The 288,358-nt window shown below is 38.5% G+C and overlaps 5 protein-coding genes, 2 non-coding genes and 1 pseudogene across 11 annotated transcripts; 6 read left to right on the top strand and 2 right to left on the bottom strand.

Annotated features, from left to right (window-relative positions):
• Positions 1 to 27,866: 27,866 nt before the first annotated feature.
• LOC138388612 (small nucleolar RNA U13) lies at positions 27,867 to 27,971 on the bottom strand. The gene has a single exon (XR_011234149.1). It is a non-coding gene; the product is annotated as a small nucleolar RNA U13 (small nucleolar RNA).
• A 23,790-nt stretch (positions 27,972 to 51,761) lies between these two features.
• LOC138388679 (U2 spliceosomal RNA) lies at positions 51,762 to 51,871 on the top strand (annotated as a pseudogene).
• A 24,225-nt stretch (positions 51,872 to 76,096) lies between these two features.
• TM4SF1 (transmembrane 4 L six family member 1) lies at positions 76,097 to 84,582 on the top strand. 3 transcript variants are annotated; one of them, XM_069473108.1, is made up of 5 exons: positions 76,111 to 76,375; positions 77,791 to 77,880; positions 77,970 to 78,115; positions 81,788 to 81,988; positions 83,793 to 84,582. In XM_069473108.1, exons 1-5 carry the CDS (start codon positions 76,199 to 76,201, stop codon positions 83,896 to 83,898), a joined length of 720 nt encoding a protein of 239 aa, XP_069329209.1. In that variant the 5' UTR covers positions 76,111 to 76,198; the 3' UTR covers positions 83,899 to 84,582. The 3 variants fall into 3 exon arrangements, with proteins under 3 accessions (XP_069329211.1, XP_069329209.1, XP_069329210.1); XM_069473109.1 differs by having other exon boundaries at positions 81,788 to 81,968; positions 83,793 to 83,863; XM_069473110.1 differs by lacking the exons at positions 77,970 to 78,115; positions 83,793 to 84,582 and having other exon boundaries at positions 76,097 to 76,375; positions 81,788 to 82,065.
• LOC138389042 (small nucleolar RNA U13) lies at positions 81,249 to 81,352 on the top strand. Its single transcript, XR_011234482.1, has one exon. It is a non-coding gene; the product is annotated as a small nucleolar RNA U13 (small nucleolar RNA).
• Positions 84,583 to 118,866: 34,284 nt separating the features above from the next.
• TM4SF18 (transmembrane 4 L six family member 18) lies at positions 118,867 to 149,011 on the top strand. The gene is made up of 6 exons (XM_069472007.1): positions 118,867 to 118,922; positions 119,008 to 119,201; positions 121,921 to 122,010; positions 127,306 to 127,448; positions 131,374 to 131,623; positions 148,859 to 149,011. The coding sequence occupies exons 2-6, from the start codon at positions 119,025 to 119,027 to the stop codon at positions 149,009 to 149,011; spliced, it is 813 nt and encodes a 270-aa protein (XP_069328108.1). The 5' UTR covers positions 118,867 to 118,922; positions 119,008 to 119,024.
• A 6,266-nt stretch (positions 149,012 to 155,277) lies between these two features.
• CP (ceruloplasmin) lies at positions 155,278 to 191,860 on the top strand. Its single transcript, XM_069472008.1, has 19 exons — positions 155,278 to 155,432; positions 156,265 to 156,515; positions 158,307 to 158,519; positions 162,313 to 162,483; positions 163,158 to 163,400; positions 165,596 to 165,758; positions 170,680 to 170,810; positions 171,174 to 171,314; positions 171,582 to 171,793; positions 173,337 to 173,487; positions 174,213 to 174,425; positions 176,691 to 176,898; positions 177,681 to 177,820; positions 179,625 to 179,753; positions 181,298 to 181,404; positions 182,381 to 182,582; positions 185,175 to 185,314; positions 189,342 to 189,504; positions 191,850 to 191,860. The coding sequence occupies exons 1-19, from the start codon at positions 155,278 to 155,280 to the stop codon at positions 191,858 to 191,860; spliced, it is 3,144 nt and encodes a 1,047-aa protein (XP_069328109.1).
• Positions 191,861 to 198,075: 6,215 nt separating this feature from the next.
• Positions 198,076 to 250,376, top strand: LOC138388025 (ceruloplasmin). 2 transcript variants are annotated; one of them, XM_069475354.1, is made up of 19 exons: positions 198,076 to 198,259; positions 206,627 to 206,874; positions 208,657 to 208,869; positions 209,632 to 209,805; positions 211,404 to 211,658; positions 212,653 to 212,824; positions 216,195 to 216,334; positions 217,464 to 217,616; positions 218,766 to 218,980; positions 227,710 to 227,860; positions 229,150 to 229,362; positions 230,468 to 230,675; positions 232,038 to 232,177; positions 233,257 to 233,385; positions 236,226 to 236,332; positions 237,244 to 237,460; positions 237,872 to 238,011; positions 239,462 to 239,624; positions 250,272 to 250,376. In XM_069475354.1, the coding sequence occupies exons 1-19, from the start codon at positions 198,114 to 198,116 to the stop codon at positions 250,373 to 250,375; spliced, it is 3,288 nt and encodes a 1,095-aa protein (XP_069331455.1). In that variant the 5' UTR covers positions 198,076 to 198,113; the 3' UTR covers position 250,376. The 2 variants fall into 2 exon arrangements, with proteins under 2 accessions (XP_069331455.1, XP_069331456.1); XM_069475355.1 differs by lacking the exon at positions 250,272 to 250,376 and adding an exon at positions 242,429 to 242,465.
• HPS3 (HPS3 biogenesis of lysosomal organelles complex 2 subunit 1) lies at positions 242,759 to 280,815 on the bottom strand. Of its 2 annotated transcripts, XM_069475356.1 has the most exons (17): positions 280,494 to 280,815; positions 271,745 to 272,236; positions 271,048 to 271,219; positions 270,863 to 270,948; positions 268,672 to 268,858; positions 264,366 to 264,447; positions 261,830 to 261,984; positions 260,342 to 260,450; positions 258,015 to 258,196; positions 257,546 to 257,726; positions 256,225 to 256,458; positions 254,464 to 254,649; positions 253,946 to 254,134; positions 252,871 to 252,978; positions 249,117 to 249,323; positions 248,370 to 248,460; positions 242,759 to 243,897 (listed from the first exon to the last, which is right to left on the bottom strand). In XM_069475356.1, the coding sequence occupies exons 1-17, from the start codon at positions 280,708 to 280,710 to the stop codon at positions 243,770 to 243,772; spliced, it is 3,006 nt and encodes a 1,001-aa protein (XP_069331457.1). In that variant the 5' UTR covers positions 280,711 to 280,815; the 3' UTR covers positions 242,759 to 243,769. The 2 variants fall into 2 exon arrangements, with proteins under 2 accessions (XP_069331457.1, XP_069331458.1); XM_069475357.1 differs by lacking the exon at positions 271,745 to 272,236.
• Between the last annotated feature and the right edge of the window lie 7,543 nt (positions 280,816 to 288,358).

The raw sequence follows: 288,358 nt of genomic DNA on the forward strand, positions 1-288,358 counted from the left end.
CATCTTGGTTTCCTTTTGTGGCCAAGGCCCTCTCTCCCACTCCCGCCTCTCTCTGGTTTGTTAACCTCTTGCCATCTGGTTCCTGTCCCAGTGCGTCAGTGCCATTGTACATAACTGAATCCAGTGGCCATTTTTCAGGCTTCATTCTTCTTTGACCTCCCTGTAGCATTTGACTATTTCTGAGGCTCTTCCCACTGAGCAGCTGGAATCCCACTGGTTATCTGTGGAAAGACTTTGGATGTCAACACTCTGAAGTTTACTCCCCACCACTCCACCTCCCTGGTACTTTCAGGGCTATATCTATTTTCCAAACTCATCACAATGTCAACACCTCTAATCTTAACTCTGTCCCAGAAATGGAGATGGGACACTCCTTAAGGACAGTAATTATATCTTCTAAAAAGGTAAAGTTCTTAGCTGTACCAAGCACGGTGCTGTCACTTAATCAAGGCACCATAAAATATTAACTGATAATGGTGTTGATGATAAAAATGACTACCACCCACGTACAACTGTAAAACTGGAGTGTGGAAAACACAACATATTGATAGAATCATTTATCTACTTCTTGGGCCCTTAGTTTTGATCTCCTTTTGGATTAACTATCTATCTAATTATCTAAACTTCAGAGGCAGAAATTTCCGTGCTCTTGTGATTCTTATGTAATTTTGAATGCATCTTTAAATTCAGTTAAACACTTAAGGATATCTCTTCACTTGTTCACAATTGAATTGAGAGCTACTCACTTGCACAAGTGTAACTGGCAAGATGGGGTGAGTTGAGAGGGAGCTAACAGAGAGAAGTTATTCTACTTGGTTCAAGCATGATATTCCCCCATCACAAAAAATAAACACCTGAAAAATGACATCATATGCAACAGTTTCTGACGAACATTCTAGGCAATTATATTTTAGACAGAGATGTGCTGCACAGGAAACTTCAGCCACATTTCTTCTATCACGTGCGCACAGTGGCTGAGAGGCCCCAAGTGGGCGCAATCTCGTAGCCACTATCATGCATGGGGCCTCCCCCTGCCCAGACGCAGGACACCACTAGTATTCATTCATTCACTGTAAATTCAGCTCCCAGTGCCTTGCATAGCCGCCTATCAGCATCATGGTTCATTTACCAGCTGTGGAACAGGCAAAGAAGAGGAACAAAAAGATCCCCTGAAGCTCCCTGGCTGAAGGAATTCGTCTTCTGAATTTTCTACTTTGTTCTTGTGAAGACTCCTGGGCATTATCCCAAAGAAAGCTACCTCCTCTGAGTAGGTGACCTGTGTGTGCCTCGGAGGCCAGTCTGCCTTCAATTCTTTTGAGAAACCTTGCTGAGATGTATTGGAAAGAATCCCTGAGTATAAGTTCTGGCTCTATTACTTAATAACTGTGGCCCTTGAGAAATTACTTAACCTTTCAACCCTCAGTCATTTCACCTCTGAAGTGGAATAATTGACTATCAAGAGTTTGTCAATTATTAATCAATTAAGAGCATTGATTACATATGCTACAACTCACAAAACTTTAAATTTATTTCATAAGTTAAAATTCAGGTATTTGACATCATATAGATCAAACACTGACTTTTTTTGACTGAAATTTTTTATCAGATTTTTTTTTTTTTGACACAGAGTCTCACTCTGTTGCCTGGGCTAGAGTGCCATGGCGTCAGCCTAGCTCACAGCAACCTCAAACTCCTGGGCTTAAGCAATCCTTCTGCCTCAGTCTCCCGAGTAGCTGGGACTACAAGCATGCGCCACCATGCCCGGCTAATTTTTTTTCTGTATATATTTTTAGCTGTCCAAATCATTTCTTTCTATTTTTAGTAGAGACGGGGTCTTGCTCTTGCTCAGACTGGTCTCGAACTCCTGACCTTGAGTGATTCACCCGCCTCGGCCTCCCAGAGTGCTAGGATTACAGGCGTGAGCCACCACGCCCGGCCTTTTATCAGATATTTTGAGTGGTCCTGGCAAAACCATGGTGTGATCAGTTGAAGTCCTAAGTCACACCCTCATGTCTTCTTGGCGTGTGCCTGCCTGTGACGGCCTTTCAGTCCTTCATGCATGTTCATGTCACCTTACTCAGTTCCTCCAGTGGGTAGGCCAGGTGGTTAGGTGTTATTATATATAGCCTTTTTTTTTTAATGGATGAGGAAACTGAGGCCAGAGAGGCTGAGAGAGTTGCCAAAGTTCACACAACCAACAAGAGGCAGAACCAGAATCAGACTCCCGGGCCAGGGCTCTAGCTGCTGCCACACAGGGAAAAACAGAACGTCTGTAGCTGAAAGCCTACCAGCGTGTAACCCTACTGTGCGTGGCCACGCTTCCTGCTCACTCAGCCTCCTTCCTCTGCTCCACTACCTCTCAGGTAAAAGTCAACTAAATAAATATATGTAAATGTCTCCAATGGTCATTTCGTTGAGAAAATATTATCTAACATCAGGATTAGATTCTGTGTTTTCTGTGGTATCAGTTAGTGATTGTGTAACAAACTGCCCCCAAACTCAATGACGTAAAGCAACCATGGGGAGGCCAGAAATGACGCCAGAGCCGCAGGTGCTCAGCCTTCCGAAAGCTGGGGAGAAAAGCAGGTGGTGGCTGACGGCTGTGCAACTGGACTTCCCTCCAGCTTGGGGCTCACACATTATCTCGTGATTTCCTGCCTCATTCACAGGGATTTCTCCGGTTAGAGCTGCCAAATGGCCACAGAAAACGTGAAGAATACTCCGAGAAAAATTATGTTTTTACTTTTTAGGTTTTCTTTACTATGAAACTGGTCATCATGCCTCTTAAAACCACTTCTGTTTTCTAAAATTGTTGTCGATTTGTAGTCACACCATTAAATGAAAGCTCTTTTTGCTTCAATTTCTATATATGAGCAAATGTGACATTGTGGTGTGCCAAATTCAAACATTGGTCTTGTTCTCTTTTTATTTTTACCAGTAAGGAAAAGCAGACGAAACCGTAAGATGTCTGGGGATTTGCTTCAAAACAGCCGTTGGTGCGGGTGGGTGCAGAGACGCTGCGACAATTGGCGGAGGAAGCTGGTGATGTCTGCAGTGAAGCAGATGAATATATAATATAGCGAAGACTATTTTACACGCTAGAATCAGAGACTGACAGAGCTAGAAAGCCACCTGGCCCATACCAAGATAATGGAGCCCTGGTGAGACAGTGCCCAAGGCCACACACATGTGGGTCTTGAACTCAGCCTCCTGGTTTCTAGGCCAGTGTTTCACAGGGGTCACGTTATATTGTATTCCTTCATCTTTCCTGACTCACATGTCATAATTTTACAATCATAAAAAGTTTGAAAACTATTTTTAAACAACTATGTTCACTTGATCTCAACAGGAATGCAGACCAAGAGAAAAATGTTTGATTTATTTAGGTCATAATGGAAAAAATATATCCACATTTAAAATATAATTTTGTTAATGAAAAGTGCAAAATATATAACAGATGCATGTGCTTCATGTATAGTGTACATATTCAGTACATATTTTAAAAATGTAATTACTTGTCATTTTCTCTGATTAATCCCCTCCGGCACCCCCCTCCGCCCCATCACATACTAGGTTAAGTATTAACTCTGAATTCTAACAGCATTCTTTTTTCTCTTTTATTACTGCCACTTATCACTTTCTACTTTATATTTGACTTGCTCATATGTCTTATATCCCTCTTTATTCACTCAACAAATATCTTGTTGATTGTCAATTCTGTGCCCACAGTGGTAAATAAAAACAGACTTGGGGCATTTCTTCATGGGGCTTAGTGGGAGAAAAAGAGTAGGCAAATGCAAAGAAAATAAATAAAAGTTGATACAAAACCCATAAAGAAATCAAACAAGATATAAAGTTAGAGAATAATGAGGTGAGTGGGGAAGTGCTGAGGGGAAGGCTTATATGGCCAGAATGTTCAGGACTATTTATGATGAAACCTAAAGGATGAGAAGGAGACCATTATTCCAGGCAGAGGGAACAGCATGTGCAAAGACCCCTAGGTGAGAAAAGAGATTTGCTCCATTGTGGCTGAAGGGTAACTAGCTAAGGAAAGGGTGGCATTGTCATTGGAAAGGGGACAAGAGCCAGGTCATGTTGGGTCTTGTAGAGCATGGTCAGAAGCGAGGTTTTAGCTCAAGTTCAGTGAGAGGTCTCTGGAAGGTTTTCAGCAGAGAGTGCCATGATCCTTTTTGATTTTTTCTTTAAGATCACTTTAGTTCCCATGTGGAGAATGGATTATATCAGGACAAAGATTGAAGTCAGGGGACCAGACAGGAGGCCATGGTAATGGTCCAAGTAATTAATAGTGAGGTTGGTATAGCAGATTTGAAACATGATTTAGATGTATACATGACAAGGTCTGTACCAGGGAACACAGGGAAAGGGAGAAACCAGGAGTATTTTCCAGGTTTTAAGCCAGAGCACCTGCCTCTATGGTAACACCATCGATGAAGAGAATTTGGAAAAGAAAAAATTGGTTTCTGTTTTTTTTCCTCCTCAGAAAATGGGAGTATGGGTAGTGGGTGGTCTAGTGGGAAACACCTCCTTACTAAATTATGAGCATCTTGTAGGTGCAGGATCAAATCTCACCCATTACTGTACTGTTAGAACATAGCATTGAATAAGATTTACTCACTGTGTGTGCAAACAAGCTGAAGCCTTAGGAGGGAGGAACACCTGGGAGAGTTCCCCAGGATATAAGATTTAAAAAGAATAAAAATTTAAAATAATTATTAGTTATTTAAATTTACATTGTATTTATACATTGAGGACTCATCCTCTTAAAAATGTAGCAAAATATACATGACATAAAATTCATCATTTCAACCATTTTTAAGTGTACAATTCATGGCATTAGGGACATTTGCATTCTTATGCAACCATCATCATTATCCCTCTCCAGAGCTTTTTCATCTTCCCAAACTAAAATTCTTAAGTCTGATAACATGTGTATGTGATGTGTATTATGTGGTGTACTTTATACTGAATACAACGTACTTCTTACTGAGGGTGCCAGTGGAGGGGGTAGTTTGAGAAAACTTCCTTACTTAACTGAATGAATTGATTGCAAAGTAGACCTGCTTACTGCCCTATGCAATAAAATGGATGCCCACCCAAAATGAGCTTGATTTTGGAGAGGTCAACAATAAATAGGTAGTAAGGCTAGTTTTACATTTTAAAATATTCATTGTTTTCATTCATTCAAACACAAATTCATTTTTCTTCTCCAGAAAAAGATCTAAGGAAGCTTATAAACACTTGAATATGATATAATGGAACACACACACACACACACACACACACACGCACACTAAGAAATAATGAGTGATAAAAATAATCCAAAAGGAAAAGTGGGTTTAGAAGGTCGTATAGAACCAGGACTGAGGTAGCAGTGTTCAGTGAATTCATACATCCTAGAAAGCAGTGGGACAATGAGAAAGGAACAAAGTAGCCCCTGACATCTAGGACTGATTTGACATTCACAGCTAGACCGCAATGTTATTACAAGTTGGTCTGACACTCACAGCCAGGCCATTTTATTCTCCTGCTGGATGTAAACAATCTCACAGACCATCTATATCAAACAAGGTCACTCTCAGACCATGATAAAGTGAGACAAAAACAAGGTCACTGTGCAACACAAAATACCAAATATTCCCCTCTCTCGATGAATGAGTGACTGTGACTTTACCAATGACAGCTTTAATCTCTCTCTAGTCTGTCTTCCCTGTAGATAAGACCTATTGAGATACCCAATCACAGAATTTCCTCCACTTTCTGACAACACTTAATCTAAAGTGACCTCTGCTTCCTTAAACCCTCCCCCAAATTACTACCAAAGCCTAAGTCCTACACCAGTTTCTTTCTGACAACCACTTGCTGAGATACTCCATGATTGCTCCATGATTTCCCCATGATGTGTGTTCTCCCTAACTGCAGTAGATAAAAAACTCCACCTGTTCAACTACAGGTGTTCCTGGTGGGTTTTGTCTGAGGAGCATTGACAACACAAAGCCACTTATCTGTTAGTGCCATGTCTTGCACGGGGCAACAAAAGATCTCATCAGAAATGCTTATCGTGCTAGGTGTGGTGGCTCATGCCTGTAATCCTAGCACTTTGGGAGGCTGAGGAGGGAAGATCGCTTGAGACCAGGAGTTCAAAACCAGCCTGGGCAACATAGCAAGAACCCTGTCTCTACAAAAAATAAAAAAATTAGCTGGGCATGGTGGTGTGTGCTTGTAATCCCAGCTACTCAGGAGGTTGAGGCAGGAGGATTGCTTGAGCTCAGGAGTTTGAGGTTGTAGTGAGTTATGATGACATCAGTGCACTTTATCCTGGATAACAGAGCAAGACCATGTTTCAAAAAAAGAAAAAAAAAATAAGCATATCTTCCTATTCTTTAGAGATGATGTGGGCATGTTCATTTGTGGAGTATGTGTAGGAGGGTAGTAATAGAGAAGAGCTGGCTTTGTGGACCTTTATGGTGTCAGTATCTTTTGGAATGAAAATTAAAAGTATTTAGAGTATTTTTAGGTGTAACAATGCATTTTAGTTGTGTTTTTAATATCTTTTGGAGATAGGCAGAGTTTAAGCCAAATGGACACTCCAACTGCAACATTCCTCTGAAGGCACTAGGACATTACTTTGCACAAAACAAAATATTATATATACTTCATATGGATAGAATAATATGATATCTAACACTTACTTCAAAAATCACCCAGGGAAGAGGGGAAGTAGATGGGAGTGTGGTTGAAATAAGATGGGTCATGAGCTGAAAATAATGAAAGCTGTATCATGGGCATATTAAAGTTTATCATAGTATTTTCTTTACCTTTAAAATTTTCCATAATGAAAGTAAGAATAAAAAGATTCCTGGAGTACAGTTGCTCATTTGTGTTTCCAGTTTGGGGAGCACCAAAGCTAAATGAAGCTATGTCTGAATATACTGAGAATCAGCATATTGGAATTTAGCAGAGGATTCCAGAGTTATGTGTGGGTGTAGAGGTGAGCCAGGACAGGTTTTTCAAAGATGTTATTCAAGGGATGCAGGGAGTTCAGGCAGATTTTAAGCCAAATGGACATTCCAACTGCAGCGTCCATGGGCAGCCAGGTATGAGGCAACAGGGAAGGAATTTGAGATGCAGGAACACAACCCAGGGGTCTGGAATGGTGAGTGGGAACTGAAACCTATATATTCCTTCAGTAGAGCCTGCTGTGCCTGAGGTCATGTGTGCTGCTATGGAGGGGCTTCTTAAAGAGAACTACTTCGTTTGTACTGCTTGAGTCACAGAATTAAATAATTTCACTTTTCTTAAACTGGATATCAGGATTTCTAAGGCCTGACACTTAAAACACTGTGTTTATGGAAATAAATTTCTAACATTGCTTTCCATTTTAAGGGGCTTGAGCTTCTTTCAGCATTTGATGGTTCTGGAGAGAAGAAACCATATATTTATTCATTCAAAGAATATTACTGAGCATCTAGTATGTACCAGGCTCAGACCTTTGTACTGGAGATAAATGGCATCTAACTATATAGAACTTAGAGTCTAGTGAGGAAGATAAAAATTAATCCAACAATCTCACAAATGTAAAGTTACAAACTACGGTTAAGTGCTTTTAAGAAGTACAAGGCGCTATGAAAGCATGTGACTTATTCTAGTTGGAAGAATCACCTGAGTAAGTGGAACTCATTGGAAGCCATGATTATTGGAGACATGGAAGGAAATTAGGTAGCATCGGGAGACGGGAGCAAGAGGAGGCAGTTGGTCTGATTATTCAGAAACCTTAGTTTTTACTCTGGAAACAGAACAATGACTTGCTCACATGGAGGATGCAATTGTTGGTAAAAGGAGTCGAAGAGGACAAAGGTATCTTAGCGAAGAGGAAAACACTATGATCACATGAATTTGCCCTTCATTGGGAATCATTTCAATGGCAGGAACTCAAGAGCCTGAGGCACGTGGTAGATGATGTTTATCTTGCACTTGGATGAAAAACTACTAGCTCAAAAAAGTCATGCAAATACCTTATGTTTCTATACACATGGGACTTACATATCTTATCCATCAGTGGTAACTTGTGTCCAAAGACTCCACCGTCAATCAATTCCTTACCTTTGTGCACATATATACCACTTCCCCATGGAGACGTGGAGTCTACCCCTCCTTTTCCTTGAATCTGGGCTGCTATAGAGCTGCTTTGACAGCCAGAATATGGCAGAAGAGACTCTGGGCCATTTCTAGGCTCAGGCTGTAAGATCATTAGCACTTTCTCCTTCCTTTTCTTAGAGTTTCAGGTCATGGTGCAAGAAGTCTAGACTGCTTTCCTGGAGAAAGACGCCAGGTGGAAGAGCCCTGAGGCACTAGAAAAGTGAGTGAAGAAGCTGTCTTGGACAACCATCCTAGACAAACCTCCAGATGATTCAAGTGCTAACTGACTGCCATTGCATGAGAACCAGCCAGCCAGGTCCAGTCAATCACAGAACCATAGCAGTCAATGATACATTGTTATTTTAAGACATTTCTGCAATGGTAACCAGGAGTCATTTCTAATGTCAAACACCTTACAAGGAGCATAGCTTGTGCTTCAAGCTATATATGCTTATTAAGCTGAACTTGAATTGAACTGTCCTTCTTCACAGAACATGCTGATCTCTCCAAATTTTACTGTGGCTTTTAGTAAGGGGCCAGGCGGAGAATTTAGCAGGAGGAGGTAAGCTGTCTTGCACACTCCAATTGGACATGTGTGAACTGATAATGGGCAAGGGGAGACCAATATTTATTGACCTCTATTATAAGCCAGGAACAGTACAACGAACTTGACATATGCCATCTAATTTCATTCTCAAAACAGCCACACAAAGGAGGTAATATAATCCTTCCCATTTTAGAGATGAGAAAACTGAGGTCACAAAGTTGCTGAATGTCAGAGCCCAGTTGATGGATCTGTTTGATTTCATTGCTGGTTATCTTTCCTAGAATGTGCCCCCCATCTAGAGAAAATGCCACAGAAGTCTCCTGTGGAATTTACTGAAAAGTTCCTATGATGCAGTAGCAGGTTCTCAGATTCTTAGCAGTTATCCCTTGGAGCCTGACCTGCCTCTCTGAGGTTTATTTTCTTTGTGTGAATGTGGGAGAGATGTACTGGAAGGTGGAGGGGCTATGATAATGGCTGTATTAGAACTCATTCGTGCTCCCTGAGATAAGACTTAGTACTGTCCCCTCCTTGCCATCCACATAAATGCTTTCTGGCATATCATCCAGGTCAGAACTGCAGGAGGCCCCAGCAACTGTCTGAAAGCCTTGAGCATTCCCAGATTTTGGAGGAGACTAGAGGAACAGTCATGCAATTTGGAGAAGAGAGGAGAACAGCAGAGAACTGACCTACCACATTCTTTCAGATCTCCAAGCCGGCAGGAGTCTACATTCCCTGAACACCACTCCCAAACCTCCCCGGTAGAGCGGTCTCCACCCTGGGCCCAGAGGCTTCCCCTGAGGGAGTGAGGCGAAGACACCCCAGGTGGAAAGCTTTGATTCAGATCCATCTTCCCCCTGGCTTGAGATGCTTAGAGATCAGCTGTGCAACATAATCGCTTAGACTTCTGAAACATTCTTTAATACAGAATTGGACATATCAACCTAGTTTAGGGCTTGCAAAGGGAATATGTGTTCATTATGCTTAAGACATTCTTAAGATATCTCCTTTCTCCTTGGGCAGTTTTATGGTCTTTGGTTTTATGAAGACTTAGCCTTTTGCTTCCAGCTTTTAGTTGTATTTTCGTCTTTCCACAATGAAGTTTAGGAAAGAAAAGTGCATTAAGACTGTCCTATCCTGCAGAGTTGGAAAAGCTCCTTAGGAACAATCTCAAAGGGAAGAACTCAATGATTGTCGATCAAATCAAATAACCTTGTGTTAACCATCTGGAAAGGGAAGTGAAACTGTCATCAAAAGGACTTAAAACACTGAGTATCAGAAAAGCTAGACTTGCACATCTACTATGTCCCAAATACTATACTAAGCATGTTTGTTTAATTCTCATAAAAATACTGTGAGGTAAATGTTACTTTATTTCCATTTTACAGATTGAAAAACTGAAGATCAAGAAGTTAAATAACTTCTAAGCAGCCTTTGGTAGTTTTTAAATCATCTTTTTAATCTATTATGTGGTCGCTCTTTACCCTGCTGTTCCATTTTTCCATTTCTGTTATTTATATTTTACTAAGAACTGGTTTGTCTCCTACAGATTTTTAGAATTTGCTAACATAGACTTATACCTAGTACCTGATTTGGGATTTATTTGTTTTACCTTTGTAAATAAATTGTATCGAGATATAACGTGCATAAAATAAAATATGCCTATATGCTTATTTAGATGCATATATTTCGATAAGTTATGATAAAGGTGTATATTCATGAGTCAGCACGATCAAGATATAGAACATTTCCATCACCCCCAGAAGTTTCCTTTGCTCCTTTGTAGTAAACTCCACCTCCTGGTCCTGGGTGGCCACTGAACTGCTGTCACTTTAGATAGTATTTTGTCTTTCTAGACTCTCATATAAATGGAATCATACTATATGTTCTCTTTTTTGTTTTGATAAGTTTAATGGTTTTAGTTTCATTTATATTGTTGCATGTATCAGAAGTTCGTTTCTTTTTATTGCTGAGTAGCAGTTCATTGTGTGGCTATGCCACAATACATTTAGCATTTTCTTGTTTTCAGTTTTTGACTACTGTGAATATGTATTACCTACCTATTGCTGTGTAACAAGTTACCATAAAACTTCATGATTTAAAACAATAGACATTTATGATTTCATAGTTTCTATGTGTCGTGAGTTTGGGTGCAGCTTAGCTGTGGAGCTGTAATCACAGTGTTGGCTGGGCTGCTCACTCGTATGCTTATGGTTATAATTCGGATTCAGTTTCTTGTGGTCTGTTGGTCCAAGAGCCTTAGTTCCTGCCTAGCGTAGGTGAGAGGCCTCACTTGGCTCCCTGTCATATGGGCCGCTCTGTAGAGAAGCTCACAACATGGCCACTGGTTGCACCAGTGCTAGAGAGTGAGGAAGCAAGACAGCAAACAACAGGAAAACCATAGTCTTTGGTAAACTAATCTCAGAAGTCACATCTCATCACTCTTGCCATATTCTGTTTGTTAGAGGCATGTCACTAGGTTCTGCCCATACTCAAGAAGAGGGTGTTATACAAATGTATGAATTCTAGGTGGGGAGGGATCATTGAGATCCATCTTCGAAGCTACCTGCCACAGAATACGACTGCTGTGAACATTTGGGTACAAGTCTTTGTGCGGACATGTTTTCATTTCTCTTGGGTGAATACCTAGGAATGGAATTGCTAGGTCGTATGACACTTTAAGAAATTGTCCATTGTTTTCCATGGCAGTTATATAATATTATACTCCCACTGTCCATGTATGAGAGTTCCGGTTGCTCTGCAAGCCTGGCAACACCTAGCTTTGTCAGTCTTTTTTATTTCAACCATTCTAAAAGCTGAGAAATAGAATGTTGCTGTGGTGTTTTTTTTTTTTTTTTTTTTTTTTTTTTTGAGACAGAGTGTCACTCTGTTGCCCTGGCTAGAGTGAGGTGGCATCAGCCTAGCTCACAGCAACCTCAAACTCCAGGGCTCAAGCGATCCTACTGCCTCAGCCTCCTGAGTAGCTGGGACTACAGCCATGCGCCACTATGCCCGGCTAACTTTTTCTATGTATTTTTAGTTGTCCGGTTAATTTCTTTCTATTTTTTAGTAGAGACAGGGGTCTCACTCTTGCTCAGACTGGTCTCGAACTCCTGACCTTGAGCAATCCTCCTGCCTCGGCCTCCCAGAGTGCTAGGATTACAGGCATGAGCCACCGTGCCCAGCCTTGCTGTGGTTTTAATTTTCATTTTCCTGATGATTAGTGATTTTGGACATCTTTTCATGTGTTTATTGACCATTTGTATGTATCTTCTTTTGTGACCTATCTGTTCAAATCTTTTGCCCATTTTCTATTCAGTTGTTTTCATATTAATGAATTGTAAGAATTCTTTATATATTTAAGGTACAAGTCACATACATAGTGTGCATATACATGTATGCATGTGTGAATATATGGACACACACACATATGCATGTATGTATTTGTTTTGGGATATTTTAAAGAATAGAGTCATACCACCAAGGCTGGAGGACTTGTCCAGGCTGTTAACATGAGGTTACAGGGCTTTTTCTGTAACTTAGTTTTCTAGCCCCGAGGGCAGCCCCCTGAGCCACTAGAGCATGTAGCAGAAGCAGGTCTCAGTCCAAAGCAAGTGGAAGCTGCCTTCAGGCTGTGAGTCCATCCAGAGCCCAGGTCTTGGAGACCTTTCACCGACTCTGCTACTGACTCATGGGTTTCTATCAGGCAAATTGCTTCTATGTCACAGTTTACCCCTCTATAAAATAGCATAAAACTCCTCTATAAAACAGTATCGGGCCTGAGGGGCTGAGGCATGATTAATGGGTCTGAAATCACTGAGTAAGCTAACTCACGTGAAGATTAAAAGACAGCCATGCTTTGTTGGTGTTTATTTCTTGTTTAGTCATCATTAAACCATAGGGCATTTTGTATTTTTAAAAAATGATTTTATGTGTCTTAATCATCCTTCATAAAAACGTCATTAGGTAGAATAATATGGGAGGGGAAGGAGGAGGGGAAGGGGAAAGGGGAAGGAAGTGGGGAGCTATGTGACTTAGGTCAGAACTGAAGGGGAAGTCAGACTATGACCTGGAAGTTTTAATCTCCTCAGCAGGAATAAATACTACCCTTGTCTTCCTGAAGCCTTGATGACATCATCATACAGTAGCTGATTGAGAAGTTCAGCTCTTCAAGTCAGGTGCTTCCTTGGGATGGGGAGGGGGGGAGGTGGGGAGGTGGGGAGGTCTGAAAGCCCTTCCACTTCCTCTGTCCCACTCCTGAAGCTCAGCTCCAATGGTTGCCAGGCTTTAAATGACCATTAAATCAAGTACTAATTTTAGATGCTGTAGGTTTTGAAACCTAGATGTCTCTGCTTATTCTACCCTTAGAATTCTCCCCCCCACATAGGCCTTCTCAAACAGCTTCCCCCTGGGCTCCTGCCTTTCTAGATAGAATCATAATAACACCTGGTTAGTACCTATTAATTAGTAACCATTCTATGGCATTTATCATCCTCTTGCAGCTAGCAGAGTTATTTATGCATTTCAAATAGTTATTTTTGTAGTTGTGGTCACCACGAATTTCTGTCCCTTCAAATAATATTAACCAGGATTTTATTTGGTTCTTACTGAGTCTCAGTCATTGTTCTAAGTGCTTGTTATAAATTGTATCATTTAGTTCCCATAACAGCCCTATGAGGTAGATAATATTATTATACCCTATATACAGACGGTGAAAATGTAGGCACAGTAAGCTGGCCAAAGTCCCACTTTTAGGAAGTGGTGGGCGGGATTGAAGCCCGGGAAGTCTGTTTCCAGAGTCTTTAGCCTACTGTAATATTCTGCCTTCTTAAAACAGAGAGAGCCCCTGTGTCTTTATCACTGGGTTTAATAAATATGTTTGGAATTGAATTAAATGGGAACTTTTGGGAAAGAATATAGGCCTTGATAAACATTGTATATTTTCATCTTATTGTGACTGGGCCCTGCTTTCAGGAAAATGTCTGAAAATGAAAGATGCAAGAAAATGACTGACGATCAGAAGAACAAAGCACAGTAGAAAGAACTCTGTGCTTATAATATGAAACTCTGTGTTTATAATACGAAATCCGTTTTGAGTTCCACCTATGACACTTAGCAGCTTAGAGTCTCCAGATGAGGAACTTGGGCCCATTGAGCCTTTATTTTTTCATCTGTCAAAGAGGAGTAACATTACACCTGCTTCAAACAGTTGTTGTGAAGATTAAATGAGGTGAAAAATGTAATGTGTGTTTTATAAACTATAAAGCATTATGTAAATATTTGCTTTAGTTTAAAATAAAATTACAGACACTATACATTTTTTAAAAATTACTAGAAAAAATGAAATGGAAAAATAAAAACATCTTGTTCTCCTTGGTTGAAAATATAATAGTTCCAAAGATAATGACTTTGTGGGTTTTCAGCAGACTTTGTATTTTATATATCAGATCTTTGGCAGTTTCTAACTTAGTAATTAGACCCAGAGTTCAGATTTCAAAGGCAGTTTTATTTCAGCGAAGGGAATCTAAAGACGGTGAGGTCGAGGTAGTTTTTCTAACTCCCTTCTAAGACTCAACATTTTAGTTTTGATTTATTTAATCATATTCATGTTTAAACCAAAGTATGCTCCTATAGAAAAGTCCAACTTTCTGTTTGCCCCATATGTATAATAAAGTCACCTTGAAAATACTTCATTTGGCTATGGGTTTCAAGCAGAAAAGTTTGCCATCTTAGAGAGGTACAAAGAGCAGAAACATTGTAACTTTAAAACAGTGATCTCATCTCCATCCAAAGACTTACTAGGACCAAATGACATCCTTTCCGCAATATTTTTTCTTTTTCAATTTGTTTTCTCTACAGGGAAAGCAATCATTTCAGGAACTGTGAAGTGTTAAAGGGAAAGTATATTAGAATCATCCTGAAGTCAGGGAGAAGCCATATGAGCGGTCAGTAGTTGGAGCTACCCTTTCTAATGATGCCAGCTCCCATATGTCAACTTCAACTAGATTGTTTTGAGTCTGAGTTCTTTAATAAAATTGATGGTACTGTATGTGTGTGTGTAGGGCTTCTCAAAGTGGGTATCATACTCACCTTACCCCCCCAACACTGGGATGTAAGTTGGTATCCCTGGGACCAGCCTCAGGAGCATCTAGCCAAGGGCCCACTGGGCCCACTAGAGTCCAGTGGGATTCCAGTGGATACTCTGGACACTCGCAGGGCTTTCTGTCCCTTTCCCCTGAAGTACCTTCCCCACCTGCTATACAAACTCCATCTTTTCTGAGACTTCCTGGAACTAAAGTCCTGGCTTGAATGACTTCTCTTTGGGATTATGGTCTGAGTGATTTCTCCAATCTAGAGCACCATCCATGCCATTGTTCTTCTCTACCTGAGTATCTAGGTCCCATCTAGCCCTGCCCTCCTTGATCCTACAGGGAGTGTCCCTCCTCAGGAACTAAGGACCAGAAAAGAGGGGGCCCTGGCCACATCAGGGATAACCATGAGGGCTGCTCAAGCCTAGGAGTTTCCCCTGAAAATAAATAACAGGGAGATCTACTATGCCATGGGGAGGGACTATTTGTCACCACCCCTCAGTGATGTTTAGGGGCCTTGCGTGGTAATTAAGAGCCCCATATCATACCATGCTTCCTGTGACCTTTGCTCCATTCTTGACATTTATAAAGGGCTTTGTTTTTTTCAACTTAGATAAGGACCTATGACAGGTATATTCGTAAGAAAAGTAATTTTTTGAAAAAGGTAAGTAATCAATCCACAGGAAACCAATGTAACATTCTCAAAAAAAAAAGGAGTTAAAATAGGACAATGTTTTATACCTGTGTTTATATTTTGGAGTTAGCGATTAATGACCTTAACTGGAAGCTGAGGATCATTGCCTTTACAGAGCTTGGAGCACAAGTGACTATCTTCTCATGCTTATGCACTCAGCAGCTGACGAGGCAAGAGAGACTAAAAAGCTGGTCAGTGCCTGTCATTAGCACAGTAAGGTTTGGACTCAGAACTAGAGAAGACAATCAGGGAAACCAACTTCATTGAAATCTACATCTTATATTCTGATCACACAGCCATTTGGAAGGAAAAATACGCACACAAACAAATGAACAGACCCCAGTTTCCCCATATGCCCTAAGAACCTCCAACTACATTGCTGTTCTTTTCCTAGACAAATCTCCACATGGAAAATACTTTAGATACCAGTCAGGTGTATGAATACACAGGCAGCAGCGGTGTAGGAAGAGATGTATGGTTTATTGCTGCTAAAAATGAGTACAGCAAGCTGCACCTCAAGATGACTAGGAACAAAGGAGTATAATCAGCTCAATGTTCTCTAATAAAAGCTAATTACTTCCTTCTCTTTAATTGCTTATTTATTTTTGTAGCCTTCACTTATTACTGAGGGTTGGATGTAAAAATGTCACTGGGCTTGGGTGGTAGAATGTGCCACATGAAATAAGATGGTATGAATGGAACGATCTTTCTATTAAGACCTGAGAGAAAAATGTGTCTGAAACACAGGGGCGCACAACCAGCAGCTTTCAGAGCCCAAAGGGTTGCATATGCATACGTGAGCTTATTATTGAATAATTTGAACAGAGCTACAAAAGCTAGATTTTATTTTTCTGGGGTGGGGAGTGGTACTACTTTTAATAAAACTCTGAATTATCTTTGATCCTCTTACTACTGGCTGAGAAGTTTGAATGTACTTTTCAACATAAAGTACACATATTAAAGTGTTGAGACACAAGTTTTGTTGTTTTTCTTTTACTCCTTATTTTTCAATTGCAGAATATTTTTGTCACATTTATGCTATGTTGCTTCCAAAGAAATATCCATGGCAAGTCAAAAATGTAGAGAAACCATGGTAATATTCATCAAAACAGGCATACAGAATTACTACCATACATTTTCAGTATCTTCAGAAAATTTATTGTGCATAGTAGATTTCAATTATTTGTAGCATAAGGCTACTCTGAGCTAATCATATATCTGTGTACAAACTACTATCAAATCATAATTTCTACAGCTGAAAATCTGGAGCACCAGAGGTGGAACTTTTGTGTCTACTGTTGCATTTGTTTTTGGAAGGTACTGTGGTTTGGTCTGTAATGCTGGGATTATCTACGACTTGGAAGGGAAAGTGGCTAGAGCTCCTACCCAATGTGGATCTCTATTCCATTTTAAAGTATATATATGTGAGACTGGGGAAGAACAAAGGGAAAAATTAAATGAGTAGACAACATCTATAAGAAAAGACAAAAGGAGTTGGGATGGTTTGTCAGGGATGAGAAGGCTAAATAGGAAGTCCAATTTTACAAAGCCTCTACCATTTTGCTGTCTGTATTGGGGGTGGCCCCTTTAGTTTTGCAGAACTGTGTGTCTCCTGAAAGCCACGGCTCAGAAACCATCTTTCTCTATGGCAGTAAGGAGGCAGAATGTGATGGCTGAACTATTTTGTGACATGAAGCGCCAAGAATGATGGGCCTTAACACGCACGAGCAGATATAAAGCAATCTACTGGCTTGAATAATGATTTTTGTAGTGACTGCATGGATTTCAATGTCCAAATTTGGGTTGTTTCATGTTCATTATTATCAGTATTACTGGGTGACTGGTAAGTGCATGGCATTTGGGGAATATCACACTGTTATTTAGCTATCCATTTAATGAATATATTGAGGGAATATACAAAGTGCCAACATTTATTGACCATTTTTGTTTCTGTTTTGCACTTTATGTATGTTAATCCATTTAATCAATATTATTGCCCTGTGAAGTAGATATTATTATTTTTCTAATTTTACAGATAGGGAAACTGTAAAGGCTAAATAACCAAAATAACTAAATTACTAAAAAAAGGCTAAATTACTTTCCTAAAGTTTCATAAGTAGTAAATGGCATAATCTGGATTTAAACTCAGGCATTCTGGCTCCAACACTTGTGCTCTTAACCTCTCAGCTATATATAATTTGATATGTACATATAAGAATAGTCACTTAAAAATTTGCATACAGAATTCAATAAAATGTAGATGAACTATAGATGACGATTCTGAAAGTTGATATTAATTAATACTTGATATGAAGATAGAATCCTGTGAATTATCTCTCAACAGTTATCTCTTTCCTTCCTTCCTTCTTTCCTTTCTTTCTTTTAGAACATTTGTGATTTTTGTTTCACTTGTGAGACATAGTCGTTATGTTTTGAAATAAAACATCCTACTTTCTTCCCTAGTTATTTTAAAGGGTGATAATAACTATCATTGTAAATGTCATTGAACTTTGAAGTGTTACTGACTTCAACTTGGTGGCTCTGGTTCTAATCTTTATGTAAAACTAAAGGAGGCACGTGACTTCCAGGGGTAAGAAGGCCTAGAGATAAGGCCTCAGAAGAACATAGTTACAGATAGAAATTCAAAATAGTTAAGATAACTTGTGAGATCACTCAATACTATCTACTTTTAGAGATCCTTTCAATTTTTCTACTATCATAATCTGTGAACTTTACCCATCCTGACTTCCTTGGGCTATTAAAGCAGCATTAAGAAGAAAAAATTCAAACCATATAAAATATAAGAAAATAATATGACTATCTAAGCATGTATTTAACCAAAAGTTTACATTTTGTCATATATGTCTAAGTTTTTTGTTTGTTTTGGGAATGAAATGAAATTTTATGGTTAAAATTGCAATTGCCTTTTTGCCTTTTCCAAGTCCTAATTCCCTTCTTCCATCTCCAGAGTTCATGCTGGAGTTCGTGTCACAAATCTGGTGTGCATCTTTTAAGTCTATATTTTTACATATCTTTTCTGTTTTTTTATGTAAAAACAAACTATATCTATAGCTGTCCCTCAGTATCCATGGGGGTTGGCTCCAGGACCTACCCCCCTCCCAAAAGTACCAAAATCCACAGATGCTCAAGTCCCTGATATAAAATGTCATAGTATTTGCATATAATCTACACACATCCTCCTGTATACTTTAAATCATCTCTAGATTACTTATAATACCTAATACAATGTAAATGCTATGTAAATGGTTGTTATACTGTATTGTTTAGGAAATAATGACAAGAAAAGAAAAAGTCTATACATGGAACCCACAGATACTGAGGGACAGCTGTATATAATAGTCTTTTGTGATTTTAAATACTTTTATATAAATATTATATTATACATATCTTACTTCACTTTTTAATTCAATATTATTTTATAAGATCTAATCATGAGCTAGATATAGTTCATTCATGTTAACTGCTGTATGTCACTAACACATGAATAAAACACATTTTATTAATGAATTTTCCTAATTATAGACATATAGAATTTTTCTAGTTTCTATATATTTTAAAAATTGTGTTTATAAACATCTTTGCCTTCATTTTTATCCTTATGCACATGTGAGAAAATTTTTCTAGAGTGTTTACATAGAAATGGACGTGATAGGGAATAAGAAATGTGCATTTTCAGTCTGACTAGAAATTGGCAAGTTGTTTTCCAAAGTAGCTGATCTAATTTACACTTCCATTGTAAGTATATGAAAATTCTTGTTTCTCCACCAATACTCAGATTGTTAAGATCTTGTCAGTTTGATAGGTGTAAAATGGTATCTGAGAATCTGACTTCATTTTAAAGTGAATATAAATATACTACCTAATTAGCACTATAATAACTACAAAATATTGTGAGATGAGAAATTAGAAATTCAATTCCCTCTTGCTCTGATTTTCCTATACTTTACATTCCTTGCCAAACTACAAAGAAATATATTAATTTTCTACTGAGAATATCTATAAGTGACTATTCAGCTAGCAGTAGCAAGTAAACAATGTAGCATAAATTTTAAAATTTTTTTTCCGATGAAATAAAGTAATTCATTTTAGAAACATTGGCAAATGCAGAATACAAAACAGGAAAGGTTTGGCTGTTCCCTCACAAAATTGGTGTCATGAGCATGTTCTTTTATAATCTATATTTTCAATTGAACATATATTGTGAGCATTTTCCACTAATATATGCATTTTCCACTAAATACTCTTATAAAATATGGTCTGCATACTTCATCAGCTGAAGGTAACATGTATTATGTAACGAATCTTCTAGTGTTGGACATTTCTGCTTTTCCTTTACGATAAATTCCTAGAAGTGGGATTCCAGGGTTAAAGGATATGAATGATTTAAAAAGAGGAGTCAGAAAACTTTTTCTGTAAAAGGCCAGATGGTAAATACTTTAGGCTTTGTGATAGAGATGGTCCATATCATAGCTATTGTAATGTGAAAGCAGCTATTGTAATATGTAAATGAATGAGTGAGGCTGTGTTCCAATAAAACTTTTTATAGATATTGAATTTGACTTTTGTGTAATTCTCATGCCACAAAAATTATTATCCTTTTGGTTTTTTCCAGTCATTTAAAAATGTAAAAGTCATTCTTAGTTCGTAGGCTGTATAGAAACAGTGTTGGCCATGGTTTGTCAGAGATCTCAATTGCAGATTCTAATAGAATATCAGAACTAGATGAAACCTTAGGAATGAATTAGAACAACTCTTCCTTTCAAATATAAAAAGAAATGAGGACTAGAAAGTGAGAACAATTGACTAAGTTTTCTGTACCATTCACGGAGACACAGAATGTCAATAATACTGGAGTCAGAAGAAAATAATTTCATCACCTAATGAAGAAAAAAAAAACAAAACCCAAAACATTTAAAAAGATATGTTGAAACTAGGTGAATGGTATACAGAATTTCTTTGGTATTTCTTACAACTGCATATGACACTACAATTATCTCAAGAAAAATTTCAATTACAAATAAAGATATGTTTAAGCTAACAAAAATCAAATTTTCTAGAAACCACATCCTGCCATGGAAGAAATCAGGAAACCATCTTTCCTTCTAAATAGCATTTTAAAATGTTTCATTAGCAATCATTTAATTTCTTGATATAGAAACCAATATTATAGCCTGTAAGAGTTAACCCCGTAGATGCCAAATTCCAAATATAGCACCAAATTCACATCTCCTTAGGAATGAGTGTGCCAGAGAACTTGCAATGACGCAAGTCACTGCCCTTTATAAAGTCTGTTAAGGGAAGTTCTACAGCTAACTCTTATTGTTAAGGATAAAGCTAGGGTTTGAGGGCCACTACCAGGACTCCTGGAGCCAACAGGGCAATCTCTGGGCTGTTTTCCCTGTTGGCAATCATGACAGTACTTTGCACTGCAATGAAACACCTTGTGACCATTTTCATTCTAAATGGTAAAGGCAAAGATAGAGAAGACTCTTCAGTCCTGTGGAAATGCAATCATGTCTACAGTGGGCCACACCCGAATTCAAAACCATCTACAATGGGAATAATATTCCACATGTGTCTCTGTTACTGGTCAGTCTCTTGTAGAAGACATAGGCCTATATTGGGTCTTCTAATGGTCCCATATATTTTGGAATTTTAAACTAATACACCAGAGTAGCATGTACAAAAGGATTTCTTCATACATTGGTTAGAGACTCTCAATTTCCTGGAATCTAAAAATTGATTTAAGAATTGATTGATTGATTGATTAATGTATTTATCAATTGACTGATAGGTTCATTGATCATTCAACACTCATTAAGTACCAGCCCCAAACCTTGCTCTGGGCTAAGTGCTAGATCAAGTTAGAAAACCTCATTTCAAGAAGGCATAGAAGTATCTAAAATTCTGGCTCTAAATGTGGCTAGCACACATCCACCTGTAACAATCAAATTTCCATTAGTTCTACAGTGATAAGATGGCATAAAGCAACCCAAATAGGTCTTGAAGTTCTCTTAAGCCTTCCAAAACTGTGTGCATAGTCTTTTCTGTTAGGATTCCCTACATAGATAGAAGGATATTTTGTGTCTATACAGGGGTATAGACTTTCAAATAATCTTTCACAGATTACTTCATTTAAACCTCCCAACCCTTTCTTAGATAGTCTTGTAGAGTGGATGTTGTTTAACATATTTGACACTGGAGGAAAATTAGACCTACAGAAGTTAAGGCACTTGCTGATGCTTACCCATTTAGTGGGGCAAGCAGTCATTTAGGCAAGCAGTGTAGTATAGTAGAAACAAAAGGTGCGCTTTGGCCTCAAACTATCCTGAATTTTAATCCCGTGTTTGCTTTTATAACAAGACAACTTGGACAAATTACTCAGCCTTCTTGAGGCTCAGTTTTCTTACCAGTTAAGTGAGAGTAACACTCATTGCACTGAGTCGTTATGAGGATTAAATTAGATAGTATGTGTTGAATGAATGTTGTTTTGGTTCTCAGCTTTCCCACTACAGAGTCAGTGTTACAGGCTGAATTTTGGCCTGCGCAAAATTCATACGTTGGAGTCCTAACCCCTAGTACCTCAGAATGTGATCTCCTTTGGAAATCAAGTTATTGCAGATGTAATTAGTTAAGATGAGGTCATTAGGGTGGGCCCTAATCTAATAAGACTTGTATCTTTATAAAAAGAGGGAAATTCAGACATAGTGGCATGCACACAGAGAGAAGGTCATGTGAACACGAAGGCAAAGATTGCAGTGATGCTTCATAAGCCAAAGAATGCCAAAGGTTGCCAGCAAACCACCGGAACCTAGGCAAGAAGCCTGGAACAGATCCTCTCTCACAGCCCACACAAGGAACCAAACCCTATCCATGCTTTGATCTTGGACTTCTGGCCTCCAGAACTGTGAGACAATATTTTCTGTTATTTAAGCCACCCAGTCGGTGTTCAGCAACCCTAGCAAACTAACATACTCAGGATTCCATTTTCTCCTCTCTGCAGACCCAGTTGCCACTTGTCCTGCTTTTGAGCTTTCTTACTTTTGTTGCTATTGTCTTCTCCCCTGTTCTCCACATCCTTATGGACTTATGCCTTAAAACAAAACAAAACAAAACAAACCCCCTTTATTGTCATTTAAGTGAAGATTTGAGAGGAGGTGCAACTAACTCTTTGTGCCATCTTCCCTGGGAATCTGGATTTTTAAAATTCTTATTTGCAAACATGAATTCTTCCTTTTCTCCTCAGTATTTCCTTAGAGAAACAAAATGCCATTGTTGAAAAAACAAATTAAAATTTCTCTCAAGGAGCTAAGTGCTTCTGGGAAAAGGAAAGCCAGTCATTTTTAGTGGGGAGATGCTTCCACTGACATCTTTCTTCTGTTTAAAATAGATGAAGAAAATCAAAACTCCAGACATGTAGGGGTGGCAGGGAAGTGAAAGAGGTTGGAATGCTCATATTTTGGTCTAGAGAAGATGCTCATATCTCCCAGGAAGGAGATCTGGGCCTGTTAATCTGATAAGTGATTGCTGCAATGTCTATTTAGACAGCAGGCACTCAAAAGTTACAAGTCAGAAAAGAAGCAAGAATGTGACAAGACAGGTATTTAAAAGCCATTTGATGAAGGCATGATTCTAGGTTTAATAGGAAATAAAGGATTGAGTGGCTCAGATTTCACTTTGTGAATTTTCAGCAGTAAGGATTTCCCAGGTTGGAATTAATTGAAGTTCTTATTTTCCATCTTAAAAATAAAAATCCCTAAAGGATCAAAGAGAATTTTCTTTACCATCCCATCGTTGTTCCCGTTTCTCATGCAACAAACAGGTTTCTTTTGGTAATTTTATCTAAATAAATACCATTATCCTTTAGATAGTCTTCTGAATAATAGTAATAGTAATAATAAAAGGTTATACTTATTGAGCATTAACATGTGACATTTCGGTTATCTACTGCTGAAGGACAAACCACCTCAAAGCATAGTTTGTTAAAACAACAAAAAGTTATTTATTCCTCACAATCTTGAATGTCAGACGGGCAATTGTTCTGGTATCACCTGGATCTGCTCACTTCGTTGCATTCAGCAGGCAGCTTGGCTGGGGACCAGGATCAGCAGAGGCTGTGGTCAAGATGCCTCAGTTGTGGCTAATTTAGGCTTCCTCGTAGTATGGCAGTGTCATGCATTCTAGGAGGGATCATTTTTTTTTTTTTTTTTTTTTTTGAGACAGAGTCTCACTCTGTTGCCCAGGCTAGAGTGAGTGCCGTGGCGTTAGCCTAGCTCACAGCAACCTCAAACTCCTGAGCTCAAGCGATCCTACTGCCTCAGCCTCCCGAGTAGCTGGGACTACAGGCATGCACCACCATGCCCGGCTAATTTTTTCTATATATATATTTAGCTGTCCATATAATTTCTTTCTATTTTTAGTAGAGATGGGGTCTCACTCTTGCTCAGGCTGGTCTCGAACTCCTGAGCTCAAACGATCCGCCCACCTCGGCCTCCCAGAGTGCTAGGATTACAGGCGTGAGCCACCGCGCCTGGCCGGAGGGATCATTTTAAGAGTGAAGAAACAGTCCTCTCAACAGCTGGGCTTAGAAGTCACAGAATGACATTTTCAAAACTAAGTCACACTTAAAATTTCCTCAGTTGATCTCAATACTTGCTGAACAGTATGTCTGGAGTTAGATTTCAGTAGAATTGCCACCTATACATTCGTATATCTGTATTTGTCTTGTTTTTAAAAGGGGCAAAAAAGTATTTTGAGCTCTGTAATCATGAAAATTATTTATAAGTATACTTAATAAGTGTGTCATAAGCACTGCTGAATTAATTTCCACAGCAATAACCAAACGTGCCACTTGCATCTTGTGAAAACATTTTTAAATACCTTCATGTAAATTTTAGGAACTGAAAAAAAAAGTCATCAGGCTGCCGAGATTTGAGAGAAGGGGAAACAGACTGTACCACTCGGTGTGAGGCGCAGCATGTGTGTACAGCATGGGGGGATTATTTCGAGGCCATATTAGAGATTATCACAGATAGGCACTGTGCTTATTGCTTCATATGTATTAATATTTTATTATTTAACTCTTACAGTAACATTATCAGGTAATTACAGTTGACCCTTGAACAATATGGGTTTGAACGTCATGGGTCCACTTACACGTGGATTGCTCTGTCACCCCTGAGACAGCAAGATCAAGCCCTCATCTTCCTCCTCCTCCTTAGCCTACTCAACATAAAGATGATGAGGATGAAAACATTAATGATGATTCACTTTCACTTAATGAACAGTAAATGTATTTTCTCTTCCTTATGATTTTCTTAATAACATTTTCTTTTCCCTAGCTTACTTTAGTGTGAGAATACAGCATATAATACATACAACATATAAAACATATGTTAATTACAGTTATTGGTAAGGCTTCTGGTCAACAGTAAGCTATTAGTAGTTAAGTTTTGGGGCAATCAGAAGTTATACATGGAGCTTTGACTGTGTGGGGGTTGGTGCCCCTAACCCCCTCATTGTTCAAGGGTCAACTGTATGCTTTTTGCCATTTATCAATAGAAACAGACTTGACAGGCCCTAATCACCATTGCTTCCAATTCCTAATGTTCAACCATAGCCAGGGCTTCTCTCTGCTAACTTTGAAAGCAGAAAGAACCCCAGACTTGGAGTTAGAGAGCTGTGGGTTTGACGTTGGCCCCATTAACCTCTGGGAGTGTTTCTTATCTTTCAGTCTAGAGTACCTCATCTGTGAAGTGGGAATGGTAGCATCTTTCTTAAAGGGCTCTGGCAAGGATTAAAGTGTAACATATATACTCATATATAGGGTTGGGAAAGAGGTTCAATGGTTTTAAAAATTAGCATTAAGGAATCGAGTATATTTATACACTATTCACTAACATTTCTGTTAATGATTTCTATCCATTGAAAAACAGTTTATAAAAAAGACAAATGAGAATTGGGGGTGATTTGGAAAGCCTGTTCCAGTTATCTATTGCTATGTAAATAAACCATTCTAATTTTCATGACTTAAACCAATAGCTTATTATTTCTCACAGATCTGTGGATTAACAGTGGCAAGAACTTTTTAACAATTTATTGTCGTGGTTATCTTTGGTAAAGACAATCCACAACAAAGTCCTGTCTAGAGTTCTCATAATTAATATCCAAAGGTAATAGTTTTTATGACCCCTTTCCCTGTTGAGTCACCTTAGTTATTTTGGCAAATTCTGTCACCTGTTACGTCTTTGGACAGGGAAACCTTTTGAGAATCAAAAGGGGTCCTGTATTCCTGTATCATGGTGGTCAGTCTCTTTCAGATGCTGACAAACATTCATAGAAAAGATTGACTGATGAACTTCAACTTCAGAAATCTGCCCCTGATTCCATGTGTGTCCTTAGGAACATTTCTTAGCCTCCCTGAACTTCAGCTTTCTTTGGAAAACTGAGCAAGAAGAGTTGGACTAGATGGGTCTCTAAAGGGCTTTCCATAGCAGACATTCTATGATTTAAAAAAAATCATTTGGTGCTACACAAAGGGGAAAGATTTCATAATCTAATTATTACAGGATCCTTAAAGGTTAGGAAAATATATACCGACAGCCATACTCTAACACAGAAACCTGTACACAGTGTAAATCGGCGTCTTGGGTTTTTATAGCACCTGAACAACTTTGCAATTCATACTATCTTAATTTGATAAAAAATATCAGAATAATATTTATTAACAAATAAGATAATTTATAATGGTCCCTTTTAATTTTAAAAGTTTGATTCCATGTTAAAGTTCGACGTACATCTAGAGACTGCTCTAAAGTATTTAAAAATATTAAACTATACTCAGATTTACAGAGGAGGGTTACTATCCGTTTTGCATTGCAAATCACTGTGTAGATAGAAAAATAAAGAGCCAGTGAGAGACATTTTATTAAGAACATTGAGCTTGGGTGTGTCTAGGAGAAATGGCCAAAATAATGAAGGGCTTAGAAATTATAGTAAACGAGTGGTTTAAGGAACTGGGATGCTGGCTTGGAAAATTTAGGGGACTATACTAATTGTCATCAAACATTTAAAGGGATATCATCTGCTGAGAAAGACATTTTGTGTGGCTCCACTTGATAGAACTAGGTAGAAGTTACTCAATTTAATACAAAGTTCAATGTAAGACATTTTCTAACAATTATAACCCTTATTCAGGACTGCTGCCCCGGAAGTAGTAAATTTTATGTTATTAGACATGTTTAAATAGAAGCCAGATGGCCCTTTGTCAGAGACGTAAAGGCCCAGTACAGACAATGCACGAAAGAGGAAATATAAATAACTCATAAGATTATGGGAAAGTGTTTGACCATTCTGGTAATAAAAGACATACAAATTCAAGCATTGATAAGATATCATTTTTCATTTAGTACATTGGTGAAGGTAAGAAAAATAATACTCAATTTTGATGAAGATTTGGTGAGCCATCGGTCTCAAATATGGTTGGTGAGAGTATAAATTGGTTAAGACTTTCCAAAAAGTAGTTTAACAATTTGTATCTGGGCCAGGTGTGGTGGCTCACACCTATAATCCTAGCACTCTGGGAGGCCGAGGCGGGTGGATCATTTGAGCTCAGAAGTTCGAGACCAGCCTAAGCAAGAGCGAGACCCCATGTCTACTAAAAATAGAAAGAAATTAACCAGACAACTAAAAATATATATACAGAAAAAATTAGCCAGGCATGGTGGCGCATGCCTGTAGTCCCAGCTACTCGGGAGGCTGAGGCAGGAAGATCGCTTGAGCCCAGGAGTTTGAGGTTGCTGTGAGCTAGGCTGAAGCCACGGCACTCTAGCCCGGGGAACAGGGTGAGACTCTGTTTAAAAAAACAAAAAAACAATTTGTATCTGAAGCTTTAAAAATGTTTAAACCACACTATATGGATTTTGGCCATATTAAAGAATCACTATTAATATTTGTTATCAGATGTAATTATGGTACTATAGTTAAAGTAAAAAACAAAAAGCATTTTTGTGTCTTAGAACTGCATATTGAAGTATTACAGATGAAATAATGATGTCTGGAATTTGCTTCAGTTATCCACTGGGGCTTGGATGGACATACGTGGGGTGTGGACAGAAGGTGATTGGTGGTACTGTGTATTGATCATTGCTGATGCTGGCAAGTGGATACATGGGGATTCCTTATACTACCCTCTCCATTTGTTATGTGCATAAAAACTTCCATAAAAAGTAAAGACAGCAACAACAAAAACCCATTTCACATCCTCTGACCTAAATAATTTTTCATTTAGGAGGATATTCTGATGAAGTGATCTAAGCATCACACACAGCTTTATGCACAAATATAATTTCCTTTTTTTTCATGTCAGAGAGGTAACGTGTCAACCTCATAACAAGGTTTTGAGGGAGGCACATTTCACACGTGCATGTGAAAACCCAATCATCGTGCTCATGAACTACAAAAGGATCACAAAGGTAATTTCTGAATGTCCCCAGGCTCACTATTCTGCAGTGTCACTCAGTATGCAAACCATTCAGTGGCATCCCATTGCTGTCAGGATTAAAACCAAAAACTTGAGCCCACTTTCAAGGCCCTCTGATCACTTTTGCCGCGTGTTCCAAAGCACTCTGTGACCCACCATTTCGACCTTCTCTTAGGGAATATCTCCCCAGCCCTCCATCCTCCTCTGGTCAACTGCTACTCCCACTTCAGAGCCCAGGTCAGTGCTGCTTCTTTAGGGAGGCATTTCTGCATCGCCTGCTCTATACTCTCACAGTATTGTGTATATCCTTCTTGTACCCCTTTTCTCAACTCTATTTAAGTAGCTAAATAGATATTTATATGATTAGTTGCTCAATGACTGCCCACCCCCATCAGTGACCTTCATTCTCTTACTCATAGCTGTATCTTCTAGAATGCCCATATATAGCAGGAATTCAATAAGTATGGGTTGAACTATTTAATAAAAATAATCTAAAACTAATTCGGCCAAACAAACTCTGTGATTAACTGAACTCTCTTCCCTGATAGTATTTCTGAATGTTAAAATGGAATGGCAGATTTTTAGCCCTCCAAAGGCGCCTTTGGAGGCGCCTCCTGTTCTTTTCTCCGCCTTAGATTTTTGGTGGTAAGTGTATTTTAGAACTAGTGAGTGTCTCCTTTCTCTTATGAGAAAACCACATCTCAAATCTTTCCCAAATGAAAATCACCTTTATTCTATGGCAAGAACCACTTTGCACAGTGGAGCGGACAGAGAAAATAGAGAAAAATTCTGAGAGGCCAATACCTTTTCAGGTCTGAGAGTGAAGTAAAAAAGGGAGAACTTCAATTGCGCAGTGTGAATCTGGCTTTCATTTCATTAGCTCAGGATTCTCGTGGCTTCTGACCTGAGGTAATGATGTCAATAAACTTCAATCAAGGAGAGATGTTCCTGTTAATTAGGTAATGAATGGGACTTTGCCATGCTCTATATTAAATTAGTTTAATATCCAGAGTACAAGAGTCTACTTTCTGGCCAGTTCACTTTCAGAATTTAGACAGTGGAAATAGGCAGAAATAGAAAAAAATACCCATCCTCTTCAAATTTTACTGCAGTTCCTGGTGGTTGACATGGAATGCTGGCTCATTTTTTCAAAGAGTCCAACCCCTCAATCGAGGTTTGTTCGATTATTTCTCACAATTAGACTTAGATTAAACATTTGTTGGTGGAAATTCTATATAGATGATGGCAAAAGGCATGTGATATCATTTTGTTCTCCCACCCCTCACCCACTCCACACACACTCAAGCAACTCTGTACGACTAAGCTTGGGGAGTCCCCCACACCCTTCTTTCTCTATTTGTAGCTGAAGATGGTATTTAGGCCTGAATTCTAAGCCACCTCTTTGGGTTACTCATTCCTTGGGTTTTCCTATGTATATATGACATATTCATGTTAATAAACTTCTGTTTTTCTCTTTTGTTAACCTGTATTTTGTTATAAGGGCCCCAGTCAAGAACCTAGAAAGGCAGAAAAGTTTTCCTCCCTTACAAATTCAAACGGCAGCTTTTTAGTCCTTTATATTCCAACCCGGCCAGACACTCAAAGGCTTTGTTCATTTCTGAATAAACAAAAATCTGGGCTCACCATTGACTTGGCTTTTTCAATTAACCCCCCAAAACTGTGGCTAAGGACCCTGGATATTTCTAGTGTAGGTAAGGAGAGAGGATGCAGCCACATTCCTCCCTGGGGTTCCTTTTAGCCTCCCTGGGACCCCATGGGAAAGAATCAGTAGAGTCTAAAGGAGAGCGATAAGGGGCTGGGCTGAGCACGCCTGGAGAAACTTCAAGTACGTGTGCCCATCATATGCAAAGGGAGCCACTATGAAAAGAGAAGGATCAGTATGGAGATCATTTATTTGAACTATTATTTTATCTTTGAAGATATCTTATTCAACAAGTATGCATGCATGAGCTAAACTGGGCCAGCCCCGAGCTGGGTGCTCAGGTGTATGATCCTGAGGCAATGTGTCCTGCCCTCATGCAACTTCCACCTAAGGAAAGGAGACAGACAATGAGTATGGGGACTACGCAAATAAGAGATTAAGAATGTGTTAAACACCGAACGAAGCAAGGCATTTTGACAGAAAGTGATGGTCAGGGAACTACTTAGAATTGTCAGGGGAGACCTCCAAGATAAGGCCACCAAGGTGAGGCGACAGTTACATTAAAGGATGAGAGTGAGCCAGCATTTGGATGAGAATCACCAGGAACTGAAGCATAGTTTGGAGATGACTTTTTTTTTTTGTTGTTGTTGTTGTTGAGACAGAGTCTCACTTTGTTGCCCAGGCTAGAGTGAGTGCCGTGGCGTCAGCCTAGCTCACAGCAACCTCAGACTCCTGGGCTCAGGCGATCCTACTGCCTCAGCCTCCCGAGTAGCTGGGACTACAGGCATGAGCCACTATGCCCGGCTAATTTTTTCTATATAGATTTTTAGTTGTCCATATAATTTCTTTCTATTTTTAGTAGAGACGGGGTCTCGCTCAGGCTGGTCTCGAACTCCTGACCTCGAGCGATCCACCCGCCTCGGCCTCCCAGAGTGCTAGGATTACAGGCGTGAGCCACCACGCCCGGCCGGGAGATGACTTTTGTTTCTTCAGAAAGAGCCAGACTTTGTCTCTTATTTCCATTTCCTAGATTCTGAAAGTGAGCTTGCTAGGGAGTAGTCTCTTTTTGTCTGGAAATTTCAAAAGTTGAGAAGGGGGAGGATAAATATTGTTTTAACCTCCAATTAGTGCCATTTTAATCCACTGAAAGAATTTAAATCAAACCACTAATCAGAATCTGGTTACTACTTGCTGTACTTTAAGCAACCATGATGTGCCACGGGATATCTAATGTTGGGTTCTTACATAGGAACAAGTGCTTCTCCATCCACCAGCAGTGCCATGGGGATCCCAGACTTATTTCTTCTCTTCTGTGGGCAGGTGAAAGCAACTTCCCTGTTTTTACTTTCCCATACCCACCCAACACTTAAGTTCCCTTGGTATCTTTGAATATTTGTAAGTTCTTCGTGCACATACTAACTTGTTTGATCATAAACATACCTTTTTTTGATGTTTTTGTTAAGTGGGTAGCTAATTATAATACTTTCTCCTGGTCCCTTATCAGAAAAACTGTCACTGGGCTGATGATCAGGAAATAATAATTAGGTTCTTGTATTATTTTATCATCGTTCCATAAAAGGATCAAAGTTAAGTCTATACAGAATAGAAATTAAGAGGGCTGGTGGTTGCAGAAATTTTCAAAAGATGCTTGAAAAGCAGAATCACATTAAAAGCAGCATATCATAGTATGAGGAGATATCACTCTCTGCAATGGCATTGCATCAAATGAACCCAAGAACGGTGCCGTTTTCAGGGTACTTGCCATGTGTAAGGCCTGGAACTAAAAACTTAGCATGCATCCTTTCATTTAACTCCCACAAAAGTCTTGCAAGATTGAGCATTCCCATCTTACAGAGGAAGAAACTGAAACTCAGAGAGGAAGCATGGCCCACGGATGCATGGTTAGTAAGCGGGCCGTCAGGGCTTTGTGACTCCGAAGCCTGTAGCCACTCCTAATCCCTATGAAATGCTGGTTTCTTGATTTAAATTTTAATTCATTAAAAGAATTCGACCCTTTACAGAAAAAGCAGTGCATCTCATCCATTGCCCACCTCTCAAGCCTTGTTATTCCATGAAGAAATCCACTTTTTATTGGCATTACTGAAATACCACGTAAAATGATAGTTAAAAATCATTACCTAAAGTAAAAACTAGGGGAAAGAATGTTGGAGTAAACGTTGAAGCATCATGATGATGCCTGCTGGTACTTAAAACATGTAGACGACAAAGAAAAACATATACAAATACTTGCAAATATTGTCCTTCATCACTTTACAATATCTATAACATGAGACTTAGAGGTTTGGCTATGCCTAGAAAAAAATTTGTTATTAAAAACATGTGATCAAGATGGCAAGTATTAATGTCTTTGGTATTAAAAAATTATTTCAAATTGATAAAAGATTATAATAATAGACAAAAGGGCAAAAGGCATGAAAATTTTAAAGCAGAAATAATATATAACTAATAAAGCCAGGAAAATGACTAACCTTGAAGATAATCAAAGAAATGCAAATTAAAACTACAACTCTACACCCTATTTTCCCTGTCAAATTGGCAATGAGGGAAAAAATCGATAATACCACAGTTTATGAGAGTGTGGTGAAGTGGGACTGACATAATTCCGAGGGGAAAGAAATTGATACAGTTTTTCTGGAGAGTTTTCTGAAAATATGTTTCACTAGTCCTAAAAATGTAGCAGCTACATAAGGGATCATTAGGTACTAAAACATTATCTTAAAAAATATTTAATGACATGATAAAATGCTATAACATTTAGTGAAAAAATTACGTTACAAAATGATGATCATTTGTGTAATGAAAACACTTTACATACAAATGTGGAAAACAGACCCAGACTAGAAGTAGAAACTGAAAATGTTAGAGGAATTGTCCACAGGTGATGGGACGATGAAGAGATGCTGTTTGCTTCCTAGGTCTGGCTTCCTCTTTCTCCCAGGCCCTGGTTTTCTCAGCCCTACTGCACCTTTGACATCCTGATCCATCCAGCCCTTGCCCTTCCGGGCTCTTTTCCCTTCATTGGTAAATAGGCACAGGTAGCCTCAACTTGAAAAACTCTCCTATGAAGTCCCTCTGGCCATGACTCTATGTCCTTTCTACCCTTGAACCCCAAACTCCTACATTTTTCTTCTTAAATAATTTTCTTATTTTAAAGAAGTTTATAATCAATACATGTTTACTTTTTAAAGTTGAAATTATGTATTTTTGGAGATACTGAATGTTCTTTTTAGCATCCATAGCTTGTCTGCCCCTCACTTGTCCCTTCTCTAGCCCTGCCTCCACTCAATTAAAACGATGCTCTCCAAATGCGTTATTCAGCCTCCGAGATAAAAAAGAAGCCAGGAAATGAAGTAATTATCCTATTACTCAGAGATGAGGGCAGTTAACAAATGTATATTTTTCCTGAATTATTTTGCCATAGCTGAGCTTCTTGGAAAATTGATCTTCATTCACCATCTCCTGACAAAGGTTCTTTGCGTGACCAGACTTTAGTCAGGCTTTTGAACCTTCTCCTAGGCCCATCTGTACACTTCTGTGTAAAATCCAGTCTTAGCAAAGAACCCTGCTAAATTAGTTTAGCAAGAATCCCTCACCCTCCACATCTGGTTACCTTTGATATCTGATTGTTTTCCTCCTCCTCCATCATCCCCCAGGTGATGTCTGATCCCCCTGGCCTGCCTTCAGCAAGAATCCTGTTAGGTCAGGTTAGCCACAGTCCTCCTTGCCCCTGATGTTTCCTCTTAGGAATTTTCCATTCTCTGACCCCCACTTGCTCCTTGGCTATAAATTCTCACTTGCCTATGCTGTGTTCAGAATTGAGACCAATCTTTTTCCCTCTGCAAGACCCCATTGTAGTGGTGTCTGTATCTATCATGATGGTCCTGAATGAAGTCTTCCTTATCATCTTTAACAAGTATCATTGAATAATATATATTTTTTAACACTTCACTTCCTCATCTCCTCACTCCTTAATCTGCAGAAACTGAGCTTCTCCACCTACCTTTCTGAGCAAAGTCAAAAATTACACCCCATTGTCTAAGTCAATGGATACTTTATCGTACTGGAACTCTCTGCTGAGTTTAAATTTACTCTTTCTGGTAATTTAGCTTGCTTGGTTTATAAAACACTTGTTATAGTGTTACAGTGTTCAAGAACAATTCCTGGTTCTCCTTGAATTACTCTGCCTCTCCAGGCCTTTGAAAAGACCCTCTTTTCAAACAGGGACAAAATTCCATGTTCAACTCTCCTCTCTCTGCAGGTTCCCTTGGGCAATCTGAAACAAATTTTCATTTTCAAATCATTATCTTCTGCCCTGAATTGTAATTTGACTCAGGTGCTACTACTTAGGGGTATATCCATTTAGCAGGCAGCAGAGCACAGTTGGAAAGAACAAAGGCTTTGGGGTAAGATGTGCCTAGATTTAAAACCCAAATCTGCTGTTTACTAACTATGTAATTAGTGGGAAATGATTTAATGTCTCTACAGCTCAGTTTCTTCACTTGCAAAATGAGTGTAATAATTGTACTATAATTCCTTCATAAGAATACTATATGCATTAAACAGTGCATTTAAAGCACTGGGGTAGAGTAAATGCTCAACAGATTTAGTCACCACTATTTTTATGCTCCAAAGGCATTTCAAACTCAACATCTCTAAAGCTGAAGTCAGTCAATTATGTTACCTCTCTCCAGTCACCAAAGCCAAAGACCTGGCAATCATTCTGCCCACAGTAAGAATGACATACAGATTCCCGGGCCCCACCTCGGACTTATTGTCAATCAATCAGAATCTCCAGGAAGAGGCTGGGAATTCTGTAGGTCTAACAAGCCCTCCAGGTGGTTCTTGGCAGAGAAGGTTGGGAAACTTCTTTATACTCCTCTCTTTCCTTCTCTACTACATCATCTCAGACTAATTTTATGTAAAGATTATTTCCTGAATCCACCCCATCATCTCCATCCCTACCACTACTGTCCTAATTTGGGTTTTCAGCACCTCTAGCCTAGACCTAATCTAGGGTTAACCCTAACTCTAGTGAGGGGTGCAATTGCTAATGGGTGTGATTGGAAGTGGTTATCAAAGAGTTTCTTTGCCTCTCTCTCTCTCTCTCCTTATTTCTTTTTTCACAGCCACTATACTCATAAGTAAGCACTTTTGGGGCCTGGGACAGGTACCTGTACCTAGCTGTTGCCGCTCTCCCTCACTGAAATTGGACCCAGCCCCTGAATTCTACAGTTCACAAACAGGGGTCCTGTAAAGTAAGGATGGATGTGCCATTATCAGGCCAATTCCCCACCGGCTTCCAGGTATGTAACCGATCCTAAATTCTGAAGGGCTTGCTCAGAGCTGCCTCCTGTTTGGACAAGTACACTTCTGGCCCAGACCCCAGGCTGCCTTTCAGACCAGTTTTTGCAGCTTTGTGACCTGCCCCTTTCCTACCAATTAGTGGATCCAACTTCCTCCTTCTCATTGGGAAAATGCTTTTGTCCTCTGTCTCCCATCCCTCATCCCCATTCTCAGCTCAGAACCAGGTTTTTAATTACTGCCTCAGGAATTTTGGACAAAGACATCCACCTTTTATATCTAACAAAACCCAAGAGGATAAGATTATGTATGGTCAGGGTAATAGTCTGCATGGGCTGCCATAATAGAATACCATAGATTGGGTGGTTTACACACAGAAATTTATTTTCTCACAGTTCTGGAGGCTAGAAATCCAAGATCAAGGTGGCAGGGGAGGTCTGGGAGGGTTGGGAGGGTTTTCTGAGGCCATTTCCCTGGCTTGTAGATGCCACCTTCTTGCTGTGTCCTCACACGGCCTTTCCTCTGTGTGCATGTTCAAAAAAAGATCTCTGGCATCTCTTCCTCTTCTTAAAGACACTAGTCCTATTGGATTAAGGTTCCCTTATGACCTCATTTAACCTTAATTACCTCTGTAACAGCCCTATCTCCAAATATAGTCACATTAGGGGTAAGAGTTTCAACGCATAAATTTGGTGGGGGGGCAATTCAGTCCATAAAAGTCAATGCTTCTCTAACTTCACTGTGCATCAGCTTCACTTGGAGGGCTCGTTAAAACAGATTTCTGGATTTTAAAAGGGGGAGGGAAGGAACATACATGTATGTAGCTCCATATATATGTCTGGAAAGACAGAAAAAAATCTGTTAACGTTGGTTACCATTGTGGAATGGCCAGAAATGGCAGGGGTAGGACTTAAGCTTTTCACCATATACCCTTTTGTATTTTAAATATGTACCATGTCAATATATTGCTTCAAAAACATAAAATTATATTTTGTATATATGTGTGTGTATATATAAACACTGACTTCAGCCAATTTTGTCACTTAGTCATATATGTTTTTTTCCCCCTTTTTGCAGAAACTGTGATTTTGACAAATAGCAGATTGCAAAACTGTTGAACATGTGTAAAAGATGGGCAGTGCCATGAAAGGGAAGGAGCTTGTGGAGTTTGTAGTCATGAATTGAAAATAACGAATACACACAAGCTTCTTGTAAGTAGTTGAGTGTTCAAAGCATGACAGCTTATGATCCTCCATCATGCAAATTGGTCTCATGGAACATGATAAGGGCACAAACTATTTGAAAACTCCTTCATGGTGAGAAAGCCTTGCTAAGGAAAACTGATTCATAACTGTTAGCATCTTCTTGAATGACAAGATTTGCTATGAACTCACAATCAGGGACTAAAAAACTACTTTTTGGTTTCTCGTATTTTTTTTTTTTTTTTTTTTTTTTGAGACAGAGTCTCACTCTGTTACTGGGGCTAGAGTGCCATGGTGTCAGCTTCGCTCACAGCAACCTTAAACTCCTGGGCTCGAGCAATCCTCCTGCCTCAGCCTCCCAAGTAGCTGGGACTACAGGCATGTGCCACCATGCCCATCTAATTTTTTCTCTATATATTTTTGCTGTCCATATAATTTCTTTCTATTTTTAGTAGAGACGGGGTCTCGCTCTTGCTCAGACTGGTCTCGAACTCCTGAGCTCAAACAATCTGCCCGCCTCCGCCTCCCAGTGTGCTAGGATTACAGGCGTGAGCCACTGTACCCGGCCCGGTTTCTCATATTTTTTATAGCTTATTGAGGTATAATTGACATACAATAAACTGCATATATTTAAAGTATACAATTAGATAAACTTTGACACGTGTACACCCATGGAACCACCACCACAACCAAGATAACTAACATTTCCATAGCCTCCCAAACCCTCCTGATGTTCTTTTGTAATCCTTCCCTCCCAACCCTCCCCCACATCCCTCTCTAGGCAACCACTGATTTGCTTTCTGTTACCATAGATCAGTTTGCATTTTCTAGAATTTTATAAAAATGATTCACACAGTATGTACAATTTTTTGGGTCTGGCTTCTTTAACCCAGCATAGTGATTATGATATTTATCCACGTGGTGTGTATCAGGAGTTCATTCCTTTTTATTGCTGAGTAGTATTCCATCATATAGTAAGCCACAATTTGTCTATTCTTTCATCTGCTGAGAACATTGGGTTCTTTCTGATGAACTGCCAATATTATCTTATTTCTTTACAACCATCTTATGAGACAGTCATCATTTCTCCCCATTTCATAGATGAAGAAACAAAGACTCAGAAAGGCCAAGTAACTTGTCCAAGGCACAAAGATAATACTTGGAGCATAGAATCTTAAATTATTAGAATGTTTGAGCTGAAAGGGACATTAGGGCCTCTCTTTCTTTCAACTGCTTGGCATTGACATTTAAATCGTGATCAACAAGAACTAGGCAATTCTCTTTACTCAGAATAAAGTCAACAGGTCCTTCCTTGTGAGCTAAATGCTGGTACCCTTTTAGTGAAATTCATTCCTTATATGCATCTACCATAGGGAAATATTTTAGAATATTCTATCAACCAAATGTGGCCTCCTATTTCCATAAGAGCAGTAGTATGCTGGAGCTGACTTGTACAGGCTCACAAGAGCTGATTGTTAAATTTTTAAAAGTTAAAGACAGTTGTTATACAAATATATATTACACAAATAAAATATATATATTTATAAATAGTATATCTATGTATTTGTGTGTATGTATAAATAGTATAAACTTTCAATTAAATATATGATATTTAAAAAGTTAATAAATACTAAAAACTCATTGCTTCCTAATTATTTTACTACATTTTACTATCATCTAGGCTTTCAAGTTTATTTACATCTCTTCTACCTCTATGGTGGAAATACTGTAAGTGGTGTGCTCACTGCATGTTCCTTCCCAATTCTGCGTTTAGTGATATAATGTTGGTAGCTTGAAATCAGCCTTGGTGGGAGTATTTACACCAGAGAAATTGGCAAAAGCTACAAATAAAAGTTTAATTTATTATTTTGTTGATTGTCTAGATTTAAGAATATAATGGAGAAAATGGTAATAATGCAGATTAAATTTTAAAATGTGTCATATCTATAGCCATTACATTGTGATTAGCACAAAACCTGAGAAAATATTCTTTCAGTATTTGAAAACCATCACACAATTTAGCAAAGAAATTGCTCAGTGATGAATGAGCTAAGTTCTGACATAATGTTTGTTGTTTTGCTTTCATATGACTCATTAACATAAACAAAAATATCAACCAATATCGATGGTGAAACTATTTAGAGAGCCAGGTGTTGAACATCTACCACTGCATACAAGTGTTTTGGGCCTTTAAAATTAAAGCCTATGTATAACAAACAAACAAATAAACAAAAAAAACTTGTAAGGATTGTTAGGTCTACAAGACTGGTTTCTATTCTAGACCTTACAGGAAGCCAAAACCACCAAGGAAAACAAGAAGACAATGAAATTAGAGCTGCTGATGTAAAGTATGGAAAATATCTTTAATATAATTTAAAAAATTGATAATACAATAAAAAAATTCTAAAAGATATACGGTAAAAATCTCCCTCCCACCAGTATCCCTCAGCAACGTAGTTCCTGTTCCCTGTGGCAATGTCTATTACCAGTTGTTGAGTTTTCTTTAAGAGATGGTCTACACATAAACAAGTAATATCATCTATTGTTTGCTTGGTCACACCATTTGGTACTCAAGCGATACTATAAAATACTAAAATGCCCTATTTTGCACCTTGCTTTTCCCCTCACTTAATGTAACATATATAGCTCTATCCATACTATAATTTATATTATGCTATTATTAGTGTGTGGATGTAGCATCATTTATTTACCTATTACTTAACTACAATGTAGAGACATGTAATGGTTTTGAACAGAACCTAATTTGACCTATTGCATTTTATCATCCATGTATCTGCTTTTGTATTGTTGTGGTTTCTTGTCTCTCTCCTCACTAAGTTAGAAAGTGAGTGAATTCCTGCAAACATCAGCACACATTTACTGAACACCTCCAAAGTGAATTGCACTGGGAGGGATACAAAAATAAAATTTTAAAACATGGATTGGTCTTAATGGTCTTAACACCTAGCTTAGAATTAAGGAAATAAGAATTAAATAATGACTCAGCAACCTAAGAACTATCACAATTAGTTTTTGACCTTGGACTAGTTGTTTAATCCTTCTAAACTTTTGTTTGCTCATCTTTAAAATGAAGATTCCTGCCTCAGTCACCTCTTTGGGTGGTTTTGAGGATAGAGCAGACTATGTTTATGAAGAGGCCACACATATCTATGGGTACCTTATTTTTTCTGCCTAGTCTTGTTCACATTTTGTCCAGCTATGCTGAACTTCCGTCCGTCAGGACCCTCCACATCTAGGCCACTGCGTGTGCTGTGTGCCTCTCCCTGGGAAGCCTGGCCTCCATCGCCCTCCCTCCCCAGCTACACCAATTCCTACCTTCTTTCTCCTCCCAGCTCTCCTGACCTCCCAAGCCTGAATCAGGTGCCTTTCTATAGGGTCCCTGAGCGTCCCCATCAGGGCACTGCCATTGCCAGGGCATGGAAGAGGAGACCATTTATGTCCCACTCACAGTTGTATCCTAAGTCCTCAATGTCTAAGGAATGAGTGAATGAATGAATGAATGATCTCTAAGAAAATAAGGGGGAAAAACAAAATTGATTGTACTAGGTAAGACCTTTACCTACATTCTCTTCTTTGGTTTTCACCACAGCCTTGTGAGATAAAAATTATTATTCTCATTTTATAAACTCAGGGGGTTAAGTGATGTTGGAACCCAATGCTGGCAGACCCAGAGGACTTTCTCCATAATTTTACTCTGTCCCTCCACAATAGCATTCTATTCCCCAGTGCCTTGGCAGACAGTGATTGCAATTACTATGGCCAGACACAGGGCTATGTGTATCATTTATTCAGCCCTCCCAAACCACACTAAGTAGGAGGTGTCACCACTTGCAGGTAAGGAAATAAGAACTTCCAAAGGTGAAGTGATTTGTTAGAAAGTGCTGTAAGTTCCCCCCAAATGAAAGATCACTGTGAGCTGGAGGAGCCTGAGAAGACTCCGTGGCATAAGACAGACTGGAGTTGGTACCTGAAGAAAGGGTAGTATTTAGATAGAAGGAAACTTGTCAGGTGGGCTTCCAACTGGGGAAAGAGAGAGAGGGCATGAGTGTTTGAGAAACAGTGAGGAGACCAGATGACAAAAGAAAAGTGCACATCTAAGAGTTAGGGAAACGTAAGAGGCGGAGGTTGATTGGCCCATGTTAGGGAGAGCCAGGAAAAAGAGTGTCTTAGAAGCTGTATCCTAAAAGCAATTGGAATAATTTCATAGAATTGACATGATGAAAGATGTATTTGATTTTTCCTTTCCTTTCCTTTTAAAATAGGAATTATATGTGATTTATCTTTCTTGAGGATTTAGCTTTAGCTAAAATGTTGGGGTTTTTTTCCTTGATAGGAATCATAACCCATCTATCCCAGAATTTCCACTCCTGACAGACAGCAACTGTGAGAAATAAAAAGTACTAAGAACTTTTGAACTCTGCTATTTCAGGGTGGAGCAGGACATACCACTCCACTCAGTGAAAGATGACTTTTTTGTAGTTGAGAAAACATTGGAGTTGCATGTGATTTGTGGAGCAAGACCTTTGAAATCAAATGGCTTATAAGGAAAATTGTGAATTTCCCTTATTCTCCTTAATCACTTTGAAACTTAGCTTAAAAACTGTCATCAAAGATCAGAAACAAGTTCCCATGATTAATTTTTTTCTTATATTTTACCCTCGTGCTCTTTCTTTAAAAATGCTTTTTTTTTTTTTTTTTTTTTTTGTTGAAACAGCGTCTCACTTTGTTGCCAAGGCTAGAGTGAGTGCCGTGGCGTCAGCTTAGCTCACAGCAACCTCAGACTCCTCGGCTTAAGCGATCCTACTGCCTCAGCCTCCCGAGTAGCTGGGACTACAGGCATGCGCCACTATGCCCGGCTAATTTTTTCTATATAGATTTTTAGTTGTCCATATAATGTCTTTCTATTTTTAGTAGAGACGGGGTCTCGCTCAGGCTGGTCTCGAACTCCTGACCTTGAGCAATCCACCCGCCTCGGCCTCCCAGAGTGCTAGGATTACAGGCGTGAGCCACCGCGCCCGGCCTAAAAATGCTTTTTTGCCAGTTTTCAAAGCAGTGTTTTTGAGGGATTCTTTATTTTTATTTTTTTTTTTTTTTCAATTTAATTTTACAGAATCAAAGAGTCTAACAGTATATCTTGTTAGATACAGTATGTCCTCATAATGTATACATTATTTCTTGTACAATGATATGAAATAATATGGGAAATATTCATGATAAATTATTAAGTGAACAGTGCAAGTTAAAAACAATAGTTTCATATTTTTTTCCCCACCCCCCCTTTCCCGAGTCAGCACCTTCAAGTGTTACCACTCCCCAAATGGTGCGCAATGCACTCATTGTGTAGGCATACCCCCATCCCCTCCCCCACCCCCCACCTCAGTCTGATGTCCAATTGGTGTCGTTTCCAGATTTGTATTTAGGTGATGATCAGGGAAACCAATTTTCTGGTGAGTACATGTGATGCTTGTTTTTCCATTCTTGGGATACTTCACTTAATATAATGGGTTCCAACTCTCTCCAGGAGAACCATAGAGATGTCGTATCTTCATCATTCCTTATAGCTGAGTAATATTCCATGGTATACATATACCACAGTTTACTAATCCAATCATGTATTGATGGGCATTTGGGTTGTTTCCACATCTTTGCTATTGTGAATTGTGCTGCTATAAACATTTGGGTACACGTGCCTTTGTTACAGAATGACCTTTTTTCCTTTGGGTATATGCCCAGTAATGGGATTGCTGGGTCAAATGGCAGGTCTACTTGAATCTGTTTAAGATACCTCCATAATGCTTTCCACAGGGGTTGCACTAGTTTGCAGTCCCACCAGCAGTGTATTAGTGTTCCTGTCTCTCCACACCCACGCCAACATGTGTTGTTTTGGGTTTTTTTGATAAAGGCCATTCTCACTGGGGTTAAGTGATATCTCATTGTGGTTTTGATTTGCATTTCCCTGATGATTAGAGATGTTGAACACTTTTTCATATGTTTGTTAGCCATTTTTATATCTTCTTTTGAAAAATTTCTATTCATGTCCTTTGCCCACTTTTTGATAGGGTTGTTCGATTTTTTCTTGCTGATTTTCCTGAGTTCTAAATAGATTCTTGTTATCAGTCCTTTATCTGATGTGTAGTATGCTGAGGGATTCTTGACTATTTTTCAATGGCATACTCACCGCCTTCTCCTTACCTTCCATGGACGCACTGACACAGGAGGGGCAGATGTGTCCAAGAGCTGCTCTTTAATGGACAACACAGTAAGGGTTGTGTGACCTACACTTACCGTAGACTGAGACTCGAGCCTTGTGGGGCTTGAGATCAGTATTTCTACAGCTCTTCTCATAACAGAGCCTTGCACCAAGGGAAGCTTTAGTCTGGGAATGTTTTAGATGCAGAAGACCTCAGGGCAGGTAGTCCTGAGGCTTAACTTCTGCTGAGGGGCTCCCAGCCGTCCTGGCCACCCAGAGATTTCAGTCCCTGTTCCTTAGACTTGTTCCTGCAAGGTGTCACTGCCCTAACTAGGGTGACTGTGAAATTTATCGTACTGACTAAGACATTTTAAAAAATAAAAGTGATTGCTAAAAATAATTAAAACTATATAGTTTTAAAAATATTTGTTGAATAACAAATTAGTTTTATTGCTATTGAACTTACAAGTACAGTAATTAATAAAATTGCTTCTAAAAATAACATCCATATTTATTAAGGCACAATTTAAAAAAATTCTTCATATTGATTCTTTGAACTTAAAAAAAAGAATTATTATTCTTGGTACATAGTAACATATTTTACTGTTTCTTAGATATACTCTGTCTCTAATAGCATATCACATGTATTTTTTTCTTAAGACTGTATATATTCTTTTAAAAGAGGATCTATTTATTTTTAATTTTTTCATAAAATTATCTGAAATCACCTTCAAATTTGTGTTGTATAGATAATTAATTTGAAACTATTAGCACCCTTTTTTCCTGTAATTATATTTTAAATAAAAATATTCAATTTTGGCTGGGCGCGGTGGCTCACGCCTGTAATCCTAGCACTCTGGGAGGCCGAGGCAGGTGGATCGCTTGAGGTCAGGAGTTCAAGACCAACCTGAGCAAGAGCGAGACCCCGTCTCTACTAAAAATAGAAAGAAATTAACCAGACAACTAAAAATCTATATAGAGAAAATTAGCCGGGCATAGTGGCGCATGCCTGTAGTCCCAGCTACTCGGGAGGCTGAGGCAATAGGATTGCTTAAGCCCAGGAGTTTGAGGTTGCTGTGAGCTAGGCTGACGCCACGGCACTCATTCTAGCCAGGGCAACAAAGCGACACTCTGTCTCAAAAAAAAAAAAAAAAAATATTCAATTTTAAGCTTTACATAATACCTGGTAAACTCAGGAAATTCTAACTGGAAAAGAGTTTCAACTCTAATTTTCTTTTTTTTGTATTGAAATATGTAAACATTTAAATCCAAATTTTATAGATACTCTCTTTTTTTGTCTCTTTTGGCTATCAATTTGGTACCTTTGACAAACATTTTTAAAAAGGTAAAAATCATCAAAAAATTCTCTAAAATATGATTCTTTGGGTATTTAAACAAAAGAGATGCTACAAAAGTATTGGCCTTTTCAATTTCAATTTATTTTGGTGTAGAATAAAAATTGTGCAATTAAAAATGAGAGGTCTATCAAACATTTTCTTATATAAGGTAAAATAGCCAAAAGCATAATCACGTAATTTTGCAATTAAATCTTATAAACCATTTAAACTTTCATTGATTATTTTGTTCAGTTCCCCACTTGCTTTTGTATGGTTTAATTTCAATATCTTCTTGTTTGCAAACTCTGTTTCCAATAATTGCAATTTGCTAAAATTTAAAAGCTGAAGTTTTGGGGTGCTCCACTTACTGGATACTTTGATTAAATATTTCCAACTGACTTTGAATAAATGCAACTAAAATTTAAAGAACACATTTACAAAAAAAGTCAATGTCATTATAGAACAGTTATATTGAGTTAAAATTTGTTCTTCAAAGACTCAAATATTTCTAAAATCTAATTAATGACAGACAGTAAAGAGTGAATTCACAATATTGCCATACCCAAGTATTTTCTTGCTTCAACGTCAATGTCACCTTGAAAATTATGTAGTTCAGTTATTTTATCTGTGTATATATAAAAATATTTGTGAATTTTGACAACACAGCTTCTATTAATTAAATATCACTGTTTGAGCCCAGTTATGAATCATGTGTATGACAGTCAATTCCATGTATATTTCTGCTTTTAGGCTTACTTTAGTAAGAACATTGTTTTTTCAACAATGCTGTACACCACCAAAATTTGTAAACATATTATGGCTGCAAAAACAAATCATTCAAATTCAGTGTTTAACTCTGTAACTGAATTTATGGTAGCATTCACAATAATTTCAGATGTTTCACTTTCAACAAAATATTGTAAAATCCTGGAAAACTTTCAACAATTATTAGAGGTAACTGTATTTTTATCTGAATCACCAGATGGCATTGACATAAAATTGGGATCTTTTCATTGTCTGCACTTCATTATGCTAATGAAGTGAAAGCATTATCCACTATCACTTTATAAGCCTATGTACCTAAGGAAACTTGGGATTTAAAAAGAACAAAATTAAAATAGAAAAAGGGTCACTTGATCTAAATGAAAAGTGACCCTTCAAAAGAGATTGTCTAAATGCACTTGTTAAATTTTGAGACAGAGTCTTGCTTGATTGCCCCAGTAGAGGGCCATGGCATTCAGCCTAGCTCACAGCAACTTCACTGCTGAGCTAAAGCTATCCTCCTCCCTCAGCCTCCCAAGTAAGCTGGGACTACAGGCGCATCACGACGCCCAGCTAATTTTTCTATTTGTAGTAGAGATGGCGTCTCACTCCTGCTCAGGCTGGTCTTGAACTCCTGAGCTCAAGCAATCCTCCTGCCTTGGCCGCCCAAAGTGCTAGGATTACAGGCGTGATTACCAGCTTAAATGTACCTTCTGAAGCTACACCTGCTCAATTATTTTTATATGCAATACCAATCATCTTATGTTAACTATTAATTTTGAAGTAGACCCTGATGATTTTTCAGCAGATTTGTGTCTCTTCATTTTTAAGTGGTGAGTGATATCACAGAGAATCCCATGGTGGAAGGTAAATGTCTACATTTTGTGCAAATTTCGCTTTCATCATTTACTTTCTGGAGAAATGGAAATTCGTACTTAAGTTTTCATTAAACTTACATTTTCATTTCCTTGAAGTCATTGCTATTGAAAGGGTTTATTGTGAAATAAAAAAGCATTGCCAAACAACAAAATAGTCAAGGATTTACGCTATTCAGTAAACAGCAAAATAACTGCAGTGTTCAGACTAGTTAATAAGTTCTATGGCAGGACTGCTCATCTTCAACTTTTTCTGTGTATTTTATATGTACCTAACCCATAATTTCCCATATTTTCCACTAACCTGGTGACTTGGTGACTTTGTGCATTTATAGAGAGTGGCACAAGCTGATACACCAAGTGTCTGGCAGGGTCAACAGCATGAAATATTTCTTTTACCATCACCTGACACCAGGAGTTGTCTGTCCCTAGCAGCTCATGCCTGGATACAGGCATACCTTGTTTTATTGCGCTTCACTTCATTGCACTTTGCATTATCACGTTTTCTACAAATCGAAGGTGTGTGGCAACCCTGCATCAAGCACGTCTATTGGAGCCATTTTTCCAACAGCGTGTGCTCACATTGTACCTCTGAGTCACATTTTGGTAATTCTCAAAATATTTCAAACTTTTCCCTTATTATTGTATCTGTTTTGGTGATCTGTGATCAGTGATCTTTGATGTTACTATTGTAATTGTTTTGGGCTGCCACAGACAGTGCCCATATCAGTGAACTTGATAAATGTTGTGTGTGTGTTGATTACTCCACTGACAGACTGTTCCCCTGTCTCTTTACCTCTTCTGGGGCCTCTCTATTCCCTGAGACACAACAATATTAAAATTAGGCCCATTAATAACCCTACAATGGCCTCGAAGTGTTCAAGTAAAAGGAAAAGTCACAGGTCTTTCACTTTAAATCAAAAGCTAGAAATGATTAAGCTTAGTGAAGAAGGCATGTTGAAAGCTCAGATAGGCCAAGAATGAGGCATCTTACACCAAACACTTAGCCAAGTTGTAAATGCTAAGAAAAAGTACCGTACTGTAGTGAACACATGAATGATAAGAAGATAAAACAGCCATGTGGCTGAGATAGAGAAAGTTTTAGTGGTCTGAATAGAAGATTAAACCAGTCACAACATTCCCTTAAGCCAAAGCCTAACCCAAAGCAAGGCCCTAACTCTCTTCAAATCTGTGAAGGCTGAAAGAGGTGCGGAAGCTGCAGAAGAAAAGTTTGAAGCTAGTAGAGGGTTCGTGCGGTGTAAGGAAAGAAGCCGTCTCCATAACATAACCGTACAAGGTGAAGCAGCAAGTGCTGATGGAGAAACTGTAGCAAGTTATTCAGAGGATCTAGCTAAGATCATTGATGGAGGTGGCTACACTAAACAACAGATTTTTAGCGTAGATGAAACAGCCTTCCACGGGAAGAAGATGCCATTTAGGACTTTCCTAACTAGAGAGAAGTAATGCTTGGCCTCAAAACTTCAAAGGACAGGCTGACTGTCTTGTTAGGGGATAACGCTGATGATGACTTTAAATTGAAGCCAAAGATCATTTACTATTCTGAAAAGCCCAGGGCCCTTAAGAATTATGCCACATCTACTCGGCCTGTGCTCTATAAATGAACAACAAAGCCTGGGTGACAGCACATGTTTACAGCACAATGCTATTGAATACTTAATAGACTACGGTATAGTATAAACATAACTTTTTTATGCACTGAGAAACCAAAAATTTGTGCTACTTGCTTTACTGCCAAATTTGCTTTATTGCAGTGGTCTAGAACTGAACCTGCAATATCTCCAAGGTATGTCCATAAACTTCATTTTAAACAGTGCTGCGTCATGCTCCTGAAAAGGAAGTATTAGCTACATTGCTTCTGGAAAGAGTTGGGAAAAGAGAAATGGGTTAGTGCTGGTGTTTCTCAGACATTACCACAGGTTAGAGTGAAAACTCAGCATTGCACATCCATCTCACACACTGTTCTATGAGACCAGGAGAGGAGCTAGGAGAGTAAAGTGGCTGTCTACCCAACCATTATGGCTTGTTGTAATACAGCTATTAACAGGCACATTTGATTACAAAATGAAGTGTCTGGGACAAATGCTGCACATGTAGGGGAGGCTGGAAGTATGGGTGTAAACCAGGACTCTTCCGAGCAAGCTGGGATACATGATCACCCTAGCTCCAATTTGCTTTTCCTGCTTAGATTTAGCTACATGATGCTGTTTCATTAGTTGTCATTAAAATGACCCTCTTGTGTCTTTATACTTAAAATAAAATAATTCATTTATTTTGAGTTTAACTTTTGGAGACCTTTGAGAAAGCGTTAGTGCAAACGTTATGCTTGCCTTCACACTCTGAAAAAAAATCCAGATTCCTACCCTGTTTAAAAGGCCTTGTTTAACAGGGTCCCAACCACCTCTTCAGCCTATATCTTGCTCCACTTCTAACTTCACACTCTGCCATGCTTGTCTCCATTTGGTCTTCAGACATGCCAAGTCTTATCAGACATGGAGGCTGCTCCCTCTACTTGGAATGTTCTTCCTCCCACACTCTCGACTTTGGCTCCGTCTCTTCCTGGGGGTGGATCTCAGCTTAAGTAAGCTTCACCCCCTTAAAGACTTCCTCCCTGGCTGCCTACCCAGAGGACGTCTCCCATCGTCTTTCTCAATCTCAGCCCATGTTTGTTTCCTTCATAGCACTTATTGCTGTTCATTGCAATTATTTTATTTATTTGTTGGCTTATTTATTTTATTGACAGCCCCAACATGAGAATGTAAGACCCTCAAGAGATGAGCTTTATCTGCTCTTTTCACCCCCATATCCCCGAGCTGGGAAGGGTGTCTGGCACCAAGCACTGAATAAATATTTACTGAATGAATGAGTAGCATATATTAATACTATGCTTAAGGTACAAGATACATATCAAAGGATTTGCAAACAATTGGGTTAAATTTAATATATATTAAAATGTTGATTTTATTATCAAATTTTCTAAAAATAAGTGCTATTGCCATAACAATTTCTATCATAGATTTAGCAAGTCAGCCTCGAGGGCACTGCTCTCCTCACTGCAGAAGCACTTCCCAGACTCTCCAAGTCTGCAAACAACAGGGCTGCTCCGGTCCCACTTCCTGAGATGGCACCACAGACAGCAGTGTCCCTCCAAGCCCTTAGGGTGCAGACACTGTGGGAACCTGGGAATTTAAACCTGCAAAATTCCTCTCAGCTTTGTACCTTTGTAAACCTGGCCTTGTATGGTATTGTGGATTTGGAACAGATGGTTGAAATAGCTTTGTTAAATGTAAGAGTTTGTTGTTTTCACAAGCTACCAAAACACGGATAACTTTATTTACATTATTTGATAAACATGCTCCATTTTCTGCCCGCATTTCTGTTCTGCAAATATTCTGGTTCCTGGACAAGTTTATTCAAACTCTATGATAGCTTCTGTAAAATAAAATGAACACCTCCTGGTATCTTGGCATTTAAAAGATAATTACTTCAATTTGGTCTTAAAGTAGGCAAACTCTTTTAGTTTTAATTAGTGTCATAATCATGAGCAAATAATTTGTGAAATATTTTTTTAATATGCTACATTTTTTTTTCAGTTACCCATTGGTAACAAAAAGCTTCCTTATAAATAATACACTCTATATGATTTTGGCTAAGGGAGGTGCTTCAGTTGTGAGAAAGTAGTGAGAGCTGTGTTGACTTCGTATGAATGAGGTGTGACTATCAGGGAAAGAAACTAGTACCTCAAGTCACACACAAAAACCAGTTTCAACAATAACTCTGCATGCCTAAACATCTAACATTAGTGAATTATTACAGTTGAATAAATTATAGCATATCATGCTCTGGAGTACAATACAGCATTAAACATCACGTAAAAGATTATTTAATGATGTGAAAAACTGTGATATATTAAGTGAAAAAAGCAGGAGATACAAGCATATGTACAACTTAATACCATTTAAAATTTTTAAAAAGGCATAGTTATGTAAAGGAAGCAGTGTGGAAGCTTATACCAAGTATTATGAGTCTGGATTATATTTGACTATATTATTAGACTCTAAGATAATATCAATATACCAAAATATTAACCCAGTTTATTAATGATGATTTTCTCTGAGTGGTGGAAATGGGAGTGATTCCTCCCTTCCTTTCTCCCTGATTTTTATCCTTTTCTCCCTACTTCTCTTCCTTTCTTCTTCCCTTCTCTTTTCTTTGTTTTTAAATCTCATTTTCTAAATCTAAAATGGGCATCAATTCATTCTTTTTGTGACCAAAAAAATTTAATTTTTTAAATTGAGGTGAAAATCACATAATATAAAAATTTTTATAAATGGAATCATACCATATGTGACCTTTTGTGTTTGGCTTCTTCTACTTAGCATATTTTTGAGGTTCATCCATGTTGTAGCACGTATCAGTACTCCATTCCTTTTCATGGTTGAATAATATTCCCCCATATATATCATAATTTGTTTATCCATTCATCCATTGATGGACATTTGGGTTGTCTCCCATTTATAAGTTTTAAAAAATATTCTGCAATACTAAGTTTATCAGATAATGAACCTCAAGATTGATGAAGAAAAGGGAGTAGAAGAGGGAAAAATCAAAATTAGCAAACTTAGTTAATTGCTTCATTTAAAAATATACATCAATGTGGGAAAAAAGTTGAGAAAATACAAGAGGCCATGTGAGCGTGAGAGTGTAAGTGTCCCTTCCCCTCATGTTTTTCTCTCTTCCCCAGAGGCAAGCTCTGTTAACACCTTTTTGTATCTAAATATATTCTTTGCATGAACAAATATACATGTATATTTGTGTGTATGTGTATATGTTTTCTGACTTTTTTCTTCTTTCCCAGCGTGATTAGGAATAAACTAAGTTCCAGTAACCCACAGGGGCAGTTGGCTTGCCGCTGCTCCTTTGACGGGTTGGTTCCTTTCCTCTGTCTTAGCTCCCACTCCTCTTTGAGTGTTCCCTTCACCTTCTAAACAAACCACTTGCAGGTCCTTGTTTCAGGTGCCTTCAGGGAGCCCAAACTAACACACGGACTTTATCTTACTGAATTTTCATAATGCTCTGGGAGGTGAGTGTTAAAAACCCCATTTTGCAGGTGGGGAAACTGAGACTCAATGAAGTAACTAAGTCAAGCTAGAGAATGGCAGCTAAGATTCTTACCCAGGTGGACATGTGCGTTTCTTTTCCTTTGAGTTTGTTTCGTTTTGTTTTAACATCCCTTGCAAAAGGGGATATCAGCATCTAAACTGAGAGGGTGCAAATCTGGGGGCAGACCCAGCTAGAAAGCAAGGCCTGGTGCTGGTTGTTGGGGGAGCAGACACACAAAGATGTCGTCCTTCTTTGTGGTCTCAGGCTCTTGCTTTCACACTCTTCTATTTTGTCTTTTCATCATAACCTGCCCAATTGGAATATCAAAGTAATTCTTTAAAGACATTAAACCTTAAAAGATATGCCACTTTTGGTTTTAAAAATTTCTTTTTAAAATGTGTGACTTTTGGAAACTCCATTTAGGGGCTAGATACAAGACACTCCCCCTGCCACCATGTACACGTCTAATCTCTCTCCAGACAAAATGCCCACAACACTTCCTGTTACAATTGATTGCCTTATGGCTTGTCAGCTCATCTGTAGTCTGCCATCTGCCTTCTTTCATGACTCAGGGTGTTGACAACTGGGGAAAGGCATACATCTGCTGACTGATGGGCCCAAGATCAAAGCTTAGAGAAGGCATGGCTCCAGTGGATGGATTTTTCCTTCCTCCTCTTTATATACCCAAGGAACTTTTGCTCAGGAAACCCTCTATTGCTATGGGTGAGCGTATGAGTTTGTGGGGCAGGTTCTCGTGGAGATGTCTCACCAGGGCCTCTCACACCCTCCCCACTGAACTCCACCTCACATCTGCATTGCACTCAGCTAGGTAACTTCTTCAGCTCCTGCCAGTCAGTAGATATTATAAGTAGTATTTTATTCTTTTTACAGTGGTAAATTTTATGACTTTTATAATCTGCTCTTCCTAAGAGTAATGAGAACATTGGATGCATCTAAATATGGAGATACTAAAACTTCCTCCATGCATCCTTTTCCCACAAAGTACACTGAAGACAATATTCATAGGAAGAGTACCCAAGACAATGGGAAATTAAATGATTTCCTAAGTGTTAAATAATTGAAATAGTTCAGAATGATAAACTAATTTGGGGATAATTATATTATTATAATTAAATGGATTTAATACTCATAAACATACATTGCATTTCCATTTAGGCCTTTGTTATACAATATCATCCTACTATGTCTCAAAAATATTATATTTATGTATATATACTACCAATTATATATGTATGCATTTGTCTGCACAGACATATATGTAATTGCTTCTCAGCCTTTTAGCCAAGATCAAGCGTAGTATATGTTCTTATCAGTTTTTATATATATATATATATATAAATACATACATTCATGATCTTAGAGAAAACACCTGTACCTGTGATTGACCAAAGAATTACAGACATGACTATACACTAAACAATCTGGAAATTGTCAGTTTTGTAAGTAGCTCCCAGAAATAATATTAGCTGATAATTGTGTATTAGCCTATAGATAGATCTTCAACAGGTTCTTAAATTTTAAGATTTATGGAAAAGCCAAAGGAAAAGAGTAGACAGAAAAAATATCAAAGGGAGAGAAGCTATCTGTTAAATCATTAAGTCTTCAGAATACTTATATTCATCAGTGAGACCCCAGAATATCCATTAGTTATCTTCATGTTACCCAGGGGAAACCAGACCCTGATGGTAGAGGCCTGTACTAACTAAATTCGTATGAGCCTTATTGATAAAACAGATTGCCAGTTAACTAATTTAGAATGGAAAAAAAAAGAGGGCTATTGAAGGGTCTGGAATATTCATATTCTCAGGTCAGAATTTTCTTTCACTTATGGAGAAGTGTGCTTGGGAAGTCAAATTACTGTTGAAAAGTTGCTTGTTAAAAACAAAGTCAGAATAAAGGGAGCTTTATCAGAATAAAAGGAGAAATGGCATTATAAAGAATTGACTGAAGTTGAAATTATTTAGATAAAATGTCTCCTTTTTTCAGAGATTCTGACTGTATATTTTCAGTGGAATTTTAAAACTTCTTTTTTAAAAAATTCTTTCTGGTGGTAATACTCCAGTCCCCAGAGAAAAACTCACCTCTAAATTATATTCTGAAGTCATTTGCTATTGATGAATTTGCTATAGCCAGGTGTTTTGGTCTGAATTTTGATGTGGCTTTATTCTAATTTCTTTTATAGCAAAGTCCTACCAGTACAATTGAGAGGCTTCCCTCATAATATTTTTCTATCAGCTTTCATTTTTTTCTTTAAACACTGTTATCTACTTGCCCTGCCAATGACCTTTGCCTTTATATCATTTGGATCATTATGCCACAGACTGAACACTTTGGAAATGCTGAAATATTGCACTCTAATGCAATTGCAATGTGTTAGTTCCATTTTGCATTTAGCACTTTAACACTTCACTAGAAAACAAGTTGGGAACGAAAGGACAGGATTTCTGCCTTGTGGATCCTTCACCAATTTTCTTGATTATAAGAATCAAATTAAGGATAGATACTCAACAAACTGAACTTCACACATTTTCTGTGGACAGAATTTTAGAGTTTACTGTCATGGTGGAATTTATTAGCACTACTAGATTTTTCAAGAATTAGATAGTATGTTCTTTCTTTAATTCTCTTATCTTTAGCATCTATCACAGTGTCTGGGAGAAAGTAAGTATTAGGAGACAATTCTCCATGGATTTCCTTATATTTTTACATGTCTTATGAGTAAAAGCATTGACTGCCCATGTTCTGGGCTATTATCAAGGGTGTTTGTACAGCAAACCACCTTGGAAGAATGAGAAAGTGTCTCTCTCGAGAGCAATGAGCTGGCATGCTTACTGTTCGGTGCCAAAAGCCTGGTGTCCTTAAGCTTGGAGTTTCTCCCAAGTGCTGACACTGGCTACTGCTATTGCTGCAAGTAATACAGTCCCTTGTCTATGACCCAAGAATCTCATAACTTCTGCCAGCTCCTTTGAAACTGTGACAGGCTAACTTGTTAGCTTCAAAGGAGAGTCAAATCTTAGATCCTTCATGGTTCTTAAGAGTAAGTGCTAAAAAAAAAAAAAAAAGGTTGTTTGTTGAATGAAAGAATTGAAAAAAATATATAGGGGGCTTAACAGTCTTCTGAATAATCAACAGTTATCCAAAGAAAGATCCTAAGAACTTCTATTGGCAAGGAGCTATTTCACATTGTATTTTCATTAAAGTACCAGTGTGTGTTAGTCAGCTTGTGTTTATTTTAGATACCAGTGTTGACTTTACAATGTTGGCAGCAGTATATTTGGACTTAGCTAAACATTGAGTTGTATGATGAGAACCAGTTATTTATTTAAGCATTACCTAGTCATGTAGGAACTACAGACTTTGAATAGTTTCTACTTGCTTCTGCATCATCGTCGCTAATGGATAAGACTATAGTTTTGGTACACAGAGCTAAAATTTTATTCTTTCTTTCCAAAAATAACAACCAATTATCTTTAGAGGGATATTTTCATTTGGAACACAAAATACTGACTTTGGTGTTTGTTTTTCCATTTGCTTCAGAGGTAGATTTGTTTTTCTCTCCATTTTAGACAAACCCAAGCCTAAAAACCCTTTACCGACAGGGAGTGACCCAGTCTTTTTGTGTGGCAGATGGCCAAGCTGCCGCTTGCTCTCCTCCTGTTAATCATGACTCCGAGATCCTGGGCAAAGGGCTGGTGCCAGCTAGAGATCCAAAGAGAAAAACTCTTTCCAAAGGTTAACGAGTGATTTAAGTTCGTTCATCATTCATAATTATCTTAGAAACTGTATGGTATGTCAGGAGAGAAAGAGTGCCAGGATTGGAGACATAGGTTTGCTTCTAGTCTTTTTGCCACTTTTTCTAGATCCTGGGCAAGTCATTTGAAACCTCGGAGTCTTGGTTTTCACTGCTGTAAAAAGATAATAATAATATCTCCTGTAGTCCTAGCTACTCGGGAGGCTGAGGCAGGAAGAACATTTGAGCCCAGGAGCTATGATTGCACCACTGCATTCCAACCTGGCCAACAAAGCGAGATCCTGTCTCAAAGAAAAACAAAAACAAAAACACACAAAAAACCTTTTCTGCCTGTATCATAACATTGCTTTGAGTATTAAAGGAAATAGCTTGGTTCTGGTCAATAAGTGTAATAATCATATAGCCCTTTTCTCAAGCCCTCTTTGGTTATGAATTTAGAAGGGCTTTGAAGATCACAAAAGTCCATATGAACGGAGGTATTCTAATTTAGGGATATACCTACCACATTCTTTTTAAATTTTTGCATTACTTTTTTGCACTGAGCAAAATGCCACTCTAAGGAAGAAAATGTGACCTTAAATACTATGCACACATGATAGAAATTTTAATTTTTTGCACTTCCTTTTATTTTTAGTTGAGATATAATAATTATACATATTTCAATAGAGTGATATTTCAATATATGTATGCAATGGACGATGATGAAATGATGGTGATTAGCATATATATCACTTTAAACATTTATCATTTCTTTATCTTGTGAACATTCAAAATCCTCTGTTTTGAAAATACACAATAATATAAAGGGTGAAATAACCATATTCACCCTACAGTTCTGCAAAACAGCAGAACTCATTCCTTCTATCTAGCTATCATTTTGTGTCTGTTAACCAACCTCTCTCCCTTCTCCCCTCCTCCTTACCCTTCCCAGACTCTAATACCTACAGTTCTACTTTCTGCTTTCATGAGCTCAAACTTTTTTTTAGCTCCCACGTATGAGTGAGAACATGTGGTATTTATCTTTCTGTGCCTGACTTATTTTGCTTACATTAACATAATGTCCTCCAGGCTCATCCATGTTGCTGCAAATGACAGAATTTTGTTCTTTTTAAAAGGCTGAGTAGCATTTTATTGTGTATATGTATACCACATTTTCTGTATTCATTCCTCTGTTGATGGACACTTTGGTTGGTTTCATACATTGGCTATTGAGAATAGTGTTGCAATAAACATGGGGGTGCCGGGATCATTTTGATATACTGATTTCTGTTCCTTTGGATAAATATCTAGTAGTAGGATTGCTAGATCGTGTGGTAGATCTATTTTCAGTTTTTTGAGGAACCTCCAACTGTTTTCTGTAACAGCTATACTAACTTACATTCCCACCAATAGTGTGTGTAAGAGTTCCTTTTTCTCTGCATCCTTGCCTGCATTTGTTATTTTTTGCCTTTTTGATAACAGCCACTCTAACTGGGGTGAGATGCTATCTCATTGTGATTTTGCTTTGCATTTCCCTGATGATTACTGATGCTGAGAATTTTTTCACACATATTTATTGGTCATTTGTATGTCTTCTTTTGAGATACCTCTAGTTGGATCCTTTGTCTACTTAATTCCAATTTGTTAGCACCTGCAAAGCCATTTCTAACATCGTTTCCTAACTGTTTGTGGGTGGGTGGATGGGTGGATGGATAAATACTTTGGTGATTAAAAGAAAATTGGGAAACTTCTGGTGTTCTTCTTGTGGGAGGTAAGGAGTAGGATGATTTTATATGGCCATAAAGTAGCAGGGAAAGAAGCTCTGAGATCCTCCTGTCGGGGGGGAGGATACTCTACTTTTCTGATGCTTTGTACCCATCTCTAGTCTGGGGCATTTCTTCCTTCATGTGCTGTCTTTAAATTTGCCTTTCTCTGGCCCCATAATCCTATCAAATAGAAAAAGACATAGAGGAGATGCAGTCCTTTCTAAATAGATGGTGGACTTCTGTAGTGCAGAGCTCTTCCTAGCTTCCAAATCATTTTCATAGATGTGGTCATATTTAAACATCACCATACCACAATATGCTTGGTAGGCACATTGTGCCAGTTTTGTGGTAAGCAAGCTGAAGACCAAAGTTAAGGGATTTACCAAGGTCATGCAAGAGATGAAGCTGAGGCCCAAGGGTCCTCTGGCAAGCTGACTGTTGTGTAATTTTTCTGGGCTGCCTCTGGGTTAAAACTTTTTTTTAAGATAAATTCTGAAATCTTTATAAAATAGGATTAAGGAAGGAGTATAGAATGAGTTTGTAGTGAAGCATCTTAGTGGAATAACACCATAGTAGACCTCCTCCTCTTTCTTTTATCTTGTACTTGGGAATGAAGAAGGCTCTTGCCTTCTTGTGGAGAAATTGGTCTCACTAGGGTCATCTCCATGTTAACAGTAAAAATGGAGTCAATGTATCAATCTCAGGCCCCTTTAAACAAGAGTTCTTTGTCTGGGTCTGGGCATAGAATTCGAGCAGTCCATGGGCTTGGATAAAGAAAAAATTCTTTTTTAAAATTTCCAGAACCTCTAGTATTTCCCTCAATTACGAATTTAGACTCCAAATCATCACAATTATCAGTTGGTCCTATGAGTCTGTCACCAAGAGAAATAAAAGATATTTTCTTATTATATTACAATTGTAGATACAGTCATGTGCTGTATAACGTTTTGGTCCATGATGGATTTCATATACCACAGTGGTCACTTAAGGTTACAATACTATTTAGGGTGCCTTTTTCTGTTTAGATATGTTTAGGTACACATATACTTACCATTGTGTTACAGTTGACTATAGTATTCAGTACAGTAACATGCTGTACAAGTTTATAGCCTAAGAGGAATAGGCAATAGACCATACAGCTTACATGTATAGTAGGGTATACCATCATAGGTTTGTGTAAGTACACTCTATGATGTTCACACAATGACAAAATTGCCTAACGACACATTTTTCAGAACATAGCCCATCGTTTAGCAATGCATGACTGTATCTCGAAAATATTCTTTATGTTCATCACACCTTCAAAATATGGTAGCTACTAGACGTGCAGCTGAATCTTATTATTTAATGTGTTAATAAAGATGCATATTATTTTATCATGAAGTTTTAAAAGCCATTTTGATAATCTTATTTCCATATAACTATTTTTCTATTTCAATTGCAATCTTATTTTATTTTATTTTATGCGTTTGTAGACATTATTCTGAGAAGGGGTACAGATATCACCTGGCTGCCACATGGGTCTACAGTACAAATAAAAGTTTACAAAACTTGCTCTGAAAAGGCATTCACTGAAAATCTTAAATTATTCCCTGGGAACAAAATTTTCAAAACATTTTTATTTAAGGAAGAGAGAAGTTGGAGCAAAAATTCCTTAATCTCACCAGCTCTTCCACCTATTTATTTGACAAACAGCACATGTGCAATAAACATTCATAGAAATGATGTCCCTTTTTATTCTTGGCAAAATGAGCAAACTGCTGAAAACAAACTGAGGGGTTCATGGGACACTTCCTGAAAGAAGAGATGGTTTAAGACAGAGTAAATTTGCAGGGGAAGGAATATCTCCCTGGAGAAATTAGCTAAGTATGAAAATCTGACCTTGAAGCAGATATTCTGCATTGAGTCTGAAAACAACATTTGTCTTTATGTGAAAAACCATGCCTTGAACTAACTTTCTGTGTCCTTTCAGCCATAGGTCATCCAATTATGCATGAGATAATTTCATAATTTCATTTTCAACTGACAGGCACTAAACCACATAAGGGAATATATTTATTGCAGTAACATCTGTTAATATGGGCTTTTTATCACAAAATAATTATATTACAATCCTCAATCTAGGTACAGAAGTGAGGGGGTCCAGGCATTTGACTAATGCATAGGTTATTCCTATATATCAGGAACTGTTCAGGACTTGTCTTATAAAACTCTCCAAGCAGTCTAGTCTTTTACTTTGCTGCCAGAAATCATTTTGCTGGGTTCGCTATTTACGTATATCCACATTGGGTAGACCATTTAAGAAATAAGTCAGATGGCTGTTAAAGGCAGTATGTAAAACATAATGTTTAAAAACAGCACAGGAGTAGGTAGAAAGACTGCTCCCTTACAGCTTATATTTTTGCAATGCTAACCTCTGTGGCTCGTGGAGCAGATCGTGCTTTTCAGGTCCCTGAGCGTTTTCCCTGATTGATCTATCTTCCTGGAATGCTCTTCCTATTCCCATTTACTCTCTGTAATTTAAGATCCGCTAAGTCATCAGCTTCTTACAAGGACTTCGCCTGACCCCTTCTCTCGTTCCAGGTTGGGTTAACTGCCCCTCTGTACTGCTTAAGTCCTCGGTCCTCCATTTAGGGTCCTGAACTGCTCTCACATCCCCCAACCCATACCCTTCCACCCTCTACTCAACATCATACTCTAACCTGTGATCATCTTGACACTGAAATTATGCCTTTGAGTTATAGGCAAGTATTAGGTCCTCAAGCTATTCTGCAGAATTAATTCAATGACAAGCGAATGAGGCCATCACATAAAAGAAGGCAAATAAGACAGGTGACATGAAGACTGAGCCGTATGTAAAGGGTGGGGAAGCCAGACCCAGCTAATGTCACTACCAAGATATTGATGTGAGCGCGCGCGCGCGCGTGTGTGCGTGTGTGTGTGTGTGTGTGTGTGTTTGCATGGGAGTAACTGTAGTAGAGAGGAGGTGAGCTTTATACCTGACTGTATATAAATACTTTCAATGTAGCAAATACGAATGTCACTCTGCCATTTTTCTGGTGTATAAATGTTACATTTCTCTAAATCAGAAACATTAGTTCTGTAACTGCAGAAAATGCAATCTCAGTCAAATTTGGGGGCTTTGGGGTTTGTTCAAGGATCTCTTAGCATTTGGCCTGCCAGAAGCTTGCAGGGTCCTTGTCAGCTACTCCATCTGCTGTGACTCATCAGTTTTTCAAAGCACTGGACAGGCCATATGTTCCAGCCAGGCCAGAGATGCCCCTCAAGGTGATCCACTCTTCTGCCATACACAGGCCCCTGGAGACCTTGAGGACCTCCATGCGTCCTGTGAGCTTGGAGGTAAGTGCTGAGCCTCTACAGCACATCCAGAAATAATTCCTGCCAGGCACTTGCACTTAAGGAGCCCTGGCCTTTCCAGAAACCTGCCTGATTCCTGTGTACATCCCCCACTCATAGCCTGAGGCGAACCAATTTTTTTCCTAGCGTAGGCAGCTTCTGTGTCATAAACTCCAAAGTCCTAACCTCCATGCCCCTCCTTTGTGAACACAGTCCAGGAAAATTTTTGTACTAGGTGTCATGAATGGGAAAAGGAGCTAGAAATACCGGTTATTCCTTTCTTAATAATTCACCTTATTATATCGTTCTTCAGAAGCAGCAGGAAATTTTATCCCCATCTCTCCAAATCCCCCCCTCAATCCACCAGGGGCCCTGAATGTCCCTGAAGTCCCAGCCACTGTTTCACTCTGCAGCATGGAGACACTCAAAGCACAAAGTCTTGGCAGTTGTCCCAGTTTTCTTCATCCTGTTCATCATTCCAAAGAAAACACATTTCTCACTCAAAAACAAGCTAGAGGTTTCTGTTGAGACCTCAAATATTTTCCCAGAGTCCACCATAAAAATAATAAGGTTATGTTTTAATTTTAAATGATTTGTTCATGCAAGTTCTTGTGGCAGGACCCTGCTATAGTTTTGTTTATTGTACAAAGAACCTTAAGTCTACTTCTAAACAAAATATTTTCCAAAAAATAAAGCAGTCTTCCTTCTGCTGACCCAGATCTCAAGAGGAGTTAGCATTTATTTTAAAGCTCCAAACAAATATTTATAAACCCTGCTTACACTTTGTTTTGCAACTTCTGTAATTTTGGCAATCATTACTCATGCTAGTATTATGACTCAAGACTTAGCATTAATGTTTTCTTCAAAATATTTTCCTTTGATAGTATAAATGTACCCTATATTGTCAAAGATGTATTGAACAAGGGTTGTCATCACCGTACTGTGCTGAAATTTGTCTTCATTTTGGAAACAGTAGGAAATTCATGAGGGGAGTTTGGGAAATAAGAGATATTTTAGTGATCTAATTCCATAATATTTATGTCGTCTTACAAATAGTAGTAAATTGGCCACACTTGTAACTAAAAAAACTAAAAATCTGCCCCACTCCATAAGTAGGACTTCATTTAAAAATAAATTTATATGAAAATGTGAGCAAATAATATTTGACACAAAAAACTTGTGAATATTTATATATTTCCCTTCACAGCCTGTTAAGAATAGTTCCACCAGCATCAACTTGGTTTGTGAGGATTTGTGATGCAACAAAAGTAGAGACAGGACTAGAATGTGTTTGCTTTGCATTATAATAGGCCAAAATTTACTTCTGGAAGAGAAATGCTGAAGGTATTAGGAAAGGCAAGAGTCAAGGAAGTCTTGAACAGAAAGATTCCACTGGGGGTTCAGAGTAGGAGGTTGAGGTGATAGAACCCTCAGGGCTTGCTGCAGAGGAGGCTGAGGTTCCACCGAGGAGGGGAGACTGGACTTTCAGAAGTGCTGTCTTGGGCTGTTGTAGGTATCTCTTTGAGAGACTCTCAATAAGGAGATTTTAAGTGTTAGATTTTATTTATTTAACTTTTGAATAGATCATGCATTCACAAGGTTCACAAATTTTAAAGGCTCGATAAGGTTTATCAGGAAAAAGTCTAGCTAATACTCCAGACCGCAGCCACCCAGTTCTCTTCCTGGGAAGGCACTAATATTACCAGCTGCCTTTGTGTCTTCCAGAGCTATTTCATGCACATACAAGCAAATAGACATTTGCACATAGTCAGCACCCCCCTTCACTTTTTATGCAAATAGTAACCCACTACATAAATTCTTTTGCACCCTGCTTTATTCTCTTTACAATATTTGGAATATTTTTGTTTTGTTAGATAAAAAGATTCTTTATTCTTTTTTTTTTTTCAGGTGGAGAGTATTCCACTGTAGCGATGTACAAATCGTTTTCAGCCAATCTCCTCTTTTGTCTGCTTCATTGTTATGATCATTTGCTATTATATACATGATGCTATGAATTCTTATTTTATTTTGTGTCATGAACCCCTTTGGCAATCTGGTGAAGCCTATGAATTTCTTCTCACCATAATGTTTTTAAGTGGATATGTCAAAATGCTAAGGATTAAAAGGAAACCAATTATACTGAAATACAGATATCAAAATATTCTTTACATAAACATTTATTTAGATATAGAAGTAGTTACTTATTAATGAATTAAAAAACAAAATCTAGCAGTGGGTTTCATAACTACCGTAATTTCAAAGTACAAATGAGCATGAATGCTATTTCAAAATATCTGCAACAATTGTAATATGACGAAAAATATCTGTGATTTTTATTTTTAACAAAGGCATAGGCTGATACTATTGTAATTTCCTGCCTGCTTTCATAATTAAAGGAAATGATAAATTTCGGTTAGAGGCAAGAAATCCTGCCTTATACATACATCATTTCCCAAACACTGAAGTATAATTGTAGGGTAAATTCTTAGAAGTGTTTTGAAGTAGCAACTGCAAATACATCTATAATTGAATGCACATTGCCAAACTGCCAGAAATACATAGTCATTCCACCAGCACTGAATGAGGATATGTTAGCAAAGATTTTAACCTTTGCCAATCTGAGAGGTGAAAGATAGTATTTTGGTGTAGTTTTATTTTGTATTTATCTTATTACAAGTAAATTTAAGCATCTTTTCATATATTAAGAGTCATTTCTTTTCCGTGTGTTCATGCCCTTTGCTCGTTGTCCTGTTGGCTCCTTAGCAGGTTTGTCGTGTGCTGCAGATGCTACTGGACGGCCATCACAGACGAGACTGCAATGTAAGCAGCACCCCCTGGAGTTGGCAGCACGGAGGCCCTGCTTGTTGGTCCCAGTAAAGATTTAAATTGCTATCTGGTATAATTTTCTCTCAGTCTTCTGTTTCTTTGAATCATCCAAATAGATTAAAATAGAAACTGGAATCCTAAGTGCACTAGTCTTCTTTAGGTAGCTATACTGTCTAAGAGAAAGCCTAGGAGAATTCACAACAAACTGCTAACTGTAGTTTTATCTGGCAGAGGAAGTGGCAGGGGAAGGCTGTAGACAAAATTTTCACTTTGATTTTTTTCCAACTGTTTTTGTATGATTTGTATGCAATAAATAAATTAAAATAATAAATATGCATGACAAAAATTCAAATAATACAGAGGGCTATAAGAAGAACAATAAAAGAATCCCTTTTTCCTACCTCCTCTCAAGATAAGAGTTTTTTTAAAAAAGTTATTGGGCATTCCTCCTTGAATCTATGTTGTGATTTTGAACCAGTTTTTCTCACTAAAAAGAACGAGGGCTCCTTCGAGAAATGACTGATCACAGATCTAGGGCAGGAACTGTACGGGACAAGCCTGGCACCTCTTGTTATACCAGATAGTAAGAAAGTTACCAAAGATGAGTAGGGCCATGGTAAAAGGACTCGGGAACCAACCTGAAGAGGTTTCCACTGACAAAAGACAGAGCAACTTAAGCACTGATAAGGATAATAAGGCTGGGCATGGGGGTGGCTCACGCCTGTGATCCCAGCACTTTGGGAGGCCAAGGCTGGAGAATTGCTTGAGGCCAAGAGTTCGAGACCAGCTTGGGCAACATAGCCAGACCTCATCTCTAAAAAATAAAAAAAAATAGTCAGGTGTGGTGGTTCATGCCTATAGTCCTAGCCGCTCTGGAGGCTAAGGCAGGAGGATACCCTGAGCTCAGGAGTTTGAGGTTACAGTGAGCCATGATTGGGCCTCTGCATTCCAGCCTGGGCAACAGAGCAAGACCTGTCTCTAAAAAAAAAAAAAAAAAAAAAAAAAATAAGGATAATAACTGCTAACTGCAATGGCCATAATGAAATACATTATGAGCTCATGAAGTTCATAATAATATTGAACAAAATGAAAATTAATTGGTCATACTCAGAAAATGGTGAAGAACCAACTCATTTAAAAAATTGGTAAATCAAGGATATGAATCTAGCATTTATTTTAACTTTCTTATACAAACTATGTCTCCATCAAATAGTAGACAAGGAGAAGGTTCTCTTTATAAAAAGCAATCCAGCTAATAAATTAAGACAGAACAATAAAATGTACCATTGTATAACTCCTCATGAATCAAGGTGTTGATCACCAACAGCCATGAGCTTCACCAGAAGGAAAACAATTTGGCCTTAGGTGCTTCCTAAGGAGAGAACACAATCCCATGTAAAAAGTTTTGACAAAACAAGAAAAAGAAAAAAGAACTTTGAATCTGATGGAGTCTCTTGGTCTGACTACCAATTTGCATGTTAAACAACACCACAGGTTTCCAGACCGTGGACTGTGGGAAATTCTACAACTTTCTTCAACAAAGAAACTGAAAGGGAAGGAAAAAAAGACACTCAGGGGAAATTTGAAAGCCATATTGACCAATCATAATACGCAGACCTTATTTGGATCTTGATTCAAACATGTAAACCATATAAACAAAATAAAACAACTTTTATAATATTTACAACAGGATATTTGAACACTGAAAGGATATTTGATGATATTAAGGAAGTATTGCTACTAATTTATAATATTTTACATATTGCTATGATGGTTATGTTTTAAAGATATATACAGAAAAACTTACAGGTGAAATAATATTATGTCTGGAATATGCTTCAATTAATATGGGAGTAGGTGAGGTATCAATGCAGCAACGTTGGTTATAGATGATTATTGGAGCTGGTGAGATCTGTGGGGCTTTATATTATTCTAATTTTGTATAATGCTTAAAAATTTTTAAGTAAACAAAATCATTAAAGACCAATTTGTCCTAAATAAGGACATTGTGTCATAAGAGGGTCTGAGAAATACCTCATTTCTGTAAGGTCTTATTGACACAGTGTTCTTAGATTCACATTCCTTATGGATCAAAAATGTTCCTGTCTGCGTGCCACAGAAGGGAGCAGCACTGTAGTCAGGCAGCCTAATGTTCACCAGCTGGGTCGGTGGGTTTGGAGGAGGCATGTGCTGATGATTGGCTTCTCTGGGAAACAGATTCTAGGTGGAGATGAGCTTGGAGGAGGTTCCTTAGGGAGTGCCCTTAAGATCATCACCTGTAAGGTGAAGGGAGTGAGAGAGTAGCCCCAGGCAGCAGGGGAAGGTGCACTGAGATGCAGTTACAGCAGAGGTCTCAGCCAATCGCACAGGGAGCTCTGGAGCTAGGGTGGCCCTTCTGAGTCACCTCGTTTGAGGCTAGGAGGCTGAGTGTTGTCTTCCTCCTCAGTCATGAGAAGTGGCTTCCCCTCCGGGAGGGGCCACAGGTTGGGTGGGGCAGCTTTCACAGGATGAGGACAGTGCCTGAGAGAGCCTCAGCTGTGGATAGTTAACCCTCCCGGCACACTCTCAGCAGATGGAGGAATGAGGGCCTCCGACTGGAAGGAGATCTGGACAGTGTCTGTCTGCATCCACTGATGACAACATGCCGTCACACCAAATTTACTGCACACCAATCCAAGGATTATTGCTTCCAGGTCACTTAGTCACTTAGTCCCTTAGTCACTCAGGGCAAGTCTTGACATCAAATTCCTGACAACACACCAAACCCATATAAAGTGATAAAAGGCTGTATATCATTCACACTCTTTATACCTACGTGCCACTGGTAGTAAGTATCTTATATGTCAGTTGTCCCCAAGTTCCTGGATTTCCCAAAGTGACAGAAGAGCTATTTGGATTATTTCCAATACAATTCTAAAGGTGACATCTAACATTAAAATTTTTTATTTTTATCTTTTTATGTTGAAATAATTTCAAACTTACTGAAAAGTTGCAAGCATAGTACCAAAATCTCCCATAGGGCCTTTAGCCAGATTCACAAATTAACATTTTGCCATATTCACTTTATCATTTGCTACATGACCATCAGGCAAAGATCAAAATCAGAAAATTCAACATTACATAATGCTATTAGCCAATACAAAGCCCACATTTAAATTTTACCAATTATCTCAATATCGTCTTTAATAGCAATGTTTTTCTCTCTGTTCCAAGATTCAAACCAAGATCGCATCTTGCATCTAGTTGTTTTATGTCCTTAGTCTCCTTTAGTCTAGCGTATTTCCTCAGTCTTTCTTTACTTTCATCATCTTGACACCACCAAAGACTGAAGGCATCTTTGGCAAGAATATTATAGAAGTGACTGTGTTTTCTATACTGCACAATAAATTATCACACATTTAGCAGCTTAAACCAATAACACACATTCATTACCTCAAAGTTCCTGTGGATTGAGACTTTGGGCACAGTTTAGCTGGGTATTCTTGAGGCTGCAATCAAGGTTTTTAAGATGTCAAAGCATCATAATATACAGAAAATAAAAAATATAAGCAATACCACCAGCAGGTAAGGAAGTGGTCAGAAGTTGATGGATCCCTTTTAAAAGTACACAAGAGCCAGGTGTAAAGGGCTTTCACAGGCCAAATCTGGAAAAATTGAAGCATTAATAATGGATTGTAACTCATTGAACAAAATAAGAATTCGTGAGTTCATACAGATATTGATTAATTAACTAAAAGTTTGATGAAAATGGAACATTGACATTGTCCCAAGGTATCTTCCTACAAAATACTTAAACGGGGAAAAGAGTAACTTTGCACTGGTGAAGCTGGTAGACACTACCTTAATCAAGTGATTCAAGTTGATATCACCAGTAGGGACACTAGTGGGTATTGTGACCCACCCGATAGGATGCAGCGAGGACACAGCGTCACTGCACAGACTTCAACATGCCCCCACAGTCTGCCTGGAAGTCATATCCCAGTATAAACCTCTCCTCTTGAGTGTGGGCAGGACCTGTGACTTGCTCCTAGTCAATAGAACAAGATAAAAGTGATGGGACGTCACACCTGTGATTATGTCACACGGTGTAGGTGTCAGGCTCTGTCTTGCTAGCAGGTCTTGCTCTCCCGTTGACTGAAAGAGCACAAGTCCTACGAATACAACCAAATAAATCCTGCCAGTGACCTGAGTGACCTTTCAGCAGAGCTGAGGAGAGACCGACATCCCTTTCCCATCCCCAGTCAGTTCTTAAGAGGTAGCAAAGGGTTCAGCCAGGAGCACGACTTTGATATGCAAAGTAACCAGTCCAGAGCGCTACCTTCTCTGCCTGGCCTGTACACCCCACGAGACAACATTTCTCTGCTTTAATAGTCCCAGGGCCAGGTAGCTTAGAGCTTGTTGAAATTGTTCAAACTAGCCAATCCTAAACAGTGCGCCCGCCCTGCTTTTCCCATGGACACTACAATAAAGGGTATGGCCTAAGCTCCCCTCACTCTCCTGCCCCGCTGCCTCCTGACTGCCCTGGCACTTCCCCAGGCCCCACACAGCGTGGTGGGTCTCTGGTCTCTAGAACCTGTGAGTATAATGAACTTTGTTTTCCTGAGCCTCTCCTGTGTCTCCTCCTGTGGCCTCACCAGGCTGACCATCTCATAAAAGAATATGGAACACTGGCTCAAAATATACCAGAATCATCTCATATTTTCTTTATTTCAGCCCTGGAATCAGCCATTTCTCCAAAGAGCCCTGGTTCATTTTATTGGAGAATGGTATTTAGAAACCAATATCTGGGTGCTAGATGTATTTTACCTGTAATGGTATTAATGCTTGTGGTAATACTTATTCTCATCAGACCTAGCCCCCTAGGTTGGAGGCAACACGGCGTGGTGTGAAGAGGGTGGGCTCTGGATCCAATGTGCCTGAATTAAAGTCCTGGCCACCATGGTCAAGTCCTGAGGCCTTGGGAAAGTCACTTAAGCTCACACAGTTTTACCATCTACATGATGGTGGCTTCCTCAACAGGTCACTGTGAGAATTTAGGCAGATGTCATGTAAAGTTCTTAGACTCATGCCTGGCATGCAGTGGTTGCTCAGTGAATATTTGCTGAATGAATGATCCTCATGTTGATCAGAGGCTCTGACTGATGAATGAAAATGAGAGGAAAACCCTGCTCCACAGCCCATTCAGACAATAAATAAAAAGTGAATTTGCCAGAGATCTTTGTCCTTTTATGGGAGTATTTTCCTTTAAGCATTCCCTGCAATGATCTTTTTAATTGTCTTTAATGTGTTGTGGGAAACTAGAAGAAATCCCTGTAAAATGTCACATATGTGATTCTAGAGGGAAAAAAAATGCTTTTACTTGTTTAGGTCATTCCTCCTTCTTCATTTTTAAAAAAAGAAAAGAAAAAAGAAAGGAACTCGTACAAGCCTGGTGTCAAACCTAGATGTGACTATGTGTCTGGGATTCTGATTCCTAAAAGCACAAGTCATCACAGAAGACACCAGGAACATGGAGAGGACAGTCAGGAAGTCTGAGGAGGAGGAGGTCTAGAAGGATGAGGCCCTGCAATCATTCCTCTCTCCTGGCATTCTCACGAGGGGGAGTAAGAACGGACAAACCTGTGTCTGTGAAAGAAGCTCCAAGGCAATGTAGGGATTCCACATTCTGGGCTTGGTTTTACTAAAATCTTCCTGCCAACTATCCCAAATTCCTGATTCAATTACTCTTAGGGACAGCTATCCTGAAGGGTCTCACCAGAGAACCTTATTTGGTTCCTACTGGGCAAGGAATAAATGCATTATGCATATTCCAGATACTTTTTATATTTCAAATTGATATTTCAATCCCTTTGCAATTCTTGCTCAAGTTTTCATTACCTTCTAAGTCTGAAAAAGTAATTTCCAAATCACTGTGAAGGCATAATGGAGAAATCATGACCCTGTAGAGCCTTTCAGTCATTTGAAACAGGCCAGGCTAACGGTTTAACCTGAAGGTGGAATGGGTTTCCCATCAGGGTTCCCATAGTGAGCGGCTATGTTTTTATAACTTAACACAATGAAGGGAGTTGTCACTAGATGATTCAGCTCATTAGAATCTTAACTCCCTTTCTGGGGAGGAAATCTGAGGCACGGTGTTTGTACTAGGCACTAGGGTAATGCTTACTCTGACTTCAGTTCTCTCACATCAATGCCAAGCAGACATTATGAACAGGGATGTGGGAAGGAAGGTTCAACCGTCCACCTTTGCCAGAAGCAAGCCTGTAGCCAGTCCAAATCTGTCATGTGTCCAGCTGTCTGTCTCTCTGAAACTCTCTCTCTCTCTCTCTCTCTCACACCCCCCCCCCGCCCCCCCAAATCTCAACTCTTCACTGCTGTAAGGCTGTTCTTGGTAAAATTCCCTAGGGCAAAACGAACTGTAACCTGAGTTTTCAGCTCATTTAGTATCAGTGGGAAATTTGTCACCTTGGAGCTTGACAGCCACAAAAACCAGTCTGACTGGGAGTGGCTAGGCCACGAGGTCTAGGTGGAGTGTTAACTCACCGACTTGAAATGATTACTTGGAGAATGCTCACATTGTCTTTTATTTATGCTTCAGTCTAACTCTCTACAGGTGCTTAAGTCATAGAAAAGACCAAACAAATGTACAGTGGGAAACTTTTATATTCAGAACTCAACCACAAAAAAACCACTCATTTGTCCAGAGATCCCTGGAAAGTGGTGTCTAAAACTCAGCTCCGAGCCAATGGCCCTCATTTCTCATCCTTGCGGCGTCTTCAACTCCCACCTGATGGGAGCCACACTGGGCTATACTTTAAATGGCATGAAAGCAGGAGAGGAGAGTTCCACCCCTAACCTTTCCACAAAAAGGCAAGCATGTTTTTATATAAGTTCAAAAGGCCAGGTGCAGAAATCCTTTTACAAGTTAGACCAGGGTTAAGGGAATAAAAACAGGCTCTATTATTTTTTCTCTTCTACTGAATCTAGGAGATATTCCTTTTTTTCTTTAAACTTTTAATTGTGCACATGCTTGTTTGTTGACAGTTTCATTTTGCTACAATAAATCCAAGTTTGTTGAACACTAGCCATAACTTTCGTTCTGAGCTGTCCGCGAGACCCATCTTGGTGGAATGTCTTCTTATTTGAAAGACACCAGGTGAACTTTAAAGTCATTCATCTAATTAAAGTAGAACCCAAGTGATTTGTATTGAAATTAAGTTATTCAGAAGTGCCAAGGAAGTCCCTGAATGTGGTCAACAGTTTTCCTCAGAGAGGGCACTGAGAAGTAGTAAAAACCAGCCTCTCGTGTGAAGGAAATAGCGTGGGCACCCGGGTCAGGGAGACCCGGGTCGGAGGCAGCCAGGCCTGGTCACTCGCCAGCCTTGTGACTTTGGCTTGCCTACTTAACCCGGACAAACCTCAGTTTCCTCACTGGCAAACAGCTTCAAATGGGGCAGCTGCCAAGTTCAGCTACAACATGGGAGTGACTGGCACGTGTCCACTCCTCACACTATTTAATCATCCCCTCTCCTGCTCCACGCCCCCTTCCCTGAATGCACAGAAACTGGATAAATGTCATTCTCCCCAAAGGCAGCCGGGATCTGGGGCAGGAAGCCAGAGGGAGAGAACACACCACTTTTCTCAGGAAGGACCTGATCTCCCGCAGATGGAGGGAGGAGTTGGGAGTCGGCTGCCTCTTTTTTCTACCTCACAAAGAGAACCACCTGATTGACCACGCAAACAGATGAATGCATCAGTTTAAATCTTTTAGGGTTTGTTCTTGTTTTATTTTAATTGTTGGCTTTTCTTCTCACCTGAAATGAACCTCTCTGGACCTCAGTAGCCTCACTTATAAAACTAGAAGGTTGGACCACCTACACCAACGGACTCCGACTCTGGCTGTGCACTGCAATCATTCAAGGGACTCGCTTAAAATGCAGATCCCTGGCCCCTCTCAGAGACTCTGCTTCCCTTGGGCTGAATCAGCCTGTGTGGTTTCAGAAAACCATGGGCCTGTTCTCTTTTGAAAGTCAGATGGTCTTTGAAGCCCCCCACATCTCACGTGCCCAGCTCTATTATAAAACCCAAAGAAATGATACTCAAATTGGAAAACAAGATTCCTTTTCCCTTCAAGTATTTGTGCACTGGTCATCCCAGGCACGCTGGATGCCCTGAGCTCCCCATCCAACAGGAAGTGAGGCCAGCCCTTCCGAGCAGCCAGCGACACGGAAAGGAGACTCAGACCCACATGCTGAGCTTCAGACCAGGTGTCCCAGGAGGTGCCTTTTCTGAAACGGCAGCCGAGGCCTGGGAGAGGTGCTGGCTTGATGAGCCGTCCAGCAAGATGGCTGCTGTGAGATGTTGAACTAAAGATAAAGATGGGAATGCAAGGAGTAAGGGGATGGGGAAAAGATTAACTCTGGTTTAATCTTGGGCCCAAAGCTTATTTTTAACCCCGAAATAAACTAAGCTGCAGCCTAAATTGAGGGGCAAGCCGAGAGGCTGTACGTAAGGTTCCTTAACACTGTTCCCTGCCTGTGCCTCCTTACTGTGGTTGTCTGCCCTGACTATAGTCTCCAATAAACGGCAGCTCCTGGCTTCTCTGGCTCCACACTCACCTTCGCCTGAGAATGACTTTGCTCCATGTATTATACATGGTCGCAGAGATGACACCCAGCAACCATGCTTACGCAGGTGCCACAGGTGTGGGCCCCTGTTCCAGTCTTGTCCAAGGCCATTCCCTTCCCTGAGAGTCTGGACTTGGGTTGGATCTCTTGAACCGAGAAAAATGTAAATGTCAGAATCATCAATAACCATATTATTTTGTGTGAACTGAGAAGCAGAGAAAACAATTATTCTACACTAAGAAGAATAAAGTATATGGATAGGAAGAGTTTAAAAATGCATGATGCAGAGTTAGTAGGATGTTCTGGATTTCCTACAGAGTTTGGTTCTTCTTGTCCCATCATCCCTTCTTCATCCCCACCTCTGGAGTGCATAATTAACACCCCTTTGGTTAAGGTAGCTGAACTGGCTTCTGTTACTTACAATCGAAAAGCTCTAACGAGCATGGTTACTACATATGAATCATTACACTTGTCATGTTCACCTGAGTGAGAAACTAGTGCCTTCCCAACAAGGAAGGGGAAGTACTTGTGGAAAAATGCAACTAGCAGGCAGGAGATCTGAGTTCAAATCCTCCTCTAAGAATCCCCAAACCACATAGAATCATAGACTACTGATGCTAGTTCTTAAAGGTAACCCAGTTCCATTGTCAACTGGCTAGATGACTTCGGGAAGAGTTTTTAACCCCTGTGGGCTTAACTATAAAATGGCCATAATGATTCCATGAGGGGGTGGGAGTTGAACCATTCATTCTGTTGAGGCTTCTTTCAACATGCTTATATGGCATTTGATATAAGCAAAAGGAGTTTCCCCTGGAATTATTGTTGAAGCCACATTCTATATATCAAACAGGAGAGCTAACCGTAAGAAACATATTCTGGCTGCTTATGTAAATAATGGGTAAAACTGAAAATTTTCAAATTTAAATATAATAAGTGTCAATTCTGCCTGACTTTGAAGAAGACATTTTGACTTTGCTTAAAACCAAATAACCTTAGAACTGAACATACTCAACTTCCCTATTCATTTGAACAAAATTTGGCAAATATTTACCGATAGGCAACTGAATGCCTGACACTGTCCTAGCTGTGTGCCCTCAAAGAAGAAAATAGAAAGTCCCTACTCTCTGGGACTTCAGTGGAGTTGAGGGGGCTGAGGAGGATGCACATATGTGCATCTGGTCTGGTCAGTGCTGCCATGTGGGTGTGGGGAGTTCAAGGACAAGACGGGAGGTGGGCAGGGGTGTGATGAAAGGTATCATGCAAGAAGTAATGAGCTCAGCCCGGGGAACAAGGCAGGGGTGGGGTGAACCGGGGCAGGAGTGACAGGGCCTTTCTGGCAGTGGAACCGTGGACCCAAAACGTGGTGCTGAGGACCAGGGGCCAGTGTTCTGGGTCGTGCAGTTCTGTGGGGCAGTCAAAACTGCTCCTTCCAAAGGTATTCGTGGATTGAGGGTGATTCCAGAAAGGATGAGGGAGGTAGCAGTGAGTTTTCACTATAACTGTGGCAACTCCAGCATTTTAAAATTTGTCAAGAAAGATAATAAAGGGATCCAACATATATCGGAGTGACAGAATCCCAGAAAAGTAAATATAATGAATCATAGATAAAGTAGAGATATCTTGCCTGAGTGGGCTGGTTAAAACAGCAAGTGACAATAAGTAACACATATTGAGTGATAGCTAAATGCCAGATGCTTCAAACTTTACACATGCTGACTCACTTCTGCAAATCATAACCCTCTGAGGTGGAGTCTTCATCACTCTGCCTCAGCCAGGCCTTCTCAGCAAGGTCTCCTCCTCCCACCTATTCCCCTTTCTGCACTTATCACCACGTAGTACACTCTATATTTTACTTATTTATTATTATTTTTAAATTTGTCTCTCTCTTTCCTATAGAATGGATACTCTTTAAGGGCAGGGATTTTATTTGTGTTGTTTTATTTACTGCTGTATCCCCAACACTTAAAAAACGTAGTAGGAGCTCCATAAATATTGGTGAATGAATGAATGATAGGAACACAGAGGCACAGAATCAAGCAGGCAGACAGTGGCAGGGCCTGGAGCAGTGGTGTGAACTGCTAAGAGGGCTTTTTAGTGAGATCCTGGGCTCACAGAAAGGCATAATAGAATTGAGGGTGGAGGGATTGGAGCATCAGCCTGGTTAAAAGAGGCTTAAAAACTAGTTGATTTACTTATTTTTTCATTCAACTATTCAACACTGTTTACTGAGCACTTATCATGCACCAGACGTTGCTCCAGGCACAGGAGAGACAATGGTGGATGCAGCAGAAAGTCTTCTGCACTCAGTGGGGAGAGCAGGGGAGATGGCAAAGGAAAGGAGACAAGCGAATACACAGAGTAATGCAGGGGAGGGTAAATTCTGCAATGATAATAGAACAGGGTAACAAGACGGAGAGTAACGGGGGTGGGGGGTGCAGGTAGTATCACTAGGTAGGTCTTCAGAGAAGGCCTCTTTAAGAAGGTGATGCATGTGCAAAATCCACAATGCTCAGGACAAGGAAGGAAGACAGGGAAACAGAGGTAGGGTGAAGGCCGGGACAGGGCTGGAGAGCAAACTGAAACCCAGAAAGTGTCTACGGAGATGGCCCCCAGGACCATGTCTCAGGCAAGGTCTGGCTAGGGCCATAGCCCAGTGGTTAAGAAATTGTTCAGAAAAGCACAGCTGGTCTTAAACCAGGAGCCTAAACCAGAAAAGACCCTGCTTCGGCGGGGGTTTAGGTGATCAGCTGAGGGGCAGAAGCAGAGTGTGTTAACGAGAATGGTGGGGGTGGGGTGGGCAAGGGACAGGGACTCAGTATTACAAGAGAAATTTGTCAGTTCAAGCCTGTACGTGCCTTATATGACACTGCACCTTAAAATTGCAGTGTTTCCCCACAATTTTTATACCCACTGAGGGTCCCGTGAGAGTGGCTTCAGAGAACATCTAATATAGATGATGATACTTCCCGAGGGCTGGGGACCAGGCCGGTGATCCCCAAACGTGAGGGAACAAAAGTGTCATTTAGAGTGTTTGTAAAAATTGCAGATTACTGGGTCCCACCCCTAGAAATTCCCATTCATTATGTTCAGGGTGGGACCCATTTGTGATGCGAGTGGTCCCCACACAGGCCACATCTTGAGAAATGTGGAAAGATCCACTAATGGGCTTCAGGAAGCCTGTGAACCCCAGAAATGAAATGAAAACTGTGTTTGTTTGCATATATGTACATTTCTTTTTCTGAAGAGAAGGTCCATATTATTACAAGATTCTCAAAAACCTGCTAAGAACCACTGATCTAGCCCTGCCCCTAGTTTTGGACCAGGAAACAGAATCCTGGAGTGTAAGCTGAATCCCTCGAATTCACAAAGCTGTAAAACAGCAAGTTGGGGTCTCAGTCCAGAGCTTCTCTTTCCAAGCCCCTCACTCTCTTCTCCTTGCCCTGCTCACTGCAGGGATGGGGAAGAGAAGACAGGGGATTTAAGCACCTGGGGACAAAGTCATCAAAGGATCACTTTCCCCCATTTTGGCGCCAGGTGAGATAGATCAGTAGAGAGGAGGGTTAGAATGATGTTTCAGCAAAGGACCAAGCCATTCCCTGTACTGCCACTCCAGGCCCTGTCACCTGTGGAATCCCGTCTCCAAGTGGGACTTACAGTCAGGCAGAGGACACATGTGCCCTGCTGCTGAAAGCATGGTGGTGACGGAGTAAGGCTGTTCTGAGGGCTTGCCTGCCTACACCAGAGCAGGTGGGTGGTTCCAGGCTTCCCTACCTGCTTTGTTTTCCACTGATTTATTTCCTCAGGCCATTCCGGATTGTGGCCTCATCCCTGTTAGTACACTGGGGCCACACTTCCTCTTGGGCTCTCCTCCCAGTCTCATTCCACGTCACTAACCTCAGCCAGCCTCCTCAAATTTGGTATGTGCCCCGTCCTATAGTTTTGGGCCAAATCCTTCAGAGTCTAGCCTCCGTCTGAGCCTTTGGATTCATCAGCTTTGGTACTTTCCTTTTCTAAAACCTCCCCACCTTGGCCTTTTCCCTCTTTTCTGTACTCTCTATCCTGTCCTGGTGATGGATTCTTCTAGTCCTGGCATCACCTGGCCACCCCGTCCTCCCCATCCCCATCCAGTTGGCTGGTGCAATCTGCTATTCAAGGGATAACTTTATTCAGTGCCCAGCCCTGCCTTCTGCAAGATAACCATGCTAGAACGTTAGTCTAATACCCTTCCTCTGCCTTTTCCAGGGGAGTTTGTGCAAGCTCGTCACAGGATCTCGTTGGATAGACCACCTGTTTACCTCTATGCCCTGATCATTGGATTCTGACTGTCCTAGTCATTCCAGGTTCTCAAAAACTTGTTTCTCCCCTCTGCTTGCCAAGTACCTTTCTCTTGTTTTTTTTTTTTTTTTATTTTCGTCCTTACCTTCCATTACTCCCTCCCTCCCTCCCTTCTTCCCTTCCTTCCTTCCTTCTTCCCTCTTCTTCTCCCTCTCCTCTTCTTTCTCCTTCATCTCCTCCTTTACCTCCTCCTCCTCTTCTTCCTTTATAATTTTTGCCCCGTGTTTTAGGCCTTTCTTGGCCCTTCCTGGCATTGCTTTGTCTGACAGCAATACTCAGGAATAAAAAAGCACCTGAGCCCTTTGTGTTGACTGCTACCACCTTTGTTGTGGTGCAGGCTTGTTTTGGAGGCAGATGTCCAGGGAAGCTGAACGATAGGATCCGTCCTGCAGAGTTTGCTGTAGGTAGAGGGAAAAAGCCTTCTCTGTCGTTTTTTCAGCCTCCTCAAATCCATGAGTAATGCCTCAGACACCTTGTTTTTAACAGACAAGGAAATAAGCTCAGAGCTCAGGGGACTAGCCCCAGGTGGCAAATTAAATCAGTGCAGAGGTAGAAATGAACAGAGCCCTGGGACTGGAAGCTGTCCAGACAGCTGCATGGAGGAGGATCGCAGTCTTTCAAAGCCTCAACCAGGGCAGTCACACCGTGGACACTTGGCAGTTACTGGAAAGTCTTTCCTGTCAATTCTTCGCCCTGTGAAAAAGTTGCACAGTGACTGCCTTGTTGAGAATTAATCATTTTCTCTGTTGTCTATGACTGAGGCTGTTTCCTTCTCACGTCCTGCCCCTGGTTTCGCTTGTCCCAAGTATTTCATCTGAAGGGCGGGACATTCCCCCTACCTCCCTCCACCCCAACTGGAGACTGCAATCAGGACCAATGAAAGCAAAGTACCTCATCCGCCCAGTGACTAAGAACTCGCAGTATTTAAGAGGTAGCAGGAATGGGCTGGAAAATTGCTTTTGCTTTCTCCACCGACGGGCACACTCTCAACTGACGTGGGGTATCTGAGCTGAAGACAGAGAGAAGGGGGAGAAAACCTCACAGACTCCCTGCCACCACCATGTGCTACGGCAAATGCGCACGATGCATCGGATATTCTCTGGTGGGGCTTGCCGTCCTCTGTATTGTAGCTAACATTTTGCTTTACTTTCCCAATGGGGAAACAAGGTATGCCTCTGAAAACCACCTCAGCTACTTTGTGTGGTTCTTCTCTGGAATCATAGGAGGGGGCTTGCTGGTAAGTCATTCAGAATTATTACAACCTTAAAAAAATTCTCTTCTGTTAACTGGATGTTTTCATTATGTATTTTCATTGGTTTTCTGTAATTCATATTTCCAAATCAAGTGACTTCTTTGTGTATTCTTTTGAAAGCAGATTATATAAAAATTGAAATAGATATAGTATTAATTTTATTAGATGTTGTTTTCAAAATCTTTCAACTAAAAGTGAAATGCCTTTTTGCTAAACTCTTTTACTTAATATCTTGAAAACAGGTATTAGCTTTTAAATCAGATTTGAGAGACTCTAGAGTTTCTAGTACTGGATCAGGTAGTCATTTAACATTGCCCTGGGGAGCTGGGAGAGATTGGCTGGTTCTCTGTCTAAATCAACAGTTTTGGATCCAAATTCTCTGCTGTTTATTTTTAGGTATCTGTGACAGGGAAAAATAACGAATTGTGAGTGCATTGCTATTTAGAAAGCTTTCTCCTTTATGTAATGCTGGGGTGTGGTATCCAGAAAAAAATCCTACAGTTAGCAACAGATCAGCAGTGTCTGAAGCTCATAGTGGAATGTGTTATTTTTTCCAAGGTTTGTTTTTAATTGAAGTGAGGGAATTTGCCTGCCAACCTGGGAGCTAAAAGTATTAGCTTCAACCACAGCATGGAAAGAATGTGAACAAACTTGAGTTTGCTACTTTAAAATGCTGGGATTAAGAACTTTAAAGAGAAATTTTATGGAATTGTTAATACTATACAAGATATATTTTCTCAGTCAAGTAAAAGATATCAAAACATTTAAACCTAATGCACTAATTATAGTATGGCAAATCTGCTTCAGATTTAAGCATTACTATCATGTTAACATAATAATTTGTTTTTAACTAGCATTGTATTTGATTGTTTCTTTTGATCTTGAATTTAAAGTATTTCACACTTACCTTATTTAAAAGAGCTTTATTGTTAAGCTAAAACTATGAATTCATATCTTCAAAGAAACAGTTCATATTTATTATATATAGCTTTCATCTCTTTCACTTATGAAAAAGTTCCAGTTATTCTATTAAAGACTTGTTGGTATCTTCTACATTCTACAAGGGGGAAAAATCATCCAATTTAAAGGAAGGGATTAGTAGTTCCAAAACAGAATTTGCATCTGGGACTATGTTATGAACTCTTGCAGAACAAACACATTTATATGTTATTATTTTACTCCTCCCATACTACATCCTTACCCTAAAGAATGCTTTGACACATTATATAAAAATAAGCAGATAGTACATTAGAGAAGTCTTACTCCTCAGAGTTTGAGATACTTGGTCAACCTAATCCAAGCCAGTCAACACCATCATTTATTTTACCAAAAGATGCCTAACCCGACCCATACCAGCCTGGGGAAGGACAGTGATCTTACTTTGCTTGTTTCCTAACCAGATGCTCCTGCCAGCATTTGTGTTTATTGGGCTGGAACAGGACGACTGCTGTGGCTGCTGTGGCCATGAAAACTGTGGCAAGAGATGCGCGGTAGGTCCTCTCGCTCTGGTGGTGAAAATGATTCCTAAGATGTAGCCAAGCGCTCTGTGGCTCACTTCCTGTGTTTCTCCTCTCCCTAGATGCTTTCTTCTGTACTGGCCGCTCTCATCGGAATTGCAGGATCTGGCTACTGTGTCATCGTGGCAGCCCTGGGCTTAGCGGAAGGACCAAGATGTATGGATTACCTTGGGCAGTGGAACTACACCTTTGCCAGCACCAACGGACAGTACGTAATGCTTCCCTACCTGGCCACACATTCTTATGCACCACGTGTGTATACTGGCAACTCTGTCAAACCAAATAGGCGCCCAATTATCCATTCATGCACCCCCATAACCAGTGTTAATTCCTGATGACTCAGGCATGGTTTGGGCAATAGATGTCCAAAGATGGATGGCCATTCCCTGACCTGGACAACTTCTAAGGGCTTTTGAATAGATTCACTAATTCAGTCCTCATAATAACCCTATGAAGTGACTTCCGCTGTTAATCCTATTTTATAGATGAGGAAATAAAGGCACAGAGAGATGAAGTAACTCATCCAAGGTCACATTGCTAGGAAGTGGCAGTTAGAATTTCAACCCAGGCAGTTGGGCTGCATAGTTTGTGCTCATATAGTGTATCTGTTATACCAGAAAGACTGGCTGATTAAATGTAATACATTTTACTATTTTATAAAAAAGTGTTGTAGAATCCTTGTATAATAAGAATGGCAACTGTATGAATTTAACCAAAGCCCAAGGCAAATTATACCACATCCCCATACACACACACACATTCTCACACACACACACTCACATACAACATAAGAACTAAGTACAATGCTCCCTTTATTTAAAGTTATCAAGCTATATAAGAAAGGTCTTATTCATGACTTTAACATCAGGATAATTGAAGAGGTTCCATTGTTTTATGTTGATACGTATTTCTTATCAGTTATTGAGAAAAGAACAAAAAATAGGAAAGCTGACAGAAACTGATGTACATGGTAATGAATGAATGACATACTTCTTTGAGCAGGAGTTGATTCTGAGTTTATCTTTTCCGTATTTGGCTTGCTAAAGTTGAATTTTGAAGGGTTTAGTTTTGAGATTCATGACTAAAAATAATATTAATAATGAATTTGAATTTCCTTTATATTACAAGAGTATTTGTCCCCATGAATTGTATAGCATATAGTGAAGTTACATGCATTTCATGAATATAGCGTATTCATAGGATCCTGAACTTGAATTAGATAGACCTAGATTCAATCTCAACTCTACACTTACTCTCTGAGTATACAGGAAAAAGTGAATTTACCTTTCTACAGCTCAGTTACTTCACCTATAAAATAAAACTAATGGCAGTTGTCATGAGAATTAATGAGATAATATGCAAAATGTCCCCACAGAGGCTGATACTTGTGAGCACTGCCACTGTTAGGTGTTAACATTATCTACTATCTTACAATGAACGTAACTCAATGGCAGTCTTTGAAGGAAAGTTGGGACTTACAAGAGCTTGAAATTTTGGTGTTCAAAATTATTATCAATTGTGATTCATCTTTGTTCAAAACATACTGAATGTGCCAGTAGAAAATGGCCATTTGTGTATGTACGAACATACAAAACTACTGCATGGACTGACCTTTAGAAAAAGTCATGATTTTGCAGCTGGAATACAAGGAGAGGTAGAAGTATCGCTAAATGTTTTTGGATAGCTGTTTGATTGCTTGCCCCTCCCATTATCCACTCCAGCTTCTGCGAGAAACCTTCCTTTTCTTCTATATCATTTCTCATTTGAGTTTGTCCAAGAATTTCAATATGGAGAATGACTATTAAATAATCATCACAAGCCACTGTTTAGTTAGCCAATTGCCAAGTGGAGCCGAAGAATTTTTTTTATATTATGACCTGAAAATACCGATTTTTGTTTCACTGACGTGCAGAAAGACAGGGCCAGAAAAACAGATTTTTGTTTTTTTGAAACCAACAAATTGAATCTCTGATTGGCTTCAATGAACCATTCCAAAGTTAGGTCTCTAATTTCAAGCTCTTTTGTTCTGCTGTGGCAGGAAAAAGTGATAAGGAAAGAATTATACCAGGCCTCTTTGTGGAATTAAGTCGATCCTTGATTTTCCCACACGATTAAATCCTATTTCATTAAGAATCCAAATACTCTATGATGTAGCAAAGGCTGAAATTCTAGGAGAGTAATCAGAGGTGGACTTTTTCAGACTAGAACATCCAGGTATTTAGAAACTCTCCTGGATCATGTACATATAGTCAGATATGACCTCAGGATGGTTTGCTGACATTTCATAAGGTGGCTTCATGTTATTATTTATCATTCAAAAGCTTTTAAAATGTGTTGAGTTTTTTGTTTCACTGACATGCAGAAAGACAGGACCAGAAAAACAGATTTTTTTTTTTTTTTAAATCAGCAAATGTGCCAGATGTATCTGGTTGTTACCTTCACAGAGCTCAGCCTTGCTAAATAGATACATAAGCAGGTATTCTTCCCGGACTAGTTTGGGTGTCTTTCCTCTCTGGCCTTTTCATACTTTGTTTTTTGTTTGTTTGTTTCTTTTTTAATTAGAGATGGGGTCTTGATCTTGCTCAGGCTGGTCTCGAACTCCTGAGCTCAAGCAATCCTCCTGCCTCAGCCTCCCAGAGTGTTAGGATTACAGGCATGAGCCACTGCACCCAGCCATGACTTTTTCATACTGTGTTTACCCAATTAGTGTACCTGTTGAATTGAGATTGCCTATTACTTGTATCTTCCCTTAGTAAAAGGCAAAATATTTATTCATTTTGAAGAGAAACCAGAGCATATGTCTCTTCTCTTAGAGGCTATGCTCTTCCAGAAGAGATCCCATGCCTATGCACCACTGCATCCCCAGCTCTGGCTCAGTGTCCTACTCACACTGAGTGCTTAATAATCTTTGTTCAGTGAGTGAATACAATGTGCTATGTGCTATGATAGATGCCTGGGCACAGCATTATGAAAGTAAAGAGGTATCAAATTAGTTGAATTTAATCCTGTGCTTCATGCTGCAAATTAATTTATTTCTTAAAACCAAAAAATAACTTTGTTCGAAAGGTCTCAGTTGAAAAACTCTAACATATTAAATCACCAAACTTGGCAGAATTTGGATAATTTTCAAAAGGAACAAATCAAATTTTAATGATCTAAATTAATATTTTAAAGTTCTAAAAAAAGCTAATGTTAGCTAAATCATATTTTCTAAATAAATATTCACTCAGTATTGGTTACAAAGTCTTCTCTTTTACACAGATTACAATTAAGCAATAATAAAATTGGAAAATAGAGTAAAAAAATCCCCTATCATTCCATGACCATAAACACTTGAATTGATCATTTTGTAGTTCATAAGTGTGATGATTGGGTTTTCACACTGACGTTTGAGATGTGCCTCCCTCAAACCTTGTTACCACCTTGGCACATTACCCATCTGATGTCAACTTAGAAGAAAAAAAACCATGAATTGTTTTTTTTTCCACATCTGCTCTTAATTCTCATCCATATTCATCCATGAATTTTACTTAGCTTTAAATATAACATAAATACAGTTTTGTGTTTTTATTTTTGTTTATAAGAATCCGTAGCATTTTAGGAAATAGAAACATCACTACAAGGTGCAGATTTGGAAACATAGAATCCTAGCTTAGGAGCCAAAAGTTATAAGTTATAATTTTATGTTTATCATTACAACAAGATCTGGGCCAAATTCCTTCATTTTGTAGAATGATATGCATTGGAAGAATCTTATATACAATATTGAATTAATTCATTTATTTTTTTCTGAATGAAAAACCACCACACAAAAAAAGTAGCTTATGAGCTATCACCTTAGGTGTGATCATGTGTCAAAAGTTTCTCTTTTTATCGACAGATACCTTCTGGATACCTCCACATGGTCCCAGTGCATTGAACCCAAGCATATTGTAGAATGGAATGTATCTCTGTTTTCTATCCTCTTGGCTCTTGGTGGAATTGAATTCATCTTGTGTCTCATTCAAGTTATAAACGGAGTACTTGGAGGCATATGTGGGTATTGCTGCTCTCGCCAGCAGGTAAGAATCTGTGTGAAAATGTCCTAGCCTGGCCCTGGTGTAGTCAATTATCATAAAGTACCATTGTTTTCATTACAGAGAAAAAGGCAAAATCCAACACACTCAACCTACCAGTATTTAATCTTGTATCATGTTTGTGACAACACATCTATACCATTCAGTTTTGTTCTCAGTAATAAGCTTCCTTGAGTCTCACAGTCACTGTGCATAGAAACACGCTGCCCACAGACATGCTCCCTTCAGGATCAAACCCACTGCCTCTTTCACTGCTGTGACTGCAGAGACACAAAAGACATGTCTTCTCTTTGCTCTCGAGTTCTCAACTAGTATACACAAGTAATAGCCAACATTGATTGCATCAGGCACTGTGCTAAACCCATTTTTCAGATGAGACTGTGGCTCAGAGATTAAGCAATATGTATAAGATCACCTGGTCAGGAACAACGGGCTTCAAACCTTGGGTCAATTTATATGAAAGCTCCTGCTTTTAACAACTATGCCATACTCTCTGTTCTGTTGGATTTTCCACAATTCCTTTCTAATAAGGGGTCACAAAAGTGCTGAAGCAGCTAAGTAGGGAGAATCACTAGTGGCCTTTGAATAGCAGCTCATGAAAAGCCTTTCACTGTGAAAGAAAACCAGGAAGTGCTTGTTTCCTTGGGATATGATTTAGGAGAGAAATATGCATTTGTTTGTAGCGGGGAAAGTTCTTATTTCTATGTCCTCCTAAAAGGTATATATTATTGAATTGATGGAAGTTCAGCTTTGGTTCTATTTTGGGGGGTTCATTTTTTGTCTTATTCTGTGAAACAGGATTAGGTAAACCAAAACTTACTTAACTTATATTTTCCAAACCATTTACTCTTTGTTCCAAGTCTTTTAACTTTCTTTTAAACAGATTAATGAAAACTAAAAGTCCCTTTCTACCATGAAAAACTTTGCTGTAAATAAATGGAAACTTTCTATAATATTTGAGGGGAAGTTAAAATAAAAATCTAGTTTTCCTTATCAGGCAAGTACAGCAAGATTAATAATTTCTTTGGAATCCTGCCAGATTTCCAGGAAAACAATAGAGTGGGAAACCTTCAATACAGAGTTGTTTTTAGGGAATATGGTTAAGGAGGGGCTGAGAAGAATCCTCTCGGGATTACTATAATGCAATCTATCTTTAGCCTTGAATTTCAGACAAGGCAGAGTTTAAACCAAGTGAGTTCTCGCTGGACTTCAGCGCTGGTGCACTTTGGGAACAGGCATAAAAAGTCAATAACCAAAACTGCTGAAGTGATTTGGCAGGGAGTGACACTCTCCTCTGAGTTGGGGGAACAAATACACTGGGTTTCCCATCTAGTCACTGTAGGTTTGGCTTTTCCCCAGACACTGCAGGGAAGATCTATTACCTTTGTTTATAAAAGACACTTTTAAAGGGCAGGGCTTTTAGTGTAGAAGAGTCCATAACTTGGTAGCATTTAATTTGAAAGGTTACTCACATTGAGCCCACACTAGTACGAAACTCCCATGGCATTATCTTTTAAATCCCTAAGATTAAAACCCCACACAAACACATTCAAAGCCAACCCAGCATTCGGTATCCTACAGTTTCCATGGACCGTTTCTGCAACTTTTACTCAGGAAGGACAATGGATCTGGTTTTGTTTAGGAAACATTTTGTGAACATTGTCTAAGCTCTAAGTGTGGTTGGCTAAAGCTCTGCTCAAGTTGTGATCAGCCTGCTTTATGTTTGCTTAAAACAGAAATTTAAAGGACTGAAACGTCATCATTATTTATCCTAATTATAACCTGTGTATTCCTTTTTTTTTTTTACAGCAATATGACTGCTAAAAGAACCTCCCCAAGACAAGACCACAACTTTTCTCTATTTCATTGTAATTTATATATTTTACTTGTATTAATATGTAAAACTTTGTACTAATGTATCATATTCCACATATTCTACTTTTCTAAAGGTGTATAAAGACTGGCATCTTCATGTGATGTCAGTGTTTGAACTTAGCAAACACACTTTTTTTAAGGAATGAGAAAACAAACCACCTTCTGGAGGTAATTTACAGACTGAACGATGGTCCTCAGTATATCTGAGATAAACTCTGTGATGTTTTGGATAAAAATATCATTCCATTTACAGTTGTATATATGTGCATGTGTTTTTTAAATGACAGATGTTTAGTTGCTTTTTTTAAGACGAAGAAGGAGAAAATCCAACAACCTGAAAAGATGTGTTTTTTCACTGTTTATATGATGTTTCCCACTCGTATGCCTACAAACCTCTGATGAGAGAGAGGCCTTCTGAACTGTCTTGTGCTCTGTGAGAGGCAAATACTTTCCCAGCGTGAGAGGAATAGTTGAGAATGTTCCAATCCAAATGAATGAGTTAAAACATACAATGCTGCTAGTTGCTTTGAGTATTACGAGATCCTAAATTTTTCTAACATGTGTAAAGCTTTTTGTTCTTAGTCAAGCACTAAGGATTATGTATGTAAAGAGAGAAAGGCTAGGATAGTTGGAGAAGAAGAAAGATGGGAAACGGAATAAAGCAGTTGATCAGCACCCCGGGAAAAGGGTAGGAGAACCACAAGGAAATACCCCCAAAACTCACTTGTTTATGACAAAATAAAGTAGTCAGTACTATTTTGTTGTGGTTTGGTTTCATTGTGGAAATTTCATTGTTCGAAGTTCTTCCTTTTTTCTTCCTTATTTGTTTTCCCAGTCTGCAGGTTGTGGAGCCCCCATTGCTATGGGCTTCGTGTCTTCTCTTTTCTTTATCCCACTTTCTCTCCCTCATCCTCTCTCTCCTCTCGTACCTTCCTCTGCTATCTGTAAGTTGTCAAAGCTGTGCCATCCCTCAGGATCATCATCCCAGTTAGGTAACTTTCCTTTCTGCCAGATGCTCTGGGCACCAGACTCTTGGGGAGGGTGCCAGACATTTTCTCTCTTACCATATAGAGTTAGGTTCTTTCAAGTGACAAGATCCCTGACCTGTGGGGAGTTGTCTACAGGAATGTTCTGTGGCCGGGGCAACAGACAAGCAAATTAACAGAGAAGTGTAACTGGCATTAGCAGAGCTCCTCCTGTGGGCAAGGTGCCCTATGGTGGCTCCTGACTGAAGGTTCTATCCTTTTTTGTGCCACAGTTCCTCTGGGTACCTATGTAATTCTATGTAATTCTAAAGTACGTAGAGTTACAAAGTAAACCAACATACTAAAATATTTTTTCAAAATATTTTAAAAAATTACAGCATAGTTTGACAGCCAGCTCCATCTCTCCAATGTCTGTGGACAGGAAGACAGCAATCACGTGTGTCCTAGCAGGCTTCTGATGAGTGGGTCTAAGAACTGCCACACTTTTGAAACATGATTTCAATTAAAATGATATTTTGAGATACCTGCAGTAAATTTAACATGGTATGAAAACTATGTATATTTTATTGTAGAGCAAAGTATGATCAGTATTTCTGATACTACTTTGATTTGGTGCACACAGTTGTAATTAAAAGAAATACTAAATTTTGGCTAGAGGTTAGTAAAAAATAATGACCCTATTCTTTCCCCATCCAAGTTTAATACCCCATCCCCAGAGATATCTATCCATGGATCTCTTGAGAGTTCTTGAACACCAGGTTAAGAACCTCTACAATAGAGAATCCAAAAAAAAAAAAAAAAAAAAAGGCAAAACAGTCAGTTACAAGCACCACTTTTTCCTAAATTTATCCTCAAAGGAAATGGCAACAATAACTATTAACCATTATGGTAGTAATAGCAACTATTTACTGAGTTCCTTCAATGCGTCAGTTACTGTGGTTAGTTTTACACATATTATGCCCCTGAATCTCTCAACAGCCCGGAAGGTAGCACTTGTCTCCATTTTCTAGAGTCGAGGCTCAGTGATGTCATATACTCTGCCCAAGGCCACATCGTCAGCAGATGAAAAAAACTGATACTAGAATCCAGGTCAGTCTAACATTAACACTCATGCTTTCCCTACTCCTCTCCTCTGCCTCCTCTGCCACCCCTACCCAGGGGTAGAGTCTTCTCACTGTCCCACACTGGCATTCAAATCCTCCACTCACCTAATGGGGGCTTTGGCAGGGCCCTGTGACCCTCAGTCATCCCTATTCCAGAACCTGAATTTAAGTGACTCAAAGTCTCCCCTTGTTTGTAAATTCTTTAATAGTAGACAACGCCGTTGCCCAGAGGAAATAGTTTGCATGAGTTACCTTACATCCTTGTCAAGTTCTGTTTATAGCCTACACCCTGGGTCTGTAATAGTCTAGGCCTTGCAATTTGGCTGGAAACTCCCTCAGGGATTATACCAAAACAGCTCATTATCACATGGCAACATAAAAATAATAAAAATTACTGTAGAATCTGAATCACTTGAATAGTACACACGGCCTCTGTGTGTCAATTTACCATAGTTACCAAATTTACAAATAACTATCTGCATAAAGGAAATCTCTTGAATTAAAATCTAAGGAAATTGATGGAATGGTACGTTCACCACAGTTTGCGTTTCTTGCATGTGTGTGAGATCTTTTTGATTATGTTTCCTGTGACTCTCACCCATGGTGGGAACAGGTGTGGGATGTGGTGCAACTCTTCAGAAAAGCAATTTCGTGATACGTGTCAACAATCTATAAAGTCTACATGTCCTTTTTAACCCAGTATTTTTACTCTTAGAAATTTATTTTAAGAGATTCATCAAGGATGCTTCAATAGCTCAGTCTCCAGGGATAATTGTGGGAGTATTGTTTGTAATACCAAGAAAAATGACAAGAGTCTAAATGTCTGACCAGGAATTTGTCTGATAAAATGTGGTCAGTATAATAAAATGATAAAAGGCCATTAAGTCAGGGTAAAGGATATGAACCACACATTACATGAAAGAGAAAGTTTTGAAATACAGAAAAATGAGCTCTCTCTCTATATAGACACATATATTATAAACATATATATAAATATATTACTAAAAAGTAATTTTAATCAGATTCTATGTGATTTTTGTCTTCATTCATTTTGCTTATCTATACCTTCTAAGGTTTCTGCAATAAACACATATTACGTTTGGAAAGTAAACAAAAAATGGGAAGAAAGATTCAGTCCTAAAATCATTCGGAGAGCAGTCCACTGTTTTTAAAGGAAACTCCCCAAGTGTATGAGAAAACCATTGTTCTTGTGTTGGGAAAGAGGAGTCATCCTACAGTAAACACTGGGAAATGATTCTCCTGCAATTAGGGGGAGGGATGGGCCAGGTGAAGCAGACAGTAACCACAGGCTAAAAATACTGTGTGCAGGCCCTAAGTCCTATTCTGTCTGGAAATCATAAGTGCACACTTTCTACTTCGTCCAGCTACTAAGTAAGATTTTTACAAATATCAATTATATATTTGTTATTCCATTTAAAAAATTAAATGATGACACAACTTTTCTTTGAGCATTGGCCTTTTTTCAGGGCTTTGTGTAGCACAACCTAAATTTTCCTTATTGTAGTTTTCTAAGGTGTTAGGAGAGGTAATAATGGCATGTATTTATTGGACTTGGCCCAGCCCAGTGTGTGGGAATGATTCAGTGTGCCTGAACAAACAGAGAAATTGAATCACGCATCCTAGGCTAGTGGAAATTGTTCCTCTTTCTCTTTTAACATTAAATATTTTGTGTATGCGAGTCTTGGCCAATTTAGATGCTTAATTACTGTAGTTAAAGAAGACTTTTGGGTTTTTCTGAAGCTAGATTTCATATTACTTCCTGAAATCAATCTCTCTCTCTCTCTCTCTCTCTCTCTCACACACACACACACACACATTTTCTTAACATACAGCAATTAAGAAGAAAAAACGATTACTACATGAGACAACATGGATGAATCTCACAAACAATGAGATCCAAAATCATCTTTCTCAGCCCTCTACCCCCAATTTTGAGGACACAATTCTGGATATAATCTCAACTAATGTAGCTAAATCCTTAAAACAGAGAAAGGGTCTCTCTTATGGAACATTTCACACACAGGTGTTATAGAGGAGCAATACTACAGTTCCCCAAGAAATGCCATTTCAAGATATCTATGTCCACTAGTTGCATCCTGCAACTGGAAGTCTCTGTGTCAAACATTCCACTTGCTACTAATTCTCACCCCACCCCTCTGTGTTACATGTAGGCAAATATCCTTGATTTGTGTGCAGGGCTCAGGGCCAATTGCATGGCCATCTCTGTTTCAAATCCTAGATGATGCCCAAAAGGGTTTGAAAGCAAAACCAAAGTAGTGAGCCTGGGATCTCTCAGAATACCTAACTCCACATTGTTCAAGGTAATCCCTTGGCTAAAGCAATAGTTCTAACACTACAGTCAGATCCTTACTAATTGCTGACACCTATTAAATTTTTAACCTTTAAAAAAATTTTTTTACATGCAGTAAAATGCACATAAAAATGTACACCTTAATGAATTTTTACATGTGTTTATACCATGTAGCCACTATCCAGATCAAGATACAGAATATTTCCAGCACATGGAAGACTCCCTCATATCTTTTCCCAGGCAACTTGCACCCCATCACCACTACTACATACACCCCAAACAACTATGGTTCTGATTTTTATCATCATAAATTTGTTCTGTCTGTTCTTTGACTTTATACAAATTGATTCATAAAGTATGTTCTCTTTGGTGTCTGGTTTTTCTCACTGAACATTATGTTATGGAGTACTGGCTCCTGAAGTATCACCAGAACAATCTATTGGTAAGACAAAGCTGAGTGTGCTGCTCGTTGCAGGAAGGGAGAATACCACCTTGGAGGAGCTTTGGTAGTGTCTTGGAGGGGGAAGGAAAAGGTTGGACTTGAGATTTTGATTCTGGTTCAAGGTGATTCTTTCAAGGTAAGGGCTTGAATAGGATTGCTAAGGATAACGATATCATCATGTGAGACTGGTGGAAACAACAAGGCAAGGATTTTGAGGTAGGGGGTTCAAAGGCTCTTGGGATATAAACTGTTGATGTGTCTATTGAAGAGATGATGTATCTTTCATGAGGTTCCAATAAGGAGCAATCAATTTATTTGCCTAGGCAAGTCTCCTGGAATAGTAAAACTATTCATACGAAGATATGGAATAAGTAAATCATGTTAATGTAGACGATAAGCTGTGGTTTCAGTTCTCAGTGCCTAAGCTGTGTGTGTGAGGGGATGCAAGAGTAGATGCTTTTGGTTCTCACTTTTGTGAGATTCATCCATGTTGTTTCATGTATTGAATACATTATGGCTTTTTTATCCATTATTCTGCTGATGGGCGTTTGGGTTATTTTCAGTTTAAGGAGCTTAGGAAATATGTTGGTGTGATTGTTTTTGTACATCTTTTGGTGCATATGAGAACTCATTGATGTTTATTTGCTTTTTTCCTTGTCAAAGAATCAAACTACCAATGGAGCTTCTTTTCTTGTGCTCTAGTTAGTGTCCCAGGGGTCCCAGAGTTTTCCCCTGGCCTAGTACCCCCAGGGTTTGGCTCATTTCCTCCTGCCTGGGACCTGTCAGTCACTCACTGATTCAGTCTTTATAGGTTGCCCACTGTATGCCATGCAATGCACAAGGTGCTGAGGACGTAACTGTGAATGAGGCTTTCCAAGCTCTGTGAGAGCAGAAACCTTGACTATGATGCATTCCAAGCTCCTAGAACAGTGCCCAGCATATAGTAGGTGCTCAATGATCAGGGGTCAGCAAATTATGGCCTGTGGGCCAAATCTGGTCTGCTACCTGTTTTGTCAATAACATTTTATGGGAACACAGCCACACTCATTGCTTATGTCTTGTCTATGGTTGCTTTCCTGCTACAATGGCAGAGTTGAAGAGTTGTGACAGAGAACATATGTCTCACAAAGCCTAAAATATTTATTCTCTGCCCGTTTACAGAAAAAGTTTGTTTACCTCTTATCTAGCTGGCCATTTGCCTAACTAAAACTGGTTACTTCTATTACAATGGTAGAGGGGGAAAATGAGTACTTTTGTTAGTTTTATGCTCATTATGGAAAGTTTGAAATGTATTTTTTTTTAAAAAAAAAAGGAAGTAGAAAGAAAAAAAATGAACCTGATTTGCCCACAACCCAGCTCAAAGAATGTATTTGTTTCCTAGGGCTGCCGTAGCAAAGTATCACAAATTGGTAGCTTAGAACAACTGAAACTTCTTATCTCATGGTTCTGGAGGCTGGAAGTCTGACATCAAGGTGTAAGCAGGGTCATGCTTCCTCTGAAGGCAGTAGAAAGGATCTGTTGCAAGCCTCTCTCCTAGCTCTGGAAACCTCAGACATCCCTTGGCTTGTAGATGACTGTCTCCCCCATGTGTCCCTTCACCTTGTCTTCCCTCTGCTCATGTCCATCTCTGTGACCAAATTTCTCTTTTTTATAAGGACATCAGTCATATTGGATTAGGGCCCACTGTAATAATTTCATTTTACCTTGATTGCCTCTGTAAAGACCATATTTCCAAATGAAATATAACGTTACCTTCTGAGATACTGGGTGCTAGGATTTCAACATATCTTTTTTTGAGGAAGATACAGTTTAACCCATAACAAAGGAGGGGATGGCAGTCTCTGTCTGAGACTTCATCAACATCTTATGAACTAAACATAAATCTTATGAGATGCCCTTGAAAAAGTCTGGGAAATAGTGTGTACCACACAATCTTCCTGAAGATTTACTACACACATTAATATTCCACTAGCTCTGAAGAGTCTTGTTGTAAAAACCTGTTAATTCAAAACTTCCAAATTATTTAACTATCAGACCCTAGGACCACAGCTTTAGAGAGAGAGTGAATAGCAGATGGGAAGAAAAGCATAGAGCTGAAAACAAAATGAATTCTCATTTAATGACAAGAGAGAGATGGAGTTCAGAGGGACCATTCAATGACACCCAGAAGCTTAGGATGAAAGAAAAAAATGCTTCATGTAATTAACTTCTTCCCATTCAATGGACAGGAACACGGATGTGTTTTGTCCACATCTTCTGTTCTCAAATAGGTTGGTGGGGTTTCCACCTAGTTGAGCTTGCTCCATTTCTCTAAGAAAATATTATGTGCCCTTTAAACAAACCAGCTCCTGAGGTGGGTGAAGTCTTAACTTCCAATGCCATAATTTTTGAGAAAAAAAATTCTGCTGTAACTGACTTGGTCTCCAAGTGAGAGACCCTTTTGAGTGGGAGAGGTAACAGAATTTCAGAGGTTGAAATATCACCCAGCTATATTTCTGAATCCCAATGTGTTTATCATAGGGTATGCTTGTATCTGAGGCTAGGTAATAATATATGTCACCTATAAACCCTTGCAGGGGTTGAAAAGTAATTTCCAAGTACATTTGCCCATACATCCTCTTGTGGGTGGCAGTAGAGGTATGGGTGCAAAGACATGCCGTGGACATGGGGCAGAAAAAGCTTAAGGCTGGAAAAAGACAGAACTGAAATGACCAGTTTCTGCAAAGGCAAGCTGAGTGACTCACTCTTCAGAGTCCCTGGCAAAGGTCAAGGTACCCTGTGAGTCAGGCAACCTGTGAGCAATGGGGCGTTTTCTTGGCCCAAGGAAGCATCACACTGGAGGTGATGGTGAGTCTTCTCTTGCATAATGAGAGCAATATTCCTGTCTACATAGTCAGGGCTCCTTATACATGTGAAAGCATCAGGGTTTCATGGTTGCGGAGACATGGCACATGGGAGAATGGGGCTCAGGTACAAAAGGAAAGAATGCAGAGGGCTGAAGAGGTTCCTTGGGCCTCCCTGAGCAAAACCCTTTTCATGGTTCTACACCTTCCACCCTCCTGTCAGCAATATTCAGAAATAGTTTTGGAAGTAATGCAAACCCAACGGCTCCCACTGAGCAGAAGTAGGTGGTTGTTTCCACTCGTCTTTTAGAAGATTCCCTTTTTCCTTTGGAAATCATTCCTTCTTTAATATTGCAGGGGATTAAATGACAACTACGTTCTTAATGTCACAGAATTAAGTGACAACTGTGTACCCTGAAGTATTATACGATAGAAAGTAACTTAGAATAAGCTGAACAACCATAGGAATTTGAATAGCTGAGAAACATAGAAAGGGTGCTGGGCTTCGCTCAGGAACCCTGGGTTTGGGTCATGGTTGCTGATCTTGGACAAGCCACTTTTTCTCTCTGAGCCTCAGTTTCCTAATCTGTAAAATGGAGATGATAATATTACCCCTACCTACCTACCATGGTTGGGATGATTAAACTAGATCCCATATGCAAATTCATTATAAACTATAAAGTTCTGTGTCAGATATCATTATTATTAGTAGTATTTTGGCCATGAAAAAAAAATTAGAACAGAGAAGTAGTTCCATTAAATTATCACTCTCCTTAGTTCTTGCCCCATTTTCCCCTTCCTTACCCAAGTCATGAACTTTGGGATCCCCTCTAAGGTTTACTGAGGTATAATTGATAAATAAAAGATATACATATTCAAGGTGTATCATGTGATGATTTGATATACACATACATTGTGAATTGATTACCACTATCAAGTTAATTAACACATCTATCCCCACATATAGTTACAATTTGCATTTGTGTGCGTGTGTGTGTGTATGTGTGTGTGTGTGGTGGGAGGGGGGCTGTGAGGACACTTAAGATCCTCTTAACAAATTTCAAGTATACAGTACAGTATTACAGGCACCATGCTGTGCATTAAATCCTCAGAACTTATTTATCTTACAGCTGAAAGTTTGTATCCTTTGACCAACCATGTTCCAATTTTCCTCACCACTGGGCCCCTGGCAACCATTTTCCATTCTTGGCTTCTATGAGTTTGATGTTTTTAGATTCCACATATAAGTGAGATATCCAGTATTTTTTTCTTTCTGTGTCTGGCTTATTTCACTTAGCGTAATGTCCTCCGGGTTCATTCATGTTGCTGCAAATGACAAGATTCCCTTCTTTTTTATGGCTGGGAATATATATACCAAATTTCTTTATCCATTCATTTGTCAATAAGCAACTTAGGTTGTTTCCATATCTTGGCTATTGTGATCAATGTTGCGATGAACATGGGAATACAAATATCTTGTCGAGATACTGGTCTCATTTCCTTTGAATATGTACCCAGAAGTAAGATTGCTAGAAAGTATGGTAGTTCTATTTTTAATTTTCTGACGAAACTTCATATTGCTTTCCACGATGGCAGAACCAATTTACATTCCCACCAACAGTATACAAGGGTTCCCTTTTCTCCACACCCTTGCCAACACTTATCTCTTGTCTTTTTGATAGTAGCCATCTTAACAGTTGTAAGGTGATATTTGCATTTCCCTAGTGATTACTGACATCGAGCACCTTCTCATATGCCTGTTGGCCATTTGTATGTCTTCTTTGGAAAAATTATATTCAGATCCTTTACCCATTTTTTAATAGGTTTATTTGGGGTTTTTTTGTTATTGAGTTGTCTGAGTTCCTTATATATTTTTGATATTAGCCTCTTGTAAGATAGATGATTTGCAAATACTTTCTCCCATCCCATATATTGCCTTTTCATTTTGTTGATTGTTTCCTTTGCTATGCAGAAGATAGTATAGAAATGTTATTGATTTTTGTAACATGAGACTTTGCTGAATTTATTTACCAAATCTAGGAGTCTTTTGGAGGAGTCCTCAGGGTTTTCTAGGTATTAGACCATATCATCAAAAAACAGAGATGATTTTGCTTCCTCTTTTCCCATTTGGATGCCCTTTATTTCTTTCTCTTGCCTGAGTGCTCTGCTAGGACTTCCAGTACTCTGTTGAATACAAGTGGTGACAGTAGGTATCCTTGTTTTGTTCTGGGTATCAGGGGAATGTTTTCAACTTTTCCCCATTCAATATGATGTTGGCTGTGTTTTGTCATATATGGCTTTTATTATTTTTAGGTATGTTCCTGGTATGCCAAGTTTTTTGAGGGTTTTTATCATGAGGAGATGTTGGATTTATTGAATACTCTTTTTGCATCTATTGAAATGATCATATGATTTTTGTTTTTAACTTTGCTTATGTGGTGTATCACATGTATTGACTTGCATATGTTGAAATATCTTTACATTCTTGGGACGAAACCCACTTGATTGTGGTGAATTATTTTTTTGATGTGCTATTGGATTTGGTTTGCTAGTATTTTATTGAGGATTTTTGTGTCTATATTCATCAGAGATATCGGTCTGCAGTTTTCTTTTTTTGTTGTTGTTGCATACTTTCTTGGCTCTAGTATCAGGATGATGTTAGATTCATAGACTCAGAGAGGGGGGATTCCCTCCTTCTGGATCTTCTGGAACAGTTTCAGTGAAATTGGCACCAGTTTTTTTTTTTTTTTTTTCACATATGGTAGAATTTGGCTGTGAATCCATCTAGTTCTTTTTTTTAGTTGGGAGATTTTTTATTACTGATTCAATCCTTGCTACTTGTTATTGGTCTATTTATTAATAGAAGTTCTATTTCTTCCTTGTTCAATCTCAGGAGGTTGTATGTTTTCAGGAATTCATCTATTTCCTCTAGGTTTTCTAATTTGTGAGCATATAGTTATTCATGATAATATTTTGTACTTCTGTAGTACTAGTTGTAATATCTACTTTTTCATTTCTGATTGTGTTTATTTGTGTCTTCTCTCTTCTTTTTTTGGTTAGTCTAGCTAGTGGTTTATCAATTTTGTTTATCTTTTCAAAGAATCAATTTTTATTTCATTGATCCTTTGTATTTTTTTAATCTATATTTCATTTAGTTCTGCTCTGATATTTGTTATTTATTTTCCTCTGCTAACTTTGGGTTTAGTTTGTTTTTGTTTTTCTAGCTCCTTGAGGTACAATGTTAGGTGGTTAATTTGTGATCTTTGTATGTTTTTGATGTAGTCAGTTAATGCTATAAAATTCCTTCTTAGCACTGCTTTTTCTGTGTCCCAGAGGTTTTGATATGTTGTGTTTTAATTTTCATTCATTTTAAAAATTTTCTAAACTTCCATCTTAATTTCTTCATTGACCCAGTGATTATTCAGGAGCATGTTGTTTAATTTCCATATGTTTGTATAGTTTCTGAAGTTCCTCTTCATATTGATTTGTAGCTTTATTCCACTGTAGTCTGAGAAGATATTTGATATGATTTTGATTTTTAAAAAATTTGTTAAGACTTGTTTTGCAGCCTAACACATGGTCTATCTTGAAGAATATTCCATGTGCTGATGACAAGAATGTATATTCTGTAGTTGTTAGCTAGAATGTTCTGTAAATGTCTGTTAAATTCATTCAGTCTAAAGTCCAATTTAAGTCCATTGTTTCTTTGTTCATTTTCTGTCTTGATGATCGGTCTAGTGCTTTGAATGGGGTATTGAAGTCACGTACTATTATTGTGTTGCTATCTATCTCTTTAGATCTAGTAATATTTGTTTTGTGAACCTGGGTAATCCTATATTGAGTGTACATATATATATATATATATATATATATATATATATTTTTTTTTTTAGGCTTGTTATACTCTCTTCCTGAATTGATCCCTTTATCATTATATAATTATCTTTGTTTTTGGTTTTTACTATTTTTGCCTTAACATCCATTTTATCTAATATAAGTATAGCTACTTCTGCTTGCTTTTGATTTCCATTTGCATGGAATATATTTTTCCACCACTTTACTTTCAGTCTATGTGCATTTACAGGTAAGATGAGTTGCTTGCAAGCAGCATATAGTGAGGTCATGTGTCTTAATCCATTCTGCCAATCTATATCTTTTAAGTCAAGCATCTAATCCATTTATGTTCAAGGTTAATATTGATATGTGAGGCTTTGTTTCTGTCATATTGTTAATTGTTTTCTACTTGTTTCATAAATTATTTCTTTCTTTTCTCTTTTTGTCTTTGTGGTTTGCTGAACTTCTGTTGTGTTGCCATATAATTCCTTTCTCTTCCTCCTTTGTGTTATTGTTTTGTTAGACCTTTGAGTTAGGCCCAAGACCTGCATGGGTCAGGGATTTCTTTTGTCCCCAAGATTGTAAAAGCCTGTCTCAGAATGTGGAGCCCTAAGGGCTTCTTTCTTACCATTTCCACATATCCAAAATCTTCTCTCAGCTCTTAGCCAGTCCCTGGCCAGGCACGTTTCCCTGAACCCTTTCCTTACCTACTTTTGGTACTTTCTGTTGTTTTCCCGGTGAATCCTAGCATTTTCTCCTAGAGGGTCTGTTTGGAATATGAGAATCTGCTTAGTATTTTGATTCCTCTCTGTGGAGAGGCACATACTACCTGTATCTATTTGGCCATCTTATGTAATTTTAATCTTAAATTTGTTAAGATTTATTTTGTGGCCTAACATATCTACTCTGAAGACTATCCCATTTGCATTCAAGAAGAATGTGTATACTGCTACTGTTGAATGGAATGTGCTGTATATATTTGTTAGGTCCATTTGTTGTATAATGTCATTTAAGTCATGGTTTCCTTATTGATTTTCTGCCTGGATCATCTATCCATTGTTGAAAGTGGGGTATAAAAGTACCCTATTATTGTTGTATTACTGTCTAATTCTTCATTTAATTCTATTAATACTTGCTTTATAAATTTAGTGCTATTTCTGGGTGTGGTGGCTCACACCTATAATCCTAGCACTTTGGGAGGCCAAGGTCAGAGGATTGTGTGAGGCCAGGAATTCAAGACCAGCCTGAGCAACAGCAAGACCCTGTCTCTACAAAAAATAAAAAAATTAGCTGGGCATGGTGGCACGTGCCTGTAGTCCCAGATACTTGAGAGGTTGAGGCAGGAGGATTGCTCAAGCCCAAGAGTTTGAGGTTGCACTGAGATAGGATAAGGCCACTGCACTTTAGCCCAGGAGAGACAGCAAGACCCTGTCTCAAAAAAAATTAGTGCTACCTTTTGGGGTACATAAATATTTACAACTGTTTTATCTTCTTGATGAATTGACCTCTTTATCATTATATAGTGACCTTTGTCTCTTGATAGATTTTTGAATGAATTTCTCTTTTGTCTGGACATAAGTTAGCCACTACTGTTCTCTTTTGGTTACCATTTGTATGGAATATGTTCTTTACATCTCTTCATTTTCAGTCTATGTGTGTTCTTAAAGCTAAAGTGAATCTGTTGTAGGCTGCATAATGTTAGGTCTTACTTTTTTAATTCATTTAGTCACTCTGTGTCTTTTGATTGGTGATTTTAATCCATTTGCATTTAAAGTAATTAGTGATTGGTATGGACTTACTATTGTTATTTTGTTAATTTTTTTCTGATTGTTTTTTAGTTCCTTTATTCCTTTCTTCCTCTCTTGTTGTCTTCCTTTGTGATATGTTCATTTTTTGTAGTGATATGCTTTGATTTCCTTCTCTTTATCTTCTGTGTGTCTACTTGAATTTTGTTCTTTGTGGTCATCAAGAGGCTTACATACAACATCTTATAGTTATAACAATCTATTTTAAGTTGATAACAACTTCACTTTAATCACATTAAAAAAGTCTACACTTTTACTTCTCCCCCCAACCTTTTATGTTATTCATGTCATACTTTACATGCTTTTATATTGTGTATCTATTAACAAATTATTTTAGCAATAGTTACCTTTAATACTTTAATCTTTTAACTTTTATACTAGGATTAAAAGTGATTTATACACCATTTTTACAGTGTTAGAATATTCTGAATGTGACTATATACTTACTTTTATCAGTGAGTTTTATATTTTCATGTGTTTTCATATTATTAACTAATGTCTTTTTGTTTCAGCTTGCAGAACTTACTTTAGCATTTCTTTGAATGCAAGTCTAATGGTGATAAACTCCCTCAGCCTTTGTCTGGGAAAGTCTTTATCCTTCATTTCTAAAGGACAAATTTGCTTGATAAAATACTCTTGGTTGGCAGGTTTTTTTCTTTTAGCACTTTGAATATAACATCTCACTCCCTCCTGGCCTATAAGGTTTCTACTGAGAAGACCATTGCTAGCCTTATTGATACTTTCTTATATGTGATAGTCTTTTTATTCTCTCCTGTTGCTTTCAAGATTCTCTCTTTGTCTTTGACAATTTGGTTCTAATGTATCTCATATAATATTCTTTGGGTTGATCTTGCTTGGAATTCTTTGACCTTCATGAATTTGTATGTCCATATCCCTTTCTAGATTTGATAAATTTTCAACCATTATCATTTTACATAGGTTTCTGACCCTTTTTCTTTCTTCTCCTTCTGGACCTCTCATAAATCACATATTCATGCACTTGATTGTGTCCCACAGATCCTTTATACTTTTGCTTTCTTCAATATTTTTACATTTTTTTTCTTTTTGTTCCTGTAATTAACTAATTTCAAATGACCTATCTTCCAGTTCACTAATTCTTTCCTTGGCATGATTGAGTGTGTTCCTGAAGCTCTTCATTTAAGTTTTCAGTTCTGTAATTGTGTTTTCCAGCTCCCAAATTTCTGTTCTATTCTTTTGTATATTTTCTATTTCTTTATTGGGCTTCTTATTTTGACCATGAATTTTTATTCTGCTTTCATTTAGTTGTCTATGTGTGTTCTCTTGCACATCATTAAACTTCTTTAAGATTATTACTTTGAATTCTTTGTCAGACAACTCACAGATCTCCATATCTTTGGGGTCATTTAGTGAAGCTTTGTTTTCTTTGGTGGAGTCAGGAATAATCAGGTTTGCCTGCTTCTACATGATCCATGTAGCCTTGTGTTAGTGTCTATGCATTTGAAGGAAGAAACATCTCTTTAAAGACTGGTTTTAGCAGATAGAGACCTTCTCCTTTTGGACCTACAGGCTGATGGGATTGTCTTCAGAGCTGTAGTTGAGGGGGGTTGGAACCATATGATGTGGCTGCTGCTGGGTCCACACTGAAGTCTGCTGTGGTAGGCCTGTTACCAGGGGCTTGAGTGAGCATGGATAATGTCCATTCCCTGTGCAAACTGTACTGCCTCCAGTACTTTGGTCAGTAGAGCTAGCCCCGGGACAAGGGTCCACTTCAGGGTCTGCAGTTGGATCCATAGATAGCATGCCTGTCACCAGGTGTGTGGACAGATGTGGCTCCCTCCAGGTCCCTGTGAGGGCTACTGCAGCATCACTGGGTTTTCCTAGGCAGGTAGGACTGGCCTTGCTCTGCTGCTGAGAGGGGATGAAACCAAGTCACAGGGCTATTTGTGGGTCTATGTCTGAGACCAAGTTCTGCACACCTGTCTCTAGGGATACAGAGAAGTGTGCCTTCTTTTATGTTCCTGCTCAACTCTGGTTGAGCAGGGCTAAAGCCCAAGTCACAGTACTTCTTTTTTTTTTTTTTTTTGAGACAGAGTCCCACTCTGTTGTTGCCTGGGCTAGAGTGCTGTGGCATTAGCCTAGCTCACAGCAATCTCAAACTCCTGGGCTCAAGCCATCCTTCTGCCTCAGCCTCCCGAGTAGCTGGGACTACAGGCATGTGCCACCATGCCCAGCTAATTTTTTTCTCTACATTTTTAGTTGTCTACTTAATTTCTTTCTATTTTTAGTAGAGACGGGGTCTCGCTCTTGCTCAGGCTGGTCTTGAACTCCTGACCTCAAGCAATCCTCCCACCTTTGAGTAAAAGAAATCAATCTTAAAACACTACATATTATATAATTCCAACTATAAGACAATTTTGAAAAGGCAAATCTATGGGGACAGTAAATAGATCAGTGGTTGCCACCAGGGGGTGTGGCAGTAGGGATGAATAGGTGGAGTACAGAGGACTTTTGGGGCAGTGAAACTACTTTTGTATGATACTGTAATAGTGGATACATGTCATTATACATTTGTCAAAACTCACAGAATATGCAACACTAAGAGTGAAACCTAATGTAAACTATGGACTTTAGTGGACATATAACAGATGTTCATCAATCATAACAAATGTACTGCTTTGACGTGGGATGTTGGAAGTTGGGGAGGCTGTGTGCCTGGGGGCAGCCGGTAAACATGAACTGAACTCTCTGTACTTTCAGTTCAATTTTGCTGTGAACTTAAACTGCTCTAAAAAATAAAGCCTATATAAAAAATATCACCTAGTAGCTTTCAAAATCCCCAATGCCTAGGCCACAGCCAAAATCAATTAAATCAGCATATATGGCATGTGATCTAGGCATCAGTAAGTTTTTAATAGACCCCATATAATCTCAAAGTACAGTCAAGGTTGGAACTACTGCCCTGGAGAGTGCTACTCCTATAGCAGTGGATTTCAGTTAGTGTTAGATTAGACTCGCCAATTAAATCTCAATTATTGTTAGATTAAAATTGCCAATTTAAATCACTTGGGCACTTTCAAACCTCTATAGATCTGTGATCCCCACCCCCTGATCTGTGGCCTGGTACCGGGCCACGACCTTTTAGGAAATGGGCCACCCATAACTGCCTGATCTCCGTACCAGCCTCCATCCCACCAATGACACTCCACCCCTCAATCCCCGGTCCGTGGAAAAACTGGTCCCTGGTGCCAACAAGGCTGGGGACTGCTGCTATAGATGACCAGACTCCATGTGCTGAAATTTTGATTCAATTGTTCTGGGGCAATGCCTGGGTACTAGTATTTTTAAAAGCTTTTCAGATGATTCTACTGTACAAGGTAAAGAATCACTGATCTCAAGAAGGGTCAATTCCTAGAAGATATACTTCAAATTCTCCAGTCCTGTACGCATGGCAAACATCACCAATCATGCCCAGAACTCTTTCCCGTAAGCCCAGATGTGGCCTTGGGATCCTTCTCTACTCAGGCAGTCAGACAAACATCAATAATTGATCAGAGTTGCCAGTAGAATCCCCTTTGGCATCTCTGCTCTACAGAGTTACTCCATCTCCAAACCAGAGATGGCTTTGTTGGACCCTACTGCTCCATTCCTGCCTTCATCACCATGAATTGGAAGGTCTGACATTTTCACAAGAGAGCTCCGCAAGGCTGTGACTCTGTGACAGCTGTTCAGACTTTAGGACAATGCTGTACATTCATGCTGTGCGTACAATCTTCAGATCTCGAGGACTTTCTGCAAACATTAACTCATTTGTTTGAAAATGTCTGGTGTTATGAGAACTAATGAGATAATGTTTATGAAACACTCTATGTTCCCAAGATGAAAGACAGCATATTATTCACGTAAAAGGCCAATTGAGAGGCCTCTGAAAACTCTCCCTGGAGTTGGCTGCCTTTTTTGTTGTGCTGTGAAAATCCTTTAAGTCCAGGGGCAGGCCACACCATCATTCTTTAGAAGAGGTGCAGTGATGTAGGAGGGGTAGCAGTAAGAACAGCCGGTAGCACTCCAGCCTTTGTCTCTCTCTAGCTTTGTTATTTTAAGCAAGTTTCTCAGCGTCCTTCAGCTTATTTGCCCTCATATTTCCAGAGAGAATGATAATGTCTGGCTCAGATAATGTATGTGGGGAATGCTGGCACTGGGTAGACACCCAATGTCAGCTATTCTAAGGAGATAAGAGCTGCCTTGGGCGGCTGATTTTAAAGGGCCACGTAGGCAGTACATTTGCACTTAAGAACGGAGAAATGGAAGCACAGTGTTGATTAAGAATCTAGAAAGGATTTTGACTAACATGAGAATTAGAAGAACTCATGTCTTCAAAGGATTTCCCGTGCAGATCTATAGTTAAGAACAAGGTCCCTGCTGAATCCAGGTGTACCCTAGAGATCATGTTATATCCATTGGACACCAGACCTCTCTACTCAAAACAAAGCCTCTTAATAGACATATACGGAATGGTCACTCCACACCAAGCTGAATAATGGAGTTGAAAAAGAAAGTTTTTATTTCCTCAAAACATGAGAAGAAATCCCTCTTACAAAATGCAGGTAATATGTTTCATCAATTCTAAGATGAACTTTTTTTGTCAGTATATAACATACCTGAAATTGAAATATGTCTTAAAACTGAAGGCAGGCCATAGTTTATTAATAGTTAGCAGCATTTTTTTTTCTTTTTAAATGGTTCTAAAGATGGTTCATAGAAAGATGGAGAATCTTGAAATCAAGGCATCTTAGATTTAGTGAAATATGGCAATAGCTATCACTCAGGGTTGTTGAGGGTGTAGCATTGGAAAAGCACCTGTATTCATTATTTACTGATGCATAGTAGATTACTCCAAAACTTAGCAGTTTAAAACAACAAATTCTTTTTTTCTCACAGTTTCTGTGGGCCAGGAGTTTGGGAACAGTTTACATGGTTGCTATAAGTAGACTTTGTGGGAACCCTGCAAGTACCTGGGATGGAGAGAGGGACATAGAAAACAGGGAGCAGGAGTGAGGTGGCTCCAGTGACCAACTGCAATTTGAACCCAGTGATCTCTGGTCAAAGGCATGTGTGTTCAGTGCTGGAATGCAGAAAACCAGAGCAGATGCTGAGGAGCCTACCTTGGCCACCCTCCTCGACTCATTTCCAGCTCCCATCCAGTCTCTAAGTAATTCCTTGGTCTTTCTAAGCCTAACCAAATCTCCAGAAATAGGCTGGACAATGGTGGTCATGCCTGTAATTCCAGAACTTTGGGAGGCCAAGGCAGGAGGATTGCTTGAGGTCAGGAGTTCAAGACCAGCCTAAGCAAGAGTGATATCCTGTTTCTACAAAAAATAGAAAAATTAGTTGGGCATGGTAGCACATGCCTGTAGTTGGGAGGCTGAAGCAGGAGGCGTAACTGAGCCTAGGAATTTGAGGTTGCAGTGAGCTATGATGACGCCACTGAATTCTAACCTGGGCGACAGATCAAGACTCTGTCTAAAAAAAAAAAAAAAAAAAAAAGGATATGTAGGGTAATGTTGCAGAAATAGCATAGACCAGCAATTAGGAGCCCCAGTCCCACGTTGGCCCCTAACTTAATCAAGTTCACTCCCTTCTCAACTGCTACCCCTTCACCATCACTGACAAGAAAGGGTGGGAGGGAGTTTTGTAAACAGTGGGATCCATTCAGCCCAGAGTTTCTGGGGCCAGCTCCAGGTGTAGATAAACTGAAAGAGCTGGGTTTAAAGGGCTGCCACGTTGGGTCCCCTGGCAGATCTGTGTGTTGAGGGAGGGCACTGTCCTCCATGAAGTGTCCCTATGCCCCAACAGAGACCGGCACCCCAACAGCTCCCCACAGCGGAGAGGAAGCCTTTTAAGTGAACCAACTGGTCTTCAACAGTGACACCGTGTGGCCAAGAGAAGTAAAGACAGCACTGGACCAATAGTCTCTCTCGCCTTGGGTTGAGAATACCTGGCCAGCCTAAAGCCAAACTTGAGGCATTTGAGAGGGGGCACTTCAGGAGGGAGACATTGACCTTCTAGTTACTAAAGTAGGTGTGGGCTACAGAAGTTTTTTTCAGTGTTGGTATCTTGAGTTGTTGGAGCACTTCCTACTGGTTAAAACAAATGTTATAAGTAGACTTTACCTACATTTCTGAAAATTCATAACTACATACTATTGACTATGGCAGGTTTGCTGGAGTCCCTGAGCTTCATGCTCCAGGCCACCGAACACAGCTTTGTTTCATTTCCTCTTTCACTGCATGGTACGCCAACTTGTTTTTTGAAAAGGAAGAAGAGGGAGGAGTGGGAGCACCCAATTTTTGAATTTCAAATAGGACTACACTGGGGTCATTACATTTTTCTCTAAGACATCTTTCAGCTCAAATGCCTACAGTTTTATATGGAACTGTTTAAGTTTTTAAGAATCTCCTGGGACTTAGAGTTGAAATATTTCATTTTATTTCTACTTGAACACTACAGTATCAGTTTCTTGAAGCATTTATTAATACATAGAAATATGACTGTGTAAATTAGTCAAATGGGTATAGTTCATATGGGTCAGAGTGTAAGCCCCACTAGGTGTCAGGTATTGTTCTGGACATGGAAGATACAGTGGTATGTAGAACAGAACATAGCCTCTCCATTCAAGGAACCTACTTAGGGGGAGAGAATCACAGGATAGTATTAAGAGCAGAGACGAAAAAGATCTGAGCCAGTTTCGGCTGCTACCACTAATCTGGGGAGGCATAAAGGTATAGACAAATGCCAACAATCAAACAGAACCAGTTTATGAGATGAATAATCTACATGGAAGGCAGCGCTTCTCAGTGTGCCAGGTGTTGGAGTCAAGACTATTTGGTTTTGAATCCCATTTCCACCACTTAGCAACTGTGTGATCTTGGCATGTCATCCTATGTGCCTCAGTCTCCTCACCTGTGAACTGGAGAGAATGCTCATCTACCTCAAGGGAGGTTTAAATTAGATAATACTGGCAAAGTGCAACGCCAAGCAGGATTGCTTTATAAATTGACCTTTATTGTAATGATGATAATGAGCCAAAAATCTGTAGATAAATCAGATCATTGATGCATTTTTGTTATGTTCAAATCAAGCATTGACCTATTTAATACAGAGTTGCAGGCTTAGACCAGATGAGATTCATGATATTTTTCTAATTCTATCAATCTTGACCTTGGCTGAACATTAGAATCCCCTGGGGAGTTTGAAAAATGTTAATGCCCATACCCCCAACCCCAAAGAATGTGATGCAGTTGGTCTGCACGATGCCTTGGGCCCCAGGATTTTTAATTGTGAATGACTGTACAGCCAGGGGTGGGGCCCACTGGTCTAACTGAATATGGAGGGTGAGCAGAGCTATGCTTGAGTCACAGGCAATCAGGGCAGGTGCTGATAAGGACTTCACCTTTATACACCCACATTCTGAACTCAAAGTTGTCTTGGAAACGAGTGGGGAAGAGAGTCACCTCCACCAGCTAGTGCTAAAAATTGACTGAGGCTCCTATGCTTCTAACCCCATGAGGTATTTGTGACCCCTTTCAGTACCAGAATGTATTCCTTAGCCAGCGGCCGTGGAGTGCCTCGAAAGCTAGTGCCAGGGAGCTTCACCCCAGCACGGCCATGAGACCACCTCTCTTATCTATCTTGGCTTTGTTATCTGGGTGTGTGTTCATGGAGCGAGAATGTCCTTGCTGCATACCTTACAGAGTTGTTAGGTCAGTGAGATTATGTCAGTAAAGTACTTTGTAAACCATAATATATGAATAGAATCAAATACCCAGTGGTGATTAGACATTATACATTTTGAAACTGTAAAATCTGCTATTTTGTAAATTAAAGTTTCTGCTGTGAAGAGTTAACTTTTCCACCACCTTGGATCAAAGCTGTGATGATTCAGGCATATAAACCCTATCACTATCCGGGGTTTGCGATGCCCCCGGCATAACCGGGTCCCCGGGCAGTGTGCCCTGCAAGAGATGGGAGAGACAAAGACACAGACACAAAAGTAAGATGAAAGGGTGTGGGTAAGTCAGGGGACCTCCAGCATTCCCATGAGCCAGGTGGTACTGACTGAAATCTAGCACCTGTTTTAATTCTCTTTTTCATGCTATAGATTACAATGATTTCGCGTGAAAAGCTCGTGGGTTACAGTGTGTAGAAGTTTAAAGTCTCCCCTAATAGTCACAAGATGTCTTAGCTAATTACTCTTTTATCTATAGAAGCAGGAACACATAGCTCATTACTAAGCACAACTGCGCCTTAAGGTATGTATGGATAGTATCTCTGAACTCAGCAGCTGTGGCCCATTCAATCGAAGAACAAAGAGATTAGTATTACTAATTGGGAGGTTGGCTCCCCATTAACTGAGGCATTCTACTGAAAAAGGGGAAGGAAGGAGCTCAACCTGGTGTTTTTAAGAATTAAACCTGACTTCCCTTCCCTGGGCTGACATTTTGCAATCTTCCTTTACAGCCATGGGTGGCTAGCATGTCAAGTCACTCCGCGGCTTTTTAGGCATGAGGCCCCTCAGGATTTAAGGTGGGAGTCTGCTTTGCTGTACTCCCAGATCGCTGGAATGTCCCCCAACTAGGCAGTTAACTTCTGCTCTTATCTCTGGCTCCTGCTCAGGCAGCATTCCTTCATCTCCTCTCCTCCCACGGCCTCAGGAATGGGCTCCCTAAGCCCCAGTGGTCTTATCCCCATCATATCACATTTTATATAGCAATTCTGTATACAAAGTTTCACAAAAACGATTCCACAGTACACTCTGTTTTCTATCATAATCTATGGCCTATCATGACAACCTTTTTGAAAAACAACCATCTAGGGTAAAATGACTCTTTTGCTGTGAGAAAAATGTTAATAATTACTGTAATGAGCTTTTGTCATGCAAATATAAAGCACAAGGGTCCATGCAATTTCATTGAGAAAGATAAACAATAACCAGAATTCAAATTAAATGTTCAAATTAGTAATGTGAAATTCAGGGTAAGGGGTGTTTTTTTTGAGCAAAATTATGCCATTATGCCTTTCTGGGTTATGGTAACTTTAGAAAATGCTTTCCTATTCTCTGATTTGGGTTGCCTAGGGTGTGTACATTACTGTGTGTTCTTACAGAGTTGTGTGTGTTGTGTTGTGAGCAGCTGGATACAGGTGTGGTGCTTGTAGCTAGGGATCACTGGAGAAACATGCAGGCTGATCTCTTCATCCCACACTGCAGAAAAAGGCAACTGCCCATCTAACAGAAGGTCAAAGCCATGATCTGGAGAGGCAGCCTAGAGCATAGACTCTACCTAGAGTCCCATTACCCAGTTTGAATCCCAGCTTAACTGTTATCAATTGTATAACTTCAGGCAAATAATTTAACCTCTTCATACCTTAGTTTCCTCTTCCATCAAATGGAGGTAATAATAGTGACTACTTCATGGGGTCATTATGAGGATTAAATGAGTTAATATTGGTAGACTGCTTACAACAGTAGCTGGAACATAGTAAGCACCATACAGGTGCTAAATAAAATATACTTTTAAACTCAGGTTATATCATCTATAATATTCTCTGAGATGCATCAGTATAGACAGGCTACATGGGATTGTAAATTAACTTTAATCTACATCTTAGTGGTGAGACATTAACACAGAAATATTCAATTTGAGAGTCCACACTCCAGGGGTGGTTAGAGCAGAGCTTTGAATATTGCTATTTAAGTCTGTACCAGAAGGTGCCAGGAGGTAAATTGATTTATTGTTAAGAAAACAAAAAAAATCAAATTATGACAATAAAAAAGCAATTTATTGAAAAATATGCTCTGTACAATGTCATTTACTTTAAAACACATCCATTCATTCAACAAACCTTTATGAAGAATCTATGATGTGCCAAGCACAGTGAGAGGCACTGGATAAACATTTGTCCAAAATGGATATGAAGCCTGCCCTTGCAGGGCTCCAAGATGAGGCCTGAAGGATATATGGCACCTACCAGCCAAGGTAGGTGGGGATGAGAGCTCCAAGCAGTGGGAACAGAAAGGACGGGGGCAAGACATGCTCTGCAGGTTTGGGCACTGAAAGGAGCTTGGGAGGCTGGAGAGTGGCGAGCAAGAGGATAGCAAGCAGTGGCTGGTTCTCTGGGCATGTTTCATTTCACTTCTCCAAGGCACCAGTCCCATTGAACCTTGAAATTGTCTCCCTTTGATTTCCATGGTTCTTCTACCCCTTGGTTTCCTCCCATCTTCTAATGGGCTGAAGAATGTTCCACAAAATTCCTACCTATCTAGAACCTCAGACTGTGACCTTATGGGAAATAAGGTCTTTGCAGATATAATTAGTTAGATGGATTAAGGTGGGCCCTGAATCCAATGAGTGGTGTTCTTATAAGAAGCTCATGTGAAAACACAGAGAGATGAAGGCCATATGATTCTGGAAGAAGAGATTGGAATGATGCAGCTCAAGCCAAGGTACACCAAGGATTGCTGGCAACCACCAAAGCTAGGAGAGGGGTATGGAGCAGATTCTCTCTCAAAACCTCCAGAAGAAACCAACCCTGCCAGCACCCTAATTTCAGACCTCTAGTCACCTGAACTGGGAGACAATAAATTTTTAAAATAAGTTTTAAAGCACCCGGTTTGTGGTAAATTGTTATGGCAGTCATGTGAAATTAATACACATCTCTTCATTCTCAGTCCTTTTTCCTGTTTTCCTTTTCTTGTGCATATTCCTGGTGTAATACAAAGTTTCCTTCTTTTGTTGATATTCTTTTCTTGCACTCTCTCCGTGGCACATTTTGGCAAAACAGGCTTTCTTTCCACCCAAGGCACTTAGGAAAGAAGTGTGGCAGTTAGCCTGGACACTTTCCTCTGTTTCAAACTCCACTTTCAATTAGTCACCAAGTCCCATGGACACTACACTCTTTCTTTAAAATTATTTTTCAAGAGGAATGGGAGAGTAATACTTGCATATAATTAAAAAATATATAGCATGAATAGATAGAAAACGGAACAGGCTAGACATTTCAAAATAGATCCAAGTATTTATGTATTAAAGAAAAATATAAATGGAGGCTACAGTTTAGATATACTTCAAGGCAAACTGCTCATTATCACATAACCAAAACTTCAGTCATCCTGAAGTTTCCTGAAATGGTAATCTCCACTCATAAACCAAGCACAAAACACATCTTTGTCCGCATGATTCAGTGAAATTAAACCAATCAGCTATAAATAAATCAGCTTTAACAGCTCTTTGCCCTAAAAAAATGTTAACATATAATAGACGATCATGAAAAAGGTCAAAATATCTCCTCTTTTATGCTTTATAAACCGTGCTTTAACTGCTGTAAGGAGAGCTTAGTACCATTCTTACATTCTTTCATTTCTTCAAAGTTTTGCAGTTGGAGACTATTCTTTTGTGTATGTGTGTGTGTGTGTGTGTGTGTATTCTTTTGTATGTACAATAAACTCCTTAAAATTTTCTAACTTCATCTGATTTTATTTTGACATATGAAAGTTTAATAAAAGATAAAGATGGTCACTAGGGAAACTATTAACTTTTTAAAAAATGATGTAGAGACAAATGGATAGCCATTTCAAAAAAGATAAACTTAGATCCCTATCTCATACCATATACCAGAATAAATTCCAAGTGGATTGGCAATATAATTGTGAAAAAAGTAAGGCATCAGAGCCCTAGAAGAAGAAATGAATAAATTCTTTATAACTGGGTTTGGAGAGAATTTTTTTAAAGCTATAAAACAAGATCCTGAAGCAATAATTGAAAATCTTGATAACTTTGACTACATAAAAATAAAAGTTTCTTTGCAAGGCTTACAACATTATAAGCAAAGTTGAAAGACAAATAAAAACCAGTGAAAAATATTTGCAACTTCTATTGCAAAGAATGAATCTGTTTAATATATAAAGAATGCCTAAAAATGAGAAAGAATAAATTCCAAAACCTGACAGAAAAATAGACACAATTATAGTTCACAGAAAGAGATATACAACCAGTCCTTACATGTGTAAAAAGATATTGAACTTTCCTCATAATAAGATAAATGTAAATTAAAACTACATGGAGATATCATTTCTTACCTATCAGATTGGCAATAATTCAAATGCTTGACAACACATTCTGTTGGCAAGGTTGTGGGGGAAACAAGCACTATCATACAATACTGGTGGGAGTGCAATGATACGACTCCTGATGGAGGAAATTGGGCAATATCTCACAATTATGATTACGTTATTTTCCCTTTGACCCAAGAAATCCACTTCTAGAAAACTACCTTGAAGCTACACTTCCACAAATATGAAAGAGCATATGTACAAAGTTTGTTTTATTACAATATTATTTGTAATAGTAAAATATTGGAAACAACCCAAATACTAATAAATAAGCACAGCCACATGATAGAGCACTATGCAGACATAACAAAAAAAAAAAAAAGAAAGATTTCTATAAACTTATATAGAGTGATTTCCAGGATATATTATTAAGTGAAAAAAAATGAGAAGCACATGGTATACCATGGTGTAAAAAATAATGGAAAATAAGAATATGTATATGTATATTTGCTTACTTTTGCAAAAAAAAGAAACACAGAAAGGATAAAACAGGAGACCAGTGAAAATATCTACTCATGGAGGAGGGTGGGAACAGAGTGGATGTAAAGGATGGAAGTGGAATTTCTTTGAATATAACTGTTTATATTGTTCTGACTGTTGAACCAAGTAAAAATGATTCATTAAAAATGTAATAAAAAGATTTTTAAAAGCAAATCCTAAAAGTGAGTATAAAAGGAAACAAATGAATGTCTGTATCATATTATTACCAATATTTCTTTGCAGGTCTCTTTTGTACTAAGAACATATGTCACTAAGGATCTATAGTCAGAGTACTGTGTTCAAATTTACTTGAATTACTCTTTTTTGTACCAAACACAGTACCATGATTGCACATGCTTAGTGTCCTTATAATCTAAAGAAAAAAGGGACTGCAAACAATCTAACTCTACTTCAAAGATTTATGATAGGTAGTAATATTAGTATTGGAATTCTAAAACTATTTTATGTACATTGTAGAATAAAGAAAAAAATATGGTAATGCTATCAGGAACCAAGAATTTCAATGTGGTGACGTGGAAGAATGTCCTTGGTCTTCAAAGATGCCGATTGAAGATTTTCTGGAGAAGTTTCCTGATGTCTGCAACTTACTTTCAAATGGTTGAGAAAAAAAATTATGTGAGAAACAAAGAAAAGAAGGCAATATAGGAGCAATTGATGAATCTAGTTGAAAGATAAACAGTGATCATTGTATCATTCTTTCAATTTTTCTAAGTTCAAAAAAATTATTTTTATAATTTTTATTTTTTTTAGAGACAGCCTGGCTAATTTAAAAAAAAAATTTTTTTTTTTTTTTTTTTGTAGAGACAGGCCTCCCTATGTTGCCCAGGCTGGTCTTGAACTCCTGGCCTCAAGGGATCCTCCTGCTTTAGCCTTCTGAAGTGCTGTGATTATAGGCATGAGCCACCATGCCTAGCCCTCAGTTCAAAATTTTTTAAGAAAAACATTTTAGAATAAGTAATATGTCTTGTTTGGAATTTTTAAGAGCACATATTTTGCTATTTAACTCTAATCAGAAACACATCATTTATATCAGTAAAATAAACTAGATGATGCTCCAGTAAGAAACAGTATCAAAACATCAAGGGCTTAGAAAATCAAAGGTTTATTTCTTGCTCAATTACAGTCAACACAGAGTTGTTCATCATACTGCAATTGTAGAGTGATCTCCAACATTGCCATTCTCTGTACAAGAGAAAAAAGACAGCCATGGAGGGTGCCTCAAAATTAAATGCTTGACTTGAAATGACACACACAGCTCATTAATCATATAACCCAACTCACCTCAGTGTTCTGCAAATCTCTGGTGAATAATGTTAATGACTATCGTATTCATTCATTATGTTTTATGCTGCAGTAAACACTGATGGATGCAGTAAGTTAATACAGTGTAGTGGCAAAGAGCACAAATTCTGAAGCCAGATTATCATAGTTATAGCTCAGCCACTTGATAGAGAATCACTGGCAAGTTATTTAACCTCTTTGTGCCTCAGTTTCTTCCTGTGGGTCTGATAAAAATGGAGTCTAATAACAGTAACTGGTTGGGGAGAGATTAGCTGAGTTAAAATAGTTAAAGCATTTAGAGTAATGGCTGGCATCTACTGTCATTAGCAGCATTATTATGTTATTGTATGAAGCTCAATATTTAATGACTTTAAGAAGTATCTCAATGTTTCTCCTACAAATCAAACAGTACAAAGATTTACAATGAAAAGTAGGTTTCTCTCTCACATTTGAGCCTCATCCACCAGATTTTTTCCCCAGGTCCAATAGTTAGTAGCTGTGGCATTTATGAACTTACTGCCTTTCAGTGTCAAATCCACCCTTCATTTCTCTGCTTGTGATAATGAAACATGTTTCCTTTGCCAGCTGACACAATGTTAAACTTTGTCAGTAGAGGACACTGGAGGGACTCTGGAGGAGAAGGGGGATTCTCTCCCTGGTTCTGGTGGACTTTTGGTTCTTCTTGCTCCTGTGGCTCTGGGTTGGTGTGTGGGAGATCCAATGATGGAGCTCACTCCAAGTTCTGTGGGTGCTCCAGCTGGTTTCATTGTGGCCAGCACAGTGACTGTCCTATAGGCAGCTCTCTGACAGCCTTCCAATGAGTCCAGCCAGTGGCCCAACGAGCTTCCCATCAAGCTCAACAGCACTCCGCATGGGAAGTTTCCCTATGAATTTTGTCAGCACCCCTCAGCAAATGATTTCTTGCCTTCCAGCCTCAGCCCTGGATCCCTAGTGCAGGAATTTCCAGCTTTCCAGCCCTGGCTTGTGATTCTCAGCCTGTCAACTGTGGAGCAGCTCTGATCTGGGGCCACCCAGTAAAATCCTCCACCATCCAAGGAGATATGGGTCCCACCTTGAGGAGCACCCCCTTCCAAGTTCATTTCTTCCTTGGGTAATTTTGGTCAGCCCTAGGGTACTCCAGAGTTCTTTTAGTTCCTTTTAGTAAATTTCCTATAATTAATTAATAATTCTTTATATTAAGCCTCCTCTGTTCAAATTATTGTGTGGTTTCTGTCTCCTGAATGGATCCTGACCGATGGAACAATTTCTTCTTGTAGTCTTCCAGAGATATTTTATAGCTATGCAAGTATGTGTGTGTATATACAGGATCTCACACTTCATTTGTTATATAAATGCTAACAATTTATATACAGTGCTTTTTATTTTTAACTTGGCCATCATGGCATATTAGCACATACAAATTTATCCGATTTTTAACAGATGCATAGTATTTCATTATATAAATAATCCCATAATCTATCTAACCATTTTCCTGTTAACGGGGAAATACATTTCCAGGCTTTTCTCTCCACAAATACTACAGTTTTGTAGATAGATCTGTGTACCAATGTGCAAGCTCATCTTATTTGAAAAACTTTTCCTAGAAAAGATTCTACTCTCTTAAATTCCCTCCAAACCACTTCCACATTCACTGCCACCACTCTATTATAGGCAGTCTTCATTTTTAAAAGATGAATACCTAGTATTTTTTATTAATTAGAATTAAGAAAGTAGTTTTCATACATTTCAACTGTTTAAAGAACACATAAAATCAATACAAAATATATCCCAAAGAAGATTATCATTAGGTGCTTGGAGGCAAGCACACCCATGCATATATACACACAGAGAAACTTCCTCTGTGTGTTCCCAGAATATAAATATTTTCTTGAGAATTCTTTATACACTTTTTAGGGTTAAAATTTTTCTCATACTTGTGCCGAATTGGCCTCTGTCTTCATTCAGGCTGCTATAACAAAATACTTTAGATTGGATAATTTATAAACAACAGAAATTTACTGTTCTACAGTCTGGGAAGTCCGTGATCAAGACACCAACAGATTCCGTGTCTGGCGAGGACTTGTTCTCTGCTTCATGAATGACAACTTCTATGTGTCCTCACATGGTGGAAGGGCAAGGCATCTCCTAACATCTGTTGCTTATTTATTTTTTTGAGAGATGGAAATCTCGCTTTGTTGCCAGGGCTGGTCTGGAACTCCTGGGTTTAAGTGATTCTCCTGCCTCAGTCTCCCAAAGTACTGGGATTACAGATGTGAGCCACCATGCCCAGCCCCTTCGACTTCTTTTATAAGGGCACCAATTCCATTCTGGAGGCACAGCCCTTGTGACTTAATTACCTCCTAAAGGCTCTACCTCTTCACACTATTGCATTGGGGATTAGGTTTCAACCTATGAATTTAGGGCACACCAAAACTCAAGGATTAGTATCCTCTAAAGTAATAACATAAAAATAGAAAATATTTTGGTACATTTTGAATTACTCCTAGATACAACTTGGTTCAGCATTTCATTCCTGTAGCAGTCACCTGGCTGTATCAGGTGCTATCTTCTGACGTCTCTATTTCTTTTATTAGTATGTCTGTTTTCTCGATCATCAAAATATCTTTCACTTTTCCTATAGGATTTTTCCTTAGGGTAAAATTTATACTTTACACATGTACAGTTTTCATAAATGTAGACAGTTGTGTAACTACCACCATAATAAAGACACTGTATAAAGTATTTTCATCACCCCAGAAAGTTCTCTGTGCCCCTTTGTAGTCAGCTCCTTCTCCCACCCAAGCCTGTGGTGACTACTGATCTGATTTCTGTCCTGACAGTTTTGTCTTTTTTTAAATGTCATCTGAATGACATTACATAGTATGTAGTCTGGCTTCTTTTGCCTGTCATAAAGCTTTTGAGATTCATCCATGTTGTAGTATTGGTAGTTCATTCCCTTTCATTGATTAGTATTCCATTTCTGAATGTATAATTTATTTATTTGTTTACCAGTCAATGCTTCCAGTTTTTGGTGATTATGAATAGAGCTGCTCTAAACATTCCTTTATAGGTCTTTGTGTGGACATATTTTCATTTTTCATGAACAAGTACTTATGAATGGAATTGCTGGATTGTATGGTACGTGTATGTTTAACTTCGTAAGAAACTGTCAGACTGTCTTCCAAAGTGGCTGTGCCATTTTGCATTCCCACCAGCAATGAATGAGAATTTCTGTTGCTCCAAATTCTCATCATTTGTCCTTTATTTCTGATGGAATCACTGCAGTCACCTCTGGACTGATCTCTTAGTTCCATACCTTCCATACTCGAATCCATCCTTCAAACTGAAACCAGAATGAGCTTCTAAAATGCTCTCCATTCTTCAATGACTCTGACTTCCTCAGGATAAAGCCCAATTCCTCAGCATGACACAGACAAGACCCTTCAAGCTCTGAGCTCCATCCTCATCCACCCTCCCAACCACATCCTTTGCATCTCACACAAGCAGCTGGACACAGGCACGCTCTACTGGCTCCAAGTTGCAGAGTGGGACACACTCTTGCCTAACTCAGTGCCTCTGTGCAAGCTAATGCAGCTGCTTGGACAGAGCATTTATTTTCTACTTTGCATCCCCAAGATGAAAAAATCCTTTACATTTTTGATAGTGTTGCCATTCATGCACTGAGTGTCCACCAGGGTACGTTTTATTCAACTATTTATTATGAAAATTTCCAAAAATTCAGGAAAGTTGAAAAACTAGTACAATGAACATCCAGATTCAGATTAAACATCTGTTAATATTTTGTCACATTTGCTTCATTTATCTATCTACCATCCTTCTCCTTTTCCTCCTCTTTCACCTCCTCCTCGTCCTCATCCTCCTCCTTCTTTTGCTAAACCATTTCAGAGTAAAATGTATGCATTCTTTAAAAATTAGATCAGTCTCCTTAATACCATTATTATGTTGAAATTAACGACTTTGTAATATTGACTAAATACTGCCTATATTAATATTTCTCCAATTGTCCCCCAAATATGTGTCACCATGTGTTTTCCAAACCAAAGTCCAATCAAGCTTCATACATTGCATGTATCTGCCAGTGGACATTTAACTTGGATTGAGGCTCAGTTTGCTCAGCTTCCTGCTTCTTAACCTTGAAGACTCAGTTCTATACTGCAGGCTTCTGAGAAATTTCTCTTGAATCCTAGCTCTATTCAAGGTTCCTGTGCCTTTCAAGTAGCCTGTGGTTGAATCTATTGGTGAGCCAGCATTGCATTTTAATTTTTTTTTTATTTCCCCAACTGGACCTTGAGTATCTTGAGGGCAAGGAATGGGTACTTATTGCCCCAGCAGTCATGTAGCTACTCAATACACGTTTCATAAATAAACGACTAAATATATTTCTTTGGTCCCTCACTGTGAAGAGTTTGAATAAATAAAAGAACACTCAGGTGGAAGGGAGTAAAGGGTGAGTGAGTATGACAATGGCCTCAGAGGACATTCCAAATACAGAACACTGCCTGGGGAGTTTTAAATAGGAAAGGAACACTCCTTTCCCTCTCTCAGTAAGTAAAAACCTAGATGTTTACCATTAGTTAGAGATAAAACTAGAGTCTATTGGCACGGTAGACATTTTGGGCCAGATAATTCTAGAGAAAGAATTATAAACACAAAAATCAGGAAGACTGCATCCAAAGGGTTCACTTCTGTTTACACAGCTGTCCTACTGCTGCTTTTCTAATGTGTTTTTAAGTAAATATTCACTCCCAGTGGGTCCCTAAATTGGACTCAGACCAGTACTTTATGCCCATGGTCAGTGGAGGATATCACAATTAGTCTACTTTAAACTCTCAGGACAAAATTTCTTTCTGAATATTAGCCTTTCTGCTGTTAAAATTTTATCTTTCTGCCAAACTTTTCTTTTTGATAAACTTTTTTTTCAGATACTTCCTTCTTCCCCACTTCCCATCACCTGTGTGACTAATTCCAGGCTCATATATTAATTCTGACTTCACAGTGACTTGGAGACTGCATACCAAGACTATTTTAGGTGGAGTGTTTCCTCCTGAGTCACCATGTCCCCTGGTAGCAGGCATCCTGCGGATTTCCTCAGCTCTGCTGTTGAGTACGGGAAGCCAAGGCCAGAAACAGCCAATAAGCACAGCATTCCAGTGACTCTTGCGAGTTACTGGAGAACCGGCAAGAAAATCCTGATTTAGTAAGAATTCCTTGGCAAGAAAATTGGGAATTTACTGGAGGCAAATAGCTTCAAGGATGTTATTTATGAGCACACATTTTTTTTCAGAGGCAAGTTAAAAAAGTTTTCTTAGGAATGAAATTAAGTAAATTTTGGGGTTATCTGGAGATCATTAGATATTTTCAGTAATGGGGTAACTGAAGATGAGGAAATTGCTCAACTCTCCTTTTCACAAGTTTATCAAGTTTTCCAGCCAGGCACGTCCTCTTTATTCACTCCTGGCACTCTTACTGAACAGTCTCCAAATGACGATTGGTCATTCGCTTCCTCCCCAAGGGACATGAAACCATCAGAAATACTGTTTTAAGCTTGACCGAGGCTGGAGAATACCAGCATGCACGTTGCCCTTCCCTGACCCTATCCCCACAGCAGATGCAGCTAACGTATCTAGCTAAACTATCTGGCCTATATCTCTCTCCCACTGAAACTAGTGTGCCTTCAAAATAGCACTGTAGGCAGCCATCAGCAAGGAATCCAAACCTCCAAATATGAAACATATTTGCAATAGGAAGAGTCAGGTTAACACATAGGAATGTATCAGGCACGAGTGAACACAGCGGAATAGTACAGAGAATATGAAAGTCTTGGGCTTAACTTGGTTCCTGGGCAAGTTTTAAATTTTTTTCTTAGATCCATTTTTCAACACATGTGAGATGTGGTTAATAATGTCTTCACCTTAATGTTATTGTAAGAATGAGTGTTTTGGCTTTTTGTTTTAATGCAAGTGAAAGCTTCTAGCACAGTGCCCACCCACATTCTCTGACCCCTAGTCACTTTTCTCTGATTTATTTTAGCCACACTTATCACCACCTGATATGATATACAATATATAGTATATATTATATATATATATTCTTGTTAGAATCCTTTATGGTAGAATATAAGTTTCACAAAGGCAGGGATTTGGACTGTCTTGTTCACTGATCTATTCCCTGCTCTTAGAAAAGTGCCTGGCACATAGGAGGCACTCAGTGAACGTTCAACCAAAAATGTTATTTTCTTCCCAATCATCCCAAGAACTCTAGTAAATACTATTTTCAGCTGCTTGCATGTCATCAGAAATAAAATCTAATGCTCAGACTTTGTTGATGCACTTAGATCAAAAACATTAGAAGAAAAAAAATCACAGCCACAAGGGGGAGCCAAGAAACCTCTTTGGAACCTGGACTGCTACTTTCTAGGGTTTTTTGGTTTGTTTGAATCTCAAAGTGGCTCCAAGTATCTCAATTTTCCAAAAGAGTAAAATTATAATTTTTAAATTATTTATATAAAAATAAGTAATTTTATTCTCTTTTGTTAAAAGTACATATATTATACAGTATTAATAATTTCAGGAAGACAATAACATTAAATGTAAATACTTCTGGGGGAAAAATTTTAACACTTCATGATATAGACCTCTCTGGGCACAGAGAAGAGTAAATAAGCAGAATTGAATTCTGATCTCTGAACTATTGTGACAATTATGTTCCTATAAGTGCCCTTTTTGTTATTAATGATGGCTCACCCGTATTGCTGTCTGTATGCTCCTGACGCTGTGTTTTGGATGCATAATCTTGTTTAATCCTCACATTATCATTCTGGGGAAGTTGCTGTTTTTTAAACCTCCATTTCACAGCTGAGGGAGTTGAGATTTAAGGAAGTTAGGTCAGGCAGGATCCCCGGGATCCCAGCAGACAGCGGTAGAGACTAGGTGGAGCAATCCTTGAACTCTCTGCCACTGCTGTCTAGTTGTCTCTAACGTATTCATGCCCAGACTCCTCCTCATGATCCTTTTCTCAAGTCGTCAGAGGAGACCTGTGGCTCTTTAAATTTAAGGCAATAATTTGGAGGAGAGAATGCCTCAATCCTCGTTTCAAACTTATTGCTCGTAAAGGCTTAACTTACCCTCTTTCCCTTACCTCCCTTTTCTTAACAGTAAGAAAGATACGCATTTATGCCTGTTATTATTTTTCAGTGTGGTGAAGATAATAGATGCGAACTCTTGGAAGGAAAGTTGTATTGATCCTGTAACAATAAACTCATCAGTTGCTACGCCTTGTTTTTCTCACCCAACAGTCCCTTAAGAAAGCTTTTTTTTTTGGTATCCCTTGCAGTTTGAATAACATTTAGTTGATAGTGAGCACACAATAAAGAACATAGTGAATCACAGATAAATAAAAAAGGTAGAAAGCCAGGACATTTTAACAAACATATTATGTTTTAATATAAGCCTCCTTAGTAGTTTTTTCTTTAGCCCTGTTGTATGAAATTTGCCAGTTCCAGCCCCCACCCCAACTTCCTTCTTAAAACAGTTTCAGGGTTAAGACTTCAGTGCTTTAATCCAGAGGAAAATGACTTATTTTAAAAAGCAGTGAAAAACACCGCATTCCTTTGGCACAGGATGAAGACCAGCTCAGCTCTTCAGCCGTTGATCATTGTCTATTGTTCTCTAAACAGTAAACCACTATTTCACACGAGATTGTCGGCTGCAGTGATATTCCAAGTCCCCGGCTCCTCATGAATATGAAGTGAAGGGCTCTGACCTAGAAAGTGGTAGGTATCTCAAAAAGAAAAAAAAAAGACAGGTAGGAAGAAAAATAGGCTTTATGTAATTCTATGCCTTTGAAATCTCCTGCAGGTTCTAAGCAGGGCAAGATGGGGTCTCGGAAGTGTGGAGGCTGCCTAAGTTGTCTGCTGATTCCGCTTGCGCTCTGGAGTATAATTGTGAATATATTACTGTATTTCCCAAATGGGCAAACTTCCTATGCTACCAGCAATAAACTCACCAACTACGTGTGGTATTTTGAAGGGATCTGTTTCTCAGGTGTCATGGTAAGTGTGATTTTGGAGACTTGGGATCACAGAAGGGGGAGCTGTTATTACGACTTGCTTTGTAACCTAGTAAACATAATGAATAATGGAAAAATCATTCCACTGATCTTGGGCTTGGGATTTGGAAGATGGGTGGGGGATGGAGGGGCAGGTAGTCTGTTAAGATTTGGGGCATAGCTTTGTTTTTGAGAAGCTGCTCAGCAATGCAGCTTCGGCAATGCAGGAAATTAGTCCTAATGAAAGTTTGTGGGACACTGGCCTATAAAAATATTATGTCCTTATGAACCCTGTGTAACAATTTAAGCTATTTGATCTCCAGTGGTATTACTCTTTTCCAGAGCAGATTTTCAGTCTGTACTCATGATTTCTCTAGCTTGGAGGGGCATTAGGATGGCATGGAAAAAGCAGGGACTTAGAGATTCAGATAAACCTGCATTCAAATCTAAGCTCTGTCATTTGTGCCATGAGACTTTTGGAGTTACTCAATATCTTTGAGCCTCAGTGTCCTCATTTGAAAAATGTGAATAATAACATGTACTTTACAGGGTAAAATCACATAAAGTGCTCCGGACAGAAACTGACCTGTAGTAGGTAGCCAGTGACTGCTGTGATTATAAATACTTGCTAAAGAATGGTTCATATCATCATTATAAAGGACAAAATAGTCCTACATTATGCCCCTAATAATGGAGAGAGGTTTTGAAAACTAAATCGAATTACCAGTGGTAAGAATCCATCAGTACTTTCCTGACAACTTTGTGCTCTTTAAAAATAAACAAACTGATAGTAAATCATGTTGGCAACGTAGAGGAAAAGACACTTTTCCTGGTCATGTCATTTCTAAAAACAACACATTGTGCACTGTAAGCTTACTAGACCACCAATAATGTGGAAGAAAATTCATTATCTATTTCTACATCTTTGTGGGTGTTTAATCATTATAGTATTTGAATAGCTATGTTAGAAAGCAGTTTTCATTTCGTTATTGATTTTGCATATTAAATTAGTAAACTTTAAAATATCAATATTCAATGCTAAGTAATATGTACACAATTAATGTTGGTGGCACAACAAATAAATGCAAACCCTTTGGAGAAGAGGTATGTGACATATCAAGGTCTATGAAAATGGTTATATCCTTTGACTCAGTAATTCTAAATCTAATCATTTGTTCTGAGGAAATAATCCAAAATGAGAAAAGAGCTGTGTACATAGATATTTGTGGCAGCATTATTTATAATAATAAATAACTATTAGGAGAAGCATCCTAGCAGAGAAGTGGCCAAATAAACTTTAGTACATTCATTTTATACAGTCATGAAAATTGTAATGATGAAGATGTAACAACATGGAAAATGCATATTATTTCATGTTGAATGAACAAAGACATGACAAAATTGTGGACAAATTACTATTGCAGTTATATAAAACATGCATGTGGGAAAACACTGGAAATAAATATGTAAAAACACAGGAGAGTGGTGGCATTAGGTATAATTTGCCTTGATTATTCTTGAGTCCTCTGTATTGCAGTTATATTTTAAAACAAAAAATTGGCAGTTTCTCTTTCCTGGCTGAACGACAGGACTCTAGGGTCTAGGTCTAACTTTTTCTACCAATATTGTAATGAAGCTGGTTATTGTATTTCAGCCTTATCTAATCATTGTTTCCCTCAATATGTAATTGTAATAAATGAAAGAGTGTTAAGGCATAAATAAGATTAAAGTACAATCTATTAAGATTTGTAATAACTAATAGTGTTTAAATAAGGGGAATATAGGACTCCTTTGCTTATATTTTATGTAATAGTAAAAGTTAAAACTGGGAAAAAAACTGTTTTGTATTTTACAGTATCAATTTCTAGGAATTATTGAACTATATTATCATAACTGCATCAAATCCTTTTAGGAGAAAGGAGAGGAATATAGATAAATAAATGGACAGAAAAATGAATGAAAGCTGAAGAAATCTGGAAACTAGAAATATTGGCCACAACAGTAAAAGAGCAGTGAACTCGGCTTCAGTATTCAGTACTGAACAATGAGGAGTAAAGAGCAGGCGGAGAATTTCCACACCTGCCCTCACCAGAAATTATAATAGTAAAGAAATACATGCTGTTTCCAGAGCTGTAGCCCTTTGCTAAAGATAACAAGGGAAGTAGAATGCACTGAATTCTCCCAGTTTATTGGCTTGATAACAGACAAAATACACTGAAAAAATTGGAACCTGAGATGGTTTGAATACATGGGGAAATTGAACTTACATTAGAGATACAGTTTCAGGTTAACTATGCCTCTCACTTCCATTCCAGAGGGCAATGAATGGAGAGAGGCTGGCAAACTTCAAACTCTGGTGAATGAGTTTCCTTTGTTCTCCACAACTGAGTCAGTGAGAAATGCAGGTTTTGCTGCCCAGGGTGGTATTCCCATCTCCATACCATTTACTTCTTAATTATTAGCTTTTAATGATTGCTAGTCATGATAATGAGAGCTAATACTTACCAATCGCTTACTATGAATCAAGTTACCTCATGACAACCCAACCAGGTGAGCTCTCAACACCATTTTATATACAAGGAACCTCAAGTTCACACAGCTAGAAAGTGGCGGGGCTGGGATTCGAACCCAGATCTTCCTGACCCCATAGTCTATGCTTGGAGACACCATCTGAGTGTAAACCAGTGTTCCACTTCTAACATTTTATCTCTTCCCTCCTGTAGATGCTTATAGTAGCAGCAGTTCTTCTTGTACTGGAGAATGATAACAACTACAAATGTTGCCAGAGTGAAAACTGCAGCAAAAAATACATGGTAAGAGCAATAATTTTTTGAGGATGGTTGAGTGGGCTCCAGCTTTCTTTCCTCTCACTCAGAAACATAAAAATATTGACATGCTTGTACCCTGTTGATGTCCTGCCCGTTCAGAGACCAAGAGTTTACTTTAGAGATCATCTGCCACTTTGCTTGTGGTCTTTCCTCCACCTTTGTTTTGCTGATGCACTTCCAGAGAGTCAGGATTTAAAGATACGTACAATTAGGAAATAATACTACTTTTTCCTAACTGGGTTTTTATTTGTCTATTTTTTCCCTTATCTCCTTTACTGATGACTAACCTACATAAAGAAAATGGAATCTGTTAAGAGTATACAATTCCATGAGTTTTCACAGTTGAATGCACCCATGAAACCACTATTACAATCAGGATACAGAACATTTCCATCGCCCCCAAAAGATTAACCTTTGACCTGCTTTTTGTCATGATAGGTTAGTTTGTATCTTATATAAATGGAATCATACAGTATTTGTCTTTATCCGGCTTCTTTCACCCAGCACAATAATTTTTAGACTAATCCATGCTGTTGGGTGTTCATGATGTACATTTTTTTAATTGAAACTTTAAAAATAATTAAAACAGAACAAGGTTAATACAATAGCATTTTCTAAGCCTGTGCTGTTGCATTTCTACCATTATCTTTCTCCTCCTCCCTTCCTCCTCCTCATTACTTATTTACATAGCAATTTGTATTTCTTTCACATTACCCTGTGAATTAAGTCATCTTTACTCCTGCTTTATAGATGAGGCAGCTGTGGCTCAAAGAGAACAAGTGATTATTAACTAGGACCAGCTTTACCACGAAGTCTGCAGGTATTCTTTGCAGCAGTGATTCCAAAGGATGTACATTGTAATCACCTGGGAGCTTGGAAAAATACTAATGTCTGAATCCCAACCCCAGAATCCCTGACTTAGTTGGTCTGAGACACAACCTGGGCATGGATATGATTTTAAATCTCCCCAGGAGATTTTAATGTATAGCCAAGATGGTACGACCAACTTTCTCTGATGCCCTTGAAAAATTATAGTTGCTGAATTTAGCACTGTGTTTCCCTGGTGGAGAATTGAAAATTAGAAATATGCTCCTCATGTATGTGTATATGCGCGCTCGCGTGTGTGTGTGTGTGTGTGTGTGTGTGTGTTCTTAACCAATTAACTCAGACATCCCCCAACAGCTACTTATACTCAAGGAAGAGCTTTCTAAATTGCCTAGGTGAAGTGATGAATTCAGGTATACATTTAAACTATGATACTCAGGGAATTTCTAGAAAACAAATATAAGTGCTATTAAGTATATAATAAAAATCAATACGTTCTATTAGTCTTAACTCACTATTAGCATCCTGGCACAAATAGATTCTAGAAATAGTCTGAGCAGGGTCTTACAATCAGCATTAAATGAGATGACTGACACCTCATTAGGAAGAGCTGGAGGAAGGGAGAAAGGATTCCCTGTTTGGCCTTTTCAAGGTAGGCTCTAGAATAGAGGTGCTAATTCATATGCCCCCAGGAGCCAAACTGTGATGGAAATGAAAGAAGTGCACCTGGTAGGCACTAGAGTACAATTCTCACTTAAGGGAGAGAGGGAGCTGCTACTCAAGTGCAGCCAGTTTTTACCATGATGAAATTAGACAGTGATTCTCAGTTTTCAGTAGAGAGTAGAAATATGGGTTTTTTATGTAAAACTTCTCAATTATAAAATATTGGCAATTAATCCTCTTTTAAACCAAGTAAAGCACATCTTGCAGGCTAAATTTGAGTCTGCACCAGTTTGTAACTTCTGAAGCTCTGGAATGAAAATTAATTCCCTGCTTCATTGCTACCTGTTATGATCTGAATGTCTCCTTCCAAGATTCATACTGAAACCTCATCTGCATTGTGGTGGTATTAAGAGGTAGAACATTTTGGGAACTAAGTCATGAGGGCTCTTTCTTCATGAATGAGATTAGTGCCCTTATAAAAGGGGACACTTTCCCCCTTCCATCATGTGAGGACACATAGAAAGAGCATCATCTGTGAAGAACAGGCCCTTACCAGACACCAAATCTGCCGCTGCCTTGATCTTAGACTTTCCAGCCTCCAGAATTGTGAGTAATAAAATTCTTTTGTTTGTAAATTACCCAGTCTAAGGTATTTTGTTATAGCAATAGGAACTGACTAAGACACTATCCATTCCTACATGGGTCTGGTCTTCTGCCGAAATTCTTGGGCAACTATCCCTGGAAAGCAAATAATGGCCAAATAAGGGCACTTGAAATAATAGCTAATATCTTTATTGTGCTTTAATTTTTGAGCAGCCCTGCTACATAGGTGCTATTTTATCTACATCATATACAGTTTACAAACAATGAAACTATGACTCAGAGAGATTCTTATTCCCACTTTATTTGGAAGCTTACCTTGATTGTGCAATGGTGTCCACTCATTAGATGGTAATTTATGTGTTTGCGTTGTATACATACATATGCTATTGTTGCCAATTTCCTCCAAATGAAGAAATTTTGTAGATCTTCCCAGTGAACTTCTTAAGGGTACACTTGGTAAACAAGGATCCCTATCTTCTTAAAATATTTTTCTTCTATTTTTAAAGTTGGTATTGGTGAATAGGCAAATTTTTTTATAAAGTATAACTAACAGTAAAAAAAAAGTAGCTCTCATCCCATGAGCAAAACTTTATTTAAATCAATATGAGAAATATCATTTCAAAGAACATTTATCATATGTGAAGAGGCCAATGAAATATCAAATAAGAAAAAAATAGATTTATTCTTTTCTTCTTTGTATTTTTAAAATATTTTTACCAATTTTCCATAAAGAGGATGTATTAATGCTATAATCAGTGAAATAATTTTAAACAAAGAAATGTAATTTGAGATGGTTCTTATGCCTAAAATCATAAGTTTGTTGTTCTGACTTTTTCTTTCTCAGCTTTAGGACTTGTTATCCACTGGCGACTGCACTTACAGTTTGGCTGCCTGCTCTCACCTTAAAATCACTATTTCTAAAACTAAATTAATGTTTCTCCCAAACCAAACTACCCTTCTTGGCATCCCTATTTTTGTCTCCTTTTCATTCAAGGCCCAACAGTGGATGTTTTTTTCAATCCATCTCCAGCTACTCATTTCCTCCTTAATGTGTTTTCCTCCAGCTGCGTGTGTGTCTTTGTCACCTAACCTGCAGGTGTCTCCACGTGGAATCCTTATCTTCAGGGTCTCTTACTTCCAGCTTGTGTGACCAATGCCAGGGCAATTTTACAAAAGCACAATGTGGTCACGCCACTTCCCTGCTCAAAAGCCAATTACATGATTTGTTGGAAAAACAGCTTATGTCAAGTCTAGGGCAGGGTAAGTTCAAAGTAAACCTGGAACAGTTGTGCCAGAAAACAAGGAAATGTTCAGAGTGATGGGGGTATGTAAAAGGACACAGAAGTTGACTTAAAGGGATGTTCCCAGTGACCAAATTTGGACCATCTGGACATCTAAAAGAATCATAGCAGTTATGGATTAAAGTATCTCGAATTAGAAAATCCATGGGTCCACAATAACACAGAAAGAGAAAGGCAAAGGAGAGAGAAATGGGAAATGGAAGTTCTTCTGAGCAGAAAAATGATAACTTATAAATACAGAGAAATGACAGAATTACAAAAGCAGCACATTATGACCCCTAGTGTGATCATTGGTAATCAATGAAAATGAGGATCATCAGTGAATGCTAAACACATCAGTTGAAATCTTGTTAGGAAAAGGAATGTGACAATGTCTCAAAGTTATTACCTTGCCAGTTTACCTTGCCATTTACTAATTGCAAAGTGGGATATGTACCTTTACAGGGGCAAAATCTGAGGACACCCTTAACCAAAAGACCAAACTTAGAAACGAACATTACATGGGAGGCCCACAATGTACACCACACTAATCAAATATTATTGCCAAAATGTTTGAATCTAATTATGAGAAAATAATCAGAAAAGCCCAGAATGAGCTATATTCTACAAAACAACTGGCTAGGATTCTTCAAAAAAAAAAATTTAATATCATGGAAAACAAAAAGGCAGAGAGACTAGTATAAATTAAAGGAAACTAAAGAGACATATAAAGCCTTATTTGACCTGTACAAAAAAGGTAAAAATAGTTATAAAATAATAGAATATTTTTATTCTTAGGAAATGTGTGCTGATATATTTAGGGGTGAAATATCATAATGTCTGCAGTCTATTTTCAAATGGTTCAGGAACAAAAATGTGTAAATAAATAAATACATGTGCATATATGCATATATGTATATATGTACATTTGCATGAATATATATACACACACACAGAATACAAATGAATATGATAAAATAGTCACAATAGGTGATTCTAGGTAAAGGGTATAAAATAGGAGTTCACTGTATTATACTTTCAACTTTTTTGTAGATTTGAAAATTTTTTAGTAAAAGGCTGTGGGGAGAAAAGCCCCTTGCCCTGAAGAATGGTCTTGATGTGGCAATCAAGGCCATCTCTGGCCCAGATCCTTCAAGCTGTGCCCACTCTGGAAGCTACTCAAAGGCTTATTTGTGTCCTGTCAGCCCTGTTTCCCAGCATCAGCACCTTGGCAATCTGTCTTCAGAAGCTTCTCCCCTCACTCCCCTAAATGAACCCCCTCTTGGATCAGACCGATCTGGCTACTGTCTCACAACTCTGCTTGCACTGCTCTGCCTGTGAATATCACCCATTCTCTCTACTCAGATGAAAACACCCTCCTCCCCGTCAATCCCATCCTCACTTGAATATGAATGTAAATATCCTGGCTAACACCTGCTATTTCCCCTTGTATTCCTGTGTATGAAGATATTAAAATATCTTCACAAGAGAAAAGCGGGTCATAGTTTATAATTTTTAGAAAACCTACCCTACCTAGAAAAATAACAGGTCTTCAGTAAATACTTATGGATTAATTGATCACATCCCTTCACTGCATTTCTGTAAGAGGTGACCATTATTTTGATATCAAAATTCCAGAAAAAATGAAGACACTTAGTAAATTACCTTCTTTCTTCTATGGGATACCAAACAAAAAGTCATCAAAAAACTTATTTTTTAATATATATGATATATATATATCAAGTCTTGATATATATGGATCAAGTTTTTCCATTTTTATGTGGGCACTTGGTATTACCTAGACTGCAGTAGGCTTGGATGAATAGAGGAATGTACCTATTGGATAATTTATCTGTGCTGTCCCCTGGTCTCATTCTATGGCACTAACCTTCTTCTATGTTTAATTTAGACACTGCTGTCGATTATCTTCTCCACCCTTGGAATTGCTTTTTCTGGATACTGCCTGGTCATATCTGCTTTGGGTCTTGTCCAGGGCCCATACTGCGGCACCCTCAATGGCTGGGAGTATGCCTTTGAAGGCACTGCAGGACGGTAAGGAAGAACCCCCCAGACCAAGGAGGTCAGAAAATCAGAAACTCCTGGGCCTATGCTCATGCCCATTTTCCATGATCACGTTGGGGTTTTACATGGCTACATTAGTGCAGAATTTTCCTATTAGTTTCTAATATACAGACCAATTTGTTCTTGCACTGATTTTTGTTTAGGTGTTTTTGTCCTCCAGTCTGTCAGTGCCATGTGCATCCAATATCTTGAGGCTGCCATGGAGATATCCAAACGAAAGATGTGTTTCTCTCATACTCCATATTAGAGCTTTATGGTTTTCGTGGTCTGGCGACTGCTAGAGTTTGTGGCCTGAGTGGTTCCAACAACTCAGTCTTGTTTTATGTCCAGGTTGGATGTGTGGTCTATTACAGATGTGAATGGATTGGCTGGGGGAGAATCACAGTGCCCTTGGATAATGCCACGTGGGGCTATAGCAGCAGGGATAACACAGAGATAGAACCAGGCAGGGTGAGTGGGGAGGTACTGTCTGAGATCCAGGAATATGATGAGGTGCAGGAGTTAGTGGAAGGAGCCAGGAGCTTATCTAGCTTATACTAAGGAAGGGTCTAAAGAGGCAGCCTTGCTCAGAAGGCTGGCAGTTTAGTCAGATGTTAGCAACCCAATCCTGGATCTCTGAATGCCTCACACTGGTCTTGTGCTGGGCTTATTGGGTTACCAGTACCTGCAGAGGCAGCTCAGGAAGTAGCAGGGCCCAGAAAGAGATACAGGAGAGGCCCATTGCGTCTCTCCTTGTCTTTATCCCGTGCTCAGAATTCTAATGGAATAAAACGAGGGAGTGTCTATACCATTTTCTGGGGGAGTTACATTTTCTTCTCAAGTGTCCATGACTGGCTACATTGTTCAAAGATTGTGTCTATCTGAGGTCCTATGTGTGCACGTAGGCTTGCATAGCAGAGCTGCTTCTGTGCCTATAGCTGCCTTCGTTCTGAAGGTTCCACAAGGTGCCACATGCTGTTGACCTCTTTTAGTAAGCAGTGCTCTCCCTTAGGTCAGGAAAACCTAGACAATAACCTTAGGCTTTCCTGAGCAATTGGAGGAGACACTCCCTTGGGACTGAAAGGGCTCAGGAAAGAGCCCTTTCTACCCTAATGTAGAAATTTCTACCCTAATGTAGAAATTCCCACAGAGTGCAAAAGACCCCTTTCTTATGTCATCATCCCCTGAACTTTTCCCTACTCCCAAACCAAAGAAGCCTCCCCTCTCAAGGCATGAATCCCAGGCTGCCTACATGCCTCTCCATTATTCCTTTAAGCTGCCCTTGATGTTTGTCTTCACCTATTTTCATCTATATAAAAATGTTTCAAGGTGAAGCATTGTTTGGAGGCCACACAGGGAAGCCAAGTCTCTGGTCTCCTAGAGAATTTTCCAAGGCTTGGCAAATGGAGGGTGGAACAGTATTAATATTGAAGTTGTGCCTATCAGTTATTTATTTGCACATTTAATCCACAAATATTGAGCACTATGTTCATGCCTTGGGCTAGTTGCTATAGAATCAGAGAGAAATTGCACAGATTCCCCTTCCTTCTAGAAACTCACACAGACCTGGCAGAACATTCTGCTGAGATGGAAGCCTTAGGGTGAACAAACTTTGCCCTTATAGCACAGGTCTTTGACGCTTATAGATAAGGATTCAAGTCCCCCTCTCCTACTTATAAGCTATATGATCATAGACAAATATCTGGATATCTCTAAGCCTCTGTAAGTCAGGAATAACAATCATTTGTACCTCACAGAATTTAGAATTACATGGAAGTAATGAACAAATGAGATGTAATACATTCTCACGACATGGCAGGCTTTATTATTAACATTATTACTCCGTGTACCTCTTTAGGACATGTGATATTCTCCACTTGCCAGCAGGTGGCCAGCAGGTTTAGCCACTGGCATGGTGACTGGTGAGGATCCTGAATCAGTTTCATTCAATTAATACTTGTTGATCTTTACAATATGTCAGGCACGACTTTAGATGGTAGACCTGGCCATTCAGAGATGAATAAAACACAGTCAGTGCTCTCAGAGTACACAGTCTGTTAAGGAAATAGAAACAGGTGAAGATGTAGCTGATACAGATGTATAGATAACAGACAGAATTATTACTACAACAAATGCAGTAAATGCTGTGATAGAGCTGTGGATGGAGGTTGGGAAGGGGGCATGGGTGTCAGGGCAAGCTTCTCTATTCTTTCCTGTCCCTGCTAGTGCTCTTATGACTCCTCACAGTTTACAAGAAGAATAAACAATACCATAGTCTGGGAGAAAAATAGAAGCCCTGCAAGTCATCTTGTTTTAAAGTGTTGGATGATCTGTGCAGAACAGATCTGTACTGGCAAGAGGCTAGAGTAGGAATCTGGAGAGACTCGCTTCCCTAGTGGCTGCAACTAAGTTAGGGATATTGAGGGGGTAAAAGATGGGTCTAGGGAAATTGTAACAGAAAACCACATCTGTATTACACTTACAGATTCCAAACCATTTTTATACACGCTCTTACCAAATATTCACAGTAACCCTGGGTTAGGTATTTTAACCCCATTATCCAGATAAGACTTTGGAGACCATAGGGGTAAAGTCCCTTGCTTGGATCTTACAGATCCAGGAGTTCTGACTCCTGGATTTGGTGCTCTTTACCATTCGAGATCAGGGCCATCAGCAATATCAAGAAATTCTTAGAATGCCTTTGTTTCCTGGAGCATTAGAGAGTAGGAAATAGAGAAAGGGAGGAAAAAGAAAGTTAAAAGGAAGGGACTGGAGGAAAAAATGGAGGGGGGAGAAAGAAAAACAAAGAGGAGAGGTGACGGTGGTGCAGGTGGTCACCTAAGTACAGAATTCATCACTTTCCACCCCAGGCACAAACACTCGCAGCCACCTGACCGGTATTTGGATTGTCTATGGCTTTTCCGAGAAAAAACATCTTGCTATTGACTCAAGATGTTTATAAACATCTCTGCCCTATAAATGTGTTTGACTGTTTTTGTTTGTCTTTTTTTTTTTTCTTTCTTTCTTTCTTTCTTTTTTTTTTTTTTCCTTGAGAGGGTCAGTTCTTCGTTTCAATTTAGCTGAACAGACAAAGCCTCAGCCTTAAGAGAAGTGCTCATGGCCATGGCAGACCTAGAAGTGAGCAGAAGTCGGGTTAATTCAGCATGGTTTTAAGGCAGTCTTGAGAGTGGTTTAACTCTCATATTCCTGTGCTAAACTAGATTGATTGAAAATTTCGATCTGTTGTGTTCCCACTCCATAATCTGAATCTTAACAGCAATGTTCTAAAGCTGAAGTTCTCAGAATGAGGACCAGAGAACAACAGCAGCAGCAGCACCTGGGAACTGACTCAGAAACTCTGGGGTGTGGCCCAGCCGTCTGTATTTTAACAAGCCCTCCAGATAATCCTGATGCAGACTCACGTTTGAGAGCCACTGTTCAAAAGAGCTTTGAGACTGGGTTGAGGATTTCTAGCAAAATTTCTCTTTGTTAATTTTATCATGTGTCTGATTTTATGTCCTATGCAAGCTCAACCCTGTCCTTGACAGCCCAGGCCAACTTCTGGACTCCTAGAAAATGGGCTTTCTCTCTCTCTCTTGGTATTGATCTGTGCTGCCTTTCATTGCTATTGAACTCTTTGGTGTGTGTCTTACCTCCTAATTAAATTGGAATTGCCTGTTAAGCGGGAAGCACATTTATAATAAACAAGTGTTTAGGTCAGTGCTATGTATACAATGTGTTCAATATAAGTATCTGAATGATTGTTTAAATACATTAATTCATATTTCATATTATTATATATTTTAATCATATACATTAATTTCCCAAACATACAAATACCTGTAGATGTCCTCCTTGGACCAAGTATGTAGACTTGGCCATGGGTCTTGTTGACTATTTCTCTCCTCTTTCTCAGTTTCCTTACAGATTCCAGCATGTGGAATCAGTGCCTGGAACCTGCACATGTAGTAGAGTGGAACATCATTTTATTTTCCATTCTCATATCCCTCAGTGGGCTTCAAGTGATCATCTGCCTCATCAGAGTCATCATTCTGTTATCCAAGATACTGTGTGGAAGCTATTCAGTCATCATCCAGGTAACAGATCCTCACTGGCACCTGTATCTCCTCCATTTTACTCCCACTTCCCAGGACTCAATGAGTCTTGTTGAGATGTCTCTAGAATTCCATCATTCCCCACCCCCATTTCTACTGCCCGCATCTTTACTCAAGCTCTATTATCTCATTTTTCCTCTGATATCCCAATGTGTCTGTTGGCTTGTCTGTATGGATTGAATTAGCTCAATAATTGTAAAATACATCCTGTGTTGTATGGTGAAACTGCATAATCGTTTTGAATGACCAACATTTCAGTGTTGTGTAGAGATAACCCAAAGCACAAAGCAGTTTTGCCATTTATCAAGAATTTCCCTGATCATAAGCTAATCAAAGGCTGAGAACCTTATCCCTTGAAATAATATCTTTTTTGGATGTTGCTACATTCAACTACTAAATCTCCTTTGTATTGAGAGCGTTAGTGAGTGGTTTTGAAGAAGAGGGGAAATATGTGTTTATCCTACTGAACTACTACTTTATCTGCTAAAACACTAATGATAATTTAGTTGTGGTTGAAACTGCTATATCTATTTACCAAGTCCAGAGTGAAGAAAAATCATGAATGAGATACTTGTATTTTGTTTAACAACATACAATGTATGATACCTTTCATAGCAGTTTCAAAAAATAGACATTTTCATATTCTAACATGTTTTGAATATGAAATATAAATTTAAGTTGCTACTCAGATTATAGATCATTAATCAAGCAAAATTTATAACTTTATTCACTTTGTTTTTCCTTTTATTTTATAGCCTGGAATCATTTGAATAAGGACAAAAATATTTTCCATTATCAAGATATGGCAACCTATCTAAGTCTTATATCAACTGTATAGAGTCGAGGGCAATTTTCAAATGATGGTGTTTTCCTCATTTGGTTTATTGTAGCATTTGTGAAATTTGCAGTCCTCACTGGAAGTTCAAATTATGCCACCCTCCTATTTAGAATTTTTTTCTAAGCAATATGTATCAGGAATTTCAGAAATGTGTATGCCCTTAATCAAACAAATCCACTTCCAAGAATCTATATTGTGGGAATAAATAAGAATATAAGATAAAACTTTCTGCAAATATGTATATTGGAACATTGTTTACTATTTTGGAAAATCAGAAATACCCCAAAAGGCTAGCTTTAGAGGAAGAATTAAATAAAAGTGGTATATATTATAAATGCTTTCTGATATAAAAAAATAAAATAAAATAAAGAGTGACACATTAGTTATAAAATTATACAGTCATTACAAATGATGTTTGAAAGATTATGAATAATGCTACATAAAAAGCAGACTACAAATTTATGTTCACAGTATTAGTAAAACTATTTAAAACAAACACCAAATACTCAAAATTTAGGATAAAAACTACATTTAGAAGGAAATACACCAAAATGTCAACCGTGGTTGATTTGGGACATAGATGACCCTTCTTCCTACTTTTGTATATTTTCCAAGTTTTCTTTATTGAATATATTTTACCATAACTATTTTTTAAAACTCATGTTTTTACTCTTAAAAATTTTCTATTTTTCAAAAGTTTAAAGGCATATGCTCTTACCACATTTCCCAACATTGAGTATATGTAAACATTATGAAATCACATTTCAATCAATGTTCAATGTGGAAAGTAGTGATATAGATAAGCCAAAAAGTTTTATATAAACTTATATAATCTAAACTTTTGGTCTTACTTTCTCACTGCTGGTGATGAGTGTGGTGGACTAGAAGAGTGTGGTGGACTTAATGTAAATGAGCAGCTGGAGACAAACTCAATGGACTAGGGAAAATTACCATTGACCAGTTAATACCTAGTGTATAGGTGTCATGGTGAGTTATCAGTACCTGTATTTATAAAAATAAAAAGTTAAAATGTAGAATCTTTACAAACTTTCCACCATACATAGCACGATTTCCTTTAGGACAGCAGCCATGTCTTATATTTTTCCATCATCCATAGGGCCTAGCACACAGTGGACCCAGTAGGCACTCCATGTTGAACACTTGTGCCAGGCCCTCTGCTCTCTGCAGTTGCTCTGTCTCCATCACAGGTCCACCGGGCCACAACACTTCTGCCACTTCCCCATTGCTCTCATCCATGGATACTGCCAACTACGTTTTGTCAACACTTGCTCTGTGGCAAGGCCAGACAGTAGTCTCAGGGGAAGTGGGGGAGAATGCCTCTCTCCCTGGTGCCTGCTGTGCCAACAGCCCTCTTTAATGCAAGCTGCCCTGTCCACAGCCTTTGCTCAGGGAGCATGTTGAAAACAAGCCATGTTGTATACCACATGATTCCCAATCCCTGGAACCAGCTGACTAAACTGGGACCGGCCCCAGGACCACAGGTAGCCTATTATCTTGCTAGTCGCCTCCGACTTAGCCTGGAGTGAAACACTGTCCAAACAAGATTGGCAGTTATTCTGGCTTGAGAATTTGAGCTAGGAAGCCAAGACTGAAGCAACCCCACATTTGCTATCAGAAAACTGATTAAAGATGAAGAAGGAAATCAATATACGGAGAGTATCTGGTTCATGTTAGTAATGGTGTCAACTTAGAAGAAAGACACAGGAACTTCTGCTCTGGGGGGTTCCTAAAACTGCCTTTGTCCACAGTGAACAGTGAAAATGTATATGAGGGCTAGCTTCTGTTCTTGGGTTCCTGAATAGTCTTTCTTCCTTATCACTGTGTGGATCATTTCAGTAAACCCCACAATTCAATCAGTACATCTCTGTTCATTGCAACCAAAATGACCCAATCAAGGTCTCCCCTTTCCAGATGTGTTGGAAGGATCCCAAGACAGAGATGCTCAGGCTCCATTAAATCTTCTTTTAAAACTCTCACTTATAACACTCCATTTTACAAAGAACTTAAACATGAGGTCTTTAGGACCTGGGCCAGGAGATAAACCCAAGCTGCAAACACCATGCTATCCTCAGAGTGGCCCCCACCTCACAGTCCAGAGTGTCTCACTCTTCAAGCCCATACGCTCTTCATGTCCAGCACCCTCTTTTTTTAAGCTGTCCCAAAGAATCCTCAGCCCTTTTGTAAACAGACTTTTGGCAGATCAATCCCACCAGTTGGTCAGACACATTCAGGCTTTCTAAACTCTTACCAAGTATTGTGTTGACTATGAATAGATGTCAGCTGAATGACTCCAGTGCAGCACTGGAAACACTGTCTAACAACAGGGCTACAGCTGAATTCACTATTACATCTCTATCAGTAAAATCAAATTTTAACACAGCCACAAAAAATTCTATATTTGAAGAGTAATATGCTACTGATGCAATTTTAGGTAAAAAAGCTGAATATAAATATATGTGTGCAGGTTGAGCCTAAATTTTTAGGTAACCATATAATTACATGTAGACATGTACAAACCTTCAGATACATAGAGAAAAGACTGGAAAAATATTTAACTGTTAATATTAATAATTATCCCCTGATGATGGGATTATAAGTTATATTTCTTTTCTTTACATTGTTTGATATTTTCAAAATGTCCTTTGAAAATGTGTTATGTACTTGAATTTTTTGAAAAAATAAATGTCATTTAAAAAGCAAGCATCCTCTAATTCTTTCTATAAAATCCATTTAAGGAGAAAAGATATGCAGGTATGTGTGTGATACTCTCTTATTTTTATCCTTTCTAGAAACAGTTTTTCCACTTCCTAGTGCTCAGAGAGAGTGTGTTGCCAGCTAATTCTAATTGAGAATGATTTCCATTTTATATATTTCTACTCTTGTTACTGAAAATTCAGCACTTGTCAATGAAGCTGAATCAAAATGAGGACAAGTGTTTGGGGGATGCAGAAACAGATTTTACTTTGCAAAGCAGGAAAAATAGTAGACCTTCTCATCTCAAAATCCAAATTTCCATCACATAGGCAGAAATACAGAGCTTTTAAAAAGAGAGTTCTCAGCTTTAGGCACTTACTGTGGTTTACTATTCTAATTGTACATCTCTGCCAAAGACAAGCCAGCTGCCCACCTGGGGGTGCTGACACCACCTGGGAGTTCTAACAAAAGACTACAGGGAAGAGGGGCAATTCAAGTTTACTGTTATGAAAACCACAACTACCTGTATCCAGAAAGACTCCTGCCAGTTCTGCTTCCTGGTTTGTGAGAAGAAGCTGGGAATTAGGGACAAGATTCCAGTCCTGAAAGAACTAAGATATCTGGGAGGAAACTAAGGTAAGGAGCCAAGCCTCAGTATGTGTAATTGGGCAGGCAGGGCAGGATACACAAACCTGGCAATGAAATTTTTTTACTTTAGAAAGAGCACTAGATGTGGTACCTGGCTACCTAGGTCAGAGATAACATCATGATCAATTCAAAGAACTTAGCTAATTAACACTAAATGCTTTTTCTGGGTTAAGATGAACGCACACTACACACTATTTCACACCTGCCTAAAATCACACTAAACTTACAATAAAGGTTTTCTAGAGATATAGAACCACAAATATGGGGACAAAAGGAGAGTAGATAACAGACATAAAATTTTGAAAGCTACAAAGCATAGTGATAACAGGTAACTGACAAAACCAACTCAAGAAACATGAGAATCCTGAGCTCAGCGGGGGAAGTTGAAGGCCAACCTGATTTATACCTCAGTATCCTCAAAGACTCCCCAATTGATAGCATCAGATTCCTCCAGACCTGGGAGTAAAGGAAGACCATTAAAACAAGAAGGATTCTGTGAGTCCCTGCATCCCTTCTGCTCTCTATGCTGGTGGCATGGAGAAGTAGCAGATGCCTGAAGTTTATTCTCTAGGGTAAAATAGAGGGTCTCTCTGATTCAGTAAACATGTGGATGCTGCACCAAAATCAGAGGATTAAGTGACTGGTATGTAACGAATGGTGAATGCTGACACACTCCTTCCCGCAAGACCTCTTAACCCACTCAGGGCTCAAAATGCTGGCAGCCAGCCATAATTTTACCTCCCCAGCTGGGCAGTCTCTCTAGGAAGTCTGGCCAGCTCAAGAAGAAAAACTTAGATACTGACCATGGCAGGCTAAATAAAACCCTCCCAAAATTCCATGTCCTCATCCCTAGAACCTGTGAGTATGTTACACAGGGATGGATTCAAATGGATTTTGCAGGCATGATTAAATTAAGGGTCTTAAAATGGGGAGAGTATCCTGGACTATCCAGTGAGCCCAGTGTAATCACAAGAGTCATAAGAGGGAAACAGGGCATTAGATTCAGAAAGAGAAGAGGTAAGGACAGAAGGAAGAATCAGAGAGGAGAGAAGTTGCTACACTGTTGGCTTTGAACATGGAGGAGGGGACACAAACCAAGGAATGCAGGGCCTGAAGAAGCTGGAAAAGATAATGAAACAGATTCTCACCTAGAGCCTCCAGAAGTAATGTAGGCTGCCACCATCTTTGTTTTAGTACAGTGAAACTGATTTTGACTTCTGCTCTTTAGAAGTATAAAATAATAAATTTCCATTGTTTTATGTCACTAAGTCTATAATTATTTGCCACAGCAGCAATAAGAAACGAATATATGGACATTTGGAATTCCTCAATAAATCGCTCACCCACTTCACACAACAGTGGTGTTCAGAGTTAATAAGCCCTATCCTTGCACTAGTTTCCAAGAAGCTTTTTTCTCTATTAATAATTATGAGCAAATGGTCAAGGGTCCCAGACATCTGAAGAAAGTCTCGCACATGAAAGACAGAGAGCAAAACAAATTTTTAAAAGGAACAATGTGGAGGAAACAATCTTGGAGAGAAAAAAACTTATAAAAACTATCATTAATATCATCAGAGAGATAACAAAAGTTTCTCTGTTTATGAAACAAGATGAGAATTCTATTTAAAAAGGAACATTTATAGAACAGGAAGAAGAAGAATGAATTCTTGGGAGTTAAAAATAAGAGAGTATAGATGAAAAACTCAATAGAAGATTTATAAAATGAAATCAAGGAATCATCCAGAGGCTAGAGCAAAAAGAACGAGATTTTTTTAAGGGACCAATAAAATGAAGAAAATTAAGAAAAACAGTTATTCTAAGTAATCCAACCCCAAACATTAGGAATTTGGAGAAAGAGAGAAGAGAAAATTGGAGGGTAAGATTCATGATTTTAAAACCCTGGGGTGAAAAACGATAGTTCTATAAACCTCAAGAAACAAGAAGTCACATGGAAAGTACAGGGAATTATATTGGCTTTAGACTTCTGAACAGCTAACTTAGCCAAAGACTGTGGAGCAATGCCTTTAAATAGAAGGAAGAAGTTCTGGTGTTCACTGGTACAATGGGCCAACTATAGTTGACAATAGTTTATTGTATTTCAGAATAGCTAGAAGTTTTCAAATGCTCCCAACATAAAGCAATGATGAATGTTTCAGGTGAATTATGTCCCAGTTACCCTGATTTGATCATTGTATGTTGTGTGCCTGTATCAAGATGTAACATGTACTCCATGAATATGTACAATTATTAGGTATCAATAAAAAAAATTAAAAAAGTATTCTGACGGGAGAATCCTAGTCAGAGCAATTAGGTAAGAGAAAAAAATAAAGGGCATTTAAATTGGAAAGAAAGAAGTTGAATTGTCCCTGTTTGCAGATGACATGATCTTACATATAGAAAAACCTAAAGACTCTACTAAAAAATTCTGAGAACTGATAAACAAATTCAGTAAACTTGCAGGATTACAAAACCAATGTACAAAAACCAGTGGTGTTTTTATACACAAACAAACTAGCTGAGAAAGAAATCAAGAAGGCAATCTGGACTACAGTAACTATAAAAAATATACCCAGGAGTAAATTTAACCAAGGAGTTGAAAGACCTCTACAAGGAAAACTACAAAACACTAATGAAGGAAATTGAATAGGATACAAATGGAAATTTCATGCTCAAGGATTGGAAAAATTAATATTGTTAAAATGACAATATTGCCAAAAGTAATCTACAGATTCAATGCAATCTCTATCAAAATACCAGTGACATTCTTCACAGAAACTGAAAAAAAAAATCATAAAATTTGTATGGAAGCACAAAGGACCCTGAATAGTGAAAGCAATCCTGAGCAAAAAGATAAAGCTGAACATATCAACTACCAGAGTTACAAAACATACCACAAAGTAGTAAAACAGCATGATGCTGGTATAAAAACATACACATAGACCTATGGAACAGAATAGAGAACTGAGAAATAAATCTACATATTTACAGGCATCTGATTATTGACACAGGTGCCAAGAACACTCATTGGGGGAAGTACACCCTCTTCAATAAATGATGCTGAGTTCACCGGATATTCATATGTAGAATGAAACTAGACCACCACCTCATCCCACACACCCAACTCAAAATGGATCAAAGACCTAATGTAAGAGCCAAAGGATACAACTACTAGAAGAAGACATATGGGAAATGTTTCAGGACAGTGGTCTGGGACAAGATTGGATGAATAAGACTTCAAAAGCACATGCAACAAAATAAAAAATAAACAAATGGGATTATATCAAACTAAGTAGTTTCTATACAGCAAAGAAAACAATCAACATAGTGAAAAGACAACCTACAGAATGGGAGAAAATATTTGCCAGCAACTTTTCCAACAGGGGATTAATATTTAGTATATACAAGGAACTCAAACATCTCAATAGGAAAAAAAAATCCAATTGAAAAACTGGCAAATGATCTGAACAGGTATTTGTAAAAAGAACATACAAAGGGACAACAAATGTTTGCAAAAAAATGCCCAATATCACTAATCATCAGGAAAATGCAAATCAAAATTACAATAAGGAATCACCTCATCCCCGTCAGGATGGTTATTATCAAAAAGACAAAAAGATAACAAATTATGGTGAGAATGTGGAGAAAAGGGAACTCTTACACACTGTTAGTGGGAATGAAAACTAGTACAGTCACCATGTAGAACAGTATGGAAAAAGTACAAATAGAACTGCCATGCTATTTAAGAATCCCACGACTGAGAATTTATCCAAAGGAAAGAAAATCATATTGAAGAAGCGTCTGCACCCCTATGTTTACTGCAGCACTATTCACGATAGCCAAGATATGGAATCAACCTAGGTATCCAGCAACAGATGAGTAAAGAAAATGTGGTTTATATATAAACCATGGAATACTATTCAGCCATAAAGAAGAATGAAATTCTGCCATTCATAGCAACATGGATGGAACTAGAGGACACTATGTTACATGGAATAAGCCAGCAACAGAAAGCTAAACATTGCATGTTGTCAGCCATATGTGGAAGCTAAAAAAATTTGATCTCATAGAAGTAAAAAGTACAACAGAACATACCAGAATCCAGGAAAGGTAAGAAGAAGGGAGAGACAGGGAGAGATTTGTTTTTTTTTTTTTTTTTTTTAAGAGAGAGTCTGGCTCTGTTGCCCGGGCCAGAGTGCCATGGCATCAGCCTAGCTCACAGCAACCTCAAACTCCTGGGCTCAAGTAATCCTCCTGCCTCAGCCTCCTGAGTAGCAGGGACTACAGGCATACACCACCATGCCTGGCTAAATTTTTCTATGTATATTTTTAGTTGTCCAGATAATTTCTTTCTATTTTTAGTAGAGACAGGGTCTCACTCTTGCTCAGGCTGGTCTTGAACTCCTGATCTCCAGCGATCCTCCCTCCTCGGCCTTCCAGAGTGCTAGGATTATAGGCGTGAGCCACTGCGCCCGGCCAGGGAGAGATTTGTTAAAGGATACAAGATTATGGCTAGATAGGATGAATAAGTTCTAGTGTTCTATAACACTGAAGGATAACTATAGTTAACAATAATATATTACGTAATTTCAAATAGCTAGGAGGAGGACATTGAATGTTTCAGACACAAAGAAATGACAAATGTTTGAGGTGATGGGTATGCTAATTACCCTGAACTGATCACTATGTATTATATGTATAAAAACATCACTATGTACCCCATAAATATGTACAATTATTATTTATCAATTAAAAATAAATTAATTAATTAAAAACATAACGATTATAATAGAAGGAACAGAGCCAACAATTTGTTCTTTGAACAAAAGTATAATACACAAATCTTTAGCAAGATTTATCAAGAAAAAAATAACAAAAATTTATATTAAAAATTAATATAAAGATATAACTACCAAGATACCATAGATTTAAAAAAGACGATAAATGAATGTTATAAATAAATTAATGCCAATACATTTGAAAATGTGTAGAAAATTGGACAATATGCTAGAAAATATAACTTTCTAAAACTAACACATGAAGAAATGAAAATATTAAATAGTTCAATAACCATTATGTAAATTGAATCAGTAATTAAGAAATGCCTCTTTTTTCTTTCTTTTTTTTTTGGTGTGTGTGTGTGGGGGGAACAGAGTCTTACTCTGTTGCCTGGGTAGAGTGTCGTGGCATCAGCCTAGCTCACAGCAACCTCAAACTCCTGGGCTTAAGCAATCCTCCTGCCTCAGCCTCTGGAGTAGCTGTGACTACAGGCATGTGCCACCATGCCCCGCTAATTTTTTTCTATTTTTAGTAGAGACAGGGTCTCACTCTTGTTCAGGCTGGCCTCTAACTCCAGACCTCAAGTAATCGTCCCACCTCAGCCTCCCACAGTGCTAGGATTACAAGTGTGACCCACCACACCTGGCCCTAAGAAGTTGCCTCTTTGTATCTCTCTTTTTCTGTCTGTCCCTCTCTCTCTTTCTCAGATAGATACACACACACACACACACACACACACACACAGGGCCCTAATGGTATTATTGGTTAAATACCAAAATAACAGTGGAGATTTTATTCAAATCATATTGAAATATTTCCATAAAATTGATTAAAGGGACTACTTTCCAATTACTTCTATGAAAACACTATAATCTTAAAACAGCAAACCAGACAAATATTAACCATGTGAACTGAAATAAAATCTTAAGATTCTCCCACACCAGCTGACTGAATGGACCCCCTTCTTGGCCAAAGTGATACCCTAAAACTGAGTTGTCAGCCATGAGAACAGAGGTCAGACATGCCTCCTCATGTCCCCCTCCCTTCTTGGAGATATCCTTTGTAATTCATTAACAGGCTAAGGCTATACAAGACAAACCTCCAGGTCTTCAATTTATACAACAAATACATGGCTGGCTTGTCTCTGATTGACAGATTCCTTATCGTAACTTAAAAAATTCCAAGCCTTTAGACAAAGCTTCATTTCTTTAACTAATTACAAGTCAAAGAGTCTGTAAACCCACTAATAACCTCTAAACCCACCTCCTATCACCACCACCCGCACCACCACCACCACTTCGAGATGTCTGACCTTTTTGGGCTAAACCAACGTATGCCTTCCGTGTACTGATTTATGACTTTACCTGTAATTCCTGTCTCCCTGAAATATAAAACCAAACTGTAACCCAACCACAGTGAGTTCACTTGCTCAAGGCTTCTTGGGTGTGGCTCCGGGCCACGTCCTCAAATTTGGCTCAGAATAAACCATTTTAAATTATTTTATGGAGTTTGGCTTCTTTTCTGTTGACAAGCATAATAAAGAAAAATTATATTCCAATCTTATTCAGGAGCACTGATTAACAAAATTCTGCAGGAAATTATTTTCATGATGCATGACATTTTCTGATGAGCAAGTTCTCAAAAAATCCCTCTCCCAAGAAGCTACTGGAGAATGCACTCTACCAAAATAAGAGAACTCTTCCTTCAAGAAAAGGAAGAAGTGGGATTCAGTAAACAGGAGATGGGACACAGGAGAAAGGTAAGGAGGATCCCTAGGAAAAAGGAAAGGGTGTCCCAGGTTAATAGCTATCCAGCAGGTATAGAACAGCCAGCCGATGGGAGCGGTGTGACCCTAGAGACAGTTATGCCAAGAGCAGTCATAACCAAGAGTTCTGTTGCCGAGGAACCTTCTTTTTAACTTCAGGACAGTATGCCTGGGAGAGTCTTATCTATACTTGGCTTGACTTAACCATGTCCTGATGATGTTCCTGTTTCTCCCCTTCCATTTTCCACTGTTTAGATCAGCTGAGGACATTTATTTCACTCCACAGAAGTGCTTCTCTTTGCCTACTCCTTGAGAGCTGGAGGTGGGCCATGGAGTTTGAAAGTGGAATAGACAAAAGGAGCTCACTCTGTTTGGCATACTCTTGTCAGACATCTAGTACCTGGTCCATACCACAGCCTTGCTAGCTGCTCTGACCCTGGTGAGCCCTGTGTTTAGCAGAAGTCACTCCTGATTTTCCAAGAAAGACTCTTGAACTTCCAGATAGCTAGAGCCAAACTGTGACTTAAAGACTGCTTAGCTGATTTTTTTCCCAGGAACCTTAATCTAGGTTATACTTGCTGTTCTTTTTTATTCACAAATAAAAAAAATATATTGTTTAGAGTTATAAATACAGGTGATAAATGATACAAAATACAATAGTATACTTTCAGGGCATGAGCTATGTTCACCAAAATAGCTTTCAGTGTCAGCCTAGCTGTTTCTGGGTCCTTAGCAGTCAGTTCTAGATTTTATATGAAAGGTCTTATTGGAAGAGTCTTGAGAAATTCTAACTCATGAAAAGCCTAAAGTATAGTAGCCCAGGAACTGGCATTAATACTGAGGTCTTAGGGCCTTTATCACATTCCCCCAAATTTGTAAGCAACCTCTGAATAACCCATATCTGATTCTGCATGCTCCGTCTGCCTTTGGATATTTGAGTACCTTTAAGAACCCTGATTGTGGTAGAATTCATAACCTATCACTCTAGGCACTAAGGCTAATATAGTTGAGTGATTCTAAACATGCTGAAAAAAACTCATTCCTATCTATAAACAAAGTTAGAAGCCTGAAAGCCTTACAGAGCAACTCAGTACAGCTTCCTCCTCCCTTTTATCTTTAGTGCAATTCTGGTTCTCTACTTCCAGAATCACTATACCTAGCAGGGATATAACAGAAGGCACTCACTGGTAGTTGGAGACTGTTTAGGTTTCTTTGAGCTGGGAGCTGGGGTCTCCTCTGCAGACCGAGGACATATGACCCTGCTGAATGGACATCATTTAGCTTTTTTGGCTTCAGGCGTCCAGATTAAGCTATTCATGAAGGATCTAGAAAAAAGGACCCTAGAAATGAGGACCCTGGGGAAATGAACAGAACATGGGAGCTTCCACCCCAGTGGGCAGGATGGGATACATGGGCTGAGTTGTGCAGCTCTAGGGAATCCACCAGGTCTACCATTGTGGTAATCTCTAGTAGGTACAGACACTGTCTGTCATGGGGGAGTCTTTCCGCTTCTCTGAGCTGGAAAGAAAGACTCCTAGGAACCTCTCAGTATTTTTGGATATTCTTTGCTCTGCCTCTTATTTCTGGTTTTCTCCTTTTCATCTACTTTGGCAAAGTGTCAGATAGACCCAGCTCTAGGGGTAGAGGCAGGGAGATTGAAGGAAAACACTTACAAGAATCCTGGAGGCAGTTCCTGGTATCTTGGGTCATAATCTATACCAGAAAATCCCTAAGGATAAATTCCTTTGAACCTGAAAACCTAAGAGGATTGCCAGGTGAAAAACTGATGCAAACTCAAAGAGATCAGGGGCCCAGGTGAGGTTAAACTCTATTAATTATAGGTTTTTGGAGCTCAGGGGTCAGAAATAAGGTATGATCCCTCGTGTTACAAGGAGTTATGAGTGAATAATACTAAAATCATAGAGTGAAAGTATGTTTGGGGAATGAGATATTAATTTGATCTCAATGTCTTACCTTTGAGATAAATTATTAATTACAAAAGAGAGACCTTTATGATGGAGAGAACTGGCAGATACCAACTTTTCCAAGTGACCAAGTTGAGTGCAACAGACACTTGTTAGTGCTTTCCTCATTTCCCCTTGGTCCACCTCACAGGGCTTCTGCAGACAGCTCCAGGACAGGCTATCCCATTTTCCCAGCACCATTTATTGAATAGAGATTCCTTTCCCCAGTGTGTGGTTTTGTCTGCTTTGTCCAAGATCAGATAGCAATATGAGCATGGTTTTAAATCTGGGTTGTCTGTTGTGATCCATTAGTCTAGGTCTCTGTTCTTGTGCCAGTACCATACTGTTTTGGTTACTATATCTTTGTAGTATAGCTTGAAGTCTGGTAAAATGATGCCTCCCAATTTATTTATTTTTTTTGCTTAAGGTTGCTTTTGATATTTGGGGTCTTTTCTGGTTCCATATGAAGCATAAACTTATTTTTTCTAGATCTGCAAAAATGATGGTATTTTAATGGGGATTTCATTGAATCTGTAAATCACTTTGGGTAGTATAGACATTTTTTAAATTGGTTTTATTTCTTTGATAAAGTCCTGATACAATATTTTGGTTTTATTTCCAGTTTCAAATGGATTCATTATAAGTGGATATTTTTCAATAGCAACTGTCTTTGATATTTTATGTACATTTAGGGTTATAATGGCATTGGGATAGCAGAAGTGGAATCCACCAACCACTTACAACACTGCTTAATGGAGAAAAGTCATTCTGACGTCCAAATGATGATGTCCTATTTTTTTTCTTTTAGCTAACAGCGTGCTGAAGAGCTATGACTATGACAAACTGTCAATGTTTTCAAAAGAAACACAGCAGAATTTGAATATCCAATTGAATGTAGATTTTTTTCAAAATCATTGCCCTGGTAGGTCATATAGACATGTCAGTAATAAGGTCATTTGTTGTTTTAATGGCTGATGGGTCTCCTCTGGAATTGCCCTGAAATTCTGTGGCAATGATCCTTTCTACTGTCTTTCAAGGTGGCAAATATTCACCCACTAAAGATGGGACTGGTTTTAATAAGCAAATAAGTAAACAAGCAGGGCAAAATATATATAAAGGCACAAACAAGAAATGAGGTTTGTGTTCTTGTCTGGCCATATTTTACTTGTGGCTGCATCATCACCACAGCCCCTCTGTACCCATTATGCTGCCTTTTTTTTTTTTTTAAATAAATCAACTTATTTAATGACCCTCCTTAGGAATTGGCAAAAGGCTAGGCACATAGGAACTCTCCAGTATTTGCTAAATATTAGATACATGAATGAAGACCTGACTCCCTCTTTAGAACTGTCACTCACAGTAAAGATGGAATGGCTCATAGTTGGGGGAAAAAAGAAGATAAAAACCAGCTTTTTTCCTATACAATTTTCTTTATCCAATCCTGCCACTTTATTCCATCTCAATATTTTTTGCTGGTTAAATATTTGTAAGTTGTGCCAGGCTCCTCCAGTTTCTTTCCAGAAGAGTCCTGATCTATTTTTAACAGCAGGAATTGGGGCTGTGCCTAGTTTTGACTAATCTGTTTAAAATAGTCCTATTTCCTTTGGAGAATGTTGATTTATAAAATCACTGTTTGCTTATCCTTAAGGATACTAAGGATGTGAAGAGGTTAATTAGTCAGCATTTTATGGTTGTGCCAAAAAAGAAATTGTTTTCTCATGCACAGTTGTGTCATTTGCATCTGAAAACAAGGAAGAGGAACATTATGAAGGATCTACAGTGTGGTGTCCACAGAACTACTAGTTCCTAGTTCCCTCAAGTCATTTTCTGGTAGTTTTGTCTGAAATCCATCAGCAAAGTAGGCAAAATAATCAAGCAGAGTGACACATCATTTTGTGGATGTAGAAGAATCCTTAAAAATAATTTGGCATAACAACTTGTAATAAAGAGGGAAATGTCTGTGGCACAGAAAAGGATAATCCTCTTTCCCTGCACAGTACATTAGTTAAGAACATGGCTCTGGAACCAAAGCATGGCTCTGCCTCTACCAGCTGTGCAACCCTGGGCAGGAGTCTTACCTTCCTTTCTTCTGCTTTAGTTGCCTCACTATTGAGGTTGTAAGGATTAAATGGATTAAACTCACAAAGTGCTTATCATGTAGAAAGCACCTTCAAAATGGTATCATTTATTCTTATCATTATTGCTGCTGTTGTTTTCCCAGCTCATATAGCCAATTTCAGAGTATCCTACAACACATTCATTCAATAAATATTGATTAGGCACCTACTTTGCACCAAACAGTATTCTAGGCCCTGGGGATACATCAACAAACAAAACCAACATAGATTTTTGCCCTTGTGGAGTTTCCATTTTAGTAAGGAGAGACAGACAGTAAGTTATAAACCTGATAACTAAGAGAAATTTTCAGTAAATTAGAAGATGATTAGCACAATGGACAAAAGAATAACCAGGAGCAGGGGGACTGGAGATCTTGAGTATTGGGAACCCCGAGTGAGGGATGGAGCAGGTGGTAATATAAAAATCAAGTGATCAGAATGGAAGAATAGACCTTGCTGAGAGGGTAACATTTGAATTAAGACTTGGAGGAGGAGAAGGGAATTATGAAGATGTCTGAAGGAAGAGCATTCTGGGCCAGAGGAAGAGTAGGTGCAGGGGCTTTGAGGTATGAGCAGGACTGCTATGCTCAAGGAACAGCAAGGAGGCCAGACTAGCTGGAGCAGAATAAGCAAAAGAAAGAATAGTAAGGGTGGGAAAAAAGAGATAATGAGAAGTGAGGTCATTAGGAGCTTTGAAAGCCATAGAAAGGACTATGGCTTTTATTCTGCATGAAATATGGTGGACCCAATGCAAGGCTATGTGCAGAGGAATGACCTGATTGGATTTATTTTTTAAAGAACCACTCAGGCTGCTTTGTTAAGAACAGAATGAAGGGAAGTAGCATCAGAGAAGCTATTTAGGATACTACTGCAGTGTTCTAGGGAGGCATGATGGTGGCTTGAACCAAGGAAGTACCAGTAGAGATAGTGAGAAATAGCTGGATTTTGGATAGATTTTGAACAGGTGACAGATTGGATATGAAGTGTGAGACTGAGAGAAGCTAAGGATTTTGGACTGGACTACTGGAAGACTGGAGTTACTAGTAACTGCAATGAGGAAGACAGTGATTGGAGTGGCTTTGGGGGGTGAGCAAGATCAGTAGTTTTAGGATTCTTATCCTTATTTCTTTATAGGTAAGGCATTTTACTCCCTCTGGTTTCTTTCAAGATTTTCTTTGTCTTTGATTTTCTACAGTTTCAATATGATACGCCTAGGTGCAGGATTTTTATTTTATTAATTTGGTATGTGGTATTCTCTAAGCTTCCCGAATCTGTAGTTTGATGTCTGTCATTTACTTTTGGAATGTTCTTAGCCATTATTACTCCAAATATTTATTTTACTCCATTTATTTTTTTCTTCTGGTATCCTAATTTCATGTATTGACTTATCTTCAAGCTTACTGATTCCTTCCTTGGCTGTGTGTCTGGTCTACAGATGCATCAAAATTATTCTTCATTTCTGTCACACTGTTTTGTTTTTATTTCTAGCATTTCCTTTTGATACTTTCTTAGAATGTCTATCTCTCTGCTTACATTGTTCATCTGGTCTTGTGTATTGTCTACTTTTTCCATTGGAGCCCTTAACATGTTAATCATAATTATTTTAAATTCCTTGTCTGATAATTCCAAAATCTGTGTATATGTAAGTCTGGTTATCACACTTGTCTTGTCTCTTCCGACTATTTTTTCTTGCCTTTTGACATGCCTTGTAATTTATTGCTTAAAGATAAGATATTGTATTGGTTAATAGGAACTGAGGTAAGCAGGCCTTTAGTGTGAGGATTTATGATCATTTGGCTATGAGTGGGGCTTTGTTCAATGTTTGCTGTAGCAATAGGTGCCAGAGGCCTATCTTTCTGGCCTATAACCTTCACAAGTGCTTCTCCTTACATAGCACTCCCTCTATCTTTTCCATGAAACAGGAAGGCTACAGGGGTCTGAAATGAGAAAAATGCCCATCCCCTATGGCTCTGGAACAAGCCTCTGAGAAAGTCTTCCCCCCTGGAGAATAACCTTTTGTTATGAAGAAAACCCAGAGCTTTCCTTCATAACAAAGGCAATTCTGCAGGGGGGAAGACTTTAACCAGGCTTACTCTTCTCCTCCCCCTGCCAGAGCCATAAGAGGATCTTTTGGGATCTTATGGGAAGAATGTGGTGGGGTTCTTAGAGATAAAGTCTGTAAAAGTGTGGGCCCCAACTCCCCAAGGCTGTGGGCCCCAGGAGTTTCTCATTCTCATGCCAGTCCACACTCAGCCTCCAGCAATTCATTAAAATTACCAATTAAGTGTTTTTCCAGCTTATGGCTCCAGTGGTTTCTGCTCCAGGTAAGCAGATATCTTCTGTGACTCTCTAGATTTGCCTGTGTTTCCAGACTGTGGGATGGTGGTTAGCCCGATAAATACCACTCTCTGATGGGTTCAAGAAAAGTTGCTGATTTTCAGTTTGTCCAGTTTCTCTTATAAGAATGATGACTTCCAAGTTCTTCACATGTTGGAGCTGAAACTAGAAGTCTTAGGAGTTCAGCGTTGGCATCACCTGAGAGCCAGTGCAGAAATGCAGAATTTCAGACCCCACCTTGTTATTGAAAGTTCAGTACTTGTCCCTGAGGCCAAATAAGTGAGAATGAAGAATGAGGACATATGGTTTGAGGAAAAGGAAAGAGAAGTTTATTAATTTTAGGCAAATGAGGAGAGCAGCAAGCTAGCATCTCAAAAGATCACCATCCTACCTTGAGGCAGAAAAACAGGGCTTTTTATTGGGGGGTTTTGGGTGGTTAGGTTTGGTTCTATGTGACCAGTGTCACATGTCATGGCTTCAGGCTATTGTTTTTAACTATAATTTGTGGTTTGACCTTATCTCTGGTGACCCTTGTCTGGACAATTCTGTTGACCTATCTCTTGTTTTTTAAGATACTAGAAAACAAACAGCAAGGAACATTTTTCTGTCCCTTTGATTACTGGCTTCAGGAAGGAATGCAGGTTTTAATTCCCAAAAACGGTGGGAGGTTTTAAAGAGACAACTCATAAAACATTTTGTTTTCCCTTTTCAGACCTTTACCTCTGTTACAACCCCAGACATATAGAATCCAAATATGTATTTTTAAAAATCCCCAGATGATTTGTCTATGCATAAATGTTTGAGAAGTGCTGCATTAAACAACTAAGTGGAGATATTGAGTAGATCATTGTATATACTTGAGTCTGGAGTTAGGCAGAGAGCTCTAAGCTGGAGACATAAATTTATTAGTTTTTGTCATGTTGATAGTATTTTAAGCCATGAAACAGATTTCCTGAGCCACATCATGGACTTTAGCATCAAAACACTCCAACTAAACCACAGGAACATACCTGTAGTTGAACAAGTTCTGTTTATTGCTTATTGCATTGAGAGGGAATACATGCAATGGAGAACCCTAGGGTTTCTCAGAAAAAGGGTGTTAAAAACGACTTATTATAGAATCAGGATTTGGATTAGGTAATTTGAGGGAGTGTTTAAGGAAGGAGGGCTTTGTTCTGGATTAGATGCAGTGAGTAAGTGGGGGTAATTCTATGACTGAATTTATTTATAAATCTAATCTGTAGAGCGAGAGGAATGAAGCAAAGCTAATGCTATAATTGGTTAAGAAGCAGCAGTAAGTTATACCTAAGGAATACATGGTTATTTTTGAGTTTTGGGCAATGTTCGTGTTTCTCCTGTACATTCAGACTTATTCTGGAGTGGTATTGTTTTGTTTTGCCCAAAAGAAGAACACTAGGTCCTATCTATGAGTGTCAGGCCAGCTTCTAGATGTTGGGGGTTGCTTTTTTCTTTCTTATTGGTCCTCAATATTTTCACACTGCCCCCTTCTATGCCTTGTTTCTTAGGCCTCCAGTTTCTCATGGAGTCTACCCCACATTATGGATGGCTGTAATTTACATAGTTTTAACCTGTGAAGGACCTGGGGCTGCAGCCCAAGTGGACCTATCTGTCCTACCTACTGTCTGCTTTACTTATTTAGACTTTTCTAATCTAGTTTATGGTTTTCCACAGAGTAATCCACATTACAAGACAAGGAGTTTAGTAGTAAGAGCATCCACCTAGGCTTTGAAGCCTATGTTTAAATTCTGGCAGTAACAGTTGCTTTGGCAAGTTGTTTAAAACCCTCAAGTTCCAGTTTCCTCATCTATAAAAAGAGTTTAATAAATTTCCCTTTCAAAGTTGCTGATGTAATTAGAGCCGATGTTTAGAAAGTGGCTAAGGAAGAGCTGACTTTCAACAGGTGGTGGTTATTGATAGAAGTAATAGAAATAGTAGACATTGATGTAACAGTTACTGACATCTTCCAAATTGTCTTTTAACTTCCCATCTTGCCATTATATCATTTATATTCCATTTTTCTGCCTTGTTGGAAGGTACAATTAGAGCCGTATGTACTGAGCAAAGTTTAGCATTTGTTGATAATATAGATGTATACACAAACTGTTAAAGCCAATGCTATTACAGGTAGCATGGAAGGAACATTTGACTTGGAATCCAATGATCTATACTTGACTACTGGCACCATAACTTGGAAATGTATATCCTGCAGCAAATTATTTGACCTTCTGAGCTTTAGAACCCTTATCTACAAAACAGGTGTAATGAGAGGGGTAGGGGAAAGAGTGTTAGGAAAATTACATAGGGTATTAATTTTAATTTATGAGATATTTTATATTTGGTAAAGCTTTTTACAAATATAAGATGCTATTATTATTTGGCTCTTATGCACATTTTTATGTGCTCTATTTGTTTCTTAAACTTATTTATAGTCTTAGAACGGAAAAACTAGGAAGGAATCTAAATTTTCCTCCAAGGTGTTTGGGCTTACACTTTTGGGCTAAATTCAACAAAGTTTAACTAAGTAAACTGCCTTATGTTCTTGGGCTACAAACCGAGAATATAACCAAACGATCGTGACCAACTTCAAATACTTTTGTACCAAAAGACTGACCTACTGGGGGCTACGTAGGAAAGGATGGATGGACAGGCCTGCAACAATAATTTCCATTTTGATAAGCCATAATATGTAACAAATATGTAACATTACTTAAGAAAAAATGCTTGACTCCCAAACTCCCTGAACTAGAAAAAAATAATAAAAACCAATTCTCCTAGTTCTTTGTTTTGGGAAGAAAACAAAAAAATAAATATTTACCAGTACCATTTTCATTGTCTAGGGGGAGGGAGCTAACTATCTCTGGGTGCCTACTCTGTGACGGACTGGAGGCTAGGTCCTCACAGGAGCCCTGAACTTTAATTACTGTTATTGTTTTTTTTTTTTTTTTTTTTAGACAGAGTCTTGCTCTGTTTCCTGGGCTAGAGTGCCGTGGCGTCAGCCTAGCTCACAGCAACCTGAAACTCCTGGGCTTAAGCGATCCTCCTGCCTCAGCCTCCTGAGTAGCTGGGACTACAGGCATGCGCCACCATGCCTGGCTAATTTTTTCTATATATATATTTTAGTTGTCCAGCTAATTTATTTCTATTTTTCATAGAGGCGGGGTCTCGCTCTTGCTCAGGCTGGTCTTGAACTCCTGACCTTGAGCGATCCTCCCTCCTCGGCCTCCCAGAGTCTAGGAATACAGGCGTGAGCCACCTCGCCCGGCCTAATTACTGGTATGCTTACATTACAGATAAAAGGACTCAGGTTAAGAATGATTATGTAACTCACCCCAAATCACACGAGTAGTAAATGGTGGAGCTGAACTGGAGGTAGATCTGTTTGACTTGAATATACTAGACTTCTTTGCACTTGTTGGGATACCTAGTATGGAAAAAAAAAAAAAGCCAGCTGAATAGATCCTTTATTATCCACATTCCAGGGTAAAATTAATGTTCCTATGAGGATAAGGAAGAAGCCATAGAATTTTGGGATGAAGGGGCATTTGAAAGCCCATTTAAGGGATCCCGCCCTCACCCACCTGGTGGGTGAGTCCTTCTACTGGCTGCTGGTCCAGTCCACTGCGACAGGGAAGGTTTTAAGGTTCTTCCCTATTTAGAGTTAAATCTATGAGCCTAGAGCGTCCAACTATTCTAACCCGATTGTGTGATTGTGTCTCCTCCTTGAGGCGGAGAGCCTAATCTGTCTCTCCTGTGACGTCGTTGCCAACCGTTTCAGCTATTTCCCAAAAGGTACAGGATATTGATCCCTTCCTCTTGGTTCCCCTATAGGCTATTTCTTCTCATGCCAAGGTCCCTCCAGGCCTAGCTTTTCTGAATTCCTTCCAACATCTGCTGGTGACCTTAAAATCTGCTGCAGCAGATTGGCTGTTGACCCAATAAAGTATGTAAACAATGCTAAGTCATGGGAATTGATTTAATGCATGAAAGCTAAAGTAGCCCTTAAAGTGGGGCTAGAAACTATAATATATGTGGTTCAGCTCCAAGAATTTGGTATGTCTTTTAAACAAAAATATCACATATATTACTTGCTACAATTGTATTTGTTCTCCTTATCCAGTTCTCCAACATTTTTTTGAGTATTGGAATTTGGAGTATTTGGCATTTTCCTAAGTATATGCAGACATCTGTATGTACCCATAGGAAAAATATACTTTGATTTTGTGTGTTCTAAAAAATAAACTATAGTACATTTATAATAGGAAAAACTATGGTGCAGTTAAAATGAAAGAAGTAGACTTCTAGATACTGACATATAAAGGTCTCTAAGACACGCAGTTGAGGAATAAAAGCAAGCTACAGAATTGTATATACCATATGATTGTGCTGCCTTAATATTTCTAATTCTGGGTTTCTCAACTTAAATCAGAGTAACAATCTAACTGCTGAAAATTGTAAAATCGGAGTACCAATCTAACTGTTGAAAATTTAAAAAATCTCAAAAATACCTAATAGTGATGGATATTTCAATACATGCTTGATGCACAGATCAGATCAGTGGCTTATAAAAACTTCTCCTTTTCTTACTTATTGTACACAGCCAAGGCACTCTATTTATTTGTTAAAAACCTTAACATTTATTTCTTGATATCTCTAGGAGATATAAAGAACAAATACCCCCCTAATCTATAGGATTTATAATCTATTGAAGTAGAGAAAATACAACACGAACATTTAAGCAACAATATGAAGCAACGTGTGGTTAATTGCCAGACTGTGATACAGCCAGTGAATTCAGAAAGGGGGGGGGGTGTCTGTCTGTAAGCTGAGATCATCAGGGAAGGCTTCACTGAGAAATGCAAGTTTCAGCTGAGCCTTGAAAAATGGGAAAATTTGGTATTAGTCAAGAAAAAGAGAGGCCAAAGGAGGGAATATCAGGCTGGGAAATGGGTGAATAGAATCAGATGAGTTCAGGCTGGGTGCGGTGGCTCACGCCTGTAATCCTAGCACTCTGGGAGGCCGAGGCAGGAGGATTGCTTGAGGTCAGGAGTTCGAGACCAGCCTGAACAAGAGCGAAGACCCCATCTCTACTAAAAATAGAAAAAAAAAATTAGCCAGTCAACTAAAAATAGAAACAAAAAATTAGCTGGGCATGGTGGCACTTGCCTGTAGTCCCAGCTACTCGGGAGGCTGAGGCAGGAGGATCACTTGAGCCCAGGAGTTTGAGGTTGCCGTGAGGTAGGCTAATGCCATAGCATTCATTCTAGCCTGGGCAACAAAGCGAGACTCTGTTTCAAAGAAAAAAAAAAAGAATCAGATGAGTTCAGAAAGCACATTACGATGGGGTAAAGGGAAGTACTGTAAATGACACTTATTAAATGTTGACTATGCACTAGGCTCATTATGTGTGTCCCCAGGTTCTACAGCATGTGCTGTCTCATTTTAATTTTCATAACTTCCTAATTGGATAAGTAACATTATAATTTTATAAATGAAGAAATTGGCCGGGCGCGGTGGCTCACGCCTGTAATCCTAGCACTCTGGGAGGCCGAGGCGGGTGGATCGCTCGAGGTCAGGAGTTCAAGACCAGCCTGAGCAAGAGTGAGACCCCGTCTCTACTAAAAAAAATAGAAAGAAATTATATGGACAACTAAAATATATATATACAAAAAATTAGCCGGGCATGGTGGTGCATGCCTGTAGTCCCAGCTACTCGGGAGGCTGAGGCAGTAGGATCGCTTGAGCCCAAGAGTTTGAGGTTGCTGTGAGCTAGACTGACGCCACGGCATTCACTCTAGCCCGGGCAACAGAGTGAGACTCTGTCTCAAAAAAATAAATGAAGAAATTGAGTTACACAACTACACACAGCTGATAAGTGGGAGAGCTAAGAGTGACACCCAGAGCTGTCCGATGCCAGGGCCCACGCAAGCATTCTCCCTCACCTTGCACCACGTCCCTGAAAAGACAGCTCTCCGGAGGGAAGGGATCCTCTAAGTGAATTTTGGAGGCAAACTTGGGCTATCAGATTGGGGCCTAGATGCTGGATAGTCTTGAATGTCAAGAAATTTGAGAATAATTTAAAGAAAGTCTTAAATGACAAATTATAATCTAGAGGAATAACTTGATAAAAGTAACATTTAATGAAGAATATTCCAGGAATTGTATGTAAGATGAACTAAAACAGTAAGAAAATGGGACCTGGAGACAAGACAGGAGACTATTCCTATAATTTAGGAATAGATATAGTTCACAAAAGGTAATAGTTGTCAGAGGATGATGGATGATCTGGGCAACCCATCTAGCCAGTATGTTGTGCAACACTTCATCTGACCTGACAATGAAAACTGAATGCAAAAAAAGAAAAAAACCAATTGCATTTATAATGCAAATGACATAAATGTAGATGAAGACAGATGATGAGCTCTTATGCAACTCTGGTTTATGTAATAGAAATAGACAAACAGAAGAAGAAAGCCTGGATTATAAAAGGTGTGCAAGCCTAGCTTCTCCTAGCACAGGATTTAAAAATGAAGGCCCTTTTACCACTGACCTTTCTGTTTTTTATTAGTTCTCTAGGTCGGGCAAAAGTTAGACATTACTATATAGGCATTAAAGAAACCATTTGGAACTATGCTCCTTCTGGTAAAAATATGCTCACTGGAAAACCTTTTTCTGAAGATCAGTAAGTAATATCTATCCCTTGAAAAATTGCTATCAGAAGCAAAAGTTGGAAATTGTTACTCATTGATAAAATGATGGTAAAGAATTTCTTATGATTGACGTTTTCAGGGCGCATGCGCCATTAGAACTATTTTGTTTGTTTAGCGTAAACATAGTATGGAAAAGAGATATTAATATAAATAAAAAGTTACTCTTTCCTGGGATTATTGCCAGTCTTGCCCTTCTGACACATTATTTCATGGGTCATATCTAATTCTGTGATTATCACCAATTTTGTTTGCATGGTACTCAAGGTATAAAACACTTTTCCTTCTGATATTAGTGTAGCTGTCTTCTTTCCTTTTTTTTTTTTTTTTTTTTTCCTTCAGATAATTGGGAGGGGAAAATCTAGAGGTTATAAGGGGGGTTCTGATGTGTCGTGGTTTTTGGGCAAAACACCCCAATGCTACCAAGAAGTCCACAAATCCATTTAAATGTATGAACAATCCTAAGTCATGGCAATCAATCTAATGTTTAGGTGCTAAAGTAAAATTAAAGCAGGGTTAGAAACCTATATGCAGTTCAGTGTAAATAATTTGTTATGTCTTTAAACTAAAATACCACATACATTGCTTGCTACATTTGTATCTGATATCTTCATCCAGTACTCCAAACTTCTCCTTACCTATAACATCTTTTTTCACTTCCTTCACATTTTCTCCAGCATCTAAGTTTTGTCTATCAAAATTGGGCTGCATAACTTCTGACCTGTAGTTTTAGTTTATTTAACACTTTTTTCTTTTCAGTCAAAATTGGTTAAAGTTCTCTCTTTTTTGTTTGTTTATTTTTTGTAGAGACTTTCAATCCCAAACCTATCAACAAGGAGGTCAAGATAGGAAGAAATTTACTTACAAAAAGGCTTTGTATTTTCAATTTACTAACAATACATTTCAAACGATCATTGATAAACCATCCTGGTTGGGATTTTTAGGTCCAATAATTAAGGCAGAGACTGGAGACTTCATTCATATCCATGTAAAAAATAATGCCTCAAGAGCCTTTAGTTTCCATCCTCATGGGCTCACCTACACTAAAGAAAATGAAGGTAAGTGGATCTCCTTTCCTTACATTTCTGAGCTTTTGCTCATGGAGAGTATGAGCACAATACCTCAGGAAAAGTGAGGTGATCATGCACTGGTCAGCGGTGTGAGCTAGGGGGAGTCTGGGGTGGACGCAGACTTCTGCTTCCCCTGTCTTTAATGTTTATACCCCAGGCAGTCCTTTCTCGATTTCTTATCTTCAACGAACAGCCCTTGTGCAATTGCTAGGGAAGAAAATGCCCTTTTCCCTCACTTACCAAGAGAGGAGATACTCGTGAGCTAAATATTAGGTTGGCAGAAATCCCGTTCTGCCCCCATCTCATTTCCATTTCTTCGTAGGTGAGGATCACCCTCTTGGACTCTTTACTTGCATGAGATCAACATTTTTTTTTTTAGCTTCTATCAATATCAAGAGAAATCCCTGCTTTTCAGACAGAATCTTCTCTCCTACACATCTGTAGTCACAGCTGCACGATGGCATTGAAAAACAGAAAGAAAAAGAAAGCCAACAATAGGGTTTTGTGAGGTTTCAGAAGACAACAGGGAAAGCTAGGAAAAGAGAGATTGGGCTTGTCTCTGGTGGTACATAGATATTTTTTCCTCAGTATTTGAAATATGTTTTTATAAAAGTCTGGCATAAATCTTTAGAAAATTAGAACTTTAGTCCAACTTGATAAGAGTGTCACCTATAGAATGGGCACTCCTTCCAGCAGAGGCTCTATGAAAATACTGGACAATGGAAATCCTATATGCCATTCCATTCATCTGTCATAATTATTTGCCATGTTACACGACCATCTTGTACTGATTAATGCCCCTTAAATGATAGACAAATAATGGGATAAATGTTAAAAACAGTTTGTTTTTACTTTTGTTTTTTAATTTTTATTTATTTATTTATTTTTATTTCATCTGGAAAAACAAGCAATACATATTTTTGTGTTTTCTTAAATCAGCACACAAAACTTTGAGGTTTGAGGATTCCCTCAGGGAAGCATGAGGAAGAGCTAGAAACAGGCCCTGAATTAATCCTCTGGACTGAGATAGACTCAGAGGAAACTGGACCAAGTCCAGATGGGGAACTGGGCAGGAAGAAAGTACGGAAGTTAGTCAGTCACGAGTCAATAAATCTGTTTCCGTTTAATGTGGAGCTGGTGGGTACCGAGAGATAGAGAATGGAAGGTTGTTCATGGTTCAAAGTCCTTTATTAAATAAAAGACCTTTATCCATAGTCAGCAGGACCCCATATGCAAGGGGTGGGGATCTGAGGCAAAATTCTAGCCTCTAGCCTCACAAGGAAAAGAGAGCCAGTTTCCAAATTCAGAACTTAGGTTATAGCTCAGAGTAATGTAAGCTATATAGAGGGCCACCCCTGCAGTGGGCTCCGTGTAGGTGACATGGGTACCTCTTGATGCCCTGGGTCCCAAGTCTGACTGGCAATGAGGAAAATACAGAGGGCAACTCAAAAGTCCAGAGGTCACCTCTGTATCTGAGATCTAAGCACATGGTAGGTGTAAGGTAAATATTTGTTGAATCCATCACTAAAGGTGGTGATAGTCTGTTAATATACTGCCTGCTCCATTCCAATTTGGTCTAGAAACTGTGGCCAAACGGAGCATTTAGGTGGAAGCCAATTAGGGAGGACTCAGGGACACAGGAGGCAAAGAGAAATGCATACTTTGTTCTAGAAATACAAATTAACATACATTCATGGCTTAATGGAGAAAGCTGGAGTCACATTCAAAATAGTACTGCCCAGTGATTGCCGTAACCTCAGTACAGACTACGTTTTCTAGGTGCTCTCTACCCTGATAATACTACGGGCCCGCAAAAGGAAGATGACTACCTGGAGCCAGGGAAACAGTATACTTACAAGTGGTTTGTAGAGGAAAAGCAGGGGCCTGGCCCCAGTGACAGTAACTGTGTGACAAGGATTTACCACTCCCATGTAGACACTGTAAAAGATGTGACTTCAGGACTTATTGGACCCATTCTGACTTGTAAAAAAGGTAACATATTTTTAAAATCTCATTGTAATAACAGAGTCAAGCAGAATGTGTGGGCTTTCCCCTGCTCTCCTAGAGGAAATTTGCTATCAAAAGCTCTCTATTTTCCTGCCTTGACCTTGAAACTCACCATCTTGGACTCTGAGCACTAGATGGCGATCACAAACAAGTCCAGCCTTCAGTTCAACCAATAATGCAGGTTGGGCACTAGATGGTAGTCAAACCCAGTAGACCTCACTTCAGCCACCTGCACACAAAATAACTGCCACTTTGTCCCCTCCTACAGAGGGGGATGGGAGGAGATATAATGGGAAGATAACAGGCGTCTGCCTGTTTCTTACAGGCTGCATTACTTAGAACTGCTGTCTGTGAAGTGCAAAATTTTACTTTTATGTTTATGTTTTAATGTAAATCAGTTAGTGAATCACCAGTTTATTTTTATTTTATTTTTTACATTGACAAATAATAATCACACATATTCACGGAGTACATAGTGATGTTTTGATACATATGAAATATATAGTGGTACATATAATATAATTAACATATCTATCATCTCAAACATTTATCATTTCTTCGTGTTAGAAACATTCAGTATCCTCCTTCTAGCTATTTGAAATTATATAATACATTATTGTTAGCAATAGTCATCCTACAGTGCTATGGAACACTAGAACTTACTTCTCCTGTCTAGCTGTAATCTTATATCTTTCAACAAATCTCTATCTATCCCTCCCTTCTTCTTACCCTTCTTAACCTCTAATATCCTCTGTTGTACTTTTCAATGAGATCAACATTTTTTTAGCTTCCACATATGAATAAGGAAATGCAGTGCAGTAACTTTCTGTTGCTGGCTTATTTCATGTAACATAATGTCCCCCAGTTCCATCCATGTTGCTGTGAATGACAGGATTTCATTCTTCTTTGTGGCTGAATAAATTCCATTGTGTATTTGTACCACATTTTCTTTATCCATTCATATGTTGTTGGACACCTAGTTTGATTTTATATTTTGGCTATTGTGAATAGTGCTGCAATAAATAAGGGGGTGCAGGTGTCTACATGTCTCTTCAATATACTGATTTCTTTTCCTTTGGATAAATTCCCAGTAGTGGGATTGCTAGATCATATGGTAGTTCTGTTTGTAGTGTTTTGAGGAACCTCCATATTATTCTCTGTAGTGGCTGTACTAGTTTACATTCCCACCGACATGTATAAGAGTTTCCTTTTCTCCACATCCTCAACAGTATTTTTTTTTTGTCTTTTTGATAGTACCCATCCTAACTGAGGTGAAATGATAGTTCATTGTGATTTTGATTTACATTTCTGATGATTAGTGATGTTGAGCATTTTTTCATATATTTAGTGGCCCTTTGTATGTCTTCTTTTGACAAATGTCTGTTACGATCATTTGCTCATTTTTTAATCAGGTTGTTTGTTTTTTTGTTGTTGTTGTTGTTGCTGTTGTTGTTGCTGTTGAGATGTTTGAGTTCCTTATGTATTCTGGATATTAATCCCTGTTGGATAAGTAGTTACAAATATTTTCTGCCATTCCGTAGATATTTTCTCCCATTCCACAGGTTGTCTCTTCACTTTGTTGATTGTTTTCTTTGTTGTGCAGAAGCTTTTTAGTTTGATATAATCCCATTTATTTATTTTTTATTTTGTTTCCTGTGCTTTTGAGGTCTTGTTCATAAAGTCTTTTCCCAGACCAACATCCTGAAGCATTTCCCCCATGTTTTCTTCTGGTAGTTGTATCACTTTGGCTCTTACATTAGGTCTTGATGAATTTTGAGTTGATTTTTGTATAGGATGAGAGGTGGGGCTCTAGTTTAAATCTTCTGCAAATGGATATCCAGTTACCAATTTATTTTATAGCAAAATAATTCTTGCAAGGAAGAAGTTTTACAGATATGTTTCTAACTTACACCACATAGAGTTTTTATTATAACAAGATAATGAGATGACAGTACTATGCTAATTATGAAGTTAATGAGAAGTTAGTGTCATACTTCCTAAGACAATCGAAGTTTAAAACTTTAAGTGAACAAATAGTTCTCCACAATAAGTACTTTAACAATGGCAGTTTCCTGTAACAAATACATAGTCTCAAGGTTACAGATTATACTTTATAAACCAACTTTTTAAGAGCTCTTTGTCCTTCTCAAACTTGCAGGGAAGTCAGTTACATGAAGACAAGATAAAGAATAACTGTATATTAAACTTTAAGATACCTAGTCTGAATATTTCCAAACTTTTTCCTTTTTCTTTTTAAACAATAAAAGTAATTTAAGGCTTTGCATTCTCAAAGGCAGGTATGTGAACTGCTATCAACAGTTCTCATTTACAATGATTCTGACTTATGCCCTATGGTTTCAAATACAAGACTTATATAAAATATTTGGGGCTGATAATAATTTTATATTATTATATTTTTATTTATTAGATATATTATATTTATTAATTTCATAATAATTTTATTCCTACTGTCTTAGGTGCTTTTCTCTTTTGTTCAATCCAAGCTCACAGAGTAATCTTATCCATTTTGAGTCATTTGTTTCCATCTGCATGCTAATGAGTCTGAAATCTATAACTTTTGTCCAAACTCCTCTACTGATGGTCAGGCCTGGCAACTTGACTTCTCCACTTGGGTATTCCACTGGTGCCTAAATCTCATTGTATTCCAAAACTTATCATCTGCTCCTTCCCTGAATTCCTGCCTTTTTTCTGTGTTCCCTGCCTTGGGGAATGGCCCTAGCATCCTCCATCTAGTCCCTGGAGACAGAACCTAGGTATCATTCTTGATGCCTCCCTCTTCCTCATCCCCTACTAACATATCACATCAGTCAAGTCCCACCAGCTCTACTTCCTACACGTCCCCAGATCAGCTCACTTCTCTCTAGCTCCACATGGACTGTAACCTAGTTCAGGCCACTGCCATACTTTTGCCAGGGTGCCTGCAACAGCCTCTGCCCTGTCAGCCTCTAAGTGTTTCCCATTTCAGTTCATCTCCACTTGGCTTTCTGTCTGGGGGTTGAAGTGGGGAGGATGGTTCTGAGGGGGCAAGCTGATCCTGTCACTCCTTTGCTTAAAATCCTTCAATGGCTGCTGATTGTTCTGGCGATAAAGTCCAAACATTTTCTCTTAATTAATGCCTGGAATTTTCTCTCCAGACATACCCCAGCAAACTCCTACTCATCCTTTAGATATCAGCTGAAATGTCACTGCCTTCGGGACCCTTTCCACACCCAAGATTCAGTTAGCCAGCTCCCCAGCACCCCACTCTTCCCTACTATAGAACTTTACACTCTATATTGTATTATTTATTGATTACTTCATCCTTGATTATAAATTCTGCAAGGGTAGAAACCTGTCTTGTTCACTTTTATGAACCCATCACTCACTATGGTACCTAACACATTACAAATGCTCAATAAATATCTGTTGAATATAGGTATAAATGAATAAATTAATTACTATGAACTAGAGTTGTGCTTGGTTGGAGGAAGCACAAATTTTGACACTTTGTACATCTCATATGATAATGGTTATCAGATGTGAAGACTCTAGAAAGTTATTGACTTGAAATAAAGATGAGTATGGATTCTTTAAGTTTGGCTTCATATATGTAATGTATCTTTTAAAGTTTTGTGTAATTCCACATCACAAACATTTAGTTTTTTCATATGCCCTAACAATTAACAAAACTGTAGATCACAAAAATAGCTGCATCTTTTAAAATGGCTCTGATTATTGTCTATTACTAAAAATAAGAAATTTGTTCTTTTTGTTTCAGGAACGCTGAATGAAGACACTGAAAAAAATATCGACAAGTCTTACTTTCTGGTGTTTTTTATAGTTGATGAAAGCAATAGCTGGTATATCGATGAAAATATTCATACATTTACTGAATCTGGAAAAGTTAACACAAGTGATCCTGGCTTCAAGGAGAGCAATAGCATGTACTGTAAGATTCAAAAGAACTTTCTCATTCATAGTATCTTATAATTCTAACTTCTATGATCCTATTTAGTAATTTTCCTTTGCTCAAGTTTGTTTAGTTGAGTTGATATTTTTCAGTGTTTCACTCAGGTATACTGGTTGACGTGCCAGTCAACTAGTAAATCTTGCTTATTTCCTAAGTTTCATAGCAAATAATGTTTGATAAACACATTTAGTTTTCCGAAGTCTGATATTGATTACAAATAGATGGTTAAAAACATAGGAAAGATGTAATTTTAAGGTAATGAAATACTATGGAAGACAAAGACATAACTGAACAAATATTTTATGGAAATGTGTTTTTATCCAACATAGAATTTTTCATAAACGATGTTCTCATAGTTTCAATCACCTGTATCCTTGCTCTCTTACGAAATTTTCCTTCTAGTCTTTTCCCCTTTTCACTGCTTCTTGCCTTTCTGCTTATTTTTTCTCTTCTTGCCTCTAAACCTTTGTGCTCTCCTCACTTCTAATCATACATAATGTGTATGAGATGGCCTCCTTCTTCACAAAACACAAATCAAATATTGTAGATTACGTGTGAGAACAACGTTGACACTGTGAGGTTTCTATAATGAGGAATGCATACAACTTTTACCATGTGGCACTGATTTACCATAAATATACATTTATTCTCAGCCATAAATGGATACATATATGGAAATCTGCCCCCCCTCACCATGTGTGCAGAAGACAGGATCAAGTGGCACTTCGTTGGCATAGGTGGTACAGCTAACGATCACTCCATCTATCTCCACGGACAAACTCTGATCTCTCGGAATCACAGAAAGGACACCATCATGGTCTTCCCGGCCTCGTTGGAAGATGCCTTCATGGTGGCCAAGGGCCCAGGAGAGTGGACACTGGGCTGCCATATACATGGTAGAGATTTATTACTTTTGCATAATACAAAGTCAGAGAACTTCCAAGGTTACAACCCATTACAAATGCCTCATATTACAAATGAAGAAATTGATATCCAGGAGGGTGATACAATTTCTTTGGGAAACAATCAGTGATGGAATCCAGGTCCGTGACAACTTTTCACTCTATAACAATAAGCCCTTTTAGGTGTATAGGATTTTGTTGCTTTTACAAAAAATTTTTATATTCATTAGCCTGTGAGCCTCACAAGAACACTGAGTATTAGAGCAGGCTTTATTACAGTTTTTTTTTTTAAACTGAAGAAACAAGTTTCAAGAGATTAAAACACTTGCCCAAAATCTTATAAGAAGCAGAGCGAGGAATTATGCAGAACCAAATAATTATAATTCATTACTCAGTAAACCTGTTTTCAATCAGAAAACGTAATATCATTAGAATTGAAGAATATAACTTTATTTTTTTGGTCCAAAAATGGAGTTTACAAAACCTTTCTTTTTGTAAGTCCTAAACTTTGGTTAGTATCATGTTTCAATTAATTATTAAAACAACTAAATGATAGTATTTATCAGGATTCCCTACATGCTGTGTCCCTCCCAGGGATATGGGAAAAAGAAGAATCACTCATAGCTATTACAACTTAAGAATGGAATTTAGTGATAAAAAGACTGTGGCTTAGAATGGAATATCAATTTCAGGTAAAAATGTACACTCAGCCCCATCCACTCCTCAAGCCAGGTCTTTCTGCCTCAGCTCTGCAGAGGGTCAGCCCTTGGCACAAGTAAGGAAGCTCCTCAAAGCCTACTTGGCTAATGGCACCCATCATTTTTTCTCCTGTGGTGTTTTTTTCCCCCTCTTTCTGTGTTTTTCTACAGCTTTTTTGTTTTTTAATTTATTTCCAGTCTTTTTTAATTTGTAGCAATTATAAGAATATATAAATCGATCTTTGCTAGATAGGAAGAAAGCAAGCAAAGAAAGAAGGAGGAAAGAGAGAGGGAGGGACAGAGAGAGGGAGGGAGGCAGGGAGGAAGAAAATTTGGTGGAGGGAGGCAGGCAGAAAAAGGGAAAGAATCTAAGGTGGTGTACAGGAGCCAGTTCATACGGCTCAAGAGAGCTAATAGTTAAATAATCAAACCCGTAAACTGTTGGTAGCTTCAAATTTGTCACAGTGGGAGTGTTTACACCACAAAAAATTGGCACACAAATCATATTTTGTGAAAGCTATTTTAAAGAAACACCATTAGTCCAAATCCACCCCACTACCATCCCAGTTTCCTCCCCAGAGGTAACCACTGTAATGAATGTGAATCCAGTACTTGCAAATCTCTTCACTGTGTATGTAAAATGTACATGTACAAATTAAAATACATAGCCATGTTTTATGTTTTGTTTTATGTTAAGTAGATCACACTGCATATAATATTCTGTTGCTTGCTTTCATCACTCACCATATTGAAGTCTTGAAGTTTCTTTCTATGACATGCCCTATACATCTTATTCTTTTTAATGGTTGCATTGTTTTCCATATTTTGGATGTACTATAATTTATTTGACCATTTGCCTACTGATAGACATTCAAATTGCTTCTAATTTTTTGGTTTGTTAACAATGTTAATGTCTTTTTATATGTCTCTTCATGTATGTGCAAATATTTCTCGTGGCTAACTATCAAGTAAAATTATGTGATGGAAGAGCTTTTAATTTTAACGAATATTGCCAAATTGCCTTCCAAGAAGTCTATACTAATTTACACTCCCACCAACAGTACCCTGAAAGCAAAATGCAGACTGATGTCATAGAAACATACTTGCCTTGATTTTCTTCCTGCTTGCCAACTAGTTAATTTAGTAAATCATCTAACTCATTAGTGACTAGTAGTAGCAATTTCATACTCCTGAAGGAAGACATTCTTGGTCAAATAGACTCTCAGTATGTGGGTGCCATCTTCATCTAGGAGTTGGTCCAAAGCTGGTTGTTATTCTCTAGTAATGCATGTCCCTTTAATATTCATCTTTGCATCCAAGTTTTAGTACGTGTTTCATACATTTTAAGTTGTTACATAGATTTCATATATCACATTTCTGAAAGAAAGGGAAAGTTTAAGTATTGTTGGCTAAAATTAAAAATATAGGTGGACCAAGAAAATTTTATTAATGTTTTGATAACATTCTCTACTTGGGTTTACTGTTTTCCAGAGAGTATGCAGGCATTTTTCAATGTAAAAAATTGCCAGAAACCTTCAACAGATGTTGCTGGGACACATGTACATTACTATATTGCTGCTGAGGAAATTCTTTGGCAATATGCTCCATCTGGTATAGATTTCTTCACTAAAAAAAATTTAACAGCAGCTGGAAGGTAATGATTTACTGGTTGAAATATTTATGGTTAAATAATAAAGATAATTGAAATTTTTCATAACCCAGTTACTTCTAAAAATGATTTAGTCATCTTATAATTAAAAGTTACTGATAAAATAAATGTGAAAAAAATAATTGTATAAAAATTGGAAAATATTGAAGCTAAGGATAATTGCTACACAAAATTCTTCTCTTAAAGGCCTTGGCAGCCAATGTAAAGGAAAATGTACTGCTCATCCTTTTTCTATTACTAAATTTTTAAATGAATTTATTTTATACTCACAAAACATTTTATAACATAGTGAACAATGTCATCAATTGCAATTTTACAAAAATTTAAAAAGTCTTCATATTTAACTTATATACTGCCAAAATCTGAAGGCATAATTAAATTGTTTTATGTGATATGCTTAAATAATAGTAAGGATATTAAATATTAATTTAATTTATTAAATATGAATTACTCAGTAACACTTAAGAATATATCATATTAGCAATTGCTATTTTAATGACCAAAAACTAAGATTAAAAATATATGACTATGGCATCAGCATTTAAAAAGTGGGCAAAAGGTTTTTCTGATAGTTCAGATGCTAAGTATATTTACCAATTTGAAGACAACAGGAGTTTTAATCCTTCTGTTCTACGGAATTAAAGTCACATGTCAGAAAAAGATCAGGTTCTAAAACCATCAGAAAGTAATATTTCCCATGAGATTTATTTTTCTCTAATTTACTCATAGAAATTTGAGATAGCTAACAATGTCAAGTGAATATGTTCTCTTCTTTTGTATTATTTTTGTTGATATATAACATTTATACATATTTATGGGGTACATGTGATATTTTGATAAATACATACAACGTACAATGACTAAATCAGGGCATTTAAGATATCCACTGCCTCAAACATCTATCATTTCTTTGTGTTGGTAACATTTGAAACTTTCTCTTCTAGCTATTTTGAAATATATACTATATATTGTTGTTAACGATAGTCACCCTACTGTACTATCAAGCACTAGAACTTATTTCTTCTATCTAACTGTATGTTTGTATCCATTAACTGTGGGGAACCTACTGCCTTCTGATTTCAAGATTGTTCTTTTTTAAGCACCAAAGGAAGCAAGAAAAACTTCATCTGTCTCTGCTGCATCCCTTTTAATAAAAAGATTTGTTACTGTAAAATTTGGATTTAGTCAAAAGGCCACACTTAAGGACTTAGAAGGCCACAGGTTCCCCACCCCTCTCTATCTCCATTAGATTAACTTTTCTACCTGTCACATATGAGTAAGAATATGCAATATTAGTCTTTCTGTGCCTGGCTTAATTTACTTAATGTAATGACCTTCGGTTCCATCCATATTGCTACAAATGACAGTATTTCATTCTTTTTTATGGCTGAATAATATTCCATTGTGTGTGTGTATCACATTTTCTTTATCCATTTGTCCATTCATAGAAACTTAGGTGGATTCCATGTCTCGGCTATCGTGAAGAGTGCTGCAATAAACATGCGGTGCAGATGTCCCTTTGATATACTGATTTCTTTCCTTGGATACATACCCGATAGTGGCATTGCTAGATAGAATGGTAGTTCTATTTTTAGTTTTTTGATGAAACTCCACACTGTTTTCCATAATGGCTGTACTAATTTACATTCCCACAAACAGTGTGTTAAGATTTCCCTTTTCTCCACATCCTTGTGAGCATTTATTTTTTGTCTTTTTGATGGTAGCTATTTTAACCAGGATAAGATGATACCTCCTTGTCGTTTTGATTTTCATTACCCTGATGACTAGTGATATCAAGCATTTTTTCATATACTTTTTGGCCATTTGTATGTCTTTTTTGAGAAATGTATATTCAGACCCTTGCCCACTTTTTAATGGGATTATTTGGGTTTTTTGCTGTTGAGTTGAGTTCCTTGTATATTTATATATTAGTCCCTTGTCAGATGCATAGTTTGCAAATATTTTCTCTGATTAGACAGGTTGTCTTTTCACCCTCTTGATTGTTTGCTTTGCTGTACAGAAGCATTTTAGTTTAATATAGTCCCATTTGTCTATTTTTGGTTTTGTTACTTAGGTATTAGAAACTTAGGTATTAGCCTTAAAATCTTTGCCTAGACCAATGTCCTGAAGCATTTCCCCTATTTTTTCAGAAATTTCATAGACTGTTTTTGTTAGAATCTGTTGCTGAAGAATTATCGTTTTCTTTTGGAAGTGTCATATTTCCTTTTTCATGCTTCTTATGTCTTTACATTGATATCTATGCATCTGATGAATAGCCACTTCTCCCAATTTCTTGGATTGGCTGTCATAGGGAGACTTTTTCCTATAGATGTATCTACAGTGTTGATTGTGTTGGGTGCTTTAGCCTTGATTTAGGGTGCATATAGTAGTGGAGTCTCCATATAATTTCTTCAGCTGTAATAAGTATCTGTGGTGTCTGTGAGTTCTTCAATGGCTTATGTTATGGTTGTCAATGGAGGCTGTGATAAGGCTTTGCTTATGACAGGGATGCTAGGCAGACCAATCCTTGGGCCCTAGTGGCAGTGGCAATGGGCCTAGCATACCCATCCTTGGACCCCAGAGAAGCATGCATAGGCACCTGTGGGTCCAGAGGGGCTAATCCTTGGGCCTCCAAGTGGCTTGCTCAGGTGTCAGCAGTGACAGTGATGGGCCAGGTGAATGGGTGTGTCCTTGGGGCCCTGGGCAGCATGTGTGGCATCCGTGAGGGTAGTAGTGGTACTGGGTCAACCCTCAGGCCCCCAGGTGACATGCACAGATGTCAGTGGTAAAAGCAATGGCCTGAGAAGGCCAGTCTTCAGGCCCCCAGCTGGTGCATGCAGGTGGGTGCTGGTAGTGGTGGTGGTGGCAGGCTGTGCAGCCCTGTCTTCAGGCCCCTGGGAGTAGTGTGCAAATGCTTGCAGTGATGGGTAGAGCAGGTCAATCTCTGGGCCCTCAGACAATATGTGCAGGTGCTGGCAGGGTAGGCAAGCCCATTCTCTGGCCTCTGGGAGAAGTGTGGGGGTCCCAAGTGTATCAGGCAAGGTAGATCAATCCCCACACCCTTGGATAGCACATGCTGGCACCAGTGGGGTTGGCACCAGGCATAGCAGGTCTGTTCTCAGGTCCCCAATGGTACCCACAGGCGCAGGTTGTGGTGGGTGGGGTTGGTCAATCCCCAGGCCCCCAGATGGTGTGCTGGACACCAACAGGCTAGGGGGACCCATCCTCAGGCCCCCAGGTGGCATGTACAGGCACTGGGTGGTGGACAGGATAGGCGTGTCCTCAGGCCCCCTGATGGTGCACATGAGCACCAGCTGTGGCAGGAAAGGACGTCAGTCCTCCAGCCCTCAAATGGTGCAGTTGGGTGGCAGCAGTGGTGGGCAGATAGGCCAGTCCTCAGGCCCCAAAACAACATCTGGACAGGCTGATCCCAGGTCCACTAAAGGCGCAATGCAGATGTGCAATAAGCCCTGCTGCTGGGCAGGGGTGAGGCAGGGTTGTTGTTGGTGGCAACAGCCATAGGCAGGTGGCTGTCAGGTTCTGGAGAGCATGTGCTTGGCTCCTTCCCTCCCAGGGGCAGGCTCTCTGGTGCACTGCATAGCCCGTTCCCCAGAGTGTATAATAGTGCATGGGCTGGAGTGCTGGGGACCTGGCCACACTCTTGGGTCCAGCTGGTATCACAATGCTGCAGCCCTCTGAGTGGACACAGAGGGCTGTCAATCGGGCTCCAGGGATGTCGAGATGCAGGGGCTGTTGGGCTTTAGGGCAAGATATAGTGTGGTGAGGGCTGGGCTTGCAAAATGGCATCATGCTGTAGCTACCTGGGTCTCTGGGAGTGTGTGGGACCCAGCACAAACTCCTTCTCTGGAGCAATGCCATTGCACAGACTCTGCTATACTAGTGCCAGGGCTCACTAGAGCTGAAAGTCTCTCTGTGGCTAGGATTGCAGGAGTCTGCAGTAGGAATATGGACCTTTTGGGACCTCTCACTTAGCCTTTGCCCACACTGGGGAGCTTCTCCTTGCAGCTGATCTCAGCCAGGCCAGCTGCCTTGTTTCCCTCTCCTTGTGTGCCCTAGATGTTCCTTGTCACTTCCCTGCTGAATTTCAGAGTTCTCTCTTAGATGCTTTATTTGGCATATGATTATCTCCTCAGTGTTTATGAATGTGAGTGTCAGGTGCCTTTAGTCCTCTTCTTACACTTTAAGTTCATCAATAAATATTCAATCTGTGTAATGGAAATTTTGTATGAATTGTCAGAAGGATAACTGGGCTTAGAGTAAAAATTAGATTTAGAGTTAGGTCCTACTCATTTTGTATTGACTAAATATATATGAATTAATAAACTCTTTCATTTTGCTTGATTCTCTTGGTTACGAAATTCTATGATGTCTTAGCACAGCAAGTTACTACTTCAATGCTAGGGAATACTTTTTCTTAGGGGGCTCCTTTTTAAATTATAATTTAAAAAATAACAATGATACCTCTCTTCTTAATATTATAGCATCTCTGCATGTAGTTGTTTTAATAGCCATATTTGTTATTATCTGCCTAAAAATAATCAGATATAATGTCTTTTTAATTTTTATTCCAAAATAAAATTTGCAAACAAATGATTAAGTGGATGCACACATGGAATTATATACACATGCATAAGCAAAAGACTGTAGGGACATCTAGAGAAAATATTGATGGTGGTTATATGTAAATGGTAGGATTATGGAAATTTTAATTTTCTTTGTTGTATCTTTCCTTCTTTTCCAAATTTTATACAATGAGCATGCATTACTTTTATAATCAGAAATAAATTACAAGTATTCTAAAACAGATGTGTTTGGATTCTTGCTTTCTTTTCACATGATCACTGTAAATATAAAAGTTCTTTGTGTATCTGCTTTCTCTGCACAGTGAATCCCAGCCATATTTTGAACAAAGCCCAACCAGAGTTGGAGGAACTTACAAAAAACTAGTTTACTGTGAATATACAAATGCTTCTTTCCAAATACGGAAGGCAAAAGAAGAACACCTTGGAATTCTTGGTAAAATTCTATTCATAGCTTGTGGTGTTATCAACCATTTATATTATACATATTCTGTGCACTCAAAACAGTATTTACCAACTCACAGTTATAGATATTTTAGATACAATCTTATAACCCTATGAAATCAATATATTGATTCACTCAATGATTTTAACTACATTCTTCTGTCCCTATAAATCCAATGAGATGAATATCTTCATGTAATCCAAAGTGACTTTATAAGACCCTGAATCATCTAGAACTCTTGCAGTTGGACCCATTTCTGGGTTCATGGTGTCATCCTTTTAATTTCTCCCTAATAGAACCTTATCTAATACGTAACACAACCTGACAATTCCCTTTATGACTCTTGGTTTCTAGGCCCTGTCATTAAGGCAGAGGTGGGACAGATCATCAAGGTCACTTTCTATAATAATGCTTCCTTGCCGCTCAGCATGCAGCCTCATGGACTGCGTTACAACAAGAGCAATGAGGGCTCATTCTACAAAATACCTGGCAGAAGTAAGTAGCGCTCACGTGAGCCACATTTTCATATAATGTCAGCAAGAAAATAAAATTCCTTGTAAAATTGTTGTGCAGCCTACCTGTCACATTGTAACAGCTTTGTGTACTTTTTTGTGGCAGAGTTATTTTTTTAGTCCCTTTACAACTGTCTCCAAGGTGCTATAAGGTGAGCAAGATATAGTCCTTGCTCTCAAAGATCTCACAGTCTAGATGAGGGTACTTATGGTCTTAGGTTTTATTTTATAAAGGTTTATTTCTTGCTAGGTACCCCTCCACCCTCCGCACATGTAAATCCTGGCACAACATTTGTCTATACATGGGAAGTTCCAAAAGATGTAGGTCCTACCTCCACGGATCCCAGCTGCTTGACCTGGTTCTACTACTCCGCAGTAAATGGGACAAAAGACACTAACAGTGGTCTTGTAGGGCCTCTTCTCGTGTGCAGAAGTGGAAGTCTTGGAAAGAATGGCAAACAGGTGAGTCGTGAGGCCTAAGTCTGGGCATGCCTTGGTGAGAGATGCCACTGCAAAGGAATGGCAATGTCTCAGGGCCACAGGAATCAGCAGCTTCAACTTCTGTGTGCTGATGTCTCCCAGTTCTACTCTTTCCTCAACTCCAGACCTGTATCTTCCTCAGCCCAATGAGCACCCACACCATGGCGTGTCCTACAGACATCTCAAAACTATTTTAACCCTTAACTTCCTTCTGAACAGCCACTTACTGCTCCTCCCTCCCCTGCCAGCCTCCTCTTGTCTATTCTGCCTCTTAGTTAATGATGTCAACAAACTTGGACTCCCATCAACAGCTCCTTCTTTCTCACTTGCACATTAATCACTAAGTCTCCAACACCACTGCCTTATTTTAGGCACTATCATCTCTTTCTGAATTCCTTTAACTTCCTAACTTTTGTCCTGCCTCTCATCCTGCTTCAGTGTAGCTAGTCCACCCTTGTACTGAAGAATTAGCTTCTTCTAACTGGCAAATTAGAATTGCAGTATGGCAGAATTAGCTCTTTAGGCCCCAGGTAAGGAAGGGTATCTCACGTCTCTGACTTTGCCCTTTTCTCTCCCTCTGGAATGGCCTGTTCTCACTGTTTTATCTGCCAAAAAGGAGAGACATTTTTAAAACTCAGCCTGAGGGCCCCTTTGGATAATATCCCCTGACTAAAGTTAATTGAGGCTCCTACAAGTTACCATATTTCCTTGTGTATGTTTCTACTAGAGCATTTATCCATGCAACTATTTTTCCTGGCCTGTGTCTGCCAGTAGACTGTAAGTTTCTAGAAAGCATGCAGAAGGTTTTTAAAAATTTTTTGTAACAACCACAGCCCCTCTCTGGCATGTAGTAGGTGCTCAATAAATGCTTGATGAATGAGTTTCCTTTTATCCTCAGTCACAAGTGAACTAATATCCAAGTTCTTTTCTGCATTTATATAAAAAATTCATACGTAGTAAACCCTTATAAATCCATAAATATGTGTATAATTGAATGTATAATTTATTCAAAACTGTGAATATATATTTATATTCATTTATATAATAAATTCATATTAGTAGTCCCATACTTATTATAGTGCATATCATTTTTATATTTTATATACATATATGTATTTAATTTATTCAAAAATCCTAAAAATGCAGACTTTGTAGAATTAAAAACTCTTGATTTAAGTTGCTTTCCACAGAGCATCCTATCTTAAAAGACACTGTAAATATCTGTGATTAAATGGCTTAGTTTATGGAGTTTAGATGTAGTGATCTCTAGAGTAAAATCCTTATATGAAAAAATCCATAGAGATTTCTCTTAACTTCTTAGTTCTATTTAATATGATAATCCATTTGCTGGGATTCATGCCTTTCTGTGAAATGTCCACAGTCAGAAAATCAACTGGTCACATTTTCCACAAGTATACAATCCCCTTGTGTGGGAAATCCTGTATGCAGATCAACCATCTGACTAGTTTATGAATATGGACCATCTATATTTCATGTCCATTCCTTTTTCCATTCTCATCCACAGAAAGGAGTAGACAAAGAGTTTTACCTGCTTGCCACAATATTTGATGAAAATAAAAGTCTTCTCTTGGATGAAAATATTAGAACATTTATTACACAGCCTGAAAATGTGGATAAAGAGGATCCAGACTTCCAAGAGTCTAACAAGATGTACTGTAAGGGAAAGTTTGCCTTACAAGATAGATGCATTAAATATGTATTTAATGTCATTTTGCCTAATGAATTGCAAATTGAGAGACTTACATTTTCCCCACAATGGTTGGCTAATACATTTTATGTTTCCTTTAAATATAATTTCACAATAAGAATATTGTCTACTAGGGTGATTATCTTAAATTTAATTAACCAGATACCAACATCTTTTTGGTGCAATACATTGTTTTACCTATAGCTAAATGTGAAACAGAAAAGTCATGTATTTCTCTATTGCTAAATTTGTAGAGTGGGTGAGGTGGGGTGTTTGTTGGGTTAGTTGGGTGGTTGGTTGGTTGTTGGTTTTGGAAGACTGTACAGTGTAGTGGGAAAAGGGTTCGTCTACAATCTGGAGACGTGGACTCTGGTTTTACCAGTTCTATTCATTGGTTCAATGACACTGGACAAGTAACTGCCTCTCTTGCCTTGGTTTGCTTAACTGTAAAAGGAAGAAGTTGACTGAGTTGACCCAGTAAAAGCATCATGTAGTTCTGTCATTCTCTAATTCTATGTCATTTTAGCCTCCTATGAAGTATTAAATAACAATGGAGGAGAGAAAAGTTGTAAATAATCACCTTACTATTCTTACATGAATGAACTGCTTCATGATTAGTGCTTTGTTGAGTTTCAAAAGATATCAAGTATCAGTAAATTAAATACTCTTTTCTTTATTGCAAATGTCTTGCAGCCATAAATGGATACATGTATGGAAATCTACCCAGACCGGAAATGTGCGTGGGAGACAAAGTTTCATGGCACGTTTTTAGTGTGGGATCAGAGGAAGATATACACGGGATATATTTTTCGGGAAATACCTTCACTTCCTTAGGAGCAAGGAAGGACACTATAACTGTGTTTCCCCATACCTCAGAGACACTTTTTATGACACCTGATTCTATAGGTGAGTAGTGGATGTTCTCATTCAGCCTGAAACACCAAAATATGCAGAAGCACTGTCTTTATATGCACTGAATATTCTGCACACACACACAAAATGGAATTCGTACAAATGATGCTTGGGAAACTTTGCCCTGCTCCATTTAATTTATGGGCGTCTGAGTAACTCATTTTCCTGTACACACAAATCCCCTCAGCCTCTCCTGGTCCTCTTCCTGGGCCTCCAGGCTTTAAATCATCCCATGCTCTTCAAAACGGATGAAGACGTTTTGAAACTATTTAACTTGTTTTCACTCTATTACCTTCTGTATTTCTTACTCTTCTGTCCATTTGTTTCCCAGGCCTTCCTCCTGCTTCAGCCTTACCCTACTCCCTTCTGCCTTCCTCTCTCTATCCTTCTCCTTACTAGCTTTGGTCTCTAAGTAAATGTTTTAGCTTCAATGAGGTTGATCCTTGTTGGCAACATTTTTGAAAGAAGTCAGCCCATATCAGGGAATTGTGTGGGGATCAGAGGGAACCAGCTTTCTGTCTGAATCTAGTTTCTTTATTTATAAAATAGGGATGTAATAACTCATAATACACAAAAAGGAATAGACAACGATCAAATGAGATAAATGTAGTATAGTGTCTGATGTATGTTAGATATTCCATCAATGTTATCTCCTTCTTTAATCCTGAAAATCTACCCTCATCCCCCTCCACCCCGAAAATTCAACTGTCTTGGTCAAAAACTACTGACACCAATGAAAAACTGTGCAATAAACCAGCTACTCTATAAATACCATGAACTACTGGTATCTTGACTCATTGTGATGCCAAAGATTCACTGGACTACATTTTCTACATTTCAAAATTTACTTTTCAAACAAAAGCTGTGATTCAGAGCAATTGCTCTGAAGAAGAAAAGAAAGTGATTTCTCTTACACTTTGTCTCTTCTCTTGCTGTTAGAGGTTGTACTCACGCTCACTCAGCAGCAAGTGATTGCCTGTCCCTGCCCATCTTCCTCCTCTCATTTCCCCTATAGGTGTTTCTCTAGAGTTAAAAATTGCCTTTTCTCATTCTCTTTCCTAAGTGATATCAGCTGTATCAAACACGTGGCGACATCTACAGTATGTGTCAAGCACTGTGTTAGAGCCTCTACAGGGATTATTTCATTTTCCCCAAACCCTCTGAGTCTGAAGGTTTTGCTTCCTCATCAATCTTCTTGAATCTTACCCTCCACAGAAAGTAGCAGAAACAACAGAAACATGTATAGAGTTGAAAGAGAGTATTAGTGCTGACAAAGGTAATGTTAAGATATAGCATCAGAACATGGTGGGCCTAAAATTAACAAAGTAAAGGAAAGAAAATTGGAATCCACATGGAATGTACTGGTGTGAACCAGCCTGGAGTGTTTTTGTTGCAGTCATCATTTTGGATTTTTAACAAATTAGACTGATTCCCTTCAACTTTTTTCACTACCTCCACTGCTACCTGTCACTCTGATCTAAGCCACCATCATCACTTATTGATTATTTTAATAGATTCCCAAGGGTCTCCATTCTTCCTCCCTTGCACACTCCAGTTTATTTTCAGCACAGCTGCTAGAATGTCCTCATATCCTTCATTGACTTAACATCCACCATGGCTTTCCGTTTCACTCAGTAAAAGCTACAGTCTACTCAGTGGCCCTGTAACCTGGTCTTCCACTCCATCCAGACACACAGGCCCCTTGGGTGGTCTTCAAATACACCAAACAGTCCCCCTGGTTTGGGGCTTTTGGCTTCTGTTTCCCTTGCTGGGATTGCCTTTCTTCCATTTCTACCTCATCCCTTATACAGTCTTTGCCCAAATGTCACCCTCCCATCAAGCCCTACCCTGATCACCCTATAAAATATTGCCATTTGCTCCCTTGAGCCCCTGTCAACACACATTCAGAATTCTCAGTCCTCCTTTACACTGCTCTACTTTTTTCTTTAACCCATAGCTCTTACCACCTTTCAACGAACATGAAAGTTACTCAATATATTTACTGCCTATTTTCACAACACCGTGCAATATAAACTCTGAGAGCAAGAATTTTTAACTATTTTTTCCTATGATATTTACCAAGTGCCTAGAAATATGTCTGTCACAAAAAAGCACTCAATAAATATTTGTTGAATTAATGAAAGAATGAATGAATGATCTTACTATATTTCTTTTGGGGACTGTATCTGATGAATGCCTTTACAGAAGAAAGACATCTGCATGCAAAGCTTTAAGCATTCCTTTCTTATTTACCCCTAGGAGTTTTTGATGTGTTTTGTATGACGTCAGAGCACTATCTAGGAGGCATGAAACACCAATATCAAGTGAATCAGTGTTCGAAGACAAACCCTGATCAAACTCAATACCAGGAGGAAAAAACTATTTACATTGCAGCTGAGGAAATTGTATGGGATTATTCTCCTAGCAGAAAGTGGGAGAAAGAACTGCGCTGGTTACAAAGAGAGAAGTACGGTGATAGCTCGTGTCTCTAAATGGAAAGTGTTGGTTCTGAGTCTTCCTTCCTTTCCTCTCAGTCTCGTGGGACGTGGAATAGGATACATCCAATGATAAATTACCTCAAAACTTGTGTGTTCAATGTGTGTGTGAGTGCCTGTGCGTATGTGGTATTTATTTCTATTTGGTATGGAGTATATGTGATGGGTTTGCGGGTTTGGTGTGTTGTGTTTAGGATACTTTCAATTATAAATTGCTTCAAAATTTGTGTGTGTACATTTTCAATTGCAAAGGGCTTTATGTCTCTCTAAATATCTACATAACTTTGGTCCAGGATTTATTTCTTCTTCTTCTCCTTTCTTGTATTCTTCCTTCCTGTACGTGTGTTACTGTCTGATTTCGCCACAGGAATAGCAACACAACTTCAACTACATTCAACATTTGGAATTGGTCAGATGTTTTTCTTCTTCGTTTCTATCTCTATTTTTCTGGGAACTTCAAATTGAAGACATTAATTTTTCTCTTTTTGTAAAATTCTATTTATTTCTCTGGTTTTCTTTCTTACTGTTTATTCATTTATCAAACTAAAATTTTATCCTGAACTATGTCTTAAAATACAGAATGAATATCCAACTATCTTGCTAGAATTAATATATTTTTTAAAAAAGAAGATCTACTTTTCTGGGTAAAACAGCTTCTGGTATAAGAAGTTCTTCCATATGAATTCTTTGTCTAATTTAATGGTTAAATTAACTAACTTTGTGGTTTTTTGTTTTTGTTTTTATTTTCCTAAAGCAAAGCAAACATATATGTAGATAGAAATGGAACACATCTTGGGTCCAAATACAAAAAAGTTGTATACCGTCAATATGATGATAACACATTCACAACTAAAACAAAAAGAAATGAAGATGAAAAACATCTGGATATACTAGGTATTGATATACCATAAGATTAGTTTTTCGGTTTTTCTTCTTGTCCTCAGCTAGTACATATTGTTGTATATATGAAGGACATTGTCACCTTCCACCTTGACAGAGGAAAGTGCCTATAATTCTAATTTGTTTGCTGACAGGCATTTTTACTGGGGGAAAAATTGGTTGAGGTATTATTTTCTCCAAAATAGAGACTATAGAAAATTAATGTGCTCAGTTTCAGATTATCTGGCTTCTGGCCTTGAGAATCCAAGAATTCGAGATCCAGAACGGACTTCAGAAGTAGCATTTAAAGATAACTTCAATAAATTTAAAGCAAAGGTCAGGGAACATTAATACAACGAGGAGAGGAACTTTGTTTAAATTTAAGCATCTTCTCTCATCTTCCACCCACAAGTGAGGGAAGTTACAACCCTTTCTTTCACTCCTGATAGACAAATCAGCTAGGAAACCTGAGTCACACCCACGTACACACATGTGACATTTTCACATGCCCAACTCCTATTTGAGTACTGATCTCTATGTGTATACTAGAGGTCATTTTCTGGTGTGGGACCCCGAGAAGACGGATTTACATGTTAGAGGAGGAACTTTCACTCTTCTTGGCTCCTCGTCAGCCGCCAGAGCTTGTCCCTGTGTGAGCCCTGCAGGGAAGTCTGCGCTGTGCAGTCCCCGCTGCTTTTGAGTGGGGCCCTGTCTTTAGTAACCGCAGGGTGTTTGTTTTCTTAGGGCTGAATGCACTAAGATAAATAACACAACATGACCCTCTAGCGTCTATTATTATTTATGCAGAAAGGAAAACACTTTATGGAAAAGGAAAAACAAGTATATTGTTTGGGAAGGTGGAATTGTCATGGGAGGCAAAGCAGCCCTATCTTTCACTGGCGTCTGGCATCCCCCGGACATCTTCAGGGCTCTGATTTTAGTAATTATAGCACAGGTTTGAGGAGAGTTCTTGGGGCTTATTTCTCATCAATTCTATTTCAGAACTTTTAGGGACACCAATTTAACACATTGCCACACTAGAAAAAAATTTTTTCCCCTGGGGCCACGGTGTTTTATTAAAACAAAACAATCCCTTCTAATTTATTATTGTTTTCTGTGCATTGTGAGTTATATACAATGCAATCCACGTTTTTAGAATTAAATTGTCAATATTAATTGTAACAATAAGAACATCAACAAGTAAGATTTTCATAGACAAACTGCAGGGTTTTGTTTCATGAGGCCCTGAGCTCAAAACTAGCCTGTGTTAAATACAACACACATGGCACTCAATGTGTTAATCTGCTTCCAAACAGAAAGAAGATTTAAAATAAATTTTATACCTGCAGTTCTTGGCCTAGGATGGAAGGGAGGGAGAGTAAAATGAAGTGGTCTTCAGCCTGTGAGAGAGAAATTACCCTGGGTCCATAAAAGGCCTCGCAGCTCCTCACAATCCTCCACTAGGGCAAAGGGGCAAGAGAATAAATTGCTTAAAAGTCGAGGTTGCTCAAGAACAAAAACAAAAGGTTCCATTTTAAAATTGTTTAGTTTCCTAAGCATTAACTGATGCTCATTAAAGCACGTTTTCTAGAGAAGGAACTTATAAAAATTCTAGATGATTTAGGTTTTTCAGGAAAAAATCATGTTTCAAAAATCAGCAATGATCTACTTGTTAAATGTTTTTGTTATATTTGGTTGCATGTTATTAATAAGTAAAAGGATAAGAATAAGTCACTCTATAAATGCTTAAGAGGACAGAAGACTCATAGTTTAAAATAAATAACAATTACTAATACATTTTCCTCTTTATACTCCCTAGGTCCATTAATATTTCTCAACCCTGGTCAAAAACTTCGAATTATTTTTAAAAATAAAGCCTCAAGACTATATTCTATTCATGCTCATGGAGTGAAAACAAACAATTCCACTGTTGTTCCAACTCAGCCAGGTAACTACTTTGGGAGGGGAAAAAAAAAATCTCCAAAGCTTTTTTGCAGGTCTACGGGGCTTTTGTACTTTCTTAATTATAGGTGCAGTTCCAGATGAGAGAGACCAGTGGGCTCATGAGAAGGGGCCTGGAGAAAGCGTTTGGGATGGGGCTTCCTTTTGCAAGTTGGGGCACCACGGGTAGAACTGTGAAGTGAGCATTTGGTCTTCAGGGCCCACGTCGCTAGCGTATACAGTTTCTCCTCTAGGGTCATCCTCCCTGCTACCTCTGTACTATGTTCAGTCTCCTCCTCAACTCAAATGCTGCAGTGGGAGTTGAGTACAAGATACTCAAGGAGGGAGTAAGAGGAAGTGATGAACCCCACATGGTAACATTTCTACAGCATCACCACTCTACAGCATGCCATTCAGCATACTCGACTCAGAAGAAAATGAATACTTTTTAATAAAAACATGCAGTAAGCAGACTCTGAAATGAAGATTTATGTGCAAGTTGTACTCGTGGGATCAATGATTACGGAAGGAAAAAGAAGTAGGATTGGGCAGGGGGCATGGTTGAGTGGAGATGCAGCCCCTGCAGATGTTACAGCCAACTGTACGAGAAGTGCTGAAGATAGGGTGAGCCTCGGCTGTCCCGAGCTGGGCCCTTATGTCCCCACACCAGTCATGGGATGCAGGCTTGAGCGAGGTAGCTCTCGTTAGCCAGGGCTGTCTCTGAGTATGCTGACTCCTGCTGGAGCCACCCGTCCTCTGTTCTTGAAGAGTGACCCAAGAAGGGCATCGGAATGTCCACATAGTTGCCTACCAAGACAAGTAGCTCTGTAAATTAAGAGTATCAATGAGAGCCAAATTCAGAAAAGAAAGGTTTGTGAAACAGAAGGACTGGAGATAGACTTTGGTGGTGGGTGAAATATTCCTTCTTATTTTTGAAAACAGATAGTCCTATGATGATATCAACATGAATCTCTTATCAAGGGAGTTTGCAAGTCAGCCCTCTGTTCTGATTAGGTGGGAAAGAATCATGTTATATGCATTCCACAAACACTTCTGAGTACAGTATCTGCTATATGCCAGGCACTGTGCGGTGTGTTGAAAGGTGAGGGTTAGTACCAAGTAGATTGTTAAAGATTTGGAAGTAGGGGAGGCTGGGGTTGGTTAGTGGAGGAGAAAGACTATGTCACAGGAGCTTGGGAAAATTAACCCAAGCCTTGGGAAATGTAGGATTATTGGAGGGGAGGGGAACAAAAAAACTTTACTGGGGGAATATACAATTAAGATTCAATAGGACTAATGCAAACAGCCCTGGGGGCAGGGAGGAGATATATGTGATCCACAAATTGGAAGGTTCAGAGCTAGTATTCAAGGCTTTGTGACACTGACTAATTACCACATTGACTAAGATCACAAAGCGAAAGTCAAACTAGCAGTAAAAGCTAGGACTATGATGCGTAATATTTTTATAATTTTTTACTCATTATCTGGTTATCCATAGAGAAGTCTGATTTAAAAGGCTCTATTTAAATACACTTAATCTGCCTATTTTAGGAGAGATTCAAACATATATCTGGGAGATCCCTGAAAGAACTGGTCCTACCTCAAAAAACTTTGAGTGCATACCTTGGTTTTACTATTCGACTGTGTCTGTGGTTAAGGTAAATCAAATCAAAGTTTTTATGCTATCTCCTCCTAGAAATTATAATGAAAAGAAGAAGGTGTTTACCATTGTTTTTAAAAAATCTTAGTTCTATGTAAACTTTCTATTAAGTAAACTAAATACTGCTCAGCTTTTATTCCTACATAGGCTTGCATTTTTCAAGAGCAAAATAAATTATCGCATTATGATTACTTGGGTTTATGATACTTTTTAAAATCTCACTGTAAGTTGAGGAAATATATCTAATTGTACAATAATGTACTACTATACTTTTTCCATTGAATGGGATTTGGATTACAGAAAACGAGGTACTGTAGAGAGTTTAAAAATTCTATAAATAATGAGAAATAAATCTATACATACTATGTAGAAATATAGATATGTATATTTAAAAGTCTCAATTCTGGAATTCAAGTTTATTTGCATTCAAAACAAAAAACAAAAAACAACAGAGCAAATGCTCTTTTTGAACTCTTATTTATCTTGGCCCACCCTGCTTGGAATAAGAATCTACACAGAGATTTAATCCAAAACCAAAACGAAGATAAACAAACCAAGACTCTCAACTAAAAGCTGCAGCAGGGGCAAAGCTGTAACGGTAAAGGGACCGAGTCCTTTCCACCTCCCTGCCAGCCAGCTCCAATGCCAGGGAATTCTAATTAAAACCAAAGTTTTGTTTTTTAATTAAAATTTCAAAACTAGAGCTAAATCCACTGAAGAATGTATCCAGAACCCCTTTGTGAAGTTTGTTGTTCTCTTTAGACTTCAGCTCTAATGAACCAAGTTACAATTTTTCTTCAATCAAGGATTGAGCATGTCAAACATTTTGTTCCTCACTCTCAGACTTAAAATACTAATAATTAGAAACTTGGGATCTGACCTCACTTAAACCAAAACTTGGTTCTGCTTCTTTTATTGTTTGGGGGAATATTTGGGTTGTGGGCACAGTTAATAATCTTGCTTTGCCTCTTCAGGATCTTAACAGCGGACTAGCAGGCCCTTTGATCGTATGTCGCAAAAACGCCAAATCCGACCTAGTACACCGTGTTCTCCACTTCATGATTTTTGATGAGAACAAATCTTGGTACTTAAAAGAAAACATCCATACCTATTCTTCAGAGCCGAGTAACATAAATAGAAATGATAATGATTTTGTCTTCAGCAACCTAATGCACGGTAATGTCCACTAACCGACTCACAAAATGTAGCCCACAAGTTGTTCCACACAAACAGAATATATCAAGGTTCATATTTTCCAAGTGTGGCACAGTTTATGCCATGATCACATAGAGCATAGCGCAGATCATATAGACTAGGGATTGGTAATTTTTTTTGTAAAGGGCCAGATACTAAAGAATTTAGACTTGCAGTCCTGTGTGATCTCTGTCGTAAGCCATACTCCTCTCTGCCACGGTAAAGCAGAAGCAGTCACAGACAATAGCACAACACATGGAAGCTGCTTAGAGCCAATACGACTTCACTTATGGACACTGAAATTTGTATTTCCCATAATTTTCACATGTCAAGAAATAATATTCTTTAACATTTTTCCCCAATTATTTAAAAATTTTAAAACAATTCTTAGCTCATGGGCCACAGAAAAATAGGCAGTGGACTGGATCTTGCCCACAGGCCATAGGCCACTGACTATGCAGCACAGCAAATTTTCATGCTTTCTAGAGCCACGTGGGCAATGGAAAACCAGGAACATCAACTATCATTTCTGGAGGGCATTACTGCACACTTTTCTGAGGATTTACCTGAATCAACACTGGGAGAGGTGGGGCTTGAGACAAACCAGAGAGAACATGGCCCCACCCACCTTCCCCATCGCATTACCTGCACAGGCAGAACTTCTGAAACTCCATGCTCATCATCCAAAATTCTTTTAGAGGTTGATTGTAACTAGGCACATCAGATGACCTTCCCCCCAATCTAGAATCACAATCATAAGATAATTATCCAGAGAAAAAGCACATAAACAATCTCACTTAATCACCTTCACACCTAGTCAAATTTTTGGTCCCAATCCTCTCAGCTGAGGAAGCTCAGGGATACGACTGGGTAAGGATCCTTAACTAAGGCAAATTCAAATATGATAATTTTCAACTTCTTAGGTTTTTTTTTCTATTATAAAAATATATGTAAATTTAAAATTAATTCAAAGGCTATATCCATTCTACCCACAGTTTTTTAATAAGCACCATAGGAGGGCAGAAACACCTCACTGGGCCCTAAAGAGATACAAAGGCCCCATAAGATGGGGCATCTTCCAAGTTATTTACAGCCAAAGTGGCGGCAGACCTGTGCATTGCTGTTAATACAGTTCAAGGAAGATTGGGGGCATGCTGTAACAGAAATTTAAGCACAGGGATGAGTTTTAAATTCTGATTTGGAATGTTTGAAAAGGTTTCACGATGGAGAGGAGATATTTGAGTTGAGTATTTCAAGATGTATAGAAGTCTGTCCCACAGAAAAGGAGGGAAATGACATTCCAGGTAGATGGAAGGATGTGAGCTAAGTCTCACAGCACTTGGGCACTTGGGAAGAAAGAGCCAACAGCATTGTGGAAGCCCTCTCATACCCTGTTAAGAACTCAGACTTGATGTAAACCAGCTTTCTCAACCTCCTGCCATTTCGGATTGGATAACTCTTTGTTAGGGAGCTGTCTGTGTATTGCAGATGTTTAGCCACATTTATACCCTCTACCTACTAGATGCCAGTAGCACCTCCTCACAAGTTATGACAGCCAAAAATATCTTTAGGCATTGCCAAATGTCCCCAGGGGGACAAAATCACCTCCTGTGGAGAACCACTGTGCTAAAAGCACCAAGTACACTGAGCTGGGGCATCACGGGGATAAATGTGTATTTTAGGAGCAACATTGGCCTAGGCACTTGTACTCCAGGTGTGGTCCATGAATTGGCAGCATCAGCATCACTTGGGGGCTTTTTAGAAATGCAGAATTTCAGGCTCCACAGATCTACTGAATCAGAATCAGAATTTTAACAAGATCTCCAGGCCATATGCACATTTGAGAAGCAATAGTCTAGAGCCGTGTCTCCTAGTTTTTTCCATTATATCCTTTCATCAGCTAAAAGTATCAGAGTCCAACCGCCATAGATATATAGTTGTGTATTATATACTTGCACCACTGCACCAATGCATTCTACACATCTTTAAGGATGCACACAAAATAGAAAAGTATAAAAAGGAGGTGTACGTGTGTGTATGTATATATATGATTTAAATCTTAATATTTTATTCCTATTACCCTTTGGAGACCACATCTATATAGGATTAGAGGGGGTCTGGACCTCAGGCAAATGGCCATGCTAGATGTTCAAGTGACAGGTCGAAAAGGTCTGACTTAGGGAAACTAAATGGGAACACATGCTCCTAATATTCTAAGACTCTTGTGATAAATTTAAATATATGATACTTTAAATATATAGACATATTTAAGTATCCACCAATTTAAGTATCCTTAGTTGTGAAATAGTCAAGTCTAACTCAATTATATTAATGCTAAATCAATGCCTCATTTCATCAGGCAAGAAAAGCTCTCTAGAATTAGATACATTCATGACTGGATGGCTTGGTCATGTTTAACAGTTTCCTCAGGCTGGCTTTAAAATACTCACAGCCTCTGAAAACATCTATGATACTTTCTATAAATTGTTAAAAGACACACACACACACACACACACACATTATTCTCAATCCTTATTGAATATAATAAACTGTACCTCTCCCCTCCCTTCACAGCAATTAATGGAAGACTATTTGGAAATAACCAAGGCCTGACACTGCACGTTGGGGATGAGGTGAATTGGTATCTGATTGGCATGGGGGGCGAATTGGACCTGCACACGGTTCACTTTCACGGCCACAGCTTTGAATTCATGGTAAGAGCGTTTGAAAGCTCCATTTAGTTACTGTGGTACCTTATAAACCAGTTATTGGAGTAGCATGGCAAGATAACAGGACTGGAAAGGAAATTGTCAAGCCAGAAGGTCAATACATGCAATCTATAAAATATCAGGTGCAAGTAAATAACTATACATTCAGCTCCTTATAGCCCTTGATAAATGCAGGTGGAAGAATGAAGTGCATTTCTCACTCTAATCTGTTGTTGCTCAATAGGTAAATAAGGCTTTTGTAATCATCTCTAGTTCCACCCTTCTGTCTCAACTTGTTTAAAAATTTCAAACAGTTTAGTAACATAAAGAAAAATATGCTGAATGCTCATATGTATTTTGCCATGTTTTCTTTCTCTCCTATATTTTTTTCTGAACCCAATTAAAAGTAAATTACAAACATCATGACTTTTTCCCCCTAAATATTGAAGCATTCTGAGAACAAGGACAATCTCTGCCCCAAATGCAATAACATTATCACACCCCCAAAATTAATGTTAATTCAATAGTATCATCTAATATACAGTCCATTCAATATCACAAGTTGCTCTTTATAACTTTTGTAAATGCAGGATCTAATTAAGATTCATAGATAGGGTTTGGTTGCCAATGTCATAGCTTTCCCAAAATCTGAAGAGACCCCCTACCTTTTTTAAAAATTACTCCCTTATTACATGTCATTTTTGAAGGGTCTAGGCCAGTTGTTTTATAGAATGTTCCTATTCTGTATTGGTCTGGTAGTTTCCTCATGATTGGATCCATGTTAAACAAATTTGGCAAGATCACCATATAGGTGATGTGTACTGCCAATACATCACATCAAGAGGCAAATGATGGCAATAAGTCCTAATATTGGTGAGGCTAGGTTTGATAACTTGATGAAAGTGATTATGAGAATATAGGAATAAAAAAACCAAACCGGAATGCTTTTCCCATTTTCTCACTCACAACCATCAACACAGAAGACTTCTTTGATCCCTGGTCACCAAGAAATGTGTGGGGATTTCTCTCCATTAGCAACCAATTAATCACTTCTGCAGAAGACACCAGCTGGGTGTCCTCCAATTCAATTTCCACACTATCTACGTGGATCCCACAGGCTGGGGGCTCAGTCCCACAAGACTGCCCCCTACTTGCAATGCCAGTCACAAGCTCCAGGTTGTTTTACCTGTGCTTCTGACCAGCTGGCTGTAAATTGGGGTTCCCATGACCCCCTCCTTGGGTTCAATTGATTTGCTAGAGTGGCAGAAAACTCAAGGAAACGCTTACATTTACGGGTATATTATGAAGGATTTTACAAAGGATACCAGTGAACACCAGATGAAGAGACACATAGGGCGTTTGCATTTTTAGTCAGTCTCTGTATCTTCCGTCGGAATTGTTTTCTCTCACCCCACCAGTCATACTTCTTTACATTTGTTTTTCATGACCACTTTTGGCTCATCATTTCTGTGATTTAAGTATTTAAAATTTTTTTCTTCCACTTTCAATTTCCAAGTTAATAATGCTTATTGAGTTAAAGAGCATTTTCCTTATTTCTTTATCCTAATCCCTTGCATAAACATTAGTGTTTGATTTCTGATCAATTATATTCTTTGCATTTCACACTTCAGACATTTAACCCAACCTCTTGGCATCAGTACAGTCCTTCTTTGCATTGACTAAAGTTTCACATTAGGCTTTCTTGAATCCCAGATGTATTATGTTCATAGCTTCTTTAATGCACAGTGTCTACTGTAGAAGTAAATTAAATGAGCTTGCATGACTTGGTTTGCACAAAGCTTTATTTGTATGCTGCTTTTTTTTCCCCTCACCCTCTAATGAACAAATTTGTTCTTCTTAAGCTTTGTTTTTTGGCATAAAAAACTCTTTTTATTATGGAAGATTTTATATAATAGACAGAATAATATAACAAACTCCCCCCACCCATGACCCAGCTACAACCACCATAACCCCAGTATACTTCCATCTATGCTCCCCATATTTTTTAAGGAAAAGCCTATATATTAGGATTGTTATTAAGTTCATAACTAGTTAGGTTACTTTAAAATTGGGGCAAAAGAGATATTTAAAATCTAGTTATAGTGTTTTACAGTCTCTCTGACATTGTCAAACATAATAGATAGTTCAGCTTAGCAAATACCTCTAATATGCCTAGAACCATGCTAAGGGTTGGGTGGAGCTGAAGAAGAGAACAAAGACTCATCTTTCAGGGGTGATTGTAGGGAAATGAAATAAAGAGTGAATAAGATAAAGAACTTTCCTACAAGCAGGAAGTGGTGGAAGTTGGATTTAAATCCTGGCTCTCACTCCAGAGTCCAAACTCTACTGCTTCACAAAACAGCCTCCCTTTAGTATGACCTCATTTATAGCATGGAGCCTAGTTTACCAGCTCTCAGCTCTAGCCACTCACTCTAAACGCCTTGCAGGTGATCTCATCTAGTCTCCCCACGCTGAGGCAGAAATTAGTCACTGCAGCATGGATGCAGCCACTGGGCTTTACTCCCTGCAACTCCTGGGGTCAGCAGAGCAGCCCTTTGTGGTTACTGACCTGGTCCTGGGACAAGCCAGTCTGTCACAGCTTGTTCCCTAAAGCTATGGTCTCCTTAGATGCCAGGGCTCCGGGTATATTTTGCACATTTACTGGTGCTTTGGATATTGTCAATGTGTAGTTAAATTTTTTCACATTGTTTTCTACATTTTCTGACATTTAAGGAACGTATCCTGTGTCACCTGTATTATTTCATCTTAGATGCAAAATTAATCTTCCTAAATAACGATGGCTTGAGCTCCCACTCTGCATCCATAGAAAACAGCTCAGCCCTTCCTCCTATTGCCTTCCAATATCTTCAGGGAGTCTTGAGAGCCTAAACTTCTTCTAGTCATCCCAGCTCTAATTTCCTGCTTCTGCTCATCTCCCTGTCTCTCACCTCCTGTGGCTAGTGTTTTTCCATCTCTCTCTGCAATTCCAAAAACAGAACACACCCCATTTCCTTTGATACTCTTGAGCAACCACAAAATCAAGGCCATTCTGAGTCACAGACTTTTAGTGAAAGTTCGGAGGTAAATAAGGACTTTTTTCAATACTGCATAATGAAAGCACTTACCATTTGGCATTAATGCTGGATCCCCAGTTACCCTTTCACCTTGCATCACTGAGAGCCTCTGGCCTCTACTTTTTACTCTCACCCTCAGGACTCATTTCTCCATATTCTTCCTTTCCAGACTCTTTGGACATCTCTTCTCTCCTCAAATTATTCTGAACCCTTGAGCTTTAGTCCCCAACCCACCCCAACCCCCGTCCTTCAAATACCTCCCATTTTATTTTGTCAAGCAATTCATCTCCCTCTTACTTTCCTTCTAATCCATCCAGACCAGGGCCTGAGACTTCATCTCTCAAACTCAAAGTAGCCTACAGAGGTAGTTTCCTAAACACTGGGTTCTCTGCTTAGGAGAGAAATTAGCTATTAAGTGCCCTCAGCCCTCAGCCCTCAGCCCCAGAAGGCAGACTTGACTGCAGGCGCCAGGGAAGCTCCTCCTCCCCTTCCCCTCCCTCTCCTCCTCTCTTCCCTGTAATCCTGAGTTTTCCTGGTTAGCTGCATCTCAAGAAATGATCATCCTTCACATCAACAGCACCCCTAGTTAGAAATATTTCTGTTAGAACCTTTGGAATTTGTGAGACTATAGGTCCCCTGAAATCTAGAGCACTCTGCTGTATGAGATGCTGGCAAGATGTCTAACAGGAATACTGGCCAGAGGTTCCCTTGTAGAGTGAAACATTTTCTTTGCGTCCTAACATTGGAATGTTCCGAGACTTACTTCTTCTCCAAACTCTCAATTGTACTCAGAGGAGAGAAAAAAATAACCTCAGTGACTGGATCTGTGCAATGGCACCTGATGCTTTCTATCACCTAACAAAGTATATTAGAATTGGGGAGTTATAGCATATGGTAAGATGGGTGAATGACTGATATTTTTTATAAGCCATTTCATGGTACTCTATCTCCTTGCTAAGGATCAGGGACTGTATCGATCTGATGTTTATGACCTTCCTCCTGGGGTCTATCGAACTGTAAAAATGTATCCAAGAGATGTTGGAACCTGGTTATTTCATTGCCATGTTGGTGAGCACATTGATGCTGGAATGGAAAGCACTTACACTGTACTTGAAAGAAAAAGTAAGTAAGAACTGTTAGTCAAATTAATTAGAAGTGATCATATTTAAATAAATACAGCATATATATAAAGATATTTGATCCACTGTACATTTACATAATGTGACGGACCACTCATTCATTCAAAGATTACTGCTTTGAGATGACCAAGATACTCTAGTTTTATTTTCTTTGTACAAATTAGGTAACTGTTTATGATCTGATAAAAGTTACTCTGGAGTTAAATGCATATATGCATAAGAGGTTTAAATAGACAATTCATAGAGGAAATACAAATGTCGTTTGAAAATATAAAAATGTCCAACCTTGCTAATTATCAAGTCACTTAAAAACCACATGTAAACAACAATAAGATACCTTTTTGAGTATATTTTGGCAAGTATTTCTTTTATTAATGATAGTATCAATAACAGTGTGGTGAGATTGGGTGCATTGCACATCCTTTGGCGGGAGTATAAACTGGTTGCACAGATCTTGAAAGGATTTAAATAATGATCCTAATATTTTTGACTCAGTAACTCCATCTGGCAGCTGAACTTAGAAAATTACCAACAATGCAGGAAAAGATTATCACCACATTATTTTATGCTAATGGAAAACTGAAAACAAGCAAATGATTTTCTATAAATTTTGCTACATTTATCATCTAAAGTATTATCCAACATTAAAAATCATACCTTAAAATTTTTAATGGGAAAATGCTTATAATACAATTTTTTTTTTTCTTGAGACAGAGTCTCACTCTGTTGTCCAGGCTAGAGTGCTATGGCGTCAGCCTAGCTCACAGCAACTTCAGACTCCTGGCCTCAAGAGATCCTTCTGCCTCAGCCTCCCAAGTAGCTGGGACTACAGGCATGCGCCACCATGCCCGGCTGATTTTTTCTATATATTTTTAGTTGTCCAGCTAATTTCTTTCTATTTTCAGTAGAGACAGGGTCTTGCTCTTGCTCAGGCTGGTCTTGAACTCCTGACCTCAAGCGATCCTCCCACCTTGGCCTCTCAGAGTGCTAGGATTACAGGTGTGAGCCACCGCGCCCGGCCTATAATACCATATTGAGTGATTAAAAAAAGCAGCCTACAAAATACTATAGTATCTGAAACATATATATGGACTGAATAGAAATTTACTGAAATATTAATGGTGACTTTCTCTAGGCAGTGAAATTACGAGTGAGGTTTATTTTATTTTTATGGTTTTCTGTGTCTTCCAAGGTTTCTGTCAAGTTTAAATTTCTTATAAAATTAGGGAAACTATTGAACATATGTATCATACACTATTTAAAATATGCTATGCAGTTATCGAGTTATGTAGGTATTTTCTCTGTGGGACTCTTTGCGGGGCTGATGGAATGAAGCGACTGAAACAGAGTGGACAGTCAATGTGAACAGTTCCTCAGAATCTTCTCTGGAGATAAGAACTTTTTGCTCATAAAATCACAAACTGATTAGCCCCAAATATGATTTTTACCCATAACATCCTATTAATACCAATAATAATATCATTATTAATACAGTTATAATAATCATTGCTCTTATTCCTATCATTCATTGTTCATGCACATTCCTAGTAAAAAAGATTTTGGTGTGCTTTCTAGGAAATGGATTCCCCACATATAACATTGTTTCTTTGGGAAGCTACATCCAGCTTTTCAAATAATATAAAGCTAAACAGGTCATCTGTTGTCCCCATAAAAGGGTGAAAGTGATGTTGCTATTAACTTAATATGTAAACTTTTTGTGCCAAAAGTGATGGTAGTCATTTTAAGGATGTTCTTAAGACATATAAATTTTGTACTTATTTCTTAAATGTATGTAATCATTTTAGTTTCGTATTCTAACTTAGAACTGCATGCTATTATATAATATCAAATTAACTTTTGAAACTTTCTTTTCTACAGAATAAATATCTCCCTTATATGAACACTGACAAACCCACAAGCAGGGATAAAGCTACCAAAGAAAGAGAACTCCAGGAATGAAGGAGGCTGGGAGGGATCAGCTAAAGACTTCTACAACAATGTACCAGGAAAACTAATTTGAAATAAAAGTTTTCCTAGTAAGTTTTGTGTGTGAGCTGCTTCCTAGTTATGTCTGTATTGTCTCTGTAGTGGTATAACAAGGCTTTAACAAATGCAGTGGGGTCAGGCAAGAGGGACAAAGAGAGCAAGAGCAAATAGAAGTCTTGCCCAATTAGAAAAAAAAAAATCAAGAGTACACAATCCAAGACTTTACCCTAAGCTGCAACATTTGTAAACATTTAAAAAACAAATTTCTGATAGCATGGGTAAACATTTAAATTCATCTTTGAAATGTAAATCCATAATTATACTGTGTTTTCGGATTGGCAGACTGCAGGTGACAGAATTGCCCGTTTTCCAGAACCAAAAATAGGAACTCATGCTCTGACCTTGTATCTGGCAATACTAACAGTTACAATGTGTTCTAAGTAACAGAAAACCCAGCTAAGAGAGAATTATCAATGCTATTTGTCTCACATAACAAGAAAAGTTTGGAGGTAGGTGGCTGCCAGGGTTGGTTCAACAACTTGATGATATGAGGACCAATGTCTCTAATTCCTTTGGCCTTTCCCTCATGACTGTTGCCTCATGGTCACAAGATGGTTGCTGCAGCTCCAAATATTACATCAATATTGAAGGCAGAGAAGATTGAAAAAGGAGTAAAAAGTCTTCTGAGGACCCCTCAACCAATTTCTGCCTATGTCTCATTTGTCAAAACCATGTTATCTGGCTACTCCTAACTGCAAGGGAGACTGGGGGAAAAAAAAAAAAACAAAAAACCTTTTCTATCCTCTATAGTGGAAGTAACAAGGGAGAAGGGGTCAGAAATGTCTTGTGGGTTGGCTAACAAGCAGCCTCTGCTGTAGACAATAAGAATATTTGAAAGCAGGGATTGGTAAAATAAAAGGGTTCAACATGAGAATTGGAACCAAAGTTAGACTTTTCATTCTTTTTACTTTCTAACTTTTTAGCTGTGTAAGTAATACATGAATACCTAGAGTATTGTTAAGCAAATTCCTGATATCATATTATTTCACCCCAAAATACTCCAATATGTGTCTCCAGCAGAAAACCTTTAAAATTAATATAATAATAATAATACTATCATAACACTGGACAAAATTACCCATAATATTTCATCCTTTGATATTGAAACTAATAAGAACCTATAAAACATGGTTGCAACTAGCCCCTCCATAAAAACATCCATGGATGTTTTTTTAAAGGTGTTGTTTATAAAACAAGAATGTTCTTTCAGAAACCGCAAGGTGTTGTCCAAATCTCACCAAGAATAATGTTTAACTCATTAACTCATTTATTTTTTAAGAACGCAGTTCCAAACTTCTACTTAACAGATGTGTGAAGTGCAGTTTGGTAAATGGAGTTGAATGGAAAGGTAGTGTATTAGTCCATTTTGCATTGCTATAAAGGAAATACCTGAGACTGGGTAATTTATAAAGAAAAGAGGTTATTTGGCTGTACAAGAAGCATGGCTCCAGCATCTGCTTCTAGTGAGGGCTTCAGGGAACTTCCAGTCAAGGTGGAAGGCCAAGGAGAAGCAGGTGTGTCACATGGCAAGAGAAGGAGCAAGAGAGGCAGGAGATGGTGCCAGGCTTCGGGCTCTTTTAAATAACCAGCTCTCCATGAACTAATAAAGCGAGAACTAGACTCATTATCACGGGGAGGGCACCAAGCCATTCATGAGGGATCTGCCCTCCGTGACCCAAAGGCTTCCCATCAGGCCCCACCTCCAACACGTGGGATCCAATTGCTACTTGGGATTTGGAGGGGCCCCGCATCCAAACCATACTGGGGGGTACTCTGCGTGCATTCTCTACAGGGGAAAGACTCGGTGGGATGTGTCGCCTGCACAACTGCTGGAAGGTGCTTAGTTTAAGGATGAGCACCCAGTATTAAAATGGAAATAACATTAGTAAAAAAAATTAAAGAAGAAAGCAGAAGGAATATGCGTTAAGAATATCTACTCTTTTGCTCATACTCTATACTTACCAAGAAAACTGTTCTGTAATATGATTTTCTAAACAAATATGACTTTATAAACAAGGAGGCAGTGCCTCTAAATTTTAAAAAGATCAATAATATGAATTATACTCATCTTCCTTTACTTTTAAATTAATAAATTATCACGTTGATTTATCCTTTAAGCTCTTTACACTCTATCAGTCCCTCTAAACCTAGTCATCTTTAAGTAAACTGACAAAATGAGGGTTCTGAATCTGCCAAATGACAACCAGACCCTGGACAAAATCCCTCCAAAGTGCAGAGAGACTAGGAAGCTCAGCCTGGAGCTACATCTGGTGCTCTCCCACGTGGCCCTGCATGGCATGTCAGGCCTCTCATTTCTAGGGGAACTGTGAGTAGCATTAAGCTCTTCTTTTAATAGCATTGGCCTCTCCGTATAGTCACCCAATAACCTTTATAAATTAAGACCCAGGCACAAATCAAAGTGTTAAGAGTTATGCAGCATACATAACCCCCAAATGGTGTAGCAGCCAGAGAAAATGGGTCATGGATGTCAAGGGAAGAGGGCATTTTAAGAAAGTCACTCATTAAATTTCTATGTAATCAAGTCTAATGAACAAATTATGCTTTAATCTTTTAAAAAACTAATTCTATTCTTGTGGTTCTCTTTTGCTGTTGATAAATCACATGCTTTGATTTCTATATCATTCAAGGTAGTGAGAGAACAAGAATGAAGGTTTAAATGAAATCCTTACACCATTAAAAAAAAAAAGCCCCTTTCCCATAGTATTATGGACTTTGACATCATCAAGGCTTTTAGTAGATTAGCATCTTGCCTTTCTCTCTTCCTTTGCCTCTGACCACTGTACATGCCAGGAGCTGATGAGCAAGGCCATGACCCACTAACGGGCAGCCAAACGGGGACGGTGTGACCAAAGACCTATCTGAGAGATCATCTCCTAAATAGTCCCAAACAAACTGGTAGAGGAGAAGGATCAGTAATTCTCGTTCAACTCTAGGGCAAGTCTGTGTACTCATTATCAAAGTTCTCTGCCTGACCTACGTGACCACACTTACTGCTAAAATTCCCGAGTTACACAATTTCCTGTAAATTGGTCTAACCGGCAATGAAAGAATGACCTGCTATTTTATGCTGAGTCTCCTGCTGTCATGAGGTGAAGGACTCTCCTTGGTTTGTTTCCTAATACTTCTGCCGGCATGGAATAGAAGTTAAGAGCCAGTTCTCATGGGCCAACGAGAAATGAAACTGGAAAGTATAAGCAGGAACATTGGAGGTAAAGGGGTATTGCAAACTGCCAGACAGAAATAAACAGAAGTGATACTCCATAAAGGAGACTGCTTCCCTGATTTTAGTCATTCTCAGTCTCAGAATCTTGGTTGCTAACTGCAGGTAAGACTCATCCAGTCGAGAAATCTTTCAGACAACAAAAAATGAAGTGTGGAAAATAATTAAAACTTGTGCTATGTTACTTTACTCAGGTTACTAAGCAGTTCACTTACACAAATAGTAATTGTTTATAACAGACTACCAAGGTATACCCTAGAATTCTGAGGTTAAAAACTCTTGACAGGCACAGCTAACAGGCTGTTTGGCAGTCTAGATTCTTCTCTTTTCTTTCTTGTAATGCACATAAGTCTGCCAAGCTTCTTCTGGTGCCTCCTGTCCCTTCTTGTCTCACCCCAGTCTATCTGTCGTGGTGCATTTCTTGTGTGCAGAAAATTCTCAATTGCAACATTATCCAAAGCTCCGTTTTAAGTACCACCTCTGGAGTCACTATAATGAGGTTTGTGGTGTTAAATGACTCTGCCAATGGCTGGTTGCTTGGTAACCCGCAGTGGCTTCTCCCTCTAATTTAAAAAATCCTAACCTCAGAAAATTCTTCCCACTTCCTGCCACACACTAGCTATATGCCTTTTGACTGGAAGACTAACTGCCATAAAACGGGACAGAAATATGGACTTAATGACCCTTCCTGCATTTTGCCAGAAAATGTTTACTGTCATCAGTCAGGTTGTTGCTGTTTAACCATTTCATTTTACCACCAATATGAAAGGTGCAAGAAGTATAAATTCTGGAGTCCTCAGTACCCATTTGAGCAGGCTGGTTGGTTTGCTGGATGATTGGTTGGTAGAATTTGCTAAAAGAAGTGACTTTAGGGGTGGTTACTGTGCTGTGGTCACCGGGCTTCCATCCCACAGCCTTGGCACTGAGTTTGAGTACTGAGTAGAAAGTGAGAAGGAAACGGCTGGGACAGCTGCTGGCTCATATGGTGGCCTCATGCTAATTAGAAAAAAGTCCTCCTCTCAACCAGGGAGAATAAACTACTAAATGATGTCGCCCTCTGTGTGGATCATTGGAGGAAAAATAGCTTCTTGCAAGGCACAGGGTTTGGCCGGTGGAGTCTAGGCAAGATTCTCGCCCCTCTCCAGTCCTCTTAGTAGACGTGAGGGCACAATCATTCAAGGCAGCTCTAGAAGGAGGTCCTGAGTCGTCCTGGGCTATGACTCTGTTTCTGTATCAGGCCATTTAGTTTAGATTATTGCCAGCTGGTAGGAGGATCTCTTCCACTGTCTTCCTTAACAGGGGTCATTTCAATGAATCTGAGATTTTACGGATGAGGACACTGAAGCTGAGGTTATCTTCCTTGAGGTCACATGGTAGCATCAGATTTTGATCTTTATCCTGCTGTTTTCCCCAGTACTAATTATGTTCCTTCCCTGATTTACTTTACTCTGTAGCACTTACCACTAATATTGTGTATTTCTTTCATTCTTTTTTTTTTTTTTATGAGACAGATTCTTGCCCCATCACTCCCTGGAGTGCAATCGTGCAGTTATAGCTCACTGTAAACTCAAACTCCTGGACTCAAGCGATCATTCTGCCTTAGCCTCTGCAGTAGCTACAGCTACATACATGCACCACCATGCCTGGCTAATTTTTATTTTATTTTATTAATTAATTTATTTGTTTATTTAGTAGAAACAGGGTCTTGCTATGGTGCCCAGGCTGGTCTCAAACTCCTGGCCTCTCATCTTGACTGCCCAAAGTACTGGGATTATAGGCATGAGCCACCACACCCATTATGTATTTAATTTTTCATTTGTATATTGTCAGTTTCCCCCAAGTAGAATGTAAGTTCCATGAGGGTAGGTGCTTTATTCACTGCTGTATCCCCAGTGCCTAGAACAGAGCCTGGCACACAGTGAGGCTTATTCAATAGTATTTGCTAAATGAATGAAATGTTCAAACACCAGGGTGCTTTCTCCTTATACCAATCTATTTCAAAAAACAGTCTTTGGCAAATACTTACACAATGCTTTGAGGCATGTGAGAGAAAAAATTATATTCACACAAAATGTCAAGTGTTACCAGGATTTTCTTCAGCTAAAAAAAAAGCCACTTTTTACTTTTAGACACATACTTCATGACTAAAGACAGGGTTTTAATAAAAAGTCTGCCACCCTAAAATTCACGTCCACTTCAAAAGGAGAAATCCCACACTAATAATAAACCAGGATACTCTCTATTTACTAAGACTAATCTTTGCCTTTGAAGACAGGCTTATTTACGGTTGATTTATTATTAAAACAAAATTATCAACCTTTGTTATGCTCTGCTAGTTATTTTCATATAGCAATACAGAATGACCTGGTAAATTTTCTATGTAGATGTGTTCAGAGCTCAAAGAATAGATAAATGCTTCAAAATGAAATTTTTATTTTTGGTTACTTAAATTTGCCATGCTGAACATCATGTTTCCTATCTTAAAGCTGCAATTAAGTTTTTGTTAGACTTTTAGAAATATAGTCATTCACTGTATAACAACGTTTCAATCAATGACCAATCACATGCATGATGGTGGTCCCTTAAAAGTATGATGTCATATTTTTGCTGTACCTTTTCTATGTTTAGATATGTTTAGATACACAGATACTTACCATTGTGTCACAATTGCCTAAAGTATTCAGTACAGTAACATGCAATACAGGTTTGCACTCCTACGAGCAATAGGCCATACAATACCATGGTCTAGATATGCAGTAGGCTATATAATCTAGGTTCGTGTAAGTATACTTTACAGTATTCATACAACAACGAAATTGCCTAATGATGCATTTCTCTGAATGTAACCCTGTGATTAAAGGATGACGATAGTAAAGAGCTACATGTTTTGATTCATTTTACATAATCCTTGTCCTGATTTATTAAAAGTGCCCTGCATGCAGGGCACTGTACTGTGGCATATTGTTGGAGAAACAAAGAGAGCGTTTAGAGATGTTTTCTGCCGTCCTGGAATTTACACTCTGAATGGAAAAAAAACACAGAGTTATGCGCTCACTAATGCCTCCAACAATAACTGTTGACTTTTTATTTTGTAGTCAGAGAAGCCTGGCAACCGAAAACTAGTTTTTCTCGGGGTTTACGAGAACTGAACTGAATTGGAAAATATTTGTTTTAATGAAACAATTTACTCTTGTGCAACATTAAATATGTCAATCAAGCAAATAAAGGAAGAAAGCCTTATTTATAAAACTGCCTACTTCTGACTTCACTTCATTGCTTCTCAGGCTCCAAGAGAAGGAAAAAAAATGAAGATTTTGATGCTTGGTATTTTTCTGTTTTTTTATAGTACCCAAGCCTGGGTGAAAGAAAAGCATTATTACATTGGAATTATTGAAACAACCTGGAACTATGCCTCTGACAATGGGGAAAAGAAACTTATGTCAGTTGACACGTAAGTCACTACTTTTATTGTTTGTGGACCAAATTTATAAATTATCAATTTTAAAAAATAAAAGCCAATAAGATGAAATAATTTTTTAATTTGTTATATATAGAAACTGCAAATGTGGACTTGAAATGCAGGACATTTTAATCAACCTCTTTTCTATTCCTGGATATTTTTTGAGAGGCTGCCCTGCTCCCCTTGGCCCTGGGGAACTGTGTTGGCCTCTTACCCCCTCCCCTGGTCATTACTGCATCTCCCCTCAGCATTCTGTCTTTTTGTCTGTTTATGCAGAAGTTCTTATTTAAATAATGACTGTATAAAATGTTATGTTTATTATATCTTTCAATAATTATTAATTGTAAGGATAAAATATTTTTTAATCTCTCAAAACGTCACTTATAGAAATAAAACTATATCAAATATGATTCTGCCTAATATTTGCTCGGTGACTCTGAACAGTTAATTGGGTTTATCCTTCACAGCTTCAGAGCCATAATTTGTACGATGGGGTAATAAGCATACCTTGTAAGGTTGTTCGAGAGTGAATGTACGCAAAGCTCTTACTACAGTGCTTGGCATGTCATACGTGCCCCCAAAACATGTTAGACATTTTTTATCATGGCCCTCAAACTTCATGTAACTTAAATGTCTTCATGTTTCTGTTGAAAATCCTCTTATTTAAAGCAATATTCACTATACAGAAAAACCAAAAATATAGTTCTCTTTGAAGGTTTCTGTTATGGAAGTTTATCTATACTGAGGTCATCATTTTTAATAATATTAATTAAACATTTATCACCAAGTAGAAATTTGGCATTTAAAACCAATATCCACTATATTAAAAATGTGTTTTTAATGGTGATAGAACACAAGCCCAATGACCATCAGCTGCTAAGATTTTATCTTTGAAAAAGAGCCAAATAAGTATGCCAAATTTCATAATTATTGACTCTTCTTGTGGGTATATACTATTCTATTTAATTTTATGTAAGGTTGAAATTTTTCACTATAAAAATAAATGCATAGCTGATAATATCTAATTATTAAGTTATTAATTTAGTAATATACAGTAAGGAAAGTTTCTGACTTAAAGATAACTGGTTGTAAATAAAACTAGTACATCTTGCAATTATTTCTTTTTTAAAACTTGGTTTCGAGATAGTATTCTCTTCTTAAGACTATGACATATTTTTACAGCTTCACCAGAAGCATTATTTCTTATGGATTCAGTATTTTACTGATTAAATACAATGTAAATTATATGTGACTTTTATTTCCAAGGAAAAGTCAGACACTTAAAAAAATAAAAATACTGTCCTGCCTCATGCCTCAACCCACAAGCTCTCTTCATGGTCAAAAATCAAATCACAGGCCGGGCGCGGTGGCTCACGCCTGTAATCCTAGCACTCTGGGAGGCCGAGGCGGGTGGATCGCTCAAGGTCAGGAGTTCGAGGCCAGCCTGAGCAAGAGCGAGACCCTGTCTCTACTAAAAATAGAAAAAAAAAAATTATATGGACAACTAAAAATATATATATAGAAAAATTAGCCGGGCATAGTGGCGCATGCCTGTAGTCCCAGCTACTCGGGAGGCTGAGGCAGTAGGATCGCTTAAGCCGAGGAGTCTGAGGTTGCTGTGAGCTAGGCTGACGCCACGGCACTCACTCTAGCCTGGGCAGCAAAGTGAGACTCTGTCTCAAAAAAAAAAAAAAAAAAAAAAATCAAATCACCTTCATTGGGAATAAACTAAGTGTAAGACATTGCCTCGTCTATGCTTCAATAAAGAAGCCTCTAATTCTAGAAACTAGGGAATAGAAGAGTGAAAGAGCTTGTTAAGAATTTGGGAGAAGGGCAGAGGGAATTAATTTTTAAAAAATACTCCTGCCTGTCTCTGCCAGGGAGGATATCCAATGAGTATAAGCTTGTTTACTCCATTGTTCTTAAAAGGGATGCTTAAAAGGGAAAGCGGAGCATCTTCCAGTTGTTAAGTTCAGCTCTCTTTTTGTCATTGCCCCGATACTCTTCTGCAGCTAGAATCGTGCAAACTCTAGACGGGATTGCTCACTTGGTCTGTGATTTCTTTTCCCCTATATGTCTGAAAAGTGAGTTTTGAATAGAGCTTCAGCAATTTTGCCAACACTATGCTAAGCTTTTTGTATAGATGAGTGTAAGTAGCAATGTTTTGCTCCTTTCTTTGTCCCAGATTTGCAGCATGTTCAGCCTAGTCAGGGAAGGATAATGGGGTATCATAAGACATGGTTGGCTAAGAGGGAGTGGAAATAAACTGGCTGAACAATAAGGTATAAAAGAGTGCAAGATGAGTGTTAGGTAGAGAATTGGGTTTAAGGTGGATGTTGACCTTGTAGGTCTGGGATGATGAAGAGGAAAATATGTACTGAGATGGCAGGAACTCCATCTGTTAAGATCACTGCTTGTCACTAGTACCTAGAATATAGGAGACACAGCATAAATATTTGTGAATAAATAGAAATGAATGAATCAAAGGTGTATAGGAAACTAGAAGAAATTATAGGCCATGTTGTAAAAACTTTTCCTTGCTCCTCGTATGGACAGATTAATGCTATAGAATAAATCAGGCAATAGAACAAACTAGAAAGTCAGTTAAAGGAATTATAAGCAGGGTTAGTAGAACTGAAAAGACTGACAGATATTAAAAGAGAAAAGTGTATAGGGTTTTTTGTGGGGGGAGGGGTGCTTAGGAAACTAGAGTTTACCTCTCTGGTCTCATTGCCAGTAATATTTATTTCTAAGAGAGTGAAGTGGAAAATAATTTCCTTACACTCATACTACCATTTACTTGTATCAGTGCCTTATCTGTCACTTCAACAAATCAATAAATAGTTAAAGATTCTGTAAGATATAGTCCTCATCCTAAGTTATTTCTATTTAAATAAGAACAAAATACATATATATGAAAACAATTAGTAAACACAATAGTGTGTTCTGGGCTCATAGTAGGCATTAATTAATTATTTGCTGAATTAATTGACTATATAATAGCAAAAAATAATGCTTCTGCTATCTTCAGGTTACTTTCTTTTTCTGGAAACCTCTAGGAAGCTGGAAATAAGTGAAAAATTCTTTAAGCACAAGAACAGCCGTCACAAAACCCTTTTACACTTGACTTCATAGGTTCTCAGACTTGAGGATTTTCTTAATATACAGCTCCTAAAAACTTTGTTACCTAGTTTTTTATTCCATTGTAGGTTTCAGAAAACACATTGTATAGTGAAGATGTTACTCTAAGTAGACCCAATGACCAAGAAGAAATAACAGCTCAAATCCTAACCAAAGAAATAGACAACAAAGAACATTCCACTCTATGATATAATCATAATTATTATAATTATGATCTTGAGTGATCAGAGTACAAGTATTCCATAAATGTTCACTTTCACTATTATTATCCAAAAAGATGACGTTTTCCGGTATATCCCCCTTTTTAAAAAAATAGGGAAGCAAATATTTTTAAAGAAAAAACTTGCACTGAAGGCCCTCGTTTTACTCTTGTTAAAAGATGAATTAGGCACATTACAATTTTAACAAGCGTATTTGAGCAGTCAGCCATTCATCAGTCAGGCAGCACAAGACCACAGACAGTCAGCCCTCCACTAGGTGGAGCGAGGTGGGGGGGAATGCACAAGTGAGGAAACTTTTGTAAGTTGTTCTCAGAAGAAAGACTGAGAAAATGTATTTGATTGGTTAAAGTGGAAGGTCCCTAGTTAGAGCTTAGTTGGTGGTTTCTGATTGGTTAAGTTTAAGTTTCATTTTAATGTTTACATTGAACCAGGTTTCTGTTTGCTTATGTAGGAACCCAAGGCACTGGAGCTGTCTCAGCCTAATGGCCTCCCAATTAATTATTTTAACGCCCCCTTCAAAAATTATTTTAAAATTTTTAAATGATTCTCAAATATGCACAATTATTAGCTAAAATTATCTGGAAAATCAACTTATTATGACTCATTCTGTGAGGTTGCCAAATAAAAAATAGCAAGCAATAGCTAGCGTGGTACAAACACTTCAGATAAGACATCTTATATGAAGGGGATAATTAAGTGATTAAAACATTTCACACTTTGCAAGCTCTACAATTTATGATCATTGTTTCTATCTCTTCCAAGAACAGAACCAAAAAAGATAGACCATTAGGTACAGTATTCGTGCTGTGCCAGGGAAGCAAGGCTAGTCAGGACCTGTAATTCACTTAAGTTTGTGCTCTATGCACCTCAGTTGAATCTCTGCCAACTTCTTGCACCAGTTAATTTTTGACTGTTTTCTTTATAATTCCTGTATGTGGCAAGCAAAATGGCCCCCAAAAGATGTCCTACCCTGAATCTCCAGTACCTGGGAATAGGGTGAGACATCACTCCCACGATTTATGTTTAGTCAGCCGCACAGTTGGCCTAAGGGAGATGATCTGGATGGGTCTTATGTAAAAGCAGCAAGTCTTGTAGTGGCAGAAAAGGAAGTCAGAGAGATTCAGAGAGATTTGAGGAACATTCCATACATTGCTGCTGACTTGAAGGTGGAAGAGGCCACTTGAGAAGGCAGACAGGTGCTCTTAAGGAACTGGCTGACAGCCAGCAAGCAAACAGGAATTTTAATCCTACAGTCCTGTTGAACTGAATTCTGCCAATAACCCGAATGCCGGGAAGCGGACTTCTCCACAGAGCCTCAGGCAAGTACTCAGTCTGGCCACCTCTTGATTTCAGCCTGGGGAAGAAACGCCCAAGTAGAGAAGCCAGCCATGCATGTCAGCGTTCTGACCCATAGAACTGTGAGATTACAAAGGCGTATGAGTTTTAAATTGCTGTGTGATCATTTGTTATGCAGTAATAAAAAACTAATATATTATGACTCAATTAATGAAGCCAAAAATCCAGAAACTTTTCGCCTATAATACCCAAGTTTTGGTAACCATGTCTAAACATAAACCAAGACCACTCGAGTTAATTCTGAATTCATGGGAGGAAATAGCATTATTATCTAACTAATGTAATATTTAAAAATGTAATTCCCCTACCATTAAAAACTCACTTCTGGGTCTGAGTCTACCAGAAATGATAGGAGTTGGCTTTTTAAAAAATGAGGAGCTAAAAAGAAGGAATGTGATTACTGAGAGGGGGACATAGCTATTGTAATGAGTAGAAAGGAGCATATTACAGTCGTCAACAGGAAGAGCTACAATTAAATGTGAATTATTTGTTTGGTTAAAGAACAACTATAATAGATTCTTGTGGCTGAATATCTGACTGACAAACTTCCTGCAAGTTTTCAGTAACTGACCCTTTGTACCCAAGCTGTGCTGTTGAGATTAAACAGACATCCCCTAATGACCTTTTGATGTTCCTTTGGAGAAAGATCGTGAGCAATTGTATCACATGATGTGAAATATTTCCCAATTTGGTGAAGCCTATTTTTTCACAATAAAAGACAAGATGAAAAAACAGTTTGCGTATTGCAATGTATATAAAAGGAATTTCAAATGTTAAAAAACCTAGATATATTAGATCTTCAGCTCAATTATTTTAAAAGTAATTTTCTCCCTGTAAAAAAATCTTTGTGTAGAAAAAATGAGTCACAAAGCTTAGGCAATGCTCCTCCTATTTTAGGAAATGATTAATACAGGAGAATTTCAGTGCAATGAAAGCATTTTGACAAAGCCTGCTATAGTTCATTGAAATGGGATGTGATTTATTCCTAAGCCCTATAGAGTCACACTCAGAAAATATAAATACACACTTTATTTCAATGAAGCCTTAAGAATTTGAGGACTAATTTTTAACTTTGGGCTATGTAAGATGTGTATAAACAGGACATGATAGAGCACAGATTAGAATTTCTATCTAAATATTATCAGATCAGTCTCTTAGAAATAAAAGTGTGTCCAGACCCTCCAGACAATTTATCCTGAGGCTTAGACAAGCCTGTGTGAGATTGATTGGCCCTGGGTTCTGGTGGGATCAGAGAAGAATCACCTCTTTGCCCTGTGGACTTTGCTGCTACAGCTGTGTGCCTGACCGAAATGGTATTCTCATTGCCCTCCTCTCACCAGTGTGTACTGGATGAATCTCTGCTTTTCACCACAGTGGTCTTCAGTGTCTCACAGTTTTGCTGTTATTAAAGCATATATTTATTAAGACTTCTCCTGTCCACACTGATGCTGTGGGTTGGGGGCAGAGTTCACACGTGTGTCCTGGTTTGTTCCATGCATTTCTGTGTCTTTGAAGTCTCTCTCAGCCTTCTCAAATTTTTTTTCTACTTTGCTCTGACAAAATGAGAAACTGCAACAAACAATCAGAAAGTGAAAACAAATAGGAGAAATGAGGGCATACCCATGGTTTTGCTGCTCCACGCTGGTAGCAAAAAATGTCACTTAATTTTTCTATCATAATGTCCAGCTTAGCCTCCTACCAGGATGGGGGGTGTGGCAGGGAAACATCATCTCAGTTATTTTTCAGTGGACAGTTTTGCCTCCTTTGGGAATCCTAGGGTTTATACAGTCCAGGAAAATTGGGGTCCTCGGTATATGGTAGCAACTATGAGATGCTCATCATCAAAGCCCCTTGGTCAATCCAGAGGATGGTGGCTCTGTTATTTCTAATACCTGCTCCCTCTGTCCAAACTCAGTTACCAGGACCTCTGCCAAACACCTATACTCCCTGTCCCCAGCACTCAGGCTTATGCAGCTACTGCCAGCAGAGGTCTAACCAACAGGTATGGCCTAAAAACAAAACTGTCCACCGTTCTGTCTCATGGCATCTCATGCCCCGGGGATTGGGCAGCTCTCTTCACCTTCAGCAGTGGAGCCTTGCCCACTCAGGTTAGCTGTGAGCCCAGAGCAGCCTGCCTCATCAGGACACACCAGCAGGGTGGTTAGTAAATGCAGATGCATGAGCTGCACGCACCCCTGACCCACAAAAACAGAATCCACAGAGCTGGGCCCCAAGAATTTGCATTTCAGCAAGTTCCTCAGTAGATTACTATGCACATCAAAACTTAAGAAACATTAGGCTGGAGCCCTAGACTTTTTGTTTGTCTGTATTGACAGATTCTCACTCTGTCACCTAGGCTAGAGTGCAGTGATATGATCACAGTTCACTGAAGCCTTAAACTCCTAGGCTCAAATGATCCTCCTGCGTCAGTCCACAGTGCTGGGATTACAAGCGTGAGCTGCTGCACTAGCCTGAGCCCTAGACTTTCGAAAAGCTAGGTCTTTAAACTCTTCAGCAATGAAAGTCCAGAGCTCCAGGACAAACCCTCTTCTTGTCTTGAGGAAGGGAAGGAAAAATATGTCTCACTCTTTCCAATGAGCTTACAGCTGAGGAAACAAGACAAAGTTTATTCCTCCAGCCCCACAAAGGTTGAGTGAAAAATGGTAAAATGTCAAAAATCACTAAGAGGAAAGCAGGCAAAGCACACACACACACACACACACACACACACACAATAACAAATACAAACCCAAATGATGAGCAGTTTTTTGGAAAAGACTTGGTTATGGGGGCGGCTTGTCAAAGCTTAGGATTTGTGATCCCTCCAAATGGCTGTATGACATTGCCCGTAAATAGCTCTCCAGAACTTTCGTTAAAGTTAATAACATAAGAATCAGTTCAAAAGTTTGAACACTAATTCACTTTCTTTTTTTCTGATTCATATTTACTTTGCTGATATTTTTAAGAAAGTTTTAAGCAACTACTACCTGACACTAACCAGAATGTAAACATTCAATGTTAACTCTCTGCAGTAGTGAGGGATTAAAAAAACAGGTAATTTAAATTCAAAGGTAATTTTAAAACACACACACATTGCATGCATCAACTCTAGCCTAAATTTAGTGCTGCTAAAAGAAATAAAAATGACAGAATTAGCTTAGCTTCATTAGTTTTACTTTAAGAAAAATGTACATATAAATATATATACACACGCATACTTTGAAGTCTCAAATATCCAGATTCATTGCCTAGAAAGTCAAATTTTCTAGTAGCTAACAGAGGTACACTATACGTGAGAAATGTCTTAGTTAACAGCTTCATCTTAATATTTCAGTTTAATTTTGTATTCTATTCCATAATGCCTCTGTGTTTTAATATAAAAACTTTGGAGAAAATATTACAATAGGATCCACCATATTTTTACGATACCTTCACAAAGGGTTCTCTGCCATCCGCCTGATGTGGAATGTCCCCTGTAATTAGAATAACAAGGTTAACTGCTGGTTCTCCACTTCAGTTTTGGAGGCATCCCTACAATAGACAAATGTTTAATGTGATGTGGTCCTTAATTTCTCTTTTATTATACTATTATCCCCAGAAATGATGGCTTCTCATAGAGTTGTCTTCTTTTCCTTTGCAGGGAACAGTCCAATGTCTACCTTCAAAATGGCCCAGATAGAATTGGGAGGATATACAAGAAGGCCCTTTATCTTCAGTACACAGATGAAACCTTTAGGACGGCTGTAGAAAAACCAGTCTGGCTAGGGTTTTTAGGCCCTATAATCAAAGCTGAAATTGGACAGAAAGTTTATGTACACTTAAAAAACTTTGCCTCTCGGCCCTACACTTTTCATGCACATGGACTAACTTACTATAAGGAACATGAGGGTAAGTTCAGCTCATGTTGTAGCTGGAATATCCTCTCAATTTGTCAGTAGCACTTTTTCACTTCTAAAATTGGACTTGCCTCCTGGATAAGACTTATAACTGTGCCATTTAGTTTTAAACTATTTTATTAATAAGTATTTTGTTTCCTCATAATAATGCTGTGTTTCTCTTGGTTGTGCTTGTTTGTGTAAAGTGTGAATGTGATAGGTTTTCCAGGTAGACTCAGATAGTGTGAGTCAGTAAGAGTTTGAGCTTCCTTCTCATTGCCCAGTCCTTTCTGGCCAAATAGTTGGAATAAGAGAAATGTGCATCAAAGCCTAGAAGAGGCAAAAATCCAGAGGTAAGAGAAAGAAGGACTCAAAATGAGGACTGTCTTATCTCTGAATTTCCTACATGTGAACATGCTGTGGCTGTTGTCACCTCCCCTCCTAAGTTTGGATAAAGTCTGTCCCCACTAAGGCGGCATGAGTAGTCTCACACATCTGTCAAATGGTACATGTGGCTGGATGACCCCAGGGTCGTATCTGAGATACAATTAATTAACCAAATGGGTCATTTGAATGTAGGACTTGGAAGACTTAAAAATGGTACATGAAAAATAAAAATAAGGTTTGGTGCCTGTGATCTCATTCTTAGTACTTGATGATGATGAAAAGAGGTAGTATTTTATTGTGGTGAAGAGCAAGGGCTTTGAAATTAATAACCAAGATTCGAGTCCCAGCCTTGCCTTTTACTGGCTGAGTGACTTTGGGCAAGTTACTTAAATTCTCTGAGCTTCAGTTTCCTCATCTATTAAATAGGGACAATGATAATACATAGTAATAGCTCAATAAAAGTCAGCTATTATCATAAACAGAAATGCTGAGGTCATGCCACAGGTCATTGAAATTATAATGATCAAGTCTTGAAATAAATTTAAAATTAGATTTGATTCATTATTAGTCTATTTTAAAGAGGTATTATTGTAGAAGGTGAATGTTTTGACTGTGTCTTTTTTGGGGTTTTTTTTGGTTTTTTGAACCAAACAATTACATGAATGGCATAAATGGCTGACTGTCATCTTATTTCTTTTTAATAATTTCATGGTATATTAGGGAATTAGCATTCATTATAAAGGTATGTAATGGTATTGTGGTTTTATTAAAAGAAAAAAGAATTATCTTTTAGAGGTATGCACTCAAGTATTCATGAATGGACTCTGATGTCTGGGATTTGCTTTAAACTAATTTGATGGTGCTGGGGCTAAGAGTGGGAGGGTATAGATGAAACATGACTGACCTTCAGTTAAGCTGGGTTGACGGGTACATGAAAGTGTATATTATTCTCTCAACTTTTGCATATATTTGGAAATTTCCAAAATTCAGAGTAAAAAAATTTTAAATCCCATATTTTCTTCATGGGCAAAATCTGATAACATATAAGAAGTTTCAAATTATAGAAGAGGGTGCCATTTGCTCAGACTTCCATACCATGACCCCAGGGCAAAAGTTGTTCTTTACATTGCAAACCCAACCTCACTATTCTCCTGACGTATCTATTACTGCTTCCCGAACAATCAGTCAAGTATAAAAGATAACAAAATTTTTTGTGAAGCTTTCAGACCCCGTAGCCAGTAGCCTCTCATTTATCTGTGTACAAATAGGACAACACTGCATCCTCAAAGAGCATATATTAGAGTTTGAGGTTGAGTAAATGTTTGCTGAATGAATTAATGGACTATGTATTCTTTCATTTAAGTTCAAACACATTCACTTTGTAACTTCATTGCATGTTGCTTCCTAGGGGCCATTTATCCTGATAACACCACGGATTTTCAAAAGGTAGATGACAAGGTGTATCCTGGACAGCTGTATACATACGTGTTGCATGCTGGTGATGAACAAAGTCCTGGTGAGGGAGATAGCAATTGTGTGACTAGGATTTACCATTCCCACATTGATGCTCCAAAAGACATTGCCTCAGGACTCATTGGACCGTTAATACTCTGTAAAAAAGGTACATTTCCTCATTATGGCTCCCAATATGTGACCAGAAGACAAGGGACAAGACAATTTGTTTTTTAAATGTAAGTGAAGTCTTCTGTATTGAGATTGAGTAGGTGAGGTAGAGAGGTGGTGAGTCTAGAAAAAATGGCAAAGAGCAGACCAGGACTAGGAGAAGAAGGGATAAGTGGAACAAGGATTCGTATGGGGAAAACACCAATGAAGCTAAGCTGCAAGAAATATGTTCTCCTTGGAGATAGGTTTGCTATATTTAACTTCCAAGAGTGCTGTTGAAGAGAAATACGACTCCTTTAGTGGCACTACGTGGTGACAGATCTGTAGTTATCTGTATTATATTGGTAAACATATATCATAGAATTTATTTCTACCATCATGAAAAAGACAACATAGCTCAAGAGCTTGAAATGTAATTCTTGCTTGAACAATAGTTACCTGCGGAGACTTGTCTCAGCCTGTGGCTATATGCGTGAGAAGATATACACATAACTTTGAATTCCAACCTTCTCATTTGCCAAAAAGCATTTCATAGTTCTATGGTCAGTGGATATCCAGATACATGAATGTCTCTCAAGCCCTGGATACAAACGTGAAATTCCCTGATTGTTTCCACATCTGTATCTGTATCTGGTCCAGATTTGTGGTTAGTTAGGGAAATAAATACTAAAATTAAAAAAAAACTATAAATCACCTGAAAACATGAACCAAAATACATGGTAAATATTTAGTTCTACTAAAACAGTAACTTTTACTTCAGATTCTCTGGATGATGAAAAAGAAAAAAATATTGACCAAGAATTTGTGGTGATGTTTTCTGTGGTGGATGAAAATCTCAGCTGGTACCTAGAAGACAACATTAAAACCTACTGCACTGAGCCTGAGAAAGTTGAAAGAGACAATGAAGACTTCCAGGAGAGTAACAGGATGTATTGTAAGACTGCAGAAGACATGTTAACTTTACTTTTTTTTCTTGATCTGTTACTTATGCTAAACTTCTTCTCTCACATGAATAAGGAGTATGTTTTTAATCTGCGGCCCTGATAACAAAGCATATTGGACATGCAACTTGATATCCAGCTAAATAGGTCAAAATCAAAACTCCAAGCCAGGTAAAGCCAGATACACCAAATTTATTCCCAAAGTGATAAGGATAAAACATCAATTATGGTTTAATGCAAAATGTATGTTACATTAATATATTTATTTATCCTCCAAACTGATTATAAAAATTATTTGAGGCACTGTAAAATTATTAAACTAAGTGCTTAAAATTATATTATAAAGCATTTAACTATATTTAAGAAAATAGTTCAAACCACTTGTTCTAAAAGGTATTCATTTTACATGCTACATTGTCCTCACTGCAACTTTGATGGTTCATCTTTCTTTTCTATATTTTAGTTCACTTTATTTTTTCTAGAAATGCTTTCTCTATAGCCTGGGCTTTCTCTTAGTTCTCAGGCACAAAATAATGATTATCTATCCCTCAGAATTTTCATGAGAAATCAAATCCCTTAACACCAATTAGACCATTAAGTATAGATTTTTGTTTATTTGTTTGTGTTTAGCTTCTTCAAAACAATCTTTACTCAAATAGTGAGAACACAAAAGTAACTGGACTACCAAAGTAGAAGAATAAACTAATGAACAAAGTACAGATTTTTGTTTCCAACTTTTCCTTATATCTGGCTGGAGGGTCCCATTTCTGTACTTTAATCCTGTCTCTGGTATGTACTAACAAAAATAGACAATAGAAAAAGATACTCAAACTTCTCCTCTGGATGCGTTTGCTTTGGTGCTACTGTCACTTCTGGTGCATCCGTGCTTCTTCCTAGAACTAATTTCCACTCAGAAAATTTCTAGAACCATCCAGTCTGAACAAGTACCCTAAGTTTCTTCCAAGGGTCTCAGGCCACCCTGCTTTTGAACTTTCAGGTCTTCGTGGTGCTGGTCCTTCCTGTCCCTCCCCTGCCTTTCTTTTCCTGCTTCATATTGCTTCCAATTTTGTCTTCTAATATCAGGAAAAAAAAGCTTTCCTTATGCTATTATTACAAAAGAAATTCATAGTAGAAAATTTAAAAAGTCACGATAAGCAAAAAGAAAAAATATAAAACATCCATACTACCACTACCAACATGATTAATAATTGATTGATTACTAAATAACCTTCAATCTATTTTCTATTCACTATATGTGTGTATGTTATGTATATATCCACACATCTGTATTTAGAAAAACACACATACAACCAATGTGTATAGTTTATAACAAAGAAAGCAAATAGGTTTCATCTCCAGTATTGTGTTCATCTGTAATACGGTCTTGACAAGAGTCCTCAGGGTGAATTCAGGTCCAAAATGAAAGAGTTATGTGATTGATTCGCAATGTCTGACATGGGTATGGTAGGGAGGAATACCAGCATGTGTGCCAGATATTTTCCATCTCAAATTCATACTATTTCTGTAGAGGTAACTACACTATCTCTAGCACCAATGTCTAGTAGTCACAAACTCTGCTCTTGACTTACAGCTGTGAATGGATACACTTTTGGAAGTCTCCCAGGACTCTCCATGTGTGCAGAAGACAGAGTGAAATGGTATCTTTTTGGGATGGGTAATGAAGTTGATGTGCACGCAGCTTTCTTCCATGGACAAACATTGACTAACAAGAATTACCGTATTGATACAATCAATCTCTTTCCTGCTACCCTTTTTGATGCTTTGATGGTGGCCCAGAGCCCTGGAGAATGGATGCTTAGCTGTCAGAATCTAAACCATCTGAAAGGTAGGGCATCTTCACCTAAAGTTAGCCACTAGCTAAGAAAAAGTGATTACTGGGAATTAGAATCTAAAAGCTAAATATCTTTGGAATAATTTGAGCTTTGAACTGTTATCTTAGTTTTATTCTTATGATGGAATATATCATAATGTAATAAAAATAACTGAAGGACTGGAATATTATAAAGTAATGAGATCTGAAAATATATTAATTTTTGGAAAAGAATAATTGGCCCTGAAAGTATAGTACTGTATATGGTTTCTCAGCTTTGTAAAATATACAATGTTGGAAAAACCAGAAGATTTGCGTATTGTGCTGGAAAGTAGCCTTTTTTTTATTACTTATTTTATCGAGTGTAACCAACTTTGTTCCTAATTTGAGTCTGGTTATTACTTGATTTAACTTTATAAATCCTTCCTCTGTCTCTTTAATTTGGGCAATAAAAAATTCCTTGTTCTTGAAAAATATCAGTTTACAATATTGGTCTAATTAAGAAATTAGGTTAAATTTAGGTGTTTGGATATGTTACTTTGACCTGCAAACAATTGATTTTGTCAAATATGCCCCGGGCCACAGACGGCCCAGCACAGCTGGTGCACAGCTGTTTTGTAATACATGCTTATTCTGTTCTTCCTCCTCCACCCAACACTACCCCTTAAAACATATCAAAGCCGCTCTTCTTTGCTTATCTATAAATTTGTCCTTTTTCTCTCATTGAAAGTACCACCAAGTGAAACCCCATAGAAACTGGTGCCATATTTTGAAAACAAGTGTGCTTAATATCTCTATGCTATATGTACATAAAAAAATGTATGTCTTTTTTAAAACTTGAATTTTCCATCAGTAATTTAGTTATAGCTGTTTACCCTAGTTTATAGTATTGTTTCTACCTGTCTATTTCTTCAGTTTCCATCTGTCTTCTTACTATCAGTGTTTACAGGGCAACATGACAGAGAAACATTGGCTCCATTAGCCAATGCCTCCTTCTGTTTCATTTCAGCTGGTTTGCAGGCCTTTTTCCAGGTCCAGGACTGTAACAAATCTCCATCAAAGGTTGGTATCCTTGAGATACAGATTAGACAGTATTACATTGCTGCTGAGGAAATCATCTGGAACTATGCTCCCTCTGGTATAGACATCTTCACCAAAGAAAACTTAACAGCACCTGGAAGGTAATTCTCAAAAAAGACTACTATTTCTTTTTTTTTTTTTTTTTTGAGACAGAGTCTCACTTTGTTGCCCGGGCTAGAGTGAGTGCCGTGGCGTCAGTCTAGCTCACAGCAACCTCAAACTACTGGGCTTAAGCGATCCTACTGCCTCAGCCTCCCGAGTAGCTGGGACTACAGGCATGCGCCACCATGCTCGGCTAATTTTTTGTATATATATTTTTTAGTTGTCCATATAATTTCTTTCTATTTTTAGTAGAGACGGGGTCTCGCTCTTGCTCAGGCTGGTCTCCAACTCCTGACCTCGAGTGATCCACCCGCCTCGGTCTCCCAGAGTGCTAGGATTACAGGCGTGAGCCACCGCGCCCGGCCAAGACTACTATTTCAAAATATGATCTTCCCAGACCCAAAAGAACCATAAAAGGCTGATTCCACAATTAAAATGTTCTCTGGTATCTGAAATTAAGTAACTAGACTGGTAAATATTTGTTAAGATGTTTGGTGTAAGAGTCCAAGTTTGAGAACTATAACTTTTGAGTTCATGAAAAAAAAATGGGTTCAAAAGTTATCAAATGCTTGACAAAGTCCTAAGAAAACACTGAATACCATTAGATAAATCAATTAATTTGTTTTCCATTTCTGAAAGCACAGCACTCTACAATTTGGCAGCATTAAGTACATTGCCAGTGTTGTACAACCATCACCACTATCCATTTCCAGAACTTTTTTATCATCCCAAATGGAAATGTATCCAATAAACAATAACCTTCCCATTCTACCCTTCCTCCACCCCCTGATAACCTCTATTCTACTTTCTGTCTCTATGAATCTGTCTATTTTAGGCAACTCATACAAGTGAAATCATACAATATTTGTCTTTTTGTGACTAATTTATTTCACTTAGCACATTTTCAAGGTTTGTCCATGTTGTAGCATGTCTCACAATTTCATTCTTCTTTGAGGCTGCATTATAGTCCATTGTATATATATACCACATTTTGTTTATTCATTCATCTGTTGATGAATATTTGGGTTGTTTCCACCTTTTGGCTATTGTCAATAATTTTGCTATTAACAATTGGTGCTCATATTTGTTCAAGTCTGTACTTTTAATTCTTTGCATATCCACCTAGGAATGGAATTGCTGGATCATGTGGTAATTCTATTTTAAAATTTTTGAGGAACCACCACAGCAGATGCACCATTTTACAGGCTCACTAGCAATGTTAGGGGTTCCAATTTCTCCACATTATCACCCAACATTTGTTATTTTCTGGGTTTCTTTTTATAATAGCCATCTTGAGTGTGAAGTGATATCTCACAGTGGTTTTGATTTGCATTATTTTAATGACTAGTGATGTTGAGCACCCTTTCGTGTACTTGTTCATCATTTGTGTACTTTATTCAGAGAACTGTCTATTCAAGTCCTTTGTCCATTTTTATTGGGTTATTTTCTGTTGTTGACTTGTAGGAACTCTTTATAGATTCAGGATAGTAATTCCTTATCAGATATTTGCAAATACTTGTGTCATTCTGTAGGTCATCTTTCACTCTCTTAATAGTGTTCCTTGATGCACACAAGGTACTCTTTGTACCTGTCTGGATGACTTCCATAGCCTCCCCACCATTCTTCCTGTCTCAATCTATCCATTTTCCACAAAGCAGCCAAGGTGATCTTTCAAAAATGTCAATGGGCTTATGCCACTCCCCTGCTTCGAGTCTCTGTTTGTACATCACCTCCTCAGAGAAACCCTCTTTGACACCCATCTTAAAAATCCCCTCCTTGGAAAGGTTAAGTAATTCACCCAATGTCACACACAAGTCGATAGCTGGACCTGGCTCCACACAAGCCTGTGACTCCTGAACCATAGATTTAAGTCCCAGGCTACATTGGTATCTAAATGTGATGACTCCCAAAGCTGCCTCTCCAACCCAGAAGGCTTTTGTGAATTTCAGATTTACAGTTCACACTTCTTAGTGACACTCCCACTTGAATAAGCCCTCTCCAAGTCAACACATTGAAACCTTAATCCATTGTCTCCTCTGCAAATCTGAGTTTCCTCCTCTCTCAGTGAATAGTGCTGCCATTTATCTATGTATCCATCCAAGTGCCCAAGTCTAAAAGCTGAGCACCATCCTGAACTCCATCCCTCCTTCTCTCTTCAAGTGCTGCCTCATTATATCCTAAATATCTCTGAAAGCTGTTTACTTCTCTCCATCTTCTTTGCCAGAACTTCTGGAGTCACCCTGCTGCTCAATGAGATTATAAAAGTAGGTTCCTGACTGGTCTCCCTACTGCAGTCTCGTGTTTTCCAACAAAATTTCCAGGCAGTTGCCTGAGGAATCTTCCTGAAACACTAATTCTGAAGACTTAAGTCTTTCAGAGGCTTCTCACTGCCCTGGGATGGAATCCTGAAACCTTAACTAGGTCCTGCTGCTCACCCCCCAAGTCCCCATGCCTCATTCTTCGCCCCTCTGCCCTGCCCTCCATGCTATGCTTCTGCCATATTTTCTAGAACATGTCATGCTCACTCTCCTGAGCCCTCCCACAAGCTGTTTTACCTTCCCTATTCTCCCCACCAGACACACTTCATCTTGCTAACTCTGCTTCTCCTCTAGATAGTTTTAAATAATCACTTTCTCTGGAAAGCCTTTGTGGCCTCTCCCCACCACTTTTCCTAACCTCAGGAGAAATGCCCCATAATACCCTGTGCTTATTACATTTTATTATTTTGATCGGTTCATAGTCTGTCTCCTCTGACAGATATAAGGTCCATGTGGACAGGGACAAGTCCAGGTTGCTTACGGTTGCATCATTAACATGTAACACAGTTCCCGGCAAAGAGTAGGTGTTCAATATATTTGTCAAGTGAAGGAATAGATGAATGGAGTGTATGTGCAAGTCAAATACCTTTCTGAAATTTAATTTCTTCATTTGTAAAATGGAGATGATAATACCAACTTTCTTGCATTGTCTTGTGAAATTCAGCTAATAAATAAAAGCTCCAGAGCACCTGGATGGTGGCAATGCACCGTAAAGAGTAGCTATTGTATTGTTCAACATTTTACAATTTGACAAAAAGATTCTATTGTAGAACAATTAACTGTCAGGGGTTGGCATGGACCTTCTTGAAATGTTTTCACTTCATTTGAAAAAGTGAACCTCTCCGGGATTTTGTATTTCTTAACTGAACATCCATGAGTGGCCTAGAACCGTCTGCTTCTGTTTGAGTAACTGGCATGGATTGCTGTAAATCTCGGGTAATATTCATCTCTAAGCACTGACCATGATTTTTCTCTTCAGTTAGTACCCTATGTGAATACCTGCTTTCTGTTCCACTTCAACCACAGCATTAAACACTTTTTCTTCTGGCAGTGACTCAGAGGTATTTTTTGAACAAGGTGCTACAAGAATTGGAGGCTCTTATAAAAAGCTGGTTTATCGTGAGTACACAGACGCCTCCTTCACAAATCGAAAGCAGAGAGGACCAGAAGAGGAACACCTTGGCATCCTGGGTGAGTCACTTCCCCTGGACTATACCAACCTCAGAAATAACAGAAACTTCAGGACCTACAGCATGATTTCTATACATAAAGTAGGCATGTGGCGGATCAAACATCCATAAAATGCAGCAGCTAAACATTTTTACGTTTCCAGATGTAAATTACCAAAAGTTAGTCTTCATCATTAAAAGCCATGTTGACTTCAGATGATTCCTTTTTCTTTAAAGAGGTAAGGGGAATTGTGTGCTTTTGTGACTTAGTCTAACTAGATAACTAAGTTGTTAATCTCTGCTCTTAGCTAAAGGTGCATTCCCTTAGAAATAAAATCCAGGCTACTAATGAGATAGGCTGCATCTGCAGGCTGCCCTCAGGCACAGCCCAGAGACCTGTTCTCGCCCAGGCACTGGTCAACGTGGTATAGTGGGGAACAGAGTCCGGATTCAGACTGTCCTCACTCTTCACCTCTTAGCTGTGTAATATTTGAAAGTGACGCAACTTTCTGTGCCTGCTCCCCTTCTGTACAATGAGAACAATAATAGTTCCTACCTTATAAAGTTGTTATAAGGATTAAATGAACTAATACACATAAACACTCAGAAGAACAGATAGGAAGCTCTGGATAAATGTCATTTGGTATACTACATGCAATATTTATGTACTATATATCTACTTTTTATTCTATAATTGGTAATAATATTAATTTTGGTGATAGAAAATCCAAAACAGTGTAATCCTTCACATCCGAGACAATTTAACATACCTGCGTTGGGTGGTCGAAGTTTATAGCACTCACTGGCTCCTGGGACAAATGGCACACATCTAGCCAAAAGGAGACTAAGTTAAGGAGAGTGTGGACACCAAATAGTTTTTGTAGGTATATAAAGCTTATTAACTGATTTGGACAAAAATGATAAACAATTTCATTAATCTAAAGGTGGATCAAAAAGCCTTTCTCATCTCTTTCCAACCTCACCAAGTCAGATTGATAATGGACTTTTCAAAAACCAAGTTTTCCATTCACCATAAATAAGCATGTTGCTCCTAGTGGTTCTTGCCAGAGGATACAGCCAAAGAAAATAACTGTTTTATGCATTCTGTACATTATATACCAAGGAAGGATAATAATTCTGTTTGTCCCTAGGTCCTGTCATTTGGGCAGAGGTGGGAGACACCATCAGAGTCACCTTCCATAACAAAGGAGCATATCCCCTCAGTATTGAGCCGACTGGGGTGAAATTCAGCAAGAAAGACGAGGGTACATACTATCTCCTACATTCCAACTCCCCACGTGGAAGTGAGTACAGCACTCTGTAAACAATCAGCAATGTTTAATAACCCACCGTACTGGTCACTTGCAGTGTCCTGCAAAAACTGAAGGCAGGAACTCCCAAGGAAATTGCTCATGTATTATTTTTAGGCAGCATGCCAGGAAGCAAATAAACCTCTTCTCCTACCATTTACAATTGGTTTATGGAAGTCTGTCCTGCCTTAATTGGATGACTATTGGCAATGCTGATAGTAATTTAGTTGGGTTGTATCAATTATACATTTCTGTAGTACTCTTTGGTTGATTTTTAATTAAAAAAATATTCTTATAATTACAAGAAGGTTAGATGCTTATTTCATAATATTTGAAAAATATAGCCAAAAATATTAATGATCTATAGTTTTATAGACAACCACTATTATATTTTTACATAATCCTACTTTCATCTGTGTACATATAATACATATTTTAAATATGGTTAAATCATAGCATATAAATATACTTATTATTGTAATTTTGTACCCAGAGTTGGTTTTCTCTTTATTATGAGCATTTTATAATTTTAATGATATGAAATACTGCATCATGTAGATGTTTTTGCCTATTTTTACATATTTGATCAAGTTCGACCAATGAAGACTTGTGACTTTGTCAGCACTTACAGTGTGACTGTGGGCAGGTTATTCGGTCATTCTGGCCTCAGTTTCCTCAAGTGTAAATTTGGAATATTTAAACAGGATCATCTGCAAAATTCCTTTCAGTTCTACAATTATTTTCAGTTCTATTTTATTCAATAGAAAATGCACTGATTACTCCCGATTGCCAGGCATTGTTCTAGTTGATAGAAGTATAAAGACAGTGCTTGCCTTAAAGAAGACTAAGTTCCATTTGAGAGAGAAATACATACAACATAACATAAAAGGTGCTAGAGACATTTTTCAGGAGATGTGTGAGCACCAGGAGGGACACCAGTCCTAGACAGAGGTTTAAAGGAGTCCTTCTGGAGGAAGTCACACTGATCTGTCATCTGACACAGCAGCACAAGTAGGATGTCATTCTAATTCAGAACAAAGAACTCAGAAGTGGGTCATCCTACACTACACCCAGTCTACTTCGTGGCTCAAATGACTGCTCTAGAAAGCACACTTAACCTCTCTAATGTGACCTTTCCAACAGGTGCACCTCCTTCTTCAGCCTCCCATGTGGCACCCAAAGCAACGTTCACATATGAATGGACTGTGCCCGAGGAAGTAGGACCTACTTCTGCAGATCCTGTGTGTCTATCTAAGATGTATTATTCTGCTGTGGATCTCACCAAAGATATATTCACTGGGCTTATCGGGCCAATGAAAATATGCAAGAAAGGAAGTTTACATGCAAATGGAAGACAGGTAAGTCCAGTCAAGGAAAAAGGAAAATGATTTTTCGATCTCTCTAAATTATAATCATAAGGAAAATTTTGGGTTTTGAAGTAGAGAGGATTCTACACATACCATTTCTTATACATTTTTCTCAGGCTTTTATGATCTCTACTGTGCAGAGATTTTCCGGCTAACATGATTGCTGGGTTGGAAAGGAGATTTTCCATGGGACTTACGGTCCTTTATGATACAATTAGACTTTAATGAACACATTTAAATATCACCTCTTAATGATAATGATTCAATCAACATTTACTAAGGAAAATATTGCTTAAAACATTTTTTAGAAATGAGAAATGATTCGTTGGCATAGAAATACCTAGCCTCATCACTGTTTTTATTTCCAAAATAAATACGTTAGTATATACCTTTAAAAGATAAGAATGCTTTTAAAAATTCCCACAATACAATCATACCTTAAAATAATAATCACACATATCGTACTAACTTCTTAATATTATCAAATATCCAATCAATATTCGCATTTTCCCAATTGCCTTATAATTGTGTTCAGTTTGTTGTTTGAATCAGTATCCAGATAATTATACATATTACAATCAATTTATATGTTTCTTAGGACTATTTTCTTGAAGTTTTTCTGTTGCAAGAGTTATTGGTCCTGTAGAAGTTTCCCACGTCTATATTTTACTTATTGCATCCCGGTGGTGTCATTTGACATGTTTCTTTCTCTCCCCCCCCACCCCATTTCCTATAAACCAGTGGCTAGATCTAAAGGTTTGATCAGATTCAGTTTAGATTTTTTTTTCTTGCAAGACTACTTCAAATGTGGTACTGGGTACTTCTATGAAGGTGTACATAATTTATAGTTGCCTCTCAATTGGGGATGTTATCAGCCACTGGTGACCGGCTCCTAGATTCACAAACTAATCAGGAGTTGCATAATATTCTATGCCAGGCATGGTGGTTTATACCTGTAATCATAGCACTTTGGAGGCTGAGGTGGGAGGATGGCTTGAGGCCAAGAGTTTGAGGTTACAGTGAGCTATGGTGATGCCACTGTATCTAGCCTGGGCAAGAAGGCACGACCACATCTCAAAAAAAAAAAAAGTAACGTTCTAATTCCATCATTCTTTCTTTGTTTATTAGCTAGCATACATCTATAAACAGAAAATTCCCTTAATGAATTGCTTGGTTATCCTGAGGTACATATTCTACAGAGACGGGACAACAAATACTTGATTCTTTCTCCTTATTTACAAGTTTTCAAACTAATCACTTTCCTTTAGAATACTTTAAAGCTTCTCAATAATTTCTTTTCTTTTTAGGTAGTATTTTGAACTCATATGGACTTAGGCATAGTTGGCGTGTCTCAATTGATTGCTATTATCCCTATTGATGTTCAAAGTATCCTTTTTGCCTTTAGGGGACTTGTTTAGTCAGGTTGACTCCATCATTTTTACATGACTTAGTAGTCTTTGAAGCTTCTTTACTTCCTAGTACAATAAGATATTTCAGGCTCATCTTGCACATTTTCTGACCAGACCTAGAATCAGCCATTTGTTCCCAAAAGCCTTGGTTCTTTATGGTGAAAAGTTGTTTTTAGAACCACAATCTGGGCAGGAGAGGTGCTCATTACAGTTGGGTTAATCATTATTTCTGGGCATTTTCAGTGGACAGAAATGGGGAAAAAAATTTAAGATAAATTCATCATGATTCCCTACTGATACTTTCTATTCAAATTTGAGTCTACATATTTTTCGTTTGTTATTAAATTGTTGCTTATTGATCTTACATCTGTATTGGCTTTCAACCGCACTGAAAAATCTTAGTTTTTAATGACACTAACATAAATATTCACTTGATTTATCCCATAATATACACACAACAGTCTCAGACGCACAATTACAACCAACAGTACAATTACTGAAAACAGTTTAAAATTTGTTTGCCACTCCTTTTGTCCTTAGAGTAAATCCCACTAGGGATTTTCTGTCCCTTACAAATTTAAAATCACTTGGCATAGTTATTCTCTGCCATTCTTCTTAGTGAAGTATCACAGGAATGGAAAAAGAAACACCACGTGTACTCAATACTAAAGTAAAACTCAAGGGAAATTCAAGTAGGTGGGAGGGAGGAGGGGAGGAGTAAATTCACACCTAACGGGTACAATGCACACTAACTGGGTGAAGGGCACACTTATAACTTTTACTCTAACTGTACAAAAGCAAATTAAATAACCAAAATGTGTGTACCCCATAAAATTCTGAAATAAAAAAAAAGTTCTCTACATAGTTTTGCCACCCACTGGATATACAAATTTATTTATTTTACTTCTCTTTTTCAGAAATTGCTTTCAAAATTGCAATATTATACTTATGTAAAACATTTATATGACTCTAACACCAAAACTGCAAAAAGAAGTATACTCAGAGAAGTCTAGCTTTTTATCCTCCCTCTCCTCTCACCTATTTCCTGCTTCCTCACTATAGGTAACTTTCGTTTTACTTTATAGTTTTTTCTTCCATTTTAAAACATGTAGCTGAAAAAAAAAAGATGGTTTGAATTCCTATTCTTTGATCTTGTGCTTACCCTGGGAAGAAATATTGATAAAAGGAGACTAATGTTTATTAAACTCCTTCCAGGTACTTTCACAGATATTACTTCATTTAACCTTTACAGCAACCCAAGAGGCCAAATATTGTAATCCCAATTTTTGTGGGCAAGGAACGGATGCTCAATGAGTTGAGATTTAAAATGAGTTTTAGCCTCTACATATTTCATCATCTTCATTTTGCAAATGAAAAAGCCACAACACAAAAAGTTCTATGGAGGCATTACAAGTCCTCATCCTGGCTTTGTTACTGGCCATGTGATTTCAGATTGGTTATTTGATATTTCTCTTGCCCCTCTGAATCATCAGTGAAATGGAGACAATACCTGCCCTGCTGACCTATCTTGATGCTCTGGATTCTTTCTTGTTGAAAGAAACAAATGAAATGAATATAGGTAAAAACCCTGGGTAAGCTATGACATACTGAGCCAACAAAAAGGGTTTACTGTCTAATTGTATACAACACAGGGTGAGACCAATCAGTGTCATTACTCATAATTTTTTAATTTCAAAATGTTAAGGGGTAGGCCGGGCGCGGTGGCTCACGCCTGTAATCCTAGCACTCTGGGAGGCCGAGGTGGGCGGATCGTTTGAGCTCAGGAGTTCGAGACCAGCCTGAGCAAGAGCGAGACCCCATCTCTACTAAAAATAGAAAGAAATTATATGGACAGCTAAAAATATATATAGAAAAAATAAGCCGGGCATGGTGGTGCATACCTGTAGTCCCAACTACTCGGGAGGCTGAGACAGGAGGATCCCTTGAGCTCAGGAGTTTGAGGTTGCTGTGAGCTAGGCTGACGCCACGGCACTCACTCTAGCCTGGGCAACAAAGTGAGACTCTGTCTAAAAAAAAAAATGTTAAGGGGTCAAATGTTTTGCTACATGGATAGCTTTTATAATGCTTTAGTCAGGGCAGTAATTGTGCCCATCATCTGAATAGTGTTCATTGTACCTGGTAGGTAGGTTTCAACTTCTAAAGCAAGTTCCTGATCTCTACAACTATTTTTTTAAAATATCATTTTAATATGAAAGCATTTCATGAACATTCTGAAAATTAAGAAACTATATGGAAGTAAAAGACAATAAAGTATTCCCATCACAAAAAAGAGATCACATTGTATATATTGTGTAATTTGTCATAACAATATTCTGAATATCCTTCCATATCATTAAAAAAATCTTCTATAGTCTTATTTTGAATGACTGCAAAGTACTTCAAGATATGAATGTATCATAAATTATTTATCCAATTCCTTGTTGTTAAACATTTAGATGGTTTCCAATTTTTTACTATTATGAACACTCTTGTATTTAACATACTATTTTTTGTTTTAACTAAACCCTCAGACATGTCCATTATTTTCATTTCATTGGAACAAATCCTGGGACTTGAATTTCTGAATAATAGGCTAGGCACAACTTTAAGCATTTTGTGTGCTTGTCAAAATGCTCTCCATAAAGTAATTATTTCCAAGCTGCAGCTCATGACCCCTTTAGTCAGTTCTAACTAGTGACTAGAATTTTTTGCAATATCAAGTAGGAAAGAAGAGACAATATCAGAGTATACCACATGCAGCAAGAACAAGTTGAGTTTAATGAAATTTCTTTTCTGGTGAGTGTGTGTGTGTGAGTGTGTATGTAGGGTCCCAGTGTGAAATGTACTTTGTATGTGGTTGCAATTGAAAAGTTTGAAAATCACTGCCACAAAATCCATGTGACAGGATGTTCTCCACCCCTTTACCAATACTGAGCATAGTTTTTATTCTTTATTTTTTATTTAAAATTTAAAAAAAATTTTTTTAGAAACAAGGTCTCACTCTGTCACCCTGATTGGAGTGCTATGGCATGACCATAGCTCACTGCAGCCTCCATCTCCTGGGCTCAAGTGATCCTCCTGCCTCAGCCTCCCAAATAGCTGAAACTACAGGTGTATGCCATCACACCTAGTTAGATTTTTATTTTTTTGTAGGGACAGAGTCTCACTATGTTGCCCAGGCTGGTCTTATACTCCTGGCCTCAAGCAATCCTCCCACCTTGGCTTCCCAAAGCACTGGGATTACAAGCAAGAGCCACCATGCCCGTCCCTGAGTATAGGTTTTTTGTTTTTTTTTTATTTTTTGAGACAGAGTCTGGCTCTGTTGCCCAGGCTAGAGTGCCGTGGCGTCAGCCTAGCTCACAGCAACCTCAAACTCCTGAGCTCAAGCGATCCTCCTGTCTCAGCCTCCCGAGTAGCTGGAACTACAGGCATGCACCACCATGCCCGGCTAATTTTTTCTATATATATTTTTAGTTGTTTGTCTAATTTCTTTCTATTTTTAGTAGAGACGGGGTCTCGCTCTTGCTTAGGCTGGTCTCGAACTCCTGACCTCAAGCGATCCACCCGCCTCGGCCTCCCAGAGTGTGAGGATTACAGGCGTTAGCCACTGCGCCTGGCCTTAGTTTTTAATTTTTACAAAGTTCATAGGTGAAATGCAGCACCTCATTTTCACTTAAATGTATAATTTAGTTAATAATGAGATTTATTGACCATTTGTACTTCTTTTTTCAATTTCCTAATGATGGCAGTTATCCATTTTCAATTGTTTATTTCTTTATTAATCCATAAATTATCTATATATTAAGCCATATAATATATATATAATGTATAATGATATATATATATATACACACACACTCCATATAAAAGGTATGTTTGCCTTTTTTTTCCCTGTTTGCCTCTGGTGTTTTCTAATATTCCAACATTGCTTATCATCAGGTGTTTTTTCTTTTTGTTTTTGTTTGTTTGCCTGTGATGTTATAACTATTTTCAGCTTTATGTAGCCAAATTATCAATCCCGATCTTTATGTATCATGCTTAAAAAGTTATTTTCTATTATAAGGGTACATAAATATTAATCTACATTTTCGTAAGTACCTTAGAGGTGCTACCTGTAACTAATTTTGAGTTTGGTGAGAAGTAGAGCTCTAAGTTTATTTTTTCATATTACCTGAGCATTACATATTAATCAATCTATTCTTTGTCCACTGATTTGAAGTGTCATCTTTATCATATAATAAATTTTATATATATTTGGATCATTTCTCTAGGTTTACTAGTTTACCACATGTTCTGTCTGTACCCGTACCACATTGTTTTTATTGTTGTACCTTTGTAATGTTTTTAAAATATGATAGAACCTGTTCACCCATTACTGCAAAGAGTTATTCTCCAAAGTGAAGAGTTGTTATTCTCTTTTGAATTATTCTTAGCTGCCTTCACAATTTTTCCAGATCAATTTTAAAATAATTTTGTCAAGCTAAAAAACTGCCAATGGTATTTTTTATTGGAATTTCATTAAGTGGACAGCTTTCATTGAAGAGCATTTAATATCTTAACTATGTTTAGACTTTCATTTAGTAACCCTTTATTTCAAGCTATTCAGTAAATTTTTATAGCTTTTTAAATATTAACCCTGCATACTTTTATGGAGTTCCTATTTTTTTAATATAATGCATTACATGGTATTTTCTAATTGCTTACTATCATTATAGAAATGCTGTTTATTGTTTAATATTTATTTTGTAACTGGACATCTTAAATATGTCATTTCTTAATTCAAATAATTTCCAGCTGATTCATATAGGTTCTATATTATCTCCAAATAATGCTAATTATTTTCTTTTTGCCAGTATTGCAACTTTGTGCTGTTTCCTTGCCTTATTGTGTTGGGTAGAATATTAAAAATAATATTAAACAATAGTGGTAACAGTCAGTGGCCTCATTTTGTGTAGGATCTTAGTGAGAACATCTGTATTATTTTACCTCTAAGTATGAACTATTAGTTGTGCTTTATTCTATTTGTAGTTTACTGTGAATGTTTTTCTATTAAAAATAAATCACTTGAGCTTCTCAAAAAATAGACCATGCCAGGCACAGGATTCATTTTATTTTCATCCGTGGGTATTGGTCTATTCAGGCAACTCTTTCTGAGTCAATTGATCACACTTATTGAGTATAATGGTTTTACTTTTTCTCTGCCGTATGTATGGTTATGTTCCTTTCTCATTTCTAATGTGATATTTCTTGGTTCTCTCATTTTTTTTTTTATTAGACTTGTCAGAGTTTTATATATTTTGTTGCTTTCAAAGAATACATTTTTAGGCTTAGCTATTTTTTATGTATTTTAATTTATTAATTTCTGCTTTTGTCTTTAATTCCTTTCCTCTTCATTTAATTTTCCAAAATTTTCATTACATTTATTTTTCTTTTGTTTTTCTTAAAATAAAAGGCTTTTCAGACTTTAGTGTATATTTTTCATTTTATTCCATACATTCTGACTTGTGTTCTCATGGATATTACCTATTAAATCCTTAATAATTCATGTTTATTTCCTCTAAAAGAGTTATTTGAATCAAATATAGTATTCTTTTTTTTTATTTTTGTCCTCTACTAGTGATTTTTAGTTTTGTTGTATTATGATTAGAAAACATGACGTGCAAACTTTTCATTGAAGTTTTCTCTGTAGATCAGTATGTAATATAGCAGTCCCTGATGGAATCCTTATATATCTGAAAATGTCTTTTGTTCTTCTTCACCTAGTGTTGAATTTTTGTGTCATAATTTTTTCTCCTCAAAAAGATAAATGCTACTTCATCGTCTTCTGACATTTATTGTACTAGATAACTCCAATATCAACCTGAGTTTTTACTTTCACGATAACATTTTTAAAATGGATTATTATAGAAATTCTATCTTGGAAATTCAAAAATTTTGATCTGGACATTTTAGGTATAGGTCTCTATTTTGTCTTGTTTTCAGTGAAGCTTTTGAATTGGAATACTCTAGTAAATTTCCCTTTGTGGTGAACATTTCCACTACTTCATCTTGTGATTGCGTCTTTCCTTTTTGTAACTTCTCTTTCTAAAATTATTACTATGTGTACATTTTTCATCTTTGAATCATTTCCTATGATTTATGGAAGCTTTCTTTAGATCACCTTCATCACTGATTCACTTCCATGCAGAATCTAACCTTCAGGTCTCTGCCTTACTTGGACTTTTTTTCAATTTAATTATCATGTTTTTCATCTGAAAGAATGATATTAAGGGAAAGACATACCATAATCTCTAAAGTGTTCTCTTCTTTGAGGGGGTAACTTACTCTCAGGGGCTTATTTGCTTTGATTCCTTAGACTCATTACCTTCTTCTGAACGACTGAATCATTTCATAGACCAGACAGCATTTCTGCTTCCTATTTTTTTTTTTTTTTTTTTTTTTTTTTTTTTTTTTTTTTTTTTTTTTTTTTGTTGAGACAGAGTCTCACTTTGTTGCCCAGGCTAGAGTGAGTGCCGTGGCGTCAGCTTAGCTCACAGCAACCTCAGACTCCTCGGCTTAAGCGATCCTACTGCCTCAGCCTCCCGAGTAGCTGGGACTACAGGCATGCGCCACTATGCCCGGCTAATTTTTTCTATATAGATTTTTTTTAGTTGTCCATATAATGTCTTTCCATTTTTAGTAGAGACGGGGTCTCGCTCAGGCTGGTCTCGAACTCCTGACCTTGAGCAATCCACCCGCCTCGGCCTCCCAGAGTGCTAGGATTACAGGCGTGAGCCACCGCGCCCGGCCTGCTTCCTATTTTTGACTGGGGGTGGGGGATACGAGGTGAAAATGTTTGCCCAGGTGTCTGGAGATTGTGTGACTCTCTGCTCCAATTCATTGGCAGGTTATTTCTTCACTCAAGATAATTTCTTCCTCAATCTGCTTCCCCCGTGCTCTATCTTACAGGAATCCTTCCAGTTTTCATAAATGTGGATGGGATCTTCCCGGATTTCCAGCACAGATCCATAGTGTCCCCTATTTTAACAATCATTTTTAGTGGCTTCAATTGGTATGGACAAGAAGGTAGGGGAAAAAGCTAGAACTTTTAGATGCAGGGAGAGGCTCAGATTACCATACTGAACCATAAATGAAACCAGTGAAAACTTTGGTGGGCAAGTGGAATACTTCCTGAGCCCTAGTTTACAAAGAGGAATAGAAACTTCTCATTCCTTCCTTTAGGCATGTTTGTGCACAAATAATACTGTGTGAATGGAAATTTCTGCTTTACTTATTCTGTCTTCACCTCATTGTTTTCGTTTTTGTTCACAGAAAGATGTAGATAAGGAGTTCTATTTGTTTCCCACAGTATTTGATGAGAACGAGAGTTTACTCCTGGATGATAATATTAGAACGTTTACAACTGCACCTGATCAGGTGGACAAGGAAGATGAAGACTTTCAGGAATCTAACAAGATGCACTGTAAGTACTGCATCACCCACCATTCTGTCAAGTTATTTCAGTACTGCGTGTGTAATGCTTTTAATTAAACCAAAGTGCAAATAGCTTTGCTCACTTGTTAGTTTTCAATAAATGATTAAATCCAATAGTGTTCTGAGGATAATATCGGTTTTTGATGTGTCAGTCAATTCCTCATAATTTCACTTAATTCAGGGTAATTAGACATGTCAATTAGGTGAATGGTCCTTAAAGTGTGGTTCCTGGGTCAGCAGCCTCTGCATCACTTAGGCACTTGTTAGAAATGCAAATTCTTGGGCCCCAACCCTTGCCTACTAAATCAGAAACTTTGGGGACAGATCCCAGAAAGCCGTGTTTAACAAACCCTGCAGGTGATTCTGATGTTTGTGAGAACTATTGGATTAAATGTGTTTCTCATCTGTGGCTCAATAACAACAGGTTCATTTGATTATTCAATGTGTAGAAAGATACGGTCTCTGCCCTCAATGATTCTCACCCTTGACTGCACATTAGCATCACCTGGGAGCTCTTAACAACCTACCGGTGCCCAGGACAACCCCCAGAGATTTCTATTTAATTGAATCCTAACATCAGATTTGTTTTTTAGCTCCCAGTGTCATTCTAAAAAGTAGTTAGGGTTTAGAGACAGTAAGCTCATTGTTCAAAAGAGCAACGGACAACAGTAAAAATTATTGTAGCTAGTACAATAAAAAACAAACAAAAAAGTTATGTTACAAACTATTGCTGTTTTTTTTTTTTTTAAGCTGGACTGAGTCACACTACCCACAATCTTTAAAATATTTCTTTTGATTCTGCATTTTTGCATTTTGGAGGTGTCAAGAACATTATCCATTGGAAAGAGCAGTGAGAGAAAACTTCCTGCATGTACTCTTCCAAGCTAGGACAGCAACGCATTCCCAGTACACAGTGCCCAGGAAAAGCTGTTATTCATAGATTTGTGTGCTCACAAATAAGACCATTGAAAGAACTGGGAATAATAGCTAGAATCTCACTATTCTAGCTGAGAAGAACAAGAAGAGAGAGATTTTCAGGGTACTAGGGTACTGGTGCAGAATGTCAAATCTATGCATTCAGCTCTGTCCCTTTCAACTAGGGTTGCTCTGGAAGTGCGAGGGCAGCAAGGAGTTGCAGACACACTCCTGGCAGGCCTGGATAGATCTTTTAAAAATTAAAAAACAACACAAAACAATGTTGGCTCTGGAAAGTCTGGGAGGTTGTCATGTAGCAGGACTTAAACTACTTTTAAAATGTTATTTCCCCAACTTTTACAGCCATGAATGGATTCATGTATGGGAATCTGCCTGGTCTCAATATGTGCCAAGGAGACTCGGTCGTCTGGTACTTATTCAGTGCTGGAAATGAGGCTGACGTACACGGGATATACTTTTCAGGAAACACATATCTGTCAAGAGGAGAAAGGAGAGACACAGCAAACCTCTTCCCCCAGACAAGTCTTACACTGCTCATGCGACCTGACACGGCAGGTATATTTCTTTTTAAACAAGACGAGTTTCTATTGGATCGATTTGTATGGTTTTTGTTTAAAATTCTGTAGTAGAATGTGTTGGTGATAAACTCATCCCTTCCCCAAGCCTCCCGTACCCGTCTGCCCCTTGAAAGAGCAAGTCTGGGCCACTGTCCGCTGAAGTATATACCACATAAGTCTGTTTCCTATTTATTGGGGGATGGAGAGCAAGGAAAGGGCAGGCTGTGATGTCCTCTATTTCCACACAGAAGCCTCAAGACAATCCCCTTTTAAATTTCGGCCTTTTGAATACAGCTGGAAAATAAGACTAGAAGAGGAACGGCTCCCATAAAGGCTCTGCACCTAACTTTTCATCATGTCTCTGTAGCCTAGGTGTACTGTTGGCTTGTTTGTTGCTTGCAATTGAATATTCTATGCTAGAACTGTAGCCATGCTGGTCCAGAGGCACCTACAGGCTTAGCTCTGAATGAGTAAAACAAGCTAAAACAAAAAAGAAAGAATTTTAATCAAAATGTGAAAATATGCTAACTTGTTTCAGGCTTTATTTGGTTCATATGTGACAGTAAAACTTAAGATAGATCCAGTGTCACCTTTTCCTTCCTTCGACAAATGCAAAACAACAATGCACAAAAGAGATAAAGTATCTCATGGTGCTGATATTCTAATGCAGGGAGACAACAAATAAGTATATTAATACATATATGTCAAATGATTATAAGCACATGAAGAAAAATAGGGCAGGGGAAGGGGATGGTGACTGATAGTGGGAGGGGTCAATATTCTCTCAGGAGGTGATAATTAAGGAGAGACCTGAATAAAGTGAGAGCATGAGCCATGTGGATATTTTGGGGAGAAGTGGTCCAGAAAGAGGAAACAGCAAGTGCAAAGGTCCTGAGGCAGACACACACTTGACTGTTCTAAGAATAGCAAAGAGGCTTATGTGGTGGGAGCAGAGTGAGCAGTAGGGGATGTGATCAGAGGATGTGAAGCCAGAACATCTGACTAAGGCCACGATAGGGACTTTGGTCTTGATCCTGGGTGAGGTGGGAGCCACAGAAGGCACTGAGCAAAGAAGTGACATGTTTTCTTATTTATCATTCCAGGGACTTTTGATGTTGAGTGCCTAACAACGGATCACTACACAGGTGGCATGAAGCAAAAATACACTGTGAACCAATGCGCGCGGATACTTGAGCATTCCACCTTGTACCGAGGAGAGAGGACCTACTACATTGCAGCAGTGGAGGTGGAATGGGATTATTCCCCACGCAGGGAATGGGAAAAGGAGCTACATTACTTACAAGAGCAAAAGTAATTCTCCAGACTCTAATTCCCAATTTGTTCAGTTGTAACGTTAGGTTTCTCTTTCAGAAAAGTAAGAATTATGCTAAATTTTAGAAAAACAAACAGGTGCATTAAACAGTAAGAACAAGAACATCAACAAAACACTTCCTAGGAATTTATCTCACTCATTTCTAATTCTCTCAACTTCCTCACAGAAAAATTTTCATTTATCATCGTTGATTTTTTGGAGTCACTCGTCTTGCTTTCTTTTCTATTGGACTGTCTTCTCACATTCATGTGCCCTCATCTTGTCATTTATCTTCACACTTAACAAAATTAATGCCCCGATTCAAAGCTGAAATATTATTTTCCTTACCAACTATTTGCTGCTTGTCTTATTTTTCCTCCAAAGATTTCATTATTAGTCTAAAAACCAGTCATTTCACTTTCTTAAAACTGTCACGTATGGAATATTTGAAATGCTTGAGGGCAAAATAGAAGATTTCTGCCTCCCAAGAACTTACAGGAAAATATGGCTTAAAACCACCAATAACATGTGCATTATGCAAAAGTAAAAAATAAATTCTGTACGAATAAATGTAAGCAAGGGATGGTTATTGGAGCTTCAGAAGCATTACTGCAGGGCAGCATCACCTGACACTTCTAGTTAGCCCCTTTATGCTTTCCACACACCTTCCCCTCCACCGTCTCACTCACATCCTGCAGGGACCCTGCATGGAAATGATCTGAGGGACTAGGATGGGCAGGCATTCAGATCCCGGGTGCACAGCACAACTGGTGACCTGGAGCCAGGCAGTGGTTACCTGGTTAGTTTGATTGCAATGCTTGAGTATGGCTTGTGGTGTAAAGGAGTAACAGTTTATTTTGTAAATGGGGCTAAAATGGTTAAAAGGCTACAGGAGCCATTAGAAGTCAATGAAAACTTCAGAAAAGGAGAATGATTGAAAAAAAGTGGCCATTTCAGTTCCTATAGATTAGAAATATTGGAGTCATAAAATTTTAGAGCCAAAAAGAAACCATAGAGATGATCTGATTGAATACCTCATTTTAGGGGTGAAGAAACTGAGGCTGCAACAGGCAGTGGCCAGCTGGAGGTCATGTTAGCTACTGGTAGAGTCAGGCCAGGACCAGATGGCTCCGGTCTGAAGCTCGGTGTGCTTTCTGCCATACTTATTTTAAAAGTCTCATTCTTCCTTACTGGGATGAGAGAATGATGATTAAAAACTACCATAACTCCTTCAATAAAAACTGTATTTTTATCCAGAATTTAAAATTTAAAACCTGACTTCTACTTTCATTAAGACAAATACTAATTGTAGTTTGTCGTTTTTTTGTGTGTGTGGTTTTTTTTTTTTTTTTTTTTTTTAGTATTTCAAATGCATTTTTAGATAAGGAAGAGTTTTTTATAGGCTCAAAGTACAAGAAAGTTGTGTATCGGCAATATACGGATAGCACATTCAGAGTTCCAGTGGAGAGAAAAGCTGAAGAAGAACATTTGGGAATTCTAGGTATGTTAATAACGCCAGGGCATCAGGTGTGGGCTCATGATGTGATGTTATGTGCAGTAACAGTTCCTGTCTATGGGTCTCATTTTCTCGGTTCATATATCAAAGTTGCTCAAATAAAAATAAAAAATCAGTTATTCAATAAAAATAAGAAGCCTATGTTTACTAAAGAATATGGCATAGTAAAATATTACTTATTTCTGTCTGAAACAATGAATTATCCCACATACTGATGAAACTGTGTATATTTAATGTTTATCAAATTGATGCCTATAGTTTTAATGAAGTTCCAAGAAACTACTTGCTAATGAAATTCTTAAGCAAATTCTACCCATTATCCCACCTAACCCCCCCAAATTGTAGTTATTTACTTTTAAAATTAAGATGTAAATGATTAATTACAAGAAGAAATGTACAAGAGGAAATTAATTATGAGAAGAAAAGAAAAAGTGGTACTATGCACAAGGCGGGAAAAGTTGCCTTCAATTTTTCAGGAATCACTTTAAGACAGAATTTCTAAGAACTTGAGCAACACTGGTTCTCAATTCTTGAGGATTTTTTTTTAAAACCATCAAGTGCAGGGAACCGCCCCTACGATCTCACTGTTTCCAGCCCGTCAGAGTTCCCCCTGGGACTTTGTTATCCTCAGCCCCTAGACTAGGACAACCAGGGAAAAGGGCATTGTTGCTCCATACAGGGTAGAAATGGGAGGGGATCCTGCCCTTTCAAACATGGTACCGCCCTAAATTCATTCTCAGGAAGGTCTGGAAGTCCAAATGCTGAGAAATGAGAGCAAGGGCTGCAAAATGTCTCCTGGCCAGACATCCAGCGCACCATGATTAGACCAGTACCCTGCAAGAGACTTTCAGGCCAAACCTTCCTGGAACTCAAGAGATACACCTTGGTCTCCATCTTTAGCAGTTTGATCCGGAATCCCCTAGGTCCCAGTACAAAGCCAAGAGTATAATAGCATGAAGCTGCAGGGGAAAACAACAGGCTATCTGATCTTTGCTTTTTACTACTAAGTTGGAACTTTCAGTTTGATAGGTGTATAAGCCACCCTTCCATTTCACTCTTGCCAGGTCCACAACTTCACGCGGATGTTGGAGAAAAAGTCAAAATTATCTTTAAAAACATGGCCACAAGGCCCTACTCAATACATGCCCATGGGGTGAAAACGGAGAGTCCTACAGTTACTCCAACACTGCCAGGTACTCATGGTGGGGGGATGCATTTTAACAGACTCTACAGCCTTCCCACAGATGATTATTATCATAAAAGTATTCCTTTGGAATGAGTGTGGCTTGAGGAAGTGAGGAGGGAGGGGACGGAGGGAGGTGTCAGTGCATCTGCATGTACATGCACATGCTGGTACCAAAAAAAAAAAAAAATATACAGGAGAGCTGTAAGGAAGAAATCTGAAAATACTGGGCATCTACAAATATACTAGGGACAGTCAGAGAGATGCCTCTCTCCACACCCAGCTATAACACAGCTCAGATGGCATCTCCCACGCTGCGTGTGCCTAAAGGTTTACGTACCTGTCTTTGGCAGAAGGGGCCCTAAAGACCAGAGGCTGCCACTTGGAATTTTCAATTCCCCATATCTAGTCCAGTATCTGGCATGTACTAAGAGCTCATCAAATGTTTCTTTAACACAGAATAAAAGCGTAAATAGAGTATATACATAGGTGTGTGTTTTCTTTAATAAGAAACTATATTTTTCTTCTATTAGTTATAAAATTGGCTTCTAGGAAAAGACCATGTCTCAATAACTTAGCAGTTCCCAAATATATCAAGTGAGAAAAATTAAATTGCTCTACAGAGTTGCTCTTGTCAATTTAGGGAAATAGAAATAAAAATCCCTACCCTCAAGGCCTTCACTTTCTCCTGAGGGAGATAAACACATCTGTACCTAATGTCAAGTAGTAAAAAATGCTATGAAAAAGACTGAGCAGGAAGTAGCAAAGGTGCTACTTTAGGTAGGGGCATCAGGAGGGCTTTTTTGAGGAGGTGACATTGGTGAGTACACCTAAATGCTGAGAGGTAACCAAGCTCCGCTAAGTGTGTGGGAAGAGATTCTAGGCCCCTAAGATGGGAGCGTGCTTGGTGTGTCTGAGGAGCAGCTAGGACACCAGAGCTAGAGAAGAACAACTGGGACACAAGGTTAGCAGATGAGATCCAGGGAGAGCAGGGCCAGGTGGAGTAGGGAGGACCTCAGAGGCCACGATCAGCACTTGAGGTTTTACTCTAAAAACCCACATGAGGGTTTGAGCTGAAGAGTGATGCTCTAATGAACACTTTTTAAAAAGGGGCTGTTAAGGGGCTGTTCTGGCTGATGTGTAGCCAAGTGACTATAGCAGGCAAGTCAGTTGGGGACCATCACAATCATCTCGGTAAAGAAAAGATCAAGATTTGGAACAGCGTAGAAGCAGCTGAAGTGGTTAGACATCATCGTATTCAGGTTCCATTTCTAAGGTGACGCTAAAAGGACCTGCTGAAAATTGGGCATTAGGGAGTGTTAGAGAGTGAGGAGTCCAGGGTGACTCCAGGGTTTGGGGCATCAACCATGGGCAGAAGAGCAAGTTGGGAAGGGGTGTGGAAAAGAGAGGGAAATGTTCTCCTGCAGCTTATGAAAATAAGGAAATGTAGAGGTGGCAAGACAGTAATGTGTTCAGGTGGTAAATCAACACTTTATATTTTCAGTGACGTTTTCTACTTAGAAAAAAGTGAGGCCATAAGAACAGCTCAGATTGAGGGTGTGAGGAAAAGGGAAAAGTCTACCACATTCCCTGAGCCCATTCCTCACGTCGTGCTTGATTCCCTGGCAAAGGTTTGTCGGACTCTGGCCAGTTAAAGTCTGACGACATGAATGAGTAATGGCGAGGTCGACATGGAGTGGCCAGTGAGTGCGGTCAGGCGTGGTGAGTGGGCAAGGCCAAATGTCACGCTATTGTGAGCAATGGTACAGGAAGCTCTGAGGTGACTGGAAATGTAGATCAGACTGACAAGAGCCAGGAGCACGCGGGAGGAGGGCAGGGGATGTGGCAAGGTAGAGGGGTGGAGCAACTGGCTGTCTTCAAAATTCCAAGGCCCAGGGTATAGTTATGTCCTGCACGTGACAGAACAGTACATGGTGTGACAGAACGGGACAGACCAGAGAGGAGGTAAACGGAACAAGTCAGTGACCTGAGATTAAGAGGTCTAATGACTCTTTGCCAGGAATCATGAGCTCACTGAGGATGATGGTGAGAAAGGAGGAGGAAGGGCAGGCCGTGGTGCAGCTGAGGGAGTTACACAGGATAGTCCAGATACACAGGCACAGAGATTATGGGGAAGGTGCTAGCCACAGGGGGAAAATCACTTGGCATTTGAAGAGAAAAAAGCATATTAGGAAAACATGTCAAGCTAAGAAAAGGTCAGTTGCAAAGTTCCTTCAAATTGTGCTATTGGAATTGCCACCTCCTGGCTTTGTGATATGGCACGTGCGTCACAGCGAGGTAATTCATAATTGACCCCCTAAATGACATGAAAGTATGCCTTACAGTTTTCTTTTTCTTTTCTTTTCTTTTTTTTTTTTTTATTGAGACAGAGTCTCACTCTGTCACCTCGGGTGGAGTGCAGTGGTGTCATCACAGCTCACGGCAACCTCAAACTCCTGGGCTCAAGCGATCCTCCTGCCTCAGTCTCCCGAGTAGCCGAAACTACAGGTGCACACCACCACACCTGGCTAATGTTTTCTATTTTTGGTAGAGACAGGTTGTCACTTTTGCTCAGGCTGGTCTTGAACTCCTGAGCTCAAGTGATCATCCCTCCTCACCCTCCCAGAGTGCTAGGATTACAGGCGTGACAAGATGCCTGGCCTGTCTTACAGTTCTCTTAAAGCTAAATTCCTGAAAAGAAAATTTCAAGTATCACTATTTTTTAAAACCAATTATCCTGACATTCCCAGTTCCTGGGTCACTGGTTATCAAGGTATCAAGGTTTGGCGTGTATACATATACAAATATAAACTAAATATAACGAGATATTTTAACACTTGACTAATTTAGGTGAAACTCGCACTTACATGTGGGAAATCCCAGAAAGATCTGGAGCTGGAATGGAGGATTCCGCTTGTATTCCATGGGCTTACTATTCAACTGTGGATCAAGTTAAGGTAAAATTTAAATTATTTATGTTTTGTGACAATTCCCAAAATAGATACACAATTGAAGGAAGATGAGGTTAGCATTTTCCTGTGGTCCAATTCTATTTTAAAATCCCAGGAAAATAAACTGCTCTGAGATTTACTTTAGCAAAATATATTGGTACCTATGATATGCCAGACAAGTCTAAAATTCCCTAATATGATACAGCACAAAGGCCCTTTAGGATATTAGGGAATTTTAGACTTTGTCTTGTGTGTCATAGGCAGCCACTGAAACACTGGACAGAGAATGGTAGCATATTTACATTTCAGACCATCATCCTGGTGGAGTGAAGGAAAGTTTGGAGGGGGAAGAGACAATGGGCCATTGTAGTAGTGTGAGGCAAATTTCAAGGACCTGAATCAACTAGGGGAGGGAGAGAAGAAGTGGAGTGAGTTACAGGTAGGTAGGTGAATTGCCTGGGTGAGCCAGAGGGAAGCGGGTATTGATATTTCAGAGTTCTGGTTCGAATAAATGAGTAGATCTGGTATTTGTGGTGCTCTTTATTACATTTCACTCATCCCTGGATTTTTAGTGACTGGCATAGTGCGTGGCTCATACTCAAGAGGTGATGAGCATATGGAGTAAAGAAGCCAACATGGTTCATTTGGGGGTCTTTTAAACTGCTGCCCATTAGCTGAGCCAGTGCTTGCCTCCGTGCAACTCTGCTACCTCAACATTGCCCCCATGTCCTAGCTATGACTAACCACTGTTCTAACTTAACCACTGCAAGTGAAAGGTTACTGAACTGGCAGCACCAGTGGGGCAGAGTCTACTACTTAAATCATTGCTTCCAAAATTCCTGAGGCCATGGGTGATAAGGTCCCCATTCTCTGGAACCTATGTCATGAGGGTGACTGGAGTTTTTGCTTGTTTCCAGGATCTCTACAGTGGATTGATTGGCCCGCTGATTGTCTGTCGAACACACTACATGAGAATATTCAATCCCCAAAAGAAACTGGAATTTTCCCTTTTGTTTCTAGTTTTCGATGAGAATGAATCTTGGTACTTAGATGACAACATCAAGACATACTCTGATCATCCTGAGAAAGTAAACAAAGACAGTGAAGAATTCATAGAAAGCAATAAAATGCATGGTATGATACATTATTCAAAACCATTTTTTCCCTTTTTACCCTTTTCTTCTTTCAAATAAAATTACTTTGGAGACTGTTCATTTCGGTTTAAAATAAACCACTTCTGCTTCACTTTTTATGTGAAGTAGAATTCTGTTCAAAACAAAAAGGGAACTACGTTCAAAATCATTTACTAATTTCTCTCCCAATTTAAAACTCTCATTTCCTTTTAAATATATCCATGATTAAGATTAAGTCTTTTGTACAACTGACTAGAAAAGCAGCATGTGATATTGACCCTAAAGTATTCATTTCCCCCATTTGTAGTAAAATAAATCCCATTACAAAAAAGTCTTTACATTAACCTAATAATATTTTCCGTGAAGTTTAAAATATCCTGAGAAGTAATATAAAATCATGTGCTTTCACCAGCTATTAATGGAAGAATGTTTGGAAACCTACAAGGGCTCACAATGCACGTGGGCGACGAGGTCAACTGGTATCTGATGGGAATGGGCAATGAAATCGACCTGCACACTGTGCATTTTCACGGCCACAGCTTCCGATACAAGGTAAGAGCCATTCATGGCAGATCTTCTTGCTCTATTTGAGAATGTTTTCACACAAATGAAGAAAATATTTCCTCACAGAGATTTATGGAAAATTGAAAATTGCGAATACTACAGTCAGCCCTCCACATCCACAGGTTCCTTATTCATGGATTCAAGCAGTCATGGACTGAAAATATTTGGAAAAAAAAATTCCAAAGTCCCAAAAGGCAAAACTTGAATTTGCCACGCCAAGTACTACATTGAATCCACTCAAATGAAGTGATGCATAGGCACCGTATTAGGTATTATAAGGAATCTAGACATGATTTAAAGTGTATGGGAGGACGGGAGTAGGTTATATGGAAATATTATACCATTTTATATTGAGAGTTGAGCATCTGTGGATTTTGGTATTCTGGGGTAAGGAGGTGGTTCTGAAACCAACCCCTCATGGATATCAAGAGATGACTGTATAGGACACAGCAATTTCAATTAACATATCAGCCTTTGTTACACCTTGGGCTCTTCCTTGGATTTGCACTTTTTGCTGGATTTCCAGGGAGTTCTGCTCACACGTTCCCAAGGCATTTGAGTGGAATTGTTAGCAGAGAGGGGTAGAAGTGGTTATGTAAATGACAGATCACAGGGTAGTAGAGACCTGTGCAAGATTTTATTATAACCCTTGGCCCTGCCTGTTCTAAGTTCTGTCTTAAATGGCCTGAGGTAAGCAAGATCACTGGTTAGGTGACAAGCAACTGTCTGGTCCCTCGATCTCAATGGTACTTCTATTCCTTACCCAATACCGATTTCAGCAGAAGCCAATGGCCCTTCTGGAAATGCTTTTTTCTTATCTTTGAGTTAATGCATAAAATGCAGAAGTTACCAAAAATCACATTGCAGAAAGTCTGTTTTATTATCTGCATTTTGTTTTACATAGATATATTCTTAGTGGAGTTTCAATTCTACCCCTGCAGAAATATACCCAACTACTGTTTCCAGTCGAGACTTTGCCTGAACTGTCCCTGGTTTTTGGCTTCTCCGTTGGCTTCCTTTTTTGCTCCATTACTTTCCTTGCCCTAAAGTTTCACAGACAATCTAGTCTAGGACAGGTGCAGGCAAAAGCAGAGGTTAGGGCTGAAATGGGGCCACAGCTAAGTTCCTCTGTGCAACTCTGTGCTCTGGCAAGCAGGCAAACCAGAATCGTGGTGTAGGAGGCCACAGGTAATCCTTACTGAAGAGTTCATTCATCACATCTTTTCTTTACACCCACTTGATGGCCCACAGTGCAGGACTTTGTAGGAATATAAGGACCACATATCTTACTGTATGCACTAGACACAGAAACAGGTAGGGACCCACTTTTTAAAAACAGATTTATCCATTTTTCTAATATTCCTGAACTGGCCAAAGGAAAACTATTTGAATGAATGCTCCCATATGTTACATAATATTTGTCATTTTTCTAATTTAGCACAGGGGCATTTATAGTTCTGATGTCTTTGACATTTTCCCTGGGACATACCAAACCTTAGAAATGTTTCCAAAAACACCTGGAATCTGGTTACTTCACTGCCATGTGACCGACCACATTCACGCTGGAATGGAAACTACTTACACCGTTCTACCAAATGCAGGTGAATATCCACTTTATAATTCTAGAAGCCACATATAACAAACATAACTAAGATGTACTACTTTGCCTAAATACTTCCCCCAGTATGAAGCATTTGTGAATCTGCTGCCCTGATTTCTTCCTTCTCTACCTCTTAACAGGACTTTTACTGCTAAATGGTATGGGATACTGCCCATTGCCTGACAGCCAGTATTTTCAACTGCAATAGTAGTTTCTAAGCTGATACAAATTGACTCAAATTTGATACAGTGTAATTATATGTAAAGCTGATATAGGGCATAGTCATGTTAGCTATTTGCCAAGAAACAAATCATGACTTACAAAAAAAAAAAAAAAAACAAAAAAAAAACCACATTTAGAATTTAATTTCTTTCCTAACAGAAAACATTAACTTTTTTTTCCAAGTAGTACCTTGTATGTAAGAGAAGCCCAAGACAACCCCAAATAATATAATTTCAAACAATTAGACAGAGCAGTGTCTTTCTGTGCTTCCAGGGGAAGGGAGACAACGAAAGACCCAGGAAAGAAATAAAATTCAAATGCCCTGCTCCCCAACTCCTGCAACAGCTCCCCTTACCGCATATAAGCATGTGTGCACACCCCCCCCCACAAAAATGCAGAAAAACAAACAGCCTTCTTGTGGCTACACACCAGTGAAAGATATAAAGAGAGAAATTCCTGCATTGTGGTTGCAGGCTTTGGTTTTTCCCGGGTCTTTTGAGTTGAGAATTGTTGGAATTGGAAATGGCAAGCCCAACAAGGGGAAATTACGTAAAGAGAACAACCCTCTGTGTTTCTTCCTCAAAATTGGGATGCAAGGGAACATATAAATGGAAGAAAATATAAAAGGAAATATATTTTGAGATTAAAAATCACTGAAAGATCTACCCTTAGTGCAAATGAAAAGCTTTAATTTCTGCTCCCGTGTTTTACACAAACATCTTGCAGCAGGAAAAACTACTTCCATGAAAGCCCTTTTTATTATGGAGTGGTTACTGACAACAGCTAGTAACCTGAACAAGGTGAAAAGAGCCAAACATCATGAGAAAGAAAACTTTAGTCTTTAAAGAACACTAGCTTGTATGTAAACCACACAAAAGGATGGTCCTGCTCAGAAAAATAAGGGAGAGTGAGGGAACATGGAGGCATTTGGGGAATTCATGTGTGCAAATGCCTGGTGTGCAAAGGATGCCTAATCCTGCACACAGGGACACTGAGAGGATTCCTCCTGCATAACCATCCCGGAAGCAGAAGAGGGAGCTAACTGCTTGGTTAAGAAGGGGATACTGTGTGTAAAGCTGTAGGGAAAATTGTAGAATAGATAGCAAATGCGAAGGGAAAACACACTGGAAAAAAGATTCAAGAGAAATTTGGCTTTTACAAAGAGAAAAGGTAATGTATAGGACTGAAAGAGGCAGTAATGAATAAAAAGGATAGTTTGAACTATACATGGAAAAATGGGGAGCCATGGTTTTATCAGTTTGAGTTATCTTTAATTAAAAGTTTGACAAAGCTTTGGGCAAGTTTACACTGTAAATCTTAGAAAAATTTCTGCCTACCATGACACAGAAAAGACAGCACATGAGTTTAGATGGAATTTTTCATTATTATGCACCAGGAGACAACTGCCTTGACAAAGAAAAAAAAAAATCATTAGAACAGAATGGCAGATAACCTGTCATACTTTTAGTATAATGCTTCATTTCCCCTACCATATGAGGCATACAAAGACCTCCTGTGTAAATGTAAAAGGTACAATACTATTTTTAAACTGTGACATTTCTACAACAGTCAGATAAGCTTTTGGATAGTTTGTAGTAAAAAATCTTGCTTAGTTTTAAGTTCCTTATAGCCAGAGACTGTATATTCTGTATTTCTGGCTAAGTCCTCAAATCCAATATGATACTGTGCTTGGTGAATATCTAAAAACATATCAATGCAATGAAGAGGAATTTTGAAAACTTTTTTTGGAAATAATGTCAGATTCCCATATACACATCTAGATTCCCCAAATGCTAACATTTTGCACAGCCACAGTAGCTTTCTCATTCTCTCTCCTATCTCCCCTCCCTCTCTCTCCACATATATACACACAGACACGTGTAAATACATATACCCATATTTCCTAAAAACAAGAATATTCTTGTACATGACCATAATACAATTACCAAAATCAGAAACGATTAAAAACTACGGATCTTTTTCAAATTTCATCAGTTATCCCAATCATGTTCTTTACAGGAAAAGAAAAGCCTAAATCATGCACTGCATTGTTGGCAAGTCTTTTAAGTCTCCTTTAGTCTTTGTCTTTCATAAATTTAACATTTTTGAAGAATACAGGGCAGTCACTTTGTAGAATGCCCTTTAATTTAGGTTTGTCTAATGTTTCCTCATGATTAGATTCAGGTTATGCATTTTGGGCAAGGCTATTGCAGAATGATGTCATGTTTTTTTTTCAGTACACTGAGTCAGGAGGTACAAGACACTGATTTATTCCATTAGGTTATGTTAACTCTGAGCATTTGGTTAAGGTGTTGTCTGCCAGGTTTTTCCATTATAAAGTTATTATTTTTCTTGTAATTAATAAGGATCTTGTAAGGAAGAAAGAACATTTTTTTAAAAGAAAGGAGTACAGGAATGAGAGATTTTTAAACATATGAAAAGTAGAAAACTATAAATAAATCAAGAATGATTAAACAAAGTAACATTTTAGAATTAGAATACATTTAAAGCACCATCTAATAATTCTTTAATCATATAATATATACTATTTTTAATAATGGTCTTAAAATTTTTTTTCTATAGAGATCAAGTTTGGCTGAAAGAAATAAATTGGTGATAAGTGGAGAAAAAAAAAGAAAAACCAATGACTCATAACAATGTATATGAAAGTGTTGAATAGAATGTTTACTTTGGCATGACTATAAACATTAAATAATTTTAAAAAAACCCTGGAAACTGACAACTTTGTGCATTTGTGAGGGAAACTGTGTTGCCTAGCTGCAGATGGGAAGATCAACACACTGTATGAAACATGACTGACACTTGTACACTAGGTAACAGAATTGATTCATACAGGCCACTCATACCACCACTATTAGGGCTTTACAAAACCGTGTTTTAAAAGAAATATCTATGACCAGATGTTCTCCTGGGTGGTCGTCAAAGGATTATTATTCAGGTATATTGAAATGTTTCCGATCATTGCCTTCCCATTGATGCATCTAACATGCTGCTGACATAATTCCTAACATCCAGTTGGCATCGGGGCACAAGGTTTGGAGGAAGGAAATAAAAATAAATAAAATGATGCCAGACTACAGTTCTGTGAACCCTTGAAGAGACAGTCAAAGGACGTTATCTGAAACTAGAAAAGGGCAGAGCTGAGAAAATTCTACAGATTAAATCCTGGTAAGAATAAGCATTGCCATCAGGAGAAAAGCTTCAAAACATACTTGTGGAAATTTTCCACTGAGTGGAAATTTGCCTAAATTCAAAGGACATTATCAATGAGCTGATTGGACTCAAAATTTTTTTTAGCAAGACATTAAAAAAGAAAACACAGTTGTGAATACAATAATATATTTATTTTCACATACACTCTAGCTAAAACAAGAGTACACATCAACAAAAAATGGAAACAAGGCTATGGTTGAAACTAACATGGATTCAAAACAAATCATGTTAATAGCCAGACAAGAAGAAAGTTAGCTTTGTAAGCTTCTACTTCATTTGAATTAAGGAAAAAACAGAGGATGAGTTTTCTTAAAGTAACAAGAAAGGTAACAACAACAACAAAAAAATAAGGCTTAAAATTTTGTACTGTGGCAAAACATTAACATCATTTTCAAAGTTGTGTCTCCAACAACAGTGAATTGATGTTGTTCCTTGGAATAAAAGTCAGTTTAAAATACTTGGCTTCTTTATGGAATTCTTGTCTTGAAGATTCATTTACATTCTGAACAATTAAATGGATTCAGGTCATAGTTACCACTACATGGTAAAGTAAGCAGCCTAAAAGCATTTATTTATATATTTTATACATATATATATATACAAAAAATCCTTCACTTGTATTTTTACCTGGCATTCAACTTTCAGAAATTCAGTCTCAAATGCCATTATGGTGTTTTTCAAATGATACCTTCAAGTCAATGATTTCTTTCGACTGCAGTAAAGAAGATAAGGCAAGAAAAATGCTGCAGTGCCATCTTCTGGGAGAACATTCAAGAAATCCTTTAGTTCCAGTTCCACAGCAACAATTGACAATGTTTCTGTTTGCAGGAAAGAACATCTGAGTTAGAACTGAAAGTCTGTCTTTCATCCAATTCTCCTCTTACTTAACCAACCAATTAGAAGCCATTCAAGAAACAAGATGTTTTAACTACAAAGAAAAAAAATCAGTATCTTAACTCTATAGACTACTTTATGGTTTTAACAACTTATTTATCCCTCTTGAATCCTGTGAAGTTTATTTTATATTAGCCCCATGCAATTTGGATTATTTTATTGCTGAATTACTATATTATTTTTCAATGGATTTCTACAATCTTCTAAAGAAAATACAATCATTTGGATATTGTTTTTAATGCGAGGACTATACTGAAGGTAATTTATAAAAATTGTGTGCTAGGACAGGAAATATCATTAATTGTTGGACAAGGACAATATTTTCCTAAATCAGTCCCTATTATAAAACTGTCATGTTATTAATAAGCACAGATCTATTTTCATGACAATTTACCTTCTTTTCCAAAACTGCAAAGGTGCTATAATGAACATTTTCAATATTAAAAAATTCATCATACATTTTGCAAAGGTAACTATGCAACACTATGATTCTACTGGCTTCTTAATAGATACATGCTGCCCTCTCCTAGGAAGAGAAGGATGACACTTAAGAACAATGTTCCCAATAAACATCCATTTGGTCTTATAACTCTATCCACACTTCAGTGCCATTCCCTTTGTGATTCTCTCATGCCCACCATTTACTCTATTTACAGAGTAAATCAAATATAAAATCCATCTAAAGTCATCTGTCTAGTATTCAGCAACCTAAATCATCCTTTACACAAAGGAACAACTGCCCTTATTGCTAAAGAGTTAAGGAATGGAATAGCAGTGGCTTATGGAAAAGATTCCTAGCTCTGAAATCAGACAGGCTTAATTTTTTGAGAGACCAGGTCTCACCCTGTTGTCCAGGCTAGAATGCAGTGGCACAATCATAGCTCATTGCAACTTCAAACTCCTGGGCTCAAGCAATCCTCCCACCTCAGACTTCTGAGTAGCTAGGAATACAGGTGGCGCCACCTGTAGTTTAATGTTTTAAAATGTTTTTAAACATTTTTTTTGTAGAAATGAGGTCTTGCTATGTTGCTCTGGCTGGTAGCAAGCTCCTAGTCTCGAGAGAGAGATCCTCCCAAGGTGCTGAGATTACAGACATGAGGCACCATGCCCAGCCTGAAATAAGACAGACTTAAGAAGGGATCCACACTCTTCTGCCTACTCGCTGAGTGACATTAAGAAAGTCATTTAAACTCCCAAGTCTGAGGTTCCTCATGTATAATACAGTGGTACCATCTGCTAGCTTCTAGAGTTCCTGTGAGAATTAAATTAAAATTCAATGATACATGTCTAACATAAACTAGGACCTTAATAAATAGCAACTACTAACTAGTGTATAAAACCCATGTGAAAAACATCAATTATTGATGTTTTCCTATCAACCCAGTATATTTAACCAAATGTGGAGCCTCTGGTACTATTTTAGATACAAAAAATCGAGTTGAAGGGCCAGTGTAGAGTCATTAGAGCCAACAAAAATCTGGCCACTGCCCAATTCTACTTTTCTCCCAACCAAGGAGAGGCTAATACAGGTTGTAACTCTAAGAGCAAGGTTGAAACCTTAAATCGATAGTGTACTTTAAAAATTGATACAGTTCTTTCTATATAATACAACTTCTCGTTTAATTCCTTCTAGAATCTTTTGAAGTTTTTATTTATTTAATCCAAGCCCCATTCCAAACAGGATATGCTAGTGGGTATTATGCCTGATTTAGAGTTGGGAAAATTGAAGCTAAGAAAAGATTAAAATACCTTGCTCTACTGCACTCACCAGCCACCCAAATCTACAAGTTATACAGAAATGACCTACCTAAATGTAAACCTGCACATTGAAAATCCTCCTGCATATCTAGAAAACATTTGTCAAATGCTGAAAATAGTTGTTCCTGGCTGGTTGGATTTTAAATGACTTTTTAAACTTTACTTTTGTAATTTACTACAGTACTACAATTTTTAAAAATAAGCACAGTTCATTATTACAAAAACAGTAATAAATATTTTCTTAAAACAAGCCAGGGCCAGGCGCAGTGCCTCACACCTGTAATCCTAGCCCTCTGGGGGGGCGAGGCGGGAGGATTGCTTGAGTTCAGCAGTTCAAGACCAGTCTCAGCAAAAGCAAGACCCTGTCTCTATCAAAAATAGAAAGAAATTAGCTGGGCAACTAAAAATAGAAAAAAAATTTAGCCGAGCATGGTGGTGCAAGCCTGTAGTCCCAGCTACTCGGGAGGCTGAGGCAGGAGGATTGCTTGAGCCCAGGAGTTTGAGGTTGCTGTGAGCTAGGCTGACGCCAAGGCACTCTAGCCCAGGCAACAGAGCAAGACTCTGTCTCAAAAAAAAAAAAAAAAAAAAAAACAAAACCACACAAAACAAAAAACAAGCCATCCATTAACCCCAGTTTCAATGGTTCTATATTAGTGCAGCGGTTCTCAACCAGGACAATTTTGTCCACAGGGATCATCTGGAAACATTTCTGTCTGTCATAACGAGGGTGGCATCTAATGAGCAGATGCTAGGGATGCTGTTTAACATACTGAAATGCACAGGGGAAACTCCCACGCACACGGACGGTCATCCAGTCCAAATTGTCAACAGTGTCAAGGCTGAATTCCAATTCCAATCTTACTCTCTTGCAATATTGCATAACACTGTACTCTAGAGTCAATCCTAAACTTCTCTTTAGTCCCAGGATATTAAAAGATTGCCTTGCTCCATGTTACTGAGTAAGTGGCAGACCTGGAACTCAGTTCCAATTCTTCAGACCCCAATCCTGGGCTCGTCCCAGAGTACGACAGCTGCCAAGAAAAAGATCTCCCGTGAAATGGACCTGAAGTTCTTCAGGTGTCTTCCCTTCCAATCAATACACAGTTACAGAATGCTTCCCCCGGGAGAGGCACATTGCTAGTGAGGGGGGGACAACATGAAAAATGAATAAAATACTATGCCCGCTCTTAACGCATTACAGTATAATAAAGGTAAATCACACACAGCACTTAGTCCCATTAGCCACGTACATACACACATATGCACACGTCTGTGCACACAAATATATTCTGAAGATATAGAAAAATGTAACATTTGGAGAAATGATTATGGGTAAGTTAGGGATAGAGAGCATGTGGATGTTGATCAGAAAAGGATAAAGGAAGAGTCTTTTGACTAAGATAAGGATGTTGATGAGGCCTGAAGATGCAGCACATTTGCACTGGAGAGTGATGCACCAACACAAATAGTGATAAATTATGTAAACAATTTGATGTAAGTGCGGCAAAGCAAACACACACCTGACATTTCTACCTTCTAAATACCAAAAGCACTCAGGAGATGGGTAAAATAGAGTATAAAATCACCTCCTCCCCTTCCCAATCAGAAATATACAGCTTTAATTAAATGAGAATCTTCAGAAAAACAACCTGTAATGGCCACTGGCTTTACCTAACATCTTAAAACTCAATCATCTTGACTGGAAAATATGATTTCAACACTGTCCATTTCTAATATTTTATGTGCACTGCAATTGACATAATCATACTTTTTTGTCATCAGGCCAACAAATACCTAGTGACATTAACACACAACAGTAAAGAAACTAATGGGCTGGGCACAGTGGCTCACACTTGTAATCCTAACACTTTGGGAGGCTGAGGTGGAGGATCGCTTGAGGTCAGGAGTTCAAGACCAATCTGAGGAAGAGTGAGACCCCATCTCTACAAAATAATAGAAAAATTAGCTGGGTGTGGTGGTGCGTGCCTGTATTCCCAGGTACTTGGGAGGCTGAGGCAGGAGGATCACTTGATCCCAGGAGTGTGAGGTTGCAGTGAGCTATGATAACCCCACTGTACCACTCCAGCCTGGGTGACACAGAGAGACCCTGCCTCCCCACCTGCCCCCCAGAAAAAAAAGATTTATAAATGACTATTTATGAGTCATGAGAATTCAAACAATAACTACCTACACTGTAAAATACTGTACAATTTAGAGAGTCTACTTTTAAATCCTTGAGAATATGCCGTTTGTCAATACTTGCTTACAATTATGCTTAATAATAATAATCTTAACTTCCTACAGGAAGTAAATTAACCACTTAGATCAAGAATAAAAGATGTGATTGCCTTAATCACTACTCAAATTTTTAAAATATTGAAGTTGTCAGTTTCTATAACTTTGATAATTTGTTAGTGTTTGAAAAGATTAGCTTAAAAGAACATCAGCTCTGTGACTAGAAGAGATAAATGAATATGAAATGTGATGGGGGATGGTAAAAATAAGCTCTCCACATGATTCTGCAAGGCCGTCTTCACCTCACTTGGTAATCACATGAAAAAACTGGATAAAGCAAGGCTTCAGCAAATTTAAAACGGAGACTCTTAAGTTTATAATCAAGCAAAAAAGATCATTTTACCTTTTAATGATGACAGATAAAGTTGATATTTCTCTCCACCACATTTTATTCTCTGACAAAGTTCAGGCAGCAGTTTTTTCCACCACAGAGTCTATCTTAGGAAAAAATGCACAAATTTTAGTTTGCTGCATTTTATACTCAGAGTTTCAATGAGAAGAAGACTGTGCAGGAAAACACAGGGCAAAAATACATTATTTTGGTTAAGGTACCAAACTGTGCTGTAACAGAAGTTGTATCACCAGCCAGTCTTCTGGTTAAACTGTAACATAAAAGTCAGGTTTGTGATTTGAAAATCCAGTAATACATATATTGTACATATGTCCTTGGTTATTTTCAAGAAGAAACAGGCATGTCCTCTTATCTCTTAGGGAGCAAGAAGAAAGAAAGAAAAGAAGGAAGAAAAAAAAAGTACTAAAGTCTAAAGCTCTTCTAATTTCTAAACAAAAGACCAAATGGCACAGAAAATATTTTCCCATAATATATTATGTTTCCCAAATCTTCAGGTAATCACCTACTTCATTTCCACACAAGAGATTTTTAGTGGTGGTAACATACCATCACTATACATTTTAGCAATATTTAATAGTACTCAAAACATATATTAAACATACATGCTCATTGGGCTCACACAGCCCTATGACATTGGACTAGCTAGCATATGCTGTCCGCTTTTTTCAGGAAAAGCAACAAGGTTATCAAATACGACTATCACTGATCAAACCTAAAGACATAATCTGAAAAGCATACCCGGTTCTCTTCTTTCAGTTCGTGATTAGCATACGGAATGACAGCCTCCGGGCATCTCTCTAACAGTGTGTCTATGCACTGTTCATACTCTTTCAAGCGTGTACGACACAGAACATGCACACTGAGGCCAGCAATAGTGTCTTCTGAGAGTGGCTCCAAGAATGGAATAATGGAAGCTATGTCAAATGAAGGACCACACATAAGAGACTATGAACAGAAAAGTGAAATATTATGGAATGAGGCACCCAAAAAACTAAAACACATCATATAGAATTCAACTTTTTAAGAAAGATTAAACCTCACTTGCCAAAAAAAGAAAAAGATGACTATAATTTACAGCATATGTATACAGTCTTTATTTAATAACTCTAAGTGGAATGAAGTATTAATCTTGAAACCACCTCTAGTTTAAAGAATAGTATGATTTTGCTTTAGATGGACTGCAAATTGAAATTAATAGGAATTCCTTAGGATTCTATCCTAAGGAAATAATCAACATTGTGGTCAAAGATTTATGTCCAATGTTGTTCACTGCAAGAGTATTCATAATATTGGAAAATTAGAAGTAATCTAAATGTTCAATGATATGGGATGAGTAAATAAATTATGGTACATTCATATGATGGAATACTATGCAGCCATCAAAACTATGTTGTCAACGGCTAGTTAATGAGAATATGCTTATGATAAAATGATGAGTAAAAATCTCAATGCAAAGTTACATTCAGAGCATGATTAATTTTGTAAAATCTACATGCACATACAGAAATACCTTTGGGAGACTATCGCAATTTTGGATGAGAGGACAAAGCCCATTTTTTGTTTTCTTTCCATATTTCCCTGCATTTTCTACAATAAGCATGTACTACATATATAACCCAAAATAAAATTTAATGTTTAAGAAAACTAAAGTCATTGTTTACAACCTTAGAACCTAATCATTTGTGCCAATAACACTTGCCACAAGCTGAAGGACAGGGAGCAGGTATTATTTCAGTATTTAGAACTTTACCAATATTTTACTTTTTAAGCACTCAAACTATATATACTACTCTTGATTCTACCACCAAAATAATCTCTGCTTTCCCTTTCTCCAGGATAAAGATGAGATGGTCATGTCCTGATTTTCTTGTCCCTGTGTCCTTTTTGCTACAGCATCTTCTCAGACTCACAGGAGCATATGGAATGTGATCTATCCATTCACAGTCAGCATCATTATTTTATTCCAAGTATCTACCAAGGAATGGCTACGGGAATAAGGTTGGTCCTTTTTCTTCCTTCAAGTTTAATAAATACTCATCTCAATAATTTCCTGACAGTAAGGGGGCAAAGATGAAATAAGTTGATAATCTGCCATTCATAAGATCTCCCAACATGGAAGAAACAGATTATTTCTATATTTAACTCTTGATTAATCAGGATAATGGGTGAGGTAGGAATGAGTACGGCACAGGTGCCAAACCATGGTTAAAATGAAACTAGTCGAAACTTGGTACAAAATAGATTACCCAAGAACTTTTACTTAGTTTTATCCATATTATCAAGAAGTTTAAAAATAAGTAAATTAGTTAAGAAACACTAAAGAATTTATACGTTACTATATTAAAAAAATGGTCCAAAAGTTATTCCTACCCTTTAAAACACTGTTAATGTCTGCTGCTTAACAGAGAGCTCCGTTCTCCTTTTTTTTTTTTTTTTTCCAATATTGGAAATGGACTCCTCTCCACCCTCTACACATGCACTATTTGTTCCCTTTGATCAAGAATCCAACACCCTCAGCCCTGACACTACAGGACCGGAATCCACTGGCTTCTCTATCTTCCTCCCCTAGACAATCACAACTGTGGCTCTAAGGAAAGGTGTCAGCAATGTGGGAGAAGGGGAACCATGACAATTTGGGCAAAGGGCAGGATTTTTACTACTCATTGTGTCATTCCAAATAGTAGCTTTTGGACATGTGGATGATTTATGGATTGTTTTCATTTTAGTTATTGCACAAATACACTATTACAGTGATTGAGGACAACAGAGAAAGAATCATCTCTCTGTTGCGGGTGGGTACACGGAGAGTCATACCATTTTCAAAAAGCTCTCTAGGTGACTCTGAGCCTCCCCATTCCTCTAGGTGAGAACCAGTAAGATCTTTTTGTTTCTCGATGGTTTTTTTTGTTTCTTAATGACTTAGATTAATTGACCTATAGACAATTTAGAAAGAGCTATAATTAGGAAAAAGACTTAGAAAAATTTAGGGGACACTATGTTTCTGTCTTTTAATAGCAAAGAATGCACTGTTTTAAAATACTTTAAAATAAATTTTAAAAGATCAGTAAATTATACTTTTTCAAGCAGTGACTATAAATATGCTTTGAAGCTTTATAGGGGAAATTTAATAGGACTTGTTACAGTTACAATTTTAAATATGTACTTAGTGTGTGTTCTGGGAGGGCAAGGCCCTGCCTATCTTGTCTGATGCTGTCCACCACATCCGCGGCACAGGCTCAAGCAATATTCCCGAAATGAACAAACCTGAGGCTAGGCCCTCAGAAGCCTCTGTCTCACAAGGGAACTGGAGACGAGAGGCAACAAGAACCTTCTTTGGTGATTTTTTAAGAAGCACATAAATAACTCCGTATCTGGGAACAACACAGTCCTGTCTGGAGGCTGAGTCTAAGCAATATGGCCTCTTGAGCTTCTCTCCCTAACCCCCATTCCCATATGACATTTTGGTTTTTTAAGCAATAAATAGATACCAGGAATAAATTATACCAGTTCCCACAATGTAAATCAGGAATTCAAACTCTAAAGTCTAAAGGGGTCAAACAGATAATGAAGATGCATGAAGGCAGCTGGGATAAGGAAAATGGACACGAGACACTTGGCATCTGGATCAGGACGTCGTGCATACGGTAACTGTGCCGAGACGCCAGCGTGAGCTCTGCCCACGGCGGGGAGCCACAGGTCAGCCCCAAACCCCAGGTCTCAGGGGTTCCCAGTTTTTCTGATGTTTTCAAGAGTAACTTGAAACTCAGAATTCTTAATATATCTTAATTTTTATATGTTGGCAGCTACACTGGGAAGACCAAACAAAACAGATGTGGGGGTTATATTCAGTCCTTGGGCCACTGAACTATACATTAAATAAAACCACATACACACACATCTAGCCCAGCTTGATCCACATCAAGTCAAATGCCGAATGTATTTCTCATTGTCAGTCAAAACACTTTCATAGTCAGAATTCTTACAGGATGACCTACATTCTCTAATCATGTCCCTCTTGTTTTTTTAAAAATCCTTTTCAGGAGCTGTATACACCATTTTGACCAGTTTCTTATAAGATAGATAGTAGTGGTTGGCTTGGGTTATAGGTGTAAGCCAATACTAAAAAAAATTAATTACATCAATAAAAATACCACTAACCATTGGCTACACATTCATTTCATTCATTTCACATTCATGTGTTTTCAAGCACATTCGGAAAAGGAGGAAGGCAGTGAGGAGACCTGCGGAAGCTCGCCCGTCTGTCTGCATGAGAGCAGCTTCTTGGCACAGATGTCTCACACACCAGCAGTTTCAGGCAGAGGCAGGAATTCCCTCTAAAGCTCCCGCGTATGCCTCAGAGTATGCCTCACTATGGATTTCGTCCCCACAAATTATACATTCTAGATTAACAGGACACCTGAGGTCTTACCAAATTTAAGTCTTACACTGTATTATAATATGCATATTCATAAGAAGAGGCATTTTTATTTACCTGCAATTTTAAAAGATCTTCTGTGTAATTTTCATGAGCTAAGAAGTCAGATGATATTAAGATGTGAACCCATGGATAGATTAAGCCATAATGACCACAGGCATTTATCTAAAACATAAAAAAATTATCATAAACAAAATATAACATAAAAAATTTTCTTTATCCATTCCACAAAGACCAAGTAATCATTAATCCACTGCTATGTCACAGAATTAGGTATACAGTTTTCTGGGAATAGGAAGGGAAGTTTTTAGAATGTATTTCCCTGGAACATGTTCCAGCCTTGCTGTTTCTGCAGTGTGTAATCTGCACTAAATATTTCCTTATATTTTAAAATTTAAATATTCCAAAGAGGAACTTTCTAGCAAAAAGAGCAATACTATTTTTAAGCTAATTATACTTAAAAAGAATTAATACTGGAAATAATTTTTATTTATCACTACTTTCTGTGGGAGGCAAAACATCTTTCATAAGTTCTCAAGATAATTCTGAAGCAGCCCCCCTTATTCAAGAAGCTGGTGACTTTTCTAGTTAACCCACATTAGCCATGGCATACAGGAGGGGCAAACAGGTAGGAAAGAAGGGAGCTAAAAGAGTAGAGAGAGTTGTTAAGGCTGCTTCAAGAGCTACAGAACAGCTCTGTGTGTACAGCTGACAGGAAACGGGGGCCGAGTAAGGAAGTCTCCCTCCCACAAGGTTTCTGCAGTTCCTCTCCCACCAGGATGGTCTGCAGATGTCTCTTCCCTCATGTTCTAATTAAGAACCTCCGCTGAGGAAGGACAGACGTGATGATATTCTGGGGAAAGCCCCTTCCCCCCTGCTTTGGCTACTGAGGTGCCACGGCAAGTGAGGGAGGGACAAGAATAAGCAGGGGACATTCTTTAGAATACAAAATTATTTAAAATGTGGGCAACTTTAGTCACAGACAAATTTCAAGTGTATTTTTAACTCCTGTTTAAATAGGATATCTGGTGATAGAAAACTAGGTCGATTTTAAGTCATTAAAAATAAGAAGGTACATTACTGTAAAGTGCAAAGTATGAGTTGAGTTTAAGGTATTATTCCGTTTTCTTACCAGCTCTTCTGATGTTCGCAACGGTGTGGTGTCAGGAGGCTGCCTCTTAGATAACCTCCAGATATATTGTGATGTGAGCTTAAAAAAGAGCTCCTGAAGTACCACATCTGGGAGACATGCCACTAGCTGAGCTTCCCAAAAGTCTACCAAGAGCTGAGGAATCGTATCTTCATTCTTACCACAAAGCACCTTGAAAACAATAAAACAAGCCCTTATATCCCAGATAAATATAGCATTGATCAAGATATAGCTGGGCTGAACATCACACCATCATGCAGACCATGCAATTAATAATTTATCATTAGCATTAGTGGCAAATTTAGACATATTTAACAGGAAACAGATTCCAGGTTGCATGAATATTCTCCATATATATTCTTTTGATATGTACTTTTATAAATTATGTATGTCTGTTTTTTTAATAAACAAATGGAAAACTTACTTCTCTTATTCTGCTCCCCACTCTCTACTGATTGTATCAGACCATCTAGAAAAATCACATTTTCAAAGTGACAAACCTTAAAAAAGGAATCTGCTTCTTCAATTCCAATTTTGTTGTTCTTCTGCAAGCCCAGGACTGAAGCCACAAGTAATGCAGGCTGAGTCTCCTTCAAGTGAATTGCAAGTTCTGTTGGAACAATCTGTCCCTTCCTCTGTTGAATCAATAGTCGAGGTTCCAGCATGAAGCCACATACCAACTTCATCTTCAGATAAAAAAGAAATTTAGGAATAAAATATGTATTTTATTCAGGGTGTCCATCTTGGAAATACTGTACATGCTAGTGCATTCATGATTCATGGTTAAGCTATTAATAATTTACTTGAATCCCAATTTTTTCTTTAAGTATAAAGACTAGTTCTTACTAAGGACATCACTGTCTTACAGAAGTTACTAATATTTAACTAAGCATCAACGTGTCCTATTTTTGTAGAGACCTTTATATTTAGATCTACTTGATTTGAAAATAGTCAGCCTTCCGTATCTGTGGCTTCTATCTCCATGACTTCAAACAACCACAAATCAAAAATATTAAGAAAAAAATTGATTCTGTACTGAACATGTACAGACTTCTTTCTATTATTCCATAAGCAATAGAGTGACAACTGTTTACACAGCATTTATATTATACTAGGTATTATAAGTAATCTGGAGATGATTGGGAGTACATGGGAGGATGTGCGTAGGTTATATGCAAATACTACAACATTTTAAACAAGGGACTTGAGCTTCCATGGATTTTGGTATCTGCAGGAGGTCCTGGAACCAATCCCCCACAGATACCAAGCGACAACTGTAATATATCTTAAGTCATTTCAAAATTATGGAAGGAAAATTCATTTTTCTAGAATTCTACCCTTCAAAACAGAAGATACCCCAATGTTGACTTGCTCTCATCATAACAAAACATGTCATTCGTACAGTCACACTGTACGAAAGCACTTCTGCTCTTCTAGTTGTAAGAAACTAAAAGTCACACTCTGGGCATTTGACCAGAGTCCAACAACAAAACCAATTGTATAGAAGCACAGGTTCTGAAATCAGGCTGCCTGGTTCAATTCCGGTTCCACCGCTCACCAGCTGTGTGAGCCTGACCTCTCTGTGTCTTAGTTCCCTAATGTGCATAACAACTATAATAGCACTTACCACATAGTATTACTGTAGGAATTCAATAACATATACAAGGGGGTTAGAATAGGCCTGGGACATAAGTGCTCAATTCACATTTCCCTCTTACTTTCTTCCCCTGAATGATTAACATCTTTGGCTCACGTCCCTAAATGACCTCTTCCAAGGGAAAGATCTCTCTTTCTTTGATAGACCATTCAAATGTCCAATCCTCCATAAAGTCATCTGTGATTTTTCCCAAGTGGAGGCTTTCTGCAACTACCAGACTCCTAAGGCTCATGGTTTATATCCCTCTTGCTGTACTTAAATACGCATCACGCTGTTCTTTTTCAGTGCACAGGCCATATCCCTCAAGGTAGATCTGTCTACTCAGGGCAGAGCCTGTTCTTCAGCACCAAACTCAGTGCTCTGAACACACCTGTCACTAAGCTGAAAGGTCTTTGAATACCACTGCTGCCACTTATTAGTCTTATTTCTTCTTCATTTGCGAAATCTAAAATTCCACTTGAACCCACTTCCCTTCTAACGCAAAGTTTGTTTTCCATTACAACTAAGAAAATATGAGCTCAAAAGAAGACAGAAGAAAGCTAAACATCTCAGGACCATGAGGTCCTATATCAGCCTGTTGTGAATACCAGGTAGGGCATCATACCTCTGGATGGCTTTTCATTTCGTTTCTGTGCATGTCAAGATTTCCCATTTTCAGAGCTATTGCTGCCTTAGTCAATGTCAGTAAGATCGATGACAACCCAGAAGCATTCAGCTTCCTCAGATAGCTCATGGCAGTCAAAGGATTAATATTCTTCATAGAAGGACTACAAAGAATATGGGGCAGTTGCTTCGGCTCAGCTACATGAAACATCTGAACCACTTTTGCTGCTAATTCCTTTTTTGAGCATGAAACAAGGAATAAAAGGTCAGTGAACAAAAGGAAAGCAACAAAATCACCAAAAAAACCTTATACACGCACACACTCACAGTTAAAGCCAAGGCACAAACACTGAAATTAAGATAAAATTATAGTATTATGTTTTGATTTAAAAAGAGACTTGATGCCGAGATATGGAAGACCTGAGATGACCCGACATGATCTCTTTGCTGAGTTTAATGAAGAAAAAGCTGTGAAAATATGTACCAGGTTGTGATGAGCATTTCTAATTTTAACAGGCATTAGGAAGAAGAAAATAAATATTTGATTAAGTTACACTTAAAAGTTCATCGTAAAAACAATTTAGTTCAAAATATAGCTATTGAAGTAATTTACATGAAAAAATTTCATTTCTCTCAAAATCTTAAAACATTCAAGTGCCACAATTTCCAACTTGGAATATCTCCACTCAACTATGTTTAAAATACATGAGGGACTAAAAATAATCATTAATAATGTCTTAAGGCCGGGCGCAGTAGCTCACACTCATAATCCTAACACTTTGGGAGGCCAAGGCGGGAAGATTGCTTGAGGCCAGGAGTTTGAGGTTACAGTGAACTGTGTTGAGGCCACTGCACTCTAGCCTGGGTGATATGGCAAGACCCTGCCTCAAAAAACGTACAGAGAGATAGATAATAATGTCTCAAGGTCACCAGGCCAAGGTTCTCTAAGTGAAGTTTTGAACACTTGGAGAAATGGACAACTAAGGTTGTGGGAAGGACTGCAGATGAGAAGAAGGCAGGCAAGGCCCACATTCTGAGTCACTCTTCTAAAGACATGCTGCTGTCACTGGGCAGGTCATTCAACCACGAAAGATCACATGTCCCTGTCTACATAATGAGAAACCATGAGACGATGACCCACAGTTCTTTTCCAAGCCATAATTCTATGATCGTTAACGAAGAAAAAAGCACATTACTTTTTTAGAAAAAGAAGAATATCAAAGAATAAAAATATTTGGAACTTAACTTCTAAATGGTATTCAATAAAATTACTAAAATTAAGTTAAAAATATTAAATATAACAAACAAAAAACCATATTCACTTCACTTAATTCTTCATCCAGGTTTTCATAAAGTGAATGATTAATATAAAAGATTAATCCCCTCTCATATTTCTGTGATGCATCCTCTACTGTCCAGTCCATGCGGGCCAAAACTTCGGCCAAAGACAAACCAGACATCTTATAGTACGGCAAGGTGAGGTGAGAATGCTGGGTGTCAAGCCTAAAGGGAAGGAAATGAGAAAAACTCAAATTTGTAAATTTTAGGCCTCAATAGCTAACACATTCGATAATACCAGATACAAATATCATTTTTGTATCTCTAAGCTTACCACAGTACGTAGCACACAGTATATGCTCAATACATGCTTGTGGAAGAAGTGAATAAACGAACCACCTTCCCTCATGCATTATATCATTTATCAGGTAACTACCAGAGATGGAAAAGCTAATAAGTACACCAAAACTTCAAGATGGCTTCCGTAAGGTGGTTCCAAGAGGTGCCACCAACCTGCTGTAACAGTCCCCAAGGTGCCCACAGCTTTCCTTAAATGCTTCCAAAAGCTCTGCTTTCTCCCCGGGTTCCAGCTGACCGGCATCCATCAGGGCAGCTCTCACTAAAAGATGGGCCTCACTGAGAAGATGAATGCAGCTCTGGGTTCTGGCAGTCTTGTAGGTATTACTATAGTCTACCTAAAACAAAAAAGACAAATGCTAATGTTGCCGAAGAAAAACTCCCAAAAGCTTCCCAGTTCTTAAGAACATCTCTACATTTTGTTAGTAAAGTTAATATGTGGAAATATTAAATCCTAAAACTAAGTAAACGATTAATAGTAATTTTGACAGGGCCTTAGCTGAAGTGCTTTTCTTCCCCCCACCATCTATGAGCCAGTTTAATACACACGTAATTGTAAATACTACCTTGTTAAATAGCTTTAATCCTTAGAGAAGGCCCAAATAACACTGTAATACTAATACCACCATTAACTTAGCAATAAATTGACTCTAATTTGATTAGACTAGTGAATGTATTTGAAATGGTTGACTTTTTTTTTTTTTTTTTTAAAAGCTCTATGATTTAACTCTTTTCCAAATACAGAGTGAGTATCCCTCCTTTATTTTAATTTCAATTGGTGAGTTTAGGTTCTACTACCTCTATTTCCATAACTCACAGTGGCCTCACAAAAATTATAACTAACTAATCTGACTCAATCAGTATATTCAGATTCCTGCAGTCAAATCACCTAAATGAAGTCTAAGACTTTCAATTAAGCAAGACTAAAAAGATAGGGCAAAGCTGATATAATTATCAGCATCAAAATGTCAGGTCCAAATAAGGCAACACCTTGATCTAATGATCAAAATTTATGTCACCAACGAGGGGTGGGTGAACATCATGTGTCTCTAGATGTGATAACCTAAAAAAAACTCACATCATCTATATGATATTCTGGCTGAGAATGCATAGCCTGAATCTAATGATTAAACAAAACAAAACAAACAAACAAAAAAAAACCCTAAATGAAGAACACTGTCAAAAATAAAAAAAGAAGTAAGCCTGAGCAAGAGTGAGATCCCATCTCTACCAAAAATAGAAAAAAATTAGCTGGGAGTGGTGGCAAGCGCCTGTAGTCCCAGCTACACAGGCAGCTACGGCAGGAGGTTCACGTGAGCCTAGGAGTTTGAGGTTGCGTGAGCTATGATGATGCCAATGTACTCTAGCCAGGGCAACAGAGAACAGAGTGACATCTTGTCTCAGAAAAAAAAAAAAAAAGTGGAGGGGAAAATTATATTTTTTAAAAATGTCAACATTATAAAATACAAAGAAAGGCTGTAGAAATATTCCAAATTCAAGGAGGCTAAAGAGACATGATAATTAGATACACAATCTAATCCTAAACTGCATCCTAGACTAGAGGAGGAGGGCCAGAAATGCTATTAAGTCATTACTGGGTCACCTGACAAAACTGGAATAGGAACCATAGACTAGATTAAGTATTGTGTCAATATCAAGTTTACTGAAGCATGTGACTGTACTGTGGTTATGTAAGAGACTATCCTGACTCTTAGAAAATACACACTGAAGTATGTAGGGGCAAAAGGCTATGATGTATACGATTTACCTTACAATGGATCACAAAAAAAGTGTGTGTGTTTGTGTGTGTGTCTTAGAAAACCCAAGGTGCCAGAAAGAAAGAACGAAACAAACAAACAAACAAACAAAAAAACAGAAGCAAATGGGGAGTAAAATATTGACTGTGGGTGAATCTGTGTGGGGAATAAAAGGTTTTCTTTATACTATTGTTATTCTTGCAGTTTTTCTTTAAGTTTGAAATGTTTCAAAATACAGAGTTAAAATAATTGTCAAGGATGAGTAGGGAGCTGTTACTCTTAGAATAGGAATGAGGATGCCCACTCTGGGCCCCTCCCCACAGGACAATGCTGCAGTTGCTGCAGCCCTAAGACAATCTGCTAATATTTCAAGGAAGAAGAGTGAGACAGGGATAAATGAGCTTCGATTTCTTTTAGCTTAATTTCATGGTTCTCTTTGCTAGGATTCAAAGACAAGGTCAAAGGCTATTTATGTTTACACTGGCTAACTGATCCTCTTAGGAGGGTGGGTATGAATAAGGGAGTCTTACTTCAGTGAAGGGAATGCCTACTGGTTCCTCAAATGTCAGAACCTATGAAAGCAAGAAGGTATAGAAAGATACACACTACACAGTCAGAGCCTGGAAGCTGGTTTGCTGTGCCATCCTGAATGTATGATAATTAGAATCAATTTCTGATTATCAATTTCACTCTAAATTATAAGAATCAGAAGTTTAAAAAAAGTACCATCTCTTTGTATAGTTGCACTGGTGAGACTGTATTCACAATATACAAATTCCACCCAGCCTCAGCTACAGGAGGTATTTTGGTCTTAACATTGGTATCTTTTCTAGAACTAAAAGCAAAACAAAGGACAAGAAATTTAAGACACATTAACAAATGACAGTTTTAAATAGTAAATATTGGATACCATAAAATAACTATGAAATTATTTTCATTATTTTCTTCAGTGATTAGCTGTTTATTTTTATAGACTATTAGTTGACAATACTGCTTAGGCCTACAGCATTTAATATTCTATAACTGTCATGCATTGATAAACCAATTGCTTCCAATTCACTCCACAAGTATTTTTAAATGAGCAATAACTTCAAAGAACAGGCAAGGCCTCTTGAAAGGAAAAGTCCCTGTGCCCACGGCAGAAGACACAAAAATTTGTAAGTCTACTTAAAACACTCTTATCTCTTGCTTTCACTGTGTGATACATTTTCTTTAGTATATAATATTTGAAAATATTTTGATCAAATAAATTTTCAAATAAATTAGAATGTTTAGAATCACTTAAAAAATAAGGTACTTTTAGAATGTCAAATGTGTAAGACTACAAATTGCTTTTCCTCTCATCAGAAAGTTTTTAGGATCAGTTGGTCTCAGATCACTCTGGGTACGCTCTACGTGACCAGTCAACCTCTGATTCCTATCAGTGGAACAAAGCACAAGTGCAAGCAATTTGAAAAAATAAAAACTTATATTAAAAATAAAAACCCATGTTAGACTTGAAATATGAATATACTATATGCTTCTTTCCCCCAAACAGATTTATTTATTGATTAAATTTTCCTTAGAGGAATGTTCAAATTAGATTGCAATCTCTACCACTAGGTTCACAGTAGAGAAAACATCAAATAAAAACATAACTAGTCTGGAATTTAGCATTCTATTCTAAACAATGTGAAAACAGAAACCCTAAGAGTTGACCAGAAATTAATGTCATCAAAAAATAATTTTATTTTAAGGTAGATTAGCACATTATCTATAGATCAAGAACGTGCTTTAAGGCAAGAAAATGCATTATTAATTTCTTTTGCAATACCAGAAAATAATCTTTGAATAAAAATGTAACTATGGAAAGATCAAAAGAGAAAAACAGTAAAAAGTCTTAGAGTTTGGACTGGCATTACAGGCCCCGTCTTTGCTATTCATTACATAGAAACGCATATCCTTTAACTTCTTATCTAAAATACCACTCATTTTTACTGAAACTATTTTATAATTCATTTTCTTCTAAAACCTCCAAGGTCAACTATAAAGGATATTATAGAGATCATTAGAACCTTCTTTTCTTTCTCTGGAAAAAGAACACTATAGAAAAGCCGTTTGGTCGTTCCAAGCTTTAATTTTCAAAAAGATAAACTAAGACACACACAAAATATACCAGTTACAATTCACTCCAGAAACTTTAGCAGGAATGCCTGGGGGGGAGGAGATGCTTACAGAAGCCTCTTGGGTGACTCTCTTCTCTCTGGAATGGCCTCAGCATCTGCCTTAGTCAAAAGTATAATGTGGTTTTTAAAGTGACAGATGGCTTTCAAGCCTATGAAAAGCTGTATTCTTAAAGCACAGACATCCATACTGACAGGTGGGCAGGCCTAGTAAAGGGGAAAATCACAAATTTAACCAAGGAATAAAAAGTATACAAACTTTAATCTTCAAAAATCAGTTTGCTTATTTGATAAAATCTCTTCTGCTCTCCCCTCACCCCCAAAAGAACCCCCTAATTCCTATTCTTAACACAGTAAAGAGGTTATCTAAACCTATATAACCAACATCTATTTTATAGAGCTACTCAGTCAATAAACTCAGTATTTGTTGATTGAATAAAAGAAGAAAGAGGGTCCCACAGCTGCAGGAACTCCGGCACATGCCCTACAGAGTGACTCCACAGACCCCTGGGGGAGAGCAGCCCTGGGATAGTAAGTTGCCACCCCAGAAATCACCACCAATAGTGGGCTGGCTCGGGAGTATGCCCAAATGGAGTTTCTAGCCAAAATCAGACACTATAAAGGGACATTCTACTGCACACAGGTACATAAGATGGTTTCTTTGTGGATGGGTATGTGCAAGAAATGCTTGTGTGTTTGTTTGGATGCCCCTGTTAGCCCCTTAGGTGTGAATTATGCCTGGAATGGTTGACAGGCCAGGGCATGTCAGATAAACTGGAAGAGCCAGCACCTGCTCCTGTAAGGGACCATTAATTCTAGAAGAATGGGTAAGAAAGATACTGGAAGAGCTCCCTGGGAGCTCTTGTTCATTACGCTGTTTTGATCCTGAGATCATCTTCATTGTCCCTTTGTACAAAGTGATAGGGGAAATACCTTCGTCTATATTTTCATTTCTAAAAATAGTTCAAGTAGCCTTAGCTAGTGCTAAGGGGCCAGAATTTCAAAGGAAAGGGAGATAAAGACCACATGCTCTTTCCACCAGACTCTGAGGTTGTGAAACCTCTTTCAGACATCACAGTTCTCAATGCCTGAGTCAGCAAGCATGCTAACTGTGTGCTTATTCAGGTGGCATCTAGGACTTCAGAACTGGTGGAGCTGCAGGGAAGGGGGAGCAATAAGGTGTGACCATCGCTGTCCTTCCCTCTTCCATCTCCACTGGACTCAAGGGCAGCATGTCCCACCAGCTGCCCACCTCTCCTGCTCCCTCCCCGTGGTCTCTTCTTTGTTCCTTCACTCTGTTTTTGAGACTCTGAGAAGATGTGAATTATGATTTTTCAAATGCAGATTGATCCTGCTTCAATCTATTACATACCCTAAAGTGTACCATCACCCCTATATAGGCCTGTGTCTTTCTGAGGTTTAAAAAGGCAAGGTGGGGGAACAGAGAGAAACAAAAGAATGGAAGCTTTTTGTAATCTTAGTCACCTGTTCATTTTTACTAGGAAAATAACCCCTTTTAAAAATAATCTCTTGAAAAGGCTATGTATGTATTCATACAAAGGTGCAGAAAATCTGGTTTCCCAAGAGGCTGAAGGCAGGCAGTTAGCCTGGTCAGCAACAGAAAACTACAGGCAGGCCATGGCCAAAAAAGAGTCACTGAGAACTTAAGAACTGCACTTTCCATGAAACGCAACATGGGTGATAGGGACTGGGAGAGTGCCTCAGACACATCAGGCTCTCCATAGGGGCCGGCTTGTTAATATAGCCAACATTACTGAAGGCTTATTTTTACAGAAAAAGGCATTCCAGGTTCCAAGTAGACATAAACCAACTTCTGAAATACAGGCCATCATGATTTGGGGGTTTCTTGTGGTATGTATATTCATAACAACTAGCCATTCAAATAGCTTATACTGCAGAGGTGAAACAGCATAGATGAATATTATGTAAATGATCAGTATATTTCTGAGAAAAGAAATTCAAGGTCAGAAAACGTAAAGTTTCGTCATAAAAATGCCTGCGTTTATTTTGTGGATAAGAGCTTTTCAGAGACTAAGCACATTGCTTCTCACTAAAAATGAGGTTATTGATGTAGCATATTCATTAACTCAGATTAAGTACAGGAGGCTTGTAAAATGACAAAAGAATTATAGGCATATCTAATGTCTGAGTGTATTATACTATTTATAATAGTATAAATAAATCATTTTAATGCATTTTATTCAATTTTGTTCTCTTGTTTGGTTAATAGCTCTGTACAACTGCCACCAATATTTCTGTTAAAAAAATATATTATAGTTGTGAAAGGCTCTCTCTAAATTTACACTATATGCTTTACCAAACTTTAAAAACTATGCACTGAACCAATTCAGAGTGAAATGTTTTCAAAGCAATCTTAAAAATTGTCAACTAAACCATGAATCACAAAATGCTTTTACTATTTTACATCCAAAAGTTCTAATTCAATATATAAGACAACATTAAGACCTTTACTCCTCACCAAGCTTAGGCCTAAGAGCAAATTTGTAAGCATTCATGTGTTCCTGTTTGATCTTAAGGTTTCACTGTTTTCACAAGCCAGTTCTAACCTTCAGGGTGGTGTCCATGTACGGGTCCTCCTCACGAGCCGCTGCTGCACTGCACCGCACCGTGAAACACTGCAGGTTATTGCTGGGGAAGAGGAGAGAGGCCGCTGAGCAAAGTGGAGGCCAGTAAGCAACATGCCTACAGTGGGGCGGGGAGATGTTCCCAGGCAAACAGAGCAATGGCAGGAGGTTGAAGAAGACTCAAGTATTTGTCAAATGTTGCCGAATTAAACGGCTTCTCAACAAGAGAGTGCCCTCAGAATCCCCAGAGTGTGTTTTAAAGAACATGTAACTAACCTTCTCCTGACCCCTACTTGATCAGAATCTCCAGGGACTGAATCTAGCGTGTAAATTTTGACGAAGCTCCATGTGTAACTCTGATGTACACCCCTAGTTAAGAACCATGGATCTGGGTCAATGTCCTCATTGTGCAAATAAAATGATACCCCCAATATCTGCCCAAGATACAGATGGCTTACTAACAAAACCAAGATCAGAACCTGCCTCCTGACTATTCTACCTTACCCATCTCAGGATGAAATTCATCCTGAATTACACTGGGCAACACACTTAGACTATGCAAACCGCAAATTCAGTGGTAGAACTGAAAATGAAAGACTGTCTGAGGGATCCTTCAGAATTACCTACACCAGCAGCTTATTTTAAAGATCAGAGCATGGAAGGTTCATGACCAGTCCAAGGCCTCTCTGAAGAGTAGAGCCAATTATATCCCAGGTCTCCTGACTCCTTACACTCCTTTACCTCTTTCCATAGCTCCAGGCTGCTCCTGCACAGTAAAAGAACCTAGGGACCCCACAGTAAGTGCACAACAGATACTCGGTTATCTGTTGTGGATTCACAAGAATGATTTTTAAAAATAAACTAGAAAGCGAGAGAAGTAAAAATGAACTCTTTAGGGGAAAAAAAAAAAAGGACTAAAGCAAACCTAACAGTTATATTCAAGCAAAAGAAATACTTCAACAAGAAAGGCATTCTGACATTTTTAGTCGGGAGACTTTGCACAATGTAGGGGAGAGATATTCAGGCCTCTCTCCACCTGTTGGTGCTTCCACTTCAGCCTCAGCCCATGGCCACCTCTGTCTATTTCCACAGAGTTCTAGGAAATGACCTCTGGAGTCCTGATAATCACTGGGACAGCAGCACCACCACTTACAAACCTGGAGCAGTTAACAGTCTTGGAAGTAAACTGAGAGGTTGGGGAGCAAAAAAAGCACCTGCAGTGGGGCCAGAATGACAGTTGAGAACTGATACGACCACAAAGACAAATGACTTTTATGTTCTAGAGATAAAAAGGCATAGTCCTCTGACTCACCTCCACCTGTAGGAACCCAGCTTGTTGGCTATTGTTAGAATACTAAGCATAAGTATGAGAAGATAAACAGAAATGTGCTGGCATGGAAAGACATTCAAGATATACTCTACTGCTAAACAAAACAGCAAGTTACTGACGCTGTACTCAGTATCATCCACATCTATAAAAAATAAGCCATAGTAATATACGTACTTTAAAGAAAAAAGTTAGATGAATATATACCAATTGCATATACGGTTGACTCTGGGGAGTAGGAGTTCATGCAGGGCTTTCCTACTTACATATTTCTATAACGTTGGCATTTTACATGATTTTATTTTGTTCCTTGATTCTTAAAAAAAAATTTTTGCAATATGCTTTTTTTTAGGTATGTAAACATACCAATCTTCAAGAAACTTCTCAAAATAACCTTACTAAGATTTTTCTTTTTTAACTTTTTAAAAAATTTATTTCAAAATATTAAAGGGGTACAAATGTTTAGGTTACACAGATCGTTTTCGTAATGGTTGAGTCCTAGCTACAAGTGTAGCCATCATCCAAATAGTGTTCATAGTACCTGGGACAAGATTTTTCTAAAACATTTATCTATTGGGTAAAACCAAAAATATGTATAAATGAGTTCAACAATATAGAATTTTAAATATAGGAGTAGGGGACCTTATTAAGAATGTGAATTTACATATAACTGCTATTCTAATGTCTAATGGTTCCATGGTCAGGTTAATGATATCAGAGTTATCTTTGGTGCTAATATTAAGAAAACTTCCAAAATTTTCTGCTTGGAGGTGGTCGAAAATCCACAAATTATACGTCCTTTCAAACCCTCATAATACTATGTTTTCAGCACTCTACATACCAAATTAGTCCTTAACCTATACATAAGAGACATGGGGCAATAAATTGAGTGGGTTCACTCATGAAATTCTCAGTGTCCTGTACATGTCCACAATCAGAAGGAGAAAAGATAGATAATCTTTTGCATCAATATTTTGGGACAGAAATTAATATTTTTATTTCCTCCTTTTCCCTCTCCTGTTCCTTGGTTTCTGAAATGCTATCATTTCCTAGTTCTTCTGCATCCTTAAAGATCTTTCTCTTTCTCCTCTTGCTTACTAAGCAAGACTTTCACCAGAGTTTAATTCTCCAACAACTTTTCCCTGTCTACACACTCTTCAGGCCAGGCTCACTACTTTGATAATCAGCTCTTTTTTGATGATAACAAAATTTCTAAGCTTTCTTCTCTAACCTAATATACAGCTCTATGTATCCAAAAGCCTACTTAGCATTCCCTCTCAACAGTCCATAAACATCTCAAACTCAAATGTCTAAACCTTACTTCTTTCACTCCACATTACACCAGCCTCCATTCTTTCATAAAAGCAAGCTCAAAACCTGGTGAGGTTTTTCATGCCTCTTCCATCCCCATTATTCCATCAGACACCAAGTTTGTACCTCTCCTGCTGAAGACTCTCCTATCCATTCTTCTTTCCTGCTACCAAGTACAGCTCCTTAACATCACTGCCTGAACCACTTCAATAGCTTATTTATCTATGTTCAGTCCTTCCTTCACAAGAGCCACCACTAATTTTCCTAAAGCAATGCTGTGATCACATCACTTTTCTCTGGTCAAAACCTTAAAAAATTCCTTAGTTTAATTTTCAAAGCTCTGAGCTCTCTCTCAAGCATTATTTTCACCACTTCTCTACTTTTCAGCTTCTTCATATTTAAAGAACATCACTACATGACACTTTGGAAATTGGGAAGAATAGCTACCTCCACATTGTTCACTTAAGAAACACACTCCCATCAGCAGCATTTCTCCTTACACCAGAAATCAGAAGGAAAGGGGAACACGACCACTAAGGGTGGGATCAGAATCTCCAGGTGAGTTCTCCACGGTTAGAAATATACTCTAGCACCTGCTGGAGATTCTGATACCACCACTCAGCAAGGGGGAAAAAAATCACTGTCTTGTGCAGTTAATTATTAGATGTTCCTAAAAGACTGGATACAGCCTTTGTTTAGGGTCTTCCTCTATCTATAAGGCCCATCTCTTCCAATCTCCATCCATCACAATTCCAGCTAGCTTTCAGGACTCACTTCAAACACAACCACCTAATCTACAACTTCCTCACATGACTCAGCCAGAATTTCCCTTCTCCCAGTGCCTACAGCACGCTCATGAAGTCTTAAGACATTTTTCACAAATCTCCTAGTGTTTGTGGCCCTTGTATATATCATGTCCCTAACCTTTTCTTATATTGCTTTAGAAAGCAGCACCTGGTGTACCTTATTCACAGTTGCGTAATCAAAGGGCACAAGGCAATGCCTTGAACACAATGTAAGCTCAAAAAACAGGAAACGGAACCAAAAGCGTCACTTACTGCTGAGATCAAAGGAAGTAAGATCAAACTCCTGCTCGGGAACCCAGTCTCCATGCCAGCATACCAGGGTAAGGCGACTCAGAAGACATCTGCTACTAATTAGCACATGACTTTGGTCAATCCCAACCTCTCTCTATTTCCCTATGTATACTTATTAGGGAGTAGAATCAAATCATCTTTCTGGTCTCTTCACAGTTCTAAACTATTATGAAATAATTTGATTCATACTGAAAAAATATGGTAGTAGTGAAAAAAGATTTAGGAAATCTAAAAAGAAATTTGAAGAGATGCCCTCTCTGGCCCCAGTGACTTTTCATTAGAATTCTCTATAAAAATATTCCTTCGTGAAGAACCTTATACTTCCTTACAAGGAACCCCATCCAGTCTAAGGAAACAAAACAAAGAGTCTAAATCTTTGGCATTGCAAAGGCAGGTATAGGACATCAAAAAACAGCTTTGAAAAGACAAATGTAACTCATTACAGTGCTCTATATGAGTTCACACAATTCTCAGTTGAAGATTTAGGCAGCACCTTAAAAATTTACAGAAAAATAAGTGCCTTGAAGGTCAGCAAGTGACACTGTAACAGTACCTTGTAATGACGTGCAAGAATTGTGGCGTGAGCACCGCCTGCTGAGACTTCTCCGGATAGTGGTAGACTGACATTAATTCAACAGATTTAACAACCATGTAGAGATATCCCACATGAGGTAAGGAGAAAAAACAAAAGAGACTCAGCAACTCTTTTTCCTGAGATGAATTTTTTCCATCAGAAGAACCTGCATGCAAAAACGAAAGAAATAAATACCAGGAAACCAATAAATAAAGAGAAAGAATCAATACTACTTTCTGTTCTGAAATTTTTTATAACCAAAAATTTTTTTAAAGTACTCTTCTGATTGACACTCTTCAAGGACACCCATTAATATCAGAAGTCCAATTCTGCACTCTCCATATTTTGCCCAAAGCCAAATGCTCATTTTTTTCTCCCTCTTCTTTTCTTCCTACATCTGTGTTCTACCCAAACAAAATCGCTCATTAACCTCCAAACACACATAATTTTACACCTTGCACATGTAAATTTCTCTTATGTAATAACTTACCAAAATCTCCATCTTCTAAAAATTTTACTCTTCCATTAGGGCCCAGCTCAAACACACATCACTGTTTGTCTATTTAGTAAATATTCATCAGGTTCCTACTAAGTGCTGCTATTCTGAGTTCTAGGAATACAACAGTGTATAAGACAAGGTAAGCGTTTTCACAGAGCCTTCATTCTAGTGATGGGGATTGGAATGAAGAATGAACAAGTAAACTCCACAGTGTGTGCATAAAGGAGATTTTAAATTAAGAGGTCAGGGAAGTCCTCTGTGGTAAGGTTACATTTCAGCTGTGAGTTGAATGACCTGAATGCACCTAGCACACAAGATCTGAGGAAACACATTTCTCAGCACCAGGAAGAGCAAATAACATGTCTTATGTAAGAGTGCACTCAGCATACCTGAGCAAGAGAGAAAGGTCACTATGGATGGAGAATAGTAAGCAGGGTGACAGTCAGACGAGATGAGCTCAGAGTTAGGGACACGTAGGACATGGAATGGATTTGGGATTTTTATTCCAAATGCTATGGGACGCTCACTGGATAAAGAGCCGACTCTCTAACATGACCATGGGCCCTGTCTGGTCCCCAGCCCTGTCTCACACCTCCCCTCCCTTGCTCCACTCGCCCCAGTCTGGCTTCTCTCAGTTCCTCAAACATGATTTTCCCTCAGCAGCAACTTTTGCTGTTTCCTCTGCCTGGAAGGCTCTCTTCCCCCTCTTCCCCTCCCCTGTACCAACCACTATTCCGAGTCAGCCCAATTCACTCTTCACATCCTCTTCCTCAAGAAGCCTTTGCTGACCTCAAGATGAGGTCTGAGGTCAGGGTCTTTTGTTACAGGCTCTCACACTGGGGTTCCTTTCCCACAGAGGACTCATTTCAGGGTAAAATTATGATTTTGTGATTATTCAATTAAAGTCTGCCTTCCCCCGCCAATTAGCTCCATAAGCATAGGCGCTTTGCTCACTGTTGGCTCCCCAGGATTCGGCACAATACTCAACATAGTACGTACTCAATAAATACTCAGTAAAGAAAAAAATAAATGAAGGTAATAAAGACACTTAATTGGAATAATATTTATATCTTTTTCTAGACAACACCTAAAGATGTTAAGCAGGCCAGGACTGAGTGCAGAGCCTATTAGTGATTCTCAATCTTGGTGCCCATTAGACTCCTGGGGAACTTTTGAAAAATACTGATGCCTAGGCCCCATAATTGACCAATTAAGTCAGAATATCCAGCATGTAGAGCCTGAACATCAATATTTTTAACAGTATCCAGGTAAGCCTGATGTGCCGCAGCAGGGTTGAAAACCACTACTCTAAATGATGCCATTCAGTCCACATTTTCCCACCTTGCTCACAAGGCCACTGTAAGAAGCTTTGCCAGATACCGAGCTAGAACACAGATATACTTCAGCTCTCACAGGGCTCTGATTTCCCCTTTCTGGACCTAGAGACCATTTCAAAAAGGGAAATGCATTCTGTCTATCACACCGTCTCCATGACTTCTGGCAGGCATGACTTCCCTTTCTAGTGCTCACAGGGATTTGCTAGGGACCTTGTCCAGGGCCACAGGGAGACTCAGTGGAAGAACCAAACCTATCACCCACGTTGGTCTCCCCTCCCCATCCAGAGCCTTTGTACCTCACTGCACTGTCACACTCTTGCACTGTCATACTTACCTGTCTGGTAAATGGGTAGTAGCTGGAGGGAATGCAACTTGATGTCATCAGCCAAGACATAGGATGAAATATCAGGAGCAAAACGTCTGTGAGTTGAAAAAGACAGAGGGAGAAATCTAATTTCTCCTGTACTTTAAGCAGGTACATATATATTAAGTGCTGGTAAATAAAAAGCTCTCTAATACCTATAGAGCAGGTGCTGGATGTGGAAATACTTTAGTTTTTCATCAGCTAAACCTGTAGATTCCAGTGTAACAGATAATCCAGACTGTTCACTTTTTTTACCAAGAAGTTCCATGGGCTTTTGGCAGATAACAAAATCATCTGACTCAAGCTGTGAAATTTCATTACTGACACCTTAAAAAATAAAAGTTAAGAGTTTGACAACTTTACTCCTATCTGCTGAAATGAAAATTGGATTTCACAATATCCTCCCACCAATTAGATATATAGTAATTTATTTACATACACACACATTTCATAGATTTAGAAGGCACTGTGGTTTTGAAAATCCTCACCACTTGCTCATTTACTCCTCACAACAACTGATAAAGTACCACAAGATAGGTATTATCATCCCCATTTACACATGAGGAAACTGAAATGCAGAGATGCTGTTACTAACTTCAGGGACTAGACACTCCTCATCTATCTGTGACTGTTCCATTACTTCTGTTGACAAATATACACAGAAATACAATTACAAGGTACAGCATAAGATCCGGACAGTCAGATCACAAACTCAAATCCCATGTAATAGGAATAACTAAATCTATAAATAACGTGGCTTAACACCATATATAATAGAGCCCTTCAGAAACTGCCAAAGTAAAGGCTTTCTTCATACCTAAAACAAGAAAGCAAGTTAAATTCATCATTTACCTTCTGTCTGTTTCATTGGATTGCTGGTCTTACGTGGATGGTGGTTAACTCTCTCTCCATTTTTAGGGTCTGACTCCAGTTTTAGGATTAAGACTTCTAAGTCTGACATGACACCGACATATCCAACACAAAAAGAAATTTCGACAGGAGTGATATTATCTACATGTATAATTAAAGAACGTTCAAAGTCCAATATTGAGAATTCCTCATTGATGATCTGATATTTCAAACTAAATAAGACTAACATATTTGTGCAGCCAACAAGAAGATCTCCTTTCACAGGGCAACAGGAAATGCACAAGGGGGCCTCAGAAAGTGGCATTTCAATAATAGACATCTGGTCTCTGAAGTTTTTGCTGAAGGGTGTCTCCACATTGTGCCCAACCATTCGAATACACACTCGAGAGTTCTCAGTCCTTTTACTTCTCCAGTTCACATAAGCACGCAGAAATGTAGCTTTGTTTTTCTCTTCAATTGCTACCAAGTAGTCCCCTGAGAAGGAAATAAGATTATACTTAGAAACACAACCACTTACCTTACTGCCATGAAATAGAACTATTAATGAATCCCAACACGAATGGTTGAATTAAAGACTGAATAGAACAAAACCCCAAGTAACAATCTTAGTGGTATTTTTAACTGAGCTTAGGCATTGAGATTCTGAAATACAATCTCTCCCCATCTCTCCATTTTAGTGTCTTAATTATCTATGTAACGTAGAAAGTTTACATTTTATTCCGTATATTAACTCTAAGTGATTACTGTAGCTCTAAATCTACAGCCCCAACAAAGCTCTACTGACAAAGAGTTCAGCGGTATTAGTGTGACCTTAAAATTAGGTATAAATTAAGGAACTCTGAGGTTAGCAGAACTTGGACTCTAACCCCTCTCCTTCCCACAAAAGTCACAATTCTGAGAAATAGGATAAAGCTGGAAATAGTAAATAAAATATAAATCCAAGTTAATTTTCTCTTAATTGTTGATTGTATGAACTTTTTTGGGGGGTTGTTTTGGGGGGAGGAGGGTTATTGTATAAGCTTTCTTAACTTATAAAAGCAACATATATTAGTTGTGAGAAGTCAAAATGGTAAAGTGGCAAAGAGCAGCAAAATGGAAAGCATAATGATCTGCCCCCTGCAGTCCTAGCCCTGAGGACCCAATGTTGACACGCTGCCTGGTGCGCGCCCTTCAACCCCCTTCTCTCCTATCGACATAGATCAGAGTGGTGTTCTAGTTTTTTGCTCTTTTTTTTAACCAAAATGGAATCACACTAAATACATTTAACAATCTACTTTTTAAAAATTATCAATAAATCCTTCCCTCCACATTGATATGTGGACATCTAACATCTTTTTCAGTATCTATAAAATATCCCATATATACATGTACCATAATTTATTCAACAATTCCCCAATTGATATACACTCAAGTATTTCTAGTTTTTTTGCCGCTACATTTCACACTGTAATAAACAGGTCTATACCTACTGGGGTGTTTGTTTTAATGGCAAAGATTCCCAAAAGACAGAATGTTGGGCCAAAGGTCAGGCGCATTTTAAAGTTTAATGAGTGCTGCCAGATTACTACCATAATTAGATAACAGCAATTCGTGTTGCCAGTGGCACTGTTTGAACATACCTGTTTCCTCATATCCTCACTGGCACTGACTCCATCTGATCAGGAAAACATGGACTCCCACGGCTATTACAATTCACATTTCCCAGACCACTTACGAAGCTGGCCGTCTTTTCCCACGTTTTAACAGCCATGATAGTTTCTCTTCTGCAAGTTGTCCATTTTTTATTAGGTTGTTGATTTGTTTTTCTAATCAAGGAATTACAGCTTTGTAGGTAAAAGGGATATTAACACTTTGTCGGCCCTGCATAATAAACAGGTTTTGGTAGTCCATTGTTTGATTTTGACTTTGCTTATGGCATCTTTTACCATACAATTTTTATGTAGTCAGATATGTAATCTTGTTCTTCTTACAAAATCTGTAGGGGGTTGAATCCATGGTTGTGGAGCCCTACCATAGACTTACTTTTAAAGTAAGTAAACTTTCCTCTTCATGTAGCAGGATCACAAACCTGGTCAACAGTAATATCAGATTATGGAAGAGATTGCATTCCCTTTGACAAAACTAACATCAGAAGACAGATATACGAAGCATCAAATATGTTTTAAGACTTCAGAAAAGTTGAGAGAACATAGGGTTAGAGGGGAGGGTGAATAGGCTGGTTTAGCACACTTGTGCTAAAGGACAGGCAATGAGAGCCACGTGGTCTTGTCCTTCTTGCCACACCGTCCCCCCACACCCCATGAACAGTGTCCAGCACCAGAGCGTCCTACAAGCACTCTGCTGCCCAAACAGTAGGTCTTTCTCTTTCAAGAGTGGAGAGTTCTCAGCTCTCCCTCTTCTTTCCTTCACATAAAAAGCCTAAATTTTCCTTTACTGATGATGATATGGGCCCCCATCCTTCAAAATTTCTGCCTACTTTTTTCCTAACAACCCCAAATTGTATAAAAGAATAGTTTTCAGCTAATGAGAGATTTAACAACAACGACGACAACAAAAAAAAACCCTGAAATATTTTCTGCTTGGGTAAAAGACCTACAAAACATTTTTTTTCCTTTATAAAATACTTTCTTAAATTTTATTTTAATAGATTTAGGGGGTACAAGTGGTTTTTGTTATGTGGATTAATTGTATGGTGGAGAAGTCTAGGCTCTTAGTGTACCCATCACCTGAATAGTGTACATTATACTTGATAATTTTTCACCCTGCACCTTCAGTCTCCAATGTCCATTATGTCACTCTGTATGACCACGCATTCCCATTGCTTAGCTCCCACTTACAAGTAAGAGCATGTGGTATTTGGTTTTTTGTTTGCAAAGTGTTTAATATAAATAGCTGATTTAAGATTCATTTTTGACAGGGGGAGATTTGCTACAGAGGAGGACACTGGGCACTGAGAGCAGGAATCCCCACGTTCCAGTTACTGTGAATGGGAGGAAGGGGCCAAAAGGGAAAACCTGAGAAGTGGCAAACAATTTTATCTGAATATCAGCATAGCTAGGAGTCAGCTCTATTTTGTGTTTAATTATGTGTGAGTCAGCCCTGTTTTGTGTTCAATTATGCGTGGATATTAAAGGCGCTGTACCCAGGGGCTGAAGTTCAAATCCTGAACTGAAAGTTACCCTTGAGCTATATGATCCGTGATACTAATGCCATCCCACATGACTCCTGAGCTTTCTTTAAGGCAACCAAGTTGATTATAAAAACTTCTTTGTCCTGCTAGGCCTCAATTGAGGTTACCATGTCTCCTGCAGCCAATGTGGCTCCAGACCAGTGGTTCTCAATCCTGGCTAAACATTTAACTACTCCCAGTGCTGGCCTCAACCCTGGGAAACTTACTATATCTCTGAGGGTGTGAGCCCAGAGCATGGGGATTTTTTTTAAAGCTTCCCAGGTCATTCTTATGCACAGGCAGTGGCCATCTCTGGATCCCAGGAATCATCACCACGGACAGGCAAGAAAGCTAGAATTTTACACAATGCCTGCTGCTTCACATTCTACAACAAATGCCCATTTGGAAGAATGGGGCAAATCATGTAAACATATTGTATTTCTCTCTCTCTCTCTCTCTCTCTCTCTCACACACACACACACACACACACACACACAAAAGTTGAAACTGGTGAATCTGACACCCAAAAGAACTTGAAGGTTCCCATGTCTAATGTCTATGCCTAAAAGGGGGTGGGATGGGGAAATCTACCAATATTGTAAAAGGTATGACCATTAAAGATGGATTTCATAAGAAATACCAAAATCAGAATCTTCCTGCTGAAAAGGAATTTACAGAGCTAATGAGTGGTTTTCAAACAAGTCTGTGAACCAGTGCAGTTCACATCCCTGCTGATGTTGTCATTAGGCAAAAAGGAAAAACAATGACAATACAGTAAGTTGCTCAGAAAGCTAAAGGTATCCAATGTTTGGTGCTAAGTGGTTTTTTTTTTTTCTTTTATAAATAATGGTGACAGTAAATGGTAGGACTTTTTTTTTTTTTTTTTTAACATAGGCATACCTTGGAGATATTGCAGGTTTGGTTCTGGACCACTGCAATAAAGCAAATATTGCAATAAAAAGAGTCACACATTTTTTGGTTTCCCAGAGCATATAAAAGTTATGTTTACATTACACTGTAGTCTATTAACTGTGCAGGAGCATAATGTCTAAAAAAACAATGTACATACCTTAATTAAAAAATACTTCATTGCTAAAAAATGCTAACGATCATCTGATCCTTCAGTGAGTCATAATCCTTTTGCCAGTGGAGGGTCTTGCCTTGTTGAAGGATGCTGACTGATAAGGGTGGTGGTTGCTGAAGGTTGGGGTGGTTGTGGCAACTTTTTAAAATAAGACAACAATGAAGTTTGCTGCATTAAGTGACTCCTTTCACAAAAGATTTTTCAGTAGCATGCAATACTATTGATAGCATTTTACCCATAATAGAATTTCTTTCAAAATTGAAGTCAATCTTCTCCAACCCAGCCACTTTTTAAATCAACTAAATTTATGGAATATTCTAAATTCTTTGTTGTATTTCAACAATGTTCAGAGCATCTTTCACCAGGTGTAGAGTCAATCTCAAGAAATCACTTTCTTTGCTCATCCATAAGATGTGACTCACATCCATTCAAGTTTTATCATGAGATTGCAGTAATTCAGTCACATCTTCAGGCTCCACGTCTAATTCTAGTTCTCTTGCTATTTCCACCACATCTGCAGTTACTTCTTCCACTGAAGTCTGGAACCCCTCAAAGTCACCCATGAGGGTTGGAACCAACTTCTTCCAAACTGTTCATGTTGATATTCTGACTTCCTCTCATGAATCACAAATGTTCTTAATGGCATCTAGAATGGTGAATCCTTTCCAGAAAGTTTGCAATTATTGTGCCCAGATCCATCAGAAGAATCACTATCTGTGGCAGCTATAGCCTTATAAAATGTATTTCTTATATAGTAAGACTAGAAAGTCAGAATTACTCCTTGGGCTACAGAACGGATGTTGGGTTAGCAAGCATAAAAACAACATTCATGATGCTGCCCCCACCTTGTAGTCTATTGCAGCCTATGTTCCATCCCTGGTCAGGGAACCAGTCCCTCTTGGTTTGATAATTGTATGACTTTTGGCTTTCTTGAGTACCCATTTGATATTTATCCTTTTCCCTTCTATGGACAGCTTTGCTTTCCTGTCTTCTTCCATTTGTAGGAGTCACATGAGGCTTTCGGGCCTTTGTGTATAGATGGCCAGCGGAGAAACTGAGACCCTAGAAATATGGCCAGACAGAAATGTGTGTTGTACCCCATCCGTGGCTAGCAAAACTTTCTTTTCTTTGGACTGTCTTTGGGGTGGGTCCAGATCTTGTGAGGACTGCTTTGCGCCTCTTCAGAGATGACTCTGTGTCCTTAATTAGGTCATAACCTTGATGAAGGTTTATTAGGTTCACTGAGGAGGATAACATTGGTTAAAAAAAAAAAAATTCAAAATCCAGAAATACTGGCTGTTTATCCTGGCTAAAATCTGATAACAAGAGATTTAAAAGGATTTTTTTTTTTTTTTAAGAGCTCTCTAGTCAAAAGTCAATTTAGGCTGAGCATGATGGCTCACTCCTGTAATCCTAGCACTCTGGGAGGCCAAGGAGGGCAGACTGCTTGTGGCCAGGAGTTGAAGACCAGGTTGCACAACAGCAAGACCCGTCTTTACAAAAAAAATAGACTAATTAGCCAAGCATGGTGGTGTGCACCTGTAGTCCCAGCTACTGTGGAGGCAGAGGTAGGAGGATCATTTGAGCCCAGGAATTTGAGGTTGCAGTGAGCTATAATGACACCACTGCACTCTATCCAGGGCAACAGAGGAGACCCTGTCTTCAAAAAAAAAAAATTCATCTCCTTGTACATCTCCATTGGAGCTCTTGGGTGACCAGGTACATTGTCATGAGCAGTAATATTTTGAAAGGAATCTTTTTTTTCTGAGCAGTAAGTCTCAACAATGGGCCTAAAATATTCAGTAAACCATGCTGTAAAGAGGTGTGCTACCATCCAGGCTTTGTTGTTCCATTTAGAGAGCACATGCAGAGTAGATTTAGCATAATTTTTAAAAGCCCTAGAATTTTTGGAATGATAAATGAGCTTTGGCTTCAACTTAAAGTCACCAGCTGCGTTAGCCCCTAACAAGAGAGTCAGTCTGTCCTCTGAAGCCAGGCATTGACTTCTCCCTCGCTAGGAAAGTCCTAGATGGCATCTTCTTCCAATAGAAGGCTATTTGGGCTACATTGAAAATCTATTGTTTAGTGTAGCCACTTTCATCAATCTTAGCTAGATCTTCTGGATAACTTGTTGCAGTTTTTACTTTTGCTGATTCGCCTTGTACTTTAATGTTATGGAGACCACTTCTTTCCTTAATCCTCATGAACCAACGTTCCCTAGCTTCAAACTTTTCTTCTGCAGCTTCCTCCCCTCTCTCAGCCTTCACAGAACTGAACAAAGTCAGGGCCTGGCTCTGGATTAGACTTTGGCTTAGGGGAATGATGTGCCTGGTTTAATCTTCTATCCGGACCACTAAAACTTTTTCCATCTCTGTAATAAGGCTGTTTTACTTTCTTATCATTGATGTCTTCATTGGAGTAGTACTTTTAATTTCAAGAAATTTTCCTTTGCACTCACAACTTGGCCAAGTGTTTGGTGTAAGAGAACTAGCTTTATTCAGCCTGTTTCAGCTTTCAATACGCCTTCCTCACTAACCTTAATCATTTCTAGCTTTTGAGATTTAAAGTGAGAGATCTGCAACTCTTCCTTTCACTTGAACATTAAGAGGTCACTGTAGTAGACTTATTAACTGGCCTAATTTCAATATTTTTTGTCTCAGGGCATGGGGAGGCCCAAGGAGAGAGAGAGAGAGAGACAGAGAGAGAGAGGAGAAACCACTGATCAGTGGAGCAATCAGAACATACACGACATTTTAATGATTAAGTTCCTGGTCTTACGTGGATGTGGTTCGTGGTGCCCCAAAACAATACTAACATCAGAGATCACTGATCACAGATCACCATAACAGATATAATAACAATGATAATAATAATGAAAAAGTTTGAAATATTGCAAGAATTACCAAAATGTGACAGAAACATGAGGTGAGCAAATGTGGCGAGAAAAATGGTGCTGATAGACTTGCTCAACGCAAGGTTGCCACAAATCTTCAATATGTAAAAGGACACGATTTACCTGTGAAGTGCAATAAAGCAAAGCGCAATAGAAAAAAGTATATCTACATATGTCTTTACCTGACAAAATGACCAGTCAGATACTATGGATGGTATCCTCATAGTTTTTATTTTTTTTTTTTTTTATTTTTTTTTTTATTTTTATTTTTTTTTTTTCTCATAGTTTTTAATTGATTCACAAAATCCCAATGTCTGGAAATCACTGATCTCTTATAATAATTCAACTTACAAAAAAAAAAAAAAAAAACTCCACAGAAACTGAGACCCAAAGGTTTCTATAAACTTACAATGAATCAGCTGCAGAGTAGAGATTAGAGGCAGATCTCCAATCCTCCAGGTTCAAGCTCTCCACTTTGTTGTACCACAGCCACCAGCTTTTCCACCATAAATACTGCACTTTACACCCCTCTTATAAAGTACGAGTCAAAATTAAGTGTTTTAGGCAGTTAAAAGAATCCTATGGTGAATTCTCCCATAATCTGAAAAAGCATTTATCTTTAAATATTGGCTTTTTCTAAAATACAGATACATACATCCACACACCGCCCCGTTGGTGCTGCTTCATATTTCTGGTGGGAGAGAGTAGTGGCTGCTCCTACAGCTGTTTAGGGAGGATGTGGAGGGAGGTCTGCGACCTGAGTTCCATTTATGTACATTTAAAAATCAGCACATAATCTGAGCTTTCAAAAACTAACTAGAAGTAGATGGAGGTACAGATGTAAAAGGACTGGCTATGCCGGGTGTGGTGGCTCACACCTGTAATCCTAACACTTTGGGAGGCAAAGGCAGAAGGATCGTTTGAGGCCAGGAGTTCGAGACCAGTCTGAGCAACACAGCAAGACTCCGTCGCTACAACAAAGAGAAAAATCAAGCCAGCGGTTGCAGGAGCCTAGAGTCCCAGCCATCCACTGGGAGGCTGAGGCAGGCTGATCACTTGAGCACAGGAATTTAAGGTTTCAGTGAGCTATGATAACGTCACTGCATTCTAGGAAGATCTTGACTTACCAAAAAAAAAAAAAAAAAAAAAAAAAATGCCATTGAGTTGTTAAAGCTGCGAGTAGCTTGGGGTTCAGGATACAGTACTATTCTCCTTACTGCTACTTTTTCATGTGTTTGATAGTTTCTACACTAAAAGAGTTATGTTTGGGTTTTTGTTTAAGTGTCTGGGGTGAGTGGAACCCAGGCATAGGCCTTTCTGGCAAGGACCAAGAGGAGAAGGAGCAGTCAGCATCCCGCCCCACCAGAAGCAGGCTCACACCTTTGGTTGCCCCGGACAACCGCACAGCTCAGCGCACCTTCAAGTAATCAGCGTCCAGACCCAGCTAGACCGTTCGAGACCATTCGGCAAGTTCCGGGAAGCACAAAGTCCTTTCCCCACCTAGAGCGGCAGCCAGCACACTCGGTCGGCTAAGAAGGAGGCCCAAGCCGGGACCAAGTGCCCCTTGGCCCGCCCGCCTACTCACCCGCCTCGCTGTAGGCCAGGCGCAGCACCCGGCCCAGCGTGGAGAAGGCGCACCTCGGCTGGCACAGCTCCTGGCCCGCCACGGCGAACGCCTCCACCTTGCAGCCCGCCGCCACGAACAGCGCGTCGCGCCCCCCGCCGCAGAACCGCTCGGGCTCCAGCTTGCAGGGCACCACCTGCTGCGACCCAAACGGGTGCAGGTTGTACAGCTGCACCATCCCGGTGGCCGGCTGCGGGCCAGCTCAGCCGAGCCAGCCGGCCAGTGCCGCAGGGCATCCGGGGGGTCCCAGCGCCTTTCGCGGAGGACTTCCGCGAGCGAGCGTGCGGCGCCCGGTCACGTGAGCGCCAGCCTGCCCCGCTTGCGGTTCCACTTCTTAAAGAGGCCGCCGCGGGGCGTGGTGGGCGCTGGGGGCGTGTTCGCCCCGCCCCGCCCCGCCCCGCCCCGCCCCGCGCTCGCGCTTCGCCGGCCCCGGGTCTGCGCGCCTCGGCCCCGCCCCTCAGAGCTCGCGGGGCTCCACGCTCAACGCGGGGCGGCGGCGGCGGGTGCACGGACCGCTGCGTCCTTCCGTTTGTCATTTCACGTTACTTACTGATTCGGGCCAGGTAGGTTGTTTTGGTCCTGAGTACGTTTTAACATTTGCTCATCCGTATACTGCACCATTTCGTACTTGCTTCAGGGGCATTACCCATGTCTTCCCAGCAGCCTCTGAGCTTCTGGAGGATGGGGCTGCAGAAACCGAAATGGGGTGCACACGGCTCAACTCCGGGCTAAACACGCCGAAGAGTTGCTCAGAAATACTGGCAATTACAACAATGGTTTAGTTGTAAAGAGCAACATCTTGAACGTGCTTGACAAAAAGATACTTGTTGAATGAAAGAATCGGTGTACATCATCTGGTAGGCATTTGACAAAAGATTAGTTTGAGCTCCCGAGGATACAAGGACTAGAGGGGAAATCCCCTTGCTCTCAGTCCAGTGCTCTTAAAACTAATCTGTAACCTACATCCTACATGGGATCTATTCCTTACAACGTGGAGCTTATGGTCACATATACCCCACCTTTTTTAAAAAAACAGATTTAGACAAAGTGGGTATTATAGCTACTCTTAACAGTTCGTCAAGAAAATATGTATGTAAGTATGGATTGAGGGATGGACACAAGGTCATAACTGAAAAGAGAAAGATTTCCTTTAGTCAATTTTCCATTCAGTCACCCTCGTGAGCTCTTTATTTCAAGAATTTAGAAATTAGGTGCAATTGGATTGAAGATGTTTGTCTCCATTTCCTATGCCCTTCAGGTGAATAAAGTACCTCCAAATAATAGCCTTCCTTCCCCCAACCAATAGGGACTCTGGGAGACAACAGGTTCACCAAACTCAGTGAGACAGAGAAGTGAACAAGAAGGTGGCTCCCGTCAGGAACTAGGGCTGGAAAGATCATAGAAGGCTCCTACAGAAGACAACCAGACTAACAGTCCACATTTCATTTGTTCTAGATTCAACTCTCATGAACACTCCTCTTCCTTTCCACAAATATTTGCCATATTGTCCTTTTTTAAATTATTTTTCTCCTTCAAGACTGACTTGGATATTAAATTTAATGTAACCACACCAGAATAAAAATGTCTAGTTAGAAGAAGAAAATGAGATTTGCTCAAAGCCTGGAACCCCAGTTTTTTCTAGACCTAGCCTCTTCTCCCTTATAACAGTTCCTACAACTGGCTAAGTTAATATTCTTTTCAAAGAGACATGCTTCCCAAGGGAAGATGGGGGACGTGTTTGGTTTCCTTGTTTGTCAGGAACTGTGAACAGAATCTGCTCACTTGTATCTGTGTTACAAATGCAGGGGCAGCAGTGGCATACCATCCTTTCTCTATGGGAGGCTGTATTTGTTTGCAAGGGCTGCCATAACAAAATAGCACAGACTGGTGGCTTAAACGACATTTTATTTTCACAGTCTGGAGGCTATACGTCCAAGATCAAGGTGTCAGCAGGTCTGGTTTGTCCTGAGGGCTCTCTTTTTGGCTTGCAGATGCTGACCTTCTCAGTGTGTCCTCACATGGTCTTTCCTCTGTGTCCTTGCATCCCTGGTGTCTCTTGTTATAAAGACACCAACCATATTATATTAGGGCCCACCCCTATAGACTTGTTTAACCTTTTTTTTTTTCTTTCTGCTGCCAACATTTCCAGATCATTTAACTTTAATTGCCTCTTAAAGGCCCTATCTCCATACACAGTCACATTCTGAGGTACTGGGTGTTCGGGCTTCAACGTATGAATTTGGGGGGTGGGGCACAATTTAGCCCATAACAGAGGCTTAGGGGGTAGCACTCTGGTTGGAAAGGGCAATCTTGAGGACTGCTTTAAGCTGTATTTGCTGGGGATGCTTGGGGGATTACACAGGTAAAAAGCTCCCCCCAGTTTCTTCTTAGTACCGCCACTGCTGGAGATGACTACAAAGGTGGTTCTCCAGAAATATGGACGGGAAGCTCTACTCAGCCAGCCTAGACAATAAGGGTTCTAGATCTCTGTGAAGCACTGATTTTCATTCCCATCTGTGAGGCACCTCAGGATATCTACATGGATCTTAGAGAGTATATTGAGAAAGTCACCTACAAAATGTCATTTACTTCTAGTTTTTTGTTACTATGTATCTTCAAAGCACTTTTTGGAAAAGTCACAGAAACAAAACAAGGATAAAGGATAGGAATTCCCTTTAGAATATATCCAGAATCTGACAATTTTCCACCATATCACTACTACTAGTCAGTCCAAATTACCATCAGTTCTTGCCTGGGCAAAAGCGGCCTAACTAGTTTCCCTGCTGCACCCTGTCCCTCTATAGTCTATTCTCCTTAGAGCAGCCAGAGACCTTTTTTAAAAGCACAGCATTTCCTCTTCTCCCCCTCCTCCTCTCTTTCCAGCACCCAATAATTTTTCTTAAAACCATTAGGTGGGGCAGAGTAAACTAAGGCCAACATAGTGGAGGGAGGAGCAACCTATGGAAAGCGGAAAAGTGAGAACCCAAGTGGGATGGAAGGAGCCACCCACAATGGGGTGGTACAGCCTAGTGTGGGGAGTCAGAGCCCAAAAAGGATGAAGAGGGTACCGCCATGGAGGGGCAGCTAGGCCTGGTGTGTTACAGCCCAATTACAGTGAGGAGAGTACTCATGCTGGATGAAGAGGGATCCACACATGGAGACTGGTGTGAGGTGTCAGAGCCTGAGCACGGTGAAGAGAATGTCCGTGCATGGGCAAGGGGTGGCCCAGCATGGGACGTCAGAGCCAAGGAGGGTGAAGAGGGTGTTTATGTGAGAGGGGCAGCCTAGCATGGAGGATAGATCTATTCAGTAAATACATTATATCAAGAAGAGTGGGGGGCAAGTTTCTTATTGCTGGCAAAGGACAGTGCAGTACTATCACAAAAAGGAGAAAACCAGAATTAATCAGTAATGGGAAAAATTGAAAGTATGTGTCATGTGATAGGAAGCAATAAGAAGAATACAGCATCATTTCTGTGATACTCCTAACAAAATTGCATAAACTGAATTTAGTCATAAGGAAAACATCAGACTAAAGCATATTGAGGATGCTGACCACTGTGAAATTAAATTACAAATTAATAACAGAAAGATCTCAGAAAATCTCTAAATATGTGGGAGCTAAGTGGCATAGTTCTAAATAACTCACAGGTTAAAAAAAAACAAATGTGAAATTAGAAAATATTTTGAACTAAATGAAAATGAAAACAAAACACATCAAATACTGCTAAAGCAGTATGTGTGGGGAAATATATAGCACTAAATATCTGTATTAGAAAAGATGAACAACATTAAATTAATGGCCTCAGCTTCTACCTTAAGAAACTAGAAAAAAGAAGACTAAATTAAACCCAAAGTAAGCAAAAGAAAGGAAATAAAGTTTGGAGCAGAACTCAGTGCAGTCAAATACAGACAAACAATGGAGAAAAATCAATAAAATCAAAAGCTGTTTCTTTGATAAGATTCATAACATTGATACACCTCTAGTCAGACTAATCATGAAAAAAAGAGAGTAAAAATACAAATTACCAGTATCAGAAATAAGAAAGGTGACATCATTAAAGATTCTTCAGATATTGTAACAATAATCAGGGAATCTTATAAATTTTATGCTAATAAAATAGGACAAATTAGATGAACTGGACATAAACTCTTTTTTTTGCAATGTGATGAATATTTTATTTTTTATTTTTATTTCAGACTACTACGGGAGTAGAGATGTTTAGGTTACATATATTGCCTTCCCCCCTTCCCCCCACCCCACCCAGTCAGAGCTACAAGCATGTCCATCCCCCAGATAGTACGCGCTGTACTCATTAGGTGTGAATGTATCTATCCCTTCCTCCCCCTCCCACCACACCCGATGAATGTTACTACTATATGTGCACATAGGTGTTGATCAATTAATACCAATTTGATTATGAGTACATGTGGTGCTTATTTTCCATTCTTGTGATACTTCACTTAGTAGAATGGGATCCAGCTCTATCCAGGATAATACAAGAGGTGCTAGATCACCATTGTTTTTTATGGCTGTGTAGTACTTCATGATATACATATACCACATTTTATTAATCCACTCATGTATTGATGGGCACTTGGGTTGTTTCCACATCTTTGCAATTGTGAGTTGTGCTGCTATAAACTCTTGAAAGACACAAACTACCAAAGTTCACTCAAGAAAAATAATCTGAATAGCCATATACCTATTAAATATTTTGCATTTGTAGTTAAGAACCTCCTGAAAAGAAAAATCCAGAACCAGATGACTTCATTTATAAATGTATTATACATTTAAGTAAGGAAAAAGTATCAATTCTACAGAAACTCTTTCAGAAAATTTAAAAAGAGGGAATACTTCCCAACGTATTCTATTAATATGAGGCCCACATTAGTCTGATGACTAAAACAGACAAAGTAATCATCACAAGGAAGAACTACAAACCAATATACCTCATGAACATAGATGCAAAAATCCTAAGCAGATTTTATCAAATTGAATTCAACAATATATAAAAAGGATAATATATCAACGAGGAGGACTTTACACCAGAAATGCCAGGTTAACTTCACATTTGGAAATCAATGAATATAATTTACTGTATTAAAACATATATGGATAAAGGGACAAAGGCAATTCGTACTAGACAGTCTTTTCAAAAAACAGTGCATGAAACAATTGGAAATCAATATGCAAAAGACAAACTTTGATTCCAACTTCATACCATGTGTAAAAAATAACTCAAAATAGGTAAAACCTAAAATTTCTAGATGAAAACATAGGAGAAAATCTTCGTGACTTTGAATAAGCCAAAGATTTCTTAGATGCTGATAGAGTTTGGATATTTGTCCCCTCCAAATCTCATGTTGAAATTTAATCTCCAATGTTGGAGGTAGAACCTAGTGGGAAGGGTTTGGGTCATGGGGGCAGATCCTTCACGAATGGCTCCAGGTAGTGAGTGAGTTATCACTCTATTGGCTCCCATGAGAACTGCTTGTTGCATAGAGCCTGGCACCTCCTTCTCTTTGTCTTGCTTCCTTCCTCCTCCCATGTGATGCCTTCACCTTCTGCCATAAGTGGAAGCTTCAAGAGGTCCTTAACAGAAACAGATGGTGTGCCATGCTTCTTATACAGCCTGCAGAACCATGAAACAAATAAATGTATTTTCTTTATAAATTACCCAGCATCAGGTATTCCTTTATAGCAACACAAAATGAACTAAGATACAACACCAAAAATACAATGCACAGAGAAGAAAAAAAAAATCAATATATATTGGATTTCATCAAAATTGAAAACTATTGTTCTTTGAAAGACACTGTTAAGAAAATGAAAATACAAGCTACAAACCAGAAGAAAATATTTGTTTGCATCCAGAAAATGTATAGAAATCTCAAAACACTACAATAAACAAAAACCAATTAAAAAAATGAGCAAAGGATTTGAACAGACACTTCACCAAAGAAGAGATATAGATGGCAAATCAGCACATGAAAGGATTCTCAACATTATTAGTCATTTAAGAAATGCAAGTCAAAACTACCATTAGAAACCACTACACACTTATTATGACAACTAAAATTAAAAGGACTATCACAAGTGTTGGTTGGTGGGGATGTTGGAGCAACTGGAGCTCTCATATGCTACTGGTAGGTATTTAAAACGATACAACTTTTTAAAACAATTTTGTAGTTTCTTAGAAAGTTAAACATATACCTACCATATGATCCAACTGTCCCACCTCCTAGGTATTTACCCAAGAGAAATAAAAGTATTTGTCTTTAAAAAGACTTGTGCACACATTTTCATAGCAGCTTTAAGTATAATAGTAAAAAACTGGAAAAATCCAAGTATCTATCAACAGATGAATGGATAAACAAATTGTGTTTTATCCATACAATGAAATACTACTCAGTAATAAAAAGGAAAGAACTATTGAAATACACAACAACATGGAAGGATCTCAAAATAATTATGCTGAGTGAAAGAAGCCACACAAAAAAGAGTACATGGTATATGAGTCCATTTATATAAAATTCTGGAAAACACTCACTAATCTATAACGACAGGAAGCAATTGGTTGCCTGGGTCTGAATGGGGGGCAGGGATGTGAGGGAGAGGTAACCATTGCAAAGGAGACAGTAAACTTTTAGGAGTGGTGGACATGTTCATTTTCTTGATTTTTTTTCTTTTTTAAATTGAGGCAGAATCTCGCTCTGTCACCCCAGCTAGAGTGTAGTAGTGTCATCGTAGCTCACTGCAACCACAAACTCCTGGGCTCAAGCAATCCTCCTGCCTCAGCCTCCTGAGTAGCCAGGATTACAGGCATGTGCTGCTACACCAGGCTAATTTCTTCTATTTTTGGTGAAGATGGGTCTTGCTCTTGCTCAGGCTGGTTTTGAACTCCTGACCTCAAGCCATTCTCCCACCTAGGCCTCCCAAAGTGCTAGGATTACAGGAATGAGCCACCATGCCCTGGCCATTATCTTGATTTTGATGATAGGTTTACAGGTGCATACATATGTCAAAACCTATCATATTATATACTTTAAATATGTGAGATTTAAAAAAAAAAAAAAAGACCAAAAAATGTATAATGGTTAAGAGATTTCCTCCAAATCATTTTGCTACTTATAGGCAAAGCTCATTATATGTACCTCAACTACATAATAGGAACTTAATAAATATTTGTTCAAGAATTTAAAATGTGAGAGAGAGGGAGAAAGAGATGGTGTCACTTTCCTACTCAAAACATTCTAATGGCTTCCCACCATACTTAGATTAAAACTAAAATGTCTTAGTTTGGCCTGCAGTGGCCTACGTTGTCTGGCCTGTGTCTCTCTCTCTCCAACCTCATTTCCTACCACTCTCTTTCATTGCACCCTAAACACAGAAGCCCTCTCAAAATGCCTGGATATTGGAGTTGGGCATCAGTATTTTTTTAGGATTTCAATATGAAGCAAAGTTTGAGAGTCACTGGCATAATGGACTCCTTTTCCTTCTGTGCTTAGGGCACTGGATAAATAGAACCCCTTACTCTGAGATACTGTTTCATTTTTCTAAGTAATGTGTATAAAACTATGACAGAAACTATGCCCTCAAGTTCTAAATTGCTCTTCAGACAAATACCGTTAGTCAATAGCGACCTCTGGCGGTCTGATGAGAACCCAACATAATAATCTAATTTTCTTGGGGCAGGAACACTCAACACAGGAAAAAGGTGTCAATGACCACTCTTCCCACCCATACAGACTTTCCCAACATACACATATTATCTACAAGGGGAAACTGAGACCAAGAGAGTAAGTTGACCAGGTCAATTGAT

The sequence above is a fragment of the Eulemur rufifrons genome, chromosome 7 (genome assembly GCF_041146395.1).
Source record: "Eulemur rufifrons isolate Redbay chromosome 7, OSU_ERuf_1, whole genome shotgun sequence".
NCBI lineage: Eukaryota > Metazoa > Chordata > Mammalia > Primates > Lemuridae > Eulemur > Eulemur rufifrons.

What these genes read in the sequence shown, in the direction of transcription:
- HPS3 (XM_069475356.1), bottom strand. Translation starts at nt 280,710, where the DNA reads ATGGTGCAGCTGTACAACCTGCACCCGTTTGGGTCGCAGCAGGTGGTG. An exon ending in TGCAACTATACAAAGAGATG is followed by an intron (nt 258,197 to 260,341) that starts GTACTTTTTTTA and finishes TTTTTGTTTTAG; the next exon opens with GTAGACTATAGTAATACCTA. An exon ending in TTATCTGTCATCATTAAAAG is followed by an intron (nt 243,898 to 248,369) that starts GTAAAATGATCT and finishes TCCTGCAAACAG; the next exon opens with AAACATTGTCAATTGTTGCT.
- TM4SF1 (XM_069473108.1), top strand. Translation starts at nt 76,199, where the DNA reads ATGTGCTACGGCAAATGCGCACGATGCATCGGATATTCTCTGGTGGGG. An exon ending in TCATAGGAGGGGGCTTGCTG is followed by an intron (nt 76,376 to 77,790) that starts GTAAGTCATTCA and finishes TTTCCTAACCAG; the next exon opens with ATGCTCCTGCCAGCATTTGT. An exon ending in TTTGCCAGCACCAACGGACA is followed by an intron (nt 78,116 to 81,787) that starts GTACGTAATGCT and finishes TTTTATCGACAG; the next exon opens with ATACCTTCTGGATACCTCCA.
- TM4SF18 (XM_069472007.1), top strand. Translation starts at nt 119,025, where the DNA reads ATGGGGTCTCGGAAGTGTGGAGGCTGCCTAAGTTGTCTGCTGATTCCG. An exon ending in TCTGTTTCTCAGGTGTCATG is followed by an intron (nt 119,202 to 121,920) that starts GTAAGTGTGATT and finishes TCCCTCCTGTAG; the next exon opens with ATGCTTATAGTAGCAGCAGT. An exon ending in TTTGAAGGCACTGCAGGACG is followed by an intron (nt 127,449 to 131,373) that starts GTAAGGAAGAAC and finishes CCTCTTTCTCAG; the next exon opens with TTTCCTTACAGATTCCAGCA.
- LOC138388025 (XM_069475354.1), top strand. Translation starts at nt 198,114, where the DNA reads ATGAAGATTTTGATGCTTGGTATTTTTCTGTTTTTTTATAGTACCCAA. An exon ending in CAACTGTGGATCAAGTTAAG is followed by an intron (nt 236,333 to 237,243) that starts GTAAAATTTAAA and finishes GCTTGTTTCCAG; the next exon opens with GATCTCTACAGTGGATTGAT. An exon ending in CACCGTTCTACCAAATGCAG is followed by an intron (nt 239,625 to 250,271) that starts GTGAATATCCAC and finishes TTTTTGCTACAG; the next exon opens with CATCTTCTCAGACTCACAGG.
- CP (XM_069472008.1), top strand. Translation starts at nt 155,278, where the DNA reads ATGAAGGCCCTTTTACCACTGACCTTTCTGTTTTTTATTAGTTCTCTA. An exon ending in ACTGGGCTGCCATATACATG is followed by an intron (nt 163,401 to 165,595) that starts GTAGAGATTTAT and finishes ACTGTTTTCCAG; the next exon opens with AGAGTATGCAGGCATTTTTC. An exon ending in TTGGAAAGAATGGCAAACAG is followed by an intron (nt 171,794 to 173,336) that starts GTGAGTCGTGAG and finishes TCTCATCCACAG; the next exon opens with AAAGGAGTAGACAAAGAGTT.